The sequence below is a fragment of the Pinus tabuliformis genome, chromosome 3_2, assembly GCF_031772625.1.
Source record: "Pinus tabuliformis cultivar Carrire ecotype Pingquan chromosome 3_2, CPIR1, whole genome shotgun sequence".
In the NCBI taxonomy this organism is placed as follows: domain Eukaryota; kingdom Viridiplantae; phylum Streptophyta; class Pinopsida; order Pinales; family Pinaceae; genus Pinus; species Pinus tabuliformis.
Window position 1 is genome coordinate 164,469,856 of NC_142302.1, and position 288,358 is coordinate 164,758,213.

The 288,358-nt window shown below is 40.0% G+C and overlaps 1 protein-coding gene across 1 annotated transcript; it reads left to right on the forward strand.

Annotated features, from left to right (window-relative positions):
- Positions 1-55,155: 55,155 nt before the first annotated feature.
- On the forward strand, positions 55,156-214,348 carry LOC149180314 (protein TIC 100-like). The gene is made up of 11 exons (XM_089416018.1): positions 55,156-56,048; positions 93,727-93,798; positions 210,667-210,756; positions 210,893-211,066; positions 211,528-211,618; positions 211,847-211,909; positions 212,052-212,118; positions 212,245-212,348; positions 212,425-212,551; positions 212,683-213,398; positions 213,633-214,348. The coding sequence occupies exons 1-11, from the start codon at positions 55,447-55,449 to the stop codon at positions 214,113-214,115; spliced, it is 2,589 nt and encodes an 862-aa protein (XP_089272144.1). The 5' UTR covers positions 55,156-55,446; the 3' UTR covers positions 214,116-214,348.
- Positions 214,349-288,358: the final 74,010 nt, after the last annotated feature.

Consider the following 288,358-nt stretch of genomic DNA (forward strand, 5'->3'; position numbering starts at 1 on the left):
TTCCTCTGAATGTAACAGATCATCACCTTATACTTGGTTACAAACTAGAACACGAACATGCAAATCTAAGAAATTCAAAACAATTGCTAATATATTAGGTCCAGGAAACCATTAAGGATTTAAGGGACAATAAAAATAGGTTGTCAGGAAATTGAAATATTCTCTAAGAGAAATAGGTATCATATAAAATTCAATATTCATATCGGCTTTGGGGATTAATGTGTCAGCATGAAGGTTTTGTTCCGCGAGATGATCTGAATATCCACTGACGTTCAAGAGAATTCCATGTGCCAAAACCAAATTAAGTAACTTCATTACATGCAAATGAGAGATGAGGAGTTAATTTTTCACATAAGATTTTAACATAATACAATTTTCTAGATGATGAAGATCTTTGTCTTGATAGTTAGAATGGCAGGCTTCAAAAATTTGTACACCCCTCAAATATATGCATTCAAACCCTACATTTAACACAAAAGGGATGCATGAAGAAGAATTAACTAGACAAAAATCTTCTATCTGATTTGAAACTTTAGCTTGAGAATTAGGAAAACTAACTTGAAAATGTTGAAAATCTTTAAAGAATGAGCTCACATCTAGTGAAACATTGTGAAGGAAAGAATCTTGTGAGAAAATTCAGAACTAACCTGGTTCATGGATGTCATTAGGATTGCGAGAACCTGACATAACCATCAACGAAAGCTAAACTGCCTCGACTTCCTGACAAGTCCTTGAACCTTCAAATGTTAGATGACAAAATCTTGAGGGCTTGATTAGACAAGAATTATTCACATTAACCAGATCCTTATTAATTGGATAACTATTATTGGAGTCACTTATTTGGTTAGATGTTTCAACATCAATGAACATATTACTCAAGTCATGAGATTCTTCTAGTTTTGTATCCTAAGATGTATAGGTCAGAAAGATTTGATGAATAACCTAAACTAAAGGATTAACCCCATAAAAAACTAGAGGTTGCAAGCAATAAAGTAGATGCTCAATAATTACATAATTTTCTTATTCATCTTGAATGACCTTACCACCTTGTGTCAACTTGAAATCCAATTCATTAGATTATGAATTTAAAGAGCATGGGATATTTTCATCAATAGTCAATTCATTACATGTGGCAAGACACAAGTTGTAGTGGAGTGAGGAAGAAATTATCATAAGAAATTATTCTATGATCATATCGGATTCCAGATCTAAGCCTTGCAAATCCAAGTCCTCTTGATACATCAAGACATCGATCGATGTACATGGGAATTCATCACCATGAATAGTAATGGAGTCATTGTCACAAGGATGATGGTTGCCCAAGCCTTCATCTTGGTTAAGAGCTTGGGTTTCATTGGACTGATTCCCAAGATCAAAAGATCCTTTATCAACCAAGAATGTAGAAACATCATCTTAACATAGAGTAATTTGAAAGAGGGGAGGGGGGTGGAATGTGTCTTCATCCTTTTGCTCCTCTACCTGTGTAATGTAAACATCTTGCACCTGATCACTATTTGGACGAGCAAATTGAGAATCAAGATTATCTAAAGCAAATTGATTAAGTGAATGGAGGTACAAAGAGTCATAAGATGCAAATGATAGAGGGTGAAAGGTATCCCTTTAAGAAGAAATACTTTTGATCAAATCAAATTCAAGATCTAGATTAGGCACATTAATGTCTTCTTGAGGAATCAAGGGATCAACCTTCACATTAGGCTCCATGAAATTATTGAAACATTCACAGTTTTTTTGGATAAGATGTTGACCATGGAAAGCAAATGAAGGTGGAATAAGTGGATCAATAATTTGATTTTCAAATTTCCCAATGTCAACATTGGCACAAGAGACCATTTTGTTTGGTAATGTAAAAGGAGGAGGAAAAGAGACATAAGGGGTAGTAGATTCTTCCTCCAAGGGTTGAGGTCCCTCATGACAAAGAATAGTTGGAAAAATAAAATTTGGGATAAGATTTGTTTGATTTGATATTTGAAGATCACCGTCATTGTAAGATGGCTCATTATCAACATGGGATTGAGATTCAAATTGCTTTAGAGAGATCTGAACTAAACACTGAAGCTATTCATCCAAGAAATCCCAATTCACATCTACTTCGAAAAATTCATAGCAAAGATGAAGAAATATATAAACAAGATCCTTTAATGATTCGTTGGGTTTCATTATGAGCGGGTTGATTATTTTATACACATATTGATAATTGTACCTATCAAAAGCTTCACGAAGCTCATTACCGAGTTGCTCGAATGAATGGATAGAAGCAGTTGGTAATGTGTGGCACCATTGCTTAAAACGACCTTCAAGAATGAGGGTTAATAGTCTGGAAATGACATCTTTACAATGTACTCCATTAGAATGAAATTTGAGTAAATTGAAACATATGTCCTAATACAGTTGTTCACCACTTGCCATTAAACTTAAATTGTGACAAGTTATGAATTATTTCCCCGGGGATTGTAAGGTTTACTCTATTGGAAAAACATCCTGGGATTAAGATATGGGAGAAGCCATTTCAAGATGAAAGATTCAAACTAGGTTCCATGAACTCAGCTTGTCATCTTTCCCTCGTTTTAGCGCAAAAAGGTGTTGACAGTGTTGGATAATCCACCAACACTAGGGGGCCTCCCAGGTATGAAGTCCTAATTAGACCTCACACCATTTCGGATAGGATCCCCATTCGGGATACTAGCCCGACTGCCATTGTGTATGCATTTTGATCTTGGATATCGAATACAAAGAGATAAGCACGAGACCAAGTGTAATCTGTCAAAAAAATGACGATGAAATCAACTCTCAATTGATGACTTGCATAACATGATGCAAGAACATAACAAAAACATAATGAGCAAGAGCATTCCCTATGGAAGAATCAAATAGTTGAGAATAGCTAAGCCATAACAAGTAATAGAGTGCTATAGATCAAATGTGAATTAGTTCACAATTAATCATTAACATTGACATTGAATGAGGGGAAAAGATTCAAAGCCAATACACTAACTGCATTAAATGAAGTAGTTCATAAACATGAAACCAATGTGTAAACCCACATACATAAACGACAAAAGCATGAATAGTAATTACAAGTGCCATTAACAAGTATGGGAATCAATGCATGAGGTAGAAAGCTTCTCATTAATATTGTCGCCCATTCAAGTACATGTAGACAAGCTCCTAAAAACTCAATAGTGGGATGAGAAGAGTTCATATCGTCTTAATAATAAACACTAGCCTCACAATCCCTCTGCCTATAAGCTACCAAGAACGAATGCCTTCAACTCCTTAAACACAAAATAGTACTCCTATTGCTAGCCTAGCGTAAGTGCAAAAGGTCCTCTTTTTTGAGGCATGAGGTTTTATTTATAGAAATAAGAAGGGTGTCCTTTCACCATCTCCTATGACCTTTGGCCTCCTTCATGACCATTCAACTTTAAATTGACTCTTCATCCTCTAAGTGACCTTTGATATTCCTTCTTGGCCTTTCACATTTTCATTTGTAATTTTACATGATTTTAATATTTTTTGATAATGACAAAATAGTATATTTAGAATATGGCAAAAGGGGAATTATGTTTATCAGTGGTTGTCATTGATGTCAACCCAAGCAGCACCAGGGGCTACCCCGATCTTGCAATGGAATTTTGACTTGACAGCTTACTCTATTTTGAGTCAAGTATCATCTATATGGATTCTACTTGTCAAGATGTTTCTGTTGATATATGGCACGCCAAGTAATTCTTCACGGTTTGAGAGATATTCATGTTTGAAGTTAGTAACCCTAGTTAGTGGGCTAAAACCCTATGGGGTTGTGGCATGGCACTCATAATTGGTTGTGGTCATTGAGTATTCAATAATTAATAAATAATTTTTGCCCCTAAAATCCCTCCAATGTTCACTTTTTGATGACCCTCTTAACTCAAGACATTCATATAAATAATGACCCTCATATCCTCCTCTAGTAGGGATTTTGCGGCTTCAAACAGGTCAATGTGGAATTTTTCACTATAATTTTTTTTCTACGACGCTTCAGAAGTTGAAATTAAAACCCGTTTGATCCAAACTATTGATGAACCTCGTGACCAAATTTCAGATCTTGGTTCGCTATATTTTCGGAGATATGATCTTAGGAAGTTAGGGTTTTTGCAAGCTCCTGAATTCCATGTCAAACATGTGACATTGGGAAAATCTTCATAAATTTCTCTCTAAGCTTTGGATTCAAATTTCGTAAATAGTCACAGAAAGAGGACAGACTATAGTTTTTTGAGTAGAATTTTTAGGGCCGAAGCTCGCACTAGTAACACGTGGCACTTTGTACAAGTTCGCTCTACTAAACTAGTCTATGATCAGGTCATAGTGGGAGATTGAGCATAACTTTTTCTTGAAGAATCCAATCTTGATCAGACCTGTGGGGTTGGAAATAGGACTTAGAGGGCTACCACAGGATGAAATTTCAAACTATGGAGATCCGAAATTACATAGATACAACAGATTCAATATCGATCTCCTAGAAGGCAAGAAAAGGCTTGCATTCAAGGATCGCTGCAATAAGGACCACACATCAATAGTCAAGGTTAAGTCTCCTATAATAAGGTATGTATGATTAGTGTTTACATTTGAAATATGAGTATCATATCTGACATATGTTTTTGCAGGACAATGTAAGTACATACAGGGTCTCGGTTATATATCTATGTCTCTATATGTCACAATTAGTTTTGATACCATATTTTAGATGTCCTATTCTTGATACTACACATTTGATGCTACATATTCTTGATGCTACACCAAGTCTGCTAAATCTATATGATGTTGTAAGTTCATGTTACTTGTCTTGTCATAGTTGATAGAATGGTGTCTGTTGTTGTACTTAGAACTTGGTCCATCATAAGTCTAGGGTCTATCATCAGTTTTTATTGTATGTATCTTTAGGTTAGTTTTGGATATAGTCTTGCATAGAGTCCAGACCTATATCAAGAGTGGGAGTATTTGTCTACTATTGCAACAAGTCAACAACAAAAGTGACAAGCACACTTTAGGCATGCATTTTCATTGTAATTTGTATTTATTCATTATTATGCACTTACATGTGTTTTCCAGGCAAAGGTAAGTTGAAGGGTATTTTGTTTTGTTTTGGGATTGGTTTCTTGAGGCAAATTTTTCATGCAAGTAGAAGAAGACTCAAGGATAGCATGAAGCGAGCATTCAAGAGCTGAAGTATCAAATCAGGGAAGCATTGTAGCGGGACATCCTTTGAAGACATGACAACCATATGTATATTATGAAGAAGTGTCAAGGCCATGAGCCATCATTGTAAAGTTGTAAAAGAGTCATTTGTAAAAGTGTCATCATTGGAAGAGTCATTATTGTAAAAGAGTAAATCTGCCTAGAGTCGAAAAGGCATTGTTGGGAGGTATAGGAGTCTCTGTTGGGATGATTTCATCGTTGGGTTGTAGTCATAGTGTTCGGTCAAAATCATTTTAAATCATATTGTATCGTGGATCGTTGTCCCTAGTACGGGAATCCACACTCTTGTCTCATTTTAGTTATTATAGGGTGGAAGGGAGGTGTTAGGCAGGTGCATGAAGTCGCCTACAGGTTGCAGTCTGTGAACACTTCAGGGTGGTAGGTTGGTCTAAGGTGTTGGGGCATCCATTATTTGATTACTGAAGAAACCAGGGCATTTTGGCGTCCTTCCAGTGGGAACTGGAGAAGAATGTTTTTCTAGAATTCTAGGAAGTTATTGCTTTCATTTCAGTTGGGGCTGAAGATTAAAGAATTTATTACAAAAGTGTTCGGTGGTTTTTGCCCAGAGGGGGTTTTCCACCTAAAATTTTTGTGCCCACTGTGTTCTTTTATTTACTGTTATTACTACATAAACATTAATAATAATTGAAGATTAACTAATGCTCTGAACAAATTTAAAAGTTCTAATTGCTAAGGAATATTAATTTACCCCTCCTCTTAGTATTTCCAACAATTGGTATCAGAGCAAGTTCCTTCAATAGCAGTCTAACAACTAGAAGGAGGTCATGGAATATACTAAGAATATAGTTCCTTTGTTCACTGGAAATAACTATGCACTTTGGAGTGGAAGAATGCAGGTTCATTTGTTGGCGCAAGGATACGAAGTATGGGAAATCATTGACAAAGGCTTCACACCGACCCAGGATGAACAAGGTAAGAAAAATATGGTATATGATGCAAAGGCTAAAGATCTTATTATCAGTGGGCTTATCGAATATATTTATCTTAAGGTATTGAGTTGCAAAACTACTAAAGAGGTATGGGGCAAGCTTGAAAATATATATGCAGGTGACTCAAAGGTGAAAGAAGCAAAGCTTCAAATTTTCAGGGCAAAATTTGAGCAACTCAAAATGAGGGAAGATGAAGATATTGCTACATACTTTCAGTGTGTTGATGAAACAACAAATACATTGGAAGGTTTGGGAGAACCTGTTGAAACGAAAATTGTTGTCTGAAAGATCCTCAGAACCTTGCCAACAAGATTTAACCCTAAGGTATCTATCTTGGAAGATAGATCGAATCTGACCAATCTCAGCATAGATGAATTGCATGGAATTCTTACAGCATATGAAATGAGGATTGAAGAAGAGGATGGCACATCTCACTTAGAAATGTTGAGAATGCAACAAGATGATGGAGCTTAGTGGAAAGAAGTCGCCTTCACTAAGTGGGCCCGCAGGCTATTTTTGGCGCAAAGTCTATTTTTAGACTATGTCTATTTTTAGACATATGGATCATGGTCTATGAGTTGCAGGATGTTATTTGTGGATGATTGGTCATGTTGGTAAAAATAGATGGACTTCTATTTTTAGACATATGGGCGGTTTCTATTTTTAGACTGTCAGGCTAAACATAAAAAAGTCAAATATTATTAGCTCATAATAATATTTGGACTATAAACATTATCTTATCCTCTTGGAGCACTTCAGTTTGAGCTATAGATGTGGCACATGCAGCTATCAGAAGGAAATACGCTTTTCTTGTGGGTCAGTTGAGCTATTGCATGCAGGACTTCAGTTAGAACTCATGTGGTTGAGTTTGGTGGAGTTGATTGTGGAGTTGATGGAGTTGTGTTCAGTTTGACTTGGTTGAACTAGTTGTATTTTAGTCTAACTAAAGAATACACTAGTGATGAGTTGTGTGAATTAATTATTAATTAATTCACTAATTATTAACTCATAAAGCAACTGAAGAATACATCAGTTAACTCAGTGCATGTACAGTTCAGTGGAGACAGGTGTTAGAGGTTGAGATTGCTATCAGTTGTGACTACAATGTGACTATAGTTGTGCATGAGATTTGCACATGCATGGATGGAGATTGCCCATGAGGCTTGCGTAGTATAACCAAAGGAATTCGATTTCACAGAGTGATTGATTCTCTTGCAGGATTGCGCAGTGGAGGCAGGCAAACAGTGGAGGAGATTTGAGGCTTCAGATCTGAGCTAGTTTGTGTGTAACAGGTGGAGATAGTACTGAGTACTTGTGAGGAGTATTGTACTATGTATTGTTACATGTTCTCTATCATTATAATATATAGATAGTGTGGGGTTTTCAGCTGGTTGCTTTCCCTGGGTTGCACACTGTGTTAATGTGTGCATGCGATTGATGTTTCATTGTTTTTAATGCTGCTAAATTGATTATCAACATAGAGGAGGTTATGTATTGTGCATGTATTCCACAATAGTGTATAATCAGGATAATCTCTGTGAATAAGTGTTTAATTATTCAAAATTTCTACATGGTATCAGAGCTGTTGATCATCAGATCTATTATTCAGAAAGTGTTTACATTTTATTTCTTCAGGCAGAGTCTGTAATCGGGCCAGGTATCCTCTGGATTCATCCTTCCTTTGGAAGGTGAGATATCCGGTAAAAGCCCATACAGTCAATCTCTATACGAGAAATACTTTGTTCTCACAAATTCTAGATTAGAGGCGGTTGAGTTTTGAGCTGGTGGAATTCGAATTTGCAGCAGTGTTTTCTTGGTATCAACGTGGTAATGTCTTTCAACGGATTGCGATTGGAGTATGCTCTTGAGGGCAGCTCAAACTATATTGCATGGAAGGACATGATGGAGGTGGTGTTAGATGACAATGGGCTGAAGGAGTTCATCGAGGCTGAGGTCCCAAAGCCTACTGATACTGCGCAGGTTGATGCTTGGCAAAAGAAGACAGCAAAGTGTCGAAGGATTCTGTTGGAGGGCGTGAAGGATCACATTGTGTCCAGCCTGCATGGAAAGGCTTCTCCATACTTGATGTGGAAAGCATTGACAAATCTATTCCAAAGCAACAGCAATCAGAGGAAGCTGGCGCTGAAGGATAAACTCAAAAACATTAAATGCGAGAAGGGAGACAATATGCCCAAGTATCTCACAAAGTTCACTCAGTGCAAGGATGAGCTGGGAAGTGGGGGGGTGACTGTCGATGATGAGGACATGGTGAGCTTGGCTCTCCTTGGTCTTTCGAAGAGTTGGCATTCCTATCAGGACTCTGTCAATGGTCGGGAGAAATTGCCAGGATGGGAGAGACTTTGGTCAGATCTTGTGCAGGAGGAGATCAGGCGGAATACCAGGGACAGATCTTCATCAAAGGGAACTGATGAAGAAAATTGTGGTTTGGCTGCCAAAGCAAAGAAGGGGAAGAACAAGAAAGCTTCTAATTCTGATGCGAAAGGCAAGAAGCAGGACATGTCCAAGGTGAAGTGCTTTCACTGTCACCAGCACGGACACTATGCCACAAATTGTCCACAGAAGAAGAAGAACAAGCAAGCTGCTGGATCTGCAGCAGGAGAGGCCTTAGCCTCACAGTTTGAGCTTGATTTTTCATTGATCGCATGCTTGGTATCAAGTGTGATGGGATCGGTATGGTTCTTGGACAATGGTGTGTCTTTTCACATGACAGGAGATCGAGATTTGTTTTCTGATCTGGAGGAGAAAGATCTTGGAGTGCACATTGAGATGGGCGATGATGGTAGATATAGTGCGACCGGTATTGGTACCATTTCCTTTCAGAGGGAGTCTGGTAAATCCTTTGTATTGAAGGAAGTGATGCATGTTCCAGGATTGAAGAAGAATCTTATCTCTGTGGCAATGTTAGAAGACAAGGGATATGATGTTGTTTCTAGCGAGGGAAAGGCTTTCCTGCGCAGTAAGACAACTGGAGAAACCCAGAAGATAGGGGTTCGAGTTAGGAACCTTTATCAGTTACATGTAGATGGCTGCGCAGCAATGGCATGCAAGGCAGAAGGATTGGTGAGCTGGGATGATGGCGAGCTGTGGCACAGGAGATTGGGTCACCTTCACCATGGAGCCTTGAAGATACTGTAGCAGATCACTACTGGGCTTCCTAAAAGCACTCTTGCGCAGTCAGATCAGTGCAAGGGGTGTACTTTGGGAAATTTTGTGAAAGCCACCTTTCACGAGAAGGATAGTTGCGCCACGACGATCCTTGAGAGAATTCACACAGACGTGTGTGGACCTTTCTTAGTTGCTTCGACAGCAAAGCACAGGTACTATGTGATCTTTGTTGATGATTTCTCTCGAAAGTGTTGGATCTTCTTCATGCAGAAGAAGAGCGAGACATACTCAAAGTTCCGTGAGTTCAAAGCATTGGTCGAGAAGGAGTCGGTGAAGAAGGTGAAGGCTCTTAGGAGCGACAATGGTGGTGAATACATCTCTGGCGAGTTCAAGGACTTTTGCAGTGCAGAAGGGATTCGAAGAGAGCTCATAGCTCCCCATAACCCACAGCAGAACAGGGTTGCTGAGCGGAAGAACAGAACGATCGTGGGTGCTGCACAGGCGATGTTGCATGATCAGGGCCTACCCCTTCACTTGTGGGCGGAAGCATGAAATACTGCAGTATATGTGCAGAACCCTTGTCCTCACAGGATACTTGGCATGAGTACACCCGAGGAGGCTTATTCTGGTAAGAGGCCTGATCTTTCTCATTTGAGGATTTTTGGTGCTAACTTTTACATGCATGTGACGAAGGATGCCAGGAAGAAGTTGGAGCCGACCGTAGAGGTTGGGATATTTGTGGGGTACATTGATACGCCCCACAACTATCGTGTGTATTTTCCAGACAGTGGTAAGACTATTGCGCGACGGGATATAAAATTTCAGGAGGAGAAAGCCATGAAGTGTTCGCTTGAGAGGGAGCCACACTTGCATGCAGATGAGGAGCTATTAGTTCCTAAGGATGAGCTTCAAGACGTGGATCAGCCACAGGACGAATTTCATGGAGTGGAAGAGACCACTCATGCAGCGCTAACCATCAGAGGGCGAAAGCGCTTGATAGAAGCTGAGCGACTGGCTCAAGATGCAGAGAAAGTTGTAGGACCACCTACAGCTCAACGTAGACAGAGACAGTCACCTGATCGGTACACTGGATACATGGATCTTATGAGCAAATGTGTTGTGACTGAGCCATCCTCTTTCGAGGAAGCTGTGGAGGATCCCGCATGGGTAGATGCCATGGTGGAAGAGTATGATTCGATTGTCAGAAACAGTGCATGGGAGATTGTCCCAAGACCGGAAGGGAAATCAGTGGTGGGTTCGAGATGGATCTACAAAGTTAAGCAGGCAGCTGACAGGAGTGTGGAGAAGTACAAGGCAAGATTTGTTGCCCGAGGCTTTTCACAGATAGAGGGGATTGATTATGAGGAGACCTTTGCACCTGTCGCAAGGTATTCTTCCATACGGACGATTCTTGCTCTCTCAGCGCAGATGGGGTGGCACATTCATCAGATGGATGTGAAGACTGCGTTCCTCAATAGAGTCATTAAGGAGGAGGTGTACATTGAGCAGCCCGAAGGTTTTGAGATCTTCATCAGCGAGTCGCATGTGTGCAAGCTCAAGAGAGCGTTGTATGGGTTGAAATAAGCACCACGTGCTTGGTACACATGGATAGATAGTTATTTCACCGGACTTGGATTCTCCAAGAGTGAGGCGGATCCTAACCTATACCAGATTGTGGTGGAGGGTAAGTTGCTTATCATTGTACTTTATGTAGATGGTTTGATTCTAACGGGTGATGAGATGTTGATACTTTCATGTAAGGATGATCTTGCTAAGGAGATTGAGATGAAGGACTTGGGCCTCCTTCATTATTTCCTGGGACTGGAAATTTGGCAGCACAGTGATGGACTATTTGTTTCTCAGGGTAAGTATGCTCGGGAGGTACTGGAGAAGTTCAACATGCATGGCTGCAAGCCTGTTGATACTCCTCTTCCTGGAGGTTGGAGGAAGGAGGATGCTACTTCGGTGGAAGTAGTGGATGCCACTGTTTATCGACGGTTGGTGGGGTTGCTTATGTATCTGGTCAATACACGACCCGATATATGCTACGCTGTTAACCAACTTTCACAAGCTATGGTTAGGCCAACCAAGCTCTTCTGGAAGGCAGGCAAGCATGTATTGTGTTATCTTAGAGGCACATTGGGATATGGTTTGTGGTACAGACAGGAGGATGAGGTGAAGCTATGTGGCTTCACAGATGCAGATTGGGCAGGGACCCCAATGGATAGAAAGAGCACATCTAGAGGGGTCTTCAGTATCGGGTCGACAACAGTTTCTTGGTACAACAGGAAGCAGAGATCCGTGGCACTCAGTTCAGCAGAGGCCGAGTATATGGCAGCAAGTTTGGTTGCATGCGAAGCTATATGGATGAGGAAGATCCTGGTCGGGTTGTTCGGTTCTCACTTGGAGCCTACAGTGATTTATTGTGATAACCAGAGTTGCATTAAACTCTCGGCTAATCCAGTATTTCATGATAGATCCAAGCACATTGACATCAGGTACCATCATATTAGAGATTGTGTGCAGCGGAGAGTCATGTTACTTTCATACATTCCAATGGAGGATCAAGATGTTGATATCTTAGCGAAGGCGCTCACCAGGAGCAAGTTCGAATACCACCGAGGCAGGATAGGGGTTGCTGATAATCCATATCTCGTTGAGAGGGAGTGTTGAGAATGCAACAAGATGATGGAGCTTAGTGGAAAGAAGTCGCCTTCACTAAGTGGGCCCGCAGGCTATTTTTGGCGCAAAGTATATTTTTAGACTATGTCTATTTTTAGACATATGGATCATGGTCTATGAGTTGCAGGATGCTATTTGTGGATGATTGGTCATGTTGGTAAAAATAGATGGACTTCTATTTTTAGACATATGGGTGGTTTCTATTTTTAGACTGTCAGGCTAAAAATAGAAAAGTCAAATATTATTAGCTCATAATAATATTTGGACTATAAACATTATCTTATCCTCTTGGAGCACTTCAGTTTGAGCTACAGATGTGGCACATGCAGCTGTCAGAAGGAAATACGCTTTTCTTGTGGGTCAGTTGAGTTATTGCATGCAGGACTTCAGTTAGAACTCATGTGGTTGAGTTTGGTGGAGTTGATGGAGTTGTGTTCAGTTTGACTTGGTTGAGCTAGTTGTATTTTAGTCTAACTAAAGAATACACTAGTGATGAGTTGTGTGAATTAATTATTAATTAATTCACTAATTATTAACTCATAAAGCAATTGAAGAATACATCAGTTAACTCAGTGCATGTACATTTCAGTGGAGACAGGCATTAGAGGTTGAGATTGCTATCAGTTGTGACTACAGTGTGACTATAGTTGTGCATGAGATTTGCACATGCATGGATGGAGATTTCCCATGAGGTTTGCGTAGTATAACCAAAGGAATTCGATTTCACAAAGTGATTGATTCTCTTGCAGGATTGCACAGTGGAGGCAGGCAAACAGTGGAGGAGATTTGAGGCTTTAGATCTGAGCTAGTTTGTGTGTAACAAGTGGAGATAGTACTGAGTACTTGTGAGGAGTATTGTACTATGTATTATTACATGTTCTCTATCATTATAATATACAGATAGTGTGGGGTTTTCAGATGTATGCTTTCCCCGGGTTACATATTGTGTTAATGTGTGCATGGGATTGATGTTTCATTGTTTTTAATGCTGCTAAATTGATGATCAACGTAGAGGAGGTTGTGTATTGTGCATGTATTCCGCAATAGTCTATAATCGGGATAACCTCTGTGAATAAGTGTTTAATTATTCAAAATTTCCACAAGAAACAACATTTTTTGCATCTAAGAAGAATAGTAAGGGCAAGTAGACTCTGAAAGCAAAAACATGCAATTGTAAGAACGAGGAAAAGGAAGGAGATGAAGAAGAATTATCAGATAAAGAGTTTTCCTATTTCATGCGGAAAATGAGAACAGATATGGGAAAATCCAAAGGTAAAATCCATTAATATGTTTTGATTGTGGTGAGGTTGGGCATTTGCAGCCAAATGTCCTCACAAAAATGAGGTTGTTATGAAAGGAAAGAAAACTCCTAGGAAGTTTATGTTTAACAAGCAAGGAAAGAAGAAATTGTTTAAGCAAAGTTTCTTCTCAAAAGAAGATAGCTCCTCATCCAAAGAAGGCAGTGATAATGAAGAAGAATTCAATAGAAGAGTATTGTTTATGGCCAAGCACAATAAGAAAGTGGCACCTGACGAAGACGAAGAAATGATTGAGGTTTAATTTCAAAACAAAGTGATCAAGGTTATCAAAGAGCTCAAGTCCAAGAAGATGCACGTCAACACTCTTGAAGACGAATTAAAGACAGAAAGGGAACAGGTCCTAAATCTTAAAATCAAGGTTGAAGAATACAAACGAATTGAAGAATCTCTCACGAAATAATTAAAGGAAAGCAACAAGGAAAGAGAAGCATTGGAAGCTAAAATCGTTTCTTTACGAAAGGAAGTAAAAAATGGAAAAACTCTTCAAAACTATGCCAACAGCTTAGAGACTTTGGACGAACTCATTAGCCACCAATGATCATGCAGTGACAAGATTGGTCTTGATTACAAAGAAAAATTCGAAAAGGAGTCAAGTCCTTCTATGACAACTAAAGAAGATGGATATGCAAAATCTACCAAGCAGGTAGATCTCCCAAAAGATCAAGAGATCAAGACTCACAGGAAGAACCTTAGAAGACAATTCCTCGAAGAATATTTCCTCCTAGGTATCATCCTATCTTTTATGGTCATTGTTATTCATGTGGAAGGTTTGGACATAGAGTTGCAGAATGTCACATGTATGTTTGGAATGAATATAATTCCAGGAGATCTCTCAGAAATGGATATTCCAGAACTCAGCATAATATCAACATATTTGATCATTTGACAGATGATGTCGAATATTACAAATGTGACAATTTTGGACACTTGGCCAAAGATTCCAGACTTGGAAGTTCTTCAAAGGAATTCTCACAAATCATAATGAACAAGTATGGAAAAGGAAGACTGAAAGGTGTGGTCTCACTCTCAAGGCTCAAAGCAATAGAAATGTATGGTATGTTGACAATGGTTGTTGAACGCATATGACTGGAGATAGAAATAAGTTCATATCCTTGAAAGAAAAGAAGGATGGAACAATTTCTTTTGGGAATGACGGGTCTTCAAACGTCATAGGAGCAGTACGGTCACTCTTGGAAGCAAGGATGCATTAGCAAAGGATGTGTTGCTTGTTGAAAATATGAATCATAATTTGTTTAGTGTTGTACAAATGTGTGATCAAGGACACACAATGTTATTCAACTCGAAGAAATGTGAAATCAGGAAAGGCAAGTTTGGTAAAATTGTGGCTACAGCAAGCAGAGCTCCAAACGACATATACATTTTGGATGAGACACATAAAGGGTGTTTCTCGGCAAAAGAAGATGAGAGCTGGTTAGGGCACAAATGAATGGGACATATAAATTTCGACAATTTGGTCAAGATCAACAAAAAGGAAGCACTTAGATAAATGCCGAAAATCTCAAAACCTACCAATATGATATGTGAATCTTGTCAACACAACAAACAGACAAAAGTCGAGTTCAAGACAAAGGAACATTTTGCATCACATCCATTGGAATTAATACACACTGGTCTATGTGGTCCTACGAGAACAAAAGGTTTAGATAGTGAATTGTACTTTATGTTTATGATAGATGATTACACCAGAATGACAGCCGTCAGTTTCCTGAAGAAAAAGTCTGAGGCATTTGAATGTTTCAAAATCTACAAGGAATTGGTGGAAAATGAAACAAATTTTAAGATCAAATGTCTAAGATCAGATAATGGCGGAGAATTCATGTCCAAAGCATTTCAACAATACTATGACAAACATGGAATAAAAAGGCAATTCTCAACAACCAGAACACCACAACAGAATGGAGTCGCTGAACGAAACAAACAGAACTGTACAGGAAATGGCTAGAACCATGTTAAAAGACTCAAACTTAGACGATAAATTCTGGGTTCAAGCAATTGATATTGTCGTATTCATTATAAAAAGAGGCTTGCTCAAGAACAATTGTAACAAGACTCTATGTGAACTATGGAAAGGAAGACCAACTAACGTCAAATACTTCAAAATATTTGGAAGTAAATTCTACATCAAAAGAGAAGACCAATAATTGGGCAAGTTCAATTCTTGTGTTGATGAAGGTATTTTCGTTGGTTATTCGTGCAAAAGAAAGGCTTATAGATGCTACAATCTAAGGAAAAAACCAATAGTTGAAGGTATAAATGTTACTTTTGATGAAGACTGTGTTCTAAAGGATAGCAATGAGATCATCTCTTCAAGCAAATCTAAGGAGCTTGAGGTAGAATCTGTGAAGGATGAAGAAGAAGCTCCAGAACAAGACCAATCAAATAAGGAAATACCAGTCAACCAAGAAGAAATAAGAAATGATCAACAGGATGTACAAGAAGTTTCTCCAAAAGGTTCAAAAGCATGGTGCCAAAAGAATCATCTATCAAATCAGATCATTGGCAACATAAATGAAGGAACTGGAACCAGAAGAAGTCGACAGTTTCGTTCATCACAACAAGCCCATCTTGCCCTTTTAGCAACTTTTGAGCCTAGCAATTTTGAGGAAGCTAGTAAAAATGAACAATGGGTAGCAGCGATGAATGAAGAACTGGATCAAATTGAGAAGAATGACACTTGGAAATTGGTTCCACGACCAAAGGATAAAAATGTTATTGGAACTAAATGGGTCTTCAGAAACAAATTGAATGAGGACGAACAAGTTACCAGGAATAAAGCAAGATTATTCTACAAAGGATATGCACAAGTTGAGGGAATCGATTTTGAAGAAACATTTGCTGCCATTGCCAGAATGGAAGCTATCAGGATGTTTCTTACTTATGCATGCTCGAGAAAAATCAAGGTCTACCAAATGGATGTTAAGTCAGCCTTTCTGAATGGTGAATTGGAAGAAGAAGTTTACACTAAACAACCCGAAGGTTTTTTGCTCACTGACAAAGAAAACTACGATTGAAAATTAAAGAAGGCACTATATGGTCTCAAGCAAGCTCCTAGGGCTTAGTATGATCGTCTTGATAGGTATCTACATCAACAAGGATTCAAGAAAAGAAGTGTTGACAACAATCTCTATGTGAAAGTGGATCAACATAACCTAACGATTATCGAGGTATATGTGGATGACATAATCTTTGGAAGCAATGATGACAGATTAAGTAAAGACTTTGCCACAAAAATGCAAAGTGAGTTTGAAATGTCTATGCTTGGTGAGCTGGCATACCTTTTGGGGCTTTAGATTTCTCAGCATGATAAAGGAATATTCATATATCAAACCAAGTACATCAAGGTATTGCTCAAAAAATTCTAGATGGAAGATTGCAAGATAGTCCTTGCCCCCATGATAACAGGTTGCAAGTTAAGCTTAGAAGATTCGTCAAAGGATGTGGACCAAAGATTGTATAGATACATGATTGGTAGTCTCCTATACGTGACAACCTCTCGGCCTAATGTGATGCAGGCAGTTGGACAAGTAGCAAGATTCCAAGAAACACTAAAATAATCTCATATTATTGTCGTCAAGGGAATTCTTTGATATCTTAAGGGCACATTGGAATATGGTATATGGTATCCCAAAGGAAATGATCTGGTTATCCAAGCTTATACAGATGTAGATTGGGCAGGAAGTGTTGATGATCGTAAGAGTACCAGTGGAGTAGCATTCTATCTAGGTTGTTGTCTTGTTTCATGGTTAAGTAAAAAGCAGTCTTCAATCTCGTTATCCACAGCAGAAGTAGAATATATCACAGCAGGAGCTTGTTGTACACATTTTCTCTAGATTAAGAAAACTTTACAAGATCTTCAAGTCAAGTTTGATGAGCCTATTCCCATCTTTTGCAATAACACCAGTGCCATCAGTATCTCCAAGAATCCTGTGATGCATTCCAAAACGAAGCACATTTCGATTAAATATCATTTCGTTAGAGAGTAGGTCGCCGAAAGGAATATCAAGCTTGAATATGTTGGCACAAAAGAACAAATTATTGACATCTTTACCAAACCATTACCTCGTGAAGCGTTTGAATATCTTCACCAAAAGCTTGGGATTCTCCCAAGTTTTCACTAGACTCTTTCTATTATCTACTCGAGTAGAAAGGGGGAGTGGAGGTGTGTACATTTTTGCAGGATGTATATTTTTCAGGGGGAGTTACCCCTTGCCATTGATGACAAACAGGGAGATTGTTGATCAGTGGTTATCATTGGGGTCAACCCAAGCAGCACCAAGGGCTACCCTGATCTTGCAAGGGAATTTTGACTTGACAACTTACTCTATTTTGAGTCAATTATCTTCTAGATGGATTCTACTCATCGAGATGTTTCCATTGATATATGGCGCACCAAGTAATTCTTCACGGTTTGAGAGATATTCATGTTTGAAGTTAGTAACCCCAGTTAGTGGGCTAAATCCCTATGAGGTTGTGGTATGGCACTTATAATTGGTTGTGGTCATTGAATAGTCAATAATTAATAAATATTTTTTGCCCCTAAAATCCCTCCAACATTCACTTGTTGAGGTCATTCTCAACTCGAGACATTCATATAAATAATGACCCTCATATCCTCCTCTAGTAGGGATTTTGTGGCTTCAAACAAGTCATTGTGGAATTTTCGCTATAAATTTTTTTATACAATGCTTCAGAAGCTGAAATTAAATCCCATGTGAGCCAAAATATTAATGAACCTTGTGACCGAATTTCAGATCTTGTTTCACTATATTTTCGGAGGTATGATCTAAGGAAGTTAGGGTTTTGCAGGCCCCCAAATTCCATGTCAAAAATGTGACGTTGGGAAAATCATTATAACTTTCTCTCTGAGCATCGAATTCAAATTTCGTAAATAGTCACAGAAAGAGGATGGATTTTAGTATGTTGGGTAGCGTCTTTAGGGCCGAAGCTTGCACCAGTGACACATGGCACTTCGTACAAGTTTGCTCTACTGAACTAGTTTATAATCAGGTCATCGTGGGAGATTGGGCATAACTTTTTCTTGAAGAATAAAATCTTGATCAAACCCGTGGGGTTGGAAAGAGGACTCATAGGGCTACCACAAGATGAAATTTCAAACCCTCGAGATCCGAAATTACATAGATACAATAGATTCAATATCAAGCTCATAGAAGGCAAGAAAATGTATGCATTCAAGGATCACTGCAGTAAGGACCACACATCAACAATAAAGGGTAAGTCTCCTACAAAAAGGTATGTATGATTAGTGTTTACATTTGAGATATGAGTATCATATCTGACATATTTTTTTGAAGGACAACGTAAGTACATACAGGGTCTCGGTTATATCTCTATGTCTCTATATGTCACAGTTAGTTCTGATACCACATTTCGGATGTCCTATTCTTGATACTACACATTTGATGCTACACTAAGTCTGCTAAATATATATGATGTTGTAAGTTCATGTTACTTGTCTTTTCATAGTTGATGGAATGGTCTCTGTTGTTGATAGAATGGTCTCTTATTATGAATGAATCCATACATACATGCAACATTATATTTGCAATCTTCCAACAACTTCAGGCTGAAAAACATACAATTGATAATCCCATCGGAAGATTATAAGACTCTAATATAACAAGATAAAAACTAGTAATAATTGTCTTTCATTCATCATAAATGAAATTGATCAACATAATTAATCTTGAGACACTCGAAAAGGTCCATATACCTGGAATAAGTGTTTGATCTTAAGTTTGCAATCTCCTCCTTCAGTGCATCGTAATTTAGAGTTTTCCACACAACCTTTTATGGAACCTTTATGGGCTTTACCAAATCCTTTGTGTGCCATCATTATAACTTATCTTATAACCTCTTGTCGCATGGTTACACATGGTCTCCATCATGTTTTCAACATAAGTTTTCGCCACAACATTTGTATATAGCTTTTGTTGTAGTGTTTCTACTATCATTCAACACGTTGTTCAATATATGCATCATTTTGTGTTTAGCATTATATCTTCAACATAAGCTTTGTTATATGCTTTCCATGTTTGGTTATTTGTAATAACCGCGATGTATAACCTTGTGCATTGATTTCGTTTTACTATCCCTTGAACACACCCTTGATATATCTTGTTGTAGTGTATTATTATCCCTCATCGTGGCCTGTGAGCACTAGGAATTTCGCTTCTCTGCATATATTGTCCTTTTGACAATGCATTCAATGTATGGTGTATGAATGATTGCATTGTGCCTCAGTATTTTGTACATTGTTGCTCCATTCTTTAATTACTATTCCTATTCAAACTTTTTATATCCATTGGTTGCATTTTGCTTTGATGGAAATTGAATTGATGCCACGAAGTTGCTATTTAATCGAGTGATAATACTCTGGCGGGAGCAAACATTATAGTAATAAAAGGTTGAAGTTAACTACTTTAAGTTTCACTAGTGTCGGTGCCTTTGGTTGCAATTTTGCAACTTAGTAACATAGAATCTTGCCTTTATTCTTGCAATGTGAGAATGCACATGTCACATGAAAACTTTATCACATTCCTTTGAATTGCAATTGTATTATTTTTAATGTTATTCTGAGTGGGGTTTGACGTATCGTGCACTTGATTTCTGCCTTAGTTCCAGAACATACGCATTGCGCTACGTGCACTATCCCTTCATAGTTCCCTTACGTAACTTTGGTGTGTAACCATTTCACATAGGCACTTTGATGTATGAGTTTTTTTATATGGTTGTTATTGCCTTCTCCTTGTTAACTAGATGGTCAAATGTTGCCTTATGCTTTGGTGGATTGTAGCCTCTAGAGAAATATTTAAATATAGCTTCCGACATATTGTTTACTAGTTCACATTATTCTTATTGCATGTGCTATAAAATTTCACTCCATGGCAGCACATGGGAACACAGTGTTGGCTCTTAGCGTAATAGTTAGGGACATGAGCTCAAGACTATGGTTTGAAAATGCGTAGTGCACTTGTGATGGGATTGAAGATGGACAACTCTTTGAGCGCACATGGTCATTGTGATATATGGCCTCTTAACTTTGGTGTTGTGTTATCGCTGGCAAGTATATCAGTGCTCAAGATTTAATAGTTGACCTCTTTGATGTGTTGAAGCTTGATCCTTGTGCATGGAGTCTTAACACACTTACGATGGAGTTTGAATATATTAATTCTTGCCACTAGATGCCATGCTTTGTAATGCATCAATTTCCTCCTCACAATTTTGGCACAATGGTTATGTGGAATTTCACTACAATGCTTTGCCTTGTGTGACACTTAGAATCACTTCTCATTAGGATTTATTTTCCCACCTTTCCATAGTGCACGACAGCTAGTGCAATAGTTCAAGACAAGCTTTTAATACTAAAGTCTTGGCAATGTGTAGTGCGCTTACCTATGATGGCTTGCAACACATTCTTTCCACATTTCCTGCAACATTTACAACGACTTAACAACCTTATTTGTCACTCATAGTGAGGGACTGTAAAGGATATAATGTATGATATACCAATGGATCTGATGGTGTTTCTTGGGACCCATTATGTGGGTTAATATGATGTTGTTGTGTTTGAAATTACAAAGCAGTGTTAGCCATGACGAGGCTTTCTCTTGTGCATTTTAGAAGGCTTGTTGATAACCTTATTTCTCATGTAATGACTATGTAAAATGTTTGGGCTATTAGTGGTGGAATGAAGATTTCATTTATGAGGAAACCAACATTCTAAGCAACACTTTACTTTAGGGAGGACTTGGGAAAAATACCTAGAATCCTGTATTATTTCTAAGTTGAATGTTATAGAATTGGGCTTGTGTCCAGTTTGGGTGCACTTTATGTCTAACAAATGTATCCGAGAATCCAAACATTCAATTATTTTGTGTTTATGCATTTTTCGAAAGCAGTAGATGTGAAACGATCCATATATTTTGCACAAAAAGGGTGATATCTGAGTCAAAGCCTGTTGAGGTGTTCAAGATTTGGAGTTGGATTTCATATGATAACTCGAGTGGGATCCACGAGGAGTTGTTAGAGCGGGGCTATATTTTCTTGCAAATTGAAGGATATATCTAGGAGCCAAGACATTCGGGGGTTCAAGGCATGGTGCAATTGTGAGTAACCTTGAATATGGACTAGGGTTAGATGTGGTCAGGTTCAGATGTATTAAGAAGCAGTTGAAATATGCGAGTCTGAGAATATGGAAGGCATGTCAAGGTGCAAGTTCGTGTCCAACCAGATATCCCTTGAGACTAGATACAATGTGGAAGTCTTACAAAACACACAAGGGTCGGGCCCGTGGGACTCGTTCATTCAATTGACATTATAAGAGCCACAAATGTATGGTTGAGACCAAATGGACAGGTGGCATGGATGTAGTGTTGACATGGCACTTCTATTGAAGTGACACATGGAAACCTAAATTAGTACTTTTGGATGATGAATTAGCCAACTCCACCTGACACATGGCAATGCCTATGTAGTGCCATGTGGCTCGAGAGTGTTAGGTGGTGCCATCGTGCAATCTACGTGGCCAAGGGCCATGTCACTATGGGGTTCAAATCCATAGCAGTATTCTATAGTGTTTTTGTATGTGGAGTGCACGATACCACGGTCAATGGAAGGTGTAGGATAGGAATATGCCCATTACCTAAGGTAGAATTTCTCGTCACGTCGTAAGGATTCAACATGATGTGCCTCATAGATGTCTACATAGTATCGTGGTTGAAAGATGGTGCAAGATGACAAACTTCCTTGTTACATGACATATAAATTCACATCATTCGGCGCTATATGTAGTTTAAGGCATTTTCATTACTTTCCATTGTTGAGTGAAGGCATTGTGGACCTAATGGTGAGGTGGCAAGTGCCACATATGTATAACTATTGGCGATGTGGGTGCCATGTAGCATTGTTTAATTGGTCAATCTTTAAGTGAGCATTAATTTCAATCCAAAGGTTAGATTGAGATAAAATTTATATCACTCGAAAGCTCTCGATGAGATGGATGTGATGGTGTTGTCCAAAATTGATTCCGCAAACTTTAGGAAAGGAAGGAAATCTTGTAAACCCATTTCTATAATGAGACCATGGAGGTTGGGTTAATTAAAAGTAACACTTCCCACTCAACTTGTGAATTCCAAGGGGGTGGGAGGGAGCATTAAAAAGTGGTATCAGAGTGCATAGGTTCACCACTCAAATTGAATGGGCTTAGAAGGATAAAACTTAGAGTTCTATTATAGAGTGTGGTGTTTTCTAGTGATTGTTTGTTGTGTGCAAATGGGTGTTAGTTCTAGCACTTTGACTGATGACTGTGTGTTGATTGCAAGCTGTGTGATGTATGCATATCAATGCTGATATCAAAATTATGAAATTTTAGAGGTAGCAGATTTTGATATGTAAGTTGTTTTCTTACATGCATGCTAACTTGAAATTTGTTTTTTTCAGATAGTCATACATCAACATGCTTATTGCAAATAAGCCAAGGTGATGGGTAAATGTGTTTATTTATATTTTTTATTGGATAATAATTATGTGTGTGTAACAACACATAAGAAGACACCAAATAACAAGAATAGAGTGAAGGGATGAGCAATAGAATGGTGTAGTACAACACTAATAGATCCCAACGTGGTCAGAAAGAGGAGTCAATTGGAAAGAAGAGAGAGGAAGGCTCCCCTAATTGGACAGATACTCTCATAAGTTTAAGGGTTGAGCTAAGAAGTTGCAAGGCTAACAATGAGAATATTGTCAGAGCTCAGGAGAAGTAAGTTAAAGTGAATGTAGTTACACCGCAGATCCTATCAGATTTGCAAAGATAGAAGTAGCATGAGCTAGGTGCCAGCAACCTAAGAAAGTATAACTATAGGTAAGTCTCATCATAACTTTGGAAGCATGAATTGAATACTACTAGTGTAGAAGGAAACAAATGGAAGAAAAGACATAGGCGAGAAAGAGAGGATACAATGAGGGGTGAAGCTCCTCTAAGCACTCTAGAGATGGATTGGATAGCAGGTCACAAAACCAAAATCAATTGCTACAAAACATAAAGAAGGGGAAAGAGTGACGTTGCAAGGGAAGATAAAACATGTGACAGTGTGACAAATATCAACATTGTAATTGCAAAGGTGTAGCCGAAAGGGGTGAAAATTGTACATTGTTCAAGCAACCAATGAATCAGAGGCTAATGATGACAAAACATAAGAGCACCCCATTTTAAAAGAGTTCAATGATGTGTTTCTTGAGGAAACCCCAGGACTTCCACCAAGAAAAGAACACGATTTCTCAATTAAATTATTGCGAGGATCGACATTGGTGTCAAGAGCTTCGTATCGCATGAGGACATCGTAGTTGCTGGAATTAAAATCGTAACTATAAGAGATGTTGGACAAAGGATATATCATAGCCATTGTGTCAATTTGGGGAGCTATAGTATTGTCTGTGAAGAAAAAGGACAACATATTAATATTGTGCATTGACTATAGGCAATTAAATAAAGCCATAGTCAATAATAGGTACCTAATGCCTAGAATCAACAATTTGTTTGACCGGCTGAGAGGAGTCGTGGTATTCTCGAAGATAGACTTAAGGTTTGGGTACCATCATGTACGAATTAAGGATGGAGAAATTCACAAAATAGCCTTTATAATGAGGTATGGACATTATGAATTTGTGCTAGTACTCTTTGGACTCACCAATGCTCCAACAACATTTACATGTTTAATGAATAACTTTCTGATTTTGTATTTAGACAAGTTTGTATTATTCTTTGTAGATGACAGTTTGGTTTACTCTAAAACTAAGGAGGAACATGAAAAACATTTTGCAGTAGTGTTGTAATTGCTCAAAGAGCACACGCTTTTTGCCAAGCTCAACAAGTGTAACATCTTCCAGTCACAAGTTCGATATTTAGGACACATCGTCTCCAAAGAAGGAGTAATAGTGGATCCATAGAAGATCAAAGCCATCATTCAGTGGCATACTCCTCAGAATGTGGTAGAAGTTAGATCCTTCATGGGATTGGTTGATTATTCCTGTAGCTTATTTAGGAATTTCTCCAAGATTGGACATTCAATCACGACATTATAGAGAAAACAAACTAAATTCCAACGGACAATAGAATGTGTAGCCAAATTTGAGGAGTCAAAGCATTTGTTCACACATGCAACAATATTGAGAATGGCAGACCCAGAAAAGGATTTTGTGGTGTGCACGGATGCTTGCAAGGAAGGGCATTGTGGAGTCTTAATGCAAGAAGAACAGGCGGTCTGTTATGAATTGAGAGAGTTGAATGAGCATGAGTGAAATTATGTCACTCATGAGTTGGATTTTGCAGCGATAGTGCATGCATTGAAAATGTGGATACATGACCTCCTTGGAAGGAAATTTGTTTTGTTTTTGAGATCATGGAGGGTTGAGCTATTTGTTTGACCAACCCAAGTTGAATGAAAGAAGGGCAAGGTGGCTACCCTTGATTAGTGAAATTGATTTTTGAAATCAAATATATCAAAGGCAAGGAAAACAAAGTAGCAGATGCACTTAGGAGGAAGCTACAAGTGGCTCATGTGGAAACCATCAGTACTTGTGAAGTTGATGCTAAGGAAAAGATTAAATAGCATCAAGATGAGAACTACCAACAAGTAAAAGAACATTTGTAGCAAGAGCTAGAGGGAGTAATGGGTAAGAATTACTCTCTCACAGGGATGGACTATTAAAGCTTAAGGGTAGATGGTATATACCTTGTATGAGTGACTCGGATAATCTCATCTATGACAAGTTTCACAAAAGACCTTATTCGATACATCCTGGTTATCAAAAAATGACAACAACTATGAAAAAGATGTACTATTGGTAGGGCATGCAAAATGATGTTTTCAAGTATATTTCCAAGTGCTTGGAGTGCCAACAAGTGAAAGAGGAGTGTAAATATCCAACATTATTGTTACATCCAATCCCCGTTCCTAAGTGGAAGTGGGAAGTCATCTCTATCGACTTCATCACATGATTACCAAGGACATCTAGACAACATGATGCCATAATGCTAGTGGTGGACAAGTTGAGTAAGGTAGTTCATTTTATAGTTGTCAAGTATACACAAAAGGAAATTGATATTGCTCAGATTTTCATGGAATAAATATTTAGACTACATGGGGTACCCAAGAAGATTATCTTGAATAGGGATGCAAAGTTCACCTCAAAGTTTTGGAAGCATTGTTTGTTGTATTTGGGACAAAATTAGCATTCAATATTGCGTATCATCCTCAAACAGATGGATGTTGAAAAGTGTAACTAGGTTCGGTCTTCATCATGACATGTAATTATGATTTTATGTAAAGAGATGTAAAGAAGAAAAATAAAATTATTGTAATGCTTGCATCATGGGTTTCACGAGCAAGAGATTTTATATTAGTAAAGGTTCCCTTGTGAGCTCTTAGGAATTTTGTCATCTAGTCATAAAAATCTAAAGAGTCATTATCATGTATTGAAGGCATAATACATTTTTTAAAAGACTCATATTTGTCTATGTAAAGTCACCCTCCAAGACCTTGTCACTAGCCCTCATCAAGCCGGCCTTCAACGAAGGAAGAATCCTAGAAGATGAATTTGGCCTACTCCAAGATCAGGTCGGCCTAAATAGTCATGACAAATAACTATATATACCCATAATCGGCCTCATTTAAAGACAAGCAATTCGGTGGAGCAAGTCTAAGAAAAAGGTGCGAGAAACATCCAAATAAAGAGATTCTAGATCAACGAAGGTGGACCATCATAGAGACCATGTCTCTCGAAGAGCTCCCTTGGTCAGATCACCACCATCGCTCTTCGTTTCTCCCTCCCCATCCGGAAATGACCGCATGTCTCGAGCGGTTTGCTTCATGTGTCCCATCACCGCCCCTCCAAACACCCATTCAGCTTTATCAAGTGTCTTCAGAGGGCAATATGGGAAATATCACGCAAACCCAACCGATCGACATATCTGTTAAACCAGGGATCGTCGAGCACATTCACATCGGAGTCACTTGCACTCCTGAGGAAGTTCAACTCTACACTGCTCTATTTCACGAATTTCGTGATGTCTTCGCATGGTCCTATGAGGAAATGCCCGGCATCGATCCTAGTATAGTGGTGCATGAAATACCTACATATCCAGGTGCTAAGCCTGTCCGTCAGCGCTTACGCCCTGTGAACCCCCGAAAGGCTGCAGCCATCAAGGCCGAAGTCGAAAAGCTTCTTAAAGCTGGTTTCATTTACCCCATTCCCCTTACGGATTGGGTGTCTAATATAGTCCCTGTGAATAAAAAGCAGGGCACTATCCGGGTCTGTGTTGACTATCGTGATATCAACCATGCCTGTCCGAAGGATAACTTCCCTACGCCCTTCATCGATCAGCTTATTGATGAGTGCGCAGGAAGTGAGATTTACTCGTTTATGGATGGCTTCTCTGGCTATAACCAGATCAACATTGCACCCACGGACCAGCATAAGACAGCTTTTATTTGTCCTTGGGGCACCTTCGCCTATAAGAAGCTTCCTTTCGGTCTAAAGAATGCCGGTGCTACATTTCAACGTGCAATGTCTTATGCCTTTCATGATATTCGTCACATTGTGCAACCTTACCTGGATGACCTTCCGGCTCATTCAGCTAAGCGTTAGGACCATCCCTCTCATCTTCGCAAGATTTTTCTCCGCTGTCGACACTACCGCATAAGGCTTAATCCTCATAAGTGTGTCTTCTGCGTAGAATCTGGCCGACTGCTCGGGTTCATCGTCTCCCGAGAAAGCATCCGTCTGGATCCCCTCAAAGTTGAGGCCATCCTGAACCTTCCTCCCCCTGCCTCTTTGCAGCAATTGCAGAGCCTGCAGGGCAAAGCGAATTTCCTTAGACGATTCATTCCGAATTATGCCAAGGTGGCTAAGGGTTTCACACGGTTATTAAAGCGAGACACACCCTTTCGTTGGGATGCCATCGCCCAAGAGTCTTTCGAGCGACTCAAGGATCTCCTTGCCTCGGCTCCACTCTTAAGACCTCCGAACTATCACCGTGATTATTCTCTCTATCTAGCTGCTGCTGACACCACCATCGGCATGGTTCTAGTGCAGGATGATGATGATGGCAATGAGCACGTTATCTATTACCTTAGTCGCAATCTCTTGGATACGGAAACTCGTTACGCTTATGTCGAGAAGTTGGCATTGGCAGCTGTCTGCGCCGTCCAACGATTCCGGCATTATATCCTATTGCGCACTACGACCGTGATTTCTGACTGCAACCCAATGACCTACATTTTGTCGCGTCAGCTGCTGGGGGGCAAGTACTCGAAATGGATTGTCATCCTACAAGAGTTTGACTTGGAATTTACTGCTGCCAAGTCTAAGAAATCTCTGGTCTTTGCAGAATTGCTCTGTTCTTTGCCATCCCCTTCTGTACCATCCCGTTCGGAAGAGCATATCCCGGATGAAACATTATTTCTAATCAGCACCCTCGACCCTTGGTATGGGGACATCATAGTATATTTGCAGACGTCTTCCTTCCGTCCTAACACGTCGAAAGACGCTCGACGAAGGATTCGTCACCAATATCAACCCTATCGCATTATTGGCGATACCCTGTACCGCCTCGGCGTTGATTCTGTTCTACGTCGATGCTTGACTCTCGAGGAGGCTGAGCGGGTATTGAATGACTGCCACTCCGGTGCTTGTGGCGGCCATATGTCCGGATATGCCACCGCCCAGAAAATCCTCCGTGCTGGTTATTTCTGGCATTCTATCTTCAAGGATTGCATTCTTGTCGTCCGTGCATGTCATGAATGTCAGGTCTACCACCGGAAAATGCGTGTACCGCCTGCACCACTGCACCCTGTTGTTACCGTAGGTCCATTTGCCAAATGGGGCATCGATTATACGTCTTGTAACCCTCGTTCGGCCGGGGGGCATGGATATATCATCGTTGCCGTGGACTACTTCACCAAATGGGCCAAAGCGATGCCTACATTAAATGAAGACGGTTACACAGCGGCGCAGTTCTTGTTTAATCATGTCATTACTCGGTTTGGAGTCCCCCAGGCTATCGTCACGGATCACGGAAAACATTTCCGTAATCACATGATGACGGAACTAACGACCCAGCTAGGCTTGCGTCAAGATAGCTCGACGCCGTATTACCCTCAATCTAACGGCCAAGTTGAAGCCGTGAACAAAGTTTTGATCACAATGCTCCAACGTACCGTGAATACGCACAAGTCTAACTGGCATCTGATGCTGTTCCCCGCCTTGTGGGCTTACCGGACCTCTGTGAAGGACGCCACCGATTTCACTCCTTTTCAGCTTGTTTATGGACTGGAGGCCACCCTTCCTGTTGAGTGTGAGATTCCTTCATTAAAGTTAGCTGTCGAGTTGCTTCCCAACACCACTCCGGTGGAGGAACGGCTTCTTTATTTAGAATGGCTAGACGAGACCCGTCGCTTAGCCTCTCTAGCTATTGAAGCGCAAAAGAAGAGGGTTAAGGCTCACTTCGACAATACCATTCAACCTCGTTCCTTTGTTGAAGGAGATCTAGTACTGCTCTATGATCAAGCTAAGGATAAGCTGGGGGCAGGTAAACTCGAATCCATGTGGCTAGGCCCCTATATCGTGAAGAGAGTTTTGCAAAAGGGGGCATATGAGCTGATCGATTACGAAGTAAATCCTCTCGACAAGCCCCGCAATGGGCTCTATTTGAAAAAATATTATGCATGATTTCGTGCACCTAGTTTGTACGTACGTGTGTTCTTAGCAAGTGTGTTATGTGTGCATGATTTCTTGTTTTGCTTTGGTGTGAAGGCGTGTTTGCCTCTTATTTTGTTTTCTGCTTCTTGTGCAGATGTCTAGTACACCTTATGTTGGCTTCGCCGATGGCGCCTGCCGTAGTACTTGCAATTTGTCTTCTGCGGCATGGGCAATCTACGATCCTCACGGCGAGTTGCTAGACCTTCAAGGCGTGTGCTTGGGCCGTACCACCAACAACGTTGCCGAATACAGTGCTGTAATTGAATTACTAGCCGAAGCAATTGATCTTGGCATTCATGCATTGGTGGTAAACCTGGACTCTCAACTTGTCGTCCATCAACTCAACGGGCGATATTCCGTTAGAGACCAACGCATTCTAAGGTTGTATTTACGTGTGAGATTGTTAGAAAGGAATTTTGATTATATCACATATCAACACATTCCGAGACGATTAAATACGTTAACCGATGCATTGGCAAACCATGTGTTGGACAGACATTTGCGTAATAGATAAACATCATACAAGAAGAGATAGAAAACATAATAAGACCATAGAATAAGCATGTGTAAATAATTTCTTTTCCAAGCATAGTTTGCATGTGTGCTTTTAAGCTTGCATAAAAATTAAAATACATGGGTCGTGTGTTGTGCAACTGATACATTAGATCACATTTGTATTAGACATTTGCATAACATATTAAAAAACATCATCACATGTGAAACGATCCATCCAAAAACAGCATATATATATATATATATATATATATATATATATATATATATATATATATATATATATATATATATATATATATATATATCGTGTGGCGCGCTAAGGCGCTCAAAAATAAGTGTATATGTCCAAAAGTAAAGCCGGTGTCCTCAGTACATCTGAGTCATATGTCTCTCAAAACATCAGTGGAACTAAAACCTAGATGACTACTGAGTTGGGTTATGCTCTCTATAGCATACAGCTGCCCGTGCCACCCGCCTCAAAAGGCGGTGCATCCTGGGTTCCACCCCCACTGTGTGGATCTGATGAGCTATGGGGACCTCCTCGACCCCCTGGTAATCTGGCACCCCCTCCAGTAAACCCTCAAGGTTGCGAGCTATAGTCTCCGACGTGTCAACTCCTGGAGGAACTAGGGCCAGGGCTCCAGCTCCTTGCCCCTCTCTCTGTGCCTCTGGGGCTAGGCCAATGGGTCTCACGGGTCCCACATCTGCACACCGTGACATTTATCAAGACATGTACATGAAAAATCAAAAACATTAAAAAATATTAAAAAGAGATCAAGTGTCATACCTCCATCGTCCCAATGCTCTCCCGCGGGCAGTGGCATGTCAGGATCGTTGCGGAAATCCATACCGGCATATGGCCAGTCCTCTACGAGAATGGCCTGCCGATCCAGCCACTCTCGAAAATACACTCCCCAAGCCACTGGGCGGCCGCCACCTCCACGTGGCATGACGCGGGCCCATCGGCTGGCCCTCGTCTCCCGGGGACCTCTAGGTGGATCCACGGCCATGGTCTGTAGCTGTAGGGCCGGCACCCGCTCCAGCATGAGCGGAAGTAAGAGCGACCCATAAGCAAACTGCTTCGACTCTCCGCGTCGGCAGTTGCTCAACTGCCTCTTCATGCTGGTCGTCACAGCTGCTGCCCAGTTGAAAATGGTGGGCTGTAAGCACTCAAGAGCCAGTAGTAGATGGGTCTTTGAGGCCTCATGATTGGCCAAAGAGCCCGCTGCCCGTGTCACCATAAAGAGTATGGTGCAAAGAACCATGTCGTTCACCATCGTAATACCAACCTTCCCGCTCCGTGTTTTCACAGCCCCTGGACACACTCGAGCCATCAGCTGGTCAAGAGTCTCACCGCTAGGTCGTTGCCCCTCCAGGATGGGCATCTGGCCCCGGCGTGATAATCCAGTCAAAAAATAGATATCCGTGGAATCAAACTCAATGTCCCGGCCACGGATCGTGAATTTTCCATCAACTGGATTCCAAGCTCTGATTAAGAGCTCGAGCAGATCAGGTTGCGCCCTCAGGCGCGGAGTGAGGAAGAATTTCAAGAACCCGCATGCCCGCATTGCATTTCGGCATTCGGCAATGGCATAAGCGGCTATATCCTCATCATCGTGAGCTCTCTCTTGCCAAACAAAAGACATTTTGCCCTGCAAGACCATGAAAAAACATTAGAGCGCTAATCGTTGGAATTTGTACGTCCATTTTCTTAAAAACAAATCTTTACGGCGTCAGCGCGACTGTTTTTAAAACAGTCGCGCTGATCATGGCGCCCCGTTGTTTTTTCCTTGGGTCAGCGCGGAAGCACACGGGTTTTCCGCGCTGACCCAAGAGGTGGTGTGTGTAAAGTTAAATCGATCAGCGCGGACCCGAGCGGGAAACCCGCGCTGACCGAGAGCGCACCAACGCTCCAAGAATTTGCCCAAACGACCAAATCCCACCATGGAATTGCTCTCAAAAAGACTCAAAATGAAACGCAGGGAGAGGAGAACCTACCTGGAACAAGCTGCCGGATGAATGGTGTCTGCACGGGCTGGAAATCGCTCCGTCAACCTTGCAGCTCCTCAACGTTCTTCACAACTCAAAATGGTAACAATGGTAAAAAATGACTTTTACCCCCCTATTTATGGTAAAAAATTCATAATTAGCTATAATTTCTTATCAATGTGGGTTTTTGTCATATTTTCACCATGGATTTAGCACTAATGTCACTGTATTATGCTTTTATGCATGTTTTACTATGTTTTTACACATATCGAACAGGTTTATGCGGGTGGTGTTCTTGTGCAGGTTCTAGTAACCGGCGTGGTCATAACGATTCTTCGTACACTTGGTCCCAAAAAAATGTCGTCTTTAAGCTCTTTTCCGACATGAACCAAGAAAAGATGGCCGAGCTTCCTTTCGGCTCGTTAAAAGGAACGAGAGGCGGTCGTTTTTAAGCTCTTTTTCCGACCGTTTAACTTAAAAAGATTGTCGGGTGTTTGTCGTTTCGCACTCGTTATTGGCTCTAAAACGACGTGCTTCCGACCGCTTTTTTACTTTTTCGGGTCGAAGCTACTATTCACGAAAAGTACTCCTCGATCATACTGGTCGGGCGGTTCTTTCGAGCATTGTTTTATACTTTTTCGGGCTCGAGAGACACAACTTTACGAAAAAGGACCCCCCTGGAGTTTCCTTTTCCGCTGTCTTTTCAGACTCTCTAAACAAGAAAAGACGCCGAGCTTCTCCTTTATCAGGCTCATTAAAACTCAATGACATCGGACATTGTCAAAATGACGCCTCTCCAAGCATATGCTATCCCCGTCAAGCTTGTCATCCAAAAATAACCGGGGTACCTGCCAGAAATGGTGGGGAAAATGAAGCTGTAATAATGGTCGTGTCGGCAGTATGTCACTCTTGAACATGGCACTCGTCTGCATTCGTGTCTGGGTGGGGATTTCTCATCTTGTTTTACACTAGCCTCCGTGGGTTTGGGTTATCCTATTTGACCTCTCATCTGCTCATTGCCATTGTCACCATGACCTCTGCTCCTTTGATGTCAGATACTGCCAAATCCGCTGTTGTGCCGCCGTTATGTTCAAGAGAAGTTGGCCTCTGCAAGATTACCACCTCCCTCTGATGTCTCGCACAAAATCTTTTGTCCTTCTCTGTCTCGTGTCGATGATGTGGGAAACATCATGGCCCACCTTCGATCAAGGTTACTTCCTGTCGACTTCAGCTCATTATCCAGGAAAGTGACCTAGAGACTCCCTTCAAGTGCCTTAGAGCCTGCATGCCTCAATGGCAGGTTCTTCGTGTTCGACGTGAGGTTTTCATCATTGGCCTCCGATCGGATGATTCTGCGGGTGTTCGACACCAGCTCATTGATTCACACGCCGCGGATTGTACCTATAAGTACCTTGAGGACCATTGTCATTATTGGTGGTACCTCTCGCGTCTGTTAACAGTTTTCATCATTGGCTGGTAATCAGACGATGTTCATGCATGTTCGACTTCAGCTCATGTATTCACATGCTTGAACTTGTACTTTGTTCGGATTGGGATGGAGCGCAAGACCCTGGTTTTTGTCTATTACGAACCAGGCTGCGATTTTGTGGATTGTTATTACATGACTCATTGATAAATGGTTGCGCTCACACCTGAGTCTTTGGGATGGCTGCGACCATACCCTCTTATCTTTATGGTCTCTTCAGCTGGGTGGCTGCGTCCATACCACAGACCTTCTTCATATGTCTTTTGGATGGCTGCGCCCATGCCTAGACTACATGTAATCGAGATATCAGTTGTACATACGTGCAGGTCCTTCCTGGTGGTGTTCCAGTTCAGAAGTTTTATAAAGCATCTCACCCCTCCCACTCTCTCTCGAGCTTCATGCTTTAGGGGGCATCTGTTACGCAGTAATTTGTCACTGTCAGTCTCCCTACTGTGTCATGAAATCAAATGCACCATGCTCATGCTCTCTAAAATGGCCAAATGACCCTCTTTGCCAAAGTTTATTTCATCAGCGCGTCTGTTATTAAAATAACCGCGCTGACTGGCGGCTGATAGTGTAACTGATGCGCTGCCAGCGCGGAAGCACACAGGTTTCCCGCGTTGGTCGAATTTCATGAGCCAGCGCATCCTATGAAAGTATTAATCCGCGTTGGCACAGCCTACTCTGTTACTGTGATGCGCTGTCAGCGCGCCAGTTCAGTGTTACACCCGCGCTGATCCAGTTTGGGCGAGTTTGTTCCAACAGCCAGCCTTCCAGATGGTTCCAGACTTGGTTGTTGGCCTTGTGAGTATCGCCCTCCCTTCTATGGCATGTCTGTTCGTCATTTGGAACCACCTTCCTTGAAGATAAGCTTGTCCTCCCACCATTCATGGAGACTCCTTCTCCTATTTAAACCTCCACCATTGCCATGAGCAGCTAGTTTTTGGATAGTGTGGAATTCATAGTGCTTGGATTGCTGCTGCTAGTAGGTAGTTGGTGTGACAAGTGTGGTTTTGCTAGAGGAAGCTTAAGGAAGGTTGTGAGTATTGCTTGTGTGAGAGAGAGCTTTTGTGTTGGGAGAATCTACCTCCAAGGGTGAATGCTTAAGAGACTTGCTGGCTGGACCCTCAAGAGAAGGACTCAGCGTCAGAACTTTGGTTGTACCTTTCTCTGTTATTGATTTAATAATAGATGACTACTGTTATGGTTCCATTCTCATTTGTCTTTATAATGGTTAATGTGAATTACATCCTTTCTGACTGATGTATAATTGCTTTTATTAGATTTCACGCTTGTGTTTGTCTTTCTCTTCGTGTGTGCAGGTATCTATTCACGGAGATCGTGGAGGATCGTGACCGGCCAGAGCGAAGGAGCGAGAGCGGCATCTCTTCATCAAACAATAGCGTTGGAATCCAAGTAGGTGTTCTTTGCCTCTCTTTTATTTGCAATTAGGAACTTGCACAGTAGCATTGATTGATTGTTGCTAGACCCATTCTGGGCTAGTAGGGATCGCCTCTATCCATAGAGGGGATTTACCTCTCCAACAGAAGGTACATCATCTAACTCCTTAAGCAACAATTTTTGTTGATGTTTGAGTTTACTAAGCTCAAACATAGTGATATTTGCCTTTGTTTTCTTCATGTCTTCAATAATGTTGTAGTCCATAGAATCCGTAACTACTAATGTCTTAGATATTGGAGGTGGATTTGAAGCTGATGGATGATTTTGGGACAGTATCGCTGTATATTTCTTTGTGGGAACCTTTTCTTTGGTGGTAGTAGTACCTGCATTCCTTTTCTTTTGAGTTATTTGAACAAGTTCAGGAGTACTCTTACTCCTGGTAGTCACAAGGAAAGCTTCCTGTTCATTTTCTGTATCGGAATTAGCGAAAATAAAGTCCCACATCCCATGACATTCTACAGTTTCCTCTTCTTCAGGTTCTTTAGGTGATAAGACTGTTTCTTCCTCTTCAGGATCTGAATGTGCATTGGATATAGTATTTGGTGGTTTTGATTCAGGTTTCTTAAAGTTTCTAAATGGCCTTTTTGTTGAAGTCTCAACTACTTGCTTCTTGATTTCTACCATTTCATTTGACATAGTCTTGAGAACTTTTTGGAGACCCTCCATATCATATGGATCTTTAGGCATTTTCTTCTTTGAATCATCTTTGAAAGAGACTTTTTTGGATTTTCTGTCTTCAAGAGCAGCTTTCTTTTCTAAAGTAATAATGTGTTTCTCTACAGCAAGTGCCTCTTTCATGTTTTCAGCTAGAGTTGGTTTTGTAGCTCTATCTACAAAAATAGCTATATTTGAAGGTAAAGTCGTTATATACCATTTGCTTCTGATTTGCTCACTCGGTTTAGAGGCAGTTGGAATCTTATTCAAGAGTTTATTAAACCGTAAATTGAACTCCTTTATAGGTTCTTTAGATTCTATCCTAAGATTCGAGAGATCATTGATTAACAATGCTAGAGATCTATTATCACCATATTTAGTCAAGAACTGTTCTTGAAAAATGTTCCAACTTGTAATGGATCCTAAGGGCAAGGAAAAATACCAAGACCCAGCTAATCCTTGTAAGGTATAAGGGAAAAGCCTAACAACAACATCTTCCTTTGTCACTCCTTTTAAGTTAACTGCCAACATGAAGTTGTTAATATGCTCATTGGCTTGTATTCCTGCATCTGGATTAAATTTCGGCAACCATTTTTCAGGATGTGTTGGCAATGGATGTAATGGTGCAGGCATCGTGACTGCACCAGGATTATTCCATGGATACTGAGCCATTGTAGAACTAATACTAGATGATATTGCCGATGAAATTCCAGATGTTTGGGAAGGAGATGATATTGAGGTTTGAGGTGGTTGGGATGTTGAATTTTCAGATCCCTATTGGAAAACAATGTGTAATGGAGGAGTGGATGGCTGACTTCGCACTGGAGAAGATGAAATGTAGGATGATGATGAGAAAGTCTCACTATCAGATCCTTTAGTTGTTTTTCTTGCCCTTTTCCTTTTCGGTAAAGGCAACTCAGTAGGTTCAATACCAAGCTTTCCGCTCTGAAGTTTGGTGAGGTGATGAGGTGGAATGAATTGCGAAGTCTCACTGCCTTGAGATACCTTAGATTTCTGTGGTGATATCGAAAAGCCTTGAGGTTTATGGATAAGAGACTATACTTCAGGAGACTCAAGAGTTAATCGTTCTGGGGTATGTTGGGGTTGAGCAGTGGTAGTAGTCTCCTCTTCTTCTCGTTTGAAGATTGGGGTTCCAACATTCAAAGGAGAGGTCGGAGGTGAAGTGGAGGGAGATTTACTCTCAGAATGGGTTTTAGGTTTGGGTTTGCTCGCCATTCATAGTTCATGCCCTCCTTCTAGCACAAAAAATTTTGATGCCTTGAAAATCGTTGCATCAACATCGGGGAAAACCACCCGGTCCGGACCTTAAAGGCAGCTCCTTTTCCGTTTGGTGTGGTGGCTCCGACTGGATATAATGGGACCAGTTTCCCAATGATTTGTAAATAGGACGGATAAGTGGTTGAATTTCTATTATCTAATGATTTATTCTAAAATACAAAATTAAAGAACAACTTAATCTATCCCAGGAAATTTTCACTTCAGTGCAACTTTTGATGATATTTATTTACAAATAGGCATATTGATGACTCCATTGATAAACAAAGACATTCATTCATATGATAATTACTTTGTTCAAGTAGTTGAACAAAGTAATCATTAAAACATTATTACATTATTCTTCATATATCATTGACATAAATATGATTGAAAAAAATAACATTCCTTAAACATTCAATAGTGATAAGTATAAGGACTGCTGTTAAAATACATACATACATCCAATGATAGCAAGATTGAAAAAATGCTAATTCATATAAAAGAATGGAGCAAAGGCATAGATAATAGTACCATATGTTATTTGGATCCCTCCCGATATCAATCGCATTCAGATTCCGTCTTCTAACTTAGAAATACTCTCACAAAAAGCAGTAGTGCATATCTCATCAAAGTATTCTTCATTAAAATTCAGAATATAGGCCCAGTCTTCATAAAAAATATATATCAGAAGCACAATAGTGTGACTTCCGATCCAAGTTTTATACAAAAATTGAGGACCCTTTCTAAAGACATGAAAGGGTCTATAAATACTATCTAAGCTAACTGATTATGAAATAAAAATGCTATTAGGTGGTATAACCAAATCATGAAAATCTCCTTAAAATAGGCCTGCTTGCAGTCGGTAGAATGATTCATTGTTTCGGCCGATCATCCTTTGGCTTGAGCTGGCAGATAGCAAGCATTGGTTGCAATTCTGGAGGGTGACTCAGACGTGAATGCAGTTGGGCTGAATATGTAGCATCGTGAATTTCGGGAATCATGTAACCGATCACATCGGTTAAACATTTGAGTGTTGCCCTTTGACTGTATGGTTTAACTAGGAAGAACCAAAAGGTGTCCCAAGTTAAACTTTGGATGCCTGCGATTAATCTCTCCTTCTTTTCCAATTCTTGATTGCATGTCTGTTCCAATGCCTTGGCTGATGGCAATTTACCTGGAGTGCACTGTGAAATCAAATTGGACAGATAAAGAGTATCATTAATTAACTCAATCAAATTACTAGTTGTTGATCTACATCTTGAAGTTTCCCTTTTTGCTTTCATCAATTGTGATTGCCATTCTAGGAAAATAATTTCCTTGTGTGATTCTAGAATTTTAGGCAGATTTGCAGCTTGCCCTTCACTGGTTTCTTGCCAGGCAAGAAAGTTTGTTAATGTCTCATCGGCCTGTTCCAAATTCTGTCTTGCGTCAACTGATTTGTCAATCATTGATGAAGCAATCTCACAGAGGGGCTCAGCAAGGGAAATATTATGACATAGTAAATTTAATTGTTTAATCAATGCCTTATTGATCTGGAGAGCTTCGGACTTGAACTCTGCTGGTTGAGGAAAACTTTTGAACCTTTCTATCTATTGTGATAGTTGAGCGATTTGCTCATCTTTTGTTTTGCTCATTTGTTCATTCATTGTCTTTAGCTTGGTCAATGCTAAAGATAATTCCTTATGTTTTTGCACTGCACTCTGATCTATTCTCTGCTTTTCCTTGAGCAATTGTTCGTTTAGTTGGTTGTTTACTTGCTGCTGTGTTGCTAACTGCTGTTCTAATTGCTCTATTCTCTGCTATCTTTCGGATACCTGTGCCTCCAATGAAACAATTCTCTGATCTTTTTCCTTGAGTAAATTGCTCACTTCTAATGCTTTATCCATAGTGGCTGCTGAATATGCCCCGGCATATTGAGAGAGTTTTTTTGAGTTCTTCGGAAGGATGAATTCTTCTTTCCATACCACATTAGCCATCTCTATTTGTGCAGGTAAAAGGGAATATTGATCAAGTCTTCTCTTTCTCCTTTGTCTTTTTACTACAGCCCTATGCTTAGGGCTGTAGAAGACATCTAAAGGTGGTATTTCTTCTATATGCAAAACAATTTCATCCGATGGATCCTTAGGAATTATCTCTACATCTTTACTCATAGGTAGGCCGTTGGTTCCTTCAGTTGGAACCGTATTTGTTGCTGTCTTGTGACCCATTGTCACTTCAGGCGTGCTGAAACCCTGTGAACTCTCAGGATTGCTTATAATGGAATCGAACTGTTGCCATTCTTTAAGGAGCTTCGGATCAATCTGAGTATCTATATCCATGTGTTCACTACCTTTTCCCTGTTCTTTCTCCTGAGCTGGCGCTTTTCCTTTCTCAGGAATTATTTCCACAACAGGAGATTTGTCAATAGTTTGTTGTTCAGGCTCGCTTGACTGGATTGCCAGGGTGGTGGCTAATAAGTCTAGAGGTAGAGTTTGCAACCTCTGCTCTCTAAGCCTATTAAACACTTCCAACCCTTCATCTTGATACTTGATCCTGGCCAATGTTTTTACTTGAAATAATGATTCTACTGAGGAAAATAGGTCATCAAAGTCATCCTTCTCATGATCAAACTTTGCAAGTTTGGCTTGTTCAAGAACATTATAGGCAACTTTTCTTGGATCATATTGTCTGTTGGGAATTGTTGCAAGATTGAGCATTTTTATTTTTTCTGTCTCCTTTTCTGCATGTTTGTAATCATGGAGAGTGTAAACACCGCATCTTAAAGGAAATGTAGGCCATACCTGTTTCTTGGAATTTTTAAGGGTTTTGGATGTTCCTTCCGTTGTTATCTGGTAGGCCAATTCCCGAGCTAACAGCTTATCGGGCACATACAGGGGAAGGACATGGGGTTTTGTAAGGCTACCAAAAAGCCTTATATAAGTGAATTTGTCTTCTCCGAACCAATTAGCTACTGCAGTCAAGTCGATCCCTGCTTCCTCAGAAATTCTGGGGGCAGGCTTATCAAAAATAGCATAGTAGACAGGCAACATAAAACCATTGCAAATTTTGTACAAATGATCTTTGTAGTGAGCCTTCCATAATATTTGATGATAGATATGGATTGGCTTAGGGTCTTCAGGAGTCCATCTCCATCCGAGTATCGGATATTCAGAATTAAAGCAAAGAGTATCCATAATATAAGCACTGTAATAAAAAGGGGGAATGGTCCTGGTGGTTTTTCGTGAATTTGATCTGAATTCGAGAATTGCTGTGGCTAATTTGTCGGACAAAATGTTTGCCCAATCCATCACATAACTGTTGATGGCTGCCTCCATCAGAGGGACCATTTCAATAGTAAACTTGGCAGAGTCATGTATTCCCCACATTCTACACATCATTGCTCTGGCATAACAGTAAGGAGAAGCTAATGAGTCCACAGAGTACTTACCTGATGATTCATGCTTGTGCTTCTCGGGAAAATGTCTCCACTGCCTAATCGGGGCTGATTCTGTCTCGTTTTCATTTGCAAATTTTTCAAGGAAGGCTTTGTTGTACCGCTTTTCAGGCTCAGGCAAGTGATACATTTTCCTTAGATCATCAGGTTGAAACGAGCCAAATATCCTCCCGTCAATTGTGCAAAATGTTCTGTTCGAGACTGGAATTTCCTCTACCACCCATCTCACTACGTCAGTATATGGGAGGATTTTTTCTCGTGCTGCTATTCTGTGCAAATATGAACAAGCTAAATCTTTGAGGGACGCTTCCGATTTGTTACTCGAGTCAGCTATGGCTTCTTCTGATATCTCCTCAGGCTCCTCTGCTTCTATTAGATTGTAGATGCTCTCCTAGCTCGTATTTCCAAGACCGAGGCACGTAGTGTCTGAGATTAACCCTTTTTTGCTTGGTCCAGGATCCTTGGCTGGCTGCACTGCTGCTGTAGGAGCCGCTGCTGCAGATTTCTTTGATCTCTTTCCCATTTGTTTCAAATTCCTAATTTCAGCGGAATTCTGCACAAGCGATTGGAAAAACAGTGATACAGAGAAATGTTGCTACAGACCAATATGATAATGAAAGAGTTACGTCGATCAGCAGGTGATAATGGACTAGAGTAAGATTGTCACGGATAAAATCTAAAGAAAAGATCTACCCTTAACTGCTTCATTGATTAGCCGTTTAACCTGTCAATCATGATAAAAGAAGTTTTAAATGCCCATCATGTCGTTTATATGCCAAATGATTCATTCAAACGTGGCTTAGATTTCTTTGATGGATAATCAGTGATAATTCACAAATCGACGATCGGTAACGTGAAAGGAAAGGCTTTAATGCTTGTTTTAAACATCTCCGATCACCGAAAGGTGATATAATGCATGCAAACCTTTAAGATATATCCTCGAGATATGTGCCTCATTAATGCATCGCAATCGGGGAATGGATTCGGGCTTTATTGCTGTGTCAATGCGATTTCGCCGATAGCTGATTGCAATATGCTTTATCGCATCGGAGGATTTGAGTCTGCCTTCCATCATGTGTTGACTTGTTATTGCCGATTGCCGATGGCGATACGCTTTATCGCATCGGAGGATTCAAAAGGCTCTATTACATTGGTGCTTTGGCATTTACCTTTTCCGATATCCGATTGCGATATGCTTTTCGGATCAGAGAGAATGGATGTATCTTTGTGCATGCTTCCTTTGTTATTGCGATATGCGATCTTGCGATCGCTTTATCGCAATAACGAAGAGTTGTATAATAGTTTAAAGCCATACTTTATTTCTATTCAAAAGGCTTTTAAAATTTTCATTTACGTTAAACCTTTTAATAAGGGTTTTTCTTATGATGGGTTAATACCAATTTATTTACACATCTAAGTTTATTTTAAAAGGGACCCATTTCATATTATGATTTTGTGTAAAAAATTTATGAAATGGGGGGTTGTTGTACAGCACAACATGTCCTTAAAAGAAAAATAAGAAAATGGCTAAGGTTCAGGGGTACAGATGTCAGGAATGTGGGCACTATAGAAGATATCATCCTAAAAGGAACAGTAACAAAAGAAACGAGGAAGAAGCTCATATTACGAAAAAAGTGAAAGAACTTGAGACGAAGAAGCCTAAGAAGGAGGAAGTGAGAGATCACTACTATGACTGAGATAATCTCCTTCACTAAAAGGTACGCTTCTATTGTGTAAAATACATATAGGAAGCATCGAAAAATAATTTAGGATGCATCATATTATAGTATGGCATCATGGTAGAAGCATTAGGAGAGCTCGTGTCATAGGCAACATGAAGTATGTCTGGAAGAAAACTATGGTAGCCAACTAAGTAGAATATAACACTTGGAAACCTCATTAAAAGCTCAAGTGATACTTATGGAAAATGGAAGAAGTCATCTAGGAAAAAGGTCATCATACATCTATCAAAAGGAAACATCTATCGATGAGGATACTTTAGATCCTCAAGATTCTATAATAAAATCTTCATAGTAAGGTTCACTGATCACGAAGAAAAGCAAAGGTTTCATCAAGAATTCCAAACTTGTGGAATTCACGAGATTATGGTATGATGACATAACAAAGAAGCAAATCAACGAAATAAAGCTCCTTCACTCAGAGGAAGCTGTTGCAAGAAGTCTGGATGACCCAAGGGAAAGATGAGGTATGTATGCTTAATTTTAATGGGAGTCATGCCATATGGTTGTAGGTAACACAAATCAATGTTCTATCTTGAGAAGCATGACATCAAAGAAGATCTTCTCCCTCAAAGTATGCATGGGTCACATATTTGTTAGATGAAATCAACGAATGTGTCCTCATATGAAGTATGAGGTGATTGGCTACAATTGAGGAACTCTAAATGGAAATTCCTGGGAATGAAATATGTGATGAAAGAAAGGAAGGCGATCATTGAATATGAAACAATAGAAAAAGGAAGGCAACATCCGAAAGACCAAGAATATTTGACTATGGTATCTTCGAGAAAGATATGTAGACTCTGATGGAAGTCTGAAAAAGATGGAGACCCTTGACATTACATATCTCATGTACGTTGGATGTTGATGCCTACTGGAAGATGTCATGATGAAATACCATCACAAAGGTACTTATGATTTAAGTGTTCATTTCTTATTTATGAACTAGCATCTGGATGGGATTATGCAAGGCTACCAAAGGGAATAACTGTGAATGTCTTCCAAGAGAACCATGTAAAAGGTTGTAAGATCCTTCTGAAGAGGAAAGCATGGTAAAGGCAACATAACATGAAGCAAGGCCAGATGTAGACTGATGGATCACTTTCTCATGAAAGGAATGATGACATGAGTGACTCGTGAATGAAAGCGATGGATGGTCTGTGCCCTATGGAGAAGTCCCAAAAGATGAAGACTTTGTGACAAAGAAATTCCTTACATTAAAGAAATGATTTCTTCAAGCAGCTGGTTCTGAAGAGCTGTTGTAGGTCCCTAATTAAGAGGGAGCCTGGAAACAAGTTTCTTACTTGGAATAAACTTGAAAATTCCTAAGCCGAGAGGGAGCTTAGGTACATTCCTTCTGTAGGAATGAGTACATTCCTTTATTGGAATTGACATGTCCTCCCTAACTGAGAGGGAGAGATAGACACATCATTTTGGTCTTCACCTGGGAAGACATAATGGAGGATTAGATCCGATGCTCTTTGAGGATGATATAGGGCATCCAAGATAAGAGTAGTGGTATAGGACTCATATTCTTTGAGGATTGGGGAGTCTAAGATAAGAATAGTCCTGATGGAACACACCCTGAGAGAACCTGAGCGGGGTATGTTCCGAGAGAGACAATGATGAGAATGTCTATAAATCATTAGTCTCCCCGACATCAAGCTTAGGTCTTGTGGACAGATAGAGTTTTTAGTCAAGGCCGTACTATATAACAATGTTGGTTGATATGATGCTAAACAAATGGGTTACCAATCTGATTATTCTTATGAGAAATTCTTCAGCTTGAGAATGACCAAGTACCATTATGAATAACTCCCTAGTTAAGAGGGAGTGTTCAAAAGTGTAACTAGATTTGGTATTCATAATGACATGTAATTGTGATTTTATGTAAAGAAATGTAAAGAAGAAAAAATAAAATTATTGTAATGCTTGCCTCATGGGTTTCATGAGTAAGAGATTTTAATTTAGTAAAGGCTTCCATTGTGAGCTCTTAGGAATATTTTCATCTAGTCATAAAAGTATAAAGAGTCATTGTCATGTATTGAAGGCATATTACACTTTGTAAAAGAGTCATATTTGTCTATGTATAGTCACCCTCCAAGACCTTTTCACTAGCCCTCATCAAGTCAGCCTTCAATGGAGGAAGAATCCTAGAAGATGAATTTGACCTACTCCAAATATCATGTCGACCTAAATAGTCATGAAAAACAAGTATATATACCCATAATCAGTCTCATTTGAAGACAAGAAATTCGGTGGAGAAAGTCTAAGAAAAAGGTGCGAGAAACATACAAAGAAAGAGCTTCTAGATCAGTGAAGGAGGATGAGAAGATAGCGAAGGAGAGGATCAACATTGGAGGATTGTTTTGGGCCAGATTACCCTCACACGTGCAAGAAATTGCAGGTCCGAAGTTGGTTAGGATAGACCAAAATTGGTAGTCATAAAAGGGTGATCAAGTTTGGGAAAGGACCTCACTCTAGGAGGTCGAGTAAGGAGGTGAAAGAAGTCTCCCTCTTGAGGAGACTATACAAGGAGTGAAAAAATATCTAGGGTTTCTGTGGTGGAGTTGCAAACCTACAAGAAGAGACCAAGAATATGAAGGAAGCCAGAAGAAGAAGAGGAATGGCAACGTTGAAGAGGAGGATAGTGACTTGGTCTTGGGAGGACTCTAGTGTCAAGGGTATTTGTCATGGTCTTGGTATTCGTTAATTGAAGGTTCTATAAGAAGAATTCCGTTTGGGTTTTCCTCTAAGAGAGTGAGAGGTTTTGGCCCTGACTGACAAGCCTATATACTATGTCTCTTTTCTCTTTATTGTTAATGATTTGGTAATTGTCTTGATGAGAAGAACACAATAATAACTCAACAAGAGAAGATCATAATCAATAAGTAAAAATTCTATCACAAGAAATTATCATAAGCAAAGAAATCAATTATCTATTGATGCCCTATATTTCTCAACAATGGACAGATTGAAAAAGTAAACAGGGTGTTGGAAGACATGCTAAGAATGTATATCATGCATTAACCTAATAGGTGGGAAGAGTGTACACCCTTGGTAGAATTTACCTATAACAATGGGTACCATGAAGCATTGAAAATGAGTCCATTTGAGGCCCTATATGGCAGAAAATGTAATATGCATATCATTTGGAGTGATGCATAAGGAAATGGAACATTAAGTAATTGCTATCAGGAAGAAATTGAAAATAACTTAGGAGAGACAAAAGCGTTGTGCAAATCAACATAAAATGCAAAAGGAATTTCAAGTGAGGGAACATTTTTACTTTTGTATCAGACTAACGAATAGTTCACTGAGAATTGGGTCTCGTGCTAAGCTAGCACCAAGATTTTATTGACCACGTCAAATCTTAGAAAGAGGGGCCAATGGATAACAAACTATCCTTACCGGCCATAATGAAAACACATGAAATTTTCCATATTTATTTGCTTAAAAATTATGTGCATGATGCTAATAATGTTGTTGATTAGTCTATGATACAAGTGGAATCTAGAGGAGAATTCCAATCAGAGCCACTATGCATTCTGCATAAGAGACAGATCGTGCTCCAGAATTAAGTAATCGAGCAGGTCAAGTTGTAGTGCAAGCACTTTGGACGAGATGAAGCCACTTGGGAATTGGCTGATTAGATGAGGGTATATTAAGTATTTTTGTTTACTATGTAAGTAAATGTAAAAAGAGTAGTGTATATAAAGGTTGCTGTTAAATTTTGTGTTCGGAAACATAACATTGTTGAATGTGTGTTCGGGTATAGAAGACCAAGGAAGGTGTTCCTCTAAGGGGGTGGGGTCTGTGACAACCCTTTTGTCTACCCCTCTCGTAAATATTGCTATGAATTGTAATTCATGTAAATAACGTGGAAATGTAAACATTGGTTGGCTAGGGGAAGTGGACACAGATTTAGAGGTATGAGGAGGAGGAGTTACCTGTAAACCCGAGACACTATATTTATTTCACCACCTATCTCCTTGATGAATTTATGGCATTGCTATTTTAAGCATTGAATTAAAGTATGGGTTTCTTGAATGAAGGATGAGCCCAAGCGGTCCTAGTTCTCGTGGAATGTGTGGGCGTAGTCAACACGTAAGGAAGGGATGTGAAGTAAAGGCTCAACGAGAGATAAGGGGGGAGGATGTGCAAACAAAATACATAGTGGCAGAGCAAGGAATAGCTTGTGGAAGAAGGAACATAAAATGTTGAATGAAAAAGAAGGAAGAGTGTGGAAATTGAGTGGACGTGGATCTATAAGAGAGAAAGAATACCTCTCCTAGATTGTGCTTTGTTATCGGGACAGAAAGACCCTACATTTTGCTAAGACTAGTCATGTGTGCCTATGGTTGGTTGTGCATCGAAGGTTCAGTAGAGATGATGAATCACTCGGTGCTTTCCTTGGGGTTGATAAAAAACTGGGATGCTTGCTAAAGGGTTGATAAACCATTTGACAAGCTGACACACCTAAGTGCTTGCTAAAAGGAATTGATAAACCATTGAGTGCTTTCTTAGAAAATCGAACTGATAAACCACCCATGTAGTGTATTAATTCTCCCATAACTAAACAATACTTAGTGGGCCTTTCTTGAATTCATGTGGTTGATTTCCACTGAGACAGAGAGTCATCATGGTGCATTCTAATGGAGGTAGTTGATAAACCACCTGGAAAGTGGACTTCTCTTCTTACCATTTGTTTGACTGATTATTGGTGAGAATACTCTTGAGTAATTAACTCCTCAGACTTTGAATCTGACTCGGGGGTGGTCAGCTACAAGAAAGATTGCAGTGTAGCTGGCCTATGATTGGGTGGATAATTGAATTCCCTCCCTCAATTACCAGTCACTTGAGATAATAAGATAAGTATATTTACTTGTGTACACATGTGATAATGAATGTATCAACGTTGTGAATGGAGGAATATGATATTCCTAGTAGTTTATAATGAAACACCGATATGAGTGTTCTCATGGTTGAAGTGCTTGTAGAGATTGTGTTTGATGATATGTTATTAAGTTGCAAAGTCATTTATATGTTTTTTCTAATTGTTTGACATGATCAACTGACTAGCACTGTGTGAGATTTCTCATGATTTATTATGGTATATGTACCATGGATTTATGTGGCTGCAAACTATTGATTATCTCTCCTGGTGAGGGACTGTAAATGATATAATGTATGATATATCAATGGATCTCATAGTGTTTCTTAGGACCCATTATGTGGGTTAATATGATGTTGTTGTCTTTGAAATTATATAGCAGTGTTAGCCATGGCGAGGCTTGCTCTTCTTCATATTAAAAGGCATGTTGTTAGCCTTATTGCTAATGTTATGGCTATGCAAAATGTTTGTACTGTTAGTGGTGGAATGAAGATTTAATTTACGAGGAAGTCATTGTTATGAGAAACACTTCAGTACAGGGAGGACTTGGGAAAAATAACTATAAATCCCTTTGTATTTCTAAGTTGAATGTTGTAGACTCGAGCTTGTATTCGGGTTCGATAAGTCCTTCATAGGCTTTGTATTCGAGCCAGATGCACTTTATGTATAGAGTATGTATTCAAGAATCCAAACATTCAAGGCTTTTATTTTTATGCGTTTCATGGAAGCACCAAATGTGAAATTATCTGAATATTTTGAACAAAAAGGGTGATATCGGGCGGGTGGTCGAGATTTTCAAGGCTCAGAGTTAGATTTCATATGTTATCCAGAGTGCGCTACATAAGGAGTTGTTAGCGCGAGGTTGGAGTGCCTTTTGAATTGAAGGATGTATATGAGATATGAGACATCCAAGGATTAATGGCACGATGTAATTACAGGGAACCCCATATATGGACCAAGGCTGGATGTGGTTAGGTCCAAAAGAAGTGGAAATCTGCAAATTCAGAAGGCATGTTAATTGAAAATTCATGTACACTCAGATATCCCCTGCTACAAGATAGAATATGAAAGTGTTACAAAGCACATATGGGTTGAGCCCATGGGACCAAAGAATTTGACTAACGTAGTAAGTGCCACAAATGTATGGTTAAGACCACATGCACTAGTGACATGGATGTAGTGCTAACATAGTGCCTATGTGGTAGTGACATATGGCAACTAGAATATGTACTTTTGGATGTTGAATTGACTAACTCAACCTGTCACATTGTAGTGGCTATGTGGTTCCATGTGGCTTGGGAGTGTTCGGTAAGGCCAACATGTGATCTACGTGGCCAAGGGCCATATCACCACAGAGCTTACCTCCTTGGCAGTGTTCTGCAACATTTTTATGTGTTGAGGGCATAATACTGGAGTCAAGAGAAGGCATAGATGGGAATATTCCCATTTCCTGAAGCAGACTTTCTTGTCACACCATGGAGAGTTGACATGATGTGCCTAGTAGATGTTGGCGCAGTAGCACAATTGATGGATGACACAAGACATATAACTTCCCCATTACTTAACATGTGAATTCACGTAATTCCACCCCAGTTGTAGTTGAAGGCCTTGTCAGAGCCATGGTGCTATGGCGTGCTGAATCTATGGACCTGGTGGTGAGGTGGCAAGTGCCATAGATGTATAACCATTGGCCGTGTGGGTTCCATGTGGAAATGTTTAATTAAATGGTTTTTAAACAGTCAAAACTTTCAATCAAAAGGCCAAATTGAGATCAATTTTATATCGTTGGAAATCTATCAACGATCTGGATGCGATGGTGTTGTCCAAAATTTATTTCACAAACTTTGGGAAGGAATATTTTTTTTAACCCTATTTCCATAATGAGACCATTTAGGTTGGATTAATTAAAAGTAACACCTCCCAAATAGCCTGAGAAGTCCAAGGGGGTGGTAGGGAGAGTTACACAAATCTCTTAGCTACTAGGATGGAAAGAAAAGAGGATAAGGGATCACTCTATCAGATGCACCTAGAGGGGGATAAGGCGCATGAAGGAGAGACATTAAGGAGGATATAAAAGAAGGTAGAGGAGACAAGGGAGCCCACCCAATTTATCCAGTAGTCCAAAAATCTAAAAGCTTCAAGTACCTAATAGAGATAGTCTAATTGAGTTTATCAAAGGCTTTAGATAAGTCAAGTTTTATCAACACACCTAGCTTTTTGGATATTTTCAATGAATGGATGACCTCATTAGCTACTACAATGCCATCCAAAATCTACCTTCCTTCAACATAGCCCATCTAATATAGAGAGATTAAAGTAGGGAGAATGGGTTTGAGATGGTTGGCAATGACCTTAGTTATTATGTTGTAGATGGCATTGCATAAATCAATACTGAAAAATCTATATGGATCATTGACCTTTTAGACTTCGAAAATATAGAAAGGAATGTGGCATTGAGGGTTAGAAGCAGTAAACCAATGATTCTTGACTCCTCTACTAGGGTATCGATTTCATGTTGAAGGAAGCACCAACATGCCTGAAAGAGATCAATGGTGAAACCATCAAGGCTCGATATCTTATTCTTTGGCACACTCATGACAACTTCCTCCACTTCCTCTAGAGAGATTTCTCTTGTAAGGGCCTCATTGTGTTGTAAGTTTTACTTGACCCAGTCGTCAATTTTCAATCTCAAATAAATTTATCAATTTCTTGCTAGTTAGGGTTTAATGCTCATTCACAAATGCACTCAAAATTGAACTTGTGAAATATAACACATTGAATCCTTCACTTTAAACATTGAGAGGAAAATAAGAAAATCAATCTTATAAATGACACTTAATTTTTTTTGCAGGGCCCCTATAAAAACTCCAAAGAGAATATTAGTATAGATAGAATTTTTTATCAAGGCTTATAGAAAAATGAGTTTACAACAAACTTTTCCAATCAACAAATGCTTTACTTATCTTGGTTTTTGTGCAAGACTCCTCCTAGAAGTTAGTGCTATTAATTAGCCTCAATTTTTTTGCAGTTAATAGCCTTGAAATTTGTGTAGTTAATTAGCCTTGATTTTTGTGCGCTGTGCCTTGATTCATGTGCAATCAACAACCTTGAAATATGTGCAGTAAATCAACCTTGAGTTCTGTGCACTATGACTCAATTTATGTGCTGTAAACAATCTCGAAATCTATGTAGTCAATAAGCCTAGATTTTTGTGCACAGTGCCTCGATTTCAGTGCAATCAACAACCTAGAGATCTGTATAGTCAACCAACCTTGATTTATGTGCATTGTGCCTTGATTTTTTTGTAGTCAACAACCTCAAAATATATGTTGTCAATCATCCTCACTTTTTGTGCATTGTGTTGGAATGTTCTCCTAGGTTTATGTGCCAAGTCTCTTCGAAACAATGTTGCTCCTTCTCCTTTTCCTTCAATGCTTCTTCTCCTCTATCTCTCCTTGAAATGAGAAAATGAATAATAGCGTGTCTTTTCCTTTGGATCTCCTTTTTATGTCTCATTAAAATGGTTATAAACAACCCTAAGATCTATTGGTTCAGATTGAGTCCTAATGATTAAAATCAACGATTGTGTTATAATTGCTAAGTGACACAACTTAGGGAACCTTAAGTCATTTTATTGATTAATGATGCATAAAGAGTTACTTTAACTTTATATCACATAAAGTTAATGTAATAGGGACCCCTTTGGAGACTCTTCCACATGCTAGAAAGGAAGCCAATGTGGAAGACACTTATCCGAGCTAACTTTTTACACATTTACTCATCTTTGATGAGGCAGGGAATGGAGCATGTAATTCGTCTAATGGAATTCAATCTATTGTCTTGGGGCTCTGATAAAAGATGGGGATAAAATATGATTAATTCTCTTCTCATGTCTTCATAATATGTAAGTTTTTGTCGTGTTGCATTTTTAAGTGAGAAGATTCTATTGTGATGCCATGCTTAATCATAGATTTATGAAAAATTTGGTAATTCTTTTTGCCTTCTTTTAGCCATCTTATGCATGATTTATGACACCATGGGATTTCTTCATGGGCTTGACATTCTTATATTGGGATGATAATCTCCCTTTCTTCCTCAATTAGTTTGTCATATCACCTTTCTAGAATAATACATTGTTGAATCTGTTTCATGTGCTCCTCCAACTCCTCTTTAGTTTGATGGATGTTCCCAAAGTCCTCTCAATTCCACTTTTTAATTTTTGTTGTTAAAAAATTAAGTATTTGTTGAAATTGGTACATGATTGAACTGGGAGACGGGGTCGCTTCCTATCACCATTGCTAAGGTTTTTCCAAGAAGAATGAATCCCTAATCCAAAACTTTTCAAAGTGGAAGGGCCTATTTTTCAAGCTCTTCATTCTCTACTTCAAGGCTTACTAGCTAGTGATTGGATCCATGACAAGGGAGGATTGAGGCTTCCATGAAAATGTATTTGTCCCATAATGTCTCTGAAACTAAGAACCTATCTAATATGGAGGCAATATGATGGAAACCTCCTCTTCGATTATTCTAGGTGAATAATCCATTTATGGTATCCACATCCATGTCATATAGATCAAACATCAAGTCTAGGAAGAGTTTAGAATTATAGTCAAGTCTTCTTAGGTTGCTCTTTTTTTCCTCCAAAGACTTGATGATATTAAAATTTCGAACAATGATCTAGAGATATTGAGGGGATAAGGAGTGGATGTGCCCTAGATCTTGAAGGAGCTTCTGCTTTTCACTCAAAAGAGTTAGGCCATGTACAATTGTTATTCTGCCTATTAAGTTGGAGCTTGTGAGTTGGAACTAACCTAAGAGGATGTGAGGGGCTACTATTAGATCAATGAAAATGGTCTCTATAGGGTACCAAATCAAGACTAGGTCACTTGCTTGACCTGCTGCATCTAGTGCGACTAAAGTGCAACCTTTCCAACATTTGTTAACTACATCCTCCAACTGTGCACTTGAGTATTTTGTCTCCTATAACATGATTACCATAGAGTTTTCCCTCAAATTCTCTCTTGTGAGAACCTTTGTTTTCCCTTGTAATTGAGGCCCCTTGTATGCCACGTAATTAATTTCAATGGGAAGGATGAGGAACAAAGGGAAGACCTCCATGATAAGAGTCACCTTACTTGAATTGGGCAACATCTCGCTTGCTTCTTGAATAAGGTCTTTATTGCTTTTTATACCTTTCATCTTTTATTCCTTATGTTGCCTTGAGGATTCCTTGAAGTTGTGACTTTGGATTTTGTAACTCGGTGATCTTGAGCTTTGAGACACTGTTCCTTTGCGATTACAGAGCCGAAAGTAGGTTTGATGCAATATCTGCACCTTTTGTTTTGGGATTGCTTGCAAATATTTTATTCTTAATTCCTCCACCATATCCATTTCCTCTATGTTATTATTTGGATCCAATGGGATTGCTTCTTCTACTTCATGGTTGTCCTTTTATAGTTCTTCATGACTGGTTTTTTGGCACCATTCTTTTGATAGAGCTTCAATATGGGTTGAGATCCACTGGCTTGGTTTCTTGGTCTAGGTTGTTTAACATTTTTGTGTCTTCTTTTGAGGGGACATATTTGTTTTTAAATTATAGGTTCTCTTTAGGACAAGGAGCCTCCTGTTGGTGCAAATTCCTTCTGCAAGATGCTACTCTTTCGAAGCCCTCTACATCCTTTTGCCACTGCTAGTCCTAAGGTAATTCACTCTTATTCGAAGGAGAATCTCAAAATAAGTGGTCATATGCTGCAACATCTAAGTGGAACATGTTCATAGTCTAAAGATTGTTGGTGTCGTTTGTTATGTTCGTAGACTATAAAGGTCAGTACGGCTCCTGAAATGTTCATATAGATGTAGGTGTGAGCATATGATGAGTATTTTCATTATTTGGGTTCTTCCAAAACCTCGAAAGAGATTATGATTGTATTTCCAATCCCTTATAGAACTTCCTCGTTCCATAACTTCTTGGATGGTGAGAAGAGACGCACCCACACAAGGGTTGCCAAGAAGTCTTCCTTTTTTGGGTTGTATCTTTCTTTTGAAAAGCGCATGTACAATCTTGAAAAGATAAAGGCCATTTTTAAAAACCCTAGTTTTGTCTTCCAGGTTTCTGAAAATGACTATGAAAAACCCTTTAGCCCCTAGTTCAAGGCCTATTTGACCTTTTAATTGCCATTTATTTTGGATTCAACCAATTAAAGCCTTTTCAATTTGTGACATGCCTATGAACTTATAGATCAAGGTGCAATCTTTTCGTGTATTGGATGTTTTTCTCTAATATTCCTAATCTCACTTCAAGTTTAGGGTATTTCATTAGCTTGAGTAGGCATCTACCTTGATTTCAATTATGTCGGTAGGCTCCCATCAGGGCTTTGTCCTTCCCATTCGAATTTGGTTCAATAGCTTGTCCATTAGCGTCTGGTGGTGAACAACAAGGTGTTATTGCAACAAACCCTTGCGCTTAGTTGTCTCTCGATACAATGCTCTTGTAGGAGGGGATTGCACGCCGCCCACCCCCTTCCCGCCCCCAATGAATTGCCATGATAACACACAAAGAAGGCAATCTAAAGGAAAACATATGAAGACTACCCCCAATAAAGTTCGTGCCGTACTTCTTAACACAAATTCCTTATTCATAATTGTAATTATATATATATATATATATATATATATATATATATATATCATTTTGTTTACTTTCGATATTTTTTTAACAAATAATGGGGAGTTTGTATTAATTAAAAGAGTTGAATTGGAAGCTTACAACGACAATATAAAATGGCTACTTGCCTTGGTTTTCTTAGTCATAAGAGCGAGATAAAGTCCCCATATGACCAAAGTTTGGACCTTTACAAAAATGTAGCTTGATTCTTAAATAAGAGGTTTGATAAAGATTGACTACATGAATACAAAAAGAGATTGTTTTGTAGAAGGGAAAATGAGAGATGCAATTATAAATAATATTAACAAAGCACAACATACTGCATACAAGAAGAAATTAGGAGTGGACTTTGGCTTTTAAAAATGAAGGGTTGTAGATCAATGTTTCTTGTTGCGCGAAAGGATCCTAGGACTAGATGTGGATGGTCTTCATGTTGCAACTTGAGAGGAAATTGTGAATTGGCCGCAATCGCATTGTTGTAGATGCATTTGGAGGTGGCTTAGACTTTAGTCCAGTAGTTGTTGTTCTAGTTTTTCTCAACTTCCAAGCCATTGCTTCCAACATATTCATTCGATGCCTCTGTTGTTTCAAAATCCTAGAATTATCTTAGTGTCGAATTACCTATTGGGTTCATGCTTATTTGTGTCATTCAAATGAAATTGAAGAGCACTTTCAAGTTCATTGATATTATCGTGACGACACTAAAGAGATTGTACTAGCTTGCAAAGCTCTTAGAAGCCCATGAATTCCATTCTAGAGAGTACAAAATTTGATCGATAGAGAGAGAAGCATGTGAAGGATAAGTCTACAGATAGGGGACTTGAGCTTCTAGAGATGTTTGAGGAAATGGGAATCGAGAGAAGGGATGATTCCATTATCCATAGTGAGGAAGGAGGATTGGTGCCAAGGTAAAAAATTCAACTAACAAAGACCCATAACACCTACAAGAAGTCAAAGGAAGACAAATCCAAATTGTCATGTTGAAAAGAAATTATCCCACCTTGAAGCATGAAAGCCATCACAAAGCATTCAATAGAGCAGGGGAGTAGATCATACTGCTAGGGCATACAGGTCTTATCGACCTTGTCTTGACTTCATGTAAAGCTATATCTTTCAATGACCTATTTGCTAGAACACATGTGATGAGAGGTGATGATTATAAGACTGATATGTCATTAAATTGATTATGTAAGATTAAGGACCACTAATTTTTTTGTTGTTGCATTGTTAGCCTTAGAATTTGTGAAAGAGTTATGTTTGTAGAGTATGTGATGTTGCTCCAAAGCTTCAAACCAAACACATAATTAACCTTTTTAGAATGAAATCCAACTTATATCTTTTAGAAGAATATTAGAGACCAAGTGCCAAATAACAAAACTATAATTATCCAACATAATAAATTTCGTAACTTGTATATTGAGAACTTAATGCAATCCATATAAAAATACATATGCTTTTGCTATACTATTCATAGACTCAATTTATAAAATTTGACTATTGTTCTCTTGGGATTAAGGATAATCCATCTCCCACCAAACTTCTCCTTTAATAATTAAAAAAACAATATTATATTTTTCATTAAAATTTCAATTATGCTCCTTTTATCTCAAATCTCAAAGGTTCCACGATTAGTTTTGTATAAACAATTATTTTTCCAAGCGGTTTGGATAAATCAATGAACTGATTGGAAATAATTTTACACGAACTCTATTTTGACAGCGTAGTAACTTTCACCAACCTACTTCCCTAGGTCATTGCTCTGGGTGGATGTGATTAAGATTTTCCTTCACAGAAATACTTATTCCTGGCCTCCTCTAACATATTTTATTATTCGTAACTTAATAATAAACCAATTAATAAGACTGGGCATGTTTCAAAAAAGTCATAATACCTCGATAAGATGTTTGGTTACTTGCTAAAATCCCTGATCCATAACAATGTCCACAAATAATAACAACTATCTGTTTCGTGGAGGACCGGTGCCTTTCAATGTCCTCTTATCTTCGAAAGAGTTCGCTCTGTATTCATCGGAAGACTCCACCTACGATTTCTCCCTGTATGCGATAAATCCTTATCAGCGTGCCAGCAGATGAAGGGCGAGTCTATGGTCCAGTGAGAGTTTTGGGTTTCTCACTTACGTTTGGTTTGGTTGGTCGGCACTTTGAGCATTTTGCACAGTTGGTAGCACCTGCATTTCAACAATGGCAGCAGCAGATAAAAATTCAGCCACGGGCGAGGAAGAACTGAAGAAGAACAAGGGAGCCCAAGACACCAACAAGGACGATTATGACAATGCGGAAAAGTACTCGGACATCAAGGAGGAGGAGGAGGAAGAAGAAGAAGAATCAAGCAGCGAAGAAGAAAACGAGGAACCTCAGAGGAAGGGGTTCCTGGGAAAGGGGAGAAGTCAAGCATTACAACGAGGGGCAAAGGAGAGGCTGGAAGGGGAAGACGAAAATGAAGGATTCGACGATGCATACCTGTATGATTTTCCAAAGGATCCAGAGAACTGGACTGAAGAAGACCTGCAAGAGATTTGGGCAGACGCCCCCACAGAATTAACTAATGACATTGGATGGGACCCTGATACGATAAATGCGGAAGATTGGGAGCTGATACAGACATTGAGAGAAGAGGGGGAAAAAGTGACCACTGAACCATTTTATGTCCCATACCGGAAATATTATCCCCCGGTCTATGAGAATCACTTTGACATAAATAACCCAAGGTCAGTGGTGGAGGAACTGGAGCGACTGGAAGAATTTATCAAATGGGCCAGCTTCGTTTTCGAAGACGGAAGCACGTAAGTCCCAGAACAACTGTATTGCATTGGATGGTTTTCGCTCATTTTCTTAATTTTGTCTCTCTGTAAAGTGTTTTGGGCTTTAGAAAAATTCTTATCATTTTCTATGCGGGGTTCTGACAAGTTCAGTGTACTTCTATTGCGTTTAAACAGTAGGGATAGGAAGTATTTGTTATTTGTTTATTTTGCGTTGAAAACATACGGATAGGGAGCATTTGTTATTCGTTTATTTTAGTTTTTCTGAGCCTCTAGAATGGACTTGTGCGTCGAACAGAGTTTTGCTTTGTGCACAATGTTGGCGCAAGTGCTGGAACTATGATGCACTGAGGACGATGTAACATTCTCCAAAGTAATTTGGCCTGTTATTGTTCCCGTTTGCTTTTCATTTTTTCCCCATTTAAACTTTTCCTGTGTCATGCTTTATTGTCTCCACGGGGAGCTTTCAATGCTCCCCAAACATTGGCAAACATTGGCAATAACGTGGGTGTCTAATAATAAACATGGAGTTACATGTAAGTTTTGAGTTTCCCCAGCTGAAACTAAAACAAATTGTGGCTTGCTTATCATGACTGATTCCTTTTATTTTTCCTCTAATTTGCCTCTGTCACTCAGTTTGTAGAAAATCCATGAGATTCCGCAACTGCTAATATAAACAATCTGAAACTAATTTGTTTTCATATAGACATATAATTTCTCTACTTATTTTGCAGCGGAATAAGAACAGAAATAAACACACCATCACAATAATCAAAGCACAATATTTTCTAGGGAACCCAACTGGGAAAACCCTCTGCTTATTTGAGAATTTTATTGAAGAAATTTCCCTTTGCTTATTTGAGAAATTTATTAAAGAAATTTGAGCAATAGATATCTTACAAATACAACTTGTTTTAATAGAGAATACAATCTGCTTCCCTCTGCTTGTACTAAGCTGAACCTATCTGCAAGACCCCTGATCTGCTTGCCTTCTTCAATACTCGCACAAGCTCCTCTTGTACGCCCTTTCTCTCACAAGCTCCACACATAAACCTTTGCAACCCATAGTTATCAGAACCAGACTGGTCATTGAACCGGTAGATCCCTCAGACCAGAAATCAATCAGAACTGTACGGAAACCGATAAAAAAACCAGTCAACCAAAAACAAATAAAATATTCAATTTTTAAAGAAAAACATATTTATGCATATGCATCCATATGAATCCAAACCGTTATACACAAATAAGCAAAAGTTCTCATTTATATAGCATGTAAGGGTGCACAAAACAAAAATAACACCGAGTGCAATCCATCTCTAAATCGAAAATACATCAGAAAACAAGCTCCACATGGCCTCTAGCATCCAAAAAAAATTATGCTACAACAAATATCTACATATCATCAAAATCATTGCCTATATTGGGATCTTTGTCAATAATATCACCCTCTAAGCATTAAAATAAGATAGAAAAATCATAGCATGTCAAGTCAAGATTTTGTTTGGGTGATGGGTATTTTTTTTAGTAAGCTCATGACAGAGGAGTTCAACAACCAATGCCACTAACATCAAGGTACATAGAGGGCTTAGTTCTCTTGATTAAGTACTAGTTCCATACCCCGTACATGAGAAAATCCAATGCAGCGTTGCAATCTCTCCAATCTTGATATCCTGGAAAACTATTAAGTCTTCTGGATTTTGAATGATATCTAAAATTATACTTTCTCCATATGAAAATGAAAGATAAAGGAGAATGTCACATTATCAAGAAATGCATAGCAATAATAGGGCCATATGCTTGAATATTACGCACCTATTCTAGGCTAGTGCCCAATTAAGACAAACATTAAAAGAAAAAAGCAAAGCAAGCCCCACTTGTTGCATTCTATGTGGCTTTACCTTACTGAACCAGACAAAAACAGTGCAATTCACTACTTCGAATTGGTTTTGCCTCAAAAGGGTTGGACCGGTCCGAACCGACCAGTGTGGTTCGGTCCTTATAACATTGGAGCAACCTTCTCAGAAACCCGTGAGCTCTATTGTCTTGTCTCACTGACTCATGCTCACAAGACAATGATCAAATTGTGTCTTTGTTCCTCCTTATAAGCACTTTGATTAGGCTATTACTGGCAAGTTCTATTTTAGGAAAGTCCTGTTGATTGACTAGTTAACAAAAGCTCACTAATTGTGTTAACTTGTTCTTCCTATAATTTTGGAGCTTGACTCAATCAACTCGATCTTAACCCAAAATAACTCGCACTAGAAGACAATAAACTTGACCTTCCACTAATTAGCTCTCGTCAACTGCTTCTTGCACTCCTAACTTTTAGGAATTTGCCTTAAATTTTAGGAACTCGTCCTATTTTTTAGGAACTAACTCCTAACTCATAGGAACGCGTGCATGCTTATGGAGAAATTCGTTGTGGTTCCTTTGATGAAGGCACAAATCAAGGAACCCTTTCTCGCTAACATTTTCAACACTCCCTTTTAGCAAGGAAGGTGTTCCTAGAAGTGTTGAAATTTCTAAGTCTAATCCATTATAATTTTTTCTGCACTATCTGGTTTATTTCACCTACTTGTTTAATTACTGAACAAGTTATTTAACCATATAAATACTGAAATAAACACAAATGCAGTCTCAACCATCTACAGATCATCCACTGAAAGAAATAGACAAACACACAAGGGACACCGTTATTTTTGGACAATTGTCCCCGAAAAAACCCAATTTGGGAAAACCGGTGCAATGGTTTTGAGGGTTTTATTATTAAGCAACTTTCTTGAGTACAACTGGGTGCCAAACTGGCTCACCCGACAAAGAAATCAATCTGGCAGTAAAACCTCTCTATAGAAGTAGATATTTGACAAGTCTGCTCCACGAAAGTCTCTCCAACACCTCTCTGAGGCTCTGCGTCAGCCCTTCTGGCCTTTTCGTTAGCCTAGAACCCTCGGCGTCAGCCTACAGATGCTCTGCGCTGGGTCTCTGGCCCTCTACGTCACCCACGCAGGTCCTCTGGCCTTTTGCGTGGCTCCTGCTAGCTCTGCATTTGCCTCTTTGCCTCTGCGCTGGTCTTCCAACACTATCTCTGCCTCTCTGCTATGCACTCACTGCCCCTTGCTGCAACTCTGATCACTGGTTCGATTTCTCTCAGCAAACCCCACTCTAGAAAATTGAACTGACTGATCAGCTTGGTGTATCTCCAACTGACCCTCAAACCTCCTCTTATACTTTTTCTGTTGAGTCTTCAACGACCGAGATTAAATCTCTAATCAACGACTAAGATTAGATTTGGCTTGATCCATGTCATTTAGAACCTTCTCACCCAATTTTATATTTTTTTTCTAAGTTAGGCTAATTCTATCACTGAAAAAATATTGTACACTGAGGCCGTAAACTGTGCATATCTATGCTCGAGAGTTGGCAAAAAACAGTAGAAACCGAGTCTGGACTGCCCAAAATGGGAAACCAGTCCAAATCAAGAAACGAGTGCAAAATTAACTTGTTGCCCACACAGGGGAAACCAACAATTGCTCACAATTGTTTATCAGTTTGTCAAAATTAAACAGAAACCATCCATGGAAGCTAGAAAGCACAATTCCAATAAAAACCTGAGAAAAAACGTGGCATGCTGTGTGGTGGACCAAGTACCAAACACGTGGCAAGCAAATTGGCTGACTAGGAGCGAGGTGGAGGCGACGAGTGTTCCTCCACGATGAAGCACCTGTACTCCTCCATGTCGACATCTACCTGGTGGAAAGCCTCCGTGTCGTCAGGTTGCTGCGCCGGTTGTTCTTCCTCAATGAAATAGCTGTAACATTCCACCTCTTCTTCTGCCTTCTGGTCCTGGTCCGCTTCCTTTCCCGGTTGTCCCGTTTCCTTCTCAGTTTGCCACATCCTTGCTCCGCGGGTGCTCGTCTGAGCCATGTCCAAAGTTGCTCTGTTGTGGCCACCACTGTCAGCGGCCTGCTCCTCAATTGTTCTGGTGTGGCCACCACCTGCAACGGTTTGTCCCTCAATTGCGTACTCCCACTCATGAAAGCTAATGGAGATAGTGGCAGTGAGGATGGGCCTGTTCATGGATGAACGAAAGGTGAATTGGGCAGACTGGAGATGCTTATGAGGATTGGAAGGAGTACCCCTAGGGGGCAAAGCAGGATTGGAAGGATTTCCGTTGGGAGGCGAGGAAGGGGGCGTCAAATGGAGGTGGTGAGGTTGAGAGCGGTCTCTGCCTCTGCCACTGTGGGTGTTTGGGTAGCACCTTGTAATTCGCTGGGCCAAAGAGGAAGTGGACTCTGAGACCGGGGAAGGTGGTTGACGAGCCAAACTTCCTCTGCTTTCGCCCCTGCGACTGCGCATACGATGACGCATTCTCAGCATGTTGGCTCCAGAAGTTTGTGAATTTCTTCTGGAATTGGGCTTAGAGTGATGTAGAGGCTCAGTGAAATTAACGGGCGGCTCTGAGGAGGGACTAGCTACAGAGGCCGAGTGGAAAACAGAATGGCAGGCCAGGCTCTGGGTGAAGTGAAGTCCTGGGCCTAAGTCAATGCATCAGAGGAGGTGGTAGCGCCTCCCGGTGGAAGTGCGAGAGCTGGGTGCAGCAGCAGCTTGAGGGCAGAGGCATTGCAGAGGCAGAGTATGATGGACAGGTGCAGTGGTAAGAGTATCGCCGGTATTCATTTTTGCGTGGAGCCGAGGTGGGTGGTTGCAGACAGGTTGGAGACGACATCCCCTTAATTGCCATTTATGGCTGTTATTAATGTCATTTTTAGACCAGTTTTGGATTACGGAGGCCCATGTGGTTTGGCCACATGCCATTCCGTTTGGCTGCCACTTCATTATCCCTACTGAGCACCCGCATCCGGAGCACCCAGTTTTATATTGATACCCATTAATATTTTTATTTTCCTAAGTTTAGACTTAGGAACCCATTAAAAATATTAATTATTTTTAATATCTCTCTAACCGGGTGGAATTTACCTAAACCATTTTTGGGTCTTGGAGATCTCATGTGCTTTAGCCTCTCCACCAATTTTCATGGCTATAGAACATCCGATGCTACCCCAAATCAACATTCTCTCTTAACGAGGAATGTGCTCTAGTAATGCTCCACCATTGAACATCACCCTGATCATTCGACAATGGTACCTGTGTTGATGTTTGGCCTTGCTGCCCAACATCCACTGCACTGCTGCCTCCTGTACTGCTGCCCAACGTCCACTGCACTGCTGCCTCCTGTACTGCTGCCCATGGCTCTACCACTGCCATTGCTAAATCTGTATAGCATCTTCCTCTGCATCTGTGCTGCTGTTGGTCCTTTTTCCCAACACTGTATCTTCACTGCAACCCTCTTTCATCATGCTGCATCGTGCTGCCCATAGCACTACCACTACTACTACTGCACTGCAACTCAGTTATTGAGACGATGGTAACTCATCTACCCAACTAATAACATCCTTGTCAGGCTAGGAGTCCTCTTGATGTCGAAGCTCTCTTTGCTGCTATCCTGTGCTCCCTCTGCTGCCTCTGCGCTGCTGCAACAACTATATGCCTCTCGCACTGCTGCAAACACCTCTGTGCCTTCCTGCACTGCTGCAACCTCCTCTGTGCCTCTCGCATTGCTGCAACCCTCTTTGCTGCTCCATCCGCATCTTGCTTCTACCAACATCCGTCATCCTGCTATTGTCACTAGGGGCTCCCGTAGCCGGATATGATCCAAGAGTTTGGGTACCTCAAGGATCTTGCCCCACATCTTTTGTAGTCCTCTTGACTACAGCTCGATGTCTCCCCACCTTTTCTCTAGAGGTACATGAGCACTCATGGCAAAATCGTCATCAGTCTCCACTTCCTTCTCCGCTTAGCTGGCGCTACCTTGGAGTCAGAATCCTCTCCCTTATTCTTCTTCCTTGGACACTGGGTTGCATAATGGCCCAACTCCCCACAGTGGAAGCACTTTATCTTGGAGATGTCCTTCTTTTTCCTCTTTCCCTTGCTGTTCCGCAAATGCCAAAGCCGCATCCTCTTCCTCCTCTTTCTTGATTCGACCTCCTTTGCTGCTACTTCCCGCCTTTGTCAGCCGTCTGATCTCTTCTTGGCGAAGAGGTGCCCACAATTCTTCCCATCCTAGAAGATTCGCTCTGCCCAAAATGCGTTGGACGAATGTCCCCCACTCCTCGGAGATTGTGTTCAGGGTGGTCCTCACCATCAACTCTTGATCCAGCGTGGCCCCTATGGAAGTCAGTTGGTCTCGAATCTCCTGCAACCTGCTGAGGAAGTGATCTATCTGTTCCCCTTTCTACATATGATATGACCACAGCTGATTCTCCAGTAGCATCTTCCTCTACACGCAAGTGCCCTGATACAATGTCGTCAAGGTATCCCACATCTCTTTTGCTGTATTTTTCTCGGCAATATGATGAACTACATGATCCTTGACCCCATAAAGGATTATGCACTTTTCCTTGGCCATTGCATCCTCATACTTTTCGTTATCAGCTGGGTCGACTGGGATAGCCACAATTCTCAAGGCGAAGGCCTTGATGCGATGTTTATCCAGAACAGACAGGATCCTGGCCTTCCAGATGACAAAGTTGGGCGCCCCGTCCAGTCTGTCCTGATCCCTCAATCCGTTCATGGCCATCTCTGCTTTTCTTTTCAACTCCCTCTGAGTCTCTACTTCCCTCTTGGAAGTTCTCCTCTAGACTCCTTCTGTGTCTCTACTTCCCTTTTGGAAGTTCTCTTTTAGACTCCCTCTGAATCTCGATTTCCCCCTTGGAAATCCTTCTGCCAACAGTCAAATCGTACCTCTCCAATCCCCTTTGCTCCTGCAACACTAATCTATATTTCTTGGCTAGAAATCCGCCTAGGTAGCGACTCCGTCTACCTTGGTTCTGTCCCGTTAGGTACTGTTCTGCTTCGACAGCAATAACACCCCACCAGCTTCACAATCCACAATCTGTCCACAGCTCCCTAGGCCCCAACAGCTGAAGAAACTGAGCCTTTTGGCTCTGCGCAATCCCGACAGTGGCTGAATTGCTCCTCTGGCCAACTGCGTCACTCCTACCTGGCTGAGCAGGATGACGTGGCTCTTCGTGAGCCTCTTCTGCCTCTCACTGCTTCTGCGCTGACCCTTTCTCTGACTCGGAATGATGACGCAGGCCCTCTGTGTCATTCCTTCTCTATTTCTTTCTGCTTAGGAACAACTTCTGTCTCTTGGGACAACTGTTTCTGCTGCAAATTCTCTGATTTAGTTGGTGACTTCAGCCCTCCTGTGATTTGCAACGCTCTGATACCATGTTGAAATTTCTAAGTCTAAACCGTTAGAAATTTTCCTGCACTATCTGGTTTATTTCACCTACTTGTTTAATTACTGAGCAAGTTTTTTAACCATATAAATACTGAAATAAACACAATTGTAGTCTCAACCATCTACAGATCATCAACTGAAAGAAATAGAAAAACACACAAGGGCCCCGAAAAAACCCAACTTGGGAAAACCAGTGCATCAGTTCTGAGGGTTTTATTATTAAGCAGCTTTCTTGAGTACAACTAGGCGCCAAACTGGCTCACCCGATAGAGAAATCAATCTGGCAGTAATACCTCTCTTTAGAAGCAGATATTCGACAAGTCTGCTCCATGAAAGTCTATCCAACGCCTCTCCGAGGCTTTGCGTCAGCCCTCTTGGCCTCTGCGTTAGCCTACAGATGATCTGCGCTGGCTCTCTTGCCCTTTGCGTCACCCACACAGGCCCTTTGGCCCTCTGTTCAATGACTCTATTCCTCTGCGTGGCTCCTGCTGGCTCTGCGTTGGCCTCTCTGCCTCTGCGCTGGTCTTCCAGCGCTATCTTTGCCTCTCTGCTATGCACTCACTGCCCCTCTGCAACTCTGATCACTAGTTCGATTTCTCTCAGCAAACCCCACTCCAGAAAATCGAACTGACTGATCAACTTGGTGTATCTCCAACTGACCCTCAAACCTCCTCTTATACTTTTTCTGCTGAGTCTCCAACTGCCGAGAATAAATCTCTAATCAACGACTAAGATTAGATTTGGCTTGATCCATGTCATTTAGAACCTTCTCACCCAGTTTTATATTAATACGCATTAAAATTTTTATTTTCCTAAGTTTAGACTTAGGAACCCATTAAAAATATTAATTATTTTAATATCTCTCTAATGGGTGGAATTTCCCCAAACCATTTCTGGGTCTTGGAGATCTCATGTGCTTTAGCCTCTCCACCAATTTTCATGGCTAGAGCACATCCGATGCTACCCCAAATTAACAAGAAGAACCTTGTCCACCTGGATCTGTCTCCAACACTACCATGTTCTTTGCCACTGCAACTGCTCCCTCTGAACTAGAAGGATTCTCTGCTTTCTTTTGCAGAACCTGCTTTGAAGACCTGTTCTTTCCCACCATGCTTTGCGAGTCCATCACTTCTCTCTTCTGAGCACTTCCTGCTTTGCTGCTCAAGGCTTCTCCCTTTGAAGGCATGCATATCCAGCTCCACAATATGCCACTAGCAGTGAACGCGGCTCCCTTAGGTCACTAATCTTTGGTCCAAACAGACTGCCCTCTAGCTACTCCTTTGTCCGTCAAGGATGCCAACTCATAGGGTCTTCAATCTGCCCACTACTTGCCTCATTTCTGCTCCACAAAAGACAAGTCTTAGGGGAATGGAGGCTTCCACTCTCACTGTAGAAGTACATATCTACACAGTGAACTAGGGCTGATTACTAAGCCCTCTTGGCTGCTTCCTTTATCCCTTCAAGGATCAATCTTGAGATTTAAGAATTCTGCTGCCCCAACCAGATTTGATGTCCTTCTCAAAAGCTGGACTTAGGGCACCAAAAACACCTTCTAACTACCCTCCAAATTGTACATAAGATGTCCACCAAAACTGTCCTAAATCTGGGCTCAAATGCCTAGTGAAAGTCATCAACCACATACGTTAGTGAAGTCATACGTTAGAAAGTACCCTTCTTTTTGCAGTCTGAACCACTTCGACATGTGCACTTCCTTCTGAATTTCAACCCTTTGATTAGGACACCCTGTGGCACTACAGGCATGCTCCTACTTGGCTTCATTTCCCTTCTATCCCCGCGCAATTCCCTTCTTAGAGACCCTACCTCCTGCGCTGTTCTTTTAGGTGTTTCTGCCCTTGACTGAGGTCTGCTCCAAGACAAAAACCGTTCCCAGGTCTGCTCCTAATAAGGCTCAGTCCTTCCCGAACAAAATAGAGATACTGTGGTCTCTTTCACAGAGAATTACCACGCTTAGAACATGCATAGAACTGCCATTAAATCTGCCAGTGAGTTCATCTAACTAGGCCTGCTCCAACACATAAAGAACCCACAAGGAAACTCATCTTTCTCCCTTTGGACAGACTCATATAGAGGCTGCGGCTCTCCTAATTCAGACATCCTTCTTCTTGAAGATTTGCACTGATGTTGTTCTTAAATCTGTTCCAAAAGCTTTGATACCATGTAGAAAATCCACGAAATTCTGCAATTACTAATATGAACAATTTGAAACTAATTTCTTTTCATATAGACACATAATTTCTTTGCTTATTTTGCAGCGTAATAGGAACATAAATAATAAACACACCATCACAATAATCAAGGCACAAAATTTTCTAGTGTTAAAATTGGCAACTAGGGCCAAACTCCACATGGGTCATCTTATTTATGACAACTAATATTTTTCTTGGATTCCTATCTCTGAGAGGTGTAGGATTAATCTAAAGATCATCCGATTCTGACATGTACAAATGAAGTTATGAATTTATTTTGATTATGGTCAAATTGTCAAGGTTGGCCAGCAAACTTATGTAGGCTCAGAAGCCCAACAATGACGTTTATTCATTCTCAACGTTGTATATAAATAGAAGGTGACTTAGCCTCATTTGAACACTCATCTTCACACTTTTCTCTTTCTCATCATTGATTGGGTATGGGTTTCTGGGCCTCTCTCTCTCCACAGTCTGAAATTTCAGGAGAGCGAAATTTCAGGGGAGCGAAATTTCAGGAGGTCGAAATTTTAGGAGACCGAATTTTTGGACAATTTGACCAAGCATTGACCAGCGTGCATTGACCTCCTTTGACTGCGTTTTTGTGAGGGCTATCTTTGTTTGGGCAGGCCGCATTTCTGGGCACAGGAATCGAGGCTAAACATTGACTGTTGACCAATGTTGACTGCAGCTAGGGCTGACCGTAGGTGGGTTGTTTGACCAGACTTTGATTGGGCTGAATTTGACTGTTTTGAGCGCTATTTTATCTTGTTGTTTGGAGGCCGAAGTTGATTGAAGTTGACCGATTTGCTGAAGGTCGAATCTGCCATGTTGACTAGCAATGACTTTTCTAGTTAGGGCTCTTTTGCTGCTGTTATTCTTTATTAGATTTGTAAATTGTACTATCTCTCTCTGCTGAACTGTTGAAGACTAAAAGAAGGTTTGATCAAGGGTTCCCCACATTGGGGTTTGTCCCTCGCTAGTGCCACATCTTGTGTCCTCTTGTCTTGGCTTGCCTGCTATTGTTTATGTTTATGTTCGCTTTGCATTTTACTATCATGTTGATGTGATTGCTAATTTGAATGTTGGTACTGGGCTAATAAAGAAATTGAAGTAAAATTGCTCTAAAGCATAGAACATACCATTGTTGCCTAAAATTAACATGGTATTAGAGCTGAGGTGAAGACAAAGCCCAAGCAAGGTTAAAGAGCAATCACCAAAGACTGTTGGACAAGGACAAAAGGTCCAATGGGTTCCTCATCCTACTTCCCGGCTGAAGACAAGCTCCATGATAAATCTGACTATCATGTATGGAAGATGTCTCTTGATTTGACCTTCAAAGAAAAAGAAGTGATGGACTAGGTGCTGGGTAAAATCCCTGAACCTCCTTCAAATGCACCGGTTGCTGTGAAGACCAAGTACAATAGGGCTGAAGTCAAAGCAAAGAAGATTATTAGGGATTCCATTGACAAGCATCTGGTGGTCTACATCTCCGAATTGAAGATCTCCAAGGAGATCTACAACAAGTTAGTCAGCATGAACAAGGTTAGTAATGCTAATCAAATTCTATTTCTCAAGGATAAGTTGAAGGATATTAAGAAGGGCAAGGGCGAGGATATTCAATCCTATTTCTTGAGGATTACTGAGATCAAGAATGATCTACTCTCTATTGGAGAAGTCATTCCTGACAGGGAACTTACTCTCACCACTCTTGGAGGACTCCCACCTGAGTGGTATGTATTTAGAACCACTGTCCTCAACAATGATCGAATTCGAGGGTTTGAAGAATTGATGTCGAGATGCATTCAAGAAGAAATACGAATGGTGGAGCAAGAAATGCCTTCTAATAGAAGCAACCCCACTGCATTCTCTGTTCATGCCAAAAGGAGAAATAATGCAGGGTCTAAAGGTCATTTCCATGGAAACCCTGCATCTAAGGGAGGAAGGAAGGGCAGGTGCTTTGCTTGCAATAAGTTTGGCCACTATGCAAGGGAGTGTCCAAATAGAAGGGACACATCGCATGATGATGATCACAATCATTCTAAGGGCAACTTCAACATCAACGATCAAAGGAATGGCAGGTCCAATGGCAAAGGAAAAAGAAATGCGGGACATCAAGGAAATGGTCGACCCTCCAAGAAATCAAGGAACTCCAGGTATGAAGAATCAAATGTTGTTAACAATAAGCAAAGCGAGTAGTATCTTATATCGACCCTCTCCATGGCCTCTCCTTTGGACACTTTGGGAAATTGGTTGATTGATAGTAGTGCCTCAAGGCACTTCACCGGATACAAGGAAGCCCTCTCTAATCTGATAGAAAAGGATACAAACTTGGAGATCATCCTTGGAGACGATGCCACCTATCCCGTGAAGGGAGTAGGGAATGTTACCCTTCAATTGAATCAAGGTAACACTACTCATTTGCAAGAAGTACTATATGTACCTAATCTGAAGAAGAACCTGGTGTCCATTTCAACTATGGAGGACAAAGGATTCAAGGTGGCATTCATCGATGGAAATGTACGTGTTTGGAAAAGAAATTTTAAAGATGCTTTTACTCTTGGGTTCAGGGTTGACACTTTGTATCAAGTTGGAGGAAGTCCATTGGAGCCATGTCTTGTGACACATCTCTACAATCTGAACTATGGCATCGGAGGTTTGCCTATCTTCATTATAAGGCTCTACCTGATGTGAGATAGATCGTGACAGGTATGCCTGAGTTCAAAGTAGAGCATGAAGGTGTATGTCTGGGATGTGTCGAAGGAAAACTTACAAGGGGACCATTCCCCTCAAGTAATAGCAAGACCACAAATATATTGCAATTGATCCACTTCGACATATCTGGTATGATGCCGGTAAACTCTCTGGGAGGATACTTATATTATCTCACCTTTACGGATGATTATTCTCGCATGACCTAGATCTACTTCTTGAAGAAGAAGGATGAAGTGTTCACATGGTTCCGACAATTCAAGGCCTTGATCGAAAACCAATCCGAGAAGAAAATCAAGATATTGAGCACTGATAATGGGACCGAGTACGAATCCAATGAATTCCAAGATTATTGCAGAGAAGTTGACATTAAGAGGGAGACTACAACGCCATAAACTCCTGAGCAGAATGGTGTGGCTGAAAGGAAGAATCGCTCTATTATAGAAGTAGTTCGTGGCATGCTTCATGATCAAGGCCTTCCGAAGTTCCTATGGGTTGAAGTTGCAAATATCGCTGTATATGTTAAAAACTGATGCCCTCATCAAGCATTGGACTCCAAGGCTCCCGAATAAATGTTCACTAGTAAGAAACCCGATGTCTTTCATTTTAGAATTTTTGGAAGTCCCATATATTTTCATGTGCCAAAAGAGAAAAGAAGCAAATTGGGTGCATCTGGGAAGAAAGGACTCTTTGTGGGCTATAGTGAAAATTCTAAGGGATATAGAATTTATGTGGTTGGTCAAAAGGAAGTTGAGATAAGTCATGATGTCACCTTCGACGAAGATATGGCCCTTAAGAAGATCAACAACCTTCTTATCCTAAGGAAGGACAAAGAAGCTGACAACGGAAATCAAGGTGCAAAAGAAGATGAAACAATGCTTGATGTTGATGAATCTATGGATCCTATTCATCCTTCTCCTCATGAGCTCTCCTCCTCCAAAAGGAGACTCTCAAAGATGTTGAGAGACACATTGCACCAAGGGGGACTTTCCGTGAAAGCAAGAAGCCGAATAGGTATCAAGGATATTTAACCGCCATGAGCACTATCATTCAAAATGAGCCTTCATCATTCGAAGAATCCGTGAAGGATCAAGTATGGAAGGATGCTATGAATGAAGAATACGAGTCAATTATGAAGAATGACGTCTAGGATGTGGTCCCTACACCCCAGGACAAATCGGTTGTCACCTCTAAGTGGCTCTACAAAATCAGGCATCGAGTTGATGGAAGTGCAAACCCTCTCATTCACAAATGTAAGAGGGAGTTGGCTTCTGAATTTGAGATGAAGGACCTAGGACCGGTGCACTATTTCCTAGGGTTGGAGGTTTGACAAAAGTTAGGTGAAATTTTCCTCTCTCAAGGAAAATATGTTGTGAAGATATTGGAAAGATTTGGGATGGTGGACTACAAGCTTGTGACTACTCCGAAGGAACTTAAATTTAAGAAGTTATGTGGTAGTATTGCTGGACCTGAATTGGGAAATGCTTCTGAGTATCGTTAACTCATAGGAGCCTTGATGTTCTTGGTGGACTGCCGTTCGAACATATGTTTTGCAGTTAACACATTGAGCCAATATATGGTTGAGCCTCATCATATACATTGGATTGGTGCCAAGAATCTTATGAGATATCTTCGGGGCACAGTCACTCATGGACTGAGATACATTGTTGGAGATGTGAGGCTGTATGGTTATTCTGATGCTGATTGCGCTAGCAGTGTGGTAGATCGCAAGAGCACTTTTGGATGATGTTTTTCTTTGGGTTCTGCTTCGATATCTTGGATGTGGAGGAAGTAGAAATCAGTTGCCTTGAGCACTGTCGAGGCCGAATACATAACTGCTAGTATGGCCTCCTGTGAAGTTGTCTGGTTGAGGAAGCTCTTCAGTGAGCTGTTTGGACATGTGCTAGATACCACCCTGATCCTCTGTGACAACCTGAGTGGGATACGATTATCAGAGAATCCCGTGTTTCATGATTGCTCCAAGCATATAGATATCAAGCACCACTTTATCCGGGATATGGTACAACGAGGAGCAATAAGGATCTATCACATTGGGACTGATGAGCAAGTCGCCGATATTCTGACAAAACCCTTGGGGAAGGTCAAGTTTTTGGCCTTCCGAGAACAAGTTGGAGTCGTGGAGAGACCCTCTTATGAGGGTCTTGTATGAGATGGACATTGAGCTCTGGGAGCTCTAGGGGGCTTGGGGTACTTCTTGGAGCGATGAGAAACCATAAGGTGAGTGGTTCAGCCTTCCCCTAGTGGTTTGCTGTGTACAGGGTGAGTGGTTCAGCCTTCCCCTGCTTTACCCCTTGGCGACATGTAGGCAGGATGAGTGGTTCATCCTTCTCTTGCTGAGACATCCTACCGATTCAGTCTGGGACTCATGGGAAGTACCTCTCATCTGGCCAATGAGTAGGGAAATGAGTATAGGGACCATAATACTACTGATGGACACTCTCTATGCTAGGATGACCGATATTGATCTAGGATCAATTGGAACTGACTTCGGGTCAGTAAGAGTGGTATGAGATACTCTCTTTTGATTGGAACTGACTTTGGGTTAGTAAGAGTGGTATGGCACACTCTCCTTTGATTGGGACTGACTTCGGGTCAGTAGAGAATGTTATGATACATTCTCGATCACTTTTTCTTCTTCATAGTTCAACAGAGCAGAGCAGTGCATTGATGGCAGAGATAGTATAGATTGGCAGATGGAGTTCTCCCTAGTTGAGAGGGAGTGTTAAAATTGGCAACTAGGGCCAAACTTCACATGGGTCATCTTATTTATGACCGTTGATATTTTTCTTGGATTCCTCTCTCCGAGAGGTGTAGGATTGATGTTAATTTTAGGTTTGTTCTATGCTGAGAGCAATTTATTTCAATTTTCACAGTTAGCTCCAAATCTTTTCCAGATTAACAATCACATCAGCATTAGAGTAAACTGCAGATAGAACATAAATATAAATCGTAGAAGACAAGCCATGACAAGAGGACACAAGATGTGGCGCTAGCCAGGGACAAACCCCAATGTGGGGAAACCCTTGATCAATTCTTCTCATATGTTCTTCAATAGTTCAGCAGAGAGAGAGAGATAATACATTTACAACAAAAGTCAACACTTTGACTTATCTAGATAAGAGCATAGATCATCTCTAAGAAGATGATACATGAGATCAGTTGAAGACATGCTACTTCAACTAATTCTCCAAGGCGACTCCTTCACCTATCGTTGTGCTACATTTTGTCATCATGTTGCACCTCACCGCGTTGCACCATGCTGCACCCATCATCAATATGCTGCATCTCATCACGCTTCATTAATCATGACTGTACCCATCGCTGTATTGCATTATGTGCCATTGCTGCACCATGTTGCCATCTTGACCTGTGTGTTGGCTGTCCCTTGCTTGTTTGTTGTCCTTAGCATGCTTGTTGTTGCATGCTAGTTGTCCTTGCATGCTAGCTGTCCCTAGCATGCTTGTTGTCCTTAGCATGCTTGTTGTTGCATGCTAGCTGTAACATTGCATGCTTGGTGTATTTGCTGCTAAGTACCATACAACTGTCCCAATGTTATTTAGCTGTCCCTTGCATGCTGCTCTTCGGCTGTTCCTGGCAGTTTCGGTTGTTCCCAGCAGTTCTGGCAGTCCCGACAATTCCAGTTGTTCCTGGCAGTTTCAGTTGTTCTCGACAGTTCCGGCAGTTCCGACAGTTTCAGCTTTTCCAGCAGTTCCTGCTTTTCCGGCAGTTCCTGCATTTCCGGCTTTTCCGGATTTTCTGGCAGTTCCGACTTTTCCGGCATTTCCGGTGTTTCTAGCAGTTCCGGCTTTTTCGACTTTTCCAGCTTTTCCGACATTTTCAGCTTTTCTGGCTTTTCCGGCTTTTCCTACAGTACCGGCTTTTCCGGCATTTCCGGCAGTTCTGGCTTTTCCGGCATTTCCGGCTTATCCGGCAATTCCGGCAGTTCCGACTTTTTCAGCAGTTCCGGCTTTTCCAACTTTTCCAGCTTTTCCGGCAGTTCTGGCTTTTCCGACAGTTCCAACTTTTTGAGCAACGTAGAGTTTATTCTCCCATGACTGCATTTAGATCTAGGGCAACGTATACCCTAAGGCACTCCCTCTAGCTCTCATCTTCATCAAACCCAAAATAGGATGAAGTGAGATCACAAGAGTGAGTGTGTGTGTGACAAATGACTTCAAGTCCTCTTCTATTTATACTAAAACGTAGAGGTTGAATAGACATGACTGTTGGGCTTTTGAGCCTAGGCCGACTTGACAATTTGTCCATAATCAAAATAAATTCACAACTCCATGAATACTTATCGGAATCAGATGATCTTTAGATCAATCCTACACCTCTCGATGAGAGGGATCCAAGAAAAATATCAGCTGCCATAAATAAGATGACCCACATGGAGTTTGGCCCTAGTTGCCAATTTTAACACTCCATCTCAACTAGGGAGAACTCCATCCACTGATCCATATGTCCGACTATACTGTCTCTGCCATCAGTGCCCTGCACTGCTCTGCTCTGCTTTGATTTGCTGAGCTTTGCTTTGCTCTGCTCTGCTCTGCTTTGCTCTGTTCTGCTCTGCTTTGCTGAACCATGAAGAAGAAGAATTGATTGAGAATATTTCATACCATTCTCTACTGACCGGAAGTCAGTTTCATCTGAAGAGAGTGTGTCACATCACTCTTGCTGACCCGAAGTCAGTTTTATTGATCCCAGATCAATATCACAAGAGAGTGTCTCAAACCACTCATATTGATCCCAGATCAATATCACAAGAGAGTGTCTCGACTCTCAAACCACTCATACTGATCCCAGATCAATGGAGGTCATCCTAGCATAGGGAGTACAGTAGATACAACGATGCGTCCATCGATAGAACTACTATGGTCCCTATCCTCATTTCACTGCTCATTGATCAGATGAGAGGTACTTCCCATGAGTCCCAGATTGCATTGGTAGGAATCAGGATGCCTCGACATGAGAACGAATCATCCTGTCAGTGGATGCCATGGAGAACAAATCATCTTGGCCCACAGTCGCCACGGAGAATGAATCATCCTGGCCCACAGGAGAACGAATCATCCTGTTCCACAGTCGCCACGAAGAACGAATCATCCTGGCCCACAGGAGAACGAATCATCATGTTCCACAATCGCCACGGAGAGCGAATCATCTTGGCCCACAGGAGAACGAATCATCCTGTTCCACAGTCGCCACGGAGAGGGAATCATCCTGGCCCATAGGAGAACGAATCATCCTGTTCCACAGTCGCCACGGAGAGCAAATCATCCTGGCCCACAGGAGAAAGAATCATCCTGTTCCACAGTCGCCATGAAGAACGAATCATCCTGGCCCACAGGAGAATGAATCATCTTGTTCCACATTTGCCACGGAGAGCGAATCATCCTGGCCCAACGGAGAACGAATCATCCTGTTCCACCGTCGCCACGGAGAATGAATCATCCTGGCCCATAGGAGAACGAATCATCCTGTTCCACAGTCGCCACGGAGAATGAATCATCCTGGCCCATAGGAGAACGAATCATCCTGTTCCACAGTCGCCATAGAGAACGAATCATCTTGGCCCACAGGAGAACGAATCATCATGTTCCACAGTTGCCACGGAGAGCGAATCATCCTGGTCCACAGGAGAATGAATCATCCTGTTCCACAGCCGCCACGGAGAACGAATCATCCTGGCCCACAGGAGAACGAATCATCTTGTTCCACAGTCGCCATGGAGAACGAATCATCCTGGCCCACAGGAGAACAAATCATCTTGTTCCACAGTCGCCATGGAGAACGAATCATCCTGGCTCATAGGAGAATGAATCATTTTGTTCCACAACGCACCACCAGGGAAGGGTGAGTCGCCCTGTGCTTGTATGTTGCTCCAATGAGTACCCCAAGCCCCCTAGAGCTCCTAGAGCTCAATGCATGCAACATGTAGGACCCTTATAAGAAGGTCTCTCAACGACTCCAAGTCGTTCGGGAAAGTTACAGATTTGACCTTTCCTTAGGGCTTTGACAAAAAATGTCTGCAACCTGTACATCAGTCTCAATGTGATGGAGCCTCCTCGCTCATCGACTTACCATATCCTAGATAAGGCAGTATCTGATGTCTATCTGTTGGAGCAATCATCGAATACGAGATTCCTCAATAATCGAATCCCACCTCTGGTTGTCACAGAGAATCACAGTGGTATTCATCATGTGTACAAACAACTCACTTAAGAGCTTTTGCAACCATGCAGCTTCACACGAGATCATACTCGTAGCTGTGTATTCAGTCTCGGCGGTGCTTATAGCAACCGATTTCTGCTTCCTGCTCATCCATGATATCGAAGCAAAATCCAAAGAGAACCAGCACTGAGAAGTGCTCTAGTGATCCTCCACACTGCCTGCCCACTCAGCATTCGAATAATCATGCAGTTTCATATTTTCGGCAGTGTATCTCAATCCATGAGAGATTGTGCCCCGAAGATATCTCAGAATATTCTTGGCACCAATATAGTGAGGCTCAACCAAATATGAGCTCACCATGCTAACTGCAAAACATATGTCCATACGGAAGTTCACCAAGAACATCAACGCGAATGAGTTTATGAAACTCAGAGGCATTTCCCAAATCTAGTCTGACATCACTACCATATAACTTTTGAAAGTTAATATCCTCGAGGTAGTCACAGGCTTGCAGTTTATCATTTCACATTCGGAATCCAACTCCCTCTGACTTCTGCAAATGAGAGGGTCTGCACCTGTCAGAAATTGGTCATCCTCATAAGGTGCCGGTATGAGAGGTCTATCATCCACAACCTTAGGGTAATGGTTTGGTTCGGTTTCACTCCTAGTGAATCTCAGCTTCATCTGATAGCTATCAATCCTCTCATACTATGCCCGGGGAGTTTTGCTTCAAGCCATAGAGGGCTTTCTTCCACCTGTATACATGAGATTCCCGATCCTGAATCTCAAACTCCTCGGGTTGTTCCAAACCTGTGGACCTGCTACATGAGGGGAATGGTCCCCTTGTAAGATTTTCCTTTGTACATCTCAGACACTTTCATGCTCTTTTTGAATTCAGGCATCCCTGTCACCATCTGACTCACAGACTTTCGGTGCTATGTGTCAATGGACATGGTCCCCAGTGGACTTCCTGCAACTTGATACAGCCCTGAACTCAAAAACATCTTTGAAAATTCTATTTTCAAACATGTACCTTTCCATCGATGAGTGCCACCTTGAAACCTTTGACTTCCATTGCTGAAATGGACACCAGGTTCTTCTTGCGATCAGGTACATAAAAGAGATTCTGTAAATGAATTGAGTTAGCCTCATTCAATTGAGGGATGACATTCCTTACACCCTTTCCGGGATAGGTGGCATCGGCTCTAAGTATAATCCCATGATTGTTTCCATCTCTACCAAATTAGAGAGTGCACCCATCTATCCGATGAAGTGCCTTGAAGCACTACAATCAATAAGCCAGATTCCCAAAGAATCTGAAGGAGAGGGCCAATACAAGATAACACTTCTTTATCTTATTAGAAAAAACATTTGATTCTTCATACCTGGGGTTCCTTGCTTTCTATGAAGAGTCGGCCATTTCCTTGATGACCTGCATTACCTGTCATTCCTTTGATCATTGGAGATGTCCCTAGAATGATTGTTATCATCATCAAGTGATGTGTCCCTGCCATTCGGACACTCCTTCGCATAATGGCTGAACTAGTTATTTGCCTTTCCTTCCACCCTGAGATCCGGTCTTCCAATGAAGTGATCTTTAGGTAGGCCATATTCTGTTGCGCCATTCTGATAACATTCTCTGTTTCGACTTCACCCTTGGTGAATTTGAAGAGGGATGAGGAATCCACTGATCCTTTTGTCCTTTCCCAACTGCCTTTGGTGATTGCCTTTTCACTCTTGCTTGGACATTGTCTTCACCTCAGCTCTAATACCATGTTAATTTTAGGTATGTTCTATGTTGAGAGCAATTTATTTCAATTTTCACAGTTAGCTCCAAGTCTTTTTCAGATTAGCAATCACATCAGCATTAAAGTAAACTGCAGATAGAACATAAATATAAATCGCAGAAGACAAGCCAAGACAAGAGGACACAAGATGTGGCGCTAGCCAGGGATAAACCCCAATGTGGGGAAACCCTTGATCAATTCTTCTTATATGTTCTTCAATAGTTCAGTAGAGAGAGAGAGAGATAGTACATTTACAACAGAAGTCAACACTTTGACTTATCTATATAAGAGCATAGATCATCTCTAAGAAGATGATACATGAGATTAGTTGAAGACATGCTACTTCAACTAATTCTCCAAGGTGACTCCTTCACCTATCGTTGTGCTGAATTTCGTCATCATGTTGCACCTCACCGTGTTGCACCATGCTACACCCATCATCACTATGTTGCATCTCATCACGCTTCATTTATCATGACTGTAACCATCACTGTACTGCATTATGTGCCATTGCTGCACCATGTTGCCATTCTGACCTATGTGTTGGCTTCATCTTGCTTGCTTGTTGTCCCCTGCTTGTTTATTGTCCCTAGCATGCTTGTTGTCCTTAGCATGCTTGTTGTTGCATGCTAGTTGTCCCTTGCATGCTAGCTGTCCCTAGCATGCTAGTTGTCCTTGCATGCTAGCTATCCCTAGTATGCGTGTTGTCCTTAGCATGCTTGGTGTATTTGCTGCTAAGTACCATACAAATTTCCCAATGTTAGTTAGCTGTCCCTTGCATGCTGCTCTCCTTCGGAGACAGATGCTCCGACTGTTTCGACAGTTCCCGACAGTTGCGGCAGTTTCGGCTATTCCTTGCAGTTTCGGTTGTTCCCGACAGTTTCGGTAGTTTCGGCTTTTTCGGATTTTTCGATAGTTCCGGTTTTTCCAGCAGTTCCAACTTTTCCGGCTTTTCCAGCAATTCCGATTTTTCCGGCATTTCTGGCAGTTCCGAATTTTTCGGCATTTCCGGCTTATCCGGCAATTCTGGTAATTCGGACTTTTCTGGCAGTTCTGGCTTTTCCGGCAATTCCTGCTTTTCCGGTAGTTTCGGCTTTTTGAGCAACATAGAGCTTATTCGCCCATGATTGCATTTAGATCTAGGGCAGCGTATACCCTAGGGCACTCCCTCTAGCTCTCATCTTCATCAAACCCAAAACAGGATGAAGTGAGATCACAAGAGTGAGTGTGTGTGTGACAAATGACTTCAAGTCCTTTTCTATTTATACTAAAACATAGAGGTTGAATAGATATCACTGTTGGGCTTTTGAGCCTACATAAGTTGCTGGCCGACTTGACAATTTGTTCATAATCAAAATAAATTCGTAACTCCATGAATACTTATCGGAATCGGATGATCTTTAGATCAATCCTACACCTCTCGATGAGAGGGATCCAAGAAAAATATCTACTGCCATAAATAAGATGACCCACATGGAGTTTTGCCCTAGTTTCCAATTTTAACAATTGATCTAAAGATCATCCGATTTTGACATGTACAAATGAAGTTATGAATTTATTTTGATTAGGGTCAAATTGTCAAGGTCAGCCAACAAACTTATGTAGGCTCAGAAGCCCAACAGTCACGTCTATTCATTCTCAACGTTGCATATAAATAGAAGGTGACTTAGCCTCATTTGGACACTCATCTTCACACTTCTCTCTCTCTCCCCTCATTGATTGGGTACGGATTTCCAGAGCGAAATTTCAGGAGACTGAATTTTTGGACAGTTTGACCAAGCATTGACTAGCATGCATTGACCTCCTTTGACTGCATTTTTGTGAGGGCTATCTCTGTTTGGGCAGACCACATTTTTGGGCACAAAAATCGAGGCTAAATGTTGATTGTTGCCCAGTGTTGACTGCAGCTAGGGCTGACCACAGGTGGGCTGTTTGACTAGAGTTTGACTGGGTTGAATTTGACTGTTTTGAGAGTTGTTTTGTCTTGCTGTTTGGAGGTCGAAGTTGACGATTCGCTGAGGGTCAAATCTGCCTTGTTGACCAACATTGACTTTTCTGGTTAGGGCTTTTTTGCTGCTGTTATAAATTATCAGATTTGTAAATTGTACTATCTCTCTCTGTTGAAATATTGAAGACTAAAAGAAGATTTGTCAAGGGTTTCCCCACATTGGGGTTTGTCCTTGGCTGGTGCCACATCCTGTGTCCTCTTGTCTTGGCTTGTCTTCTACTGTTTATGTTTATGTTCTATCTGCATTGTACTATCATGTTGATGTGATTGCTAATCTGAATATTGATACTGGGCTAATAAAGAAATTGAAGTAAAACTGCTCTAAAGCATAGAACATACCATTGTTGCCTAAAATTAACATCTAGGGAACCCAACTGGGAAAACCCTCTACTTGTTTGAGAATTTTATTGAAGAAATTTGAGCAATAGATCTCTTGCAAATACAACTTGTTTTAATAGAGAATATAATCTAATTCCCTCTGCTTGTACTATGCTGAACCTATTTGCAAGACCCCTGATCTGCTTGCTTTCTTCAATACTCAGACAAACCGCTGTTGTATGTCCTTTTTCACAAGCTCCACACATAAACTTGTGCAACCTTCTCACAAACCCGTGAGCTATATTGTCTTGTCTCACCAACTTGTGCTCACAAGACAATGATCAAATTGTGTCTTCATTCCTCCTTATAAGCACTTTGATTAGGCTATTACTGGCAAGTTCCATTTGAGGAAAGTCGAACTGTTGATTGACTATTTAACAAAAGCTTACTGGTTGTTAACTCGTCCTTCCTATGATTTAGGAGCCTGACTCAATCAACTTGACCTTTACCCAAAATAACTCACACTAGAAGACAAAAAACTTGGCCTTCCACTAATTAGTACTAGTCAAGTGCTTCTTGCAATCCTAACATTTAGGAATTCGCCCTAAATTTTAGGAACTTGTCCTATTTTTTAGGAATTAGCTCCTAACTCATAGGAACTCGTGCATGCTCAAGGAGAAACTCGTTGTGGTTTTGTTAAAATTGGCAACTAGGGCCAAATTCCACTTTGGACAGCTCCATTGGGGAAGATAATTGCGGCATTGAATTCTTCTTTTCGAGAGGACCAAAATCGACCTAAAGATCACCAAATTTGGATGAGGAAAAATATTTATTTATTTAAAAGGAATTCTATAAGGCATGACCTTATCAAGGGGGGAAAAATTGAAAATTTGAAATTTGAATTTGCCTCCACAAGTAAGGACAAATCATGTCTAACTCTATATAAGGGCATCCTCCAACCTCATATTTCATCATACAAATACTTGAATTTGTCTGAGGCAGCCGAGTACTTGGAGGAGGACAAAGGGTTGTTTGTTTAGGGTTTTTGTTCTACTTCAGGGCTGAGATTCCTCAGATGGTCATACGCAGGCCTTAAGGAGGATTCTGAGCAGATTGTATGGGTCAATTTCTCCTTTCAGGTCCAGTTTCAAGAGCAGAAAGGTAGTCCAAATTTATGTGTTATCTCTGGGACAGTTTGTGGATGAAATGAGGGAGAAACTCTCTTCTTGGAGGTCTCTCTTCATATCTGTTGTTACAGGAAGGGGCCGCAGGTCTGCTCCAGCATAGTTCAGGAGACCAAGAAGCTACAGAAGGGAGGCCGCGGTCTGTCATACTTGAACAATGTGTTGTATGGCTCGTTTTTTTGGCTTAGAAGAAGATTAAAGGATAGCGTGCTGATGGAGGGATCATATGAAGGGAGACCACAGTCAAATCAAAGGTCTATTGGGTGTGAGTAAGATGCTGCAAGCAGACTGTTTTTCCCTAACCAGTATTTGGAACTACAGAGAAGAAGTCACCAGCCTTTGGAGCATGCTAAGAATGCCAGAATTTCAGATTGGCTGGATCATCTTATTATCTGAGGGCAATGTTGTTAGACCTTCAATTGGAAAGTCAATTATTGTACTCACTCTCTCTGCTGAATATTTGATAATATGATATATATAATAAGAAGAATTGATAAAGGGTTTTCCCCATCTTGGGGTTTTTCCCTGGCTTGAGCCATATACCTATGTTCTCTTGTCCTGGTTTGTCTTCTGCTTCTATCTTTTATGTTAAGTTACGGGTTGTGTGATTATAAAATAAATAAAATGGAATGTCAAATGGGCTCATATAGATCTCTGTGTAACTGTCCTAAGCAAAGAACATATTAACATTTAACATGGTATCAGAGCCCAGGAGGGGACAAGCCCAAGCAAGATTGTAGGAGAAATCAATCACAAGTGAAGTTTGTTGACTAGTTTCCATGGTCTACTCCCTCTCCAGAAAAGTAAAAACTCAAGAGCCCTGTTCATGAAGTATCTCCAGTCTCAAATGATTTTGACAACAGATTTGAGGCAAGGACGTATGTGGCAATGAAGCAAGTTTGTGAAAGGTTTTATCTCTGTTTGTGAGTTTTCCTTGGGAGACCGAGCTACAGTTCTGAGGCAACCAGCTAGGAGGCTTTAGGAAAAGTTTTGGACAGAACTTGGTGCAGATCTCTTGCAGACTTGGGACACTGATACAGAGGTAAGTAAGGGTGTTTTTGTGTATGTTTTGGTATGGTTTGGATCTCGGTTTGGGGTTGCAGGGCTGGTTGAGGAGGTCTGGTACGAAGGCCGAGAGGTCTAGGAAGGACCCCCTTCTCAAGCCGCAGCCACTCAAGTTATTAGCTCAGGTGAACAAGGGTGTGTCCTTGTCCTAGAAGGAAGTTCTCCCGTATTAGTATGGACAGAATGTTGATGATCTGATTTGTGTAGAGTGTCTTGTGAAGCTGCCCAAGACCTACAACAATATCTTAGACACCTAGGAATCAACAGATAGAAAAAGATTCAGTTCTGAAGTTTGTATTTATACTATGCGAACTCAACAGTGAGACTAGAATCCGACCTGTGGAAGTCACTCACATATCAGAGGTTTCATTCTCTTTTTGAAGAAGGAAGGTACAATGATTTGAGTCTGATTAATCATCTAAGAAGCCAACCTTGTGGCACTCAGTCTGAGCATGTATATTCTCCAAATCTGGACAGTATGACAAAAAAAAAAATAAAATTCTGAATTTACATCTGTGTTAGTCCTATATCAATTTTGTTGGAAGGGTGTTGTAAGCATGAATCTGTTCATAATCTTCTGAGCGTGAGATCCAAGCTACCCTTCAAAATCATGATCACTCAAATAAAGGCTGGAAAAGAAGAAGCCCAACTCAACTACATTTCAAAAGAATCTAATTCAAAGCCTCTATCACAAAGAAAGAGGGGCTGAGACTCCTATTAAATTCTTTATAAAAGAAATGGATCATTAGGTTATCATCCAACAAGTCTAGGCTCATCACCTTGCTCTCGGCCATTGAAGAGGATTATCCTTCAGTGAGAAGAATACTCGCAGTCCTGTGGAAAAAGTAAGATTCTGTCTTCAGCCCTCATATATATATATTCATACACGTGGTCAGATCAGTTGAGCTGACCTATAGAGATTTGTCTTAATTTACAGTGATAATGTTATTATTGAATAAGAATTTATAAAATCCCAAGGGCATTCACATCAGTGATGATTTGGATACAAGGAAAGCTTCATGCATATAGTAAATTTTTCTTGAAGCCCTATAACATTGAAAGAAGCAGATTTTTATAACTGTGGCAAAGATGTGTTCAAATCGACAGTAAAATGCAGATCAGCAGACTGGTGGGCACTATTATTTGTACACTTGGCAGGCACCTTCAGTAGCACATTTCGCATAAGTAGACATCTTCCGGGGTTACAAGTGCACAATGTAAGGTCTTGATGAGCGGTTGGTTAACTTTGAGCTTATGATGCCACCAATATCCTTATGTAGAAATTTCTTCTCTTGATTATCCAAAGGAGTTAGCATGGATCCTCCATTGGCTAGAGAAATAAGTTAACGTTGAATTGATAATCAGCGTGTCGCTGACTCCAGGCTTCTGCTAGTGTTCATCCACCAATAACCTGTATTAGAACCTTAAAAGCAGAAACCAGTGTTTCAACTAGAGTTCCATTGTCATATCTACAACATTTGATGATATGCATTGCTTGGATTCTCTCTGGACTATTTAGATTCCAGAGTGTGGCAGAAGACGTCAGGAATAACGCTAATGACAAGCTGGGGCTCTGAATCAAGGTTGCATAAGAAACCCTGACATAATAAAATTTGAAGGCTACTCTAGGTCCTATCAAGAAGTTGGATAAATCTATGATATCCCTGTTTAGTGTCTGAGGAAGTCCTGAAGCAGGTCTATAGTTTAGAACCCAAGAAAGAAAATAATGATGAAGGTCGCAATGTGAGCAACCTTGAAAGTTTCTTATTTTAAAAGAACCAGGACCATACCCTTGCAACAGCCCCCCTCATTGAAGAAGGAAACTGAGAGGACCCTGATCTTGAATCTTTGGAGAAATATGGTTGTATTCAGATGTCTCAGACCTTTGCATAATGGATTAGTAGCTGTCATCAAGCAGCTGGATGATTGAAAGGATTTCTTCAGCCTGGTTGAAATAGGGCCATGAAGATGATTTTCTCTCTGAGCTGAAGAAGAAGCATTCTCTGACACAATTGCAAAGTCTCATCTTAAAGATGAGGATCAGATGGATAAAGTCTGTATAACTATCTGAAGCAAGGCTTCAGAGGGCTATGTCACAAGGTTCGTCGAACTTTAACCTTGAGGTTCGAATTTTGGCGAACCTTAAAATTTTTTTGAGGTTCGGTGAACCTCATAGCCATTAACCAAGTTCATAGATCAAAACTCATAACCTCATGTCACAACAATCTTGTAATCTACCCTTGCAATTTCCATGTCGGTGATAACATTTTTAATGTTTACTGATGTTGATTTCTTACTATTTTATTCTATAATTCATTATATATACACGAACCTAATGGCGAACCTCATCAAAAAGTTCGAACTCAAACCGAACCTAATCATTGTCGAACTCGAACTCGAACCAGAACCATGTGAAATTGTCAGAGGAAGCCATAGAATCCTTGGTAAACTGTATATATGACTATGGCACATGGACCAAAAGCAGAATGACAGGAAAAGTAGCAGGTTGTAGACAGGTCGATGCTTATGACTTGGGCAAGGTCACTTTTTGTTAAATTATGGTATGTTCTATGCTTAGAGCAGTTTACTTATTTTTCTGATTATGATCCATAGATTAGCAATCACATGTACATTAAGTAAAGTGTAGATAGAACATTTAAACGATCAACAGAAAACAAGCCAAGACAAGAGACACAAGATGTGGCGGCTATGTTTAGCCAGGGACAAACCCCAATATGGGAAACCCTTTGATCAAATCTTCTTTTATCTTCAATAATTCAGCAGAGAGAAATAGTACAAAAATCTGATTTATATCAGCAGCAGCAAACTCTAGATCAGCAAAGTCAAACTTGGTCAAATGAGTCGAAATTGACCCCCAATATGCTCGGTCAATTTCCAGTGAACTTGCCCTTGAACAGCTGGAAGAAGCAGCCCTAGAACAGCTCCAAAAGTTCAGTCAAAGTGCAGATTTCTGAAGTCAACTTGCAGCCCTAAATTAGGGCAGTCAATATCGGTCAAACCAGAGGTCAGATTATCTCGATTTCTGTGCCAAAAATTGCGGCCTGCCAAGGAGGATCAGCCACACCAAATTTGCAGTCAAGGAGGAGTCCACACTGGTCAAAATACCTTCCTGCAGCTTGTAACCCTAGAAATCTGCGTCCCTTTTCCACACGTGTGAGAGAAAGAGGCTTTTCTGCGCAGGAGAGAGAGAGAGACTCTTTTGTGCGCAGGAGAGAGAGAGAGATGATGAGAATTGAAGTGACCAAATGAGGAGAAGACATCCTGTATTTATATGCAAACATTGAAGATGAATAGATGTGTCTTTTGAGCTTCTAAGCTTACATAAGTTTCTGGTAGACTTTGACAATTTGTCCATAATCAAAATAAATTCATATCTCCATAAATACTTATTGGAATCGGAGGATATTTAGATCAATCCTACACCTCTCAACAAGAGGAATCTAGGAAAAATATTATCAGCCATAAATAAGGTGATCCACATGGAGTTTGGCCCTAGTTGCCAATTTTAACACTCCCTCTCAACTAGGGAGAACTCCATCTGCAATTTGTCTGACCGTCGCTACTATTCATCCATCAAATGCACTGCCTTGTATAGCTTGACCTCTGCTCTGCTCTGCTCTGTTCTTCTTTGCTCTGTTCTGCTTTGCTCTGTTCTACTCTGCTCTGCTCGAACTATGAAGAAGAAGAAGTGATCGAGGATGTATCATACCATCCTCCACTGACCCGAAGTCAGTCTCAGAGTGTGTACCACTCCCACTGGTCCCAGACCAGTCCTCCACTGACCCGAAGTCAGTCTCAGAGTGTGTACCACTCTCACTGGTCCCAGACCAGTATCATTGATCCCAGATCAATGGAGGTCATCCTAGCATAGGGAGTACAGTAGATACAACGATGCATCCATCGATAGAACTACTATGGTCCCTATCCTCATTTCCCTGCTCATTGATCAGATGAGAGGTACTTCCCATGAGTCTCAGACTGCATGGGTAGGATACCTCGACAGGAGAACTAATAATCCTGTCCACAGGAGAACGAATCATCCTGTCCAGTGGATGCCACGAAGAACTAATCATCCTGGCCTACAGGAGAACTAATCATCCTGTTCCACAGTTTCCACGGAGAACGAATCATCTTGGCCCACAAGAGAACTAATCATCCTGTGCCACAGTCGCCACGGGGTGTCACAGGGGAAGGTTGAACCTTTACCCTGTACATAGTGCACCACCAAGGGGTGGTGAGTTGCCCTGTGGTCACATGTTGCTCCATGAAGTACCCTGCGCACCCCTGGAGTTCCCAGAGCTCAATACATCATACTCGACCCTCATCAGAGGGTCTCTGAACGACACCAAGTCGTTCTCGGAAAGTCAGGAATTTGACCTTTCTTAGGGGCTTTGTCAGGATGTCGGCGACCTGTTCATCTGTACCGATATGTTGGAGCCTTATTGCTCCTCGCTGCACCATATCTCGAATATAGTGGTACCTGATATCGATATGCTTGGAGTGATCATGAAATATGAGATTTTCTGATCAACGGATCCTGCTCTGGTTGTCACATAGAATCACGGTGGTATCCAATGTAAATCCAAACAAATCGCTAAAGAGCTTTCTCAACTAGACTGCCTCACAGGAGGCCATGCTAGTAGCAATGTATTCTGCCTCGGCAGTGCTCAAAGCCACTGACTTCTGCTTCCTGCTCATCCAGGATATCGAGGCAGATCCCAAAGAGAAACAACACCCGAAAGCGCTCTTTCGGTCAACCACATTGCCTGCCCAATCAGCATCAGTATACCCGAGTAGTCTCACATCTCCGGCAGTGTATCTCAACCCATGAGTGATTGTGCCACGGAGATATCTCAGCAGATTCTTGGCACCAATCCAATTTATGTGGTGAGGTTCAACCATATGTTGACTCAACGTGTTGACTGCAAAGCATATATTTGGACGGGAGTTCACTAAGAACCTCAATGCTCTGACGAGTTGACGATACTCGGTGGCATTTTGTAAAACAGGTCCAGCAGCACTATCGCTTAACTTCTTGAAGTCAAACTCCATCAGAGTAGTTACGGGCTTGCAGTCCACCATACCGAATCTTTCCAATATCTTCACCACATATTTTCCTTGAGATAGGAAAATCTCCCCTGGTTTCTGCCAGACTTCGAGTCCTAGGAAATAGTGCATAAGTCCTAGGTCTTTCATCTTGAACTCAGAAGCCAGCTCCCTCTTACATTTGTGAATGAGAGGGTTTGCATCTGTTAGAAAGAGGTCGTCAACATACAACACTAGTATGAGAGGTTTGTCATCTACAACCTTAAAGTAAAGGTTAGGGTTGGCTTCACTCCTAGTGAATCCCAACTTCATCAAGTAGCTATCGATCCTCTCATACCATGCTCGGGGTGCTTGCTTTAGCGCATAGAGGGCCTTCTTCAACCTGCACACATGAGATTTTCGATCATAAATCTCAAATCCTTCGGGTTGCTCCATGTAGACCTCCTCTTTGATCGAACCATGCAAGAACGCGGTCTTAACATCCATCTGATGTAGGTTCCATCCTTGTGTGGCAGCAAGGGCTATGATCGAGCGAATGGTGGTATATCGGGCAACAGGTGCAAATATCTCGTCATAGTCTATACCTTCTGGGAGAAGCCACGAGCGACAAAACGAGCCTTATTCTTGTAACGCCATTTAGAAATGACAACTGTCTTGTCCTGGGGTCTGGGAACCACATCCCATACATCATTCTTCATAATAGACTCATATTCTTCGGTCATAGCATCCTTCCATACTTGATGCTTGATGGCATCTGTGAATGATGAAGGCTCATTTTGGATGATCGTGCTCATGATGGTCAGGTATCCCTGATACTTGTTTGGCTTCTTACTTTCATGAAAGGTTCCTCGAGGTGCAATGTGTCCTTCAGCATCATCAAGTGTCTCCCTAAGCCATGAAGGCCTCTTCCTAGAAGAGGAAGGCTCTTGTGGAGGAGTATCAATAGGATCCATAGGTTCTTCCGCATCAGGCATTGCCTCATCTTCCTTTTCCCTCGATTCCCTGGTGTCAGCTTCTTTAGATCCTCTTAGAGTAGGAAGATTGTCTACTTTGCTAAGAGCCATATCTTCGTCAAAAGTGACATCATGGCTAATCTCGACTTCTCTTTGACCAACCACATAGATTCTATAGCCCTTAGTATTTTCGCTATAGCCCACGATGATTCCTTTCTTTCCAGATGCAACCAATTTATTCTTTTTCTCCTTCGGCACATGAAAATGTACAGGGCTTCCAAAAATTCTAAAATGAGATACGTCAGGTTTCTTACTGGTGAACATTTCTTCAGGAGTCTTGGAACCCAATGCTTGATGAGGACATCGATTTTGTACATATACGGCGGTGTTTGCAGCTTTGGCCCATAGAAACTTCGGAAGTCTTTGATCATGGAGTATAGCATGGACGGCTTCCACGATCGTACGGTTCTTCCTTTCCACCACACCATTCTGCTCAGGAGTATATGGTGTAGTAGTCTCCCTCTTAATGCCAACTTCTTTGCAAAAGTCATGAAACTCATTGGATTCATATTTAGTCCCATTATCAGTCCTTAAAATCTTGATCTTCTTTTCAGTTTGATTCTCGATCAAGGCTTTGAAGTGTCGAAACCAGGAGAACACTTCATCCTTCTTTTTCAAGAAGTATATCCAAGTCTTGCGAGAATAATCATCTGCAAGAGTGAGGTAATATGAATATCCTCCCAAGGAGTTTACAGTGATCATACCAGATATGTTTGAGTGAATCAACTGTAATATATCAGAGGTCTTGCTTTGGCTTGAGGGAATGGTCCCCTTTTGTGCTTTCCTTCGGCAAATCCCGGACATACACCTTCTTGTTCTACTCGGAATTTGGGCATCCTTGTCACCATCTTTCTTACGTTGGGTAGAGCTTTATAATGAAGGTGAGCAAACCTCCGATGCCATAGTTCGGACTGAAGAGTTGTGTCACAAGACATGATACCTAGTAGACTTCCTTCGACTTGATATAATGAATCAACTCGAAACCCAAGAGTGAAAGCATCTTTAATATTCTTTTTCCATACACGTACCTTGCCATTGCTGAAGGCCACCTTGTAGCCTTTTTATTCCATAGCCAAAATGGACACCATGTTCTTTTTGAGATTAGGTACATATAATACATCTTGTAGGTGGATTGTGTTACCCTGATTCAATTTAATAGAGACATTTCCTACACCTTTCACGGGATATTTCGATCTATCTCCAAGAACAATTTCCAGGTTGGTTTCTTTTGTTATCAGATTATAGTGAGCTTCTTTGTAACCAGTGAAGTGCCTTGAGGCACCACTATCAATAAGCCAATTTCCCAGCGAGTCCGGAGGAGCAGAGGTAGATAGAGCAGCTGGTAGATAATATTCATCTTGCTTATTGGTAACAATGTTAGATTCATACCTGGAATTTCTTGCCTTCTTGAATGGTTGTCCTCTTCCTTGATTTCCAACACTCCTTTTACCTCGGCCATTTGACCTGCCATTCCTTTGATTGCCTTGAGAGGGATTTTGATCATCATCCCGGTGTGAGTCCTTTTTATCAGGACACTCCCTTGCATAGTGACCTGGTTTATTGCAATTGTAACATCGTCCTTTTTTTCCACCCTTTGGTCCAGCCTTTCCTTTGAATTTAGCCCCAGAATTGTTTCTTCTTTTAGCATGAGAAGAAAAGGCAGCGGGATGACCATTAAGTGTGGGCATTTCTTGTTCTTCCATCCTTGCTTCTTCCTGAATGCATCTTGCCATTAATTTCTCAAATCCAGGAATTACATTATTGTTGAGGAGAGTAGTCCTGAATATATACCACTCAGATGGTAGTCCTCCAACAGTTGTGAGTGCCATTTCCCTATCAGGAATTACTTCCCTAATAGATAGGAGATCGTTCTTGATCTCGGTGATCCTTAAGAAATATGCTTGCATACTTTCATCTTTGCCCTTCTTAATTTCCTTCAACTTATTTCTAAGAAACAAGACTTGATTTGCATCATTAACTTTAAATAAACTCACCAGTCTATCGTAGATTTCCTTGGAGGTGTTCAGCTCAGAAACATAGGCTACCAAGCGTTTGTGGATAGGGTCCTGGATGATCTTCTTTGCTTTTGACTTCTCCCTTGGTCCATTTGTTCTTGGCAGCAGCGGATGCATTTGATGGAGGCTCAACAATTCCGCCCCTCACATGGTCCAACACTTCCTGTTCTTCTAATGTTAGATCGAGAGACATCTTCCATCCGTGATAGTCAGACTTCTCACGGAGTTTGTCTTCAGCAGGGAAGTGTGTTAAGGACCCCATGGTTTCTTTTGGATAGCCTTGCCAACCTTCTCTTCGGTGATTGCTCTTGCTCTTGCTTGGGCTTTGTCTTCACCTCAGCTCTGATACCATGTTAAATTATGGTATGTTCTATGCTCAGAGCAGTTTACTTATTTTTCTTATTATGATCCACAGATTAGCAATCACATGTACATTAAGTAAAGTGCAGATAGAACATATAAACGATCAACAAAAAACAAGCCAAGACGAGACACAAGATGTGGCGGCTAGCCAGGGACAAACCCCAATATGGGGAAACCCTTTGATCAAATCTTCTTTTATCTTCAATAATTCAGCAGAGAGAAATAGTACAAAAATCTGATTTATATCAGCAGCAGCAAACCCTAGATCAGCAAAGTCAAACTTGGTCAAACGAGTCGAAATTGACCCCCAATATGCTTGGTCAATTTCCAGTGAACTTGCCCTTGAACAACAGGAAGAAGCAGCACTAGAACAACTCCAAAAGTTCAGTCAAAGTGCAGATTTCTAAAGTCAACTTGCAGCCCTAAATTAGGGCAGTCAATATTGGTCAAACCAGAGGTCAGATTACCTCGATTTCTGTGCCAAAAATTGCGCCCTGCCAAGGAGGATCAGCCACACCAAATCCGCAGTCAAGGAGGAGTCCACGCTGGTCAAAATACCTTCCTGCAACTTGTAACCCTAGAAATCTGCATCCCTTTTCCACACGTGTGAGAGAAAGAGACTTTGTGCGCAGGAGAGAGAGAGAGACTCTTTTGTGCGCAGGAGAGAGAGAGAGATGATGAGAAGTGAAGTGACCAAATGAGGAGAAGACATCCTGTATTTATATGCAAACGTTGAAGATGAATAGATGTGTCTTTTGAGCTTGTGAGCCTACATAAGTTGCTGGCCGATTTTGACAATTTGTCCGTAATCAAAATAAATTCATATCTCCATAAATACTTATCGGAATCGGATGATCTTTAGATCAATCCTACACCTCTTGATGAGAGGAATCTAGGAAAAATATTATCAACCAATTTTAACAACCAATATTTAGAGGGAGCAATGATTGAAAATGTTGTTTTAATGATGTCTGGAAATCCTTGATACACTATTTCCCGCACTTAAAAGCTTGATGAGATGGAGAAAATGTTGATCCCTGGTTTTCCTGATAAACACCTATCACATGCCTCTAAGTCAAGCTATGGATGTACCTCATATATTGGATAGCTCTATTGTCTAAAATCTAAGATACATTGCTGGAATCTAAGATTCCATGAATATTCTAATATTGGCTTGGTTAGCAATGTGAATGATGGAAAGAGAACATCTTGTGCTATATCTCTTGATTCGGTTACTTTAGAAGCACTATTGAGGCTGAATGTATATAATAGCAAGTATGGCTTATTATGAAGCTAGTTGGTTAAGGAATCTCTTTAGCAAGCCATCTGAGCACGTGCTGGTAACCATCATTGTATTTTTCAGAGAATTTGTGCTCCACAGTAGCTCCAAGTATTTGGTAACGCTTTATTTTGATAAGGTATATTAAAAAGCTACCAAACTCCATCATTGTTGGTTGGATGAGCTGATTATTGTCATCCTTACATAACCTCTTGGAAAGAAGCTGGAGGTCATGGATTGACTCTATTAAGAGGGTCTCGATTGAACATTGAGCTCTGGGAGCTTCTGGGGACTTGGGGTACTTCTTGAGCTACGAGCGACCATAGGGTGAGTGGTTCACCTTCCCCTATAGGTGCGCGGTGTACAACATGAGTGGTTCACCTTCCCCTGTGACGGATGGCATGTGTGTAGGGTGAGTGGTTCACCTTCCCTTACGATTGATAACACATGTGTGTAGGGTGATTAGTTCACCTTCCCCTACATGTGTGTAGGATGACATATGCATAGGATGAGTGGTTCACCTTCTCCTATGGCATATGAGTAGGATGAGTGGTTCACTTTCTCCTGCGGATTCCCTAGTGAGAGATGCATATAGACATCTGCTTGTTGTCACATGTGGACATGTTAGTGGGACGTGGTTCATCCTTTCTCCATATGTAGGATACTCATTTCCTACGATCGATGGTTGACATGTTGGTGGGACGTGGTTCATCCTTTCCCCACGTGTAGGATCCTCCCTACGACGGTTGTGACACGTGATTGTAGGATGTGGTTTCTTCTTTCCCTACGTGTGGTTGTGAGCAGGATGTGATATATTCTTTCTCTGCTGGTGTTCCTGCATCATCCTACCGATGTAGTCCGGGTATATGGGAAGTACCTCTCATCTGGCCAATGAGTTGGGAAAAGTGGATAGCGACCATAGCACTACTGATGGACACATCGTGTATTGCCGTACTCCCTATGTCTAGGATGCATGATGTTCAATCAATTTGATCACTTTGGATCAAGTCCAATTGTGGTTCGACCCCTTGTTATGAGAACTGACTTTTGTCAATGGAGAGCGGCAAGGTCTTGTGACTCACTCGATTTCTTCTTCTTCATTATCTATATCAGTTTTCAGCAGAGCAGAGAAGAGATGAGATTCATAGATGGTACATGATGACAAGATGTCATGATGATCGATGATTGACATGTGGAATTCTCCCTAATTGGAAGGGAGTGTTAAAATTGGCAACTAGGGCCAAATTCCACTTTGGACAGCTCCATTGGGGAAGATAATTGTGGCATTGAATTCCTCTTTTTGAGAGGACCAAAATCTACCTAAAGGTCACCAAATTTGGATGAGGAAAAATATTTATTTATTCAAAAGGAATTCTATAAGGCATGACCTTATCAAGGGAGGGGGCGGGGTTGGTGGGATTGAAAATTTGAAATTTGAATTTGCCTCCACAAGTAAGGACAAATCATCATGTCTAATTGTATATAAGGGCATCCTCCAACCTCATATTTCATCATACAAATACTTGAATTTATGTCTGAGGCAGCTGAGTACTTGGAGGAGGACGAAGGGTTGTTTGTTTAGGGTTTTTCTTCTACTTCAGGGCCGAGATTCCTCAGATGGTCAGCCGCAGGCCTTAAGGAAGATTCTGAGCAGATTGTATGGGTCAATTTCTCCTTTCAGGTCCAGTTTCAAGAGCAGAAAGGTAGTCCAAATTTATGTGTTATCTCTGGGACAGTTTGTGGATGAAATGAGGGAGAAACTCTCTCCTTCGAGGTCGCTCTTCAGATCTGTTGTTACAGGAAGGGGCCGCAGGTCTGCTCCAGCATAGTTCAGGAGACCGAGAAGCTACAGAAAGGAGGCCGCTGTCTGTCATACTTGAACAATGTGTTGTATGGTTCGTTTTTTTGGCTTAGAAGAAGATTAAAGGATAGCGTGCTGGTGGAGGGATCATATGAAGGGAGACCACAGTCAAATCAAAGGTCTATTGGGTGTGAGTAAGGTGCTGCAAGCAGACAGTGTTTTTCCCTAACCAGTATTCAGAACTACAGAGAAGAAGTCAACAGCCTTTGGAGCATGCTAAGAATGCCAGAATTTCAGATTGATTGGATCATCTTATTATCTAAGGGCAATGTTGTTAGACCTTCAATTGGCAAGTCAATTTTATTGTATTCTCTCTCTTTGCTGAACATTTGATATTTATAATAAGAAGAATTGATAAAGGGTTTTCCCCATCTTGGGGTTTTTCCCTGGCTTGAGCCATATACTTGTGTTCTCTTGTCTTGTCTTGTCTTCTGCTTCTATCTTTTATGTCCAGTTACAGGTTATGTGATTATTAAACAAAATAAAATGGAAAGTTAAACGGGCTCATATAGATCTCTGTGTAACTGTCCTAAGCAAAGAACATCTTAACATTTAACAGGTTCCTTTGGTTAAGACACAAATCAAGGAACCCTTTCTTGCTAAAATTTTCATCACATTTTGTTTCCCTGTGTCCTTGGGGAGGTCCCAAGCCCTGGTGAGAACGTGGGTGCTAATAAACAGAGTTACCTTTGAGCCTTGAAAGTTGAGCTTCCCCATTTGAAACTAAAAACAAGTTCATGATCGATTCCTTTCATTTTCTTCTATACTCTGCTCGTTACTCATTTTCTTTCTTGTTTCCATGGGGAGCTCCCAGGTCCCAACCCTTGGCAAGATGTGGGTGCCTGATAGATCCTTGGGTTACTTGATCCCTAAGCCGTACCAGGGAAGCTTCCCTTGTGTTGGATTGTGTCCTTCACTAAAGAGAGGGGAATAGTTGCTGAGATGACAGTGGTAACACTCTCATGTGTTGCACATTGTCTACGTCTCCTAGTGAGGCTTTGCGCTAGGTGATAGATTTCGCTGCAACAGTTCCCACTTTAGCTTCTTTGGCAATTGCATATGGGATGATTCAATTTAACATATAACTATGTTAACCAGCAGAGAAGCACTAAAACATTTAACATTTAACATTTGATGGATGTTATTTATTTGTCTGGCATTGTTAAGGTTGTCTTTGCACTTGGAATTTCTCCTTTACGATAGTTAAGAAGGCAATATTTTGAATTCAAAATTTACAATTTTTGGCCTCTCTTTGCATAAAATAAAGAATTGCATAGCAACTTATTTAGGATGTACTGTTCTCATACCTTTGCTCTGCTTTTGGCCAGATATGAGGGGACTGTGTGGGATGATCTTGCTCAAGGGAAAGGTGTATATACAACTCCTATGGAACTTTGCAGGTTTGCTGAAGTTGCAACTCTTAATACAAGTGAAAAAGTGCAATTCCGACTGGCTGTCATGTCTCTAAGTCTGTTTTTGTGCAGTTAATATTTCATATATCATTGATGTAGCTCCAACTGGAAAATAACAAATAAAATGAAAACACTATTTGGAATGGACACAGGGATAGCTAGATCCCCACTTTTACTTTTCAACAACTAACCATTTGATAAAGTTGTGCCAAGATAAAGAAATCACCAGCAGTTTAATTAGTATTTTTTGATTTGTTTTGGCATTGGTGACACCAAGAGCTCAAATACATATCTCCACTTATCAGATGATCACATCTATTTTCATGAGGTATGCACCATTTGGATCGGTCCTGGTGACCTGAGGATTTCTTCAAATTGCCTCCATAGTTCAAACACTGTTGGTGCTTGCTGGATGCATCTCCATGGCATTCTATGTACAGTAAAAGCCTATCATTCGAAAAGAGGTGTAGTAAGGTTGTTGCCTCAGCGGACTGGTGTTAACATAATAGGAATTTATATAAAGCTGTAAAATATAAATATATTAGAACAACATTCAAATCAAAAGGCTTTTGATGCATTTTCTTAACAATCCACACATTTTGCACATGGATTCACCTAGGCTTTATGACTTTATAACCACTGCAAGTATTATCATGTGGATCTAATTTTCGTGTATTTTACCAAGGACTCGTTGCAACTAAAACCTTTCCTTAAACTATGTTACAGAGTGTGCCTAAGTACATGAAATAAAATTCTCATCAGGTCTGTATTTGTGGATATTCAGTCATTGTTCCATAATGCTGTTCATGAAATTATGGAAGCTACACAAGAATATTCCATAGAAGTATGTGCAAGGCTTTCATTTGACAAAGTTTCCATTGGATGTCTTTTATCCGAAGATGATTCATGAGACAGAAAGGATTGACACATGATGCAAATTTTGCAAAGAACTATGTTGTGCCATATTTCACACTGCATATATATAATATGTATCATGATACATATTTTTGGGATGCTTATATTTGCATTATAAACATTTGATGTGGATGAGCCAAACTACTTAATTGGCCATTAAATTGATTAGGGTTTGATCAAGTACAGGATAATTAGCTATTAGATGATGGTTGAGCTTATTAGTTTGGTACATATTAAGATTGTTATATTTTGAGTCTATCTTCTTTGAAATGGAATTAACAGTATTTGGCTTATACATTTAACTAATTCATGTTTTGACACGAAGGATTTTTTGAGGGCGAGGCCTTGTGGACACTTGATTTTGGCACACTGCTTCGTTTGGAAGCAATTAATAACTACTTGCCCAGTGACCTAACATGTTTAACGAGATCACCTCCTTTGTTCTAATAATTACCATTTTCTAGAGTGCATAAGAAAAATCTACAAACTCAAATTAGCTATAAACTAAGAATAATTTTTTGGCCAAGCTTTGTTGTGGGGTGTTCCACAACTTTTTATTTGAATTTTGCCATAATGCCATAAAGTAGCAAAATGTTAGATGTATTTTATCAATGAATATTTCAGTGGAAATGATTTTGATTAAAACATGAAGAATTACATAGCTAAATGATCTTAAGTCAATTTCCTTGAAAAAGGACGTGACCTTTTGAGGAGATGGCTAAGGGTGATCAAAATATTAAGGGAAGAAGAATAAACAAAGTTCTAAAGGGAAGTCAACTTGGTGCTCCAAAAGGCCTTCAACTTCTTGCATAGAAAAGGTAGCACAATGCCTGAGATCACGTTTGCACATGCAGAATTGCTGAAGTTTGGTTAGATTACTTTGGTGATTGTAGATAAGATAAGGTAAAATAATTTTATTAGTGTCCAACAAATGACAAAGTTTTCATGTTTAGTTCAAGTTTGCACATGCAAAATTGCTGAAACCTGGTTAAATTACTTTGTTGATCATAGATAAGATACTTTTATTAATGTTGAACAAATGACCACTAAAGTAGTTTGATGGGACCATTGGATACCATGATGTCAGTACAGTGTGGGAGCATGAAAATGGCTCCTCTAAAGGCAACATGTGGAATGTAGAGAATGGATCTAAGGTAAAGCCTGAAAAGCCAAAACCCTGAAAGCAGAAAGCCAACTTGGGATGGATCTAGGATATGGACTATAATTAATAATGCAATCCTGTTAGGGCCTGCTAGAGCTATCTCTCCTAACATCTGAGGCCGAATGGGAAAACTCAAGATAGAGTGCTGTCTGGACTCTGGAGGAGACTCTGGTGGGGGGTCTGGACTGCACATTGTGTTGCTACCTGGAAGAGGTTGCTTGCCATTGGGTCTTGGATGACCTTACTTGGCTGCTGGAATGGGTTCTGGACTGGTAATGGTGCCGATGTCTCTGGGTAGTAGGGATGGTCCAATCAATTTGATCATATAGGGAATGAGTCATGACATCTCGATTGGAAGTTGCGTGGTACACTTCTATGCTACATTCACCATTTCTTTGCACAACTCTGTGGTATTTCCTTAGTGTCCATCATTGCTATTGAACATTGGAAGGCATGATGATGTTGATGCTTCTATGATACTTTAGAGGCATGCATTTGTAGTTGCTGCAAACTGAGATTCCATCGAGTTAACAAGACTAAATCAAAATCGAGAGGTAAAACCACTTCACTTGCCATATATGAAACTGGATTTGTCCGCTAGGCCTGTCGTGTCCCGAATCCGTTGAATCGGATACGATTCGGGCGGATTCAAGTCCGAAAATCGGGACACGTCATGTCCCAATCGGGACACGATTTGGATTCGATACACCAACAATTGAACAACCATCTTTCCAACTATTCTACCACCTGGGTTCGGTCCAGCTTGTCCATGAGATAAGCCAAGGTGCACTACTCCATTTATATATTGTACTCATGCTCTCATATTTCATAATATATGGCTCAACAGTTCCAGTATTATAGTGTTTCATGGGTGTTTGCTAAATGTTTTTAATTTTCCACTGTTGCACTGTTTGTTTAATTGGTTTATCACTTAAATTCCTGTTTAGGAACATTACAGTGGTATCAGAGCATGATCTTGGCCCAACTGTGGGTAACCAGTAAGATCATGGGAGATTTGGGCATGTATGCACAATGACGAGTTACACCGTACACTACCCATGGCTCAAGGGAGATTCAGTATGCAGGGATTCTGGGGTGGAATCCGCTAGAGTGATGAGAGGTTGGCTCAGTTGAGGAAGGTGTTAGACCAAATCCATCCTTGTCCTTACAACATAGACACTAGAGGTGCACAAGTCGTGGGAGTACAACCATCTACACTATGTGGGGAAAGCCGATAGAATCAGGGCACCAGATCTCTTGGAAAGGAACAGGCAAGCCAGAGACGGTTAGAGAATGAGTCAAGGAGACGATTTTGCTGGTGGAGACCTGGTCTTTAGACATCAGGGGCCTGAGGAGGGGATTGAACATAAGGTAGAGGACACGCGGGAATATGAGGATAACATTGGTATACCCAGTGTGGCACAAGAGTCACCATTGTTGGAGGCCTCTTTGATAGCACCAATTGACACCTTGGGGGAGAAAGTAGAGCATACACCCATAGGACCATCCATTGATGAGGTGTCAGGAAACATCCCCACTGTTGATGAGGAGCCAATAGATACAGAGGCATCCAGATCTATGACACAGTTGCCGGATGACAGTCACCTATAGCTGACTGATGAGCATGTCTTGCATGTTGGGTTGTCTAGGGAGGAGCAGTTGGAGGCTCATGTCGAGCCCATGATGGAGGAGGATGTGCAACCATCCTTTGGGCTAGCTAGTGATGAGGGGCAACATAGAGACCACACGTTGGGATTTCAGCACAGTTCACTTCAGAGGCACACTGATAGGATCTACAACGTTATCAGCCCATCCTTATGCATTGGATTGAGAGAGGTAGAGTTGTCTAGACATACCAAAGGGGATGACCAGGTTAGCAGCACTGTTGGGTCACCTTTGCCCATTGGAGAGAGAGAGACAGAGCTACCTAGTCAGATCTCATGTGTTGACCTGGGTAGTGGGATGAGACGGTCAGAGTTGCACAAGATGCAACATCCGCATGTCGGGCTTGTTCTATGTGCTAGAGTTTGTGCATTCGATCCCTCTCTTGGGGTTGGATGGCGAGAGATTCTGAGTTGGTACTCGGTGGAGTGGGCTAGACTCATGGAGATGGTCGTAGTTCAGAGTAAAGCTCAGTGGGAGCTCTCAGACATTGAGGGTGTTGGAGGCCCAAGTTGGCATTGGGATCCAGGCGGGGCTTCCTATCCGATATCAGACATGCGGGATGGCTATGGCATTGATGAGGTAGTCAACCCCATGCCTGAGTGCATGCATTCCTTAGGGGAGCTCCAGTTGACGCTAGTGGCCAGGTGGTTTGTGAGAAGAATCCATTGGTTGTTTTGGCATGTTGGTTGCGCATGGGGGCGTAGGATGATTAACATTCTCTGGCAGGAGCTGGTTCGAGGAGGTGGCATGGGTAGGCCACCAAACCGGATATTGTATGGAGACAATGTTCTCCCATTAAGGTTTAGGACTTAGGGGTCATAGACGATTAGCACAACAGAGATAGCCCCCCTAGCAGGAATGGAGTTAGGGTGCTCAGGTCTACCAGGATGGATGAGGGGAAATGACGCGCGTCATGGTGGGATCACTATCAGAGTGGCAGACACTTTGGCACATGCAGGATAGCATATGTTACAAGGTGGTATGATAATACGCAATGGCACACAAGGTTACACAGAGTCAGGTCGTAGCGTTTAGTGTTATATAGAGGGATGTGGCCTGATGCATACAAACCCAATTCTAGGCCATAACACCCAGTGGTGTGCAGGGCTATGCAGCAAGGAGCAGTGGTCTGCAGAGGAGCATGGAGATACATGGTGGTATACCATAGCATGCCGGTTTACACTGTGGGGTAGGAGAAGTGACTCACATTGCATTGAGGACGTGCGGGGAGTGATAGGTGCAGTGACACATGCAGGACACATGACGGGACATGATGGTATAGTCGTAGTCGGGGGTATCCAGTGGTGTACAGGGATAGGTTGCGGCATACAGTGGCATTTCATGGAGTGCGGTGGTACTTGGTGGTATGCAGTGACACATGATGCGGTGCAACGGGCTCTTGGAGCTTTGCCTGCAGGGAGACTTATGGACATGGATAGTAGGTGTACCATTGGACGCAATTCACCTAGGATCGACGAGGACATTGTCGAGCATTTGGGGACACCATGTTTAGTGGAGGCAGGTCCTTGAGGGAGTTATCAGCAGATGCGAGGCAGAGAGAGGGTCGTCTGTAGGATTACTCTTGAGCATTTCGACAGACTCTTGATCATACTCTTTGGGACATACCCACCCATCATCCTCCAGTGTTGCTTACAATCGCAAAGAGTTTGGTTGTTTCACTTTGACACTTTCCATTCAGGCAAAGGGCATGGGGGACTCACCCTAGGCACTTGGATGAGACACCACATGTCATGGGTCAAGAGGAGACTCTCCAGTTGAGACACTTGGTAGGTGCACGAGTCGATGGTTACAGACTTAGGGATGGCATGATTGGTTGTCGAGGTAGCATATGTTCCACCCCTAGTTTCACAATTGGGGAGGTGACTGAGAGGGAGTTACATGGTGCTTTTTCAGTTGGACAGCTTGAGGCGTTAGGGGAGCATGAGGTGCGGAGGACAGTAGTCTTTGTTGGCAGGATGATGCCTAGGCTTCTGGCAGTACTTGAGCACATCATCAGGAGTTGGGATAGCAGATCTCGTTGTGTGATTTGGCAGGCACAGAACAACTGGATATTTGTGACACGGGTTCTTGATGCTCAGTGTCTACCTATTGGATACCTACAAGAGGCAGAGACGGGGCACAAAGGGGTCCCAACAACTAGTAGCATATCACAACGACAGACAGAGAGGATTGGGGTTTGTGGACCTCCAGTATGGTTATGGGATCCAGGGATCCAATGGATTGGTGGGATACTCCACTCCTCAGTGAGCATGGTCGGGATAACAAGCGGACTGATTTGTTCATAGGTGGAGACATGGGCGATCATCGAAGTCCTCACTATAGGACAAGGCAGATTGTCGCTCAAGATTTGGTCTAGCCATGGAGTGATAGGCGCTGGCACTGTTGAGTCACTTTGGCAAGATTGGCCTAGCCTCGATCATTGCATAGATTATGGCCGAGAGTTATGGGAGAGGAGGTTCTAGTATGAGCATGCTAGGCAATCATTCATGACCAGAGTGTCACGATGTCAGCAGGATAGGTTCCTTCTGTGATGGGCAGGGGATTTTGGCATAATAGGGCTGAGCAGTTCAACTACCCGTAGAGGTGACTTGGTTTCTACAGGGGAGGGTCATGGAGATCTTCCATTTGGTTTTAGTGATTTGTTGATGGTGTGGGGGACTTCATCGGTGTGGCAGGGTGATCGACAAGAGGAGATCAGGGGAGGCTTAGGTAGACGAGGGTTCAATTTCACTAGGATTGGATTGCATCTTCAGGAGTTTACTCTTGTAGTGCATGAGATGGACTATTTGGTAGAGCAACTTCATGAGGATTTGGGCAGAGTTTTACATCGTCAGGATGCTCTACTTATTGGTGATAGACACAGGGGTTCTAATGCCCATATCTGGCAGGATAGTGAGTGGAGCAAGGGGGGCTTCACGTTGATCAGGTTGGCTTGGGATCCTGGTATCGAGGGACTCCTTCACTATAGGATAGTACAACGATCAAGGATGATCCAATGGCACATTTGGGACCCTGGTGAAGTTTGCAGTGATAGTGGGGGTCCACAGTCAGAGAGGGTGTTTGTTCAGGCATTGCTTGAGGACAAGTGATGTTTGGTGCATTGGAAGAACTTGCCAGATGAGGATGCCACCTGGGAGGGTGAGCATATTTTGGAGCACCTAGCTTTGAGGTTGCTTGAGGGCAAGCAACATTTGGGAGGGGAGGACTGTCATGTCCCTTCTCAAACACATTAGTAACAGGTGTTGCTACACAATTTTGCACATTTTTGACTAAGGAAGAGGGCCCCACACTTTCGACTTAGGGACTTAGGGGCCAAATCGACTTTATTTAGTTGCTAGTGGAATGTGGGGGCCACCCACATAGGAGTTCGAATTAGCCATTTGATATGGTTGGAGGGAAAATCGAATGGGTGGATGAAGTGGCCCAAATGAGGTTAAGGGGCCCAAGGAGTTACAAAGAGAGATCAACTCTCATTTTGTTTTCATTCTGAATATTTGACAAACAAACTAACTCTTGTACGCTCTGTTGCTTAGCGAGTCTATCGGCTGTTTAGCCACGAGTCTTTCGCAGGGAAGATTCAACCTCTACTTTTGGAGACCATCTGTGCCCGCCCTAGGGAGGTTGTTCCATAAAGATTGCAGGAGTTTCCGACAACGATTCATAGCTCAGCTAGCCACACAAAGGAAGGGACTACATGTTTTCTGGGCAACGAAAAATACACATAGGTTGATTTAGCCAGCCAAGAGGCCCCTCACTTGTTGGGAGTTTTCAGGAGCAAGGAAGGTGGAGGACTGAGGGTATTTTATTAGTGTTTTGCAGCCAGCCAGCCAGTACACGCAGTAGTATACATTTATGGGCAGAGAGACTGTGCAGTGGCCTCCAACAACAAATTCGTGGGGCTTGATTGAGCAGCCATCAGGGCCAAGGACCATCTGGGAAGCAAGGGATCAGATAGTATAGGGGAAAGCAACATTTGAGGGGTGTTTCTAGGTGGATTTGCAGGCTGTTTCCTACAAATCGAATTTGGCAGTAGTAGCCGGAGAGCAGCTCCCAAGAGGTCGAAAATCCAAAGTCAAAATTAGAGAAATTCCCTTCTGGGTTTTTCTGGGTTTTGTCTAAGGAGTCTAAGGCTAAAATGACAGAATTTTCTGGGCAATTTTTTAGCACTTTCCTGCAGGCCGAAAGTCAGTAGATGTAGCCGGAGAGCACCTCCCAAGTGGCCGAAAATCGAAAGTCAAAATAAGAGAATTTCCCTTCTGGTTTTTTCTGGATTCTGTCCAAGGAGTCTAAGGTTAAAAGTGCAGATTTTTGGGCACTTTCTAGCAGGCCGAAAGTCAACAGATGTAGCCGGAGAGCAGCTCCCAAGAGGCCGAAAATCCAAAATCAAAATCAGAGAAGTTCCCTTCTGGGTTATTCTGGGTTTTGTCCAAGGAGTCTAAGGCTAAAAGGGCAGAATTTTTTGGGCATTTTCCAACAGGCTGAAGTCAGCAGATCAACAATTTACTAGGACAATGCAAAGCATAGTAGAGCAGCAGCTGAACAACTATCTTTCCAGCTATTCTACCACCTGGGTTTGGTCTAGCTTGTCCTTGAGATAAGCCTAGGTGCACTACTCCATTTATATATTTTACTCATGCTCTCATATTTCATAATATATGGCTCAATAGTTCCAATATTACAGTGTTTCATGGGTGTTTGCTAAATGTTTTTAATTTTCCACTGTTGCACTGTTTGTTTTGATTCATTTATCACTTAAATTCCTGTTTAGGAACATTGCAGAAGGCCAAGAATTTGACCTTCCCCAGGGGCTTTGTTAGAATATTGGCAACCTGCTCGTTAGTCCCAATGTGATGGAGCCTTATTGCTCCTCGGTGTACAATATCCTGGAGAAAGTGGTACCTGATATCTATATGCTTGGAGTGATCATGAAACACAAGATTCTCTAATGATCAAATCCCACTCTGGTTGTTGTAAAGATCACAATGGTATCCAACACATGTCTAAATAGCTCACTAAAGAGCTTCCTGAACCAGACAGCTTCACAGGAGGCCATACTAGCAACTACGTATTCGGTGTCGGCGGTGCTCAAGGCAACCGATTTCTGCTTCCTGTTCATCCAGGGTATCGAAGTAGAACCCAGAGAAAAACAACATCCATAAGTGCTCTTGCGATCCACCACACTGCCAGCCCAATCAACATCAGAATAACCATGCAACCTCACATTTCCGGTAGTGTTTCTCAGTCCATGAGTGATTGTGCCCGGAAGATATCTTAGAAGATTCTTGGCGGCAATCCAATGTATATGATGAGGCTCAACCATGTACTGACTCAATGTGTTAACAACAAAACATATGTCCAGACAAGAGTTCACCAAGAACATCAGTTCTCCTATGAGTTGACGATCTCAGAAGCATTTCCCAATTCAGGTCCAACAACACTACTACATAACTTCTTAAAGTTAAGTTCCATTGGAGTAGTCACAGGCTTGCAGTCCACCATCCCAAATCTTTCCAATATCTTCACAACATATTTTCTTTGAGAGAGGAAGATTTCACCTGGCTTTTGCCAGACCTCCAACCCGAGGAAATAGTGCATCGGTCATAGGTCCTTTATCTCAAATTCAAAAGCCAACTCCCTCTTACATTTGTGAATGAGAGGGTTTGCACCTGTCAGAAAGAGGTCCTCCACATAAAGTACCAGAATGAGAGGTTTATCCTTTTCAACCTTAAAGTAAAGGTTCAGATCGGCTTCATTTCTAGTGAATCCCAACTTCATCAAATCACTATCGATCCTCTCATACCAACCCCGGGGTGCTTGCTTCAATCCATAGAGAGCTTTCTTCAACCTGCATACATGAGATTCCCGATCATGAACTTCAAACTCCTCGGGTTGTGCGACATAGAATTCCTCTTTGATTGAACCATGCAAGAAGGCATTCTTGACATCTGTCTGGTGTAGGTTCCATCCTTGCGAGGCAGCAAGGGCTATGATCGAGTGGATGGTGGTGTATCGGGCAATAGGTGCAAATATCTCATCGTAATCTACACCTTCCTTTTGAGAGAAGCCTCAAGCAACAAAGCAAGCCTTGAACTTTTCTGCGCTTCCATCAGCTGCATGCTTGATTTTGTAGTCACTTGGAAGTGACAACTGATTTGTCCTGGGGCCTAGGGACCACATCCCATACATCACTCTTCATAATTGACTCATATTCTTCATTCATAGCATCCTTCCATACTTGATGCTTCACGACTTCTTTAGATGATGAAGGCTCATTTGGAATGATAGTGCTCATGGCGGTCAAATATCCTTGGTACCTATTCGGCTTCTTGCTTTCACGGAAAGTGCCCCTTGGTGCAATGTGCCTCTCAGCATCTTCGAGAGTCTCCCTAAGCCAAGAGGGTCTCCTCTTGGAGGAGGAAGGCTCATGAGGGAGTGGATCCATAGGTTCATCAACGTCAGGCATCGTTTCGTCCTCTTTTTCACCCGGATTACCTGTGTGAGCTTCTTTGTCCTTCCTTAGGATAGGAAGGTTGTTGATCTCCCTGAGGGCCATATCTTCGTCGAAGGTGACATCATGACTTATCTCAACTTCCTTTTGACCAACCACATAAATTCTATATCCCTTAGAATTTTCACTATAGCCCACAAAGATTCCTTTCTTCCCAGATGCACCCAATTTGCTTCTTTTCTCTTTCGGCACATGAAAATATACGAGGCTTCCAAAAATTCTAAAATGAGAGACATCGGGTTTCTTACTAGTGAACATTTCTTCGGGAGTCTTGGAGTCCAATGCTTGATGAGGGCATCGATTTTGAACATACACGGCGGTATTTGCAGCTTCAGCCCATAGAAACTTCAGAAGGCCTGGATTATGAAGCAATGGCACAGACAACTTCTACAATAGAGCGATTCTTCTTTTCAGCCACACCTTTTTGCTTGGGAGTGTATGTCGTTGTAGTCTCCCTCTTAATGCCAACTTCTCTGCAATAATCTTGGAATTCATTGGATTCATACTTGGTCCCATTATCAATCCTCAGTATCTTGATTTCTTCTCGAATTGATTTTCGATCAAGGCTTTCAAATGTCGGAACCAGGTAAACACTTCATCCTTCTTTTTCAAGAAGTAGATCCAGGTCTTGCGAGAATAATCATCCACAAAGGTGAGATAATACAAGTATCCTCCTAAGGAGTTTACAGGCATCATACCAGATATGTCGGAGTGGATCAATTGCAATATGTCTTTGGTCTTGCTATTACTTGAGGGGAATGGTCCCCGTGTAAGTTTTCCTTTGACACATCCCGGACATACACCTTCATGCTCTACTTTGAACTCGAGCAGACCTGTCACCATCTGTCTCACATCGGGTAGGGCCTTATAATGAAGATGGGCGAACCTCTGGTGCCATAGTTCAGATTGTAGAGATGTGTCGCAAGACATGGCTCCCAATGGACTTCCTCCAACTTGATACAAAGTGTCAACCCTGAACCCAAGAGTAAAAGCATCCTTGAAATTTCTTTTCCAAACACATACCTTTCCATCAATAAAAGCCACCTTGAATCCTTTATCTTCCATCGCTGAAATGGACACCAGGTTCTTCTTGAGATCGGGTACATATAGTACTTCTTGCAAATGAATAGTGTTACCTTGATTCAATTGAAGGGTAACATTCCCTACTCCCTTCACGAGATAGGTGGCATCGTCTCCAAGGATGATCTCCAAGTTTGTCTCCTTTTCTATCAGATTAGAGAGGGCTTCCTTGTATCGGGTGAAGTGCCTTGAGGCACCACTATCAATTAGCGAATTTTCCAAAGTGTTAGGAGGAGAGGCAGTGGAGAGGGCCCGATATAAGATAGTACTCTTTTTGCTTATTGTTAACAACATTAGATTCATCATACCTGGAGTTCCTTGATTTCTTGGAGGGTCGACCATTTCCTTGATGTCCCGCATTCGTTTTTCCTTTGCCATTGGACCTGCCATTCCTTTGATTGTTGTTGTTGAAGTTGCCCCTGAAGTTGTTATGATAGTCATCATCTCGAGGTGTATCCCTTCTATTAGGACACTCCCTTGCATAGTGGCCAAATTTATTGCAAACAAAGCATCTTCCATTCCTTCCATTTCTGAATCCATGTCTTCCTTGACTTTGCTTCTTTGAACCTGCATTGTTCTTCCTCGTGGCATGAGCGGAGAATGCAATGGGGTTGCTTCTATTAGAAGCCATTTCTTGCTCCACCATTCTTGTTTCTTCTTGAATGCATCTCGACATCAATTCTTCAAACCTTGGAATTCAATCATTGTTGAGTATAGTGGTTCTAAATACATACTACTATGGTGGGAGTCCTCCAAGGGTGGTGAGCGTAAGTTCCTTGTCAGGAATGACTTCTCCAATCGAGAATAGATCATTCTTGATCTCAGTAATCCTCAAGAAATAGGATTGAATGTCCTCATCCTTGCCCTTCTTAATATATTTCAACTTATTCTTGAGGAAGAGAATTTGATTAGCATTACTAACCTTGAACATGCTGACCAACCTCTCGTATATCTCCTTTGAGGTCTTCAATTCAGAGATATAGGCCACCAGATGCTTGTCAATGGAATCCCTGATAATCTTCTTCACTTTGACTTCAGCCTTATTGTACTTGGTCTTCACAGCAGCCGATGTATTTGAAGGAGGCTCAGGGATCTTACCTTGCACATAATCCATCACTTCCTTTTCTTCCAAGGTCAAATCAAGGGACATCTTCCATCCATGATAGTCAGATTTATCATGGAGGTTGTCTCCAACCGAGAGGTAGGATGAGGAACCCATTGAGTCTTTTGTCCTTGTCCAACTGTCTTTGGTGATTGCTCTTTCACTCTTGCTTGGGCTTTGTCTTCACCTCGACTCTGATACCATATTGATTTTAGACAACAATGGTATGTTCTATGCTTTAAAGTTTAGAGCAATTTTACTTCAATTTCTTTATTAGCCCAGTACTAATATTCAAATTAGCAATCACATCAACATGATAGTAAAATGCAAAGAGAACATAAACATAAACAGTAGAAGACAAGCCAAGACAAGAGGACACAAGATGTGGCACTAGCTAGGGACAAACCCCAATGTGGGGAAACCCTTGATCAAATCTTCTTTTAGTCTTCAATAGTTTAGCAGAAAGAGATAGTACAATTTACAAATCTGATAATTTATAATAGCAGCAAAAGAGCCCTAACCAAAAAAGTCAACGCTGGTCAACAAAATAGATTTGACCCTCAAAGATTCGATCAACTTCAGTCAACTTCGGTCTCCAAACAACAAGATAAAACAACCCTCAAAATAGTCAAATTCAGCCCAGTCAAAGTCTGGTCAAATCACCCACTTGCGGTCAGCCCTAGTTGTAGTCAACGTTGGTCAACAATCAACATTTAGCCTCGATTTCTATGTCTAGAAATGTGGCTGACCCAAACAGAGATAGCCCTCACAAAAACGCATTCAAAGGAAGTCAATGCTGGTTGGTCAACGTTGGTCAAACCCTTCTTGAAATTTGGTCAATGCTAGTCAACACCCAAAACAGAAAATGACTGTCCTTTCCTTCGCACGTGTGGAGAGAGAGAAGCTGCCCAAAAATCCGTACCCAATCAGATGAGGAGAGAGAGAGATGTGTGAAGATGATTGATGTCCAAATGAGGATGAGGAATCATGTATTTATAGGCTAACGTTGAGGATGAATAGACATGACTACTGAGGCTACATGAGTTTGCTGGCCGACCTTGACAATTTGTCCATAATCAAAATAAATTCATAACTTCATTTGTACATGTCAGAATGGGATGATCTTTAGATCAATCCTACACCTCTCGGAGAGAGGAACCCATGAAAAATATCAGCTATCATAAATAAGATGACCCATGTGGAGTTTGGCCCTAGTTGCCAATTTTGACATAAAGGGTATACACAGGTTGAAGGAATTGATTTCAAAGAGACATGTGCTCCCGTTGCCAGAATGGAAGCCATCATAATGTTTTTAGCTTATGCATGTTCGAGGAAGATCATAGTATATCAGATGGACGTAAAATCAACCTTTTTGAACGAAGAATTGGTAGAGGTATACATAGAACCTGAAAGATTTTTGCTCACTGACAAGAAAGATTATGTTTGCAGGTTAAAAAGGTATTGTATGGTCTCAAACAAGCTCCTAGGGCTTGGTATGCCTGTCTTGACAAGTACTTGCAGAAACAAGGATTCAAGAGAGGAAGTGTCGATAACAACCTTTATGTAAGGGTTGAACATGATAGCTTGATGATTATTGAAGTATATGTGGATGATATAATCTTGAAAGCAATGATGACATGTTTAGTAAGATGATTGCATCAAATATGCAGAGTGAGTTTTAGATGTCGTTACTTGGTGAGTTGACATTCTTCTTGGGACTTCAGATATCTCAAGAAGACAAGGGGATATTCATTTGTCAAGCCAAATATATCAAGGAAATGTTGAAGAGGTTTCAGATGGAAGATTGCAAGCTAGTCAACACCCCAATGGTGACAGGTTGCAAGTTGAGCATAGATGACTCATCCAAGGATGCAGATCAGAGGATGTATAGATCTATGATTGGCAGTCTCCTGTATGTAACAACTTCCAGGCCAGATGTAATGCAAGCAGTTGGACAAGTAGCACGGTTCCAAGCAACACCGAAAGAATCCCATGTTGCATTGAAGAGAATCTTTTGATATCTCGAGGGAACAATAGAATTTGGCCTATGGTACCCAAAAGGGAATGAGTTAACCATTGCAGCTTATACAGACGCAGATTGGGTAAGAATTGTTGATGATTGTAAAAGCACTAGTGGAGTAACTTTCTATCTAGGTGGTTGTCTTGTTTTGTGGTTGAGCAAGAAGCAATCTTCAGTCTCCTTATCTGTAGCGAAACCAAAATAAATTGCAACAACTTCTTGTTGTACTTAGGTTCTCTGGATGAAACAAATACTGTAGGATCTTCAAATGAAGGTTGATGAGTCCATTCCGATATTCCTGTCACACACTAAAAAAAAAACACATTCCGATCAAGTACCATTTTGTTAGAGAACAAGTTGCAGAAAAGAACATGAAAGTTGAGTATATTGGGACAAAAGAACAAATTGCTGATATCTTTATCGAACCTTTACAACATGAGACATTCAAGTATCTTCGCCAAAAACTTGGGATTCTCCCAAGTTCACATTAGACTTTTCTCTTAACTAGCCAAGTTGACAGGGAGAGTAGAGGCAGGTTATAGGTCCACAGGAAGTGGTAGATTGTTAGGGGGAGTCACCCTTTGCCATTGATGTCAAAGGGGGAAAGAAACCATTAGAAAGGTTAGAAGCATAATGTCAGGGGGAGTACATGTGTTTCCATCAATGCCAAAGGGGGAGATTGTTGATAGATGGTTGTCATTGATGTCAACCCAAGCAACATCGGGAGATGCCCCACTTTCATTGACCAATATGACATGGAAAATCATTGTTTCTCGTATCCATACCACTCTAGATGGATTCTCTTTGTCGAGATGTTTCCGGTTGTATGTGGCACGTCACATAGTTCTTCACGGTTTGGGAGATTCACGTTTGAAGTTGGAGACCCTAGTTAGTGGGCTAAAACCCCAAGGGGTGGTGACATGGCACACATTCATTGGTTGATGGTCATTATATATCTAACATAAGGGTTATTTGTTATGTTTAGTGGAGAAATCATCTTAAGATAGGGTATCAAACTATTTTCCAACCATAAGAAGTGTCCTTCACCAATTATAGAGGAAGAAACCCAAACTTCATCCACCAAAAGGGCAACGACGTTCTTGATTAAGGGTTAAGGTAGTCATTCAATATTATTTTTATGAAATAGTCCTCCTCCAATGTTGTGAACCCCCTTTTCTTGTCAAAGTACTTTGACGATCATCCATTAGAAACCCTCCTAGGTCTATAAAAAGAGGTTTATACCTCTCTTCTTTGGTATGCACTTTAACATATGTGAAGAAAAGCTCTGAATTTTTGGCCACCCTTGAGGAGATAATGCGTGCATCATAGTGAGGGTTAGGGTTTGTCTTTCGTTTGGAGGTCCTTTCTTTGTTGCAGGTAACCTTGCTAAGAGAGGAGTGAAGGTTTGAGGAATGGCATAATGAACAACGACATTTTTGATGAATAATTTTGACCCTGTTACATAGACCTGTGGTTACTGCCTAAACTTCGGACATGTGGTGGAGAAAATCATTTGAACAAGAGTAGTCACCATGTTTCAGGTCAGTTTATTGTATATTTTTTTTGGGGTTTTTGGATATGTTTGGGTAAGCTTTTATTGTAGGTGGAAGACGACCTTCAATGAAATAACTAGGACATGATCACCCACTCAAATTTGGAAGGTTAAAAGTCCTAGGAATTGTAGACAAGTGAAGGGTGATCTAGATCAAGGAGACGGTTGAAGGAGCATACGTCACTTTTGGTTCAGGGTTTGTTTATCTCTTTTTGGTTGGGACTTGAGACTTGTTTCGATTGCAGAGAACACCTCCAATTCGGTCCTCATCTAGGGCATAGAAGCCAGGACAACGAAGGATTAATTGGATCAGGATTTACTCTTCTTTTTGTATAGAATTCATCTTGAAGTTCTGGGCATCTTTTCACTAGAGTAGCTCGATTTTGTAGTGGTTGCATGACCTTATGATAGAACAACGAAAGGATTGATTGCAGTGGTTGATGACTGTACGAAATGAGGGCTCTATATATATACACATCTAACAGGTGAAGCCGACTTTACATGCATAGTCAAGGACTTCAAAAATTCTACTTGGCATCCTACAATATCTGTTGTGTGACCCTGAATTGAAGTTTATGCAGTGAAGAAGTGAAGAGCTATGGCAGTTCATAGTGATCTAAGTTGACCTATGCAAGGGATACAGTTACAAGTTATTAAGGTCCGATAGCAGTCAATAAAGGTTCTCCAAGCACACAACAGTAAAGATCTTGAGCAACAATGTATCTCATTATTTCTTGCAGCAAGACCTTGGATACAAACCGTTTATCAACAAGGGCAGAGCATTTCATCATCACTTCAACAAGCATTAACAGAAAGGTCCTTGATCATTGATCATTCACTACAACCAGTTTCATCATCAGCATCTAAGGCATTTTGTACAACAATTCAATTCATTATATGTTGTCCAAAAGTCTTGTAAATTTGTAAAGGGTTTGTACTATTGTACAAAAATTGAAGAAGTCATTTTGTTTTGGTACAAGGGTTTAGGTCCTAGAATTGTTGGTCAGTCAATGAAAAATTATTAAACATCATTGTAAGTGGATCATTGTCCCTGGTATGGGAGTCCATAATTTTGTATTTAATTTTTGTTATTTTTAGGGTGGTAGGGTGGTGCTAAGGGGGTGGTTGAAGTCACTTTCAGGTTGGAGCCTGAAAATACTTCAAGGTGGTAGGGTGGTTGTTAATTTCAGGTATGTTCTATGCTTAGAGCAATTTATTTCAATTTTCACAGTTAGCTCAATATCTTTTCCAGATTAGCAATCACATCAACATTAAAGTAAACTGCAGATAGAACATAAACATAAATTGCAGAAGACAAGCCAAGACAAGAGGACACAAGATGTGGCGCTAGGCAGGGACAAACCCCAATGTGGGGAACCCTTGATCAATTCTTCTTATATGTTCTTCAATAGTTCAATAGAGAGAGAGAGATAGTACGTTTACAACAGAAGTCAACACTTTGACTTATATAGATAAGAGCAAAGATCATCTCTAAGAAGATGATACATGAGATCAGTTGAAGACATGTTGCTTCATCTGATTCTCCAAGGTGACTCCTTCACCTATCGTTGTGCTGCATTTCGTCATCATGTTGCACCTCACCGCGCTGCACCATGCTGCACCCATCATCACTATGCTGCATCTCATCACGCTTCATTAATCATGATTGTACCCATCACAGTACTGCATTATGTGCCATTGCTACACCATGTTGCCGTATTGACCTATGCTCTGGCTGCACCTTGCTTGCTTGTTGTCCCTAGCATGCTTGTGACATTGCATGCTTGGTGTATATGCTGCTTGGTGTATTCTCGACAGTTCTGGCTTTTCTCGGCAGTTCCGACTTTTCTGGCAGTTCTGGCTTTTGCCCTCTAGTTGCTGGCCGACCTTGACGAATTGTCCCATAACACAAATAAATTCATATCTCCATGAATACATATCGGAATTGGATGATCTTTAGATCAATCCTACACCTCTCGATGAGAGGGATCTAAGAAAAGTATCAACTTCCATCAATAAGATGACCCACATGGAGTTTGGCCCTAGTTGCCAATTTTAACACTCCCTCTCAACTAGGGAGAACTCCATCCGCTGATCCATATGTCCGACTATACTATCTTTGCCATCAGTGCCTTTCGCTGCTCTGCCGGATGAACTCTGCTTTGCTTTGCTGAACCATGAAGAAGAAGAATTGATCGAGAATGTCTCATACCATTCTCTACTGACCCGAAGTCAGTTTCATCTGAAGAGAGCGTGTCACATCACTCTTGCTGACCCGAAGTCAGTTTTATTGATCCCAGATCAATATCACAAGAGAGTGTCTCAAACCACTCATACTGATCCCATATCAGTTTCATTGATCCCAGATCAATGGAGGTCATCCTAGCATAGGGAGTACGGTAGATACATCGATGCGTCCATTGATAGTACTATTATGGTCCCTAACCGCATTTCCCTGCTCATTGATAAGATGAGAGGTACTTCCCATGAGTCCCAGATTGCATGGGTAGGATGCCACGACAGGAGAACTAATGATCTTGTCCACAGGAGAACGAATCATCCTGCCCCACAGTCGCCACGGGAGAACTAATCATCCCGGCCCACAGGAGAACTAATCATCTTGTTTCACAGTTGCCATGGGAGAACTAATCATCCCGGCCCACAGGAGAACTAATCATCCTATTCCACAGTTTCCATGGGAGAACTAATCATCCCGGCCCACAGGAGAACTAATCATCCTATTCCATAGTTGCCACGGGAGAACTAATCATCCCGATCCACAGGAGAACTAATCATCCTGTTCCACAGTTGCCACGGGATATCACAGGGGAAGGTTGAACCAGTCATCTTGTACACAGCGCACCACCAGGAGAGGGTGAGTTGCCTTGTGGTCGTATGTTGCTCCAGTAAGTACCCCAAGCCCCCCAGAGCTCCCAAAGCTCAATGCATGCAACATGCAGGACCCTTATAAGAGGGTCTCTCAATGACTCCACGTCGTTCGGGAAGTCATAGATTTGACTTTTCCTTGGGGCTTTGACAAAATGTTTGCGACCTGTAGATCACTCTCAATGTGATGGAGCCTCCTCGCTCATCGACTTACCATATCCCAGATAAGGCAGTATCTGATGTCTATTTGCTGGAGCAATCATCGAATATGAGATTCCTCAATAATCGAATCCCCCCTCTGGTTGTCACAGAGAATCACAGTGGTATTCATCGTGTGTACAAACATCTCACTTAAGAGCTTCTGCAACCATGCAGCGTCACACGAGATCATACTCGTAGCTCTGTATTCAGTCTCGGCGGTGCTTATAGCAATAGACTTCTGCTTCCTGTTCATCCATGATATCGAAGCAGAATCCAAAGAGAACCAGCACTGAGAAGTGCTCTAGTGATCCTCCACACTGCCTGCCCAGCCAACATTCGAATAATCATGCAGTTTCATATTTCCGGCAGTGTATCTCAATCCATGAGAGATTGTGCCTCAAAGATATCTCAAAAGATTCTTGGCACCAATCCAGTGAGGCTCAACCAAATATGAGCTCACCATGCTAACTGCAAAGCATATGTCCGGACGGAAGTTCACCAAGAACATCAACGCGAATGAGTTTATGAAACTCAGAGGCATTTCCCAAATCTGGTCCGACATCACTACCATATAACTTCTGAAAGTTAAGATCCTTGAGGTAGTGACAGGCTTGCAGTTTATCATTCCACATCCAGAATCCAACTCCCTCTTACTTCTGCAGATGAGAGGGTTTGCGCTTGTCAGAAATAGGTCGTCCTCATAAGGTGCTAGTATGAGAGGTCTATCATCCACAACCTTCAAACAATGGTTTGATCGTCTTCATTCTTAGTGAATCTCGGCTTCATTTGACAGCTATCAATCCTCTCATACTACGCTCGGGGAGTTTTGTTTCAAGCCATAGAGGGATTTCTTCCACTTGCATAGTGAGATTCTTTATCATCAATCTCAAACCCCTCGGGTTGTTCCAAACCTGTGGACCTGCTACATGAGGGGAATGGTCCCCTTGTAAGATTTTCCTTCGGTACATCTCAGACATGTACTTTCATGCTCTTTTTGAATTCAGGCATCCCTGTCACCATCTGACTGATAGACCTCCAGTGCGATGTGTCAATGCACATGGTCCCCAGTGGACTTCCTGCAACTTGATACAACCCTGAACTCAAAAACATCTTTGAAAATTCTATTTTCATACACATACCTTTCCATCGATGAGTGCCACCCTGTAACCTTTGACTTCCATTGCTGAAATGGACACCAGTTTCTTCTTGCGATAAGGTACATAAAAGAGATTATGTAAATGAATTGAGTTACCCTCATTTAATTGAGGGGTAACATTCCCTACACCCTTTCTAGGATAGGTGGCATTGACTCCAAGTATAATCCCATGATTGTTTCCATCTCTACCAAATTAGAGAGTGCACCCTACTATTCGATGAAGTGCCTTGAAGCACTACAATCAATAAGCCAGATTCCCAAAGAATCTGAAGGAGAGGGCCAATACAAGATAACGCTTCTTTATCTTATCAGAAACAACATTTGATTCTTCATACCTGGGGTTCCTTGCTTTTTTTTGAAGAGTCGGCCATTTCCTTGATGACCTGCATTACCTGTCATTCCTTTGATCATTGAAGATGTCCCTGGAATGATTGTTATCTTCATCAAGAGATGTGTCTCTGCCATTTAGACACTCCTTCGCATAATGGCCAAACTTATCGCAACCAAGGCATTTGACTCTCCTTCCACCCTTATCCAGACTTCCCAATGAAGTGATCTTTAGGTAGGCCATCAAAAACTTCCGCTGCGCCATTCTGATAATATTCTCTACGTTGACTTCACCCTTGGTGAATTTGAAGAGGGATGAGGAATCCACTGATCCTTTTGTCCTTTCCGAACTATCTTCGGTGGTTGCTCTTTCACTCTTGCTTGGGCATTGTCTTCACCTCAGATCCGATAACATGTTAACTTTAGGTATGTTTTATGCTTAGAGCAATTTATTTCAATTTTCACAGTTAGCTCAATATCTTTTCCAGATTAGCAATCACATCAGCATTAAAGCAAACTGCAGATAGAACATAAACATAAATCGCAGAAGACAAGACAAGACAAGAGGACACAAGATGTGGCGCTAGCCAGGGACAAACCCCAATGTGAGGAAACCCTTGATCAATTCTTCTTATATGTTCTTCAATAGTTCAACACAGAGAGAGAGAGAGAGATAGTACGTTTACAACAGAAGTCAACACTTTGACTTATATAGATAAGAGAAAAAAAATCATCTCTAAGAAGATGATACATGAGATCAGTTGAAGAGATGCTGCTTCAACTGATTCTCCAAGGTGACTCCTTCACCTATCGTTGTGCTGCATTTCGTCATCATGCTGCACCTCACCGCGCTGCACCATGCTGCACCCATCATATGCTGCATCTCATCACGCTTCATTAATCATGATTGTACCCATCACAATATTGCATTATGTGCCGTTGCTACACCATGTTGCTGTACTGACCTATGCTCTGCTGCACCTTGCTTGCTTGTTGTCCCTAGCATGCTTGTTGTCCCAAGCATGCTTGTTGTCCCAAGCATGCTTGTTGTCCTTAGCATGCTTGCTGTTGCATGCTCGTTGTCCCTTGTTGCATGCTCGTTGTCCCTTGCATGCTAGATGTGACATTGCATGCTTGGTGTATATGTTGCTTCGGGTATTCCCGACAGTTTCGGCTTTTCTTGGCAGTTCCGGCTTTTCCGACAGTTTTTGGCAGTTCTGGTTTCTGCCCTCTAGATTAGGGAAACGTTATCCCTTAGGATCTCTCCTCTTACTAAAACCCAAAGACAAGTAGAGAGGAAGAGATCCCAAGTATTTTGAAATGACTTGAAGGCCACCTCTATTTATACTAAAACGTTGAGCACAAGTGGGGTTTATTTGGTTGCTGGCCGACCTTGACGAATAGTCCCATAACACAAATAAATTCATATCTCCATGAATACTTATCGGAATCGGATGATATTTAGATCAGTACTACACCTCTCGATGAGAGGGATCCAAGAAAAATATCAGCTTCGATCAATAAGATGATCCACATGGAGTTTGGCCCTAGTTGCCAATTTTAACAATGGTGCTAGGGCAAATTGATGCTTGCATAGGGTGCTGGAGCATCGCTTCAACTGACTGTTGATAAAACCTAGGGTGTTGGGGCGACCTTCCAGTGGGTGCTAGAGAAGAATGCTTTTCTAGAGTTCTAGGGAGTTGTAGCTTTCTTTTCAGTTGGAGCTGAAGATTTAAATAAATTATTAGAAAAATGTTCAATGGTTTTTGACTTGGAGGGGGTTTTCCACCTAAAAATATGTGTTTATTGTCTACTGTTTTTATATGTTTTTGAATACTGCTCAAGATTAACTAATACTCTGAAAATATTAATAAGTTACTAATTGCTAAGAAATACTAATTCATCCCCCTCTCAGTGTTTCCAAGAGGTTTATGCATGATAAGATTGCTCTGGAGGGCTACATTTTTTTGGCATACTTTGGTATCTTTTCTCTTGACTTGCCTAGTGGATTAGGTTGTGAAGAGGTGAAATATTGTTGATTGAAGCTGTTGTTTTCTTTGTATTTCTTAATAGCCATAACGCTGAAAATTTATAGGGTTAAGATTTAAGAAACCTCTAGATAAGAGGTGAAATGTCTGAATTGTCCAATTTGTGATATTTCTTTTGGTGTCATACATTTTGTGATTGAGATCATTCTAGGTGTAAGAGGAAGTTGTTATTTTAGCTAAAGAACACTTGAGGGAGGTGCTTGGCCTTGTCGATGTTGTTGGTTATAAAACCCTACTGTGCTTGCGATGAGCATGTGCACTTGTGAGAGCTATTGACAAGTGATGATAGAGATGATAAGATATGATAGATCTACTACATCGATGGTTGTTATGGATGTATTTTTAGTAGGTGTCATGCCTAGGTGGACCTACGATAGGTGTTAGATCTATGTGATTATTGTCCTGGTGTTACCCACCAAAAGTGGGTTACCATAGGGGAAAATTTTTCTCCTCATTTGATAGCCAACCAACCATGTGCCTTATGATGGCCTACATATGGCTTTACACTAGAGCTCTCCACTTATGCTCTGGTAAATTTTCTCTCCCATTTGACATATTTCTTGAAGGAAGGTGGGTCGTCTATCAGAAGGTTCACTAACCATTCTTGTGATTATGTGCTTTCATTTAATGTTTTGGGCATACTAATACGGATCACAGGCCAAGCTGGAAGATTCACTACTCTTGATTGTACCCTTGTTCCCATTCTTCACCTAGGACGTTATCCTTTGCCCCTAGTCTAGTGTGACATCCCTTGAGGTCCTTCGTTCAGGAGGGTCACTAAAGGGAGACATTGATTGAAGCAAAGTGCTCAAGGTAATCAATACTTACCATATTCCATGTTTCCCTTATTATCCACATACATTCATTGGGTTGGTTGTCATTTGTCATTTGGACTGACACCCTTTATCCTCATCTTTGAGTCAGGGCTTAGAAATTTGCCATAAGAGGTTGATGTAGTTGAAAGAATGGTAAAAGCATATAAAGCCACAACTAGAGAAAAGAAAAATGCAAAAGATGGCTGGGATTTAGTAAGCACCTGGGCAAAAACCTAGCATGAGCTCTACCCGCCCTATTACACATCACCGAGTTCCTCAACATTTTATGCTACATCACAAAGGACCTCCCGAATGTCACAACCCTTATGAGCGAGAAACTGCTACATCTATAAGGGGTATTGGAAAAGCATAAAGCAAGTTTGGTATCCTAAGCTCTACAAGAAAGAAAGATAACTGATTAAAGTAAAAGGCATGCCAAAGGGGTGGAAAAAGTAAGCCAAGGAAAGGGTTAATTCATGCTGCCACAATTGCTTCCTCCTTACGTCGTTACACTATTGATGTCTTGCTGTGATATTTCCTTCCCCTTGGGGAATGGAAACACCTTATAGCGCTGAAAGTATAACCATCCCTAACACAAGTGTGGTAACCTGCCTACAAATCTTGAGCTGGAAAGACATTGGAAGCAAGGTTTATATGAACTATTTTTGTGCCCCTAATATTGAATATGGCTAACAATGATACGTTATTGGTTTTTGTCCCTGATGATTTTGATCTCACTTGATCTTGAGGGTATGTTTCAAGTGGTTCATTACTAAAGCAATAAAGATCCTCAGAAGGAAGACTTGACACATATCCATCACCATTCAAAGGATGTTTTCCCATTGTTGAGAGTAGATATGACCTTGCATCTCTAACGTTTCTCTCATGAGATGAACGTTGGGCCTTATGAGACTCCACATGGTTGTATGCCCCTTCTTACACCTCTAGATACTGAAATGTTGTACTTGGAAGTCAAGGTGTTGGATTAATCGATGATATGCCTAGAAGGACCAAGGTTTCCCCCAGGTTGACCTTGACCCTGTTTGATGGACCTTGCCTTGTTCCAGAGCCCAGATGAGGATGGTTATCATTGAGATGACTTGGGTGGGCTAGCACATCATGCCCATGTGCCAATGCTTGTCTCAGAGCTTGCCACATCACCCCCATGTGCCCTAGAATGGTGACACAGGCCTTCTTGGAGATGACCTTATGGTGGATGAGGAGTTATTTGGAGATATACCCATGCACTTTGTTAATTTCTTAAAATGAAGATCACTCATGAGCCTCTTTGCCACTTGCTTGATGGAGATTGTGCATTTTAAGAGGATGACATCATCATGGAGAGCCTTTATTTTGACTCGTGGGCTATTTTGATATATTTATCATGTTTTGAAACTATCTTAAGGCTGGCTTATGACCTTTAGGCCTAGTTGAAGGCTCAAGTAAACTTTTAGGGTTTGACTTGTAAATTAATGAAAAGTGACTTGGTTACCCTCATATAAATAGAGGGGAGTCACTTTCATTTTGAATCATCACACAACACAACACTTCTTTGTCTCTTAAGAAGTGCACACTAGCTCTCTTGTTCTTTTCTCTTGGACGCAATGTGATCTTGGTGGAGCAAATTGTCTTGGGAGGGATATTTTTGCATGAGGAGACTTGTCTTGGATTGATGAAGTGATTCTTGATTGAATGGTGTAAGTTTATTGCTGAATTTCTTCCACTTTGCTTGTAAATTTCAAAAATTAGGGTTTCTATGTGCCATATCAAAATTGCAATATCTTTTATGAAATCTTGTTTCTTTATGCTTTGAAAAATTAGCCTTTCAAGAATTTGTTAGAAAATCAGAAAGGCAGAAAGATTTTCTTATTCTTGATAATTACTTGTGTTGTTCTTGATTTGTTATTACGATTCTTTATATCTTTTTTCTTTTAGTTCATCAAGCAATTACCAAAGCAATAGCACATAAAACAATGAACACCAGATGTAGGCACTATGCCAAGGCAAAACCCCTCGAGGGCAAAACCTGGTCAAAATTCTCTTCCGTTCAATAGTATTCTTAGAGACTCTTTACCCTAGACAAAGACCAAACCTTTCCTCCACACCAAGTCAACCTCCTAGATCTTCAACCTCCTTTCCAACAACTTCGACTATGTAGCAACTTCCGGCATCAGCGAAACTTGGAAGACTTCGATCTCCCAAACTAGGGCATGAAACAAAGAGAGAGAGGCACCAAAATTTCGTCTTTCTTCCTCTCCTTAGACTCCACCCAACTCGCACTTCTTTTGGCTTCCTTGGACCCACTTCGCACTTCTCCGACTTACTTAGAGATATCGAACTAACTTGAGATGAGATGCTCCAAATGATTTCTACTTGCTTCTATTTATAAGCTTCAAGGGAGGTCGAATTGATGTCCTTAGGTTGACTTGATCTCTTCTAGGCCGACTTGATGTGGAGGATACATAAATTATATTTGACTCAATACTAAACTTTTTTACATCATTCAAAAGCCTAAGAACGGTCTCTTTAAAAGTACAATGGCTCTTTTGACTCAGAATAAATCCTAGAAGTCCTCAATTTTGACCTAAAACATGTTGACCCAAGCATGAAAGCCATGTTTTAATAAGTCACAATAATAATAATAATAAAAATTCTTTTCTTTATTCTTTTGTCAATTACACTACAAGATGACTCAAATACATTCAATGAAGACCGAACCTAGTTACATTTTCCAACAGAATCCATCAAGGGAACTTGGTTCATGCATCCCTTGACCTTAAATCTCCATTTAGCGAAAGTTGCTAGGGTTTTAAGAGAGGCTTCTTAGTCCTCCACCCACCCCTATCAATTACCTCGCCATCATGGACTCCATTGACCATTGATAGAAGGAAATAGACTAACTTGTGGCGGTCATTTAAATATCTTCTTTTTCTCTTAAAGTTATGGTAACTAGGTTAGGGTTAGCTCTTATCTGCATGTAATAGCAATTTATTGTCCATTTGTGATTTCCCTATTGAGAGGGATTGCATTTATTAAATATAAAAGGACAAAATCTAGCTTCAAATGCATGTTTTCATCCCAAAATTAGGGTTGATGTCTTGATTTGTATTGCTATCACTTGCAATTTTAGCCATTCAAAATCATTGTTTACTTAACCCAAGCTTGCCTCCTTCATAGCTTTTGCCCCTTTGTTAATTTTATTACTTATAGGCTATTTACTAAAGTTGCTATATGCCATATTGTGTCCTAAATCTGCATATGATACAAACCGTAACTTATAGCAGCTTTTCTCGTAATTCCAATGTCCTTAGAAAAATGTACTTGAACACTAGGCAACTCTTGTCTCAACTTTTCAAGGTTTGGCCAATACCTTCCCTACAAATTATTAGACCTTGCATCACAATTGAGCCCTCAGTTGAATATCTTGTTGGTGATCTTTTGTAGGGAAGCCTCCTTTATGGGGATGATATCCTCCACTAAACAATTGGAGAGAAGCCATTGAGATGACAGTGGTGGATGATCTCTTGTTGTCACATGGCCTAGGTTTCCTAGTGAGGCTTTGCACTAGCCTTACTAGATTTTGTGGTAACAGTTAGTATGGTTTTATTTTTAGCGAGTGAGATGTTCAAAAGGACCTGCAATAGGTGGCTGATTTGTTTTGATAGTTGCTCATGTGTTTTCACTTGTGAGATGGAAGGTGTTTTTCATATTGTAGATTTTTCAAGTCTAACATGGCTATGGTCTTTTGTTTTTCTTCGAACACTGTGTCTAGTGTTGGATGGTATGTTGGTAGTGGAGTTTCAAGACATATTACATATGATAGGTCATTATTCAATAGGTTTTAGCAACAAGAGGAAGGCATGGGTGTGGAGCATGGTGATGATGCTACTTATCCTATGAGAGGAGTTGGCACCATTTTCCTGCAAATAACTTTAGGTGACTTTATTGAGTTGAGCGATGTCCTGCTTGTTCTTGGTTTGAAAAAGGATCTTATTTCTGTTGAATATTGGCAGCTTCGGTAAGAATTTTCATGAGCAAAACCATGGAGACAACTCATATTTTGACTTTGACCAAGTTGGTGTAGTGAAGGACAAGTCAGCCCCACAAGTGGAAAAGCCACCTCCTGCAACACATAAATAGAGCATCGTTAGAGCTCATTTGGAGCATCTCATCACACATTAATTTGATCTAAAATTGCATTAAGAGTTCACACGTGTGAAGGAGCAAGGAGACCTTTTTCTGTTCTGCGCTGACCAACATTTTCTCTCTATTTTGACTTGCGTTGACTTGGTCCATTTGACTTTGTTTGACCAAGGGTTTGCACTGTCTTGGAGGCTGAGTATTACATGAATACATTGACTCTGTTTGACCGCATTGTTATCTCTGTTTTGGGCAAGTTGGTTGAGGTTGATCGTAGGTCAACTATCTCCTTTGACTGAGAATTGCAGGATTGTTTGACTAAGATTTTGACTGAGGAAAGATGCCGAATATTTTGTGGAATATTCCTCTGCATTGACCAAAGTTTAGATTGTCTTTTTGGGCGTTGATTGCAGGTTTTGACTGTGACTTTGACCAAGGTTGATTGTGGATGTTGCAAGCCATAATTCAACCCTTTGACCAAACTATTGACTGGTAACAGATTGCTGATATTTCTCTCTCATTTGATTGGATTTGACTTGATTGACTTGGAAGTCAAAGGGTTGACTCTTACTGTTTTATAGATGTGCAAATTGGACTATGTATCTCAATCTGAACATTGATTGAATATCTAAGAAGAAGAAGAAGAAGAATTGATTATGGTTTCCCCCCTTGTGGGGTTTTGCCTTGGTCGTTGACCAAAAATCTCCGTGTCTGATTGTGCTTGGCTATCTTCTATTCTGCATTACTGTTTACTGTTCCTTGTATAATTACGTAACTGTTATTGGTGTGAATGAAATTGAATGCTACATTGTTTTAAGTAATTATAACAACATAGAACTTGAGAAAAACTAACAATTTCAATTTCTTTTACGACATATGTACAATGGAGAGTTGCATTTAAGGGCCAATAGTGCACCGTTGATGATTGTAGTCTAGCTACTATGAGGACTTTTACTAGAGGAGTGAGAGGGAAGCCTTTATAGGTTACTTGTTGATTTGGTGGTTTTGCACATTTTAATGAGAGGTTGGAAGAGCCTTCTAGACTTGAGGGGGCATATGTATAGTATACACGGTGGAGGCCATGGAGATAGATTTATAACCTATTAATGGATTCGATGATTGATTCAAGATTTGCAGTTATGGAAGTGTTGTAGAGTACAATTATTGGGTTGTTTGATTCTCTCAAGTAGAGTGAGTTGACCTTGTTGGTGGTTAATCTTTCTTTAGGAACTTCTTGGAAATATGGAGCTGTCTTAGGTCAAATTGTTTTGGTTGTCGGAGGTTTTGAGGTGCATGAGCATTAATTGTATGTTCATAGCAATGTTTTAAAAAACGGCCGAATCGAATCCGAAACGGCCGAGTTGATCCGAGTCGTTGGGATTTTTTGTGACCCGGCAGAAAAAACGGAACGGGAGGCCGAGTCATCACTGACTCGGTCAACTTGGCCGGTTCCGCAATAACTCGGCCGAGTCAATGAATGTGGCCTGTAACCCCAAAAAAATGCGATTTTTCATATTTAAAAAAAAAATTTAACTGTTAGCTGAGTGTTGGGGACTCCAAGGTGTTTTCTAAATTAGTTAAATGCTATTTGGGGTCCATTCCCCTCTCCTAGTATTGATATGCATTGATATGCTATTCAAATTTCATGGTAATGTTGACATTCTCCTTAATCTTCATTTTCATCCTTTTACTTAAATTTTTAACATTACCATGAAATGCCTCAGGATGTTTGAGAGTGGTTCCAACCTCATTGGATTTCATATGGAGAAAGTAGAACTTTAGATTTCATTCAAAATCCAGCAAACTTATCAGTTTTTTAGGATTTCAGGATTGGAGGATTGCAATATTTCCGTTGAATTTTGTCATGTGTTAGGGTATGGAACTCGTATTTAATCAAGAGCACCAATCCCTCTATGTACCTTGATGTTAGTGACATTGGTTGTCGAACTCCTCTTGAATTCGCTCCCAAACCAGGAGCTTCTGAAAATGTCGCTCCCGCTCCCGTTTTCGCTCTCGCTCCCCACTTTCGCTCCCGCTCCCAAGTAACACTGAGCCAGATGATGTTGGCAACTCTAGTAGTAGCCAGTAGTACTGGTCACAAACTTTTGTTGTAGAGGCGATTTATAGCCTCCTTGGTTATGTGTTTTTGTTTTGATCTCTATATCATCATCGTGTATGTATTGGACAGTGCACTGGGTGCCATTTTGATATAATGGATATATTCATGAGCCTACTTTGATCATATGTTGTCTTGTATCTATATTCTAATGCTATGTGTTTGGAAACATGAATGAAAATCTTTAAAATTATGTGTTTTTATAAAAAATAAATATTTAATGTATTTTTTACAACGACCAAGTCATTGAAATCGAGCCAGCCGAGTCGATACCGAGTCGGAGTCGGAGTCGGAGTTGACCCTCGACCAAGTTGGAGTCGGAGTCGGAGTTTTAAAACATTGGTTCATAGGTTGACGACAACTCTGCATGGATTGTTTATTGTACCACAAGCATGGTACTTGAGGATTCAAGAGTTCGCTGGTGTGGGTGTTTATCATTGTTATTTGATAGAATTGATTAACTTGTCTTGGTCTTGTAGGGAGATGTGGTTATCTTTGTAGCAGTGTTGTGAAAAGCGAGATTAAATCGCGCTTTTTTGAAAAAATCGCGCTTTTTTCCCCGCGCCGATTTAATCGCGCTTTTTACACGAAAAAATCGGCTATTTTTTTTTTGCCGATTTTTTCCGAAAAAAGCGTGATTTTTAACGAAAAAATCGTGGGGGCTTGAGACAACATAGTTTTATAACTTTTTTTGGGTTTTTTCATGCAATTTTTTTTGAAAGAAACAAATAATTTTTGAGTGGGGCAGCTTAATGATCAAGTCTAGGCCCTAGTATGGATATGCTATTCATGGTAATGTTAAATTCTTAAAGTAAAAGTGACATTCTCCTTAATCTTCATTTTCAACCTTTTACTTAAATTTTTAACATTACCATGAAATGACTCAGGATGTTTGAGAGTGGTTCCAGCCTCATTGGATTTCATATGGAGAAAGTAGAATTTTAGATTTCATTTAAAATCCAACAGACTTATCAGTTTTTCAGGATTTCAGGATTGGGAGATTGTAATGTTTCCAGGTGACACCACCTGCCCGGGCTACCCCTGCCACCAGTAGAGGACGTGGTCTACCTCCTATAGCTCATACTTCTAGTTCTTCAGCTTCTAGAGCACATCAGACTTCACTGCCATTTCCACTAGCACGGGCACCAGCATCTACATCTAGAGGGAAAGGGAAAGCTGTTGCATTTTCTCGCAAGAGGGGCAGAGGAAATCAATAGGATTAGACTTTCATTTTATTGTATATGACATTATGACATGATGAGATACATTATCATATTTTTTGTTGATATTTTGAGGCTGAGTTGGGACTCAGGAGTCAGGACTTACTATTCAGGACATGATTCAATGTTATGTGTGATTTTAGCGCTAGAAATGATATTAAACATCTTATATATTAGTTTTTTTATCATATTTATGTGTCAATGTATTTATTTTATGTTGTAGATGGTTTAGATATTAAAAAAATTGAAAAAAAATGAAAAAAAATGAATATTTTTGTACCAAACGATTTTTTCCCGCTTTTTTCCGATTTTTTCCCGATTTTTCCGATTTTTTCCGATTCGTTCCCCGCGCCGATTTAATCCCGCTCGCGCTTTTCACAACATTGCTTTGTAGGATGTTTGGGATAACTAATGATAATGTGTGATATGATTTTGGTTTGTGATGTTGACTTGAGCAATGTTGGATTTTGGTATGTTTCTTATGATTTAGGGTTATGTTCCTTCAAATTCATAAGTGTTCCAACTTCCACATTCTTTGGATATTTGAGATCTAATGATAAATTCTTGTGTTGTTGGATATAACGATAATTCTACAAATTATAGGGTTGATATTCTAGCATAGTGGGAGATTGGGGTAAGCATGGATGTGAATTTTGATGAGGATGTGAGATCTTCTAGTTCAAAAGGTTCTCCTTTAGTGATTGAGTCGAGTAGGGAGGTTTCCATTCTAGATATTGATTCAAAGACTCAACATGAGTCAGATTCAGAGGGAGATGAGGTGAGATTGTGTGTGGACATGCTCTCACATTGTTCCCCAATGTGTAGGAGGCTGAGATGGCTTACCAAGACATTACAGGCAACTTGAGAGCATATAGGAGTGCTCGATCTTTAGTGAGTGTGAGTATTCCTCCTACCTTGAGGAGGAGAGTTAATGGAGGAGTATGATATTTGCTAGACAACGGTTGGTCTTGTGATTGTAGTAGGTATAGATTTGTAGATGGTAGGTTTGGTGGTGTTGTAGAGGGAGTCAATTGTTTGTGAAAACACTTACCTTATATAGAGAGAGTGTGATCTTTTAAGGTTACTTTAAAAGCGTTTACACCTTGTTTGGGGATGCTTACATCAATTCAAGGTACATGGTGTATGATCAGCCCCTAGGACTTTGTGATGGATTTGCACATTAGAAAAGGCTTACTTGGTGGTTGCTTGATCGTAGTTGGGTGATTGTATGACATTCTTTATTAGGGCCTTAGAGATCTTCAAACGACTTGGTGACATTCTACATGCTAACCACATGGAGGATGCCTTAGGCTTAAAGAGGAGCTTTTGGGACTCAAGAGGATGGCGTTGAGCTATCGACAACATAGGATAGCTTGGATGCTTACATGGAGGCATGGAGTTGACTTGGGGCACTCGGGTTACAACAATGTTCATGCAAGGGAAGTGTACATAGTGAAGTACATGGTTTAGGGGGATTGTTGGAATCATTGGAGGCTTGTTGGAGGAGCATTGGAAACATCTTGTGGAGTCCCTACGCATTTGAGCTTTCCTTTTGGACGTCATCTTAGAGCTTGACATGTGTAGCCTTGGATTGTAAAGCTCCACATGTTTGAGTGTACATGTGGCTTTGTAGGTTGCTTCTAAGGGTTAAACTCGCATACATAATATTTGCCTCCCATAACTCTCATATATATAAAGGAAGGAAGGAGTTGTCTCATTCAAAACCATTCTACTCTTCTCTTTGTACTTGTCTTCTTGAAGTGAGACTCTAGGGTTCATGAGGAAACCCTTGGAGAAGTGATGAAAGGGAAAGATGATGTCGTTGTTGGGAGCTTACTCTTGTGAGATACTAGGGTTTACTCTTGTGAAGACATTGAAGATGATGATCTTATTATTATTCATTCTCATCATAGTTGTGTTAGAGATGTGAGTAAGAGGAGCACACTAGTTTTCTCTCTCTCTCTCTCTCTCTCTTTTTGATTTTCATATATACTTCATCTCTCTTGTTTTGGAGTTGCTAATGTTTCTTGGAGCATCTTGAATACTAGGGTTAAGGGTTCATCCCTTGGAGGCCTAGTTATTTGGGCTTTGAGATGAAACCCTAGGTTATACTTGTTGAAGAGAACAAGAAAAGGAGATGTCTTGTTTTTGAGGACATGTTTGTGTGATGTCAACTTGTTATACCTCCTTGGTGTAAGTTAGGGTTTTCATTGTTCTCCCTATCTAGGGTTTTGAAGGTCTAGAGGATTGTATTTGCCTTGGGATAAGGCAATGATATGCACATAAGCTTCATATTTGTGCATTTATATTAAGTTTTCAATTGTCCAAAATCGTCTCTATTGAAGATTTGATTTTTGAGCATCTATTTCCTAATGGTTTTGTAATTTCCATCACTTGTATGTGTTGTTGATTTGACATAAGATAAGGTTGTAGATTGCTGTTGTATTTATAATTGTCATAAGTGAATTTTGGCTCTTGTTTATTCATTAAAAAATTCCCCTAGACAGCTTAAACTTGTTGGCATATTATGGTATCTTTTCTCTTGCATTGGTTAGTGGATTGTAGTTGCTAGGAGGTGAAATATTGTTCATTGTGGCTATTATTTTATTTATATTTCATAACATCCCTAATGCTAAAAATTCATAGGGTTAAGATTTTAGAAGCCTTTAGAAAAGAGGTGAAAGAGGCTAAAATTATGTTTTGCATAAAAATCTAGCCTTGAAATTTCTACATATTTGATTAGGGATAGCTTCTATTTTAAGGAGAGCCATCTAATGCACCACATGTTCACCCTTTGTCTATAATCATTAAGATAACTCCAATCTTTTATCCCATATCCATTTGGTTCAAATAGAAAACCTAAGCATTGTATCCTTAATTGTAGATTAGTCTTTTGAAATGGAAATGCTTGTTGTAACAATATTTCCTGTTCTCAAGACATTGTAGACTTTAGCTTATTCACTTCCATTCCCGCAATTATATTCTAGGTATCTTGAATCTCCTTAGCCTGTTAGTTTTCCTAAGGGATCCATCATAAAACAACAACACTATCTTTATCTCGTTGATTTTCCCTGTTCTCGTTGATTCTTGTATTGCTTTGCTTAAGCCTTAGTTGTTAACATTATTTAACTATATTTAGTTAGAATTTAACTTGTTCAATCTATTAGTTCTATAGTAGGGTATATTAGCTCTATATTAAGGTATATTATGTGTCATCCATTCTTGAATTGCTTCACCTTTGATAGAGAGAAAATTATCTTGCAACCAACATGATGTTGTACATTCGAGCATGATTAGGGTGCCAACTTCTTGATGTGACTTGTGCCAACTATGGGAGATTCCTCTCTAACTTATTGTTTAGTCGTTATAGGAGAATATTGTGACTATAATTCTTATCTGGATGTCATCATATCTCAAAATATTGAAGTTGTCTAATTAGAAATTATAGAGGCAAGTGCAGTCAAGTGGTCGCACACAGCCTTTGATTGTAGTGCTTGATTAGCTTGACCATACAACAGATGGTTGTTGGGTCAAGGCACTACTGGTGGCTGTTTTTGCTTGGGATTTGGTATGATTTCTTGGAAGAGCATAAACCAAGATTCTGTTGTAGAAGAAGAAGATTGGCAGTTCGTGCAGTTAGCTGTGAAGCAATTTTGGCTCCATAACATGTTTGATGACACACTGGATTCGACTGATTAAAGCTGTATGATGATTGTCACGGAGGGTCAAAGCACTTTATGATTCGAGAGCATGATGCAAACAGGAGCCAAGAAGCTATAGCCAATCTCCACGATTCATCAGGTAGCTGATGTAAGGGAAGTATAAGTACTTCCAAGGAAAGCTTGGGCTTGTGGATTTCTCCTCGTAGGTTGAGAGGGAGTGAGGTTGGACACATGGTTCTCCTTGTGTCATGTATTATGACCAGGACTAACACCCATAAGTCAAGTATATGGACATGGATAAGGAGAATGGTGGATTGGATAAGAGGGAGTGTTGGAGAATGTAACTAGTTTCGGTCTTCATAATGAGAAATTTATCGTTGATGTATTTATTATATTTTTGTCAAAGCATGTTCTTCATGCTTAGTGAGTCAACAAGAATTTATTCTGAGTCAAAGAAAATGTATTTGAGTCCTGTCCCGTTTGGACATTTATAAGAAAATAGAATTTGAATTTTATGTTTATTTGTAAGTCCACAGGTTGACCAAGTTGGCCCTCCTTGGACAAGTCAGCCTGGGCCTCCAAGAGACACCTATTCGACCTCATGGACAACTATATATAAAGGATGATTCGATCCACTTGAAGGACATTCACCTATCATCACACGAAGTTCTTTCTGCACCTCAAAAAAAAGGAGATGTGCATCGAGTTAAAAGGAGAGAGAGGAGACAAGTACACAAGAAAAATCTCGCACGTGTGAAGAATGAATCCTGTGAATGAGGCTGAGATTTCTGAGGCAGTTGCAGACCTATTTTTCTGCCCCATCTGTTGCAGGTCCGAATTACAAAATCTTTGACCAGACTTGGAACAGTTTGACCTGCGTTGACTTTAGTCTTGGAAGTGACTTGGAGGAGGGTTTGGACTTGGTCTCTCGGTGGCAGATTGGTCTTGGTTTTGGTCTTGCATATCTTATTTGATCTGATTCTATAAGAGAAGGATTGTTGGGTTTTCCCCCTTGTGGGGTTTTGCCTTGGCTAGTAGCCTAATTCTGTGTGTCTCTTGTCTTTATGATTTGTGCATTTGTATAATTACTTGATGAAGAAGACAATTAATAATAAGAAGACAACTAACTTTCACAAGTAATTATCAAGGAGGAGAATTTACTTTGCACTTGATTATCCAACAGGCTTCAGGCTGTCTCTTACAGGCTGAAAGGCCTCAGATCAAGCCCGTAGTCAGTAGGAACCCAAGAGTCCTCAGGGGGGTGATCAAGAGAAGCCAAAAAGGCCTGGGAAAACAGGTCTGAAATACCTCAGTCAATGGAAAAACCAGCAAAAAATGTCTCTTGTGCATGAGGTCCAATAAAAATTGTTTGTAAATTGAAGGCACTATACATTTAGGTCACGGAAAGGAGTCCCTCTTAAGAAAGGATTTGACTGATGTTTCATGGTTGAAAAGTGAGGCCTGGGAAAACAGGCCCGAAATACCTCATTCAATGGAAAAACGAGCAAAAAATGTTTCTTGTGCGTGAGGTCTAATAAAAATTGTTTGTACATTGAAGACACTATACATTTAGGTCACGGAAAGGAGTCCCTCTTAAGAAAGGATTTTACTGATGTTTCATGGATGATAAGTGTCTTCAATATGTGGACCATTTCAAGTATCATAAGCTCATATCAACTGAAGATTGCTTAGTTCTCCTTGAAGACCTGTTCTAGCCACACGGACTGATAAAATATGCATTAACAAGCTCCATATGTAGCATGAAAAGAAATGGTGGTCAAAGGTTCAAACTGAAGTCTGTTGTGAAGCTGAACATACTTAGACCAGGGTTGACATGGGTTTGGTTACTGGTAGTTTGAGTTAATCTGTCTGGAAAATTCAGATTGTATTCCTTGTTGAATTGGATAAATTTCTCTAAGAAAAAGTTGATGTGTTTTTCCCCTGGTTTGGGGTTTTCCCAGGATAATTTGTGTCTCTTGTGTTTAGTTGTCTCTACTTTCATTATTGTTTTACTGTTGATGATTTTCTTGTATAATTACTTAATGATAAATGTGGTATAAGCTGAATTGGTTTAAGAATCATTTGAAGTAATTATCAGTTAGAAGAAATCATGAAAAATCAACATGGTATCAGAGCTATGGTGAAAGAACAACCTTGGAAAAGTCAAGAAAATTTTAAGCTAGGGCTTGCATTAGCTCTCCTCACTTAAGGAGACCATTCTCATAAGAGATATTGGACCATATGAAAATTTTGATGTCTACTGGTCAAGGACGAATAAGGATGAAGTTCTGCAATAGGAGGACGAAATGCCTCAGTATAACCACAGGTAGGTCCAGAAAGCCTCAAAGCTGGTTGCAGGGGACTGAGAGGCCTCAGATCAAGGCTGCAGTCAGTAGGAACCCAAGTCCTGAAGGGGGGTGATCAAGAGAAGCAAGAAAGGCCTTGGAAAATAGGCCCACAATACCTCAGTTGCTGGAAAAACCAACAAAAAATGTTTCTTGTGCATGAGGTCTAATAAAACTTGTTTGTAAATTGAAGGCACTGTACATTCAGGTCACGGAAAGGAGCCCCTCTTAAGGAAGGATTTGACTGATGTTTCATGGCTGATAAGTGTCTTTAATATCTGGACCATTTCGAGTATCACAAGCTCATATTAATTGAAGATTGCTTAGTTCTCCTTGAAGACTTGTTCTAGCTACAAGGACTGATAAAAGATGCATTAACAAGCTCCATATGTAGCAGGAAAAACAATGGTGGTCAAAGGTTCAAATTGAAGTCTTTTGTGAAGCTGAACATACTTACAAACTGAACCAATTCTAACCAATTCTAAGTCTAAGGCTCTAAGGTTTTTTGAAGCATCAAAGTCTTATCAGCCTGAAAGGCATATTCAATTTGTAAGTACTACGATCTCTGTAGCAAATTGTATAGACATACTTTGTTAAGGGCATCTATGTTACCCCATGATTTTGATATTTTTTTAAGGCAAAAGGTTAAGTTGAAGATGCCTTGGTGCCATTACTTATATGGCATAGTTTTAGAAACATGATTGAATCAAGGATACATCTCTGATTGATCCACCAAGGAGGTTCCTCTATGAAGCAGAGGGAGTTAAGAAGGACCCTGGAATGAACATGTGCAAGCAATATTGTCATATATTACTGATATTGAAAAGTTTGTTATGTGAAGGGCTGCCTGAGCCAAGAGGATAATTATTGCCATGAAAATTCTTTGGAGAGGTTATTTAATCTTTGTTTGAAGAAAGAGAAGCTTGGAAACATTGCTAAAAGCCTAAATCTGAAGCAAACCTTTTGTGGTCTCTTGTTGAGGCAAAATGTACTTGGGATATACCTGTTTCAAGTGTCATGAACTGTTTGGGCATTTTGATTTTAATTTAAAGGCAAAGATGTTTTGATGTGCCATGATGATCATACATGGGGGTTGGGTTCAATTTTGATGACATGAAAATTAAAAAAGGGCATTCACAATGCAAAAGAGGCCGAGTTCCTCATCAGTCTTGGAGACCGAAATTTTCTTGAAGAACGAGGACAAATTATTACTGCTTTTGCAACGGTTTTGAAGAGGCCAAGGCTGAGTCATTTCCAGAATTGAAGATTGTCCTTACTATAATTGTTTTGAAGAAACAAAGCTACTTAATTTGAAAAGGCTGAGAGCAAGATTTGTGGAAAAGATTTGCTATTGATTTTGAAGCAAGTCTGGACCTTGCTCATTGTTGGAACAAGTTCTCGGGTATGATTCTATAGAGGACATTGGAATATCATTCCCTCCTTGAAGATTTGTATCTTGGTCTAAATATTTGCTTCATACTCAAATATGGAGGATTTTAGACTCAGATCTGTCAAGAAAGTGCTGAGCTGGTTTGGCATACTTATATTGAACTTTTTTAATTAGAAACTTATATTCATTGCTAAAATTGATTAAACAGCTTGATGAAAGTCCAAACCCTGAGTTACTGGATTAAAGGACTGTATTGTCTTATAGAAACCAAAGCAGTACATTATTACAAACCTTGATGAAGGGTCCTTGACAAGTTCCGTTAAGCTTGATTCTGCAGTCACATCATTTGGGAACAAATTCTATTGAAGATGTCTTACATATATGCTGTACTGATGGGGTTATGTTAAAGATATGTTGCTGATGCTTCCATAACAAAGTTTGTTGGACTTACAAAGGCTGTTGATGGAATTTGGAAGTCTTGGGGTATGTAAACCCTAGAAGACTGGAAGTCTTAAATGTGAAATCCCTAAGGTTTATGAATAAAATCCTAGAGGTGTACCTAGATTGATGATTTTGCTGCATAAAGGAACCCTAGTAAAGGAAGGAAAGGAAAGAAGGATATTTATGATGAAAAGGATGAAGAGTTTTACAGATGGATGGTTTTTGCAAGATGGCAAGGATCAAGAGGGCGTTGGCAAATTCCCCTCAATCCTTAAAAGATAAGTATGTTATATCTCTCTTCTTTGATTATTATTGTTGTTGTTTTACTATTACATAGCCTCTTTTTGTCATCTCTTTTGCTAGGCAGTAATCGTTCTTCCATGGCCTCCTAGTGAGAATTGCAGGAACATTGTGAAGGCTGCCAAGGCTCTAGCAACATATGGAAGTATTGGAAGAACAAAGCAAAGTGTGTGTCAGGAGGATTCTCCTTGAAGTGATTCATGTTAGAGGGAGTAGCCTGGATTGTTTCGACAGAACTTGTTCCATTGTTAGAATGATTGGAAAGCAACTTTGGTGATGGATTTAAGCTGGTCAGTTTGTGGTTAAGCCAAGGCATGTGGTACAACATGTGTTGAATTTTGTTTGGCAAGTTATGAAGCAGGATAGCTTCAGGATTGTTTGATCAAGTGTGGGAAAATTATCGTGATGACATGCATAGCGCAAAAGGAGCGGTGAGGCTCCTATGTATTTCCATGGTCGAGCTGATTAAAGCCTTTGTCCTTGGATGAAGTTGGTGTACTTCGTGGACAAGCTTGGAGAGATCGAGAATGCTTCCCTTTGTTGAAGGGTGTGTTGATGTTGTAGCATCTTTGGGCGGAGATTTGCTCAATAAGCATCAAAGCTTGGATTGCTCCCTTGGTCATGGGGTTTGACCTAGAAGCCATAGAGTTTGGATCAATAAGCATCAAAGCCTAGATTGCTCCCTTGGTCATGGGGTTTGACTTGGAAGCCATGGAGTTTGGATGGGGAGATTGACTATATAAGCACTAAAGCCTGGATTGCTCCCTTGGTCATGGGGTTTGAACTGGAAGCCATGGAGTTTAGCTAGGGAGATTGGCTTAGTAAGCATCAGAGCCTGGGTTGCTCCCTTGGTCAAGGGGTTTCACCTGGAAGCCATGTAGTTTGGCTGGGGAGATTGGCTTAGTAAGCATCAAAGCCTAGATTGCTCCCTTAGTCATGGGGTTTGACTTGGAAGCCATGGATTTTGGCTGGGGAGATTGGCTTAGTAAGCATCAAAGCCTGGATTACTCCCTTGGTCATGGGGTTTGACCTAGAAGCCATGGAGTTTGGATGGGGAGATTGGCTCAGTAAGCATCAAGGCTTGGATTTCTCCCTCAGTCATGGATTTTTGACCATATTGCCATGGGGTTTGGCTAGTGGGTTGAGCTTGTGCCTTATAGCATTGGGTCGGTATTTACCCTTCATGGCATGTGACGACATGAGAGAATAGTAAATGGGCCCTAGGTATCACCATGAGTAAGGTGGGGTTCTTCACATGTCTCCATGTGATGACTTGTTGCACTGGTGACCTAGGACTAGCGGGTGACTAGTTCCTCCTTTGATGTTGATGCGGGGATGCTTTCCTCATGGTTTTGGTATTTAACATGAGGTGGATGGATACATCGACATAGTTGAGCTCATTCAACCTTTTCTTGGGATAAAGAAATTTTTATTCAACAAGAGAATATATGCAGAAGTCGTTATGAATACCTTCCTAGCTAAGAGGGAGTGTTGAATTTTTGTAGCTATGGTTGGTCTTCATAACTAGTTCTAGCCCTCCAAAATAAAGGAAAATGAAAAATATAAATTGTATATCAAATCAAATTCAAAAAGAGGAAAAATTAAATTTAAGTCGACTCCAAGTCTGCCCCACCCCAAGGGATATGTCCATTCAGGCTCCTTTGTCTTGAGAAAAGAAGGGAAATTTAAAATATTCGACTTCTCTTAACTGTGGTAACTGCTTGTGATATTATTTCTTTAGATTCTACTCCTTATTGTTTACATGAATTATTATCATGAACCAGCTATCAAAACAAGAAGATCAAAATGCACAAGTACACAAGATATTGGCACCAAGCCAGGGCAAAAACTTCTCCAAACTGTGAGAGGAAAAACCCTTTGAACTCTTTCTTATAGAATCTTTATTGAGAAATTACATGACCCAAACATTGACTGAATAATACCTTCAACATCAGATGGCAATACTTCCAAACATATACCCAAACATAATGTATCCTTCTGCAATTCTGAACAATATATCAGGTCTGAAGCAAAAGGTATGGCAGTTAGCAATGATGGTCTCAGATAGTCTCTTCTAGCCCCTTTCTATCTTCGTACTTCATGTAGACCCATTACACACCTTAATAACCTCTTGATTTGAGATTTCGTAATGCCAAAGTGATTATTGTTCTAGGGCTGCGAGAACAGAGCTTTCCACTTCAGAATGTGAGCACATATACTTGGAGGGTTAGGGCTCTTCTAGCCCTATGATCACTTCGATCTCTTTGGCAATGGATTCCTCCTCTCAACTGTAGCTAGAATGGACCTTTAACCCAACAATATACTTATAAAATGTGATTGCCTAGACCGGATCAGAATGCCGCAAGAGAGAACAGACTTTCGGATGAGGGAACAAACCTCCTCAATGATTGCAGCTACCCTTATCATCGACCCTTTCACCTCGCTTGTGATCATGAATGAAAGATGAAGATTGTGTGTGCTGAGGAGGTGTCAACCCAACCTTTATGTATGCTTGCCTCCTCACCTCTTTGATTTAGCCGACGTGATCTTTGATTAGGCCGATGTGATAATAAGAGGTTTCCAGAATTATTCCAAGAGGTTTCTTTGCATCAAATCCATGGATACATGTTGGAGTATTTCATTGGATGATCTAGAAGGATTTTTGACTTACATCAATTACATTTACAAGTGTGATAACACATGAATGTCTTCATATTACATGACTCATCTAAGGCTCTCAATTGGAGCCATTTCTCAAACAATAATATAAAAGTTTTCTTGATACAAAAATACATCGTTACAATATTTGACATGATGAAGGTCGAGCCTAGTTACACTATTTTCAACACTCCCTCTTAACTAGGGAGGTATTCATACATACATGGTACATGGACATTCTCAATACAAGAGTTCTCATAAGCAAAGAGTCAGACTAGTTATCCATCTGTTCTAGCATCATTTCAACCAACATTGTCTCCATATAGCAAGGCCTTGACTAATTGCTCTATCTCTCAAATAGATCAGAGCGCAATGTTGGCGAGACCAATGACTTATAGACACACTCGTCATTCTCTCTCTTAGGGTCATACCCACCCGGGTGTTCTCCGAGTATGCCCTACTAGAAGAATATCAATCCTCTTTCCCACTCTTGTCTTGGATGTCTTACCACATTCTCAAAGAGTGTCAGATGTCAGATGATTACACAATCCTCCATTCTTTCTTCCAAACTAAAGACAAGAATGTCGTGTCTAATTCTCCCTCTTAACCAGGGATGAGTTCCAAGTTTCTCTTCACTCAGAAGCTTACTCGAGTTCCTTTACTCATAGGAACCTCCTAGAGCTCCCTCTTACCTAGGGACTCTATCATCAATACTTCATAGGGTCTTCTAGTTGACTGATGATTCGAGACTTCGATGTCATCAATTTCTTCACATGTAGGGTTCATCCATCCATCACCTTCCTCCGTTATGTCATTCCTTCTTTCTCGGAAAGTATCCTCCTTGGCTTTGCATTTGGGACTTCCTTCATAGGGCCATCTATCTTCTCTTTCCTTTAACAGTGATTTCTCTGGATCACAAGGTACACAGTTGTGACATTCTTCACAACTCTCCTAACCTTGGTCCTGCACACATACCCAAACTTTCTCCAAGAGGTTAGAAACCAAAAACAAATCACATATTACCTTTTTGGTGTGGCCTTTTTCCAGTGACATCTTCTTGTAGGGATCAACATCTTGCATGCATGTTGACACATCTCCCAACGATATCTATTGTCAAGGGTCTTCATCTTTTCAGACTTCCATGAAAGTCTTCATATCTTTCTGGGAGATTCTTTGGTCAAATATTCCTGATCCTTTGGATGTTGATTGCCTTCATCATGGTTGTATATTTCATGATCTCTTCCATCCTCACACATTTAGGAGCTTTCCGTCAGAGTTTCTTTAATTGTGGTCAACCACCTAATACTTCATATGTTGATTTCATCTAGTGTGACTGATGATTTTCTGCATCCTTTCAGAGGAGGAGATCCTTTTTCCTTTTGATCACGCTTGATCCATGTTACCTACAACCATATATCATGACCTTACAATATTAAATACAAATACAAGCATACATACCTCTAGGTTATCTAGGCTTCTTCCAACAGCTTCCTTGATTGAAAAGATCTTCAATCCCTAGATCTGCTTCATTTCTCAAGTTATCGGACCATCATCTCATGAATTCCAAAAGTTGGATTTCCTGATGAAACACTTGCTGCCTTCCCAGATTAGAGGATCCTCCGTTGAGGTTTCTATCAGAGAGTCTTGAGGATCTTGCATGTCTCCATCTGGAAAATGTTTTCCCTTTTGACTTCTTGTCCTTTCCTTTAATGTCCAATGAGATTCCCAAGAGTTATGTCCTTCATGCTCGACTGCCATGGATTTTGTCCTTCATGATTACGAGCTCTTGTTTCCATGATGCCACGATGCATCTTATCATCATGATCATATCTGTAGGAGATTTGGAGCTTGTGATAGGACCCTTTTGTGAGGGACACCATCTCACTCATAGTAGAGGTTTGTTACTTCCTCTTTCCTTGGCCCTTTTCTTCAGCATCCTCCATCCTTCTGACGATATGAGCTTCTTTCCATAATCTTCCCATAGCACTGACTCTTAACTATACTTAAATTGTCTTGTTTGAGGACCAAACTTCCCTTCTTATGCTTTAGTCTTTTAACCTTCAGTACTTTTGTCGAAACTTATCCTTTTTCATTTTTGCACAGGTACCTTAAGTTGTTAGATGAGGAAGCTTCCTTGTCCCAAGGACACTTGACATCTTGCTTATTAAGAAAAAAGATGATTGTCTTCTTATCAACTTTGTCAGATCTCCCAATTGAGATCCCATGAAGATTACCTTCTTTACTGCATTTTAGAGAGTACATCTTCTAGCATTTCAATTAGGTCATTGCTGCACCATGACTGCAATCATCCTTGTTGCTCCTTCACCGAGATCATTATTGTTGTACCTTTATTGAGATCATAACAGTGAGGCGCTTTTGAGAGCTACACCGAGATAGGGATCATGACCTTGCCTTCATCATAGCCGAGATCATGCCCATGACCTTGTCTTCATAAAAGAACAAGATCATGACTGCTATTTTATTGTCACATCTTCACTGAGAACTTTACTGTTCTTTTACTAAGATCATCTCTGCGCTTTTACCGAAACCATAACTATAACACTGAGATCTCGATATATATGTATCTATGACAGCGGTACCAAGATCTTCTCATAATCAATGCTGAGACCGAGATCATGATTTCGTTCAGGTGGTATGACTTGTTTATTACCAATATGTCGAGACAGAGTATGATGTGAATGCGTTATTGTGGGATCACAGTTTTTCCGAGACATAAATCATAAATATATTGAGATAGAGAGTGTGTACCTTCCTTGCACCGAGATCTTTATTGCTGCTTCTTCATTATGTCAACAAGGTCTGTTGAGATCTTCATTGTGACAATCACCATGATGACTGATTCATCATACCTCCATCACTGTACTCTAGCTGAGCTCATCATCACACTGATCATGTCGAGAGTGTATTTCAAAACTGTGATGATCCTTGTCACCCTTTTCTTATTATGTCGAGATAGTAATTCCGTTGTAACCCTTGTTACATTCATTGAGTTTTCTTCTCATTATACCGAGACCACTACAAAGATATCACTTGAATCTTCTTAAGTATGCCAAGACTATAGTACTGCTGCACTGAGATATATATCGAGATTACTAGGAGGCAGATCCGAACACTGTGATATCCACCAAGACTGTATGTCTTCATTCACAGGTATGCCGAGATTGTAACAGTCACTGTTATCACCAAAATTTCACATCACTGTATTTATACTTATTACTGAGACTGCGGATCAGATCCCTGTACCCATCCGAGGTGCTTGCTTGTCTTATTGTGCCATCCGAGGTGCAGAGGTATGCCCTCCTGTAGTGCGGACTTCCTCCTATATCCATACGAAATTTCAAAGAGGTATTGCGCATTCTTCTTCTGCCTTTTTGCGCTAACCCATACTTGCTTGATCCTTTGGCTGATGAAGCTTGTCATAAATGATTCACTACTTGCCAACTTCTTCGTGAGGGAGGTGATCTTCATGCCCTTTAGTAGAACTTTCCCTCTGATAACATGTTGAGAAAATGTTAAGTTATGGTATGTTCTATGCTTAGATCAGTTTACTTATCTTTCGTATTATTATCTACAGATTAGCAATCACATGTACATTAAGTAAAGTACAGATAGAACATTTAAACGATCAACGTAAAACAAGCCAAGACAAGAGACATAAGATGTGGCGGCTAGCCAGGGACAAACCCCAATATGGGGAAACCCTTTGATCAAATCTTCTTTTATCTTCAATACTTCAGCAGAGAGAAATAGTACAAAGATCTGATTTACTCGTCAAGTCTCCATTGGTGAGTCGTTCACCGTGCACTAGTCCAAGACTTCACCGTGCACCAATTCAAGACTTTGCCGCTCACCAGTTCAAGACTTCGTCACGCATCAGTCCAAGACTTCGCCGCACATCAGCCCAAGACTTTGCTGCGCATCAGTCCAAGACTTCGTCGTGCATCAGTCCAAGACTTCGTCGGGCACTAGTCCAAGACTTCGCCGCGCACCAGTCCAAGACTTCACCGTGCCTTAGTTCAAGACTTCGCCGCGCATTAGTCCAAGACTTCGCCGCGCATCAGTCTAAGACTTCGCCGCGCATCAGTCTAAGACTTTGTCGTGCACCAGTCCAAGACTTCGCCGTGCATCAGTCCAAGACTTTGTCGTGCACCAGTCCAAGACTTCGCGGCGCATCAGTCCAAGACTTCACTGTGCACGAGTCCAAGACTTCGCCGCGCATCAGTCCAAGACTTCGCCGTGCACCAGTCCAAAAAATCTGCGTCCGAGAGAGAGACTTTCTGCGCAGGAGAGAGAAGAGACTCTTTTTCTGTGTAGGGGAGAGAGAGAGATATGATGAGAAGTGAGTGACCAAATGAGGAGGAGTCATCCTGTATTTATATCCAAACGTTGAAGGTGAATAGATGTGTTTGTTGGGCGTCTGAGCCTACATAAGTTGCTGGCTGACTTTGATAATTTGTCAATAATCAAAATAAATTCATATCTCCATAAATACTTATCAGAATCAGATGATCTTTAGATCAATCCTACACCTCTCGACGAGAGGAATCTAGGAAAAATATTATCAGCCATGAATAAGGTGACCCACATGGAGTTTGGCCCTAGTTGCCAATTTTAACACTCCCTCTCAACTAGGGAGAACTCCATCTGCAATTCGTCTGACTGTCGCTACTATTCATCCATCAAATGCACTGCCTTGTACAACTTGACCCCTGCTTTGCTCTGCTCTGCTTTGTTCTGTTCTGCTCTGCTCGAACTATGAAGAAGAAGAAGTGATCAAGGATGTCTCATACCATCCTCCACTGACCCGAAGTCAATCTGGAGTGTGTACCACTTTCACTGGTCCTAGACTAGTCCTTTACTGGCCCGAAGTCAGTTTCAGAGGGTGTACCACTCTCACTAGTCCCAGACCAGTATCATTGATCCCAGATCAATGGAGGTCATCCTAGCATAGGGAGTATAGTAGATACAACGATGCGTCCATCGATAGAACTACTATGGTCCCTATCCTCATTTCCCTGCTCATTGATAAGATGAGAGGTACTTCCCATGAGTCCCAGATTGCATGGGTAGGATGCCTCGATAGGAGAACTAATCATCCTGTCCACAGGAGAACGAATCATCTTGTCCAGTGGATGCCACGAAGAACTAATCATCCTGGCCTATAGGAGAACGAATCATCTTGTTCCACAATCGCCATGGAGAACGAATCATCCTGGCCCACAGGAGAACTAATCATCTTGTTCCATAGTCGCCACGGGGTGTTAGGGGAAGGTTGAACCTTTTACCCTGTACAAAGTGCACCAACAGGGGATGGTGAGTTACCCTGTGGTCATATGTTGCTCCAAGAAGTACCCCACGCCCCCCTGGAGCTCCCAGAGCTCAGTACATCATATTTGACCCTCAAAAGAGGGTCGTTGAACGGCTCCAAGTCGTTCTCGGAAAGTCAGAAATTTGACCTTTCTTAGGGGCTTTGTCAAAATGTCGGCGACTTGTTCATCTGTACCGATATGTTGGAGCCTTATAGCTCCCGTTGCACCATGTCGCGAATATAGTGGTACTTGATATCAATATGCTTGGAGCGATCATGGAATACGGGATTCTCTGATAAACGAATCCCGCTCTGGTTGTCACATAGGATCACGGTGGTATCCAATGTAAATCCAAACAGCTCACTGAAGAGCTTTTGTAACCAGACTGCCTCACATGAGGCCATGCTAGTAGCGATGCTCGGCGGTGCTCAAAGCCACAGACTTCTGCTTCTTGCTCATCCAGGATATCGAAGCAGATCCCAAGGAGAAACAACACCCTGAAGTGCTCTTACGGTCCACCACATTGCCTGCCCAATCAACATCAGTATATCCAAGTAGTCTCACATTTCCGGTAGTGTATCTTAACCCATAAGTAATTGTGCCACGAAGATATCTCAGCAGATTCTTGGCACCAATCTAATGTATGTGGTGAGGTTCAACCATGTGTTGACTCAACGCGTTGACTGCAAAGCATATATCTGGACGGGAGTTCACAAGGAACATCAATGCTCCGACGAGTTGATAATACTCTATGGTATTTCGTAAAACAGGTCCAACATCACTACCGCTTAACTTCTTAAAGTCAAGCTCCATTGGGGTGGTTACGGGCTTGCAGTCCACCATGCCGAATCTCTCCAATATCTTCACCACATATTTTCCTTGAGATAGGAAAATATCCCCCGATTTCTGCTAGACTTCCAGTCCTAGGAAATAGTGCATAAGTCCTAGGTCTTTCATCTCGAACTCAAAAGCCAGCTCCCTCTTACATTCGTGAATGAGAGGGCCTACACCTGTTAGAAAGAGGTCGTCAACATATAGCACCAGTATGAGAGGCTTGTCATCTATAACCTTAAAGTAAAGGTTGGGGTCGGCTTCACTTCTAGTGAATCCCAACTTCATCAAGTAGCTATCGATCCTCTCATACCATGCTCGGGGTGCTTGCTTTAGCCCATAGAAGGCCTTCAACCTGCACACATGAGATTCTCGATCATGAATCTCAAATCCTTTGGGTTGCTCCACATAGACCTCTTCTTTGACCGAACCATGTAAGAACGCAGTCTTGACATCCATCTAATGTAGTTTCCATCCTTGCGAAGCAACAAGGGCTATGATCGAGCGGATGGTGGTATATCGAGCAAAAGGTGGAAATATCTCGTCATAGTCTATACCTTCTGGGAGAAGCCACGAGCGACAAAACGAGCCTTATACTTTTCCGTACTTCCATCAACTGCATGCTTTATCTTGTAAAGCCATTTTGAAGTGACCACTGCCTTGCCCTGGGGTCTGGGGACTACATCCTAGACATCGTTCTTCATAATAGACTCATATTCTTCGGTCATAACATCCTTCCATACTTGATGCTTGACGACATTTGTGAATGATGAAGGCTCATTTTGGATGACCGTGCTCATGATGGTTATCCTGATACCTGTTTGGTTTCTTACTTTCACGGAAGGCTCCTTGGGGTGCTGTGTGTCCTTCAGCATCATCAAGTGTCCCCCTAAGCCATGAAGGCCTCTTCCTTGAAGAGGAGGGCTTAGGCGGAGGAGGATCAATAGGATCCAGGGGTTCTTCCACATCCGGCATTGTCTCCTCTTCTTTTTCTTTCATTCCTGGTGTCAGCTTCTTTAGTGTTCCTCAAAGTAGGAAGATTGTCCACCTTGCTAAGGGTCATATCTTCGTCAAAGGTGACATCATGACTAATCTCGACTTCCCTTTGACCAGCTACATAGATTCTATAGACCTTAGTATTTTCACTATAACCCACAAAGATTCCTTTTATTCCTTTTCTCTTTCGGCACATGAAAATATACTGGGCTTCCAAAAATTCTAAAATAAGATACGTTAGGCTTCTTACCAGTGAACATTTCTTCAGGAGTTTTGGAACCCAATGCTTGATGAGGGCATCGGTTTTGTACATATACAACGGTGTTCACAGCTTCGGCCCATAGAAACTTCGGAAGTCTTTGATCATGGAGGATAGCATGGACAACTTCCACAATCGTACGGTTCTTCCTTTCCACCACACCATTCTGCTCATGAGCATAGGGTGTAGTGGTCTCCCTCTTAATGCCAGCCTCTTTGCAAAAGTCATGAAACTCATTGGATTCATATTCAGTCCCATTATCAGTCCTTAGGATCTTGATCTTCTTTTCGGTTTGATTCTCGATCAAGGCTTTGAAGTGTCGAAATCAGCAGAAGACTTCATTCTTCTTTTCCAAGAAATATCCAAGTCTTGCGAGAATAATCATCTGTAAAAGTGAGGTAATATAAATATCCTCCCAAAGAGTTCATAGGCATGGATATGTCCGAGTGAACCAACTGCAATATCGGAGGTCTTGCTTTGGCTCGAGGGGAATGGTCCCCTTTTGAGCTTCCCTTCGGCACATCTTGGATATTCACTTTCTTGCTCTAATCTGAACTCAGGCATCCCAGTTACCATTTTTCTTACATCAGGTAGAGCTTTATAATGAAGGTGAGCAAACCTCCGATGCCATAATTCAGACTGAAGAGATGTGTCACAAGTCATGACACCCAATGGACTTCCTCCAACCTAATATAATGAATCAACTCGAAACCCAAGAGTAAAAGCATCTTTAAAGTTCTTTTTCCATACACGTACCTTGCCATCGATGAAAGCCACCTTGTAGCCTTTGTCTTCCATTGTCGAAATGGACACCAGGTTCCTTTTGAGATCAGGTGCATATAATACATCTTGTAAGTGGATGGTATTACCCTGATTTAGTTGAAGAGTGACATTTCGTACGCCTTTCACGGGATATTTTGAATTGTCTCCAAGAACAATTTCCAGGTTGGTTTCTTTCTCTACTAGATTATAGAGAGCTTCTTTGTAACCAGTGAAGTGCCTTGAGGCACCACTATCAATAAGCCAATTTCCTAGCGAGTCCGGGGGAGCAGTAGTAGATAGAGCAGCTGGTAGATAATATTCATCTTGCTTATTGTCAACAGTGTTAGATTCATACCTGGAATTTCTTGCCTTCTTGAATGGTTGTCCTCTTCCTTGATTTCCAACACTTCTTTGCTTTGACTTCTCCCTTGGTCCATTTGTTCCTAGCAGTAGTGGATGCATTTGATGGAGGCTCAACAATTTCGACTCTCACATGGTCCAACACTTCCTGTTCTTCTAATGTTAGATCGAGAGACATCTTCCATTCGTGATAGTCAGACTTCTCACGGAGTTTGTCTTTAGCAGGGAAGTGTGTTGAGGACCCCATGGTTTCTTTTGGATAGCCTTGCCAACCTTCTCTTTGGTGATTGCTCTTGCTCTTGCTTGGGCTTTGTCTTCACCTCAACTCTGATACCATGTTAAGTTATGGTATGTTCTATGCTTAGAGCAAGTTTAGTTATCTTTCTTATCATTATCCACAGATTATCAATCGCGTGTACATAAGTAAAGTGCAGATAGAACATTTAAACGATCAATAGAAAACAAGCCAAGACAAGAGACACAAGTTGTGGCGGCTAGCCAGGGACAAAACCCAATATGGGGAAACCCTTTGATCAAATCTTCTTTTATCTTCAATAATTTAGCAGAGAGAAATAGTACAAAGATCTGATTTATATCAGCAGCAACAAACCCTAGATCAGAACTCGTCAAGTCTCCACCGGTGAGTCGTTCACCATGCACCAGTCTAAGACTTCGCCGTGCACCAGTTCATGACTTCGCCGCGCATCAGTGCAAGACTTCGTCGTGCACCAGTCCAAGACTTTGCCGTGCATCAGTCCAAGACTTCGTCGTGCACCAGTCCAAGACTTCGCCGCGCATTAGTCCAAGACTTCGCCATGCACCAGTCCAAGACTTCATCGCGCACCAGTCCAAGACTTCATCATGCACCACTCCAAGACTTCGCCGTGCACCAGTCCAAGACTTCGTCGCGCCTCAGTCTAAGTCTTCGCCGTGCATCAGTCCAAGACTTCGCCGCGCATCAGTCCAAGACTTCGTCGCGCATCAGTCCAAGACTTCGTCGCGCATCAGTCCAAGACTTTGCCGCCCATCAGTCCAAGACTTCGCCGCGCATCAGTCCAAGACTTCGCCGCGCATCAGTCCAAGACTTCGCCGTGCACCAATCCAAGAAATCTGCGTCCTTCTTTTCACATGTGTGAGAGAGAGCCTTTCTATGCAGGAGAAAGAAGAGACTCTTTTTCTGCGCAGGAGAGAGAGATATGATGAGAAGTGAGTGACCAAATGAGGAGAAGTCATCCTGTATTTATATCCAAACATTGAAGGTGAATAGATGGGCGTCTGAGCCTACATAAGTTGCTGGCCGACTTTGATAATTTGTTAATAATCAAACTAAATTCATATCTCCATAAATACTTATCGGAATCGGATGATCTTTAGATCAATCCTACACCTCTCAACGAGAGGAATCTAGGAAAAATATTATCAGCCATGAATAAGGTGACCCACATGGAGTTTGGCCCTAGTTGCCAATTTTAACAGAAAATAAGGGCAATTTAAAATATTCGACTTATCTTAACTGTGATAATTGCTTGTGATATTATTTCTTTAGATTCTACTCCTTATTGTTTACATGAATTATTATTATCAACCAACTATGAAAACAAGAAGATCAAAATGCTCAAGTACACAAGATATTGGCACCAAGCCAGGGAAAGAACCTCTCCAAACTGTGAGAGGAAAAACCCTTTGAACTCTTTCTTATAAAATCTTTATTGAGAAATTACATGACCCAAACATTGACTCAATAATACCTTCAACATCAGATGACAATACCTCCAAACATGTACCCAAACATAATGTATCTTTCCGCAATTTTGAACAGTATATCAAGTCTAAAGCAAAAGGTATGACAATCAACAATGATGGTCTCAGATAGGCTCTTCTAGCCTCTTTCTATCTTCGCACTTCATGTAGACCCATCACACACCTTAATAACCTCTTTATCTGAGATTTCATGATGCCAAAGTGATGACTATTCTAGGGCTGCGAGAACAGAGCTTTCTGCTTCAAAACGTGAGCAAATATACTAGGAGGGTTAGGGCTCTTCTAGCCCTACGATCACTTCGATCTCTTCGGCAATGGATTCCTCCTCTCAATTGCAGCTAGAATGGACCTTTAACCCAACAATATACTTATAAACTATGATGCCCTAGACGGGATCAAAACGCTGCAAGAGAGAACAGACTTTCGGATGAGGGAACAAACCTCCTCAATGACTGCGGCTACCCTTATCATCGACCTTTTCACTTCACTTGTGATCATGAATGAAAGATGAAGATTGTGTGTGTTGAGGAGGTGTTGACGCAACCTTTATATAGGCTTGCCTCCTCACCTCTTTGATTTAGCCGACGTGATAATAAGAGGTTTCCAAAATAATTCCAAGCGGTTTCTTTGCATCAAATCCGTGGGTACATGTTAGAGTATTTCATTAATGATCTAGAAGGATTTTTGACTTACATCAATTAGATTTACAAGTGTGATAACACATGACTGTCTTCATATTACATGACTCATCTAAGGCTCTCAATTATTGCCACAACTAAACCAAGAAACTTCTTGAGCATGAAACCCATGTTTCAAGCAATAATATAAAAATTTTCTTGATACAAAAATACATCGTTACAATATTTGACATGATGAAGACTGAGCCTAGTTACACTATTTTCAACACTTTGTTCACTGTATAAAGGCCATTCAACCTCCTCCATTGGGCATAATTTGGATCACAAAAAGGATATCTTCTGAGGCTATTTGAAGGATGAATTTGATGCTCTTGAAGGACGAATCTGAGAAACGACGAAGTATGAGGTAGACCCAATTCTTTGAAGAAGGCCAGGATTTTTGAGGCACAACAAACCAAATTTTAGAGGCAAATTGAGGGCAGTTTGATTAAGGTTGACTTGGGTTTGGTTACTAGTCAATGTGACTGGAAAATTCAGATTGTATTCCTTGTAGAATTGGATAAATTTCTCTAAGAAAAGGTTGTTGGTTTTTTCCCTTGGTTTGGGGTTTTCCCAAGTGTTATCACTTAAAAAAACCCCGACTATAGAGGGAAAAAACTAAGGTAACCTCTAACCACTTTGGATTGAAAGCTGACCCTTCAATCTGGAGAGGGATCTCTCCCTAAACTCAACTACCCAAGGTCACAATGGTAGAAGGTTTGTAATATGCTCTATGGCCAGATTAATTGAGAAAAACTAAGGTTGGTTGGACTATAGGAAATTTCACCATTGGGCATGGAGTCTGACCCAATTAGTTTTATATAAACCACAGGTTCAGTGAGCAAATATCAACAAAAGCAAGATAGTAACAACTCCTTTGACAAGTTTGGAAATTAGAGAATAGCAAAAAGTAGCTAGTGTAATCTTTCGGTGAAAAAACAAGTAATAAATACTTGAATAAAGAATTTGGAGCACATAGGTATGAATTCCAACTCAACAACCTAGTATTCAAATATTGAAGAACATATAAAACTTAGAAAATAGATAGGGAGTCGTAAACACATGAATTTCTGCAAACTGCTCACATAAACTGTTGTATAATAGTTGATCATACACACACACATAGTACACAGGAAGGCTTTCTTTCAAAAGATTCCAACCCTTCTTCATTACAAAGTCTTTGTCTTTATAGATGACTTACAAACCATAACCAAGTTTTTAGCAAAACTTAATTACAAAGTTCTAAAATAAAAGAGTACACATATGATAAAAAACCAAATACATTACATGGTTCTATTATGAAATAAAATAAAAAATATTTTGTATCTGAAGATTAAACAACTTGCTGGAATCATGGTTGAAACTTAGGGTCAAAACTGATGATTGATATCCTAGTTTTTCTACAATCTCTCCCTCATCATCATGCCTAATGTAGTAATCTTTCCTTGAAACATGGCCTTGACCCATCAAAAGAGGAAACATGTACTATCTCGGGGCTACCTCTTCTCCAAGTTGTTATTGATTGCTTCCAAAAACAACTTTATCCCTGCGTTGACAGATTCACTGGTACCCTTTCAAGTTGGGAGAGAAACTGGGATTGTTGACGCACTGGCTGTCAACATTTCATAGAAATCAACACAAAATCGTGCTGACACTGTAACTGTCAGTGCTCATCAAAACTTTCAGCAACGAAAATCGTTGATAGGCTAATTGTCAACGCTTAGTCAAAAGCCCTTGAAAATTGTTGGCCACCAAAATTATGCTCTTAAGATGATTAGTTGAGTGTACTAGCTGCTTCTAACAGGATATCAACATTACTTTTTGTTCCTTTTTTAGTTTTCTTGGTCTTTGTAGCAGGTTTCTTACTTTGCTTTTTGGAACTTGTAGGCTTTTCCTTATTTATGATTAAATCCTTTTGAGGGGTGTCATCTATGTCAATGACCTGTTTTGCTAGCTCAAGATTTTGTTTCAATTTACTATTCAACTTGAGCTTGTTTCATTGTCGCGTATGTGGCCTATTTCGACCTCTGTAAATATCAGCTAAGGTAGGTTGTCTATCGGATTTTTTCTCCTCTGTCTCTAGTTCAGTAGCTTTACCATCGGCCTCCTTTGTTGGCTTAATGATATTTGTGTTTGCAGGAAAAGGCACATGGGGAGAAGGCAATTTTTTCATTTCCCTAAGTCTTGCAATCCTTCTTGTATAAACCCTTGCCAATTCAGGAACTAAAGGAGGAATAGATTCTGCTCTTTTCTAGCTTTTAGTTTGAATGGATGATGTCCCCTGTTCTTGGTTTTTGGGCTGTTTAACAATTTTCTTAGTTCCTTTCTTTCTGCCTCTCTTTGGTTTAACGGTCTCTACAAAATCCCCCAAAAGAGAAAGTGTTCCCAAGTTCTATTGACTTTTCTTAGATGATTTTCAATCAATAACTTAATCAAACCCTTGTGATAAATAAAATGAGAGGAAACATTTGGTTTTGCTTGACCCTTGTAGACATTTGTTTGAGACTCATTAACAAACAATAAGGAGCATTCATTCTGACCTGTCCTGCAATATGGGTGAGGAAACAAAAATGTTATAGATTAACCCTGTTGAAGCGTCCCCTTGCATGTGAAATACGACTGTGCAATCCACGAGAGCACATACCATACGTCCTTCAACCAACTTCTCTGGATTTCTGAACGCCAGGGTCTATTCTTGTATTCATCATTCAAGAAGAATGACACATCAATTCGGACCAAAATGGCTCTTGAACCACCGTTCTCCATCTACAGGGAGGCCCGTGCCTTTTGCAATTACCTCCTCAGTAACAGGAAAAGAAGCTCCTCCAACATTAACTCCCTGGCCATCAAAACTTTCAGCGAAGGCCTTGACAACACTGTCATGGTAATCTGTACACTAGAAGAAAAATTGATCCCATCTCGCCTCTCGAAAACGCTGTTGAATTTCCGGATACACCTCGAGCAGGTCGGGTCCTTTGGGCTCTCCTCTGTGTAATTTTCCACTCTTCCCCATAATTTCCACCATCAAAGACACTTTCACCAGAGATGGGAGTGGGATTTGATCTCATATTTCAGGATAATCACTGATTTGTTTTCGGGGAATGAAACATACAAAGGATTAACCGCACACTAAACTGACTTTCACCTTTCAGAACAAATGAGTTTAAAGCGTGACCAATAAATTACATAATGAAATGATTATTCACATGATTGGTGGTTACGGAAAATTCTTCTGTGAAATCATGATTTTTACCATAAGATTACCTCTTGGTGGCAGAAAAATTTCATGCGAAATCATAACATGTTATGTCACCTTCTGCTTACCGCTTGCTTGATCGGTTATTGCTCCTCTGCTGACGTGTGCTCTATCAACGCCTTTTAATATTGACCTCCAAATTTTAAAATTCAAACGGGCGTTGATGCTCTAGCTATTAGTTTTTAACTTTAAAAATTTAAAACTAGCACTGGTACTCTATTTGTCAGCACATTTTATTTTACAAATATACAATAAGCGCTGATCTTCTATTTGTTAGTGTTTTTATTTAACTTTTTACAATTGGCGTTGACAATCCAATTGTCGGCGCCTAAAAACTTTTGAATAATAAAAATTACATTGCTGAAATTAAACCAATGAAGCAAAATTGAGATAACACCTAGATAAATTGTCTCTTGTGTTTGGCTTTCTCTACTTTCATTATTGTTTTACTGTTGATGATTTCCTTGTATGATTACTTAATGATGAATGTAGTATAAGATGAATTGGTTTAAGAATCATTCGAAGCAATTATCAGTTAAAGAAATCTTGAAAAATCAACATTTTGCACGCGTAGACACAAGGCCTGTGTAGAAGTACCTGCCCAAGTTACAAACTTCAACACTCCCTCTTAGCGAGGGAGGTACTTATGGAAGAACCGCCTCCACTTGGATTTGTCTCCAAGCCTATCTCAATACTTGTAGCTACTCCCTTTGACCTTGAAGCATGTCCTGCTACCTGACTTGAAACCTGAATTGAGAACTTGCCACAACCAAGCATGCTTTGAGTAGTCCTATCACACTCTTGAGCATCTATTAATGTCATATCATACCAACTGAGTCTCTTGGCAACGCTTGAAGAATCATTCTTCCTAGTTAGCTGTCCCCTCTCAGTATTTGAGACTGATCCTATATCCAAGATCCCATCAGATACACACACAAGCTGTCTCGACTCCCAACAACCTATATGATTGCCCCTGTCTGATGCCAAGCACTACTGCTGCATCCACGATCGTGTTGAAAAGTGTAACTAGGTTCCGTCTTCATAATGACATGTAATTATGATTTTATGTAAGAGATGTAAAGAAGAAAAATAAAATTATTGTAATGCTTGCATCATGGGTTTCATGAACAAGGGATTTTATTTTTAGTATAGGCTCCCATTGAGAGCCCTTAGGGATATTGTCATCTAGTCATAAAAGTCTAAAGAGTCATTGTCATGTAATGAAGACATGCTGCACATTATAAAGAGTCATATTTGTCTTGGTAAGGAACCCTCCAAGACCTTGTCACTAGACCTCACACAAGTTGGCTTACAACGAAGGAATAATTCTAGAAGATGAATTCGGCCTACTCTAGGGATCATGTCGGCCTAATGGACATGGACCAACGGTATATACCCATGCTCGACCTCATTTGGAAGCAATTAATTCGGTGAAGCAAGTCTATCATCATAAGTGTGCAAATCATCTAAGAAGGACCCTAAAGAGCAGTGAGGGATGAAGAAAGGATAGCGAAAGGAAGGGACATCGTTGTAGCACTGTTTTGGGCTCGATTACTCTCACACGTGTGAAAGTTGCAGGACCGAAGTTGGCAAGGATAGATTGAAGGTTGGAATCATACCTAAGTGCTCTTGTTTGGGTGGAAATCTTCGCTATAGGAAGCTAAGTAAGAGAGGAAATGAATCTCCTTCAAGAAGGAGTCTATTCAAGTGGCAAATCTGATCTAGGGTTTCTGCTGTGAAGAAAGGAGTTGCAGAACGACGAGGAGAGGCTAAAATTATGGAGGAAGCCGAGAAGGAGAAGAGGAAGAGTAGGGTTCAAGAGGAGGCTAGTGACTTGGTCTTGGGAGGACTCTAGTGTCAAGGGTCTTTGTCATGGTCTTGGTATTCGTCAATTGAAGATTTATAAGAAGAATTTTGTTTGGGTTTTCCTCTCAAAGAGTGAGAGGTTTTGGCCTTGGCTGACAAGCCTATATACTATGTCTCGTGTTTCTTTATTGTTCATGATTTAGTAATTGTCTTGATGAAAAGAACACAATAATATCTACAAGAAAGAGAAGATCATAATCAAGAAGCAAAAAATCTATCAGAAGCAATTATCATAAGTAGAGAAATATCCTAACTACTGATGCCCTAGATTTCTGAACATGGTATCAGAGCTAAGGTGCTAAAGTCAAGAAGGGGCATCTAATCAAGGAGACAAAGAATACCAAGCGAGAGATCAAGATCTTCATCATACCGAAACCCTAGATCGAAGAAATCTACTTTAGCAAGAGTCTTGGAATCATCATCAAGGAGGAAGCAGAAAGAAAGACCAAAACCCTAGAAGCATTTCCGAGATCATCACTCATCCATCATCTAAGGAGTGGAAGCTTTTCAAAGACTAAGGAAGGCTAGATCGAAGAACATTGTCATCATCTTCAAAAGGGTTTGTAAAGCAAGCTCTCTCTCATCAAAGATTCTATCAAGGAGTAATCTTCTACTATCTATATCACTATCAAGATTAAGGAGGAAGCAAGTGGAGAAAGAAGCATCTACTCAAGTAAGTATATGACTTCATCTAAATCTATCAAAATGTCTTTTTGCAAGGAGAGCAACAAATTAGTTGGGGCTTCAAATTTTCTTGCATGGAAGAAAAGAACAGACCTAAACCTCATTGAGAATGAAGTCATGGATCACATCAAGGGGTCAATAACCCAACCTCCCAAAGAAGATACTCAAGCACTTGCTAAATTCATGAAAGGGGAAGTGAGGGCCTAGAGGATTCTCATAGAATCCATCAAAGACTCTCTCATCCCATATGTATCAAAACTAGACACTTCAAAAGAAATATATGACAAATTGGTAGAGTTGTTTTCCGTAAGTACTGCAGGAGAAGTTATCTCTCTAAGGCAAGAACTCTACAAATTGAAGATCTCAAAGGAAGAGGGAATAAAAGGAAGAGGGAATAACCTCATATCTTATGAGGATTTCAAAAATAAGAGATCAACTTCAAGATCTAGGCGAAATAATGTCTGACAAAGAAATGACCACTGTAGTATTAAATGCACTACTAGAGGAATGGGGCAACTTCACTTCAAGTATCTATGGGAAGAAAGAAGTCACTCCTTTCCAGGATTTATGGTCATTATGCAAGATCAAAGAAACCAAATTAAAGGCAAAAATTGATGTGGGACCAAATGAGCAAAATCAAGCATATGCTGCTATAACAAAAAGAAAGGGAAAGTTTGGTAAATTTGGTCCTCAAAAGAAAAAGAAGTACATGGATAAGGTACAGTGCTATGGATGTCAAGAATATGGGCACTATAGAAGGGATTGTCCTAAACTTAAAAGGGACAATAACAAGAGAAATAAGGAAGAAGCCCATATTACTGAAGAAATGGAAGAACCCGAGACGAAGAAGCCCAAGGAGGAGGAAGTGAGAGATCTCTACTATGACTGAGATAATCTCCTCTAAAAGGTACTCTTATGTTGCGTAAATTATAGATAGAAAGCATTAAAGATTCGATGCATTATATTAGAATATGGCATCGTGGTAGAAGCATTAGAAGAGCTCGTGTCATAGGCAACATGAAGGATGTCTGGAACAAAACCTATGACAATCAACTATGTAGGATATAGCTCTTGGAAACCTCATTGAAAGCTCAAGTGATACTTATGGAAAAAGGAAGAAGTCATCTAGGAAAAAGGGTCATCATACATCTATCAAAAGGAAACATCTGTTGATGGGGATACTTTAGATCCTCAAGATTCTCTGATGGAACCTTCATTGAAAGGATCACCGGTCATGAGGAGAAGCAAGTGTCTCATCAAGAATTCCAAACTTGTGGAATTCATGGGATGATGGTATGATGACATAATAGTGAAGCAGATCAAAATAATGAAGCTCCTTCATTCAAAGGAAGCTGCTATAGGAAGTTTGGATGACCCAAAGGAAGGATGAGGTATGTATACATTTGATATTATGGGAGTCATGTCATATGGTTGCAGGCAACATGGATCAATGCTCTATCTTGAGAAGCATGATCAAAGAAAGGATCTCCTCCCTAAAAGGGTTACAGGAATGCATTGGTTACATATTTTCTAGATGAAATCAACATAATATGTCCTCATATGGAGTATGAGGTGGTTGATTACAATTGAGGAACTCTGATTGAAAGACCCTGAGAATGGAATATGTGAAGAAAGGAAGGAAGAGATCATGGAATATGCAACAATGATAAAGGTAGTCAACTTCCGAAAGACCAAGAATATTTGACTATGATATCTCCCAGAAAGATATGAAGACTCTGATGGAAGTCTGAAAAAATGGAGACCCTTGACAATGCATATCTTCAGGAGATGTGTCAACATGTATGCAAGATGCTAATGCCTACAAGAAGATGTCATGTTATAAGACCATCACAAAGGTAATTGTGATTTAAATATTTTAGAACTAGTATCTAGATGGGCTTATGCAGGACTGCTAAAGGAAGAACTGTGGATGTCTTCCCGAGGACCATATAGAAGGATGTAAGATCCTTCTAGAAAATATGGCATGAAGAAGGCAACATGACATGAAGCAAGGCCAGATGTAGACTGATGGAGCAGTTTTTGATGAAAGGAATGATGACATGACTGAATCACGGATAAAAGTAATGGATGGTCTGTGCCCTATGAAGAAGTACCAAAAGATGAAGACTCTGTGACAAAGAAATTCATGACATTGAAGGAAGGAGCTCTTCAATCAGGTGGTTGTCTTTTCATCTCCACTTGTGGAGTTGCTGTAGGTCCCTAATTAAGAGGGAGCCTGGAAACAAGTTCTTACTTGGAAGAAACTTGGAAATTCCTAAACCAAGAGTGAACTTAGGTACAGTCCTTCTGTAGGAACGAGTACATTCCTTTATTGGAATATATATGTCCTCCCTAATTGAGAGGGAGAGATAGACACATCATTCTGGTCTTAATCTGGGAAGACAGAATGGAGGATTGGGTAATCATTTGGCATTCAATGCTCTTTGAGGATGAGATAGGGCATCCAAGATAAGAGTAGTTGTTGAGGACCGGTATTCTTTGAGGATTGGGGAATCCAAGATAAGAATAGTCCTGATGGAAAACACCCTGAGAACCCGGGTGGGGTATGTTTCGGGAGAGACAATGATGAGAGTGTCTATAAATCATTGGTCTTGCAAGCATTGAGCTCAGATCTTGCGGAGAGATAGAGTTATTAGTCAAGAATAACAATGCTGGTTGATGTGATGCTATACAAATGGGTTACCAGTCCGATTCTTCCTATGAGAAATTCTTTAGATTGATAATGAGCAAGTACCATTATGAATACCTCCCTAGTTAAGAGGGAGTGTTGAAAAGTGTAGCTATTCGGTCTTCATAATGACATGTAATTATGATTTTATGTAAGAGATGTAAAGAAGAAAAATAAAATTATTGTAATGCTTGCATCACGGGTTTCATGAGCAAGAGACTTTATTTTTAGTATAGGCTCCCATTGAGAGCCCTTAGGGATATTGTCATCTAGTGATAAAAGTATAAAGAGTCATTGTCATGTAATGAAGGCATGTTACACATTGTAAAGAGTCATATTTGTCTTTGTAAGGAACCCTCCAAGACCTTGTCACTAGACCTCACACAAGTCGGCCTACAACGAAGGAATAATTCTAGAAGATGAAGTCGACCTACTCTAGTGATCATGTCGCCCTAATGGACATGGACCAACGGCTATATATACCCATGCTCGACCTCATTTGGAAGTAAGTAATTCGGTGAAGCAAGTCTATCATCATAAGTGTGTAAATCATCTAAGAAGGACACTAAAGAGCAGCGAGGGATGAAGGAAGGACAACAAAAGGAAGGGACATCGTTGGAGCACTGTTTTGGGCTAGATTACTCTCACACGTGTGAAAGTTGCAGGACCAAAGTTGGAAAGGATAGATTGAAGGTTGAAGTCATACTTAAGTGCTCTTTGTTTGGGTGGAAATCTTCGCTATAGGAAGCCAAGTAAGAGAGGAAATGAATGTCCTTCAAGGAGGAGTCTATTCAAGCGGCAAATCTGATCTAGGGTTTTCGCTGTGAAGAAAGGAGTTGCAGAACGACGAGGAGAGGCCGAAATTCTCGAGGAAGTCGAGAATGAGAAGAGGAAGATCAGGGTTTAAGAGGAGGCTAGTGATTGTTCTTGGGAGGACTCTAGTGTTAAGGGTCTTTGTCATGGTCTCGGTATTCATCAATTGAAGATCTATAAGAAGAATTTCGTTTGGGTTTTCCTCTCAAAGAGTGAGGGGTTTTGGCCCTGACTTACAAGCCTATATACTGTGTCTCTTGTCTCTTTATTGTTCATGATTTGGTAATTGTCTTGATGAAAAGAACACAATAATAGCTACAAGAAAGAGAAGATCATAATCAAGAAGCAAATAGTCTATCAGAAGCAATTATCATAAGTAGAGAAATATCCTAACTGCTGATGCCCTAGATTTCTCAAAGGTCGCTCCCTCTAAATATAGAATCACCTATCTATCCGAAAACAAAACTCTATATCAATCATCCTCAAATGCTAACATTGAGAGCACATGTACCATAAGCCTTGGAACAAGTAACATCCCTGTCACTTCCAAAAATCCTCCTGACTCTCGCTGAAATCTAACACATCCAACCCCCCTTACTTCATGCGTGGTGCTAGCTCCACAATTCACATGGCAATCCGAGTCTCTCTATGAAATATTGCGAAACACTAACGTCATCCTCGTCATGTGACTATATGTTCTACTATTGACTAGCCATAATCCACTGTCCTCATACCCAATAGTACTATTGTCCAAAATAAAAGCAACAAGAGAAAATTCTTTCTCAAATTTCTCCGTAAAGTCATCAATCTCAGTTGATGTTGTTGCAACCACCTACGTCTCTTCTTCTTCTTGTATGGACGATGGTCCGGATAGTGACCAGTCTCGTGACATGTAAAGCACTTCACTTTGCTCATATCCTTCACGGAAGTAGATCCCCCACTTCCCTTTACTTTACTTTTTCCCTTTGCAACAAGAGCAACATTCTGCTAAGCATCCCCACCATCATGTAGGCCTGTATTTTTGGAACGTCTCCTTGTCTCTCCCTGTACGAAACCATCCTCATGGAGGCCGACTTGTTCTTTGGATGATGACAAGGTCTGGAGGGTCTATATGACACTTGTGACTTTACATAAATTTTATTTACAAGTTACAACATGCCCAATCGGGTCTCCTTCATATGACAATGACTCAATTTACTTCATGACTCTGTGACAAACCTAGAAGCACTCAATGGGTGCTTGAAGCCTTGAACTATAAATAAATTTACTTTGAGCATGAAACCCATGCCTCAAGAATAACAATAATAAATTTCTTTTTCCCTTTACATCAAATACATAAAATCATGATTACATATGTCACTATGAAGACTGAACCTAGTTACATATTTCAACACTCCCTCTTAACTATGGAGGTATTCATAATCTATACAAGGTACTTGGAAATTCTCATACTAAAGAATTCTCATAAGAAGAGTCTGATTGGTAAGCCATCTCATAAGCTATTTATTCAACTTATATTAGTGCATCTCATCATATCAATCAACATTGTCACATATCAAGGCCTTGACTAACATCTTTATCTCTCTAGATGATTAGAGCACAATTCTGGGGAGACAATGACTAATAGACACCTTCATCATTGTCTCTCAAGGTACATAACCCATCCAGGTGTTCACAAGGTATGTCTTTTTAGGACCATTCCTATCTTGGAATAACACATCCTTTCCTCTTCGACTACTCTTGCCTATTGGATGCCCTACCACCTCCTCAAAGAGTATAAGAATCAATTTCAGATGCTTTCGCACTCCTCCATTCTTTCTTCATAACATGAAGACAAGAATGATGTGTCTATCTCTCCCTCTTAACTAGGGAGGATCTACACATTCCTATAAAAGGAATATTCCCAAGCTCCCTTTTAACAAGGGACTTGCCCAAGCTCCCTCTCAACTAGGGACTTGTTTCCAACAATAGCTATCTACTCTTTGGTGGAGATCATGGTAGTTTTAGCTGCTTGTAAGGCTCCTCTTTCTGCATAACGTCATGAACTTCATCTTCTTCATTATGGAGCATCTTCATCATAATTTCTTTGTAGGGCTTCGGCCATCTTTCTCCATCACTTCCTTTAAACGAACCATGGTGTTGAAACAATAGTCATGTCATCCTTATCTTTATCAAAAAGTGATCTTCTAGTCCATTTTTGGCTTTCCTTCATACAACTACCTTTTCCAAGTCACGTTTCTTTCAAGATCTTCCATCCAATCACATGAGTACTAGTTGTAGGTGACTTTTACAACCTTCTTTAGGTAGCCTTGTTTCAACCCAACCAAATGCTCTATTAGAAATCAAAATGAACATTAAATCAAAGTTACCTCTTTATGATGGCCTTTTGTCATCACATCAACTTCTTCCAACATCAACATCTTTTTTCAAACCATATGAATCCATCTCCAAGACATACATTTCCAAGGTTCTCTCTTTCCAGCATACTTATCAAGATCTTCATACCTTCTACGTGGGATGTCATAGCTAATCCTTCTAATTGTCATAAGATGTTGATCACTTATCTTATCTTATGTGACTATAGATATATTTTTCATGAACTCTTCTTTCACTTTTCTTCACATATTGCTTCCACAAGATCGTCTATACATAGTTCCTTCTTCATAGGAACCAAAGTTGCCACCCACCTCATATTCTTCATGAGGTCATTTTATGTTGATTTCATCTTGTCAATATGTAGAAAAGTTCGAGGTATATCATACCTTCATGTATCATTCGTAAGTCCCTTCTTCTTCAGTGATGCTCATGAGATAGAGCATTCAACCATTCTATTTGCAACCATATCTATCAAATATATATACATACATCTTCCTTTGACAACTTCCTTTCCTCGTTTGAAGATGAAAATACTTCAACCAACTTGACATGTTGCACTCCTTTGTCACCATACCATCATCCTTCTAAACAATGGATCCCACACAACATGGAATGTAGACTATCAGTGAGACACTTGCTTATTCCAAGTATAGGTGAACCTTCTAATGAAGATTTCGATGGAGGATTTTTGATGATCCTCATTTTGCAAATGCTCATTCCTAATGATGATGATGTATGATGATTTCTTATCTTGCTAGATGATTTTCTTCCAACCATATATACTGCTTCTTCAATTGTCCTTATATGCTTCCAATGGAGATGCCATGAGCTACTTCTTATCATGATCACTGCTACAACCATGTAGACTTTCTACTTAAGCTATTCTTCCATCCTTCTATGATGATGTCATCTCTATTTCAGCTCTAATGCATCTATCATACTTGATGATCCCTAAATTTACTTTTCAACATCTATGTACATGAAAACGTGTGAGAGATGTAATGGTGGAGGTTTATCACTTCCTCCTCCTTTGATTTCTTCTTGTCAGATTCTTCTTCTACTTCTTCGGTGACGTGGGCGCTTCATTTCTATTTTTTCTTTTCTTGTTGTCCTTGAGTTTAGGACAATTCCTTTTGAAGTACCCATATTCATTACATTCATAGCATTGGATCTTTGACATGCCAAGCTTCTTCTTTTTCCGAGGTTCAAACTTTCCAGACTTCCCTTTCTTTCTAGCCATGGAAACATATGCTTGAGTTTGTTCACTTGACCCAACCTCACCTTTTGCCTTGTAACCTAGTTTCTTCAATCTTACCTAATGACCAAAGTTCATTGAATGGAGTGGCTTCCTTCTTTCCATAGATAATTGATACAAAATTGCCTCATTCATCAGGTAGTGCATTGAGAACAAAAGTGGTCATTTCTTTATTAGACATTATTTCCCCTAGATCTTGATCTCTTATTTGAGATACCTTCATGAGGTATGGGGCTATTCTTTCTTCCTTTGATATCTTCATTTTGTATAGTTTAGTTCTTAATGATATAACTTCTGCTGCATTGCTTACAAAAAACAATTATACCAATTTATCATAGATTTCTTTCAATATCTCCAACTTTGCTACATACGGGATGAAGGAATCCATGATTGATTCTATGAGGATTCTTTGAGCCCTTACTTCTCCTTTCATATACTTTGACAGTGCTTGAGATTCCTCTTGAGAGGGCTTGGTGGTTGAACCCTTGTCATATTCAATGACTTCATTTTCTACGAGGATCAAAGCTATCCTCTTTTTCCATGCAAGGTAGTTTGATGACCCAACCAATTTGTTGATTTCCTTTCAAAATGAAGTCATTTTAATAGTAGATTCAGACATAAATATAAAATACTTACTTGATGAGATGAAGATACCTCCTTAATGATGATATCTTCCAATGGATGCCTTCTTGATCAAGTTGACTTCCACTACTCCTTTGTTGTTGACAATTTAAGATGCCTTCTTGATGACAATGCATCTTCTTCTAAATGATGAGAGGTGTCTTCAAAGATTGCTTGAAGTTTGATCCTTGATGAGGGAGTTTGCCTTGATTCCTTTTTGATGATGTAAATGCTACTTCCAGCTTCCTTTAGATGATGATTGTAGAGTGTGTGAACTTCGAAGGTATGCTTGTGTAGAGTCCTTCTTTGAATAAAGGTCTTTTGAGGTCTTCTTCTTCTTCAAAGTGTTGTTGCTTTTAGATGGTATGATCCTTGTGATGAGATGGGTAGTCCTTCTAATTGCTTCTTAGTTATTTCCTTCAAGATGATATGTGGATTAGTCTTTCTTGATGATCTCCTTGTGCTCGACCCTTATGTATCCTTCTTTAATTGAATGATCTTCAAGCTGCCTTTTCTTGTCTTGTCACCTTAGCTCTGATGAGACGTTTAGAAATTTAGGGGCAGCGTGCGATGTATTTCTAATTATCTTGATTAGGTGATTTCTCTTACTTTGATAACTGCTTGCGATGTATTTTTACTTATCTTGATTAACTTCTTCTTTCACTTGATTATTATTAGTGTTCTCTATCATCAAACAACTACTAAACAATGAAACAATGAGACAAGAGGACACAAGATATAGGCTATAAGCCAGGACCAAAACCTTTCCTCTTGAGAGGAAAACCCACAAGAATTCTTCTCTTCTTATAGAACTTCAAATGACGAATTCCAAGACCTAAGACCCTTGACAAAGACCCCTCCAAGACCAAGTCAAACCTCTTCTTGATGAACTTGCTTCTCTTAAAGTCAACTCAAGTCAATACTGCTTCATAGTTCAAATTTCAGCCTCTTCTTCAGAAATTTGGCAGCTGCTTCAGGATGACCTCTACTGCAGAAACCCTAGTTTGGCACATGTGAGAAAAGATGGTGAGAAATTACTCTTTTCTCCTTTGCTTGATGAGCTACTTCTTCCTTTGGAGCTCGGCTTGTAGTAGGATACTTTTTACATTTGATTTCGACCCTCTATCATGACTACAATTTTTAGTCTAACTGTTGCAATGAAAGCCCTAATTATCTTCGCACGTGTGGAAGGAATAGCCCAAAATAAGCCTTCAAAGTTTTGATTTTCTTTTCTTTGTATTCTCCTTATTTTCGCTCCTTCTAGGTCTCCTTTTCTTGCTCTTGATCAAACTTGATGTGTGGTTCAATGATGTCTCAAATGAGGCCGAGTTTAGCCTTATATATAGGCTTCTCTTGATGGCCGAATAACTACTTGTAGGCCGACTTGTCCACTCATGGAGTTTGGATTGTTCTTTGGATGATGACAAGGTGTTGGAGGGTCTATATGACACTTTTGACTTTACATAAATTTTCTTTACAAGATACAACATACCCAATGTGGTCTCCTTCATATGACAATGACTCAATTTACTTAATGATTCTATGACAAACCTAGAAGCACTCAATGGGTGCTTGAACTATAAATAAATTTACTTTGAGCATGAAACTCATCCCTCAAGAATGAAAATAATATATTTCTTTTTCTCTTTACATCAAATACATAAAATCATGATTACATATATCATTATGAAGACCGAACCTAGTTACATATTTCAACAAAACCAACTTCAAAGGGAGGCCAAAATTGTTCTCGGGTCGAATAGCTTCCAGGAGGTCAGGGAGACTCGCAAAAGTGATCATAATAATTCTCCAGAGGTTTGGCATCTTACGACAACCAGGTTTTATAGTTTTGCAGAAGAATTTTAATAATAAAACCCTCATCTGTAGACTGGTGTTCATTATTTTTGTGTGTGCTTTATTTTCTTAGTTTCCTTGGTTAATTATTTTTTAGTGAAGTTGCAGTTGTGTTTTATTCAGTATTTGCCTCAAGTTAATTGCAGAAGACATAATCTAAATAGATAGGCAAAGAATAACCAATAATTGCAACAATAATTAAATTTCACATGGTATCAGAGCGGATCTGAGGGCAAAAGGAGGATCTGTGCAGAAAACAGGGAGGGAAAGCTGAGGGTTTTAACCCAGTTCATGATTCTTCAATTATTTCTCTAGTTTATTTGAGTTCACTAAATTTCCAGATATGGCCATAGCAGGATTGAGAGATCATGATAGGTTGGATGGAGCCTCTAGCTTTGGCGTTTGGAAGGCCAAGATGTCGTTCTTATTAGATGAGTATGGTCTAAAGGAGTTTGCGGAGAATGTTGTCACCGTACTGATAGATCCACAAAAGTTAGCCACCTATAAGGAGAATGCCAAAGCAAAGAGAATGATTCTTGATGGAGTCAAGGATCATATTGTTCCACATATCACAGAGAAATGGACAATGAAGGAAATGTGGGATCCCGTCATAAAACTATACCAGTATCCTATAGAAAATAGGAAGTTGATCCTCAGAGAGAGGCCGAGGACTATCAAGCAGTATAAGGGAGAATGCGTGACTTCCTACCTCACCAGAGTTCAACTTGCCAGAGATGAGCTAGTTGTAGTGGGTGATAAACCCAACAATGAGGAGGTGTTGTGAATAACACTCAATGAATTTTCCAAGGAGTGGAGTGTTTTCGTCCAAGTGATCAATGGGCGAGACAAACTTTCAGATTGAGAATGCCTTTGGAGCTATGGCTTAGACTTAGCTTGGTTAGTGGGACTAGTAGTAGCGACAAGACATTGAAGGTTGAGTGGGAGCAAGAAAACGTTGCCTTAGCAGGAAAGGGGAAAGCAAAGAAGGGTCCTAGTAAGGGACCAAACTCGAAAGGGGACAAGAAGAAAAAGGACCTGTCTAAGGTCAAGTGTTACCACTGTCACAAATTTGGTCACTATGTCAACAATTGCCCATAGAGGAAGAAGGGCAAGAAGCAAGTTGCAAATTCAAGAGATGCATATGAGCTCTCCAATAGCATGGAGTAGGAGTTTAGATTGATAGCTTGCCTGTCTAGCTTGACTTCATAGGGTGTTTGGTATATAGACAGTGGAGCGTCATTTCATATGAAAGGAGTTAGTGAGTACTTCTCCAGCTAGAAGGAGGAGGATATCAAGTTCCAGATTCAGATGGGGAACGAGTGTAAGTGAACCTAGTTGCCAGAGGGACTGTTCTATTTTAGAGGGAGAATGACAAACAGATACCTATACATATGTGTTCCATGTGCTAGGCTTGGGGATGAACTTGATCTCTGTATCAGTCCTTCAAGACAAAGGTTACAATGTCATAATGTGTCGTTGAAGCACAAGGATTGGAGGTCACCTATAGCAGTCGGGGTGAGAAGTGGTGGGTTGTATGACAAATTGCAAAGGGACACTCCGAAGGCACTAGTTATCAAGAACAACCCGAGGGACCAGGGGAAGCTATGGCATAGGAGGATGGGCCATATTCATCATAGAGCACTTAGATTGCTTCGTGAGATGGTGACAGGTGTTCTGGAGGTGAGCGCAAAGCACGATGATGTATGCAGAGGATGTGTGTTGGGGAAGTTTGTGAAGGCATCTTTTCCAAGGAGTGACAGTAGATCGCAGGGGATACTTGACCTTGTGCATTCAAATATATGTGGGTCGATGTCGATGAAATCTCTCAAGGGGTATGAAAACTTTACTACTTTTATCAATGCTTTCTCCAGGAAGACTTGGATCTACTTCTTGAAGACCAAGGCTTTCGTTGCTTTCAAGAGTTTAAGGCTTTGGCGGAGAATGCAACAAGTAGAAAAATTCATACTCTTCGGCTAGACAATGGAGGTGAGTACACCAACAAAGAATTCCAAGAGTTCTGTACTAGGGCAGGAATCAAGAGAGAGTAGATAGTTCCCTACAATCCAGAGCAAAATGGGGTTGTTGAAACAAAGAACCGGTCTATTTCAGAGGCAGCTAGAGCGATGCTATATGCTCATGATCTCCCACACTATCTATGGGCAAAGGCATGCAGTACGATGGTTTATATTCAGAACAAGGTCCCACATAGAGTGCTTGGCAAGATGACACTCGAGGAGGCATTCACCGGAAAGAAGGTAGATGTTAGTCACTTCAGGATATTTGGCTGCCTAATGTATCGTCACATTCTAGGAGATACTAGTTCGAAGCTAGATTACACTACATATCAAGGTTACTTTGTTGGCTGCAGTGAAACCTCAAAGGCATACATGATTTTCATCCTAGGGGCCAGGAGGATTATAGTCAGGCGGGATGCCAAGCTCATGGAAGACAAGGCATACAAAAGGTCTAGAGAATTGTGAACAACTGAAGATTAGAGTGAACAACCAGTAGAAGGTCCCAGAGTAGAGCAACAAAATCAGGGGCAACAATAGAGCATGAGTTCGGGTGAGAGTGCTCATGAGTCTTCACAAAGTATGGAGTAGCAGATTTGAGAGATGTATCAGGAGGACATGGAGGTGGATATTCCTAACTCCACTGTTGGTCGGAGGAACTGTGAGGTTCAAGCTACGCTCAGGAATGTTTCGGAGTTTGTGGGGACTCCTAGGATGCGCAGGAGAGAGTGAAGACAAATTGAGTGGTACACTGGCTACATGGCACTAGTAAGTTGGTAGATAGTGAGCCTTACAGTCATCGGGAGGCTGCACAAGAGCAGGTGTGGCGAGATGCGATGGTTGAGGATGCAAAATGATGTATGGGAGGTTGTACCAAGACCAACAAATAGTGCTGTAGTTGGATCACGCTGGATCTATAAGATCAAGCACAGTGCAGATGGTAGCATTGAGAAATACAAAGCTAGGTTCGTGGCCAAGGGGTTCTCTCAAAAGGAGGGAATAGATTACAAGGAGACATTTGCTCTTGTGGCCAGGTACACTTCTATACGAGCCGTGATCTCATTAGTAGCACAAATGGGATGGTAGATCCATCAGATGGATGTCAAGACGATGTTCCTGAATGGTGAACTAGAGGAGGAGGTGTATATAGAACAACTAGAGGGCTTTGTGGCACACAACAAAGAGACCCACATGTGCAGGTTGAAGAGAGATTTGTACAGGCTCAAGTAGGCTCCCAGGGCGTGGTATGAGCGCATCGACAAATACTTGTATGTTCTAGGCTTTGTGAAGAGTGAGGCAGACACGAACCTCTACTCCTTGGTGGTTGGGGGTGATGTTCTCATTCTTGTCCTATATGTGAACAACTTTGTCTTGACAGGTTCACCAGGATAATCCAGGAGTGCAAGAGGGACCTTGCAGCAGAGTTTGAGATGAAGGATTTGGGACTCATGCACTATTTTCTAGGCATGGAGGTGTGGTAGACGGATGGCAGGATTTTCCTTGGTCAAGGGAAATACTACATAGAGATCTTGAGGAGATTTGGGATGGAGGATTGTAGGGCCATGTCTACTACCATGATCACGAATTGGAGGAAGATAGATGCATCCAGGGAAAAAGAGGTTGACCCCACCTTGTAAAGGTAGTTGATAGGCTCTCTCATGTATCTGGTCAACACTGGGCCAGGCATATCCTATGCAATAAACTCTCTTAGCCAGTCCATGGTGGATCCAAGGAGAGTGAATTGGACAACAACTAAACATGTGCTAATGTATTTGTGTGGCACAATTAGTGTTTTAAAAACCGATCGGTTTGAACCGGTAACTGGTCAAACCAGCCGGTTCACTAGTTGATTGGGTCAAATCGGCAAAAAAATCCCTATTTGATCCTCCCTTCGCCAAAAATTAGAAAAATCGGTCCTAACCGACTAGCTTAGGATGGAACCGGCCAGTTTATGGTCAAACCAGTCGGTTCCATCATAAACCGACCGGTTTATTGCTAGGGCAATTATAAACCCAACAAAATGCATTTTTGTGAGTTTCGAAGCTGTTTTGAGGGAAATTTGGGGTTGTTTTCCTCCAAAAATAGTCCCTCCAAGAAAAACATGCCTAACCTCTCATTTTACTGACACATCTCAACCCTAGCAATGTTTCCAATTAATGGTAATGTTAAATTCTTAAAGTAAAAGTGACATTTCCTTTAATTTTCATTTTCATCCTTTTACTTAAATTTTTAACATTACCATGAAATGACTCAGGATGTTTGAGAGTGGTTTCGACCTCATTGGATTTCATATGGAGAAACTAGAATTTTAGATTTCACTCAAAATTCAGCAGACTTAATGGTTTTCAGGATTTCATGGTTTGGGGGTTTGCAATGTTTCCATTTGATTCTATTTTTTTCCCATGGAAAAGTCATAATTTTCATTGATAATTGAAAATTACATGTCGAAGATGCTGATAGCATATGATGTATCAGTCGTCAAAGCCACAACTTGTACTGTTCTATCTAAAAAATAAGTCAATCCCATATAAGGGAGACTACTATGATGATTACATATGATAAGTTCAGTAATATATAGACATAATAATGTGCTATAATTCAAATAATTACATCAAAATTTTGTACCAAAAAAAAAAGAAATTAGGGCCAGTAGACCCTGTCAATGAGGCTCATCCATGCAAGGCCTGTGATAATAACTATAAATATCCAGGTCCTGCTGTTCTCTGATCAACCAGACCCCCCTTGGCTGGTGCGTGGCTTCTTTGGATAGCAAGTCAGAAATTTTGTTGCGCTCCTTGTAGATGTGATGACAAGAAATATAGTCAAATTGTGTTCTCAATCTCAATGCATCATCCAAAATATGCAAGAGTGTGTGTGTGTGACAAACAAATTGTTGATTAAACCATTTAATTATGATCTGTGAGTCACCAAAAATCTGTAAACCACGACATCCTTTAACAAGTGCAAAGTATAATAAGTGGCAAAGGGATATAAGGTCTGCATAGTTATTCGTCCCTCCCGCAGTCCCATTTGGATCTTATAGTGATGGGAGTTAGTGGTATGAAGTAGTATGCCTCCATTGTAGTGATGATGCTGCACCGAGCCATCAAAATATGCCCATGGAATCTCATGATCAATAATTTCAGGAGTGATGATGCGTGCAAATGGATCTCGGGCATCCTTTGAGATGTTATGAAATGATGTAATGAGATGTGTCGCAGCTAGTGCCCATTGAGGGGCAATGTCAGTAAATATAATTTTGTTCCTTTGAAGCCATATGCACTAGTAGATCATTACAGGAAGATTCCGTATCCTATGAGTATGTTCATTGGTCCACCATCGATGCCATGCCTCCCTGACCTCTGTCCCTTGCCAATAATTCTGAATATGAAGTAGTGATGTAACTTCCGTCCATATGGAGGTAGAAATAGGGAAATTTAGGAATAAGTGATCAACAATTTCCATTCCCTGTTTGCATAATACGCACCAAGATGGGCCATGGAAGGTGCACTTTTGTAAGTTATCCGCAGTGGGGATCTTATACTAAAGAATGCACCACATGAACAGTTTGGCCCGAGGTGCTACCTTCAGTGTCCAAAGGGCAGTGCACCACTAGTCAGTTGTGAATGGTTTGTGATCTGAGAAAATATGTAGGTATCCATGTTTGGGGGAGTATTTCCTGTTTGGAGAGAATGACCAGTTTAGTTCATCTTCCCCCTCTGATACTTTGACGTGAGATTCCATCAATGCATTAATGTAGGAGCGCCAATTGGCCCACCGAATGGGGGGAATGCCTAGAGTATCAGATGCTTTCCATGCTTGCCTGCAGATATCAGTGTTCTCCTGATCTGCAATGTGCGCCAGGGTAGTGTAGCTTGCGGTCGAGAGGTGATGAATCAACTCCTGGGGAAGTTGATGTGCGTTCCCACAGTCGATCCATGGGTCCAAACCAATATGAACCAGTCTGCCATTTCCAATCTTCTAAGTTAGTCCATCCCTGATATGTGCCAGGTTTTAGGATTGCCTGCCATACCGTTGATATATTAGACCAGTCCCAAGATGGGAGCCTGAGCCAGTCAAGCAGATGGAGAGGGAAAATATCCTTATGATAGACAACATCAACCCAAATATTTCTCGAGGTGAGTACATTCCATCCCAATTTAGCAGCCAGAGCACTAGCAAAAAATATCTAGTCTTTTTAGTCCCCAACCCCCCCCCCTCCATTTTTTGGGAAGTGCAATCTTTTCCCAGCTAGCCCAAGTAAATATGTGCCCTTCTTGCTTGCCCCTCCAGATGAATCTACAACACAACTGTTGTATTCTGCTGATGATTCCCTTCAGTATCCAGGCTAGTGGCATCCAGTATATCAGAGTAGCTTCCAAGAATGATTTGTTAAGTATAAGTCGTCCCGCCTTGGAGAGCCATCTATGGTGCCATATATTTAATCTTCTTTCAATTTTGGCCACCAACCAAACCTAGTCTGCTATCCGGTAATTTGTAAGTTTTAACCGAAATCCCAAGTATTTAAGGCCATCGACAAACTGCAAAGAGGTGAATGAGAATTGTTGCAATGTTGAGTGAATATCATTAGGTGTGCATCCATTAGCAGTAATAGTGGACTTATGATGGTTGCATTCCATTCTAGTGGCGAAGCAAAAGGATCGAAAGGCAACTGCAAATGCTGTGGTATCCCCCATGATTCATTCAGGAAGATGAGAATAGCATCAACAAATAGCAAATGGGTGAGAGTGCAGTTGTTTAGAATCTTGATGCCAGCCTGTCTACCCAGCCTTCGGTCCGTAGTAATGAGTCGGCTCAGACCTTCCATGACTAATAAGAAAATGAGAGGTAAGAGGGGGCATCCTTGTCTAAGGTCTCTTTTCGCGGGGAAGAATGTGGAAGCTGAACCATTGATCAGGACACTGTATGAAACATTAGATATACAACTGTTAAATTGGAAACTAGGGCCAAACTCCATGTGGGTCAGCTTATTTATGGCAGCTGATATTTTTATTGGATCCCTCTTGTCGAGAGGTGTAGGATTGATCCAAAGATCATCCGATTCCGATAAGTATTTATGGAGATATGAATTTATTTTGTTTATGTAATTATTATCAAGCCGACCAGCACTTATGTAGGCTCTAGAAGCCCAACCGACGTGTCTATTCAACCTCTACATTTTAAGTATAAATAAGAGAGGATTTGATGTCATTTAGAACACACATTCTCCATGTGAACTCCTCCTCTCCACGTCTTGGGTTTTTGGAGCAGGAGAGAGACTCCATGAAAATGTACGCTGGCCTATGATGCCCTAGTTCTAACACACAACATACACAGTTAAAATATGCAGCCTGGGTAGATGGAAGACGCAGTGAGAGGGAGCCATGGAAGCTGCAGTGATACGTTGCCCTAATCTGCTCCTGAAGAGCCGCACATAACGTTCTTCATGATTCATCGTAAAATGGAACGCTGCGAATGGCACGCAGCAATGGAAATAAATATTATACGCAGATATTACATGGATTACACACAACAACTCAATGAATGTGTATATGCACAACGCAGGTGGATACGTTGGGCACTCATAGATATAATATATACGCTGAACATTCTATATATACGCTGACGTTGGGCACTCATAGATATAAATATATACGCTGACGCTGGGCACTCATAGATATATATACGCTAGACCATTTGGAACGCTGGAACAACAGACAGTCAAGATTATGGTGAACACAAGACCTTCACATATATATGAAACCGCAACACATACTTGAAGTCGCAGTCAATGCACGTAAACACAGTCTATATATGAAACCGCTGCAAATACATGAAGTCGCAGTAATGGTAACGAAGCCTAGCCGCAGTCATGTCTTGTGAGGAGGTCTGGAAAGGAGACCTGTAGCTAAAGGAGACCTGTCCATGAGAGGAGCAGATCCGCACCATGTATAGATACACAGTGAATGAAAAGCTATGACGAGGGTTTCAAGCTATGCCTAGTGCTGTTGTAATAATGACAGTAATAGTTACATTCTCAACATTTTAATGCAGTCCATGAGAAGTTGTGATGATCAGTGACAAAGTCATGAACCAGTTCTTGTGAAATCATGATCTCGATGCAGAGATCACCTCTGGGGTAATTTCAAGGGACTGTCATGGTGCAGCTATGATGATAACAGCAGTGCTGAAGATCTCAGTGATGAAGTACAACACAGGGTTGCATGATGATGGAAGATGCCGCATCTTGGACAACATAATGTATGTGCAGTATGATGTAGATTATGGGCAACATGATGTAGATCATGGACAGCATGATGTATGGGCAACATGATGAAGATCATGGGCAGTACAGTGATGTATGAGAGCATGAGCAGCATGATGATCATGGGCAGCATGATGGTGCTACATAGTGAGGTGCAGCAAATGGACGAGATGCAACACGATGATAGGTGAAGGAGTCACCTTGAGAATCAGTTGAAGCAGAATGTCTTCAACTGATCTCATCATGATACGAAATGATCTATGCTAGATCTAGATAAGTCAAAGTATTGACTTCTGTTGTAAATGTACTCTCTCTCTCTCTCCTTCTCTGCTGAACTTTGAAGATAAAAGAAGATTTGATCAAAGGGTTTCCCCACACATTGTGGGGTTTGTCCCTGGCTTGCGCCACATCTTGTGTCCTCTTGTCTTGGCTTGTCTTCTGCGTTTTATATTTATGTTCTATCTGCAGTTTATCGTAATGCTGATGTGATTGCTAACTGTGAAAATTTAAATAAATTGCTCTAGCATAGAACATACCTAATCTTAACATGGTATCAGAGCTGAGGTGAAGACAATGCCCAAGCAAGAGTGAAAGAGCAATCACCGAAGATAGTTGGGACAAGACAGAAGGATCAATGGGTTCCTCATAATTCACCTAGGGTGAAGTCAAAGCAGAGAATGTTATCAGAATGGTGCAGCGGAAGATTCTGATGGTCCATCTTAAGATCACTTCATTGGGAAGTTCGGATCTAAGGGTGGAAGAAAAGGCGGATGCCTTGTTGAAATAAGTTCGGCCGTTATGCGAAGGAGTGTCTGAATGGCAGAGACACATCTCTTGATGAAGATAACAATCATTCCTGGGACATCTTCAATGATCAAAAGAATGACTGGTAATGCAGGTCATCAAGGAAATGGTCGACTCTTCCACGAAAGCAAGGAACCCCAAAATCTCTTTTATGTACGTGATCGAACCTGATGTCCATCTCGGAAATGGAAGTCAAAGGTTACAGGGTGGCACTTATCGGTGGAAAGGTACGTGTTTGAAAATAGATCTTTCAAAGATGTTTTTGAGTTCAGGGTTGTATCAAGTTGCAAGAAGTCCACTGGGGACCATGTCCATTGACTCAGCACTGGAGGTCTGTGAGTCAGATGGTGACTAGGATGCCTGAATTCAAAAGGAAGCATGAAGGTACATGTCTGAAATGTACCAAAGGAAAATATTATAAGGGGACGATTCCCCTCATGTAGCAGGTTCACAGGTTTGGAACAACCCGAGGAGTTTGAGAATCATGATCAAGGAATCTCATGTATACAGGTGGAAGAAAGCCATCTATGGCTTGAAGAAAAACACCTCGGGCATAGTATGAGAGGATTGATAGCTGTCTAATGCAGCTGAGATTCACTAGGAGTGAAACCGATCCAAACCATTACTCGAAGGTTGTGGATGATAAACCTCTCGTACCGGCACCTATGTCTGACAGATGCAAACCCTCTCATTTATAGGAGACAGAGGGAGTTGGATTCTGAATGTGGGAAGATAAGCTGCAAGCTTGTGGCTGCCTCGAGGATCTTAACTTTCAGAAGTTATATGGTAATGATGTCGGACCAGATTTGGGAAATGCCTTTGAGTTTCATAAACTCATTCGTGTTGATGTTTTTGGAGAACCTCTGTCTGGACATCTGCGTTGCAGTTAGCATGGTGAGCTCATATTTGGTTGAGCCTCACTAGATTGGTGCCAAGAATCTTCTAAGATATCTTCAGGGCACAATCTCTCATGAATTGAGATACACTGCCGGAAATATGAAACCACATGATTATTCGAATGATGAGTGGGCAGGCAGTATGGAGGATCACTAGAGCACTTCTCAGTGCTGTTTCTTTTTGCAATTTGCCTCGATATCCTGGACGAGCAAGAAGCAGAAGTCGGTGACTCTGAGCACCACCAAGGCAGAGTACATTGCTGATAGTATGGCCTTCTATGAGGTAGCCTGGTTGTTGAAGCTCTTCAGTGAGCTGTTTGTACACATGATGAATACCACTGTGATTCTCTATGACAACTAGAGGTGGGATTCGATTATTGAGGAATCTCGTATTCGACAACTGCTCCAGCAGATAGACATCAAATACTGCCTTATCTGGGATATGGTAAGTCGATGATCAAGGAGGCTCTATCAAACTGAGATGATGTATAGGACAGAGCCCCGAGGAAAGATCAAATTTGTGATTTTCCCGAACGACTTGGAGTCATCGAGAGACCTTTGTAAAAGGGTCCTGCATGTTGCATACATTGAGCTCTGGGAGATCTGGGGGCTTGCAGTTCTACTGGAGCAACATACGACCACAGGGTGACTCACCCTCCCCTGGTGGTGCGCACTGGAACAAGATGATTCGCTTTCTTGTGGGACAAGATGATTCGCTCTCTTGTGGAATAGGATGATTTGCTCTCCTGTGTAGCAGGATTGATGTGTTCTCCTGTGAGGCCTGGATTGATGTGTTCTCCATGGCGGCCTGGATTGATGTGTTCTCCATGGCGATTGTAGCAGGATTGATGTGTTCTCCTGTGAGGACAGGATTGATTAAGTTCTCCTATCGAGGCATCTTACCCATGCAGTCTGGGACTCATGGGAAGTACCTCTCATCTGATCAATGAGCAGGGAAATGAAGTTAGGGACCATAGTAGTACTGATGGACGCATCGTTGTATCTACCGTACTCCCTACGCTAGGATGTCCTCCATTGATCTGGGATCAATGATATTGGTCTAGGACCAGTGGTAGGAGTTGTACATACTATGACGCTGACTTCGGGTCGGCTGAGACTGGTCTGGGACCAGTGGTACATACTCCGAGACTGACTTCGTGTCAGTGCACGACTATCTGGGACCAGCGAGAGTCGTACATACTATGACGCTGACTTCGGGTCGATTGAGACTGGTTTGGGACCAGTAGTACACTCTCTGAACCTGCGATACTGGTCTGAGACCAGTGGTAGGAGTTGTACATACTATGACGCTGACTTCGGGTCGGCTGAGACTGGTCTGGGACCAGTGGTACATACTCCGAGACTGACTTCGTGTCAGTGCAAGACTGGTCTGGGACCAGTGAGAGTCGTACATACTATGACGCTGACTTCGGGTCGGTTGAGACTGGTCTGGGACCAGTAGTACACTCTCTGAGCCTGCGATACTGGTCTGGGACCAGTGGTAGGAGTTGTACATACTATGACGCTGACTTCGGGTCGGCTGAGACTGGTCTGGGACTAGTGGTACATACTCTGAGACTGACTTCGTGTTAGTGCAGTACTGGTCTAGGACCAGTGAGAGTGGTACATACTATGACGCTGACTTCGGGTCCGCTGAGACTGGTCTGGGACCAGTGGTACACTCTCTGAGACTGCGATACTGGTCTGGGACCAGTAGTAGGAGTGGTACCTACTATGACGCTGACTTTGGGTCGGGACCAGTGGTACGCACTCTGAGTCTGACTTCGGGTCAGTGGAGAATGGTATGAGACATTTTCGATCAATTCTTCTTCTTCGTAGTTCAGCAGAGCTGAGCAGAGCAGAGCCAACAGAGCTGAGCAAATATGGGCAGAGCACTGCAGGGCACTGATGGCAGAGATAGTACAGTCGGACATATGGATCAGCAGATGGAGTTCCCCCTAGTTGAGAGGGAGTGTTAAATTGGCAACTAGGGCCAAACTCCATGTGGGTCAGCTTATTTATGGCAGCTGATATTTTTATTGGATCCCTCTCGTCGAGAGGTGTAGGATTGATCCAAAGATCATCCGATTCCAATAAGTATTTATGGAGATATGAATTTATTTTGTTTATGTAATTATTATCAAGCCGACCAACACTTATGTAGGCTCTAGAAGCCCAACCGACGTGTCTATTCAACCTCTACATTTTTAGTATAAATAAGAGAGGATTTGATGTCATTTAGAACACACATTCTCCATGTGAACTCCTCCTCTCCACGTCTTGGGTTTTTGGAGCAGGAGAGAGACTCCATGAAAATGTATGCTGGCCTATGATGCCCTAATTCTAACACACAACATACACAGTTAAAATACGCAGCCTGGGTAGATGGAAGACGCAGTAAGAGGGAGCCATGGAAAGCCGCAGTGATACGTTGCCCTAATATGCTCCTGAAGAGCCGCACATAACGTTGTTCATGATTCAGCGTAAAATGGAACGCTGCGAATGGCACGCAGCAATGGAAATAAATATTATACGCAGATATTACATGGATTACACACAACAACTCAATGAATGTGTATATGCACAACGCAGGTGGATACGTTGGGCACTCATAGATATAATATATACGCTGAACATTCTATATATACGCTGACGTTGGGCACTCATAGATATAAATATATATGCTGACGCTGGGCACTCATAGATATATATACGCTAGACCATTTGGAACGCTGGAACAACAGACAGTCAAGATTATGGTGAACACAAGACCTTCACATATATATGAAACCGCAACACATACTTGAAGCCGCAGTCAATGCACGTAAACACAGTCTATATATGAAACCGCTGCAAATACATGAAGTCGCAGTAATGGTAACGAAGCCTAGCCGCAGTCATGTCTTGTGAGGAGGTCTGGAAAGGAGACCTGTAGCTAAAGGAGACCTGTCCATGAGAGGAGCAGATCCGCACCATGTATAGATACACAGTGAATGAAAAGCTATGACGAGGGTTTCAAGCTATGCCTAGTGCTGTTGTAATAATGACAGTAATAGTTACATTCTCAGCATTTTAATGCAGTCCATGAGAAGTTGTGATGATCAGTGACAAAGTCATGAACCAGTTCTTGTGAAATCATGATCTCGATGCAGAGATCACCTCTGGGGTAATTTCAAGGGACTGTCATGGTGCAGCTATGATGATAACAGCAGTACTGAAGATCTCAGTGATGAAGTACAACACAGGGTTGCATGATGATGGAAGATGCCGCATCTTGGACAACATAATGTATGTGCAGTATGATGTAGATTATGGGCAACATGATGTAGATCATGGAAAACATGATGTATGGGCAACATGATGAAGATCATGGGCAGTACAGTGATGTATGAGAGCATGAGCAACATGATGATCATGGGCAGCATGATGGTGCTACACAGTAAGGTGCAACAAATGGACAAGATGCAGCACGATGATAGGTGAAGGAGTCACCTTGAGAATCAATTGAAGTAGAATGTCTTCAACTGATCTCATCATGATACAAAATGATTTATGCTAGATCTAGATAAGTCAAAGTATTGACTTCTGTTGTAAATGTACTCTCTCTCTCTAATGCCAGAATGTGATCCTGTTGATACACGACCCATATACATTTATAATCCTCAACTCCCTACCAACTTCTGCAAAATAAATGTCAACCCCAAATATCCCTTCCTCTCCCCAAGAATTTAGTAATCTTACACTCTTGGTATTGTAGCCCAGTGCCAGCTTACCAAACCTCCCACGAACGTCCAATGCATGAAAATGCCAACCTGAGATTATAGTCTCAATAATGGGGGTGATAAGTGTACAGAGTGCAAGAGTCTCTTGAGGAAAAATAATGTCAACCAATTCCGAATCGAACAACCGACGGAAAGCTAGTTTCTTGGCGGACTAGCCAGCCAACTACAATTGAAGGAGATCCACTTCATGGAGGACCGTGGGGAGAGAGGTCAGTGCTCTGAGGACCTTGTCAATGGGTTGTTGTCGACCATGGGCCACATCCAACCCAACGTGATATATGACCTTTGACATGTTGGATTGTCGTCCCCTAGCAGATCTAGTGACTGGGGCAGGGGGAATGATTCCAATACCACCACCATCCCGAGGAGTTAATCAGGCCAGTGAACAGAGGTTATAATTATGAATGTTGCAGTAATCGTTATCGGGATATTATTGGCAAGGGGAAAAAATCGGAAAAAAATCGTAAAAATTGGGAAAAATCGGTAAAAATTGGGAAAAAATCATAAAATACAAAAATATTCATCTTTTTTCAATTTTTTAAATATCTAAGGCATCTACAACATAAAATAAATACATTGACACATAAATATGATAAAAGAACTAATATATAAGATGTGTAATATCATTTCTAGTGTTACATCACACATAACAGTGAATCATGTCCTGAATAGTAAGTCCTGACTGCTGAGTCCCAAGTCAGCCTCAAAATATCAACAAAAAATATAATAATGTATCTCATATCATGAGTCATAATGTCATATACTATGAAATGAACCAAATAACTAAAGTCTAATACTACTAATTTCCTCTGCCTCTCTAGATGTAGATGTCGGTGGAGTTGCCAGTTGACTCTGCTGTGCTCTAGAAGCTAAAGAACTATGAGCTACAGGAGGTAGACTACATCCTCTATTGGTGACAGGGGTAGCTTGGGTAGGTTGTGTCAAATCCTCCTCATAAAAAAAAATTATTTATTTATTTATTTTTTCTGCGATTTTTTCCCAAAAAATCGCCAAAAAAAAAGTTTGTATTTATCGGGCGATATTATCGTTGGATCGTAAAATTGCGATTTTATCGCGAGTAATGCATCGTTGATAATCATGACACCTACTGGATTCAGAGGAATGCTCAACAGGGGAAATAGTTCCCGGGATCCTAGGAATGCATGGGGGAGTGGGGGAAAAGGTAGGTGCATAAGGAGCCAATGTGAAATGTATCGGGGGGACAAATAACAGGAGCAAAAGTGTAAGTCGATACACAAGGAACACAAACTGATGCTAAATCGAATGTTAGAGAGGGAGTCAAGGAAAATGTACCTGCAACAGAGGTAGCCGCTGCCGCAGCCGCACGAGATCTGGTGATACGTGGGAATGGGGGGCGGACATGCTCCATGCGAGAGCCTCGAACTGCCCATGAATCCTTCGCTGGATGCTCCTCGGGCTGTGCAAGATCCTTGCCTCGCTGGTCAATAGTGGGTGTAACCTCAACTTGTTCAGGGCGTGCCATCGATGCAGAGCTGGATGCGGGTAGTGGACAGTCTTTGTATAGGTGCCCTATCTTATGGCACCTCTCGCAGCGATAGAGTACCCCTTCATAATCCAGGATTTGAACCCTGCATGTATTCCTCCACTGCAAGTACATATTTTCCTCCAAGCCTTCCTTGGTATCAAAATGAACCAATATTCTTGCCATGGACATATTCCTAGTGACTATATATGTTTTATCATAGTCCATATACCGTCCAAGGGCGTTCCCAATCCTCTTGAAGATGTCTTCCGACCAGAAGTGTAGAGGTAATCCAAGAAGACGCACCCAAATTAGCCCAGCCCCAAGGTGTTCTCACTCAAGATCAAAAAGGGGACTCCATCACTTGAGTAGTACCAGTGCCATTTCAATATGCCAATGCTTTGATAGTATCCCGACTATGAATTCTGGGCACTAAAAACGCAGGGCAAACCATCCGTGTGAGAGGGTGACCACCGATGGTAATTCGTTGAGTACCTGGCCCCAAATCTCCAATACCCATTTACGCAGTCTCGCTGCCGAATATGCCCTACCTCTGACCCGTCCCACCAAAACATTATCGGATGTATCAAGCACGTCCCCCATATGAATGTTGTCGCCAAAGGTGAGTGAAGTCTTCTTTGTACTAGCCTTTACCCCCTTGAATCGCTTGGGTAGTCTCCTCGGTCGTCCAGGAGGAGGTCTACCAGGAGGGGCTGGGGGAGGAACCGAACTAGAGCCCAGTGGTGATTGCCCAGTCAAGCCCGAATGAGGTGGGGAGGATTCCGCGAAGCAGTTGGAAGTGGGAGAGTTGGAAATCAACGGGAAAGGGTTGGATGATGAGGGATGGGATGGAGTGAAAAACGAGACTATGACAATGGGTGAGGGGTATGAGATGACCCAGGGCAGTTTAAAGCATGGGGGTCCTGGGTGAGAGCGGCCGCGGGGGGGGGGGGGGGTCGATGCAAGAGGATATAAAATATAATGAAGCCGGGGAGAGTGGGGGTAAATTAGGGTCAGGGGGGAAGTAAACCTCTTTGGATACCCAGTGAACTGCTGAGAGGAGGATGGCGGACCGGTCAGGTGGTGAAACTGCTGTGCTAGGAGGGTGAAAACCGGGTAGTTCGGCACCGAAAAAACCCTAGGTGCACTGGCTAGGGTCGTTGGGATCTCCAGCGAAATGCTTGTGGAAGAAACCGACAGATGCGGGGTGTAAATTGACTAGTTAGGGTCCAATGCAAAGGGGTCCTTGGAGTAATCAACTATATCCTCGTCCATGCTAACTGACAACAATGAATAACCGCCATGGGAAAAACCCCCAGTTGAAAGATGCCGAGTCAGTCAAGTAACAGTTCAACATTCAACGCTGTAAACGGTCCATAAGGGCGGAAATGGTGGGGGGCAACCGGAGAGTGGTAAGGTTCATCCCCTGATACAGGCTGGAGAGGGGATAGTGGGTAGTGCGCCTGATCGAGGCATTAGGTTAAGTCGCCATCGCCATTGCGCCCTAGGAGCTCATGCTTCCATTTCATTCTATCATGCGTGAGGGTATGAGATTGGCATTCAATCAAGAGCACGAAGCCCTTTAAGAACCTTGATGTTGGTGGCATTGATTGTTGAACTTTATTGATGTTGGTGGTATTGATTGTTGAACTCCTCTACCATGGCCTTAACAAGAATACACCCTTCACTCAAAGGAAAACAATTGGTTAGGCATGCTAATCTTTTTCGATCACATTATAAGGTTAAGGAGATGAAGTATGAACCCTTCTCTCAAACCAAAATCATTGGTTAGGCATGTTAAACCTTTTCAATTTCTATCATGTTATAAGGTTGAGCAATCCAAGTCTGAAGACTTTGAGCTAGATGATGTTTATGTATCTCTTGTTGATGATGTTTATGTATTTCTAGTAGTGTTGAAACTTTAATCAATGATGAGTTTCATGAGTGACCATGCTGATCAGTGATTTGTAGTTTTGATGTCTATTTTTGCTACTACTACTAAAGTTGTAGAGGAGTTTTAGGAGTCCTCATGTAGGAATTTACAGGGTAAGTTCCTCAGACAGAACACCAAAGGACACCGCTCACAACCAGATCGCAGATCAATACACCAGTATTTTTGACGTGGTTAAAACCCTCAAAGAGGGAAACAGTCCACGGCCTGAGCCAACGCGGCCACTTCAGGCAATTTATTAATAAAAGAATGAAAATTTACATAAGCTTCTCTCATAGACGGATTACCCTACAAATGACCCTCCATGCGCTTTAAATAGAAATCATGGACCAATCGGGTGTCAAGCCACGGATCAAGTGTCGGTAATACCGAGGAGAGAATGAACCGTCGGATCACTACATATCGTGACCGTCGGATTGTAAGTTACAAAATGTAGAAGGTAAAGAAACAAACTTTACCTAACTCTATACTAGACCAAGTTGTACTTAACTATTTCCTATGTGTCGGAATATCCTAACATCCCCCCTTAAGAACAACTTGGGATAGGATTGAAGGATTTACAAATATGACACAATAGGAGAAGGAAGGAGGCACGAGAGCCTATCCCCCCTTAATGACAACTTCCTGAACTCCAACCATAAATCGAAGTTTAGTGAGCTTCGCCTCTGTGAGAGCCTTTGTAAAGATGTCTGCAACTTGATCATCTGTTGAACAATATTGCACTTCAAGAACATGGTCATGAATGAGCTTTCTGATGAAGTGCATGTGCAGTTCAATGTGTTTGCTGCGCTGATGTTGGACTGGATCTTTGCATAGCTGAATGGCACTTTGATTATCACACCAAAGTGTAGTTGGATGCTGCTGCTGAAAGCCAAATTCTGACAGGATCTGACGAAGCCACAAGGCTTCCTTACTAGCTTCTACGGCACCACGATATTGTGCTTCTGCTGAAGAAAGAGAAATGGCACCTTGTTTCTTGCAGGCCCATGTAATAGGTCCTGAACCAAGAGTGAACACATAATCTGCGATAGACTTTCGATCATCAGGGTCACCAGCCCATCGGAATCAGTGAAACCAACCAATAGAGGAGATGCTTCGGCATTGTAATGAATCCCGAACTGAACTGTACCTCGAACATAACGAAGTATTCTTTTAGCTGCTTTCCAATGACTTTCACGTGGGTTTTGCATAAACCGAGCAACAAGGCCAACAGCAAAGGAAAGGTCAGGACGAGTATGGGTTAGATACAAAAGTTTTCCTACAAGTTGACGGTATAAGGTAGCATCAACTTCAGGAGAAGTACAAGCGACTGAAAGTTTGACTCCAGACTGGAAGGGAGAAGGGGCTGGCTTACAGTCTTCCATGTGAAAATGGCGTAGAATATCACAGGCATACTTGGACTGGGAAAGGGAAATACCCTCCTTGGATTGCAAGACTTGAAGACCGAGAAAATAATGTAAGTGTCCTAAGTCTGTCATTTCAAATTTCTTTTTAAGGCTGGACTTCACATGGTTTATAAGGTTGGGATCACTACCGGTAAGGATAAGATCATCAACATAAAGAACAAGAATGATAAGAGACTTGCCCACTTTCTTGGTGTAGACAGTATTGTCAGAATGACACCTAGAAAAGCCAGATTCTAAAAGAAAGCTATCCATTTTGGCATACCAAGCTCGAGGAGCTTGCTTGAGACCATAAAGGGATTTCTTAAGCCGACATACAAGGTCGGAGTCTGTTTTTATGAAGCCAATGGGTTGTTCCATGTAGATTTCTTCATGCAAGTCCCCATGCAAGAAGGCAGATTTAACATCCATCTGATGGACTTCCCATTTGAACGAGGCAGCAAGGGAAAGAACAAGGCGGATAGAGTTCATTTTGGCAACAGGGGAGAAGGTTTCAGTGTAGTCAATGCCTTCAACCTGTGAAAAACCTTTAGCAACAAGACGAGCTTTATGTTTATCAACTTTCCCATCTGGTCCATACTTGGTTCTGTAAACCCATTTGCATCTAACAAGTTTTCGTCCCTTTGGTAGAGGAACAAGATCCCATGTATCATTTGCCAATAATGAATGATATTCTTCATTCATAGCTGCTTCCCAATCTGGATGGCCTGAAGCTTCTGCAAAGGTGTCAGGATCATAATTTACTGGAGCTTGAGCCAGTAAAGAAGAGGCTCTGTCAAACTGAGAACGTGTGCGTCGCTGATCTGTAGGATCATCGGCAAGAGCACTTGCTGCATCTCGAGTAGCACGAACCCATTTTGGAAGCTGAGGAGCTGAAGGAGGATCCTGAGATGGTGGGGGAGGATTGTCATCCTCACTTTCATCATCTGAAGAAGAAATGTTTTCAAAAGTAGAAGAGATAGGGAGAGGTGGCACATCCGCCGGACTAGGCTCGCAGGCCGATATATTTTCATCAAATTTTACATCTCTTCTAATGATAACATTTTTGGACTTAAATGGAATAAGTCTATAGCCTTTGACATCTTCAGAATATCCAACAAAAGTACATTTTTCACTCTTAGGTTCTAAAGCTTTATGCTTTTCATTTGGAATATGGGCCCACGCTTCACTTCCAAAAACACGAAAGTGACTTACATCTGGTTTGATTGAGCTCCATGCTTATTCTGGAGTGATATTCTTTAAAGCCTTAGTAGGAGTGCGATTTATTATGTAATTTGCACAGTTAATTGCTTCTGCCCAAAAACTAAGATCAAGTCCTTTAGATTGTAGCACACAATTAGCCATTTCCTTTAAGGTGCGATTCTTCCTTTCAACTACACCATTTTGTTGTGGAGTATATGGAATAGTATGTTGCATTTGAATTCCATTCTTAGTGCAAAAGTTGATGAATGTGTTTTTAACATATTCTCCGCCATTATCAGATCTTAGCTTAAGAATTTGATGTCCAGATTGTTTTTCAACAAAGGCCTTGAAGGCCAAAAATGTGTTAAATACTTCACTCTTGAGTTTTAAGAAGTATACCCAAGTGCGTCTAGAGAAATCATCAATGAAAGTTAAGAAATACTTGCAGCTAGAGAATGAAAGAACTGGAAGTGGACCACATAAATCACTATGCACAAGCTGTAAAGGGGCTGAGGCGTGCCAAGAGGCATGTTTTTCAAAACTGTCCCGATGATGTTTTTCGAGTACACATCCGGAACAAACACCATCTCTGCAAGATACCATAGGAAGACCTGTCACCATATTTTCTTTACATAGATGCTGAAGGGAGCGATAGTTTAAGTGACCAAATCACTCATGCCAAAGTTTGCTCACTTCATCGTTATGAGCAACAAATACTGAGGGAAGATTTGATGACCCAAAGTTGTGAAACTTATACAACCTTGTAGAATCATCAGCAATGCCAGTAGCTAAAATCTGTTTAGGATCTCTTAGGTCCTTGATTACAACATCATGAGGTGAAAATTCAACGATGTTACCTTCACCTGAATGAGTTATCTGATATATAGATAGAAGGTTGCAGGATAAGGTTGGAACACATAATAAATCATTAAACTGACCATTGTCTAGATGAACAGTTCCAGTCCCTACAACACTAAGAGATCTATCATCACCAACATATATATTTTTGGTGTTACAATCATTTAAAGAAGAAAACATGGCTTTGTTTTTGGCCATGTGATAAGAAGCTCCAGAATCAATGAGCCACTCATGAGAATGAGAAGAAGAAGATACATTTAGTGCATAGCCAGACTGAGATGCTTGACAACCACATGCAGAAAGTGCCATTCCTGAAGATGAAGTTGAAGTTGAAGATTGCTCCAAATGGATGTTATGTTTCTTCATCGCTGCTTCTAAGGCTTCCATCTTCTTAAAGCATTTGGAGTCTAAGTGGCCATCTCGATTACAAAAGTTGCAGTGTCTATCAGTCTTCTTCCATTTTTTTTTATATGTCTTATCATTTTGTTGAAATGATTTTTCATTTTGAGGCTGAGATTGCTTAGGACCCTTGTTTGGTTTAGGACCATTCTTTTTAGGATATGACTTCTTAGGATTCTTTGAATTTGGTTGCTGCTGGGCGGCTAACGCTTTCTTGGAAGAGTTTCCAAGATTAAGAAGACCAAGGTGTAAGAGTTTTTCTTGTTCTCTTATTAAAGAATCACAAAAAGAGTCAAAGGAAGGGGACTTGTAGTCTGTTCCTTGAGAAATGAAGGCTTCTCTTGTAGAATGGAAGGTGGAAACAAACACAGAGTAGGCTGGTCCCAACTTAGTAAGAATGGAATAGATAAGGTTACTATCTTCTTTCTTAACCTTAACACCTTCCAAGAGATATCTAAGGGTCTTGAACTTGGACAAGAAATCTTCAATGCAAGAAAAATTATTAGGGTCCAATGTAAGCAACTCATTTTCAAGTTGATGGGCTCTAAGTTCATTTTTAATCCCAAAAACTTTATTGATTTGTTTCATTGCTTCATCAGGAGTATCAAGTTCTGCAATATGGAATCTAAGATCTGGAGAAATAGACATCCCTATCAATCCACGTGCTTGATCTTACCTATTTTCCCATTTAGCAGCCTTATCTTCATCCTTCGGTTTCTTTTCTTGGCCCAAGGCTATTCTGTAGAGACCTTTACTTCTAAGTAAATCCTCAATGTAGGACAACCATTGGAAGTAGTTGGTGCTGTCAAGGGTAACTTGGTATTGACTTTCCATTTCAACGGAAACTGAAGCTAAAGATGCTGAAACTAGGTTGGTTTAAAAAAAACGGCTCTGAAAACGGCTTCTGGATGAAGAAGTTATGGCTTTTTGAAAAAAAGTTGATGAAGTCGCCGATGAAGTGCGGGAATGTGCGGAAATAGAAAAAAAATCACCCTCAAAAAATGGAGACTTGAACCCAAGACCTCTACTCTCTTAAAATAGCTTTGAACCAATTGAGCTATACAAAAAATTTGAGAGAGAGAGAGAGGGGGGGATGCTTTGGGTTGCGTGCTTGCTTTGAGAAGGCTCTTTTTCCCTACAAAACAGAAAACAGAAAACCCAACACGGACATACAAGAAAAAACGAACCTTGCGGCTCGAAGTTGGCTTTAGCCGAAAAACTAAATATTTCAAAAATGAACCTTGCGGCTCAAAGTTAGCTTTAGCCGGAAACTAAATATTTTCCTCAATGTTTCTGATTTTCCGAGATCACACTAAGGCGCAGGGAAAAGAGCATACGCATGAGAAAAATCCTTCCTTTCTGTTTCTGATTTGCCCAGATCGCATAGAGTCGCAGGGCAAAGAGCATACGCAGAAATGAAAGGTATAGATCCAGTAATAAAAAAAGCTAAATAAACCGAAACCGAAATAAACAGAGAGAAAATAACTGTAAACTGCAAATAAACACTGTATACCTCCAGATCTTAAAAATGACGCAGCTAGGGCTACCGGAAACCTTTTCGCGTGAAATGAAAGGGGTTCCTCACTGGAACAGATGCTCCCAACACAATAGAGCAGTCCTCTCGGCCCGAAAGTAGTCAGAAACAGTAGATCTGGGAAACAACAGTCGGATGCAGTTCTACCAGCTTCAGATTTGGATCACCAACGGACGCGACCCTCAAATAGCTCTGATACCATGTAGGAATTTACAGGGTAAGTTCCTTAGACAGAACACCAAAGGACACCGCTCACAACCAGATCGCAGATCAATACACCAGTATTTTTGACGTGGTTAAAACCCTCAAAGAGGGAAACAGTCCACGGCCTGAGCCAACGCGACCACTTCAGGCAATTTATTAATAAAAGAATGAAAATTTACATAAGCTTTTCTCATAGACGGATTACCCTACAAATGACCCTCCATGCGCTTTAAATATAAATCATGGACCAATCGGGTGTCAAGCCACGGATCAAGTGTCGGTAATACCGAGGAGAGAATGAACCGTCGGATCACTACATATCGTGGCTGTCGGATTGTAAGTTACAAAATGTACAAGGTAAAGAAACACACTTTACCTAACTCTATACCTAACTCTATACTAGACCAAGTTGTACTTAACTATTTCCTATTTGTCGGAATATCCTAACACCTCAAACGCTGAGCCATATTATTGATGTAGCTCATGTTGATGATCTCTTGTCTAGTAGTGGTGATGAGTTTGATCATTATGAGGAGTTGTTAAAATTGGCAACCAGGGCAAAACTTCATGTGGGTCATCTTATTCATGGCTGATAATATTTTTATTAGATTCTTCTCGTCGAGAGGTGTAGGATTGATATAAAGATCATCCGATTCCGATAAGTATTCATGGAGATATGAATTTATTTTGATTATAGAATTATTATCAAGCCGACCTACAACTCATGTAGGCTCAGAAGCCCAACAGTCGCATCTATTCACCCACCAACGTTGTGTATAAATATAAGAAGACTTTTCCTCATTTGGATTCACTCATCTCATCACATCTCTCTCTCTCTCTACTACGCAGAAATGAGTCTCTTCTCTACTGCGCATAAATGAGTCTCTCTCTCTACTGCGCTGGGTCTCTCTCACACATGTGAATCCGGAAGCTGTTGAATTGAAGCTGCAACTGCAGAAGTAAAGATTGACTTGCGTGGCCTAGAAGATCTCCTCTTTGGAACTGAGCTGTAGGTTCATCTGAACCTCCTCTGAAAGCTGCAACTTTTGGTGGTGGAATGAAGTCAATCCGATGAACGGTTTGCAAGATATCGACTGCCCTAGTTTGAAGCCGAAAACTGCTGAAACTGAAGCTGCAACTGCAGAAGTAAAGATTGACTTGCATGGCCTAGAAGATCTTCTCTTTGGAATTGGGCTGTAGGTTCATCTGAACCTCCTCTGAAAGCCGCAACTTTTGGTGGTGGAATGAAGTCAATCCGACGAACGGTTTGCAAGATATCGTCTGCCCTAGTTTGATAATGAAGCCGCTAATGCTGATGCTATTGATCTAGGGTTTGCTACTGCTGATATGAATCAGATTTATTGTACTATTTCTCTCTGCTGAATTATTGAAGATAAAAGAAGATTTGATCAAAGGGTTTCCCCACACTTTGTGGGGTTTGTCCCTGGCTAGCCGCCACATCTTGTGTCTCTTGTCTTGGCTTGTTTTCTGTCGATCGTTTAATGTTCTATCTGCACTTTACTTTATGTACGTGTGATTGCTGATCTTTGGAATATAATAAGGAAAAGAAGTAAACTGTTATAAGCATAGAACATACCATAACTTAACAGGAGTGATCATGTTGTTGATCACTAATATGTAGACTTGTAGTAGGTCAGTGACCCCATAGCTTAGAGCATTGTTTTCAGACTCTAGAGGCCATTTAGAGCCTCATTGATTATGTATTTTGTTGCTGATATGTATTGCACTTGATGCCATTTTGATATATTCACCTTTACATGGTATATAGATGAGCAAACCTTACATATTTTGTCTCTATTGGTTTGGAATCATGGTTTTAAATCTTAAAAATAGCTTTTTTTTATTAAAAACTAATTATTTCATGTATTTTTTAAAGACCGGTTCATTTAGACCTGACCAGTCCCGGTTTGAAACACAGTTTATTAGGTGGACTAGTCCTGTCACCGGTTCCGGTTTTTAAAACTATGGGCACAATCGAGTATGGGATTAGATATGCTCGAGGTGATGGTGTCAGGTTGGTGGACTATATTGATGCAGACTAGTTAGGTAACATAGTGGATTGGAGAAGCACTTCAAGGTGCTGCTTCAACATGGGATCAGGGGTTGTTTCTTGGTACAACAACAAGAAAAAGTTTGTGGCATTGAGTTTAGTCGAGGCAGTGTACATAGCTGCGAGCATGGCTGCATGCGAGGCCATATGACTTTATAAGTTGCCAGTAGTCTTGTTTGGTCAGAGGATAAAGATGATGGTGATACACTGCGACATTGAGAGTTGCATCAGGTTGTTAAAGAATTCAATGTTTCACGACAGGTCCAAGAATATAGACATCAAGTACCACTTCATCAGGGATTGTGTGCAGTGCAAGATTTTCTAGCTACAATATATACCTAGAGATGAGTAGGTAACAAATATTTTGTGAAGGCTTGGGGAAGGCGAGATTTATCTTTCTTCAGAGACAAGTTGGGTGTTATGCAAAACACCTTCCTTACTAAGAGGGAGTGTTAGTTTGTGTAGCTTGGACAGGTGTTCTAGTCTCTGATTGTGTCTATGAGGCTAGGGAACACATTTTCTCCAATACCGATAAAAGGTTTCGTGAGAAAAGGCCTTGATTAGATTTGATTAAGAAGTTGATTAATTTTCTTAAGCCCAACTTAGGCAAATAAGCTTAATTAATTGGGGTAAATCGATTTTCCTGTAGAGACTTTTGGAAAAGTCATGAGAAGAGGTAAAGTTGATCTTAGCCATCAATTGTGATTAGATCATGGCCGTTGATTCGTCAACGAGAGAATATAAGAGGAAATTCAAGGGCATTTGGAGAAGACATTGAGACACAAAGTTGCAGTGATAGCAAGGGCACAGATGCAACACAGGGACATCAACAACAGGGGTTTCAACAGAGATTGCTGGAGAGATTCTTGACAACAATTTCCAGGGAGAGTTGGAGATCAATTTTTTTGTAGAAAGCGACTGATTTTCCAGTGTTGCAATTTGCCCCAGAAGGGGGTGAAAATTATATTAGTAGGTAGTGCAAATTGCTTAGAGAGGGAGAAATTTCGGAGCAAGGAAAATCTGCAAGAGAGATAGATTTGCACAGGAGGATCAATTGGCTAGTAGAAGTCGAGATTTTGCAATGGAGGCAAAATTAATTTTCCTAGCCAGTGCGAGTTGCTAAGAGTGCCGACTTTATCTGCTAGGCCGCACGTGTGAGCCAAAACAAACTTCAGAGGGAGGCCAAATTTGTTTTGGTGGGTTTAATAGTTTCCAGGGGGTTAGGGAGACGTTCAAAAGTGATCTGAATAATTTTCCATAGGTTTTCCATCTTATGGCAACCAATTGTAATATTTTTGTTGAATAATTTTAATAACAAAACCCTCATCTGCAAATTGGTTTTCCCTTCAGGGTTTTTCTAGGTACATTTGTTCGAAAATACTAGCGTTCATTATTTGCGTGTGCGTTTTTTTTTTTTCTCAATTCCCATGGTTAATTATTTTTCAGTGAAGTTGCAGTAGTGATTTATTCGGTATTTGCCGCACGTTAATTGCAAAAGACAAATAATCTAAATAGATAGGCAAATAATAACCAGTGACTACAACATCCATAAAGTTTCACACCTCCACCATTGCATCCTACGACATCTAATGCTGTGTAGCCTCCTGATAATTGGAAGGCTCTCTGTCGCTGATGTCTGTCACCAACGCCTTGTACTTGTTGGACTATTTGCGCTCTCCGGTACTCGTTGTAGGAGCTCCCACGTACTCCTGTGCATCCTTCAATGTCTGAAGCACCTCCCTGTTTCTTCTTCTGGTGGTGGTGGTTGGAGCTTCCTACTCCTCATCCTGCCCCTGCTGCTCCGTTTGCGATGAACTCACGAGTCACAAGATCTCCTGCACTTAAGCTAGTGCTCGTATTGGTAATCGTACTAGTACTCTATTGTCCTTGTAGCTGTTGCTCAACCCTTGGAGCTTTTGCTGGCCCACTCTGATCATCTGTTGGCAACTCACGAGATCTCTTAAAGGCTTTCTCCTCATGGAACTTCACGTCCCGTCTCATGATGATCCTCCCACTGCTAGGAATATAGATCTTGTATGGCTTGGACGTTTCCCTGTAGCCAACGAAATAACCCTTCTTTGTAGTCTGATCCTATTTGGTGTGTTTATCATCTGACACGTGACAACAGGGTATACTACCAAAGATTCTGAAGTGCCCAACCTCTAACTTCTTTCCTGTGAAGACTTCCTCTAGTGTTATCTTCCCCATCGCTCTGTAAGGAACCTTGTTATGTATGTACACTGTTGTGCTACATGCCTTTGCCCATAGAAACTTAGGCATATCCTAGTCATATAACATAGCCCTCGTTGCTCCAAAAATCATTATGTTCCTTTCTGCAACCCCATTTTGTTGTGGGTTGTATAGAGCTGTCCACTCTCTTCTGATGCCTTCGCACAAAACCCCTTGAAGGCTTTATTAGTGTACTACCCTCCATTATCTATACGAATCACCTTGATCTTTTTACTTGTCGTGTTCTCCACTAAAGCCTTGAACTCTTGGAAGCTACTGAAGCCCTCGTCCCTTGACTTCAAAAAATAGATCCAAGTTTTCTTAGAGTAGTCATCGACGAAGGTTACAAAATACTCATAATCCTTGAGAGATTTGGTAGACAACGAACCACAAATATTTGAGTTTATCAATTGAAGTACACCACTAGCTCTACTATCACTCCTTGGGAACACTGCTTTTGTGAATTTCTTAAATATGCTCCCTCTGCACACATCATCGTGTTCCATGTTCAATTCTGGAACTCCTGTCACAGTCTCCCTGAGCAACTTGAGTGCTCCATGATGCAACTGTCCCATCCTCCTTTGCCATAGCTCTCCCAAGTCTCTGCCACTGCTACTACTACTGCTAATCAGTGCCTTTGGAGAATCGAACTGCAACTTCTACAACTTGTTGCTTCGAACCCAATCTGTTTGAACTTCTTCCAACTTTGGTGCTTGATGTACACATTCTTCCCAACGAAGTAAACGTTGTACCTGTTATCCTGTAGTGCAGAACATGAAATCGGATTCATACCCAAACCTGGCACATGCAACACATCTGTAACACTGTTTTTCTTGCCTGACATTCCTTTGAATGTTGATGGTACCTCTTTCAACTGGAGTACACTTCGTCTTGTTTCTCATATGTGTCTAGAAGTCCATCTCCTCTTTGTTGTGACTGGAGAAATAGTCTCTAACCTCCGTCTTATTTGCTGACACTCCACTGTAAATATACCAAACTCTTGGGGACGTGGAGCTAGAGAGGCAAGCTATGAGAGCGAATTCATCTTCCAGCCTAGAAGACAAATCCTCAATGTCTGTTGAAGCTACTATTTGCGTCCTCTTCTTTTCCTTCTTTCTTTTAGGATATTGGCTAAGATAGCATCCATGATGATTGCAACCAAAACACTTGGCCTTATTTTGTTCTTTCATTTTCTTATATCCCTTTGAGCCTTGTCCCTTATTGGAACCCTTCTTCTCCTACCCTTTTCCTGCTAGTGCTATATTTTCCTATTCCTTCTTCAACTTCGGTGTCTTGCTGTTTCTAGCGGTGCCATTGACCAAACTGAGCCTAACTCCTCTTTAGTGAAGTCACTCCATAGACGATCCCAACTTGGAAGTGTATCTCGCCCATAAATTACTTAGACGAACATGCTCCATTCCATGGAAAATCGATTCAATGCTATTCGCACTAGCTCCTACTGTAGCCAATTCATCTTTGGCAAGTCAAACTCTGGTGAGATAGGATGTAACACCCTCACCCTTATGCATCTTGACGGTCCCTAGCTTCTCTCAGAGAATCGACTTTCTGTTCTCTGTAGGATTTTGGTATAGGTTAATAATTCCATCCCACATCTACTTCGCTATGCCCTTGTTTGCGATATGTAAAACAATATGGTCCTTGATTCCATCAATGGTAATACTCTTCATTTTGGCATTCTCCTTTTTGTAGGTGGCCTGTTGCTGTGGATTTGTTTGTACAGTGATCACATTCTCCGCATGCTCCTTCAGTCCATATTCATCCAATAAGAATGACATTCTAGCGTTCCACATGCCAAGGTTTGTAGTATACCTAGGGGGGATAATATGGGGTACAGAGGGAGGCACCCAAGGGAATAATGTAATAATGGGATGGGCCATAGTAATAAATAAGGTGGTTAACCCGTATCATGTAAGGGACCACAAGTAGTTAGCAATAATGTAATAAGCCCATGGTATTAGATAGATGGTATTGAGGGAACCATGGTAATGACCCATGGTATTGTATGTATGAGGCCTATATAGAGGCTAGAGACTCCCCATTGAGAGATGTCAAGGATTATTGTATGAACAGGCATATGGCTTGTGGAGTGTTCTCCTTCCTTAAGGAGTGAATGTATGGTGTTGCCCTACCTTAAGGGTTTGATTAATAAAGTGAAGCATTTCTATATTCATATCTTGTTATTTCTTGGGTATATTTGTTATTTATCATATATTTTTGGATCAGATCTATAACAAGTGGTATCAGAGCACTTTCTTGGGCAAAACGAAATATTTATTTATTTATTTTTTGCAGGAATTTTTTGGGCGGTGAGTTTGCAGATCCGATCTGTACGTTCTGGTGCAAAATTTGTAGAATCTAATTGCAAATTTGGGTTTTTTGCGAAAAAATACCCAATTTGAAAAAAAAATCAACTGAATCAGAGTTTGGATGAGGGAGATATCACAGATTTAAAAATCAGTTGTGTTGCAGCCATTGTTCGGGGCGGCGAGTTTGTAGATTAGATTTGTACGTTTTGGGGCAAAATTTTCAGAATCTAATTGTAGATCTGGATTTTTTGTGAAAAATACCCAATTTGAAAAAAAAATCCGCTGAATTGGAGTTCGGATGAGGGAGGTATCGCTGATTTAAAAATCAGCTGTGTTGCAGATATTTTTTGGGGCGACGAGTTTGTAGATCAGATCTGTACGTTCTGTGGCAACATTTGCAGAATCTAATTGCAGATTTGGGTTTTTTGCAAAAAAAAATACCCAATTTCAAAAAAAAAAATCAATCGAATCGGAGTCCGGATGAGGGAGATCTCGCTGATTTAAAATCAGTTCCTTTTTCAGAAAATTTTGTGACAGTGGGACAGCTGAAGTGTGAATCTGAAATTCCAGCGTCTAGGTCAGAATTTGATGAAGATGTACAAATTTGATGGCTCTGAACCGGCAATATGGATAGCACAATTGGAACAATATTTCACTTTGAATCACATCGTAGATGATGAAACTAAACTACGTGTGGTAGCCATTTACTTGGACCAAGAAAGATGGCAATGGTGGCAGTCGCATTCTAAATGCTATCCAAGGACAATTACTTGGCAGATGTTCGCAAAATCCATATGTGACCACTTTGACCATAAATCTATTTTTTTGGGTCCTCTTACTAAGCTCAAACAGACAGTCACACAACCTAGCAAAGATTTTATTTTTGCAGGAAAGAAGGAAACCAAGAAACCTAAAGGGTTATTTTCTGTTGGTATCTCCTTATTGCAGGTTCATGGATTGATTCAGATGGAGAAGATCATTGTGTCTATAAATCTGAGTTGCAAGCATAATTTTATCAATGTTAATTTGGCAAAAAAATTGAAAGTTCCAACAAAACACATTGAAAACACACAAGTTGATAATGAAGATGTTCAAGTTTATAAAGATTTGAAGCTCTCTATGGATAAGTATGTGTTGCATTGTGATCTTTATACTTCAGATATGGATAACATGGATGTTGTTTTGGGATATCCTTGGATGGAATCTGTGGGTACTGTCAATATTAATGTGCAGAAGAAATTCCTAAAGTTTTGGTATAAAAAGAAGAAAATTACATTGCAGGATATTTCCATTAAGAGCTAAGCAGAGATTATGGAGGCAGAAGGACAAAGCTCTAATGAGACTGACACATCAGATGATGAGCCTTTAATGGTCGACAACCAAACACAAACATTGAACCAATTACCAGAAAAACAGGGAGAATCCAAGGAGGCTGAAGTAGAAAATGTTACAGGTATTGATACATCAGATGAAGACGTAGTGGTTGAATTAATATTGGAAGATAAGGAACAACAGCAGGCACCACAACATGTACTAGATACCAATCAACCTCCATTAGGTGGTGAATTAAAGAAAGATACACCGTTGGTTAACACTTCAGCATATCACCACCCACATCACCCCGCAAGAAAACAACCAACAAGATGGCAACGAATTAGCCACAAGGACAACAACCCCCGCATGACAAATAGAGAGGGCCACTGATCCACCTACTACACATCAACACGAAGAGCTGCTAGGGTCAACTTCCATCTCAAGCGAGCAAGGCACCAGCTAGATCGAGTGTTCACCTTTCTCTGGGATGGCTAGATGTATGTTCATGGTACCAGTGGACTACTCTTTTGAGTAGATCTTATTATTTGTGTTTTTCTTATGTTTCGGGGACGAAACATGTTAAGGGGGGGTGGAATGTAGTATACCTAGGGGGCATAATATGGGGTACAGAGGGAGGTACCCAAGGGAATAATGTAATAATAGGATAGACCATAGTAATAAATAAGGTGGTTAACCTGTATCATGTAAGGGACCACAAGTAGTTAACAATGATGTAATAAGTCCATGGTATTAGATAGATGGTATTGAGGGAACCATGGTAATGACCCATGGTATTGTATGTATGAGGCCTATATAGAGGCTAGAGACTCCCCATTGAGAGATGTCAAGGATTATTGTATGAACAAACATATGGCTTGTGAAGTGTTCTCCTTCCTTAAGGAGTGAATATATGGTGTTGCCCTACCTTAAGGGTTTGATTAATAAAATGAAACATTTCTATATTCATATCTTGTTATTTATTGGGTATATTTGTTATTTATCATATATTTTTTGGATCATATATAAAACAATGTTGGAGGCTCCATCCAACTTCTACAAATCTCTCAAACCTGCTGCGACCATCTTTGGAAATCTGGAAATGTAGCGAAACCCAAATAAATATGGAGAAATTGAATTGGGTTAAAACTATCGACTTTCTCTTCCTGTGCCCTGTGCTAATTTACTCTTGCAAACCCTCTAGGCTTAGATCTGCTCTTATACCATGTGAAATTTCCTTAATTGCAATAACTAGAATTTAATTTTCTATCTACTGGAGATTATTTGTCTTCAGAAATTTAATTACGACAAATAACTATTAATTCATTATTGCAATCTTCACAAATAAATACAAGAACCGAGAAATAATGCACACACACAAATAATTGACAACAGTATTTTTGCACGAATTGTCCCTGGAAGAACCCCAATGTGTTGAAAGCCATTACTGTACATGAGGGTTTATATTATTAATAAATCTTAAACAAATTGAGAAACACAATTAGCTTGCCTCTCACTGGCAAAGCTCTGGCATACAATATCTCCACTGGCAAAATCAATTTGGAAACCCAAGTTTCCTTCTGCAAAATTAACTCGGCCTCCTCAGTGCAATTCACACTCCTTGCCTGCTACACGCACTGGCTGAACTGGAAATGTGTGTGGCCCTCTCTAGAACTCGCATTGCCTCTGAAAATCAACTTTGACAATGATCTCAGCCTCCTGCAAATCTACGGAGCAACTCACACCTCCTTCGACACTTGGAAATCGATTTGCTGCCCAACTCTATTCATTGGCTAATTCGCAGTGCCTTGTATGACCTCTGCAAAATAATTCAAACTCCCTTCCTCTTTTGGAATGTTGGAATCTCTGTGGATAATTTCTTTGGAAATTCTCTTCCCAATATCTTTGTTGAAACCCTATTATTGGTGTCTCCCTCTGCGCCCTTGCTATCATCGCAATTCACTATCTATGAGTGCCCCCGTGCGTTCTCCAAAGCCCCATTGACTTGCTCTTATAACCTCTCCTTGAGCAACCAACGATCGTGATCTAATCACAATCGATGGCTAGCATCATCTTGACCCCATCAAATGACTTTTCCACAAGTCTCTAGAGCAAAATCGATTTTCCTCAATTGGTCTGATTTAATTAACCAATTTCTTAAGTTAGACTTAGGAAAATATTTAATAATTGGCTAATCAATCTAATTAAGGCATTTCTTGTGAAACTTTTTCTAGATATTGGTGAAAATGTGTTCCTTAGCCTCATTGACACCATAGAGACTAGAACAAATGCTTGCTGCTACCAAAAACTAACATCAGATGGTTGTACAAATGTTATAAACCAACATTCGATAAATATTCTTGGTGTTTCTGTTAGCGGTGTAGTATTTCTTCAAAGTCATGACTCCTTCTCCATCAATGCATCTTCCTAAAACATTGCTGATCTCCTATTGAAAACAGTGAAAGATGTTGGTCCTAATAATGTGGTTCAAGTGATCACTGATAATGCAACAAATTGTAAGGGAGCAAGAAAAATGATTGAGTGTACTGATCCACACGTCTTTTGGTTCGGGTGGTTGGTGCACGCATTGAACATTTTGATGCATGATATTGTGAAGCATAAAGAATGTGGATGGATTAATGAGCTTTACAAGAAAGGGAAGCAACTCATTAAATATGTCACTGGGCATACAAGGATAAACTACTTTTGTGGCACTTACTCCAAGTTGCAATTGCTTAAACTTCAAAAACTAGATTTGCAAGCTATTACCTCACCTTTAGGCAGCTAGTGAAGGTGAGACAAGCTTTAACTGCTATGGTGACATGTGAATCATGGGATGACATGAACATTGATAGAGATGGTGCTAATGTAGTCAAGGACACTATTCTTGACATTTACTTTTGGTCATAGATTATGTATGTTTTGCAATTCATCAACCTAATTTATTAGATGATCAAGTTTGTAGATTTAGATCAATCAATAATTGGGGAGGCGGAGGTGTATGAGCAAATGGATAACATGTTGGGGCAGTTTAAAGACATTGTTGAGCCTAGAGATATCACCTTGTACAATTATATTAGTGCGAAAGTGGAAAAACGATAGGAAATACTAAACATTCCATTGCATGATTTATCATATGTTTTGACATGTACATACTATCATCCATCATGTTTTTCAAGACCAGCGACTGGCCGGGCAGGGGGGGTGCGAGGGGACCAGGAGAAAACCACACCTAGATCCAAAGGTTCTATTTGGTTATATGAAAGCATTGGATACATTAGTTCCTGATGAGGAGAAGTGTGCCATGCTATGGAAACAATTGAACAATTATATGCTTGGCACTGGTCCATTTGGGACCAATCATGCACTTGAAGATCGAGAGGATTTGTCTTCTCTTGAGTGGTGGAACATGCATGGAGGTGCTATTCCACTTCTACAGTCTTTGGCATTTTGAGTGTTATCACAGTTGGTAAACACTTATTTTGCAAAGAGTTGTTGGAGCACCTATACTTTCATCCACAATGTTAAAAGGATTAGGTTAAATGTAGATTGGGCAGAGAGCTTGGTTTATGTTCACTACAACTTGCAATTGTTGTCCCATTACTGTGAGGATGTAAAGAATAATAAAAACTTTAAGCTTCGGGACAAAAATCTATGGGATGCCAATTTGGAGGATGGAGAGTTGCAATTAGAGCAATTGGAGGATGCTCTTATCTAGGATGATGACGATTGATTTGAGACGGCACCCCGATCCAGTCCCATGTTCCTCGGGTTCCATTCTTCAACTAGTGCAACAGGGGATTCATCTTTAGGCTCAACAATTCCACAACTTCCACAACCACCATCTTCTTCATCGCCACCACGTGGAGGCTCTCGTGGTGGTCGTGGTATAAGGAGAGATTAGGAGATATATTCACAGTTTTCTACTTTTGTCATAGATTGGACTCTAGAGTGTTAGTGTTGTGAATTTGAACTTTTCTACCTTACTCTTCCTAGTTCAGTGTGTAGTTGGTGTTGGCCAGGTGGCCTATTTTGTAACCATTGTTATTTGAATTTTGGTGATGACTCATCTTGACAGTTGCTCACGTGCTAGATAAGCTATTTGAATGTTTTATGATTTTATTTTCTAAATGTCTACTTTCTATTTTATGCTTAAAATTTTGGTACGCTTTGCTTCCGAAGAATTCCCTTGCTTCGTCCGCACTTCATGCAACGCTGCCCTCCACAGGGTAGAATAGGGGATTTTTGTCTAGAAAATCAATATTTTAATGTGAAGGAATTTGAGCACCTCCTCTATAAATAGTTGCACTTCCTCTCATTTTCTCAATGTTGGTTGGGAGAGAAATCCTTTAGCAAATCTGAAATTTTTGTGATTTTTCTCTCTTATAATTTGGCCATGGATAGATGAACTAAATGATTTTCTTCGTGATTTTTGTGATGAAAATTTTGATATCTTTTCATAGTGATTTATGGTGAAGCTTGGATGACCAACAAATGTAGGTTTTCTTCTTTTATCTTGGTTTCATGTTTTATTGGATGAATGAATCATGTATTAAGCAGATTTGCATGATATTTGCTTCATGTTCTTTGTTAAACTAACCCTTCCTTCAAATCTTTGAGAAAGTAGCATGTTAGCTCTTCCCTCAACTCATCTTTGTGAAAATTGAGAACCTTGATTCAAAACCCTAGGGTAAGTAGGTTTAGTTGTCCTATTTGTTATTGATTCTTGTATCTACCCCAAATTTTTCAGGATTGTATGTTCCTTGAACCCATATGCCCCAAAAATACATTGGCAAGCTAAGGCATTGGTCTTTGAGTCTTTTCATCCTCGATCACCTATTTTTCTTTCATATTCTGTAAAACCATTTTACTAGGGTTTTCTCTCCAAGATCATTTGATAAACCATTGATTGTGTTTTTGGGGAACCTATGCTGAACCTTTATTGGTTGACTTTAGCCTATAGATCTAAGTTGCAGGGAACGTTGTCCAAGGGTCCGTTTTCGGTCGGAAACCAAACAGAAACGAGGAATCTCGTACCATACGATCTGGAAACTCATTTCCGGGTATACTGGCTCGTTTCACGCTAGGGAAACGTGGCCAATACGACCAGAAACGAGTTTCCAGACGGTACGATGGAGTTTCCAGTTAACACTTGATGTTTTCTTTTATTTATTTTTAAAATTTTTTTGCTTCTAATTTTTATTGGGTGACTAAAATATCTTCTGGATGCTTCTAGATGCCTCTCTCAAGTTATAAAAAAAGATTTTTTTAAGTGGGGCTGCCTAATGTTCAAGCCTATGGCCCTAGTGTTGATATGCAGTTCATGGTAATGGTAAATTCTTAAAGTAAAAGGATGAAAATGAAAGATAAAGGAGAATGTCTACTTAAATTTTTAACATTACCATGAAATGACTCAGGATGTTTGAGAGTGGTTTCGCCCTCATTGGATTTCATATGGAGAAAGTAGAATTTTAGATCTCACTCAAAATCCAACAAACTTATCTGTTTTTTAGGATTTCAGGATTGGGGGGATTGCAATGTTTCCATTGGATTTTGTCATGTACTAGGGTATGAAACTTGTATTTAATCAAGAGAACCAAGCCCTCTATACAGGGGAGACTCCCAATAATCAAGAGCACCTAGGATACTAGGGTATGGAACTTGTATTTAATCAAGAGCACTAAGGTAGTTCGACTATGTAGGAGGAGACTCCCAATCAAGCACGAGACAAGAAATTGAAAATTTCTCGTAGCTGATTTTGGATATTGCTATTTTCATTATGTGATCATTCATGAGTAAATGTGATGTAAATTTAGAGACTTATAGTTTATGCATTGACAATTGACAATTTAATCATAATGTAATAAATTAGATTGTATCTTTTTTTTGCTAATGCAAGAGTCAGACCTTCCCATTCATTTAATCAAAAAATATAGTACATAGAGTTACAACACATCCCACAAGGTTGAAGACAAAGGAAAAGAATAAAAGCTTAACTTTTCCTCGCGCACTACCAACAAACTTAACAATTCGAAAGAAGAAAAATCAAAGAGTTTAGAGTAGGAGTTGAAAAGGGGTATCAATGCCCGCGCTCACGACCTGGGAGTCAACTTTTCGGGTTAGACAGAATGGTCCAAAAAAGTACTTGAGCGCCGCATGCCTGAACACCCGGGCCCACAAACCTGCACGGGAGATCTGGACCGTAGAAACCTCAAGAGCCAGTCGACGGAGTATAATGATTTCAGACCGGCCAACATGCGCGGAAGATAACTTGCGATGAGGGCGGTTTTCCCTCCGACCCCACTGCCACGTGGAGCTCAATGATTGTGATTGCTGCCAAATGGGGAAAACCACTTCCCGCTTGTTGTGGCCACGAAAACCACCTCCGCGCCACAGATCTGCTCGGACCATCCAGACCGTCGGATGGCATAGAAAAAACAGACGGTTGTGATTTATGTCGCGCAACAAAAAGGCGCCGAACTTTAAGGCGCGATGAAGGTGGTTTTCGAAACCGTCCCACCACCACGTGTCTCTCTTTGAACGGTGTCGCTGCCCATAATCCGAAACCACTTTCTGATGGAAAGCGGTGCGATCTCCCGAATACCGCTCCTCCTGCTGAAAGTTCGCCCGACCTTGGGAATTAGGAAGCGAAAGCCCCCAACTCCATTGCCGACGATTATTTGCTACAACATTTTCTTGGAATGGGGAAAACTTATGCCAAACACTGATGATTATAGAAGAAGATATAAACCCTCCGCCATTATTCACCAGGGCCATTCTATTACCTGTTTGCTCCAAAAGAACTAAACCCGCCATGCTCTTCACACTAATCCGGTCGGGAGAACTGAAACGGCTGCTGAAAGAACAATTCTCCCACCACTTCCAATCTAACTCAGGACCCATAACCGGAGGCGGTTCAGAGGAGACACAAAGGATTGTCTCAAACCCGTCCGCGAACCGATGGCGCCCAAAGGGAAAATCACGAGGCCGAGGAAACATTGGCTGGGGACACTTCACCTCTGTCAGAAACCCTCCCACTACTACGGACCACCTGACTGTCCTCTGCCGCTTGGTTATAGCAAAGAACCTTTAAACGATTTTGGGACAGATCCTGCCACTTCTTCACCATCCTGCAATCTTCACTGTTCACCCCTTGGTTGGCTAGAATGTCCGCTAGCTTATTAGCATTTCTGCGCACATGATTGAAACTAACAGATCCCAGACCTTGAAGGTGGGCTTGAATCCTTTGATAGACCTGGATAAGTCTCCAATGATTTGAGACTTTCTCCGGTTTGGATCCACAGCTGATTCTTTTTACAGAGTTGATGGTGATTTCTGAGTCTGCCTCTATAATAACATTTGAGCTACGATTTTTAATCAGAATCTCAAGGCCCTACTCCATCGCCATTAGTTTTGCCATGTTATTGGTGGCTTTACCTAAATGGCTGTGGAAGATTAATATGATTCTTCCCTCTTCATTCCTTAAAACTCCTCCAGACCTAGCTGATCCTGGGTTACCTTTGGAGGCTCTGTCAATATTGAATTTCAGGTAGTTTTTCGGAGAAGGTTGCCAACAATCTTTCTCTGTATTCATTGTCATTTTCTTTTTTCCAAACCCTTGCGGAATGATGTTGTGCAGTCCCAGTAGTCTGAGTGTTCTCAGCTCCATTACTGAGGGTGGACTCTCTGGGATATTGCTCACTGTGGTGCATAGTTTTAAAACTCCGACTCGGCCGAGGATCGACTCCGACTCCGACTCCGAAACGGTAATGACTCAGCCGGCTCGATTTCAATGACTCGGTCGTTGTAAAAAATACATTAAATTTTTTTTTTTTTTATTAAAAAACATAATTTTAAAGATTTTAAACATAATTTTAAAGATTTTCATTCATGTTTCCAAACACACAGCATTATAATATAGATGGAAGACAACATATGATCAAAGTAGGCTCATGAACCAATCCATTATATCAAAATGGTACCCAATGGCAATACATAGTCAACTGTCATACATGATCAAAGACTCAAAACAAAAAACACATAACCAAGGAGGCTAGAAATGGCCTCTACAACAAAAGTAAACTGTGACCAGACTCTAGTAGTAGTACTACAGCTACTGGCTAGTAGCTACTGCCAGAGGAGCCAAGATCATGTCGATCAATCTCTGGATCATCATCAGAGTCAGATAGGGGGCCCCATGGCTCCTCCTCCTCATCATCATCTCCAACTGCAGCTGTAGAAGTGGTACCACTAGCAGGCTGTGCAACTGCAGCAGATGCAAGCTGAGATAGAGTAGATATGCGGCTGCGCTTCTGTCGTGGCTGAGCAGAGGAAGCACCTACAACTGGAGTCCTTGCTGGCTGTGAGACTGAGGCTGGTGGATTGGGATCTGCATTCAACTGAACAACATGTTCAAGTTCAACTGATGTCTCAATATCTAAATCTAAATCAAGATCCTCATCAGGATCAAACTCTGCTGGACGACTCTCCACTACCCAATTTGATGTTGGATCAATGTCTTCCAACACAATGGGATCTGAATCAGGTCTTTTGTTCAGCAAATGGTTTCGTCTGAGCCGGAGGTTGTATTGGACATAAACTAGATCATTTAACCGTTTTTGATCCAAACGGTTTCTCTTCTTTGTGTTACTTGGGAGCAGGAGCGAAAACGGGAGCGGGAGCGACATTTTCAGAAGCTCCTGGTTTGGGAGCGAATCCCAGAGGAGTTCGACAACCAATGTCACTAACATCAAGGTACATAGAGGGATTGGTGCTCTTTATTAAATACGAGTTCCATACCCTAATACATGACAAAATTCAATGGAAACATTGCAATCCTCCAATCTTGAAATCCTGAAAACTGATAAGTCTGCTGGATTTTGAATGAAATCTAAAATTCTACTTTCTCCATATGAAATGCAATGAGGTCGAAACCACTCTCAAACATCCTGAGTCATTTCATGGTAATGTTAAAAATTTAGGTAAAAGGATGAAAATGAAGATTAAGGAGAATGTCACTTTTACTTTAAGAATTTAACATTACCATGAAATTTGAATAGCATATCAATAGTAGAGAGCATTTGAGTGTGTTAAATAGGGTTTGGGAGGGGAAATGGACCCCAAATAACATTTAACTAATTCATAAAACACATTGGAGTTCAAACCAATCAGCGAACACTTCAAAATGTCATTAAAAAAATGTCAAATCGCTGTTTTGATTGGGTTACAGGCCACTGGTTATGACTCGGCCGAGTCAATACAGAAACGGCCGAGTTGGTCGAGTCAGCCATGACTCGGCCGAGTCATGGCTGACTCTGCCTACTGAACCGTTTCCTCCACCGAGTCACATTTTTGGGCAATGAAACGGATCAACTCGGCCGTTTCCGTTTCGAACCGGTCGAATTTTAAAACTATGCTGTGGTGCTGACAGTTTCCCTTATCTGCTTTAGAATCAGGTCATAGAGCTTCTGAGGGTTGGTTTTTTCTTCCTTAAAGATTCTCTTATTTCTTTCTTTCCAGACATTCCATATAATGAATCCTGGTGTTAAAGCCCATGCTTGATTAAGCACCTCATTCTCCGAAAATCTCTTCCTCCAATTAAATAGGGTATTTATGATACTCTCTTTGTCCCTGTTTGATTGTTGGAAAATGTTAGAAAAGGAATGCCACAACCAGGTGGTGTAAGAGCAGTCGTTGAGGATGTGCTGCATGGTTTCCTCATGCTCTTCATAAAGCTGACATTTAGAAGGCCCCAAGACGCCCCTTTTTCTAATATGGTCCCAAGTCAAAATTTTCTTATGGTACACCAGCCACATAAAGAGCTTGATTTTCGTCCAACCTTGGTGAGACTAGAGTTGTCTCCAAGATTTGTTTGGCACACAGGACTCCAGTCCCAGGAGAATATACTTTGCCTCTTTGAGATTGAAGGCTCCTTTGTTGTTGTTGCCCCATCTCAATTGATCCTGCCCCTCTGTGACCATGATCATCCTCTATTTTAAAATACTTTTTAGTGCTTTTGTTTTTGTCAATGTTGCACGAAGCGGGAGCGAAGCGGAAGTGTTTTTTGGAAGCAGGGACGCGGAAGCGTCATTTTCCAAAAATCTAGGAAGCGAAGCGTTCGCGGAAGCGTCTGCTATATATATATATATTTTTTTGCATTTATACTCAAAACAAACATCCCAAACAACAAATTAATTGTAGAAGACATGAAAACATGCATATTTTTGCATAAATCAAGATAGATATAACATCCATTGTACATTAATGATTAATTATTCGAGCATCAACCATTTAGATGCATCAACCATCTAGAATCTAGATTCTTCTCCTCTTGTCTAGCCTTTGCCTCTACCTCTATTGTCTAGGGATATTAGTCAACATTGCCCAATTTTGATCAAACTACCTAATTCAAGACTTAAAATATGGTAGAAAAAGCTTAACATGCTTGATCGATGATTTTGACTTGATTGAAAGGTAATTTTTTGCTAAGGGCGTGCCGCGTGACAAAGGAGTTCAACAATTAACACCACCAACACTAGGGTACATATAGGGCTTGGTGCTCTTGATTAAATGCTAATCACATACCTTCATACTTGATATAATCTAATGAAATTCCACAATCCCATTGATCCTGAATTCCTGAAAACTGTTAAGTCTACTGAATTTTGAATAGGATATGAAATTCTATTTTCTCCATATGAAGTCCAATGAGGCTGGAACCACTCTCAAACATCCTGAGTCATTTCATGGTAATGTTAAAAATTTAAGTAAAAGGATGAAATTGAAAAATAAAGGAGAATACATTACCATGAGGGAGCATCTGCTATATTTATATTTTTTTTGCCTTCATTTGTCACCCTAACCCAAGGTGGACCCACCCCCAACAAGCAAACTCACCTAAAATTAAAAAAAAAATTGAAAAAAAACGATTTTCTAAACGCTTTTCGACGCCCGAAGCGCCGTACGAAGCGCGCTTCGGCGCTTTGGAAGCGGCGCTTCCGTACCACGCTTCCGAATTTCCAGGAAGCGGCAAAAAATTCAGAAGTGGTGCTTCCGAATTTCGGAAGCGCGCTTTCGGCCAAGCTTCCTAGGCGCTTCCGTACGGGACGCGCTTCGGGGCTTGGAACCGTGGGGGGGGAGGCGCTTTGTGCAACATTGGTTTTTGCTGCTAAGAGTCTGTTATTTATGCAATTAATGTTACTCTAGTTTCTCCACTTGTCTTGGTCCTGAGGGATGTTCCAGAAATCTTTAACTTTGATCAGTCCTTGGGAATCTCTTTCTTGTTTGAGGCTTATGAAGTCCTCCTTTAACAACACCGGTTCTTGTTGCCATTTGTCCTCCCAAAAGAGTGCTTGCTCCCCATCTCTGATTTCCCAAAAACTATGTTGTTGCACAATATTTCTATTCTCCCAAGCCCTATTCTAGATGGGAGAGCCCCTTATATTCCCTGACATTTTGATGAGATTATTAGTGTGCCAAGGGCTGGCATATTTTTCTTTCCAGACCCTTGCCCAAAGGGCTTTTGGCGCTTGCACCCATCGCCACCAAAGCTTGGCTCCTAGTACTTTGTTTAGAATCTCCTGATCATCTAAGCCTAGACCCCCATGGCTTTTGGGTTTGCATATTTTTTCCCAGGAAACCAAGGCCCATTTCTTCCTTGTTTCCTCCTTGCCCCACAGAAAATCTCTTTGAATGTTTCTGATTTTTTCTAAGACTCCTTTGGGGGCTGGAAGGGCAGATAACACGAAAACCGGCATGGATTGAAGAACTGCCTTTGTCAGAACCAATCTGCCCTTTGTCAGAACCAATCTGCCCGCCAAGTACAAGGCTCTGAAGGTCCATTTTTTAACTTTATCCCGCAACTTAATTAGCACAAGTTCCCAAATGTTTTTAAGCATTGGTTTGTCTGTGAGAGGTACTCCCAAATATTTTGAGGGGAGGGAGTCCCTTTGGAAGCCGAGGATTCTTGAGATGTTCCTTTGAATAGCAATGTTAGTATTAAAGAAGAATATTTTTGACTTTGTGAGATTAACTTCCATACCTGAAGCCTTTGCAAAAGCATTGAGGATTTGCTTGTAGGCAGCCGCTTCTTTGACTGTGGGAATTCCTTGCAACATGGTATCATCTACAAATTGTTGGTGAGTAAGAGTCTGTCCATTCTCCGAAACTTGAAGACCCTTTATTTTGCCCCTGTTTTTAGCCTGCTTGATAGCCCTGCCCAATCCTTCCATCATGAGGATGAAGAGAAAGGGAGAGAGCGGGTCTCCTTGTCTCAGGCCTCTTGAGGGAAAGAAGATATCTGAGGGAGAGCCGTTAACCAAGATAGAAAAGCTGGAAGTAGTTACCAAAGCCATTACCCATCTTATCCAGTTGTGATCAAACCCAAAGGCTATGATTATCTTTTTGATATACCCCCAATTGACCTTATCATACGCTTTAGCAATATCCAGTTGCATGATCATCCCCGCCTACCTTTTGCTTTTGAGAGAGTGAACCACTTCATGAGCTTGTATAATGTTATCCAAAATTTTCCGACCCTCCACATAACCAGATTGCTCCTCAGACACTAGATTAGGGAGGAGGGGTTTGAGTTTGTTGGCCACTACTTCGGATATAATCTTGTAAACGAAATTGCATAAAGCTATGGGTCTATACTTATCTGCTGTTTGAGCCGAGTCCTGTTTGGGAATCAGGGCGATGAAGGAGGTATTGAGGGCTTTCAGGATAGTTTTGTTAACCCTGGAATCCTCCACCACATTTAAAATATCCCGTTTGACAATATCCCAACAAGCTTTAAAAAAATCCACATTAAAACCATCTGGGCCTGGTGCTTTGCCATTCTGCATATCTTTGAGTACTTCGCTAACCTCCTCTTCCGAAACTGGTTTGTTTAGATTGAAATTGTCCTCTCTAGACACCAGCTTAGGGATATATCTTGTAATTTCCTTTATGGAATCTTCCTTGTCTGGAATGTTTTCTCATGCAATGTCTTGAAAATGTTGAACCAACACTTTTTCAATTTCCTTATGAGTGTTCTGCATGTCTCCCCTTTTATCCTTTATCGCAGAGATTCTGTTGAAAGCCCTGCTGGCCATGGTGGATCTATGAAAAAAGCTTGTGTTGCGCTCTCCTTCTTTGAGCCATTGCACTCTGCATTTTTGTCTCCAGAATATTTCTTCTGTTTACATAGGTTTTCCCACTCATGGTGCAATTTTTCAGACTGTTCATTTACGTCATAGTTAAAGCCTTCTTGGATCAGCTTTTGGTTGAGTATCTGAATTTTACTTTCCACAACTTTCTTATTCACAAAAATGTTTCCAAATTCCTTCTTATTCCAGTCTTTGAGTTTGCTCTTAATATGCTTTAGTCTTTTGTGAAGGAGGGACATTTTAGATCCTTGGATCTGTAAGTCCTCACTCCACCAATCTTTGATATTACTCAAGAAGTCCGGGTGGGCGAGCCAAATGTTTTCAAATCTGAAGGGTCTGTTCCTTGGAGAATCCAAACCCTTAATCTCCAATTGTATCGGCCAGTGATCCGAGCCACCAAAGGGAAGAATTCTTGTTGTAATTTCATTATTCATAAGCATTAGTCTTTTGATACTAAGAACCTATCTAACTTGGAGGCCACCTGGGCTTCCCCTCCTCTCTTGTTGTTCCAAGTAAAAAGGCCATTCTCTGAGTCTGAGTCTACCAATTTCAAGTTCTCCGTGAACGCCTGAAATGTTGATGAATCTTTGTTTAGCACTCTGGTTCCTCCTTTATTTTCCGAGAGAGATTTTATCATATTAAAATCTCCTCCTAGGATCCAGGGGATGCCATTTTTTCTGATCCTGAGATCAGTGAGGGAATCTAGCAATCTGAGTTTATCCTCTACTTTTTGGGGACCATAAACATTAGTGACTAGGAAGGTTTCAACCACCCCTTTTGGTTGGATGACTACTGACAAGTAGTTTCTGGATGCCTCTGCATCCAAAACTTTAACTTTGTGAGGGTTCCATAGAGTGAGAATGCCCCCCGCTGTGTTATCTGCTTTAACTTCTAAAAACTCAAAACTTTGAAGCCATTTACTGTGGATTGCTTTTATTTTCTGAATGGAGCTCTTTGTTTCCTGAATGAAGATTATATCCGGCGTATCTTGTTTCATTCTAAAACTTAGCATTCTTTGCTTTCTTTTACTACCCAGACCTCTTATATTCCAAGATGTAAACTTCATAATTAAAGATTTGTGAAGGAGTAACTAGACAGGTCTTTCATCTTACCTGAATCTATCATCAGCTTCCCACACTCCATTAAAAGCTCCTTTTTCTTCTTTCTTTCTCGTTTCGTACCTGTACTTCTGGTTGCTAAACCTGGATTAGTTTTCATTGTTTTCACCCCTCTGCATTCCTGCTCGTTGTTGTTCCTTCCTCTAACTGCCCCCGTTTTCTGGGATTTCCACAGAAACAACTGTTGTATTCTATTGCATTCATCTGGAGGTAATGAATCTATTCCCGCCCTAGTTCCCTGTTGTAGAAAACCCTTCAGATCTAGGTTTTCTTTATCTAGTATTTCTTGCAGTTCATGATCTTCCAGATCTGTTTCGCTCTGGGTCATTTCCTGGTCCCTTTCTAGCTTTGCTTCACTCATTATGGTTTCTTCCTCTTCATTGATATTTTCTGCTGAAGTGTTGTTTTCTTCTTTCTCCTTCTCTTTAGGGTCTTTCTCCATAGACTGGTTTTCGCAAGGCATGTCTTCCATCTCAACCAGCGCTTGGAATTTATTTTGACTGGCCTTTTGTCCTTCTTTATGATGTTGCTTTGGTTCTCTTTTGTTTCCTTTTCCTCTGCTTGAAACTTTCTGAAAGTTTTCAGTGTCCTTCTTTGCTTTTAGTTTGCTTTTGTCTTCTTCTTTATTGAGAGGGCAGTCTTTGATCAAGTGTCCATGTTCGTGGCATTTACGGCATCTAAACGAAATATGCTCATAATCCACCGTTTGCACCCATTCCTCATCAAAGACTTCCAAGATGACTTCGTTTGGAAGAGCTCCTGAAAGGTCCATTTCCACACAAATCCTTGCATAGGAAGTGTATTTACCCCTTCTGGTGGCTTCCGAGGCTTTGATAAAACGTCCTAATTTGTTTCCTATAGCCACAAGTGATTCATTTTGCCAATAATCCAGGGGAAGTGAAAAAAGCCTTACCCAAACTGGAACTGAGGTGAAGGTCTCCCTTTTTGGAACAAAGTTCATCACCCAAGGCTGCATATAGAGGCTTCCTATTGCAAAAAAGTAGGGCCCACCTTCGAATATTCTATCCTTGTCTTCAATGCTTGTAAACACCACTGTGAAGAAACCCTTGGACCCAAGGTGAAGCTCAATGCTACCCTTAGGTTTCCAGTGATATTTAATCCAGGTTTGCAAAGCTTTCTCAGTGGGCCAGACTCCCATGAATTTGCATATGATGGCATACGTTTCCATATGTTCCCTGTGTTCTTGCAGGGCCGGATTATTTAAAACTACTCTTGGAGTGATGTTCGCTCTGGGCCTCCCTTTGATTGACATCCTCTTTCTTGCCTCCCTGGTTTTTGTCTTCTTCCTCCTTGTCCTTAGTGTTGCCCTTATCCTTTGACTCTGCCCCCTCTGTCTCCTTCTCCTTATTTCTGTTTTCTTCTTCCCCTGTGCCTTTACCATTACTCAGATGGGTCTTATCTCTGCCGGCCACAACGCTTTTGTAGGAGGGAGTGGAGCTCCCTCCTCTGCGGGCCGCCATTTTGGGTCACAGATTGCGTGTCTCAGAACTCTGCTCGAATTTCCGTCTCCCGCACTCCACCAGTCGAGGCCATAATAAATTAGAATGTATCATTTATGCTTTATGATTGCACATATTTCTTAAATGTCCTTATATATATATATATATATATATATATATATATATATATAGATTGCGTTTCCCCGTTTCCAAAATTTGGGGGGGCCACATTTTGTACCCATTCCCGTTTCGGAAAGTCGTACTCATTTCCCCATCTCGTGCAACTTAGCTCTAGATTAAGCCATAGAAACCTTCGAACTCAAATCCTGGAATTACCAACACTAGCAAATCCTAGCTCAAGGAGAATCCCCCTTAAGCCAGATAGCTGGCCAAAAGTGAGAAGAGGGTTGGTGAGGTGATAGTGGTCCCCTCTAAAGGTGTAGTGGCTTTGATACTTAAACTTTTAGACATTATCTCGAGAAGTGCAAGATTTTGCTATAGCTTGTAATAGGTCTCTCTATTGGGATTTGTACTGCCTCTCAAGGCCTAAACAGATTAGGGGACTGGAATGGTGCTGCACTCTACTTTTTTCTTGATACCCCTATCCACTGTGAGCACAGAAGAAATATGTAATCCTTTGGGTAGTGTCCATGGGTCAAAGGATGTGAGATCTGAGCTTGAAATCCTTTCCCACGTATAATGCCGGGCAATGCTGGTCTGAATATTAGAAAAAAGGTGGCGAAGTAGTTACAATGTTCTTTAAACAAACAGGAGAATCAACTGCATATCTCATAATACCAGGGACTTCTGAATATAAAGTGCTCTAATCTATTTCTGTCTCATGTATATGTAAGATCTGGCATAATTTGTCCAGCACATGAACTGAGCAGTAGAAGTACTGACCAAGCTCACATGAAGTGGAGCAAGGGTTAGGAGTTTTAAATTGATGAAAAACTTGGTAGATGCGAATGATGATGGAAGATAATAATTGAAATGTATTATATGTGAATGATGATGGAAGATAATAATTAAAATGTATTAGATGTGAATGATGATGGAAAATAATAATTGAAATGTGAAGGATGTAATGAGTAAAGATTTGTCATTAGAAAGAAAAGATTTACATGTCTAGATTGTAAGAGCTAATGTAATTAATCAGCTACCTTGACATCAAGCACCGGCGGACTGCCAGGTACGTGCATGAGATTAGAAAGAAATTAAACATTTTAATCAAACACACAGGATAAAAAGTGCAGTTCTAAGAATAACTCAATTTGCTTTGAAGCCCAAGTTGCACTACTAAAAGTAACTTGCTTGGAGTTCTACAAAGCAGAGGAGATAGGTCATTTTATTAGGTAGACATAGTGGGTAATCATCAGCGATATATTCAATGCTTAAACAAAAAGGTTCAGAGTTCCTACTTCAAGAGTCACAATTCAATTACTTGTTACATTAAATAACATTGAAAACCTGATTTTCCCTTTCCACTAATATCTTTCTTGAAGTAATTTTAAATCTGTTATCTTCTCATTTTCTTTCCTTTTTTTTTTATGTCATGACTTATTGTGATTTCTCAGAATTTATTTTATAATTTGTGTATGTCAACATTACATGTGTAATCAGGTGTATATCCTAACAACTAAATCTGTAAATTGAAAAAGCTGAACCCAAGCCCACCCCTGAAATAAAACTGTATTTGCACACTTGAAACTAGGCAATTTTTATAGAGAGTGATGTAGCAATTAGCATGGAGATGCTTTGCACACTTGCTTTTCACTTTCAAATACTGATTTTCACTAGTCTCTTTGACTGTTTTTGGTCAGTAATGATATCAACAAGATTTCTGTCTTTCTGGGGAGTAAATGGCTGAGATGATTGTTTTCTTTAGTAGGAAAGTATGGGAAAGCACTGCTCCAAATTAACACAAGGAAAGTGCACTGTCAAACTCATAGGTCCTTTTTGGCCAAGCAGTTGCATCTGATGGTCATCTGTGCTAAAATCCACCCAGGAGTTGGACCTGGCCTTGTTCACATGCACTTCCCTTATCACAAGCCCATATTTACATGGAGGAACATGCCCTGTGGGGTTTTAACCCATGTCATCATTACGCCAAGCACTCTGTCTTACTACTAGACCATGGCCCAATGGATATATTGTAGAAATTATTGTTACCTCCAGATAAAGCAGTAATAATAATGCAGTTTTTTTTAGAATTTGAAATACTTATTTTTGATATATCTTCACTATGTTGTTTAATGTGGAGATATTTTATGTACAGGTATGAAGGAGAGTGGTTTCAGAATGCAATGCAGGGTCATGGGGTGCTGGAGGTGCACATTCCTGACAAAGAACCCATACCAGATTCAGAGTATGTAAATTCACAGTCTGATCAAACTTCTTTCATATTGTAATAGTATTATTTTGCCTGGATTGATGGTTTACCTATTTATTGACTTGAAGATATTGTTGATATAGAATTATGCTTGGTCTTTGGATTTAATCAGACATGCAAACAAGATGCGAGCACAGGGTCATATATTGAAGTCGGATTATATGAGCCCAGAAGACAGAGAATGGCTAAAAATGGACATAGAAGATACTGAGAAGAGATATGGATATCGTCATCATCCTGCGTTTTATGAAAGTAGGAATTGGATAAAGTACTTTGGAAAAATGCCGTGAGTTTCATACTATCAAGTTATTTGTGATGGGATTTTCAGCTTTGCCTGCTGTTATAGTTGGAATATATGGGGATTATGCTTTTGATATTGCATTTGCAATGTTACAATCCATTTATTAATGAATTGTTCATTATTTATTATGCATGCAGTCCTGTTGTCTCTAATCATCTGTTCAACACAGTCTCAATTGGAATGAATGTCACTAATGTTATCTTTCAAGATGATGGGGATAAAATAAAGAATTGCATAATGGATGTTAAGTTCCAGACATAAACAATTTCTAATGGATTTCCATCCTGAGCTTATTTTGGATATATTCTCCAATTGGGCATAATCACTGTGAACATATGATACATGGATTTGCATTTTACTTCTTGTTATTGACATGCCTAGTCCTTTCTACATTGACAAGGTTATTTACATTGTACCTATGGATCTGATTTCATCCAAATTGTCAGTGAAAAGGGCCTTTACAGATATGCTGGACAGTGGAAGCACAGCCGGATGCATGGATGTGGAGTTTATGAAGTCAATCGCCGCCTAATGTGGGTATGTCTTACAGGATTGATTTTCTAATTGTGATTAGATAATTTGCTAAGAATATGAAAAGGTTTATTCTTTGTATGCTTGGGAGACATTGAAGATCACATTCATCTGATGGTCATGGATAGCATTCTTTCTATAAAATTCCTTTGTAGTGTAGCAAATGTTTTTAGTGAGTTCTTGATTTACCACAACTAGCAAAGAACTGATTTTTATCTAATACAATTTCCGCAGGGTAAATTCTACTTTGGGGAGCTGTTGTCCAATCCTCATGAATGCACTGCCGAGATATCAGCTGTATGATGGGAAATTTCTATATTTTAGACTTTATGTCTTTCCTTTTGATATATACTGACAGATATGTGCCATTAAGTTTTCGTTACTGTTTTCTATAGAAGCTCCTGTTAGTGATTTGTGCTTAGCATATTGTTATATGCAGATGCATGCAGGTTTAGCTGAGGTTGCAGGAGCAAAAGCAAGAATGTTTGTTAACAAGCCTGATGGAAGTATTTTCCTTTCCCATTTTGATAAAGTTTGCAATGCTGATTCTAGTTTACATGATAAATATCACAATCAAATACTAGAAGCATTTTACAAAAACTGATTGATTGCAATTAAAAATGTTTCTGAAGTGGTCAGGGAACTGAAAGGTCCATACAATGACCCTCAACATCCATACATGTATGAGGAAGAAGATTTGTGGATGGCTCCGGGATTTATTAACATGTTTTATGAGGTAGGTTATTCCAGCAGTGAATATTAATTATTTGTGTGCTGATCTATAACATTGCGACTTATAAATTCTATTACAGGTTCCAGACTTCTGGAAACGATATGTGCATGATGTTGATCAGGAAAGAGAGATGTGGCTTAACTCATTTTACAAGTCACCTCTGAGAATACCAATGCCTGCTGAATTGGAGCACTGGTGGTCTAAAGGTATCCAGACTCTCTACATAGCACTTGTGAAATTCCTGAACTTCTTAAAATGCTTCCTTTTTTGGGGCGAACACTCTTTGGATTCTGTATAGTTGCTATGAAGCTTATAGTATATTTGAATCTTGTTGCAGATGCTGAGTTCATGCGTGTTGGTAATCCAAATAATGAAGAGGATGAGCTCCTTTTGCATGTACCAACAGGAAGGCTAATCAATTGGGCCGAGGACTCTCAGGGGCGTCTACGACTATTTTGGCAACCTCTTGAATCAGGTGATGAGTTCAAGCCTGAAGATGTTAAATTTCTTCCTCTTGGTTTTGATGAATTCATGGGAAAGACCGAGGAAGTATCTGAGAGTCAAGAAGAAAAGCTTGAACAGATTTTGGAAGAGGAGAAACGAAGTATAAATGAAAAGTTCCGGAAAAGAATTGAAGAGAAGAATAAAGAATGGGAGGAAGAACGTAAAAAATTAGAGTTAGAAATGGAATATATCGAAAATCAGGCAAAGATGGAAGATGTGATGGAAGAGATGGAGTATCAGTTAGAACTTAAGCAGATATATGATGAATTAAAGGAAAGTGTCACTCAGAAAGAAGAACCTAAAGAGGAACCTAAAGAGGAACCTAAAGACACATCAGGACCAGATGATTTTGAGGGTGGGCCTTCTCAGGGTAATGAAGAAGCAGAGGAGGATGAGAACAGTGCAGATAAGAAGCCGAGGAGTTTTGGCACAGTTGCATTTGCTGAATCCCAACACTTCAAAGAAAATTCTTATGCAAAGACAGATAAAAATGGAGAGTCTTTGTCATCATCCCCAACTATTTTTGCATCTTTGAGCTTCGTTCCTCAGGTGAGATAACACAGTTGTTGATGTACTCGTGGATGGCTTGGATATCCTTCTTTGTTCTTTTGAAAAGCTGTGTTCAAAGTTTTGGTTGCTGCTCATACTGTTGTTTTTCCTTGAAAGGATGTAAAAATCTATCAAGCTGCATAAATCCATAAGCATTTCTAATGTGATAGAAGGCACTAATACCAGTCCATTTGTGAAGAATATTTGACTCTCTTTCAAATGTTAACATTGCAGGTTGCTATGCATCAATTTATTCCCCTTGTATCATGGCTTAAAGGTAAACATTTAGTTCCTTCCACGGTTGGTTCTCTAGACTCAGATGATCCCAGCTGTGGTCATTGGAGAACACAGAATTTGAGAAGTACTGTATTGAAAAATTATCCAAAGCTCATAAATTATCCGCTTTCAATAAATGTGCTTGCACGACATAAAGCAATAAGAGTGAATCGGAATGATGATTATAGAACTGCTATTTTGGATTTGCATTGCAAACAATTTGCTTCTTTTCCTCGTGTGTTATCACCTTCTTGTAAGCCAAAAAGGTCCTTGAAGGATCATCAAGATAGTCAGCGGAGAAAATGGCAACAGAGTACCAAGCACTCAAACAAACTATCCACTGTGACAAATGATGATATTTTCTCTCTTTCCATACCCATGGAGTACCTCAGCTCGGAATTTGATCTATCTGGTAGTTTTTCTGGAGGTATCTATCCCTGATTGTTTTTGAGAAGTTTCACTTTGATTTAGTTTGTGTCTGTCCCCCAGAAAGTCCAATAAAATAGTATTGGATAACTGTCAGGTTTATTGTGCACTTCACATTGATTTATGGGATAATTTTTACTGTGGCTGCGTGACTGGTCACGTGACACAGGACATGGTGTTCCTTTAGCATTCAATGTTCCCTGTTTAGTAAATTATTCAGTGCAATAAAGCCTCTTGCATATTCATCATCTTTGTTTTCCAGTTTTTATCTTCAATATTGAGGAAAATTCTATTTGTGAATAGCCGAAATGATACCTTCCTCAGTAAGAAGGCTGATTTTTTTGACATCATTGGAATCGGAAAAAAGGATTTTGCTTTTGCATACAATTATTCTCATTTCAAATTTACATTAAAGCAATGCAAAACTCAAATAACTATGATATCATTGGTTGGATTAAAAACAGTGAGAGATAGTCATTATGATCTGGTCCCAGGTTCTCACTTAGTGCAAAAGTCCCCTAAGCACAAATGATGAAACCCCAATGGCAACTGATGCAAGCCACCACTGTCATGTCAGTGGCTTTGCCTTTCTCGCCTCGTTCTATGCCAAGGTTGGTTGTGGTAAAGGGCGGCTTACCTATAGTCACATTAAGGTTAATTGTTGTGGAGTGAAAGATAATAACTTAGTTTGATTATCCAATTTAATGTGTGCGATTAACAAATTATATTCTAGACTTAAATCAGAGTTTAGTTTGTCCTTAAAAAACAAGTCAAGGTTAAAATGCAACTTGATTCAAGATTTTGTATATAAATTCAACGACCTTGCTTGAAATAATAAACCAATTTCTAATCATTGGAAAGTCCTATTTGACTTGAGGTTACAAAATGCCTTCTAACAAAGATGAAAATAGAGGTTGTGCAAGCAAATTGATTAGATCTTAACCTTATAATAGGTAGATTTTCCACGAGAAACAGTAGGTAGATTTATATGCTGAGTTTTCCAGATTGTGAATTAGATCTATTAGCTACCCTTGTGTGGATGCGTGAATGATTATGAATCAATGCTTATGCTAGCAAATGAAAAGATAAATTTACCACAATAAGAGAAACTGAAATATGGTGGTTTTCATATTTGCTCCAGCTTTATTAAATGACCCAACAATAAATAAATTTCAGTTTTAGATCAGAATTAATTAACTATTTATATCCATATGACCATAACAAGGCTAAAATTGCAGATTGGTTGTGATAATGGCCACAAGATTCAATGAGTTTTGCTCCAAGAATTAAGAAATTGATTCTTTAATCTGTTAAAGAATGTTATGTGTTGAAGGTTACAGATGTGAATCAAATTTGTTAAGTGCCCTTGCTCATAAATGTTGACAATTATGAATTAAGGCATATACTTGCAAACCAATTCGTGCTTCAACCATGAAAATATAGATTTATCTTTAGAAAGTGTAAACTGATTTAGAAATCTGTTCTACTAAATTCCTTGATGTAATTTTCAGATCTTAAATCGACTTATGGGATGGCCTTATTTCAGTAATGTACAATAACCATGAACAAAAGTTAGATGTAGTGCATTCTACTCAAAGTAGCATCTTAACACATTGATTTACCTTCAGAATATTAGGTGAATTTATTAGATATGTTTTGAATAAACTTGGGATCTAAATCCCAAAACCATTTTTGGAAAAAATAAACCAGTAATGAACTACACTGAAAATTGGCAAATCAGCTAAGTTGGAGAGTGTAGATGTTCTTTCATAAACCATGAACCGAATCTTAGATCTGTTTGTTCTGTATCCCTTATTGCGATACCTGAACATAATCTTAGATCTGTCTGTTTTGTACCCCTTATTGCAATACCATGAACATAATCTTTTGCCAGATCTAAACAGAAATTTAAATGCCTTTTAAGAAATATAGATTGGCACATGAAAGATGTTCCAAAGAAAAGAAAAATTGATCAACTACTATAAGCTATGAAAGTTGTTGAACAATCTAGGGCATCCTATAGATTAGGCTTTTTAGGTAGATTTCTCTTAGGCTTTGACATTTTCTTGTGATTGCCCTTTTTCTTCTTAATAGTTCTTTCAATTTATTATGTTCCATTCATGAAGACAAATTCCAAACAATGAAGATCACAACAAGGGACACAAGATGTAGGCACTCTGTGAGTTCAAAACCCCTACCTAGGGGGAAACCCAATCCAACTCTTCCACTAGTATATTCAAATCAAGATGAGACAATCCAAGACCTTTTTAGACGTAGACAAAGACCTCCTCTAGTCACTAAGTTAACCTTTCCTTCCAGTAGATGATCCTTGTAGTAAGTCTCCAAGTGTCAGCGTCTCATATGCAACTTCAATATAAAATTTCAGCCCCCAGCTACAAAATTTCCGACCCGTAGTAAGTTCAGAAATTCCGACCCCAATGTCGCTTGTCTTTTCTATCTCTCTCTTGTAGATCGAACTTGTTGAGTGTGTGCATCAAATGAGTTGAGCTGCCTCTATATATAGCCTTTCTTTTGGGTCAAATAGACCTAATCCAAGCCAACTTCATGAGATAGGGTCGACTTGGTGTGGAGGTGACAAATGACACTTTTGACTCAAAAATTGTTCTCTTTCCATGATACAAAAACCCAAGAAGGGTCTAATAAAAATGCCTTTGACTCTATTGACTCAAGACAAAACCTAGAAGCCTTCAATGAAGGATTTGACTTAAAAATCATTGACTTGAGCATGAAACCCATGCTTTAATAAGTCAATTTCTTTTATGATGAAATTATTTTTTTCTTTCTTTCATTTAATCAAATACAATTATGAAGACCGACACTACTTACTTTCTTCAACACTCCCTCTTAATTAGGGAGGTATGTTGAAAAGTGTAACTAGGTTCGGTCTTCATAATGACATGTAATTATGATTTTATGTAACGAGATGTAAAGAAGACAAATAAATTTATTGTGTTGTTTGCTTCATGGGTTTCATGAGCAAGAGATTTTATTTTTAGGTCAAGACTCCCATTGAGAGCTTTTAGGAATTATTTGTTATATATGCATAAAATGTTAAGAGTCATTGTCATGTAATGAAGTCATGTTACACTTCGTAAAAGGTCAATCTTGTCTATGTATAGTATCTTCCAAGACCTTGTTACTTATCCTCTTCAAGTCGACCTACAATGATGGAAGAACATGCTAGAAGTCGGCCTAACTACTTGTGATCATGTCAGCCTAAAGGACATGTGATGAAGTGTATATATAGCCACAGTCGGCCTCCTTTAGCGGCAAGCAACCTGACAAGCATTTAGTGAAGAAGTGCGAAGAAGAAGGTTACTAAACAGTGCAAAGAAATGATAAGGAGAGATTCTTCTAGGTCAGCGAAGCAAGCTTTCTTTAGGGCAAGCAAAGGAGAATTCTTCTGGGTCAACGAAGGAGATGTTCTTCTTGGTAAGGGAAGTGAGGTTTCTTTTGGGATAGTGAAGAAAGGATTCTTCTGAGGTTAGCGAAGAAAGGGTTCTTTTGGGATACTTGTTATGTGTGATCGAGATAAAGATCTAGAGACTGAGATTCTCTAGAGGAAGCCAGTGAGATCATAGGGACTGTGTTTCTCTGAAAGAAGTCGAATAGAAGCAATGTGAAGGATAGAGACCAAGTTTCTCTAGAAGGAGCTGAAGAGAGCAGTTCGAGATCAAGAAGAAAGTCGAGAAAGAGAAGAGGCAGAGGATCAAGGTTAGTGACAAGGTTCTTGGGAGGATACTAGAGTCAAGGGTTTTTGTCATGGTCTTGGTACTCATCAATTAAATATCTAGAAGAATTTTGATTGGGTTTTCCTCTTAAGAGGTGAGAGGCTTTGGCCCTGGTTGATAAGCCTACATACCGTGTCACTTGTCCTTTATTGTGCATATTGGTAATTGTCTTGATGAAAAGAACACAATAATAACATAATGAAGAAAATACTATAAGCTAAGAAGTAAAAGTGATGATGATGATGATGATGATGGTGGTTAACGTCCACTGAGACCAAATTGGTCTATCGGACCTACAATTTAATTTTTACTTGTCTGGCTCCTCGTCTTTCTTGGCGAGATTGGTGTTGTAGCTTTCTTTTTTTTCTCTACGGTCTTCCAACTTCCTTTATCTTGCATCTCCTTCATCTCTTCTGGTTCTTGGAACATTGGTGTCTTAGCTTCGCGATCTATTGTGTTCGTTCTTTTGAAGATAGTCGGAGAAGAAGTTTGGTCTGGGAGATCTGCTTTGCTGTTAAATGAAGATTTATTTTCTGAGTTATTCGAATCCTCATAACTGTTGATTTGTTGGGGCGGGATTTCTTCTTGCTTGTCTTGAGAGTTGTTTATTTCTTCCCTGCTTTCTTGTGACTCAGAGTTTTCTCTAGAATAATCTTCTTTGATGACAGTGTAGTGTTCTTTTTGTGCTCCTTCCCACCATGTAGATCTGTGGTGGTTTTTTCTAGCAAAATTTTTCTCAGAGGCTTTTGGGCAATTTTTGGCTAGATGCCCTGTCTCAAAGCAACATCGACATCTGAAGAGGACACTTTCATAATCAAGTTTCTGGTTCCACACATAGTCTTTACTTGTTAGGTTTATTTCAGCTGGGAATCCGGCGCTGAAGTCCATTTCCACACAGATGCGTGCATAGGTGGTTCTGGCATATTCCTCTGTTTCTGGGCACCTGCAGTAAAATTTCCCAATTGCATTTCCGATGGCTTTTAGTGAGGAGAGATTCCAGAGATGCAAGGGTAGGCTTGGCAATCTCACCCAAACTGGTGCTGAGGTTATCACTGCTGTAGAAGGATCGAATGATGGGTCCCATGGCTTCATGAATAGGCCTGATTTTTCCCAAAACCAAGGGCCGGAATCTAGAATACATTGTCTGCTTTCAGGATTTTCAAAATCTACTATAAAGAAACCCCTAGCACAAGGGTAGATATTAATTTCATCAGAAATGACAGGCTTCCATACCTCTGAAATCCAATTGTGGAGTGCTATCAGCCGCGGCCAAAAACCATTGAACCGGCAAATTAGGGCACTTTCGGAAAACTTCAAAGCTTCATCGATCGAGGCCTGGACCACTTGGATAGTGGGAGCTGGGGCTTCACTGACGATATGGGCAGGAGATTGCCCTCCAGAGGCGGGTGAGCCACCAGTGATTTTTGCGAAGCTCGGAGCCATATTTTACTTGCCCGTAGAACCCAGCCTTAGAGAAGATAAGATCTAGATCTAGATCTAAATCTGGCCGCAAAAAATGAGTAGCCTAGATCTAGATCTAACCATAAAAAATTAGATCTAAGTATATATATATATATACTTATAGACGCCTGGAGACCTGGAGAAGGACGCAGATACCTGGAGAAAGACGCGGAGATCTGATTTAATAAGACCTGGAGAAGAGGTCTGATTTAATAAGATCTCATTTAATAAGAGCCTCAGCCGCAGAGAGACCTGGAGACCTGGAGCCGCAGAGAGATGCCCGTAATAATTAACGCATGAGATCTATGAACCCTGGAGAAGAGATCTGATTTAATAAGACCTGGAGAAAGACGCGGAGGTCTGATTTAATAAGATCTCATTTAATAAGAGCCGCAGCCGCAGAGAGACCTGGAGACCTGGAGCCGCAGAGAGATGCCCGTAATAATCACAAGCAATTATCAAGCAGATAAACCTTTTAACCATTCATGCCCTAGATTTCTCAACATGGAATCAAAGCTTAGGTTTTGAAGTCAAGAAGGGGCATTCAAAGCAAGTAGACGAGAATCGAGCTTCAAAGAAGGATAAAAGCAAGTCAAAGAACTCCAAGCAAGAAATCAAGATCTTCATCATACCAAAACCCTAGATTAAAGTCTAGCAAGAATCTTGAAATTATATTCAAGAAAGAAGCAAGAAGAAAGACTGAAAAACTAGAAGCACTTTATTGAAGCAATGCTCTCATTATTGAAGCAATCTTCTCGTTATTGAAGCAAGGATCTCATTTGGAAGAAAATCATCCTAAAGAAGGTAGCCTTCCCTTGTCGAAGAAAGAACCTTCTTAAAAGGATCATTTGAAGCAACAAGTTTGTCATTATCAAGTTGAAGATTCCATCTTCACAAGTAAGTACCCTTTTCTTATAATCTAAATTAGTAAAAATGACTTCATGTTTCAAGGAGAACCATAAGCTGGTTGGGATATCAAATTTTCTTGTATGGAAAAGAAGCACAGATATAGTCCTCGAAGTAAATGAAGTCATTGATCATGTCCATGGAAAGGTCCCCATGCTATTCGAAAAACAAGCATTATCTGAATACATGTAAAGGGATATCAAGGCTCTAAATATTCTTGAGGAATCTATTAAAGATCCTCTCATTCCCCATGTCGCCGAGCTGGAGACACCTAAAGAAATATATGATAAGTTGGTAGAACTTTTCTCTGAAAGCACGATAGAAAAGACCATATCACTTAGATCTGATCTATACAAATTGAAGGTGTCAAAGTATGAAGTGATATCGTCATGCCTTTCAAAAACATCTCAAATAAAAGGTCAATTGATGGATCTAGGAGAGATGGTACCTGATAAAGAAATGATCTCCATTATTCTAAATGCATTGATTGATGAACAAGGTAACTTCATATCTATGAAGGAAGGTGAAGCCATCCCATTCATCAAATTATGGTCTCTCTGCAAAGTAGAAGAAGACAGGTTAAAGAAATAAAGTGACAAAATATTAGATAGAAGGGATCAATCAGTGACAAAAAGAAAAGGGAAATTTGGAAAGTTTGGCCCTCCAAAGAAAAAGAAGAACACGGCTATGGAAAGATGCTATGGTTGTCAGGAACTTGGGCACTATAGAAGAGATTGTCCTAAATGTAAGAGGGATCGGGAAGAAGCCCATATTACTGAGGAAGTGAAAGAACCTGAGATAAATAAGCCTAAGAAGGAAGAAGCAAAAGATCTCTAATGTGACTAAGATGATCTTCTTCACTAGAAGGTACTTTCCGCTCGTAATTTGTAGATAGGAGACAATGTAAATAAGATAGGATGCAATAGATTAGAAAATAGCATCGTTATAGAAGCGTTAGAAGCAAGAGCTCTTGATATGGGAAGCAGAAAGAATGTCTGGAATAAATTCTATTGATTACAAAGAATAAGAGCTCTTGGAAACCTCATTGAAATCTCAAATAATACTCATAGAAAGAAGTAGAGGTCATCATCGATTGGGATCATCATACAATAATCAATGAGGAAACATATGCTGGGTGAGGATATGAAAGATCCTCAAGTTTCTCCAATGGAATCCTTATCAGAGGATTCATCGATCTAGAAAGAAAGCAATTGTTTCATCAAGAATTCCAACTCATGAGATTCAAGGGGTGATGGTATGATGGCATAACGAAGAAGCAGATCTAAAGGATAAAGTTCTTTCGTGCAAATGAAGCTGCTACAGGAAGTCTGGATGACCGAAAGGAAAGATGAGGTATGCATGCTTACATAGGTTATTATCAAAGTCATGTCATATGGTTGCGTGTAATATGGATCGCTATTTCCATCTTGGGAAACATGATCAAAAGAAGAAAGGAACTACTCCTCTGAAAGATTGCACAAAAGCACAAGTCACACTAGATGAAATCAACATAACATGTTCTCATATAAATCATGAGGAAGTTGGCTACAATTAAGGAACTCTGATGGAAGCTCCTAGGAATAAAGTGTGTGAAAAGAAAGGAAGAGATCGTAAAATATGCAACAAAGGTAGGAGGCATTCAACATTCGAGACCAAGAAGAGTTGACTGGAATATTTCCCCGAAAGATATGAAGACTCTGATAAGAGTCGAAAAAAGATGGAGACCCTTGACAATGGTTATCTTTGGGAAATGTGTCAACATGCATGCAGGATGCTAATACTTACAGGAAGATGTCATGATGAAAGACCATCACAAAGGTAATTTTAATTTAAGTGTTCATTTCTTATTTTTGAACAAATATTTGGATGGGCTTATGTAGAACTGCCAAAGGGAAATCTGTGGATGAATTCCAAGAGGACCATATAGAAGGATGTAAGATCCTTCCGGAAAATATGGCATGAAAGAAAGCAACATGACATGAAGCAAAGCCAAATGGAAATCTGATGAATCACTTTCTGATGAAATGAGGACATGACTAAATCATGGATGAAAGTGATGGATGGTCTGTGCCCTATGAAGAAGTCCCAAAAGATGAAGACTCCATGAAAAAAGAAATTTATGACATCGAAGAAGAAAGGAGTTCTTCAAGCAGCTGGTAGACCCAACATCTCCACCTAAGAAGCTGCTGTAGGTCCCTAGTTAAGAGGGAGCCTGAAAAGAAGTTTCTTACTTGGAAGAAACTTGAAATTCCTAAGCCAAGAGGGAGCTTAGGTACATTCCTTTTGTAGGAATGAGTACATTCCTTTATTGGAATATGTCCTCCCTATTTGAGAGGGAGAGATAGACACATCATTTTGGTCTTCACCTGGGAAGACAAAATGGAGGATTGGGTAATCATTTGGCATCTAATAATCTTTGAGGATGACATAGGGCATCCAATAGAAGAGTAGTCGGGGAGGACTGATATTCTTTGAGGGTTGGGGAGTCCAACATAAGAATAGTCCTCATGGAACACACCTGATTACGTAGGTAGGGGATGTTTCGAGAGAGACAATGATGAAAGTGTCTATAAATCATTGGTCTTGCCAACATTGAGCTCAAATCTTGTGGAGAGATGGAGTTGTTAGTCAAGGCCTTGCTATGTAACTATGCTGGTTGATATGACGCTATACAAATGAGTTACCAATCCGAAAATTCTTCTTATGAAAATTTTTTAGATTGAGAAAGTCTAAGTACCATTATGCATACCTTCCTAGTTAAAAGGGAGTGTTGAAAAGTGTAACTAGGTTCAGTCTTCATAGTGACATGTCATTGTGATTTTATGTAATGAGATGTAAATATTAAAAATAAATTTATTGTATTGCTTTCTTCATGGGTTTCATGAGCAAGAGATTTTATTTTTTAGTCAAGGCTTCCATAGAGAGTCTTTAGGAATGATTTGTCATCTAGTCATAAAACGTTAGTCATTGTCATGTAATGAAGTCATGTTACTTTGTAAAAGGTCAATCTTGTCTATGTAAAGTATCCTCCAAGACCTTGTCACATATCCTCTTCAAGTCAGCCTACAACCATAGAAGAACCTGTTAGAAGAAGTCGGCCTACCTACTTGTGATCATGTCGGCCTAAAGGACATGTGATGAAGTGTATATATAGCCACACTCGACCTCACTTAGAGGCAAGAAACACGCCAAGAATTCGGTGAAGAAGTGCGAAGAAGAAGGCTACTAAACATAAGTGTGAAGAAGTGATAAGGAGAGATTCTTATGGGTTAGCGAAACAAGGTTTATTCTGGGCAAGCGAAGGAGGATTCTGATGGGTCAACGAAGGAGAGATTCTTTTGGGTTATCGAAGCAAGGTTTCTTCTGGGATAGCGAAGAAAGGATTCTTTTGAGGTCAACAAAGAAAGGGTTCTTTTGGGATACTTGTTCTGTGTGACCAAGATAGAGATCTAGAGACCGAGATTCTCTAGAGGAAGCCAATGAGATCCTAGAGACCGAGTTTCTCTGAAAGAAGTCGAGAAGAAGTAGTGTGAAGGATAGAGACCGAGTTTCTCTAGAAGGAGCCAACGAGAGCAGTTCAAGATCAAGAAGAAAGTCAAGAAAGGGAAGACGCAGAGGATCAAGGCTAGTGACAAGTTTCTTGGGAGGATACTAGAGTCAAGGGTCTTTTTCATGGCCTTGGTACTTATCAACTGAAGGTCTAGAAGAAGAATTTTAATTGGTTTTCCTCTCTAGAGGTGAGAGGTTTTGGCCCTTACTGACAAGCCTACATAATGTGCCACTTGTCTTTTATTGTGCATATTGGTAATTGTCTTGATGAAAAGAACACAATAATAACATAACGAAGAAAAAACTATAAGCTAAGAAGTTAAAGTTTATCACAAACAATTATCAAGCAGAGAAATATTTTAACTGTTCATGCCCTAGATTTCTCAACATGGAATGAGAGCGTAGGTGTTGAAGTCAAGAAGGGGCATTCAAATCAAGTAGACACATGAGAATCGAGCTTCAAAGAAGGATCAAAGCAAGTCAAAGAATACCAAGCAAGAAATCAAGATCTTCATCATACCAAAACCCTAGATTGAAGTTTAGCAAGAATCTTGAAATATCTTCAAGAAGGAAGCAGGAAAAAACACTGAAACCCTAGAAGCACTTTATTGAAGCAAGCATCTCATTATTGAAGCAAGGATCTCATTTGGAAGAAAATCATCCAAAAGAAGGCAGTTATCCCCTGTCGAAGAAAGAACCTTCTTAAAAGGATCCTCTGAAGCAACAAGTTCGTCATTATTAAGTTGAAGCTTCTATCTTCACAAGTAAGTACCTTTTTCTTATAGTCTAAACTAGTAAAAATGACTTCATGTTTCAAGGAGAAACATACGCTGGTTGGGATATCAAACTTCCTTGTATGGAAAAGGATAGACATATTCCTTGAAGTAAATGAAGTCATTGATCATGTCCATGGAAAGGTCTCCAAGCCATTTGAAAAACAAGTATTATCGGAATACATGGAAAGGGATCTCAAGGCTCAAAATATTCTTAAGGAATCTATTAAAGATCCTCTCATTCCCCATGTAGCCGAGCTGGAGACATTTAAAGAAATATATGATAAGCTGGTAGAAATTTTCTCTGAAAGCACAATAGAAAATACCATATCACTTAGATCTAGTCTATATAAATTGAAGGTGTCAAAGGATGAAGGGATATCGTCATGCCTTTCGAAAGTATCTTAAATAAAAGGTCAATTGCAAGATCTAGGAGATATGGCATCTGATAAAGAAATGATTTCCGTTATTCGAAATGCATTGATTGATGAACAAGGTAACCTCATATTTATGAGGGAAGAGGAAACAATCCCATTCATCTAATTATGGTCTCTCTGCAAGGTAGAAGAAGTCAGGTTGAAGAAAGAAAGTGACAAAAGATCATATTTAAGGGATCAATCAGTGACAAAAAGGAAAGGGAATTTTGGAAAGTTTGGTCCTCTAAAGAAAAAGAAGGACATGGCTAAGGAAATATTCTATGGTTGTCAGGAACTTGGGCACTTTAGAATAGGATGTCCTAAACATAAGAGGGATAGGGAAGAAGCCCATATTACTGAGGAAGTGAAAGAACTTTAGATAAAGAAGCTTAAGAAGGAAGAAGCAAAAGATATCTACGATGAATGAGATGATCTTCTTCACTAGAAGTTACTTTCCACTTGTAATTTATAGACGAGAGATAGATAGGATGCATCAGATTAGAAAATAACATCGTGATAGAAGCATTAGAAGCAAGAGTTCTTGATATGGGAAGCAAAAATATTGTTTGTAATATATTCTATTGATTACAAAGAATAAGAGCTCTTGGAAACCTCATTGAAATCTCTAATAATACTTATAGAAAGAAGTAGAGGTCATGATCGTCTCAGATCATTATACAATAATCAATGAGGAAACATATGCTGGGTGAGGATATGAACGATCCTAAAGTTTCTCCGATGGAATCCTTATCAGAGGATTCATCGATCTAGAAAGAGAGCAAATGTTTCATTAAAAATTCCAACTAATGGGATTCAAGGGGTGATGTTATGATGGCATAATGAATAAGCAGGTCTAAAGGATAAAGTTCTTTCATTCAAATGAAGCTGCTACAGGAACTCTGGATGACTGAAATGAAAGAGGAGGTATGTATGCTTACATAGGTTATTATGAAAGTCATGTCATATGGTTGCAGGTGATATGGATCACTGTTTCCATCTTGGGATACATGATCAAAAGAAGAACTGATCTCCTCCTCTGAAAGATTGCAGAAAAGCATAATTCACACTAGATGAAATCAACATAACATGTTCTCATATGAATCATGAGGATGCTGACTACAATTAAGGAACTCTGATTAGAAGCTCCTGGGAATAAAGTGTGTGAAAAAAAAGGAGGAGATCGTAAAATATGCAACAAAGGTAGAAGGCATTCAACATCCGAGACCAAGAATATTTGACTGGAATATCTCCCCGAAAGTTATGAAGACTCTGATAAGAGTCAGAAAAATATGGAGACCCTGACAATGGTTATCTTTGGGATATGTGACTCTGATAAGAGTCGGAAAAAGATGGAGACCTTGACAATGGTTATCTTTGGGATATGTGTCAACATGCATGCAAGATGTTGATACTTACAAGAAGATATCATGATGAAAGACCATCACAAAGGTAATTTTAATTTAAGTGTTCATTTCTAATTTTTGAACTAATATCTGGATGGGATTATGTATGACTTCCGAAAGGAAATATATGGATGACTTCTAAGAGGACCATATAAAAGGATGTGAGATCCTTCCGAAAAATATGGCATGAAAGAAAGCAGACCGACTTGAAGCAAAGCCAAATGGAAAATCGATGAATCACTTTCTGATGAAATGAGGACATGACTAACTCATGGATGAAAGTGATGGATGGTCTATGCCCCTATGAAGAAGTCCCAAAAGATGAAGACTCCATGACAAAAGAAATTTATGACATCGAGGAAGAAAGGAGTTCTTCAAGCATCTGGTAGAACCAACATCTCCACCTGAGAAGCTATCGCAGGTCCCTTGCTAAGAGGGAGCTTGAAAAGAAGTTTCTTACTTGGAAGAAACTTGAAATTCCTAAGCCATGCAGGAGCTTAGGTACATTCATTTTGTAGGAGTGAGTACATTCCTTTATTGGAAAATGTCCTTCCTATTTGAAAGGGAGAGATAGACAAGCCATTCTGGTCTTCACCAGGTAAGACAAAATGGAGGGTTGGGTAATCATTTGGCATCCGATACTCTTTGAGGATGAGATAGGGCATCCAATAGAAGAGTAGTCGTGGAGAACCAATATTATTTGAGGGATGGGGAGTCCAAGATAATGGAACACACCCTGAGTACCCGTGTAGGGGATGATCCGAAAGAGACAATGATAAAAGTGTTTATAAATCATTGGTATCTTGAGAATTGAGCTCAAATCTTGTGGAGAGATGGAGCTGTTAATCAAGGCCTTGCTATGTAACAATGTTGGTTGATATGATGCTATACAAATGGGTTACCAATCCGAAAATTATTCTTATGAGAAATTCTTCAGATTGAGAAAGTCCAAGTACCATTATGAATACCTCCCTAGTTAGGGAGTGTTGAAAAGTGTAACTAGGTTTGGTCTTCATAATGACATGTAATTATGATTTTATGTAATGAGATGTAAAGAAGAAAAATAAATTTATTGTATTGCTTGTTTCATGGGTTTCATGAGCAAGAGATTTTATTTTTGAGTCAAGACTCCCATTGAGAGTCTTTTGGAATTATTTGTCATCTAGTCATAAAATGTTAGTCATTGTCATGTAATGAATTCATGTTACACTTTGTCAAAGGTCAATCTTGTCTATGTAAAGTATCCTCCAAGACCTTGTCACTTATCCTGTTCATGTTGACCTACAACGATGGAAGAACATGCTAGAAGAAGTCGGCCTAAAGGACGTGTGATGAAGTGTATATATAGCCACACTCGGCCTCACTTAGAGGCAAGCAACTTGACAATCATTTAGTGAAGAAGTGCGAAGAAGAAGGCTACTAAACAGAAGTGCGAAGAAGTGATAACGAGAGATTCTTCTAGGTCAACGAATCAAAGTTTCTTCTGGGCAAGTGAAGGAGGATTATCCTGCATCAACGAAGCATAGATTCTCTTGGGTTAGCGAACAAATGTTTCTTCTGGGATCGCGAAGAAAGGATTCTTCTGAGGTCAATGAAGAAAGGGTTCTTCTGGGATACCTGTTATGTGTGACCGAGATAGAGACCTAGAGACAAAGATTCTCTAGAGGAAGCCAGTGAGATCATAGAGACTGAGTTTCTCTAAAAGAAGAAGTAGTGTGAAGAATAGAGGTCGAGTTTCTCTAGAAGGAGCCGAGGAGAGCAGTTTAAGATCAAGAAGAAAGTCGAGAAAGAGAAGAGACAGAGGATAAAGGTTAGTGACATGGTTCTTGGGAGGATACTAGAGTCAAGGATCTTTGTAATGGTCTTGGTACTCATCAATTGAGTATCTAGAAGAAGATATTTGATCGGGTTTTCCTCTCAAGAGGTGAGAGGCTTTGGCCTTGGCTGACAAGCCTACATACTGTGTCACTTGTATTTTATTGTGCATATTGGTAGTTGTCTTGATGAAAGGAACACAATAATAACATAACGAACAAAAGACTATAAGCTAAGAAGTAAAAATATATCACAAACAATTATCAAGCAGAGAAATCTTTTAACTATTCATGCCCTAGATTTCTCAACAAGGTATCCATAATTACAAACATACATAGATACATGGAAGATATCAAAATGATATGAACTATGAAGAGTCATAGCACATGCAGTAATATAGATTAGATCCCTGACTAGGGTACTCTAATCGGGTGGGACTATGGTGTACTCAAGCTTTAGCCACTCTAGGTACCATTAAGCTTTTAATCTCTAACACCAACCCAGGGATCTAGGTGCGTATCCAAGGTCGAAGCTCCAAGAAAAACACCACCCTCCCTACTTCGGGATCTAGACATCAACATGCCAACCAAATGTCATCTGAAGCATCTTGTGGGATCTTGTTGCCACAAGATGCTTTATCTTTCCTTATTGACTAAACCATATATATCCACCAATCCAAGCATGCTTCAAACATTCATCCTTCTTATGGAGAGATCTGCATAAACACAACCCCACTTAGTAATAAACTTTCACTATACATATTTAACAGAAATATTCAGGGTTCTTAATCATTCAGATACTGCTTAGATAATCATCATATCGAACACATCTACTTGGAAGCTTCTTCAACTTTTCAGCAACACCAAACTTAGCCTTAGCAATTTCTTTGAAAAACATTCAAGTTGTGTTCATAACTTTATTAATCACAAATAACCATAAGTATTGCTTCAGCTATTCTCTGATTTCAAACATCCTCGTGGACTTTTTCATCAGGTCGTTCACTTCTCTTCAAGCTCCCTCTCAACTAGGGAGACATACACTTTCCTCTATCCAAGTAATTGGAGGACAAGTTTATCTACTATCTTATTCTTCTAGTCACATAGGCTCTTCCTTTTTGCATCAACAATTCATTGGAGAATTTAAAACTTCCAGAGTTTCATTATTCCTTTACATGGTGATATGGTCATGTCATCGAAGTTCTCACAACTCCCTCTTGCCATCATGTTTCATATCGTTATCAAATTATCATCAAATACGAGGTAAGCATCGCCATCATCTTGAAGACTATGTACTTGTAAACTTTAACAACAAGTACAACCAAACAAAAATATATATGTACAAGGGCATGAAACATGTCATTATAATATGAGCATAATAAATCAGATTTTATACATTCAATACTTAAACCTAGTTAGGTTTTATCAATCAAGAAATCCATCCATTAGACTTATTATAGCAACATTTACTAGGTTTTAATCAAAGACCCTAGATTTCATCATCAAAACTAAATCATATCAATAATCGAAAACATTATACTTCTAGGGTTTCATTATCATGCCCTAGAATATCAATTTCTACTAGGGTTTTGTTACAAACCCTAGATTTCAAAAATTAAATCATGAATATCAACAATTAAGTTAGCATACCAACATTTCATCTCTAGGGTTACGTTATTATTTCCTAGATATTTATATCATTCTCATACTAGGGTTTAATCGTAAACCTAGATACAAACATTAAACTCCAAAATTAGATATACAACAATTTTGATCAAGTTAGGGTTTTAATTATACAAAAGCACATATACCCATAGATACATATCCAAAATTTATATTGACTATTACAAAAGTTTAATCATAATCCATAATATACCAAACCCTAAGAAAAACTAGGGTTTCTATTAGCAACAAACCCTAAATGACTAGGGTTTTACCATAACATTCCTAAACATTAAGAGAGTAGGATTTCAACAAGAGATTTGGAATTTACAATAAACCCTAAAGAGATTATAGTTTCATCATTATTATACCCTAAGCATTGAAAGGCTAGGGCTTTATAGTGAAACTTAAAGGTTAGGGTTTCATCCAAAAATGAACAAGGTGACAAGAGATAGTATGATAAGGGTAGATTCAATCTAATGATTAATCACCCTAACAAGAATCTTTATGATTCAAGACCCTAGGCATAAGAGAGTTAATAATATAAAACAAATTTAAAAACAAAGAATATTCATAGCTACTTAAATCATATCAAACATACCTTGAGTTTTTCATTAACAAACCTTGTAGAGTTTTCTTGAAATACTTCATCTGAATTTAGCCAAGATCTTTATACCCACAATACTTATTGAAAAATACAACTAAAAGCATGATTGCAACTTGTCAAACTAGGGTTTCTATGCAACATTGGAGGTTGGGATCCTAGGGTTCCAAGTACATACCCCAGATCTAGCAAAAATCAAATCATCCTTTCCTTCAATCAACACTAGGGATTACTATATGACTAAGGTTTTTCATGTGCCACCAAACTTTAGATCCATATGAATCACTATACCTTAAGATAATTCATGTCAGATCTTCATTAAATGAATATGTCACACATACCTCAAAACTTACATACCTTTGTTCTCCAATATTTGCTACAAGAGTTTCTTCAACATGCTAGGATGTTAAGGCTAGATTAAGACAATTCTCCTTATTGTAGATTGCTTCCTTTTGAGACATCGATAATTTTGTAGCCTTCTTACATTCTATTCAAATTTTGTATGATAGATTGAATATTACACATCTTTTGGCTTTTCTTGTTGCTTTCCTTGTAGACTAGATATAATCCTTTGGCTAGCGATTCCAAGATACTGATATAAGATTCTCAAGCACTGATTATATGCCTTTTTGAATAGGTCTCTTTGTTAAAGCACTGATGTATATCTCCAAAAGTCGGCTTCAAATGAGACTGTTCAAACTTGATTTATGTATATATGCTACAAAAATGCTCGCTTTTGCCTCATGTGTTTTTACTATATAGGATTACGGGACTACGATTTTTTACTCCAAAAAGCTTTGACTGTTTTGTAGGTGATAGAGGTTACAATTCAGGTCTTCAACATATACATATGCCCAGGTTTGTAGGAGTCTCGACTCCCTTTCTATGTGTCTTTATCTACTCGTTCAGTCTTCCAACTAGGCCTATAACTCCTTTAATTAATTTGACCTATGGTAGAAACACTTCGTTGGTTAATAGGACCAATCCTAGTCCTCATACATGAAGTTTGGTTATCCACCAATATTCCCACGGTTCCAAATTTTTAGGTCTCTGAGTTAACACAAGAATTCAAACCCCTTTTAAATTATGATTTCAGACTATATGCCTTTAGTACAAGACTTCATTCTTTCCTCCAAGATAATCAGCCTAGTTAAGGCTATTGATTTGGTCTTTTAGAATTTGGGCTCTCCAAAGCCTCTCACACTATTAGCACATGTCTGCAGTCTAGTGATAGTGGAAGGAGTTAACTGGATGTGCCCAAAAGTCGTTTTTTGTTTCCTTCAGGTGTTCGGTCCTATGAAATTAGCCTTTTCTTCCTGGTATTAAAGCTTGCTTGACCTTCTTATTGCCCTTATGTCAATTCTCTAAGCTCTAAAACCATGTTGAGAATTCTAGGGCACCAGATAGATTAGGTTCTTTAGGTAGATATCTCTTAGACTTTGACATTTTCTTATGATTGTTTTTTTTATTTTTATTAGTTCTTCTTTAAATTTTTTATGTTCCATTCATCAATACAAATGCCAAACAATGAATATCACAACAAGGGACACAAGATGTATGCACTCAGCTAGGGCAAAGCCCCTAACTAGGGGAAATCCCAATCCAACTCTTCCACTAGTATATTCAAATAAATATGAGACAATCCAAGACCATTTTAGACATATCCAAAGACATCCTCCAGTCACCAAGTTAACCCTTCCTTCTAGTAGATGATCCCTGCAGTAAGTCTCCAATTTTTATCTTCTCATATTCAACTTCAATCCAGAATTTCAGCCCCTAGCTACATAATTTCGGATGTGCAATAAGTTCAGAAATTTCGACCCCAAATTCAGCGCAAAAACTTCACACCATGAGAGAGAGATGCCCGAGAACTCGACTTTAGTCTTCCTAGCTTCTCCCTTCCTTTTCCTGCAACTTTGCTCTTCTTTTTTGCCTCTTTCTCTTATAGATTGAACTTGTTGAGTGTGTGCTTCAAATGAGTTGAGATGCCTCTATATATAGCCTTTTTTTTGGGTCGAATAGCCCTAATCCATGACGACTTCATGAGGACATGGCCAACTTGGTGTGGAGGTAACAAATGACACTTTTGACTCAAACATAATTCTCTTTACATGATACAAAAGTCCAAGAAGGGTCTAATAAAAATGACAATGACTATTGACTCAAGAAAAAACCTAGAAGTCTTTGATGGAGGCTTTCACCTAAAAAGTATTGAACCGAGCATGAAGCCCATACTTTAATAAGTTAATTTATTTTTATAAGAATATTTTTTTTTCTTTCTTTTCATCAAATATAATTATGAAGAACGACACTAGTTACATTCTTCAACAAGTCAATGATTTACTTCTAAAATACAATTTGGTCTCAGTGATTGTATGTGATGGTATACCATGGCTAAATCAAATTCTAAAATCGCCCTTTTGAGATTGGAGGATTGGAAAAAATGAAGGGTTTAATTTAAGAAAATTAATCATGATTTTGTGTTCGAAAAAATATCAATTTTCCTCAAGAAGTGACAAGCCAGCTTAAAAATAGATATTCAAAGTGCAGATGATTTGTAGCACAACTTGGTTTAGTAAACTTATATTGTGAAAACAAAAATTTAAAGGAAAAAAATTGAAGTTTTAGGTTGGTTGGGCAAGGAAGAGTACTACCTATATCTCTTTGGGCTATGGGGTCTATCTAACCATTTGAGAGGGTTGTTCTTTGATGAATGTTAGGAGGTTTTTACCACTCAAATTGTATGTTAAAGTGATGAAAGCTCTAACCCATGCTGTACAATATGAGTGGAACCTTGACAGGTCACTCACTTTCACTTTGGAAACTTACATTGCTTCTTTAGGCTAACTCTCGTGAAGATCATTAGGGCTTAGACAATATAGAACAAGTGATATCATAAGTAACCCTAGTGATTGAATTGGGTTTTCTGACATAAAATGGGAAAAAGTTTGTGTAGAAGAGGACACTGCTAGCCATGACATATCTTATACATGAATATTTCAGCCCAAAGAATCAAATCTATGATGATTTGTAGCTATGCAAAAATAATTTACAGTGGAAAATCTTGATGATGGTTATTTGTTTAAAACTGTGGATGAGATTTTAGATCTGAAAATAGATGGCGGTGAAGAAAAAATTGGGGGTCTATGGGAGTTTTCATATCTGGACAACAATTATATCAGCCCATTGCAAGAATATGTTGAGAAATCATGTAACAACCTCCTCTTGGTGTGTAGATCCACTATAAGGCATGGATGTTATGCAGGTGCCTAGATGTGTTTTCAGCTTACTGGTCATAGAAATTTCACCATACAAATTGTTATTTTCAGTGTTTGTTTTACATGATGATCAAACATATAGGAAGATGTTGGTGGTATAATAAAGTGTTTAGGCAGTTTCACTAGACTTTTGATTTAAGTTAGCAATGCCATTCCAAGCATGGTAGAGTAGGATAGCTGATGAATAAGTCCACTTGGATGGTATTTGCAGTATTTTGTTTGTTTTTGGTTATTTCATATGTATAATGATGAGATTTTGGGGTTTTCACATCTTCTCAACCGAAGCATGCATCCCATAGTTGAAGCTAGTTGTTATTGCTATTTTAATAGGGGTATTTATGAAAAAATTGGCAGCAATAGTTTAGGGTAAATTTATGAAGTGGTTGTTTATGGTATTGCTGATATACAAGAGAAACTCCATGTATTTTCTTGTTAAAATTTTAACGAAGGAGATTATATATGTAGGAAAAGGCTAAAAAGAACTTTCTAGCAAGCATTGGAATCTAGAACAAGAAGAAGATCCTTCCACCAAAATTTCTGAAAGGCATACAAAGAAGGAAACGATTGGATCAGTCATCCTGCGAAGCTGGGTGTGCCAAAATGTGGATGAGATACAGTAAGAGGCTACCAAGATGTTTGAAAGAAAACCCCACAAGATACAAACCAATTGTATATAATGGCTATAGCGTATTGACAGTTCCAAGTAGATGTAGCACATATACTCGATAATAACATACATACATACATATATATATATATATATATATATATATATATATATATATATATATATATATATATATATATATATATATATATATATATATATATATATATCTATCTATCTATACTGAATGATGTTCACAATTGTGGGAGGCCCTAGTTTAAATACATCCCGTTAAAGAATCAAGGGAAATTAGGTGTAGTGTGATTCTTCTTGACTTGATAACAATTTGTGGAGTCTTTTTACTTTTCTTGCTAGCTTAATCTTCTTCTTCTTATTAATGCATGTCTGTGTACTTCATCAAACTGCGACAAAAAACATAAGAACAAGAACACAAGATGTTGTCTCTCTGCCAGGGCCAAAACCTCTCTTCTCTTGAGAGGATAACCCTTTACTAAGTTTATCTAATTGAAGCTTCTTATTGATCAATGCCAAACCCTAGACCCTTGACTAGAATGTCCTCCAAGCACAAGTCAAGTCCTTTCTCCTTTCTTCACTTTGTTCCTTGACACTTCCTTCTTTTAGCACTTCGTTCCCCAACACTTCTTCCTCCTCTTTTTGACACTTCGTTCTTCTGTCAACTATTGGTACACCTTGTCGCACTTGCTCTAGATGAGATGCTTCTCTTCTATACTTAGAGATATCCTTCACTTATGTAGAAACCTTCCTTCAAATGAAATCCTTCTTGAGATGTAGGTGTAGACTGAAGTGATTGTACAACAACCCTAGATTATCACACGCATGGGAGGTTTACTTGATGATGTATACCCTTCTCTTTTCGCTTGAGTACCCTTCTTCTATGCTTAAGTAGGAGGCCTTGTAGGCCTAGATTTAGCCCTAAACAAAGAGAGATAGATGACTGTGATTTTCTTCTGTCATAACTGCAGTGAAAACCCTCTATTTCCTTGCACGTGTGACTGTAACTGCCCTAGAAAAAACCTCTTAAACTCGGTTGTGTACCCTTCTTCCTCGCTGCACTTGGAGACCCTTTTCCTTCGCTCTTTTCCACCCTTTTCTAGTACCTTTACTTCGCTGATTTCAGAGAGGAATGATTGACGTTATAGTGGTGTGGACAACCTCTATATATAGAGGATTGTCCCTCCTTTTAGGCCGACTAGCTATTTGTATGGTGACTGGATGTCTTAGCTTCGGTTGGCTTCTTTTGATGGTGTCTTTGCTTTGGAGGAGACTCTTTGATGGTGCCTTTGCTTTGGAGGAGACTCTTTGATGGTGCCTTTGCTTTGGAGGAGACTTGAATTTGCTTGGAGGAGTATTATTTGACTCTTATACAAACATATACATGGTGCAACATGCCCTTAAGGTCTTCAATATTTTATTTTGACTATTTGACTCACCTATAACACTTTAACATGTGCTAGACCTATTTCAATGAGAAAGAAACTCATTGACATATATTATAAAAATAATATTTCTTTTCTTGAATAAATACAAATATCAAAAGTACATTTATGAAGACCGAACATAGTTACATTTCCTTCAACACTCCCTCTTAACTACAAGTTTACAAGGTGTTTGGCTATGTTTCAATCTTGAAGAATTCACATAAGAGAAACCAGATTGGAAATCCATCTGTTATAGCATCATAGTAACCAACATTGTTTCCACAACAAGGCCTTGATTGACAACTCTGTCTCTCAATAGATCATAGCACAATGTTGGCAATACCAATTACTTATAGACACCTTAGTCATTGTCTCTCAAGGCACATACCCACCCAGGTGTTCATTGAGTATGACCTTCTAGGACTATTCTTATCTTGGGTTCCCAACCCTCAAAGAATATCGGTCCTATTTCCTACTCTTGTCTTGGATTCCCTACACATCCTCAAAGGGTATTGGACGCCAGATGATTACCCAATCCTCCCATTCTTTCTTCCCAAGTGAAGACAAGAATGTTGTGTCTATCACTTTCTCTCAATTGAGGAAGACATGCCCAAGTATCCTCGGACAAGGTACTTGTCCAAGTTCCTTTGTAATTGGGAACTTGTTATAACTCCCTCTTAGTTTGGGACTTGTCCATTTATCAAAAAATTCTTCTTCATGGGTCCTTCAGCTGCATGATCTCCCTCTTTCCTTTGATGTCATGAAGTTTTTGTTCGAACTTCTTCCTGGTAGGGCACCATCCATCGATCACTTTCCTTCCCGGTTAGTCATGTCATTGCTTCCTTCATGGAAAGTGGCATTCTTGTCATATATCACGTTATCTTGTCATCTGTTTATACCTTGTCATATTTTCTATGCTTCAGGCTTCTCTTCACGTGGATGCTTCTTTGTACTTTCTTGTTTCCATGCTTTGATTTAGTAGCCCTTCATGACTTCATCCTGATATTGCTTCAACATTAAATGGTGCTTTTGCCAAATGGATTCTTCATCATGACATCTTCGTAGAGTAGAATTAGTTATCTACACCTTTCATATCTCCAAGGCCTTTATAGGTGTCAAGAGTTCTTTGATCTTTTCCTTTTATTAGTCAGAGTTGTCCTTCCTTCTTTTGGGAGATCTCTTCAATGGATCTTTGTCAGATAGTGATTCTTTGTGATCATGGTGTTCTTCACATGCTTGATATCTTTCTTCATTTTCTTCTTCATGGATAGGTTTTTCAACCACCTTATGCTCGTTGAGGGAGCATTTCTTCATTGCTTGCTTCTAGGACTAGTCAACACTTGTCCTTCACTTGCTTCTTAGTCAACAATATTATACTCCTTATGTGAGTATTTTATTTTTTTGACCTTCATTGCATTCTAGTACATGCCTTCGAGCATTTCATTGGTGAAATAGATTCTTTCCTGCTTTATCATGTTATAGAACTATTCCCATGACTCAATAATATACAAATGATAACATGGCTAAAATTTGATGCATACATACCTCATCTTGATTCTCCTTTCATCAACTTAGCTTCATTTGGTTGTCCTTCGTGTGGCCCTTTTTGCTTCATCTTAGCTTGCCTACATATCATCCTTTTCTTGAATCCCATGAATGGGATTCCCAATGAGACATCTGCTTTTGTTTATGAATCTTCTTTTGAAGATTCCATCATAGGATCTTGAAGACCCTTACCCTGCAAATGTTTCTTTCCTTTTGACAATGGAGGTCTTCTAAGATTCTTAATCATGATCAATTTTCTTTTATTGTGGATGAGGTCCTATTCTAGGTATGCTCCTTCTACATGAATATATTGAGCTATATCTACCATGCTCCTATATTCTAGAAGATATTTCTAACCATGCATTTTGTTCTCATTTATAAATGCTCTTTCTACATGAGTATCTAGAACTCTATGTACTTCATGCTTCTAGATTCTAGAAGATGTTTCTAGCCATGCAATTTTATTCTATTCCTACATGTTCCTATCCTACTCGAAACTTTGAAATAAGACTTTAAGTAAAGAGTTTGACTTAGTCATAGTAGAGATCTGGAGGATCTTCCTTCTTTTGCTTCTTTTCTTCTTCTTTCACCTCTCGAGTCACGTGAGCTTCTTCCCTATTTCTTTTGTTTTTGTTTTCCTTATTTAGTTTAGGAAAATTCCTTTTGTAGTGTCCATATTCTTGGCATCCATAGAATTGGATTTTGGACATATCTTTGTTATTTGTTCTTAGTGGACCAAATTTGTCAAATTTTCCCTTTATCTTGGCCATTGTAGCAAATGCTTGCTCCTTTGATCCCACATCTTCCTTTGCTTTAAGTCTTGTTTCCTCTATCTTGCATAGAGACCAAATTTCACTTAGTGGGGTGGCTTCCTTCTTGGAATATATGCTTGATGTGAAGTTCCCCCAATCCTCAGGTAGAGCATTGAGTACTACGGTTATCATTTCTCTGTCATAAATGACTTCCCCTAGCTCTTGAAGTTGATCCCTCATCTTAGATGTCTTCATGAAGTAGGGATATATTCCTTCCTTTGATATCTTCATCTTGTATAGCTCATTTTGAAGATATATCACTTCTCCAACTATGCTTACTGAGAATAGCTCTACTAGTTTATCATAGATTTTTTTTTTTTTTATGTTTCAAGTTTGGAGACATAATGAATGAGAGAGTCTTTGATGGATTCTATTAGAATCCTTTGAAATGTTGTCTCATCCTTATTATACTTGGATAATGCTTGAGTTTTTTCCGTAGAAGGAATAGTGACATTTCCTTTGATGTGTTCTAGGACTTCATTCTCCTCAAGAAGTAAATCAGTCCTCTTCTTCCATGCAAGAAAGTTATTGGTACCTACCAATTTATTGCATTCCTTACAAAAAGACGTTGATGTATATTCAGAAGGGGACATATACTTACTTGATATATTTTGAGATTTAGTAGAATTGCTTTCTCCTTGAAGACTTGATGGCTTTCCTTCCTTAGATCTTGATGTTATTCAATTTGCTTTCTCCAAGTGGACTCGCTTGATGACTTGTAGCTTGGTGTAGGTTCTTCTTTTATTTTCTCTTCTTGTAGGTGCCTTTGTGTAAGGCTCTTCTTCTTGCTTTGTAGTCTTCCTTGATGAATTATATATGGTTTAACTTCTTGTCCTTTGATGTGATTGATACTTCTTGGCTTGATGTTTTAACTTTTGTAGATGTCCTTCCTTGTTGAGTGTTCTTGAGATTTCCTTTCCTTGATGTGTGACCTTAGCTCTGATCCCATGTTGAAGAATCAAGGGAAATTAGGTGTAGTGTGATTCTTCTTGACTTGATAACAATTTGTGGAGTTATTTTACTTTTCTTGTTAGCTTAATATTCTTCTTCTTATTAATGCATGTGTGTGTATTTCATCAAACTGCTACCAAAAACATAAGAAAAAGAACACAAGATGTTAGTTCTCTGCCAGGGCCAAAACCTCTCTTCTATTAAGAGGAAAACCCTTTAGTAAGTTTCTCTTATTGAAGCTTCTTATTGATCAATGCCAAACCCTAGACCCTTGACTAGAATGTCCTCCAAGCATAAGTAATGTTCTTTCTCCTTTCTATACTTTGTTCCTCAACACTTCCTTCTTTCAGAAATTTTTTCCCTGACACTTCTTCCTCCTCCTTCCAGCACTTCATTCTTCTTTCAATAGTTGGTACACCTTGTTGCACTTGCTCTAGATGAGATGCTTCTCTTATATACTTAGAGATATCCTTCACTTATGTAGACACCTTCCTTCAAATGAAATCCTTCTTGAGATGTAGTTGTAGACTGAAGTGACTGTGTAGTAGCCCTATATTCTCACACGTGTGGGAGGTTTACTTGATGATGTATACCCTTCTCTCCTTCGCTTGAGTACCCTTCTTCTATGATTGAGTAAGAGGCCTTATAGGCCTAGATTTAGGCCCAAACAAAGAGAGATAAATTACTGTGAGTTTCTGATGTCGTAACCGCAGTGACAACCCTCTGTTTCCTCACACGTGTGGTTGCAACTTCCCTAGAACAAACCTCTTAAACTCAGTTGTGTACCCTTCTACCTCACTGCACTTGGAGACCCTTTTCCTTCGCTCTTTTCCACCCTTTTCTAGTCCCTTTAATTTCTTGATTTTAGAGAGGATTGCTTGATGTTATAGTGGAGTGGACAACCTCTATATATAGAGGATTGTCCCTCCTTTTAGGTCGACTAGCTGTTTGTAGGCCGACTTGATGTCTTAGCTTTGGTTGGCTTCTTTTGATGGCATCTTTGATTTGGATGAGACTCTTTGATGGTGCATTTGCTTTGGAGGATACTTGAATTTGCTTGTAGGAGTATTATTTGACTCTTATACAAACATACACATGGTGCAAAATGCCCTTAAGGTCTTCAATATTTTATTTTGACTAGTTGACTCACCTATAGCACTTTAACATGTGCTAGACCTATTTCAATGAGAAAGAAACTCATACACATATATTATAAAAATAATACTTCTTTTCTGATTAAATACAAATATCAAAAGTATATTTATGAAGATCGAACCTACTTACATTTCCTACAACACATTCTTGGGTGTCTCTTGGTAATGGGCATGATCTTTGATCATGTCCTTTGCCTAATTGATTACTAATTACATACTTGTTTAATTTTATATAATATTGCTTTCCTCTTGAAAATATGCTTTGTCCTCAAAGCATACTTAACGATGAGGGTTGTTGATGAACACTTTTGTCTCCCAAGAAGCTTCTTTTTCTGGTAAGTCCTTCCACTTGATAAGGTATTATTTGATTACTCGTGATCGCAACTTTTTTTCCTTGATGGAGATAATACCTTATGGTTCTAGAATGACCCTTCCTTCGTCATCTAAAGTCAGAAGTGTTATTTGCGCTGATTGATTTTCACCAAGTACCTTTTTAAGGCAGGATACATGGAAAACGTTGTGAACACGACTTTTATCATGAATGCTTAAACTGAATGCTACTTGTCTGATATTTTTGTTGATCTGGTATGGTCCATAAAACCTTGGTGCAAATTATTCTTTTTCCCTTCTATTTTAAGTACAACTTCTTGTAAGGCTAAAGTTTAACAAATACCCATTCTCAAACTTCAAATTCTCTCTCTATTCTATTTTTGTCTGCTTGCTGCTTCATATGATTTCTTGTATTATTTAGATTTTCTGTTAGAGTTTCGACGAATTTTTGGGTTTCTTCTAACTGGTCTTTAACAATTGGAAGTTTTGTCTCGGTGATAGAAAAGTCCTTCAATTTTGGAGGTTCATAACAGTACAGAGCTTGAAATGGAGTAATTTTCGCTGATGTGTGTTAAGTAGAATTTTACTACCATTGAACGAGGTGTAACCACTGAGCCCACTTATTTTGTTTGTTTGTGGAATAAAAACGTATGTATGCTTCTAAACAACTATTGAAAAACTTTGTTTGGCCATCTGTTTGAGGATGGTAAGCTGAACTCATGTTCAGGTAGGTTCCTATATGTTTGAAAAATTCCTTCAAAAAATTACCCTTGATCTCGACATCTCTATTGCTCACAATGACCTTGGGAAATCCATGTAATTTGTAAACATTTTGAAAAATATCTTAGTGATTTGTTTTGCTGAGTCTGCTTTCCTCATTCCAATAAAGTGAGCATACTTAGCGAGTTTGTCGACTACTACAAGAATTTTATCCTTACCATCAAACATGGGTAAACCTTCGATAAAGTCCATTAATATTTCTTCCCATTTCTGATTCGGGATATTTAAAGGATGAAGTGGTCCAAGTGTAATAGTATTTTCATTTTTATTCGTATGGAGTTTATCACATTCTGCTACATATTTTTGAATATCATTATTCATTCCCTTCCAAAAAAATGACTGATGTGCGCTATTTTAGGTTTTAAAGAATCCTACATGTCTGACTGACAATGAATCATGCGACTCTTTGAGAACCTTGGCTTTAAATTTGGAATTTGAACTCAGATAAATCCTTCCCTTGTACTATAAAATATTGTTTTTCAATTCAAATTTGGAATTCTAAGGAAGGTTATTGATTATAACACTCGTTTCTATATATTTTGCATATTCACTTCAAATGTCATTCAACCATTCGGGAACAATAACTGAAACTGCAAGTAATGATGGTTCTTCGTCTTTCCTGGATAGAGCATCAGTTACTACGTTATATTTCCCTTTCTTATGTAATATATCCATGTCGAAGGCAACGATTTTTTTGATCCATTTTTGTTGTTCTATAGATAACTTTTTCTGCTGGAGGAGATGCTAAAGACTGTTATGATCTATTCATATTAAGAACTTACTTCCCAAGACATATTGTCTCCACTTGTCTAATGTGTGCATAATAGCAAGCATTTCCTTGTTGTATGTAGACTTGAGACGTTCTTCCTTATTGAGCTTCCTACTTTCAAACAAGATTGGGTGACCATCCTGCATTAGTACTACTCCTATGCCAAAACCTAAAGCATCAAACTCAGTTACAAATGGTTTTGAGAAGTTCGGAGTTGCCAATATAGGGGCATTAGACATAAATTCCTTCAAGTCTTCAAAAAACTTTTCTACTTCATCATTCCAACGAAATGAGCTTTTCTTTAGAGGGTTCATTAGGGGTGTGGTTATATGGGCGTAGTTTTTAATAAATCTATGATGATATCCAGTCAATCCTAAAAATCCTCTTAGCTTGGAGATATTAACTGGTTTGGGCCATTCCTTTATAGCCTTGATCTTATAACGATCTAGTTTTACTCCTTCCTTGGATATTATATATCCAAGATACTCTACTTCTTCTTTCCCGAAAGTGAATCTGGACTTCTTGGCATAGAACTGATGCTATTCTAATATAGTAAGAACTTGCTCCAAATGTTGTAGTTGCTCTTTCCATGTTTTACTATAAACTAGAATGTCATCAAAGAATACTAACACAAACGCTTTTAGATATGGGCAAAATAACTCGTTCATAGTAGCTTGGAATGTTGTTGATGCATTGGTTAAACCAAAAGGAATTAAATTAAACTCATAACGACCTTCATGTGTTCGGAAAACAGTTTTTTCTATGCTTCCGACCTTATTCTGATTTGGTAATACCCTGTCCTTAAGTCCAATTTTGAAAAGTATTTAGCTCCATGTAGTTCATCGATAAAAGGGATTGGAAACTTCTTTTTAATTGTTATCTTGTTTAGTCCTTGATAATCGACGCATAATATGAATGATCCATATTTATTTCGAACTAATACAACTGGAGCATCATACAAACTTCTACTTTTTGTGATAATACCACATTTTAAAATATCCTAGATGAATCTTTCAATTTCAGTTTTTTAATGATGTGGATATCGATACAGTTTAATGTTCATGGGATTTGATCCTTATTTAACTTCGATTGTATGCTATATTTCTCTTTTAGGAGGCAACCTCATTGGAAGATCTTTGAATACATTTTCATGCTTTTGAATTAGCTCTTGGACTTTCGGTGCTTCTCCGTTGACTAGATTTGCAGTTAACATATCTAATTGATGACACTGTACTAAATAAGCTAGTTCTCCCTTCCGAATCATTTTAATCATCTGGGATGATGATACACCTTGATTCTCAAGGGGATGGAACCCATATAACTTTTATTTCTTCCCTTCCCATTTAAATTAATTAATTTTTTTTATGGTTGGCAGAGTAAGTACCTAGCTTTTGAAGCCATTGGATACCTAGGACCATATCCACTCCTCCTAATGGCACAGTGTAGAACAAAGATTCTAGATTATAGTCTTGAATCTTGAATTTGAATTTGTGGCATTTCCATATTTTTTCAATTTTCTTATCACCAACTACCATAACCTTCATGTTGGGCATGGGAAAAGTGAAAATGTTGAGTTTTTTCGCCATAGTTGAGTCCAAAAAGTTGTGGGTGTTACCGGTATCGATCAAAACCATTACATTTCTCTCATTGATATGTCCCTTTAGCTTTAATGTCTACGCATGCGATATACTTATCATGGACGATAATGACACTTGCAGAATATTCTTGTTATTTGGTTTTGGAGAAAATTCTGGAGAATATTTGATTTCTTCTATGTTTGATTCTCCATTGTCTAAATCATTAGTTGCTTCACATTTATACAGATTTTTGGTTTCTTTTGCTTTAACACATCTATGATTAGGCCACTGCATATTTTCGTGCTTCTTTTTAACAACTTTTTCCTTTTGTCTTGCTACTTCTATAGAAGTGATATCATGAAGCTCAAGCTCAGATGGATATGGGGTTTAAGTCCTATGATGTATGACTGAATGAGACGAGTTTATGATAATCCAGGTACTTGTGTAGCTAAAGTTTCCCATTCTCAAGTGTATTCATCCACATCTTCTTTTTTTTTGCAGTCTAGTGAGTGCCGAGGAGAACTTTTCTTCCTTGACACCTTAGAACCTTTTAAAGAATGAATTTTTGAATTTGCTCCAACTGATAGAAAGTGTCGTCTTTTTCCACCACATATACCAGCTATATGCTTCGACTTCCATTTGCATGGATGCATGCCTGATATTTTCATCATCATTGTCAACACTATAAATCTTGAAATATTCTTTTTCTTTATTGAACCATGCAACATTTCACTTCTTGTTGTAACCATCAAATTTGGAGAGTTCAAGTTTTTCTCTTCATTGACATGTCAGAACTGTTGGAGTAAAGAGAGGGTATTGATTCACGAGCTGCATATTTGTGTATTGGTTCCAGAGCTGCATATTTTGAAAATTTGTGTTACTATTTTGTTGATGGGGTATGGATGATGCTTTTGGAGACTTAGGTTTCTCATGTGAGTCTGACAAGTTTGATGAATCCACAGAATTGAGATGTTGACTAGCTTCATTATTTTGGGGTATTTGATTGAGGGTAATATTAAACTTGTCACAAATACAGGTCAACATCACCATTGCTTGACTATGATTTAGATCCACCTTCTTTGAATGGATTGCATGATCCTTTTTAAATTCGTTATGGTTCTGCTCGAACAGACTCTTTATTCTCTTTGTTGTATCTTGGAGCTCCTTGATTTCATTGGAATGTCTGGTAACCTTATTCTCAAGATCAATCAATTTTTTACTAAAATCAGCCATTGACATTGATCGAGTATGAGGTGGAGTTATACTTATCTAGTTTAACCCTCTTCCTTAACTAGACCTATTTTTTTTTTAAATTATTATTATTATTATGTAAATTAATTAATTGTTATTTTTATTATTTTATTTTTAAATTATTATTATTTTTAAATAGTTAAATTAAATTAATTAATTTAACTATATAATGATTTTTATTATAATATATAGTTTTACTTGACTATATACTATATAGTTGTATAACCCTTACGTTCAAAACGATGGAGTCGATAAGATGCGATCGGGTTGAATAATCCACGAATGTCGCCGAGTTGACTCGAGAATGCGATCAAGAGGTATGTTGTTGGATGTCAGAGAAGGGGCTAACAACAGATTATGGAGAAGGTACTAAGAATGGAAATTCTTGCACGATGGCATGATTAGCTGTAGGAGAACGAAGCGGAACAAGATGAAAACAACAACGGAACAGGGTGTGGACAGAGAAAATAGGAACAAGGTGCGGAAAGATAAAAGCAAAACAAGGTTTGGATAGAGGACGCATATAGCATCATAACAAATAGTGAGGGAATAATGACAGGGTTGTGCAGCAGGGGAAGCACTTCGAAGATCAACCTGCTCTGATACCAAATAAAACAAATATACTCGATATATATATATATATATATATATGTGTGTGTGTGTGTGTGTGTGTGTGTGTGTGTGTTAAAATTATTATTAAATAATTGAATGTTGTTTACAATTATGGGAGGCCCTGACTTAAATACAACCTTGAGTGCCTCTTGGTGAATGGGCATGATCTTCGATCATACCCTTTGCCAAATTAATTACTAATTATAGACTTGTTTAATTTTTATATAACAGTAGAGGGAAAATCTCTGGTGTTGAAACTGTATTGAATGATATTGTGCAGGTTGTGAATTTTATGAACTACAAAACTGGAATGGAGTGTGATATCTTAGTAAAAAATAACGATGGAATCTTGAGATCAGAGCTAATCCCCAACTTTTCTTCAATCAATGAGAAATTTAAGAAGTTGTGCTATCTGATGGAAGCTTTGGATAAAGTACATAAGATCAATAAATTGAGGGATGGGACACCAAATTCATGCTTCTCCAATTCTTACACTACTTTTTGTATTTTTGAAAGCTAAGATGTGGCCTTCTAGAGGTGGACATAATAATGTAGCCTTACAGGCAGTTTGGCAACCATAATCAAGAAACTGTTCTTGAGTTGTTCATCTCTCTCATGTGCAATCTATTATATGTTTGAGTTTCTTTGGAAGCAAGGGCTATGTGAAACTACCTACGAAGGATGTTGGATTTTCAAAATGTTTGATAATAAGAATGAATTCTTAAATGTGGAGGATTTCCAAATCATTCTCAAAATACTGCAAGGTCATCTTAGCAACATATAAAAATATATCAGTGCATAATCTTTCCCAGGCACTTCATCTTTGAGATTTTCCCACAAGGCCCTATTCTCCACCTTGACACATAGTTATACAGAACATAACATCAAGCTGGTAGAAAAGAGGGGACATGAAATTGTTTAACAATGAATTATGTAGCAAGGTTAGTATGGGCAGATAGGAGTGAAAATTCAACTTGGAGTTTTGTATGACGAAAGAAATAGCATTCAAGTTCTACTTGAGGAAACTCTATATGTCTCCTCAAATCTCTAAAAAATTTGTAGTTTGAGGTATTTCTATATGTCTCCGTAGGTATCTAAAGTTTTCATAGTATAAAACATCCTAGAAAATAAGTTATAGTGAAAATTATGAATTCAATTCTTATACACAAAGATATTTTCTCCATCTCCTCAAAATTTCACGTTCAGAAACACCCCGGAAGAAAAATTATAGTAAAAATGCCAATATGACTTATTTACTCCACAAATCACATTTTTTCTCCGCATTTAAAACCATAAGAGTATTCCCCATCTTCTCTTACACAACTCATATCTCTTCTTGCTAATATGGTCTTCAAATGTACTCATATATCTTTTATTTATAGTGTTTCCACATTCACTTATGGGGCTAACTAGATGGGATGACTTGTAATTTCTATCTGGATTGACTTGATTGAATATTTCATATATCCTCATTCTTATAGAGTTAGAGGGAGTGCCATATACCATTTGAATGATTTAAGAATAAAATTTTCAATCATGTATTATATGCTCCCATTTAAGCTAGGTTTTTAGGGTACTTCAAATATAGGGTAAATAAATTGGGCATAAAAAACACTAGGTATCCAAACCATATTTCCAATAATCTTCATCTTGTAATAATTATCTTGTGTTGGAAGTATTGAGAGGGGGGGTGAATCAATATTTCTTTTCAATTGTTATTTTTACTAGTTAAATCAAGTATATTTAGAACACACAAATGAAGAATATGAATAAATGCTTTTATTCATATAATCTTTACAATAAATCAGATACAATATATATAAGGCTTTAATTTGTTGCCAAGCACCAACTTGGTCTTTTGTGAGGCTCCAACCTCTAGGGCACCAACCCTGTCTTGTCAAGGCACCAACCTTGGATTTAGGAGCACCAACTCCAAGGACACCAATCCTTCCAATTATGAGGCACCAACCCCAAAGGCTCCAACCCTATCTTGTCAAGGTATGTTCGGTGGTCATTCTCTGCTCTTGAAATCTTCTTCACTGAATTCTATCAATCTATAGCTTCACTGTAGTCTCCATGCTACATTGTCAATGACAACCTATCCTCATATGAAGGAGTCTTCACAATTCTTCATATTACCCACATGGAGTCTGCAAAGTTACCTCACGATGATTTCAAATATCCATCATGATCTCCAATAATGTCTCCACACAACTTCAGTGTGTCTACAATGAATTGCACTAAGCTCTGCACAAAAGCCAACTCTTTGTTTCAAGTCTCTGTTCTCACTGTCATGGTAAATGCTTTCAGTATGACTGCTTCTCATCGTTCTTGTTGTTGCGGTCTCTTACTTCCCAGAAACAAATTCACATACGCTTCAATGCTGGTGCTAGCTACTGCTCCCTTCAAGCGATGTCAGATGAAACTTTATTTTTCCCTACACAAAATTGTTCTTCAGGTTGCGTTATGTACCTGATTAATTTATCACTGGTCTGAGCCTTTCAAAGGTTAACTTGATCAATATAGTTGCTCATCTTTTGGCTTCTTCTTGTCCTGCTGGACCTTCAGCTTCCTCCTGTCCTACTGGACCTACCGCTTCCTCTCTTTCTTCCAGTTAGCTAGTTTTTTGAACTTTCCTTGTTCTTTGTTATAGATGCCTGATACGCCTGACCTTTGGCTTCCTTTTCGCTCGCTTGATCTTCGGCTTCCTCTGCGCTTGCTCGAACTTTTGGCTTCCTTCTTCAATCTCTTGATCTTCGGCTTCCTCTGCGCTCACTCGACATTCTTGTCTCACTTGATCTTCAGCTTCCTCTATCTCTTCGAGTTCACCAATACTCAACAAACATGTTCATTCGGAAGAGAGGCTGAATTACAATAGTTCTGCATATATCAGAGAGGCCCATTTTAATATTTATACAATAGACTCAATATTTACGGAGGATTCCATAGGAGAGGCTATAACAATAGGGAAGTCCCACATACCACGTCACTAATCAAAATCGCAACTTTCGGAGGTCCTGCAATTGAAACTCTTAACATTTTCGATGTAACATGGCCAATATTCATACTGTTGTGAAATGGACGCGATATAATATTAAACAGTCGTCAATAGATCCATCAGGTCCATATCTTCTATTATGCTCGTATACCAATAAGTGTAATATATCATGAATGACTTGATGAGTTATGTGATATGTTCATACCTTTGCTTCTACAAAGTTTTTCCATATTTGCCAAAAAAAAAAAAAAAACGTAAAGAGGGTATACCCTAAAAGAAAAATCAAAGGGTGAAAAGAATAAAAGATGGTCAAAAAAAAAATCAAAGAAAATGAACCCTAACAAAAGAAAGACCAAGGAAAGTGTGCAAGTCTAAATGCCACTACTTTTTACTTTTGTATAATAAACAATTGTGTGCAGTTTGTCACCTATGCCACAATTCATGAATAGTCAAACAGTTTAAGCTTGGCTAGTTCATATTTCAATTTCATGTTGTAGAAATAGAGAATAAAGATCTGACCAAACAGTGTAATCTTGGCAGATTAGTAAATATGTAGAGTGAAAAAGGAGCTCAATAGCTTAATCTGAGCCCTTGGATGTAATAAGTGTAGACTTAGATATGCATCACCATGTAAAAGAAAAGAAAGTTTGATAAGGGTTTGCCAGTCTAAGTGCACCCAAATAAAGAAGTAAAAATGCTAGGTTAAAATAGGTAGGGTAGGTAGATGATGGTTGCAGAATTACATGTGGTGAATGATGGTTCTAAATGTGTTGATATTTTACTTTCATCACAAGGCAAAGGCATAAATCACACGCAAGGCACATCAAGCAAGCAAAGTCAAGTAATTAACTCCCCTATTCATTTTCCCTAAATTTTCACTAATTTCCCCTAAGTACCAAGGTGTCTACTAAATTAGAGGGGCTCAGAGCATTTCTCTAGCTACTGGAGGGACCGGACGCTCGGCCCAATAATTTATAAAGCCTAAGTACTTCAGACCATTCATTAATCATCATAGCCCTCCATACAAATAATTCATACCCTGGACAAGTTTTTCCTAAGTAAAATCCTATTTTACTTAGGACAATTATAATATTTCCACAAAAACCCTTTTTTCACCTTAGCCTAAGTTTAAATACACACTTTAATGTTTTATGCTTAGTGCCTTTCCACTTCATAAAGTCATATTAACTATTAACTTGTATTAATTTATAATTCCCCTATATAAAATTTACCTTGTCCCGTATTATTGTAACAATATAAAACTCCGAATTTCTATATATCCCGCCCTTTGGTTAGTTATAACCATAATACATCCTTAATTAGGATTAATTAGTTAATAAGTAACTAATTAACAGCCCTGAATCCCCCGCCACATTAATAAAGAATTAATTAACCCTCACGGTGAATTAACAACCTCCCCGTCCAATCCCATCAACCCTGATATGACTAATTAATTATTAAATGTATCGGGCCCACCTCCATTATATCCCCATCACTTCAGAGCCCTGACAGTCGTCCAATTAGGTCCCAGAGATCTAACGGCTATTATGCATATCGCACGACCCTTTGTGACCGCACATTAGCGCGTGATCACAAAGCGGTTTTTGCACGGTGCCTTCGCCACGCGTTGAACGCTCTATGGAATCACTAGCCCAACACTAAATACCGCCTTTCCCCATAAGAGGTGTGATAGAAACTGCTTACCACCTCCACTAAACGACAAAATGTCTCATCATTCAGTTGCCGCCAATTGTCATTTTCATTCACCCGCCAATACCAACCATTTACCCGTTTAAACACAAAAACCCCAGTTTTGCTCGTTTTCACCTGATTGTGCAGTAAAACCCTATGTAACCCATATGCGCCACCTGAAGCCTCTGTTAACCGATTCAAGCATGGTTTACCTCCCAAAAAAAATTCTGGACTCACTCCACAGACCTCTTGAGCTCAAATGAAACCTTTTCGACCCTCCCTGTCAACCTAATGTTTTCCTAATAGTTTGTTTTGTTTTACAGGTGATCAAAAGACTGCAGTCTTGGATAAACAGTCTTAATACTAGTCATAAGACCTGTTTACTCCAATATTGTTATCAAATCTATTCAAACAAAGATGGAAAATAAAACATACAGTTGAAAGACAAGCAGAGGAAACATGGAATTAAAAGGATTTACTGTTGGAATAGACAATAAAAACCTAACTACACATTGAAGATAAAAGGACACAGTAAAGAACAGTGAAAGTGTATCAGGGTTAAAGAGTAGCAGATTGAATACCAAGTCAAGTAAAACAGCTAGCATGAAGATAAACAATAAAGAAGACAGTTACAAGGCATAGCATACAAATTCATGTCAAAGTGAAGACAAATGAAAAAACAAAGCGGTAAAAGTAAAAAGTAAACAGTAAACAGTAAAAGTAAACATCAAGAAATTAAGGGTTAAACAAAGATGAAAACACTTTCACCAACTACAATGAATTTTATCCAAAGTAAAAGTGAAAAACAGTCAAAAGAAGTTTAAGGTTAAAAGATGAAATTAGAGCAAAAATGGTACATTCTTCAGAAATTTCATGTTTAAGTCATAGTTTTGCAGAAACTATTATGGCTAATCCAAGAAGTATTTCGAGAATCTGGGGGAGGGTTTTGTTTCTAACAGGCCAATCTACAAAAAACTATCTCACTTCTTACACAAGTATTACCAAGAGGGAAATAAGTGCATGTCTTCACAGCCTATTTTTCAATTTGTGCAAAATCCTGTTTTTGACATCTTTTTGCAGAGACTATTGTGAACAGTTGGAGCTGAATTTTGGGAAATGGAAAGAGGTTTATCTCAAAAGCATTCCTATCTACAAAAACAACTTTCACATGTTACGTATCTATAACTGATTGAGATATACAAGCGTATCATTGGACCCTAAGATTGCAGAATTTCTGGGGCAGAATGCACAAAGGAAGGATGCAGTTTGTGACTAGGATGCTTCACCATCAACTAAGAGTTGCTATCAAATTAGAATTTCTCTTCTTTTTCACCATTAATCCATAGAAATAGTGCCAAATAGATTCATTATTTTTGAATGTCCTTTATTTAAGTTCTATTAATGTAAATAGTTGGAGATATTTGTGAAGCTAATCTTGATATTTTTCAAGATATTTCAGTTTACAATTAGTATAAATACTTCTTCATTTGAAGTATTTTGGGTGGACTCTTTGACATTTCTGTAAACTAAGTTATTTTGAAAAAGAAATGCTATTGGATTAACTCTTGTATGTCTAGCTAGATGCATTGAATAAAGCAAATGACTTTCACAAGGATTCTCGTGTAAAGAAATTGTCAATAAGTATTCTATATCTCTTGTTTAGTATTGTTTTTCCTCTGTTTATTAATAATCACATTTGTTTCCATAAATCTGAATGATAAACGAAATAATGATATCTCAGAAAGTGCTTTAGTGCAATCTCTTTTAAAAGGTTATCTTTCTTAATGTTTTCTTCAAACTATTATAGACAAGAAATTCTTAGTTGCTTCTTGTGTCTTAGTTTTTCATTGTGATCACTTAGTAATTCTTAATTTCTCTTCATTAGTGATCAACCACTTTCCATCTCCTTGAAACATGCTGAAGGATTCTTAACTGCCCTTCATCCCTTTTGAGACCATTCCACCCTTTAAAGTTCCCATTTGCCTCTTGTTTTACTATCTTGCCCTTTGAAGCCCTCCTTTGCTGAATCAACCAATCCTGTTAAGCCATCTTTAGTTGACTCCATAGCCCAATGGCTTCAAGTACTTTGTTTTACCCATTTTTTCCTGAATTTCACCACCAATCAAAATCAAAACCCCCAAGCTGTCATACCTAGCCTAATATCCCACCAAACAAAGCTAAATCATAAAGAGAGAGCCCTCTCTGAGTATAGATTGTCTAGATTCTATACATAAAGTTGTTTTGTGGTTACCTCGGACCCGTTTCCCTTTTCTTACAACTTCTGGGAAAATCTGAGTGATAACATAGTGGCGAATCCGCTGGGGAACGAATAGTTTGTTTGTTTGTTATTATTGTTTGCTTTATAAACTACAGACGGAGCCTGAAGTTAGCCAGGTAGCCTTTGAACTGCTCTTGCTCTACAAGTGAATAGTAGATGAATGCTGCTTCAGTCAATCTCCGTTTTAGTTTATGAACTGAACATCTAATTTCCAAACATTCGACCAGTTCCTCATGTCAAATAAATATTTAAGAAAGTTTAAATCTCATATCTAAAGCCTCTTAAAGAAATCATAGAAGTTGTTTTGAAAATTCATAAAAAAGAAAAATAATCATAAAATACTCAAAATTTGGTTTCCGGGAGAACTAACTTTTTCTTTAGAATTGTTTTACAGGTTTAGATCTGATCTATGATGGTGGACAGGGATTAGACACAAAGATTAAAATCATCCACCTGGTGACTCCAAATCGATTTCACAATCAAGACTCCACTGGAGAAATGAACCTGAAAGAACTGTGTGAAAAGATCAGGCTTTTAACTTGGATTGTTATCCAAGACATTATGTTCTTTTTCATTGATAAAGTTTTTCAGTGTATATTTTATTTTAGAGATGATTTTAGATTAAATTTTTATTATTTTCCTTTGAAAAATGTAGATATAAAGTCTCCTTACACATTTGAACAACAATCTTCTAATTCTTATGAAGATCATTTTCCAATTAATGAGAATCAAAAAATTAAGACTAATCATACAATCCCTGAACATATTCCAGTACCTCATAAAGTTCCTAATAGATATAAACCACTCATTTTACCTCCTACACTCCATGCTTTCCCTAACGATTATCCCAAGAACCTCCCTAGGTTTGATGGAGAGAATGGTATCACTGCCCAAAAACATAGTCAAGATTTTGAAGATTAACTTAACTTATTTGAAGTAGATGAAGAAGATCAGTATTAGGCTTTTTGCTCTTTCTTTGCAAGACAAAGTCAAGAGTTGGTTCAAAACCCTGCCTGAGGCAAGAATCTCAAATCTCGAGCAGTTTCTCAAACTCTTCCTTGATAGATGGATAATCAAAGTCAATTTTCTCATAATCATAGAAGAATATAATCAATTAAAAAGACATCCAGATGAAACAATACAACAATTTTCAGACAGATTTAATCAAGCCTATTATTCAATACCATTAAATATAAGACCTCCCCCTGATTCAACTCTTTTGCATTATCCAAGAGCATTTGATTCAGAGATAGAATTTCATCTAAGAGAAAGAAACCCCTCAACAATGGAACAAATGCAGAACATGGTAGTAGATGTAGAAGTTAATTTGAAAATTAGAAGAGAAAAGTTGAAAGTAGAAAAAAAGGAAAAACTTGACATTTTGATAACGAAAATAGAGGAAATGATGCATAAGATCACAATGAAAGTTGAATTTTTTGTTCAAAGTAACCATGACACATTTGTTTCACAAAAATAAGAGGTTGATATTCATGAACAAATTCCTACCAACTCAATCTACCATAGACCAGAAGATAGATTCATAGAGCAATATGTGGAGGAGAAATCTCCTGATCTAATGTGGATGTTCGATGACATTACTTCTTTTGATGATTTGCCCAAATATGATCAGTATGATGATAATTATGTTCTTAAAATCCAAACTAACTTTACAGAGCAATCAAAGGCTAGTTTGGGGAATAAGGAAGTTTAGGTTCAACAGCTTGAAAATAGTGATCATCTTGTTCATTTCAGCTATGAGAATGAGGAGGAAAGTGCAGAAAATTTTTAAATCAGTGAAGGAACTTTACCATTTTGTTTTGATTCATTTCTGTTTATCAGAGATAACTATTATGCAATTAGAAATCAAATGTCAACAAGTCTTGATATTAACTATCTAGAGGGGAGTAAAATCTTTGTTCAAGACTTCTAATATCAAGATTTACATCCCCAAAATGCCATTGAATGTTAGGTTGCAGAAGAAGGCTTAGAAGCTAGAACATATGATCAAATAATCCAAGATGATTCCCTACCTCTTAGTTTTGAATCATTTCAATTTTTAAAGGAAATGTGGCATAAAATTTTTAAAGAAAAGGAGGAGCAACTTGTAGAAATCTATGAAGTTCCATTTGATCCTATATGTAATAAGTTGCAGCAATCCTTCCAAGTTCCTTATGATCCAATGGCTGATAGGTTGAATGATGAATGCAATCAAAATTTTTCTCCATTAACAGACTATGAGAGTAAAAATCAAGATGATAATGGTTTCATGGGACAAACATTACAATCAGTAGAAATATCATCACAAAGAGCAATTGAAAACATGCAGGGTGATAAATATAAAAGTGACATTTCAGTTTCATGGCATGAAGGCTATCCAGAACAATTATATAGTTGTTTGAATCAGTTCAAGAATAGTGTATATATTTTACAAGATCCTTTTGTACAGTTTCTAGATTTAACAACGGAGATCAGGAATTTCCTTATCTTCTCAAAGGTTAACAAAGCTATATTTGATTGAAAGATCTCAATTTTAAACACCAACAAGCACAAGAAACAAAGGTAACCAATGTATATGATGCTTGAGTGGTCATTGGTTGTTTCATTTTACCTAACCAACAGTCAGAAAGATGGTTAGAGTAAGTAGGTAGGATTTCAATTTGATTTAATTCAGTTTTTAGTAGATTACGAAATAAATCCTTAAAGATTTGAATCCAATCAAAAGGCCCTAAGGTCTTGATGATTTACTAATTTGGTTTGAAGGTTGCGGCACCTTTTAGTTTCAGGTCAGATCTCAAGTTGTGCAGGAAAAGGTTAAAAATAATTTTGATAAAAGGACTAAGGCTAAAAATTCCTACCTAAGTGAAAAGGTGCTCAAGTGGGATTCAAGAAGGAAGAATAAATGTTTAAGTGTTGATTGGATGGTAAAATTGTGAAGTTGAAGCCCGAAGAGAAGGCCCTAAGCTTCAGAAGTATTACTGTCATACATACAATAAATCAACAAGAAAAAAATGCATTTCATAGTGCAGTCAAAATCATTCAGAGGCCATCTGATATGTTGTTCTTGACTTTCCACCAGGGAAAGCCATCCCCAAGTGGAGCCAGTGTTATGATCCTATACCAATAGGTGTCATATATCACGATTGACTTGATGAGCTATGTGATATGTTCATACCTTTGCTTCTTCAAGGGTTTTCCATATTTTCCAAAAAATAATAAAAATAAAATTAAAAAATGTAAAGAGGGTATACCCTAAAAGAAAAATCAAAGGGTGAAAAGAATAAAAGATGGTCAAAAGAAAAAAATCAAAGAAAATGAACCCCAACAAAAAGAAAGACCAAGGAAAGTGTGAAAGTCTAAATGCCACTACTTTTTACTTTTGTATAATAAACAATTGCGTGCAGTTTGTCACCTATGCCACAATTCATGAATAGTCAAACAGTTTAAGCTTGGCTAGTTCATATTTCAATTTCATGTTGTAGAAATAGAGAATAAAGATCTGACCAAACAGTGTAATCTTGGCAGATTAGTAGATAGGTAGAGTGAAAAATGAGCTCAACAGCTTAATCTGAGCCCTTGAATGTAATAAGTATATACTTAGATAGGCATCACCATGTAAAAGAAAAGAAAGTTTGATAAGAGTTTGCCAGTCTAAGTGCACCCAAATAAAGAAGTAAAAATGATAGGTTAAAATGGGTAGAGTAGGTAGATGATGGTTGCAGAATTACATGTGGTGAATCATGATTCTAAATGTGTTAATCTTTTACTTTCATCACAAGGCAAAGGCATAAATCACATGCAAGGCACATCAAGCAAGAAAAGTCAAGTAATTAACTCCCCTATTCATTTTCCATAAATTTTCACTAATTTCCCCTAAGTACCAAGGTGTCTATTAAATTAGAGGGGCTCAGAGCATTTCTCTGACTACTGGAGGGACCGGACCCTCGGCCCAATAATTTATAAAGCCTAAGTACTTAAGACCATTCATTAATCATCATAGCCCTTCATACAAATCATTCATACCCTGGATAAGTTTTTCCTAAGTAAAATCCTATTTTACTTAGGAAAATTATAATATTTCCACAAAAACCCTTTTTTCACCTTAGCCTAAGTTTAAATACACACTTTAATGTTTTATGCTTAGCACTTTTCCACTTCATCAAGTCATATTAACTATTAACTTGTATTAATTTATAATTCCCCTATATAAAATTTACCTTGTCCCATATTATTGTAACTATATAAACCCCGAATTTCTATATATCTTGCCCCTTGGTTAGTTATAACCATAATACATCCTTAATCAAGATTAATTAGTTAATTAGTAACTAATTAACAACCCTTAATCCCCCGCCACATTAATAAAGGATTAATTAACCATCACAGTTAATGAACAACCTCCCCATCCAATCCCATCAACCCCAATATGACTAATTAATTCTTAAATGCATCAGGCCCGCCTCCATTATATTCCCATCACTTCAGAGCCCCGATATTCATCTGATCAGGTCCCCGAGATCTAACGGATATTATGCATATTGCGCGGCCCTTTGTGACCACGTGTTAGCGCGTGATCATAAAGCGGTTTTTGCACAGTGCCTTCGCCAAGCATTGAACACTCTATGGAATTGCTAGACCAATGCTAAATATCACCTTTCCCCATAAGAGGTGCGATAGAAACCGCTTACCGCCTCCACTAAATGACAAAATGTCTCATCATTTAGTTTCCGCCAATTGTCATTTTCATTCACCCGCCATTACCAACCATTTACCCGTTTAAACACAAAAACCCTAGTTTTGCTTGTTTTCACCTGATTGTGCAGTAAAACCCTATGTAACCCATATGCGCCACCTAAAGCCTCTGTTAACCGATTCAAGCATGGTTTACCTCTCGAAAATCATTTTGGACTCACTGCACAGACCTCTCAAGCTCAAATGAAACCTTTTCGACCCTCCCTATTAACCTAATGTTTTCCTAACAGTTTGTTTTGTTTTACAGGGGATCAAAAGACTACAGTCTTGGATAAACAGTCTTAATACTAGTCATAAGACCTATTTAATTCAATATTGTTATCAAATCTATTCAAACAAAGATGGAAAATAAAACATACAGTTGAAAGACAAGCAGAGGAAACATGGAATTAAAAGGATTTACTGTTGGAATAGACAATAAAAACCTAAACTACACATTGAAGGTAAAAGGACACAGTAAAGAACAGTCAAAGTGTATCAGAGAGAGTATCAGATTGAAGACCAAGTCAAGTAAATCAGCTGGCATGAAGATAAACAACAAAGAAGACAATTACAAAGCATAGCATACAAATTCATGTCAAAGTGAAGACAGATGAAAAAACAAAGCAGTAAAAGTAAAAAGTAAACAATAAAAGTAAACATGAAGACATTAAGGGTTAAACAAAGATGAAAACACTTTCACCAGCTACAATGAATTTTATCCAAAGTAAAAGTGAAAAACAGTCAAAAGAAGTTTAAGGTTAAAAGATGAAATTAGAGCAAAAATGGTACATTCTTAAGAAATTTCCTGTTTAAGTCATAGTTTTGCAGAAACTATTTTGGCAAATCAAAGAAGTATTTCAAGAAATTGGAGGAGGTTTTTGTTCCTAACAGGCCAATATACAAAAACCTATCTCACTTTTTACACAGGTATTACCAAGAGGGAGATAAGTGCATGTCTTCACAGCCTATTTTTCAGTTTGTGCAAAATCCTGTTTTTGACATCTTTTTGTAGAGAATATTGTGAACAGTTGGAGCTGAATTTTGGGAAAATGAGAGAGGTTTATCTCAATAAAATTCATATATACAAAAAAATATTTCAAATTTTAAATATCTATCACCGATTGAGATATACAAGCGTATCATTGGACCCTAAGTTTGCATAATTTCTGGGGCAGAATGCACAAAGGAAGGATGCAGTTAGTGACTGGGATGCCTCATCATCAACTAAGAGTTGCTATCAAATTCGAATTTCTCTTCTTTGTCACCATTAATCCATAGAAATAGTGTCAAATAGATTCATTATTATTTTTTTTATGTCTTTTAATTAAGTTCTATTAATGTAAACAGTTGGAGATATTTGTGAAACTAATCTTGATATTTTTTCAAAATATTTCAGTTTACAATTAGTATAAATACTTCTTCATTGAAGTATTTTGGGTGGACTCTTTGACATTTCTGTAAACTAATTTATTTTGAAAATGAAGTGCTATTGGAACAACTCTTGTATGGCTAGTTGGATGCATTGAATAAAGCAAAGGACTTTCACAAGGATTCTCGTGCAAAGGAATTGTCAATAAGTATTCTATATCTCTTGTTTAGTATTTTTTTTCCTCTGTTTATTAATAATCACATTTGTTTCCATAAATCTGAATGATAAACTAAATAATGATATCTCAGAAAGTGCTTCAGTGCAATCTGTTTTAAAAGGTTTATCTTTCTTAATGTTTTCTTCAAACTATTATAGACAAGAAATTCTTAGTTGCTTCTTGTGTCTTAGTTTTTCATTGTGATCACTTAGTAAAGAATTCTTATTTGCTCTTCATTAGTGATCAACCACTTTCCCTCTCCTTGAAACATGCTGAAGGATTCTTAACTACCCTTCATCCCTTTTGAGACCATTCCACCCTTTAAATTTCCCATTTGCCTCTTGTTTTACTATCTTGCCCTTTGAATCCCTCCTTTGCTGAATCAACCAATCCTATTAAGCCATCTTTAGTTGACTCCATAGCCTAATGGCTTGAAGTACTTTGTTTTACCCATTTGTTCCTGAATTTCACCACCAATCAAAATCAAAACCCCCAAGCTTTCATACCTAGCCTAATATCCCACCAAACAAAGCTAAATCATAAAGAGAGAGCCCTCTCTGAGTACAGATTGGCTAGATTCTGTACTTAAAAGTTGGTTTGTGGTTACCTCGGACCCCTTTCCCTTTTCTTACAACTTCTGGGAAAATCTGAGTGATAACATAGTGGTGACTCCGCTGGGGAACGAATAGTTTATTTGTTTGTTATTATTGTTTGCTTTATAAACTACAGACGGAGCCTGAAGTTAGCCAGGTAGCCTTTGAACTACTCTTGCTCTGCAAGTGCATAGTAGATGAATGCTGCTTCAGTCAATCTCCAGTTTAGTTTATGAACTGAACATCTAATTTCCAAACATTCGACCAGTTCCTCATGTCAAATAAATATTTAAGAAAGTTTAAATCTCATATCTAAAGCCTCTTAAAGAAATCATAAAAGTTGTTTTGAAAATTCATAAAAAAACAAAATAATCATAAAATACTCAAAATTTGGTTTCCTGGAGAACTAACTTTTTCTTCAGAATTGTTTTATAGGTTTAGATCTAATCTATGATGGTGGACAGGGATGAGACACACAAAGATTAAAATCATCCACCTGGTGACTCCAAATCAATTTCACAATCAAGAATCCACTGGAGAAATGAACCTGAAAGAACTATGTGAAAAGATCAGGCTTTTAACTTGGATTGTTATCCAAGACATTATGTTCTTTTTCATTGATAAAGTTTTTCAGTGTATATTGTATTTTAGAGAGGATTTTAGATTAAATTTTTATTATTTTCCTTTGAAAAATGTAGATATAAAGTCTCCTTACACATTTGAACAACAATCTTCTAATTCTTATGAAGATCATTTTCCAATTAATGAGAATCAAAAAATTAAGACTAATCATACAATCCCTGAACATATTCCAGTACCTCATAAAGTTCTTGATAGATATAAACCACTCATTTTACGTCCTACACTCCATGCTTTCCCTAACGATTATCCCAAGCACCTCCCTAGGTTTGATGGAGAGAATGGTATCACTGCCCAAAAACATAGTCAATCTTTTGAAGATTATCTTAACTTATTTGAAGTAGATGAAGAAGATGTCAGTATTAGGCTTTTTTCTCTTTCTTTGCAAGACAATGTCATGAGTTGGTTCAAAACCATGCCTGAGGCAAGCATCTCAAATCTCGAGCAGTTTCTCAAACTCTTTCTTGGTAGATGGATAATCAAAGTCAATTTTCTCATAATCATAGAAGAATATAATCAGTTAAAAAGACATCCAGATGAAACAATACAACAATTTTTAGACAGATTTAATCAAGCCTATTATTCAATACCATTAAACATAAGACCTCCCCTTGATTCAACTCTTTTGCATTATCCAAGAGCATTTGATTTAGAGATAGAATTTCATCTAAGAGAAAGAAACCCCTCAACAATGGAACAAATGCAGAACATGGCAGTAGATGTAGAAGTTGATCTGAAAATTAGAAGCGAAAAGTTGAAAGTAGAAAAAGAGGAAAAACTTGACATTTTGATAGCTAAAATAGAGGAAATGATGCATCAGATCACAATGAAAGTTGAATTTTTTGTTCAAAATAACCATGACATGTATGTTTCACAAAAAGAAGAGGTTGATATCATGAACAAATTCCTACCAACTCAATCTACCATAGACCAGAAGATAGATTCATAGAGCAATATGTGGAGGAGAAATCTCCTGATCTAATTTGGATGTTTGATGACATTACTTCTTTTTATGATTTGCCCAAATATGATCAGTATGATGATAATTATGTTCTTAAAATCCAAACTAACTTTACAGAGCAATCAAAGGCTAGTTTGGCGAATAAGGAAGTTTAGGTTCAACAACTTGAAAATAGTGATCAACTTGTTCATTTCAGCTGTGAGAATGAGAAGGAAAGTGTAGAAAATTTTGAAATTAGTGAAGGAACTTTACCATTTTGTTTTGCTTCATTTCAGTTTATCAGAGATAACTATCATGCAATTATAAATCAAATGTCAACAAGTCTTGATATTAACTATCTAGAGGGCAGTAAAATCTTTGTTCAAGACTTCTCATATCTAGATTTGCATCCCCAAAATGCCATTGAATGTTAGGTTGTAGAAGAAGACTTGGAAGCTGGAACATATGATCAAATGATCCATGATGATTCCCTGCCTCTTAGTTTTGAATCATTTCAATTTTTAAAGGAAATGTGGTATAAAATTTTTAAAGAAAAGGAGGAGCAACTTGTAGAAATCTATGAAGTTCCATTTGATCCTATATGTAATAAGTTGTAGCAATCCTTCCAAGTTCCTTATGATCCAATAGCTGATAGGTTGAATGATGAATGCAATCAGAATTTTTCTCCATTAACAGACTATGAGAGTCAAAATCAAGATGATAATGGTTTCACCAGACAGACATTACAATCAGTAGAAATATCATCACAAAGAGCAGTTGAAAACATGCAGGGTGATAAAGATAAAAGTGACATTTCAGTTTCATGGCATGAAGGCTATCTAGAACAATTATATAGTTGTTTGAATCAGTTCAAGAATAGTGTATATATTTTACAAGATCCTTTTGTACAGTTTCTAGATTTAACAATGGAGATCATGAATTTCCTTATCTTCTCAAAGGTTAACAAAGCTATATTTGATTGCAAGATCTCAATTTTAAACACCAACAAGCACAAGCAACAAAGGTCACCAATGTATATGATGCTTGAGTGGTTGCATTGGTTGTTTCATTTTACCTAACCAACAGTCAGAAAGATGATTAGTGTAAGTAGGTAGGATTTCGGTTTGATTTAATTCAGTTTTTAGTAGATTACGAAATAAATCCTTAAATATTTGAATCCAATCAAAAGGCCCTAAGGTCTTGATGATTTACTAATTTGGTTTGAAGGTTGCAGCACCTTTTAGTTTCAGGTCAGATCTCAAGTTGTGTAGGAAAAGGTTAAAAAGAATTTTGATAAAAGGACCAAGGCTAAAAATTCCTACCTAAGTGACAAGGTGCTCAAGTGGGATTCAAGAAGGAAGAATAAATGTTCAAGTGTTGATTGGATGGTAAGATTGTTAAGTTGAAGCCCGAAGAAAAGGCCCTAAGCTTCAGAAGTATTACTGTCATACATACAATAAAGCAACAAGCAGAAAAATCATTTCATAGTGTATTCAAAATCATTCAGAGGCCATCTGATCTGCTGTTCTTGACTTTCCACTAGGAAAAGCCATCCCCAAGTGGAGCTAGTGTTATTCTCCTACACCAATAGGTGTCATATATCATGAATGACTTGATGAGCTATGTGATATGTTCATACCTTTTCTTCTACAAAGGTTTTCCATATTTTCCAAAAAATAAAAATAAAAATTAGAAATGTAAAGAGGGTATACCCTAAAAGAAAAATCAAAGGGTGAAAAGAATAAAAGATGGTAAAAAAAAAATCAAAGAAAATGAACCCCAACAAAAATAAAGACCAAGGAAAGTGTGCAAGTCTAAATGCCACTACTTTTTACTTTTGTATAATAAACAATTGTGTTCAGTTTGTCACCTATGCCACAATTCATGAATAGTCAAACAATTTAAGCTTGGCTAGTTCATATTTCAATTTCATGTTGTAGAAATAGAGAATAAATATCTGACCAAACAGTGTAATCTTGGCAGATTAGTTGATAGGTAGAGTGAAAAAGGAGCTCAATAGCTTAATTTGAGCCCTTGGATGTAATAAGTGTAGACTTAGATAGGCATCACCATGTAAAATAAAAGAAAGTTTGATAAGGGTTTGCCAGTCTAAGTGCACCCAAATAAAGAAGTAAAAATGCTAGGTTGAAATAGGTAGGGTAGGTAGATGATGGTTACAGAATTACATGTGGTGAATGATGATTTTAAATGGTTTAATCTTTTACTTTCATCACAAAGCAAAGGCATAAATCACATGCAAGGCACAACAAGCAAGCAAAGTCAAGTAATTAACTTCCCTATTCATTTTCCCTAAATTTTCACTAATTTCCCCTAAGTACCAAGGTGTCTTTTAAATCAGAGGGGCTCAGAGAATTTCTCTGACTACTGGAGGGACCAAACACTTGGCCCAATAATTTATAAAGCCTAAGTACTTAAGACTATTCATTAATCATCATAGCCCTTCATACAAATAATTCATACCCTGGACAAGTTTTTCCTAAGTAAAATCCTATTTTACTTAGAAAAATTATAATATTTCCACAAAAACCCTTTTTTCACCTTAACCTAAGTTTAAATACACACTTTAATGTTTTATGCTTAGCGCTTTTCCACTTCATAAAGTCATATTAACTATTAACTTGTATTAATTTATAATTCCCCTATATAAAATTTACCTTGTCCTGTATTATTGTAACTATATAAAACCCTGAATTTCTATATATCCTGCCCCTTGGTTAGTTATAACCATAATACATCCTTAATTGGGATTAATTAGTTAATCAGTAACTAATTAGCAGCCCTTAATCCCCCGCCACATTAATAAAGGATTGATTAACCCTCAAGGTTAATTAACAGCCTCCCCGTCCAATCCCATCAACCCCGATATGACTAATTAATTTTTAAATGTATCGGGCCTGCATCCATTATATCCCCATCACTTCAGAGCCTTGATAGTCGCCCGATCAGTTCCCCGAGATCTAATGGCTATTATGCATATCGCACGACCCTTTGTGACCGCGTGTTAGCACACGATCACAAAGCGGTTTTTGCACAGTGCCTTCGCCACGCGTTGAATGCTCTTTGGAATCGCTAGCCCAACGCTAAATACCGCCTTTTCCCAAAAGAGGTGTGATAGAAACCACTTATCGCCTCCACTAAATGACAAAATGTCTCATCATTTAGTTTCCGCCAATGGTCATTTTCATTCACCCACCAATACCAACCATTTACCCGTTTAAACACAAAAACCCCAGTTTTGCTCATTTTCACATGATTGTGCAGTAAAACCCTATGTAACCCATATGCGCTCATTTTAAAGCATGGTTTACCTCCCGAAAAGCATTCTGGACTCACTCCACAGACCTCTCAATCTCAAATGAAACCTTTTCGACCCTCCCTGTCAACCTAATGTTTTCCTAACAATTTGTTTTGTTTTATAGGCGATCAAACGACTGTAGTCTTGGATAAACATTCTTAATACTAGTCATAATACCTGTTTACTCCAATATTGTTATCAAATCTATTCAAACAAAGATGGAAAATAAAACATACAGTTGAAAGACAAGCAGAGGAAACATGGAATTAAAAGGATTTACTGTTGGAATAGACAATAAAAACCTAAACTACACATTGAAGGTAAAAGGACACAGTAAAGAACAGTCAAAGTGTATTAGGATTAAAGAGTATCAGATTGGAGACCAAGTCAAGTAAATCAGCTAGCATGAAGATAAACAACAAAGAAGATAGTTACAAAGCATAGCATACAAATTCATGTCAAAGTGAAGACAGATGAAAAAACAAAGCAGTAAAAGTAAAAAGTAAACAGTAAAAGTAAACATGAAGACATTCAGAGTTTAAAAAAGATGAAAACACTTTCACCAGCTACAATGAAGTTTATCCAAAGTAAAAGTGAAAAACAGTCAAAATACGTTTAAGGTTAAAAGATGAAATTAGAGCAAAAATGGTACATTCTTCAGAAATTTCCTATTTAAGTCATAGTTTTGCAGAAACTATTGTGGCTAATCCAAGAAGTATTTCGAGAATCTGGGGGAGGGTTTTGTTTCTAACAGGCCAATCTACAAAAAAATATCTCACTTCTTACACAATTATTACCAAGAGGGAGATAAGTGCATGTCTTCACAGCTTATTTTTCAATTTGTGCAAAATCCTGTTTTTGACATCTTTTTGCAGAGACTATTGTGAACAGTTGGAGCTGAATTTTGGGAAATGGAGAGAGGTTTATCTCAAAAGCATTCCTATCTACAAAAAAAAACTTTCACATGTTATGTATCTATAACTGATTGAGATATACAAGCGTATCATTGGACCCTAAGTTTGCAGAATTTCTGGGGCAGAATGCACAAAGTAAGGATGCAATTAGTGACTGGGATGCCTCATCATCAACTAAGAGTTGCTATCAAATTTGACTTTCTCTTCTTTGTCACCATTAATCCATAGAAATAGTTCCAAATAGATTCATAAGTTTTGAATGTCCTTTATTTAAGTTCTATTAATGTAAACAGTTGGAGATATTTGTGAAACTAATCTTCATATTTTTTCAAGATATTTCAGTTTACAATTAGTATAAATACTTCTTCATTTGAAGTATTTTGGGTGGATTCTTTGACATTTTTGTAAACTAAGTTATTTTGAAAAAGAAGTGCTATTGGAACAACTCTTGTATGGCTAGCTGGATGCATTGAATAAAGCAAAGGACTTTCACAAGGATTCTCGTGCAAAGCAATTGTCAATAAGTATTCTATATCTCTTGTTTAGTATATTTTTTCCTCTGTTTATTAATAATCACATTTGTTTCCATAAATTTCAATGATAAATGAAATAATGATATCTCAGAAAGTGCTTCAGTGCAATCTGCTTTTAAAGGTTTATCTTTCTTAATGTTTTCTTCAAACTATTATAGACAAGAAATTCTTAGTTGCTTCTTGTGTCTTAGTTTTTCATTGTGATCACTTAGTAAAAAATTCTTAATTTCTCTTCATTAGTGATCAACCGCTTTCCCTCTCCTTCAAACATGCTAAAGGATTCTTAACTGCCCTTCATCCCTTTTGAGACCATTCCACCCTTTAGAGTTCCCATTTGCCTCTTGTTTTACTATCTTGCCCTTTGAAGCCCTCCTTTGCTGAATCAACCAATCCTGTTAAGCCATCTTTAGTTGACTCCATATCCCAATGGCTTGAAGTACTTTGTTTTACCCATTTGTTCCTGAATTTCACCACCAATCAAAATCAAAACCCCCAAGCTTTCATACCTAGCTTAATATCCCACCAAACAAAGCTAAATCATAAAGAGAGAGCTCTCTCTGAGTACAGATTGGCTAGATTCTGTACTTAAGAGTTGGTTTGTGGTTACCTCGGACACCTTTCCCTTTTATTACAACTTCTGGGAAAATCTGAGTGATAACAGCTTCCATCGCAATCGGCTGTCTTTCGGTCCACAAGTCTTATCGCAATAGCAGTTTACCATCGTTACATTTCTTCAAGTTTTTTGACAGGTGATGGATGCAATATTTCTTTAGGAGGTATTTTAATGGTGCAGTGGGTCCGCATACATATTGCAATCGACCGATTTAACATGTCATCCTTTTTGAACTTTGCGATTCAAAGGATGCGATCTTACCGTAGGGATGTTACTATAACCTGTTCGTGTCTGCATGTATTATCACAATCGCAGTTTTAGTGTGACATTCCTTTAAGACTTTTGATGTGAAGGTTCCGATACACGTGGATGCGATATTACAATAGGGCGGTTTATAATGGAGCGATCGGGTCCACACCTTATATCGCAGTCAGGGGATTCAATGTGACAAGCCTTTCATAACTTGCGATGCGGTATTCCAACAAGCTTATTTTGATAACTCAAACGGGTCCACAACTTTATCACAAACGACAATTTGCAGTACTTAGACTGGCACATGGATTAAAAACCCAGCCTTAACCCCTACAGTTTACCGTGATCTCAAGGTTGACTATGAGATCAACGGTTAGGATTGAGTGCGGGACTTCACGAGTGCGGAACTTGAGTCTTACTTTCCTACCCCTGCTCTTTCGATAGTTGTTGCTCCTGTTGGCTCTTCCCTTGTTGCATGTTCCTCTTTGCTCCTTCTGATGTATTCTTCCTATCGCTTCTTCTTGGGCATATATTACATGTGATACTCCCTATATGGCTCCTCTGATGTTAACTCTTCTGATACTCTACAATACTCCTCCGATATGTTGGCTCCTCCGATATTTCATGCAATATCTCCGATATGACTCTTACTCTTGAGCATATGTGATATTTTAATAAGAACAGTTTGTAACAAAGTCTTACTCATGGCTTGGATTTCTTGTGGCTTCTCTTCACTCTTCTACTCTTTCGATAGCTGTTCTTTTGATGATGTGTTCCTCTTTTTGGATCTTCCTGGATTCCAATGACCTCTTCCTCTTACTATTTGGCTTCATGATGGCTTCCGATAAACTGCTTCCGACGAGCTCTTCTGATAGCTCTTCTTTGATTGCTCCTATTCTTGACTTCCAATGGCTTCCCTGATGGCTTTTCTCCTTGGCTTCTTGCTCCTGTTTCTTCATGGATCTGTTCTACTTCTCCTTGGATTCATATAATCATTTAGTATCCTAGAATATTGCCATATTGACATCAAGGACAATCTAGATCAACAATCTCCCCCTTTGTCATTGATGGCAATATTCTTCTTCTCTCCCCCTTTGACATCAATGACAAAGGAGTGCTCAGGGACTCCCCCCGTCGAATTGCTCCCCCTATCAAAATGCTTATATTCTTTATGAATAGTAGATCTTCATGGGTATGTTACTCCCCCTATCATAGTGCTCTTCTTTTTACTCAAGATAGAAGGATTGATGCCTTATCATCAACTAGCACATTATCCCTTCTTCATGTATGAAAGAACTACTTCATCATGGCTTAAAGAATGCTTAAAGATGCTCCACTTCAATGCTTCCAAACAGATTGCAAATAGCCACACACAAAATGTTCAAGTCCAAGTTTTTATGCTTGAATCCATATTCTGTTGTCTCCACAGTCAGAATTAAGGAGTCTTTATAGTCTGAATCAGGAGAAGATGCCATTGAAATTGCTATCTTTCTTCATATCCAAGTTCCTTTGTATCTCTGTGCTTCTCCTTAAGTTACTGAGCTATATTTGACTGCACAACATTCTCCTTTATATAGTCTTTCGATGAGCCATCTTTTCCTTGTGTTCTTGTAAGAGTCTCTGCAAGTTATCTCCACTAGCAGATTTTGATATCTAATTTGTGACTGTCTTTTAAATTCTTTTCACTGATTGGAATCATTTTGTAATGCTTTAGTTTTGTTAGATGTTGCCAACTACTTTTGCTTCAAGCTTCATTCCCAAATGTATCTATTTGTTTGAATGTTGCCTCTATTTGTGTCCATAATTTACATGTTCTCACATTAAATCCCTGAGTTGAGACATAAAATTTTGTAATAACAACAACATTGTTATTTGCCCTATTTCTCTAGTATTAGATGACCTTCTCTGCTGCTCCAATTTCTACTTAGTGATCAAGTGGAAGATATATTCAACAACAGTCCAAAAAATAATTAAGAGACCATGTTCTTCAATGTAGTGCTCCTGAGAAATGATCTATCAAAGAATGATAGTTAATATAGCTCATCAAGGATTTCACAAGGACCCTTACATGAATAGCTTCTGCAATAATGATAAAGAATCATAGGCTCCCCTTAACTGTATGCATTATCTCTTTTGGCAGAGTCTTCCCATTAATTGCTTAGATTGTTGAAGATCAGGCCAATAACATGTGTTGCTAGTTGGAGAGTTCAAGGGACTTTCAGATTGTATTTGCTTCCTGATGAGCCCCATATTTGGTAACATTTTGGGCTCATTTGGCCTAATTACCCTTGTTCAATCCTTCATTTTTCATAACTTATGCATTATTTTTTAGTATGTTTATGTCATTTGTACGAATAAGGGTAGTCACTATTCCTAGGTGGCTAACACGTGCTCATTTCAGGATTTTTTGACACATGTTGGAGCAAAACCGAGCAGACATGGGCTAAGAGACAGCCAAGATTGGGTTAAGGATTCATAGGGGGGTTGTCTATGGCATTAAATAGCCTCCCTCGGGATCTTCACCCCCAACTCCGAGCTCCAAAGGCCACCAAAACCGGATTTAGAAGGCAGCCAAACAGATTTCTTGGAAGGAGCTGTTCACTCACAATTTGGGCAGCCAAGTCCCATAGATTTAGGAGGCCAGCTAGGGCCTCGTGGTGTATAAATGTTAAGGCCTTAGCCTTCCAAAAGGACTTTTGAAAAACTCTTGCATATTCTGTACTACAGTGCTGCTAGCTATGTTTTGTTCTTTTGTAGCCATTGTTGGCATAACTCTTGACTTACGATTATTTTTTGATAATGGGAAGCAGTCAGATTTGATATCAGCTCTAAGTTTTCTATAGGATCCATAGCTCTCGGAGTTGGGCCCAACCTAAGAGCCTAGGGCCTCCTTCTTTGTATTGTTATCTTTCCTTTCAGCACTGTGATTTTCCTTTTATGCATTTGAAACGTGGTTTTGTTGAGCAAGATTTAGTTGTGTTGGTTAAATAGGTCATTGTTGAGGAATAGAATTGCTTCAGATGTGTAGAATAGATTGATAGGATAATAATTGATAAATCTCCAGAAAAAGGGTTGCCTACACTCTCAGTTTCACCTCTCCCTTATTGGATCAGGGGCTGGAATTGCAGAAACAGTGCTGCCCAACAAAAACACTAGTTTGCTTGACCATGCAATCTTTGGTGTAATGTCTTCATTTGTGGAAATTAGTCATGCGTTCAGACCTTTTTAGATGTTTCTTTGATTAAGTGCTGTACATGGTTCTCTTTAAGAAATAAAGCTGTTGTTCATTTGTTTCGTTGATAGTTCGGATAGATTAGCTAAGATTTTGACTGTGTGCAGGATTTGGTTGATTCGGTCAAGTACACACCGTGCAGGGCATATCCATCTCTCTCTCATCCACCTAAGCTTCATCCAGGCCAGCTGCTCCATCTCCTAGTTAGCTTCCTCATCTCACAACTACTCTTCTGCCCACGTAACCCTACCTTCTTGCTCTTCCATTGCCTTAGCCTTCCTTAAGTCAAGTTAGCTTTCCACATCCTCTCATCACTTCATCCATCAGTCACTGGGTCATTTCAGACCCCTACCCTACCTCTCTATCCATTCATGCATCCTCTTTCACTCACCCATCCTCCAAAATCCAATTTTAGAACATCCTGTAGAAATTCCTGAACATCCTGTAGAAATCCCTGAAACATCCTGTAGAACCCCTGCAGACTTCCTGTAGAAGCTCACAAGTGAGGTTGCTGGATAGCCAAACTTTGTGAAACTCTCTGGAAGGGTGTTAGGGACTCCTTAGACCTTCTCTGAGCCTTCCCAACCTTTTCCAAGCATTCCCCTTCCTTGATCCACCCCTGCACAGTAAAAAGCCAGTTAAAAGCACATGTATGATAATTCTGATAACTTATTCAAAAATACAAAAAGATGTGTTCTTCAGATAGAGATAGCATAGGCATGTGCATTTTACCTTCATAGAAGTAATGGCATCTCTTTCAATAGTTTGCATCCTCTCCTCTGCATCAGTAGGACTAGCTGGTAGAATTAGGGTTTGCTAGGGTTTATGTTACTCTTTGGCTTTCAGTTTCTTTCTGCAAGTAGATCAACTTCCTTTGAGTTAGCTTCCATCCATCAGTTAAAAAGCTTCTTCTAAGAGCTCACAGAAGTTGGCTTGAACCCCTAGCGGACTCGTGCCAGCTGACCAAGTGACAGCTGCGGCAAGAGCTAGTACTTGTGCATACAGCAACGTCGCTTCCAAGTTTGTTACGAACTACCGGGTTGATAAGAGTAAAGAAGGGAGTCCCAGGAGTTGCAGCATTATTGCTGCAATACTGGAGCCCACCATCTTTTTGGCGTCGTTGCCGAGGAAGCGTCAGAGTATTGGTGATTGTTGCTTTTCTTCTATTTTCCTACACTCGCCTTCTGCTAGATAGTTTATTTCATTTCCATCCTGCAATTTCATTTCCGCAAAAGTAAAATAGCTCTTTCCTACTTTCATAGATTAGCATTTCAATTCCGCAATTTCAATTCTGCAAATGTAGATTAGCAATTTCAATTCTGCAAGCGTAGACTAGCATTTCATTCCTGCAATTTCATTTGAGCAAAATAGATTAGCCATTTCCTGCTTTCATTTCAATTCCGCATTTTCATTTCAGCAAGATAGCTAGTTCCAGTTCGATCTATTTCAGTTTTGCAGGTACAAGCAGAAAAAGCAAAAAGCAATCAAAAGCCTTTCCATTTCATGCCTCGTAGGAACAGAGATAAAACCGACAAATTCTTACCCAACACCCCCACCACTTCACTGAGTCACCCTTCTCTCTTCTTTGGTGACAGTGATCCAGAAGAACCTATAGGCGAGCCTCCTGAGATATACGAAGATCCTATACCAGAAGAAGAGTTAGAAACCACTCCACCTGAAGCCATGGCTGAGAATGGAAGAGAAGATGAGAGAATAGAAGGTGCCTTTCCCATCCGAGAGACCAACGAAGACATGAAAATGAAAAGCATAAGCCCCTCCAATTTACCTCACTTCTATGGATTGACTATTGAAGACCCTGATACCTTCCTGTTTGAGTTTGCTGTCCTTTGTCGAACCTATGACTATACAGAAGATGAGCAAAAAATGAAACTCTTTCCCTCTACCCTCAAGGATGCAGCATTACGCTGGTTCATGGGCTTACTTAGAAACAGTATCACCACTTGGGCTCAGATGCAACAAGCTTTCAATACCAAATACCGGGACTATTGTAGGTCCAAGGAAGCCAAGGGAGAGATCTTTCGGATGACCATGGGAAATGATGAGTCTTTAGAAGATTATGAGGAAAGGTTCCAACTTAGCTATAAATAGGCCAGGTGCACACTTGACCCTGAATCTCTCAAGTTGGTCCTGCTCCGAGGAGTCCCTGAAGACCTTCTAGATACCCTTCACATGCTAGTTGGAGGAGATATTTACCAACTACCTTATGAGGATATAAAGACTGTGTTTAGAAACCACTCTAGGGCAGCCCGGAAAAGAGGTAGGGGAAACCCCCTTTCAGTTAGTGCTACTTTCTCCAAGCATGAGTTTGTTAATCAGCTGGAGGACCTCAAAAGTGAGGTGAGACAGACCATTGCCATGCAACTTGATACATTCCGAATCCAGCAAAAGAAAGAGGAAGCTGAGAGGGCTTTGGCCATCTTCTGTCCTAGGTGTACAAGGAAGCACCCTAAGAATGAGTGTCCATTACACTCGGTAGAGGTATTTTTCGTTTGTGAGGAGGACCACCCCACCAACCAATTCCCAACCTTACCGAGGTTTAAGGCCATGTACCAAGGAACTGAGGCACCACTAAACCTCTCTACTTCCTCAACCAAAGGAGGCCGCATGGACCTAGACCTTACCAACAGGGGATGCAAGGGACATCCCAAGCATATTATAGCCCCAACCAATCTGCTCCTATGCCTTCTTGGGGCCCCCCTGCTCATCCTTCCTGGTCTGTGCCTCTTCCATGGTCTTACCCACCTCAATACCATACTCAGCCCACTACTCATTCGTTTCACTCACATGTTCAGCCACAACCTCAGTGGAATGCACCTCAACCGGGGTGGAGGCCTCAGTACAACACTCCTCCCGCCATTTTGCCTCCACCACCAGTTCAACCACAACCATTACCTCCTGCTCCTCCAAGACAACCCCAAATGCCTGCTCAACCGAACCCGAATCCCAACAACCGACAGGCGCAACAGGTATATACTGGGGAAACAACATGCCCTACCTATGTTGTGGAGATCCAGGAGATCAACCTACGATCTGGGAAGACTCTTCCAGATCGCCAACCTCCTCCCCCAGAGGACGAGGAAGATAAACAAGAAAGTGAACCCAAGACCACTCCACCCTTTCCTGAGAGACTGACAGTAACCACACAACCCGACCCAAAGGAGAATGAGCTTCTGGGAGAACTCAAACAGTTGTGTGTGAGAATACCACTTCTCCAAGCCATCAAAGATGTACCGATATACAACAAATTGGTTAAGGAAAAGTGTTTCAGGCACCCAGGCAGGCGAAAAAGAGATGCCTCAACCATCAATGTCATAGGACAACTGTCTGATCTTATGTTGGGGAAAGTAATCTATCCAAAGTATTTGGATCCTGGGAGTCCTGTAGTTGATGTCCACATTAATGGCACCATCATACCCCACACTTTGATTGATTTAGGGGCTGCCATTAATGTGATGACCAGGGATACCATGCTCAAACTCAACCTTCAAGGTTCCTTAAGGAAGACCTCGACGGTCCTGCAGTTGGCAGATCGCTCCACCGTGACTCCCGAAGGGATTGTGGAGGATGTCTTGGTCTCTGTTGACTCTTGGGAGTATCCTGCAGACTTCTTGGTTCTTCAACCAAAGGCAAAGCTTACTGGATACCCCCTTATTTTGGGAAGACCTTGGTTAGCCACTGCGGATGCTTACATAAGCTGCCGAGCAGGAAACATGACCATAAAAAATGGTCCTATGTCTAAGCAGCTAGTCCTATACCCTCCTGCCCAACCTCTATTAGAGCATGACTTACCACTTTGGTTGGAAGAAGGAGAAGAGGATGAGGTGTACTCTGCACCCTTGTGCACCTTAGAAACCACTAGGGGAGGTCCTCAAACAAAGGATGATTTGATTGAGACCTTGATTCAGAATCCGCCTCCCAGTGCATTGTCCTTAGAGAAATTGGTGGAAGATACTCAAGCCAACACCTTAGTGGACCTTTGTGTGACCGATCCACTCTCCCCCAGAGTAAAAAATGTGGAGTTTGGCCCCAAGAGAACGTTAAAGATCAGCTCCTCCCTATCTCCTTCTCAGGAAAAGGAGCTGTATAGTCTGTTGGCCAGTCATCTAGATGCTTTCACTTGGAACTATAAGGAGATGAAAGGAGTCCATCCTTTGGTCTGTACCCATCACATCTACATCAAAGAAGATTATAAACCAGTCAGGCAACCTCAGAGTAAATGAATCCAGCCCTTAAGGACATTGTCAAAGAAGAACTGCAAAAACTGTTGGATGCAGGATTCATCTACCCCATCTCGGATAGCGAGTGGGTGTCCCCTCTGGTGTTGGTACCCAAGAAAAATGGAAAGTGGAGAATCTGTGTGGACTACCGAGAACTGAACAAAGCCACCAAGAAAGACCACTTTCCTCTGCCTTTCATAGATCAAGTGTTGGATGGACTGGAGGGGAAGAAGTTTTTCTCTTTCCTAGATGGGTTCAGCGGGTATAACCAGATCCAAATCAGCCCGGAAGACCAAGATAAGACCACCTTCACTTGTCCTTGGGGTACCTTTGCTTACCGAGTCCTTCCCTTTGGGCTATGCAACGCTCCTGCCACTTTCCAAAGAGCAGTATTGAGGATATTTTCTGAGCTGGTCCATGATTCGGTGGAAATCTATATGGATGAATTCACTCCCTATGGGTCCAACTTCCAGGAAGCATTGTCCAATCTAGGAAAAGTTCTAACCAAGTGCATTGAGATGAACCTGTCCCTTAGTCCTGAAAAATGTGAATTCTTGATGACTGAAGGGACCGTGCTAGGACATACCATTTCTCGCTAAGGATTGCAGATGGATCCTAATAAAATTGCTCTCATCAAAAAGGTTCCACCCCCTCAGAAGGTAAGAGATGTTCGGAGTTTCTTAGGCTTAGCAGGATATTATAGAAGATTTATTAAAGACTTCAGTAAGCTAGCCTCGCCACTGTTTGGCCTCTTAGCAAAGGATGTTGAGTTCAAATGGACGGACGACTGTCAAAGGGCTCTAAATGAATTGAAGGATAAGCTGGTGTCCGCCTCGATATTGAGAGGACCAAACTGGGCCCTACCTTTCCACATCCACACTGATGCCTCGAACAAAGCCATAGGGGCAGCCTTAGGACAGGTTGAACAAAAACTCCCATATGCCATATACTTTGTCAGCAAAAACTTATCCAAGGCAGAATTGAATTATACTGTAACTGAGAAAGAGTTCTTGGCCGTGGTCCATGCCCTGAACAAGTTCCGACACTACATCACTGGCTATCAAACATTTGTACATATTGATCATGCTGCAATTAGATATTTAATGAATAAACTAGATGTGAATGCTCGTATTATTAGATGGTTACTTCTATTGCAGCAGTTTGATTTGACTATCGTTGACAAACCAGGTAAAGAAAATGTTGTTGCTGACTTCTTGTCTAGACTGGATTTACCTGCAGGTGAAGATGGGACAGTGGACGACCAGATGCCAGATGAACATCTGTTTGCTATCTCAGTACTCTCTCCATGGTTTTCTGATATCGCAAACTATCTGGTCTCAGCACAGTTCCCTCCACATCTATCTTCAAAAGAGAAAAGCAGAATTGTAAGGAAGAGTGCCTCATTCACTTGGATCGGGGGAAACCTGTTCAAACTTGGCCCCGATCAGATCTTAAGGCATTGTGTAAGGGAGGAGGAAGTCTTCGACATCCTCCTACCCTGTCATGATGGGCCTTGTGGAGGACATTTTGCAACCAAGAGGACTACCTTCAAAATTGTACAGGCAGGCTATTATTGGCCCACGCTTCATCAAGATGTCAAGAGATATATCAGCCAATGTGACCGATGCCAAAGGATGGGGAAGTCGACCCCAAGGGACGAAATGCCTCTCCAACCTCAAGTGACTCTTGAACCATTTGAGAAGTGGGGTATGGATTTTGTGGGTCCTATCAACCCTCCTTCAAAGCAAAGGTCTTACATCATTGTGTGCACAGACTATCTGACAAAGTGGGCAGAAACCAAGGCAATCAAAGCAGCGACAGAAGAAAAGGTGGCTGAGTTTTTAAGGGAAAACATCTTCTACAAATTTGGCTACCCAAGAGAGTTAGTCACCGATCAAGGAAGCCAGTTCACCTCCAACTTAATTGAAGACTTTCTTGCTCATCACAAGATCAAGCATAGGACTTCCACCCCCTATCATCCTCAAGCAAATGGGCAGGTGGAGGTCACCAATAGAGCATTAGAAGGGATTTTGACTAAAGTGGTGAGCAGCAGCAGAAAGGATTGGGCAGATCGCCTGGTTGAGGCCACTTGGGCTTACAACACCACTTGGAAGACCACAACTGGCTTCACACCTTATGAACTGGTCTATGGGAAGAGAGCTTTGCTGTCAATTGAGTTCGAGTACAACACATTGAGGATGGCAGCTCAACTGGACCTAGATATCATCCATGCCCAACAAGAAAGGTTACTGCAGCTGAATGGGCTAGATGAACACTGAATGCAGGCCCTTCTCCACTCAGAAGTGGTTCAACTTCAGAGGAAGATATGGCATGACCGGCACCTCAATGACAAGCAATTCCAACCGGGAGATTGGGCGCTGTTGTATGATTCCAGACACAAGGATTTCAAGGGGAAGCTGAGGACAAGATGGCTAGGCCCATATGCAGTGGAGAAGTGTAATGATAATGGGTCTGTTCTTATTCGGACCATTGATGAGGAAGCCTTCCCCATGCTCGTCAATGGGCATCGACTAAAGATCTACAAGAAACCTCTTTCGAGGCAAGAGTTCATTAAAACTGTGGAAAAATCAGTGCTGGTCATAGAGAAGGGTTCTGCCTCTGTTTTGGGCATACCCTGAGCATCATAAAGAAAAAAAGAAAAAAAAAAGAAAGAAAGAAAAAAAAAAAAAGATCCTTGGGTGAAAACCTTTCTGAGGCTCCCAAGGCAGATGGTAGGGGTGAAAACCTCATTGAGGCGCCCCTGCTGTCTCTCTGAAAAATTGGAATAAAAAAGACCCTTGGGTGAAAACCTCTCTGAGGCGCCCAAGGCAGATAGTAGGGGTGAAAACCTCCTTGAGGTGCCCCTGCTGTCTCCTAAAAAAAAAAAAAAAAAAAAAAAGGAAAAGGAAAAAAGGAAACAAAGAAGGAGGCAGAAACAGAAAAACAGGCTCAATCTTTGGAAATTAATGCAGGTTGCAGGTATTCCATGCAAGGGAGGAGGCCTCTCAACTCAAGAACAAGGGTCCCTACCATGCTACCAGGCGACCTCACCAGCATTCCCTCCATAAACACTAATCTCTTCCAAGGTTTGGGCACGATCTGGTCATAGTTTAGCCTTCTACCGGAAGCTACGGGACTTTCTACAGGAAGTTCTGTATTTCTACAGGAAACTTCCTGTAGGATCTTTGGACAGGCCAGGACCGACTATGTAGAAGAATTTGAAGCTCGAAGCCCAATAAGGAGGCATGCAACCAATGTTTTTCTCCATCACCCACTGCTGTCACCTCCTTCCACCACCATTGCCGCCATACGATTGAAATACCTGCACAGTCATACCAGAACTTTGGACCCTCAGAAGAAATAATTTTCAAATGGAAAATAAAGCATGCAGAGGCCCAATGCGCTACCTGTCAAGGCAATCCGAGGACCCTGCAACTGTGAATGTGACTCCACCGTTTCGGCATGCACCCTAGGAGGAGAAACGGCTACAGGATGTCCTACAGGAATCCTGTAGCAGTTGATCCGGCTAGAGCACACACCATGAAGATACCTGCAACTCATGAAGCCGGTGCATGCACCATCCACAACCAGGAAACCGGTCTCGTAACCAGCAGCAGTCAACGAAAAGGAGCTCCCGTGCCTGTGCACGAAGCGGCAGCAAGCGGATCCGTCACCCCTCGTCCTGAAGCATGAGAAAAATCACGTCCACGGCCGCACAGGTAAGTGCCTCACCCTGTTTCGTCAAATTACATGAACGATGCTATAAAATGTGTGTAAATATGAAAATGAATGGATTGAACAAGTCGGGTAGCCATTCAACCGGCCACCACAACCAGCCTGACGGCCTGGTCTGATCCGAAAAGCTTTGGGTGTGTCGACGAGATAGGAAATGGACACGTGGGAAGCGTCCAGTCGGAGAGAAGCGGTGATCTAACAGGAGTGGCGGCGATAGATATACAGGGAATGATTCGGCGGTCAGGCAAGCATGCAGCGGAATGATAGCAGGGACAGCTCACCCCCGCGCCACGAGTTCCGCAGAAATTCAAATCCACCGGCTAGATCACGTATGGCGCACTGCACTCATTTATTCTCAACCGCTTTGCAGCCGAGTATGCATCCGCAATGTTCTGAAGGCTGTTACTCCGAGTTCTCGGCCTGTTCAAACGTCCTGTTGCTGCATAGAAGGCCCAGAACCACTAAAGCGCTCCCCAGAACCCGTGCACAACTTCTACAGGAAGCTGCGCTACAGGAAGCTCAATGTTACGGAGGAAATTGCACTGTTCACGTCGAAGGTGGAAATTCTGGAATGAGGTAAGCCTGAACATAGTCCTCCCATGCAATTGGTTCGAAAGGTGGTGAAGTCGACGTATTAAAGGGGTAGGAAACCATGAATTATAGTCTGTGCATGAATTTGCAAGCGTCTTCTTATTGTTGCATGAGAATTGTCGTCGTAGTGTGTATGCGGGATTTTCTCGAGGGTTTGGTTCATAATTGAGCCACTGTCAAGGCTCACCCATAGACAGTCGTGAATTTTATAATCTGTGTGCATAATAGAGGCATAACTCTACGCTCTGTCTAAGGAAATCCCAAAGATCCACTTTTGTATACGCGCAAGCAAGCTCAGGCCAAAACAGCAAGCTTTTACCATGCCGGGTGGGTTCATTAGAAAAGAGCCTACAGACTCAAAGAAGCTACGGGAAACCCCTGAGGTGGTGGACCTGTTTTCTCGTGCACGGTGGATGTCATTCTGTGACAAGCTTCAAGGTCACGATGACGAGGTTGCAGAAGAATTCCTACGATCCTTGCAGTCAAAGTCAAAGACGTTGGCCATTGTCAACTTCAGAGGATTGACCCTCAGACTCACCCCACAGTTCATTAGCAGAGTCACTGATCTACCGATGGGGGTACCTTGGGATAAGGAGGAAAGAAAACTGGGTCAGAAAGCTAAGAAGGAGTTCTTTTTGCCAGAGGAGCAATTCTCAGAAGACAAGAATGGAGTTCGAAGAACCAGCCTACAACCGTTCTGGAGTGAGGTCAGCCTCCAGATTATGAAGTATATCACGTGCGAGGGGCGATTCAGCATCGTGTATGGATATCATTTCCGGTTGCTCACAGAACTTAGGCACCAAATGGACCTACCCTCAGAGAAAAAGTTGAGCATTCCTTACTTCCTCCTGCAGTCCATGACTGAGTGTGCCACCAAATTGAGAGAGGGAACGCCAGACCAGATAGCCCATCATGGGCTCATTAAGCTCCTCGTGGAAGATGCACTCCACACATACACCGTCCCTCTCTCCTGGGAAACCTTTTGAAATTTGACTAAGGATGATGACATCCGAGTGTTGGCTGAGGAGCTCACCTCCTCCAGCAGCGAGGAGAAGGAACCCATTCAAATAGAGAAGAAAGGTAAAGGCCAAGAAACCATGGCCAAAACACCAAAGAAAGAACACAAGGGAAAACAAGAGAAAAACCAAGCTGCCAAAACAGAGGGTGACAAAACCACACTAACACCCAGGGAGAAACGACTACAGAGGAGGGTGGAAAGGACTGAAAAAGTCCATGTCAGTGAGGGCACCTCTAAGGCAGCCTCAACAAAATTGAAAGAAAAAGCACCCTCAGCCAAGCAGGCTAAAGCGGTGCCGTCTGTTTCTACAGGAAAGTTAAAAGCGGCTTCTACAGGAAGCCAGAAATCAGCCACTACAGGGCTTTCTACAGGAAGTCCTGAGAAAGGAAAACAGAAGGAGAAAACGGCCGAAATTCTTGCTAGGGAGGCAGCAGCTGTGCTGGCCACCCTAAGTACCTCTCCCAAGCCAAAGGAGAAACGCAAAAGGGAGACTCCTCTGTATTTCAAAGCGAGGAGAAGTGTAAGAATTAAAACCGGCAGGCCCCAACCTCCATCCAAAGATCCAATTACCATTGAAGACACCCCTACCTCGCCAAAGGAGAAGTCCCCCTCCAAAGTATCCGTCACTTTTGAGTGGGGGAGCCCGAAGACAACTACCTGGAGGGAGAGAATGGAAAGGTCAGCATCAAAAACCCCTCTACAGGATGCTGAAGCAGTTCTATAGGAAACATTAGCCAGGCTCAAGGAGACCGAAAGAATGGAGAGGGAGGCAACTACATCACCACAAAGGGAAGAAGAGGTAGAACACATTATGGAGCCTAGCCCCCAGCCCAGCTAGAGCTCTTATTATAACTTTTTGGAGGCTGGGAAAATTATTCCACAAAAATTCACAGTGTCGCTTTTCTTTGCGCTGGAGGAAGAACGAGTGAGGACCCACACATGGATGAGGATACCTAAATCTAAAGGAGTAACAGATATAGGCCCCTTGGAGGAACAACTCAAGGAGGCAAGAAGGGAATTAGCTATGGCAAAACACGTGGGAAACTGCCAGCGAGTATTTCTACAGGAAGAGAATGAGAAGCTCAAACTACAGCTACAGGAACATAGGAAAGAAAGGGGCACAACATCAGAGGACACTACAACAGAACCTCAAGGCAAAGAAGGAATGCAAGCTGATCTTGAGGAACTAATCCAGCAACTACAGGAAAGGGAATTGCAAGCAAATATAGAGATACAAGCTCTCAAACAGTAGTTGCAAGAAAAAGAGGCACAACTGGCCTGCATGGCCAGTTGGGCTATGGATGCTCTACAATGCAGGTAGCCGGCCAAATCTTATGGCCTATACCTACGGGACCAGTGGCTGCAATTCCAAATTAATGCATTAGCACAGAGGGGTATCTCCCAAATCCAAAACCCCCAGCAGTTCACAGATTTATGCAACAGTAGCTCCACAGAGGACAAGGCCAAGCTATCAGAGTTCTACTTCCATAATTTGGCCCTTCCTAATGTAACTTCATGGGACCCCAACACAGTCGTGGGAGATATGCAGCTGATGGCATTTACCTCATGGTTAAACCATAAAGAAAAGAGAGCGACAGAGGTCAAAGATGTTATGAACCGAGAGTTACATGAACCACTGTTAATTAGAGCAGAGCCAGGGGACCCCACTGCATTGATATCCGCCCACCAACACCTAGCAACCAACCCTCAGGCTTTACTAAAATACATGGATCAGCAGGCTCAGGCTATAGCACATTTCGAGGATATGGAGCGATTGTTAGGGGACAATTGTGTTCATGCTTGCACCCGAAGGTGGAACACATTGTCCCACAGCCTCAAAATCAGGGAGTATCACACTCCAACTAGAATGAGGGAGGGCCTAGTATGGGTACCTCTCTACAAGAAGTCCATGCAGAACCTCCAGGCCAGATGGATCGGCCTCAAGCTAAGCCCACCTTTGCTTTTGGGATTGGTAGAAGGAAGCATAGAAAAAGAAGAGCATAAGCAATGGGAAGAGGTGGAAAAGAAGGCCGGGTTCCATGACAGTGAGGAGGATACTACTTCAGAAACCTGGGATGTGAGAGTGGCGGTTAAAGCAATGAAGGACGAGGAGCTGGACTAGTTGCTCAGGGATGAGCAATCATTTTAGCAGGGGGGTGATGATGAGCCCCAAATTTGGTAACATTTTGGGCTCATTTGGCCTAATTACCCTTGTTGAATCCTTCATTTTTCATAACTTATGCATTATTTTTTAGTATGTTTATGTCATTTGTACGAATAAGGGTAGTCACTATTCCTAGGTGGCTAACACGTGCTCATTTCAATATTTTTTGACACATGTTGGAGCAAAACCGAGCAGACATGGGCTAAGAGACAACCAAGCTTGGGTTGAGGATTCGTAGGGGGGTTGTCTATGGCATTAAATAGCCTCCCTCGGGATCTTCACCCCCAACTCTGAGCTCCAAAGGCCACCAAAACCGGATCTAGAAGGCAGCCAAACAGATTTCTTGGAAGGAGTTGTTCACTCACAGTTTGGGCAGCCAAGTCCCATAGATTTAGGAGGCCAGCTAGGGCCTCGTGGTGTATAAATGTTAAGGCCTTAGCCTTTGAAAAGGACTTTTGAAAAACTCTTGCATATTCTGTACTACAGTGCTGCTAGCTCTGTTTTGTTCTTTTGTAGCCATTGTTGGCATAACTCTTGACTTATGATTATTTTTTGATAATGGGAAGCAGTCAGATTTGATATCAGCTCTGAGTTTTCTATAGGAGCCATAGCTCTCGGGGTTGGGCCCAACCTGAGAGCCTAGGGCCTCCTTCTTTGTATTGTTATCTTTCCTTTCAGCACTGTGATTTTCCTTTTATGCATTTGAAACGTGGTTTTGTTGAGCAAGATTTAGTTGTGTTGGTTAAATAGGTCATTGTTGAGGAATAGAATTGCTTCAGATGTGTAGAATAGATTGATAGGATAATAATTGATAAAGCTCCAGAAAAAGGGTTGCCTGCACTCTCAGTTTCACCTCTCCCTTATTGGATCAGGGGCTGGAATTGCAGAAACAATGCTGCCCAACAAAAACACTAGTTTGCTTGACCGTGCAGGGCATATCCATCTCTCTCTCATCCACCTAAGCTTCATCCAGACCAGCTGCTCCATCTCCTAGTTAGCTTCCTCGTCTCACAACTACTCTTCTGCCCACGTAACCCTACCTTCTTGCTCTTCCATTGCCTTAGCCTTCCTTAAGTCAAGTTAGCTTTCCACATCCTCTCATCACTTCATCCATCAGTCACTGGGTCATTTCAAACCCCTACCCTACCTCTCTATCTATTCATGCATCCTCTTTCACTCACCCATCCTCCAAAATCCAATTTTAGAACATCTTGTAGAAATTCCTGAACATCCTGTAGAAATCCCTGAAACATCCTGTAGAACCCCTGCAGACTTCCTATAGAAGCTCACAAGTGAGGTTGCTGGATAGCCAAACTTTGTGAAACTCTCTGGAAGGGTGCTAGGGACTCCTTATACCTTCTCTGAGCCTTCCCAACCTTTTCCAAGCATTCCCCTTCCTTGATCCACCCCTGCACAGTAAAAAGCCAGTTAAAAGCACATGTATGACAATTCTGATAACTTATTCAAAAATACAAAAAGATGTGTTCTTCAGATAGAGATAGCATAGGCATGTGCATTTTACCTTCATAGAAGTAATGGCATCTCTTTCAATAGTTTGCATCCTCTCCTCTGCATCAGTAGGACTAGCTGGTAGAATTAGGGTTTGCTAGGGTTTATGTTACTCTTTGGCTTTCAGTTTCTTTCTGCAAGTAGATCAGCTTCCTTTGAGTTAGCTTCCATCCATCAGTTAAAAAGCTTCTTCTAAGAGCTCATAGAAGTTGGCTTGAGCCCCTAGCGGACTTGTGCCAGTTGACCAAGTGACAACTGCGGCAAGAGCTAGTACTTGTGCATACAGCACCGTCGCTTCCAAGTTTGTTACGAACTACCGGGTTGATAAGAGTAAAGAAGGGATTCCCAGGAGTTGCAACATTATTGCTGCAATACTGGAGCCCACCACTTCCTTCCCCATACTTGTGTAACTTTCTTATCTGACATAGTTCTAGCTTGAGAAGGTGCCCAAGTCAAGTTGCAATTACATGCCATATGACCATTGTTATGACAGTTGAAGCATTATATGTTGTTCATGAATAAGAATTCATGACTTCTTCTTACAAAATTGTTCCTCAGAGTTTGACAGGGACCATTATATTTATCTTTGTGATATGCCCTACAATCTTTTGCCATATGTCCAAAGTTTGTACAAGAATAACAATAACCAAGAAATAAACTTTGGTACTTGGGAGATGGAGATTTCCTTGATGTACTTCTGAAGCCTTTCTGCCTTGATATCTTTTGATTATAACCATTTCTTCTTGCGTCCTTGACATCATTTGCATTTCTTCTTGGAATAGGATTTCCTTCATTGTTTCCTTGACTCTTATCCTTGCCTTTGCTAGAACTGGGCGCATCAACATTTCTTTTTGGCTTCCTCACATCCCTTTTGTTTGAAGCATTATCATTCTTGCTTGAGGATTCACTTGTATATCCGAGACTTGATTTATCAAATGGACATCTTTGATGGCTGAGCATGTCATCCAAGGCTTGAGAGCTCTTCAAGGTTTTGTCCATTCCTTCAACCTTTTTCCTGAGGGAGACAATCCCTTCTTCCAATCTTTCGCAATCATTATTCTTCTTAGCAAGTTGTTTCTCAATCTCTTCCTTAATACGTATTGCTTCATTTTCTTCTAATTTAAGGGAGATGATATCTAACTTCATTTTCCTTTGCTATAATGTTCTCCATTTCTTCCTTGATCCTTGTAGCTTTACATGTTTCGGCCTTGAGAAGGTTGATGTTAGATTTTAATTTGAATTTTTCTCCATCCTTTGCCTTAAGTTGACATATCATGGTGTTTCTCTCCTTTTCTGCTTCATCAACATGTCCTTCTATGATTGCCAATGCTTCCATTGTCTTCTCAGCTCCTTGTGCTAACTTTCTTGCTTCTTGCAATTGATATTTGAGAGAGGAGACCTCTACCTTGTACTGACCAATCTCTTCTTCAAGTTTGTTCAAGCTCTTGTGCCTTTGTTCAAGTTGACTTGACAAGGTATCTTCTTGTTTCTTTGCTTTATCCAATTGATTTGTCATGGATATGACTTCTTCATGATGCTTTCTTTTGCTTTGATGAAATTCTTTCTTAAGCTTGGCAAGCTCTTCATCTCTTTCTTGTACTTGAAGCTTGATAAGGTCAACTTTCTTCCTTGTTTGTTCTTGGTCACCAGCTAGTGCTTTCTTCTTAAGTTCCTTGTTTTCCTTTTTCAAATTGATAATCTCTTCCATGGCAACCATAAGTTTAGCAAGGAGATCTTGTACAAAATCTTTTTCATTCTCTTCATCTTCTAGGTATTCTTTAGCCTTAATATCATCATTCTCATTTTTAGCTTCTATGATGGGTTCTGAATTTCCTTCTTGGTTTCCATCATCTTCTTGACTAGTGGTCATGATCAATGCTCCTTTTGAGTGGAGGTCATGAAGTTTGTACCATATACCCTTTGTTGATGAACAATTTCCTAAATTGTTCTTTATAGAATCAGGTAGCCCATTACAAGATTGCCTTCATTGCTTTTTCATTGTACTCCTTGGATTTTCCATCCATCATGCTATCAACAATCACTGATTTCCAGATTTCAATGCCTTGAGTCTTTAAGAAATTCCTCATTCTTTCTTCCCATATATTAAATTTTCCATTGAACCATGGAGCCTCCTCAAATTGATTGTCTTCTATTTCAGTGGTAAAGGGAGACACATCTTTAAGAGGATTGGAGACTTTCTTCCTTTTCTTTTCCATTTGTGTTATAAAGATCAACCTTCAAGCTGTTAGGCTTTGAGTGAAGGTACTGGCTCTGATACCAATTATTGGAAATACGGAGGGGGCAGTGAATCAATATTTCTTTTCAATTGTTATTTTTACTAGTTAAATCATGTATATTTAGAACACACAAATGAACAATAGTAATAAATGATTTTATTCATATAATCTTTACAATAAATCAGATACAATGTATATAAGTCTTCAATCTGTTTCCAAGCACCAACTTGGTCTTTTGTGAGGTTCCAACCTCTAGGGCACCAACCCTATCTTATCAAGGCACCAACCCTGGATTTAGGAGAACCAACTCCAAGGACACCAATCCTTCCAATTCTGAGGTACCAACACCAAGGGCTCCAACCCTATCTTGTCAAGGTATGTTTGGTGATCATTCTATGCTCCTGAAATCTTCTTCACTGACTTCTGTCAATCTACAACTTCACTATAGTATCCATGCTACATCGTCAATGACAACTTGTCTTCATATGAAGGAGTCTTCACAACTCTTCATATTGCCCACACGGAGTTTGAAAAGTTACCTCACAATGATTTCAAATAGCCATCATGATCTCCAATAATGTCTCCACACAACTTCAGTGTGTCTACAATGAACTGCACTAAGCTCTTCACAAAAACCAACTCTCTATTTCAAGCTTGTGTTCTCACTGTCACGGTAAATGCTTACTACTTGATTGCTTCTCACTGTTCGTGCTAATGAGATCTCTTACTTCCCAGAAAAAAATTCACATACACTTCAATGCTCGTGCTAGCTACTGCTCCCTTCAAGCGATGTTAGATGAAAATTTATTTTTCCCTACACAAAATTGTTCTTCAGGTTGCATTATGTACCTGATTAATTTATCATTGGTCTGGGACTTTCAAAGGTTAACTCAATCAACAGAGTTGCTCATCCTTCGACTTCTTCCTGTCTTGCTGGACCTTCAGCTTCCTCCTGTCCTCCTGGACCTTCGGCTCCCTCCTGTCCTGCTGGACCTACTGCTTCCTCTCTTTCTTCTAATTAGCTAGTTTTTTGAACTTTCCTTGTTCTCTGTTATAGATGCCTGATATGCCTGACCTTTGGCTTCCTTTTAGCTCACTTGATCTTCAGCTTCCTCTGCGCTTGCTTGACCTTTTGGCTTCCTTCTTCGATTGCTTGATCTTCGACTTTCTCTGCGCTCACTCGACCTTCTTCACTCGCTTGATCTTTGGCTTCCCCTATCTCTTCGAGTTCACCAATACTAAACAAACATGTTCATTCGGAAGAGAGGACGAATTAGAATAGTGTTGCATATATCAGAGACGCCCTTTTTAATATTTATACAACAGACTCAATATTTACAGAGGATTTCGTAAGAGAGGTTATACCAATAGGGAAGTCCCACATGCCACGTCACTAATCACAATCGCAACTTTCGGAGGTCCTGCAATCGTAACTCTTAACATTGTCGATGTAACATGGCCAATATTCATACTGCCGATGAAATGGACATGATATAATATTAAACATTCATCAATAGATCCGTCAGGTCCATAGCTTCCATTGCAATCAGCGGTCTATCGAGTCCACAAGTCTTATCGCAATCATAGTTTACCATTGTTACATTTCTTCAAGTCTTGCGACAAGTGACGAATGTGATATTTCTTTAGGAGGTATTTTAATGGTGTAGCGGGTCCGCATACATATCAAAATTTGCCGATTCAACATGTAATCCTTTTTGAACTTTGTGATTCAACGTATGCGATCTTACCTTAGGGTTGTTACTATAAATTGTTTGGGTCCGCATGTATTATCGCAATCACAGTTTTAGTGTGACATTCCTTTAAGAATTGTGATGTGAATGTTTCGATACACGCGGATGCGATATTACAATAGGGCGGTTTATAATGGAGCGATCGGGTCTGCACCTTATATCACAGTTAGGGGATTCAATGTGACAAGCCTTTCATAACTTGCAATGCGTTATTCCAATAAGCTTCTTTTGATAACTCAACCAGGTCCACAACTTTATCACAAACGATGGTTTGCGGGACTTCGACTGGCACATGGATTAAAAAACCACCCTTAACCCCCGCAGTTGACTGTGTTCTCAGGGTTGACTATGAGATCAATGATTAGGATTGAGTGTGGGACTTCACAAGTGCGAGACTTGAGTCGTACTTTCCTACCCCCGCTCTTCTGATAGTTGTCGCTCCTGTTGGCTCTTCCCTCGTTGCATGTTCCTCTTTGCTCCCTCTAATGAATTCTTCCTATCGGTTCTTCTTGGGCATATATTACATGTGATAATCCCGATATGGCTCCTCCGATGTTAACTCTTCTGATACTCTGCAATACTCCTCCGATATGTTTGCTCCTCCAATATTTCATGCGATATCTCTGATATGACTCTTACTCTTGAGCATTTATGATATTATAATAAGAATAGTTTGTAACAAACTCTTACTCATGGCTTGGCTTTCTTGTGGCTTCTCTTCACTCTTTCTCTCTTTCGATAGCTGTTCTTTCGATGATGTGTTCCTCTTTTTGGCTCTTCGTGGCTTCCAATGACCTCTTCCTCTTACGCTTTGGCTTCATGATGGCTTCCGATGACCTATTTCGATAGCTCTTCTTTGACTGCGCCTGTTCTTGAATTCCAATGGATTCCAATGTATTTCCAATGGCTTCCCTGATGGCTTTGCTCCTTGGCTTCTTGCTCCTGTTTCTTCACAGATCTGCTCTGCTTCTCCTTGGCTTCATATCATCATTTAGTATCCTAGAATATTGACATATTGACATCAATGAAAATCTAGATCAACATCTTGGACATATGTAGTCTCCCCCTATCCTTGACATCAATTCCAACAATACTTCCCACAATATATTCTTTTGTCACTGATGGCAAGCTTTAGTCAATTCCCAACAATACTATAGCACTCCCTTTTTCTACAAATCTCCTTGTGTTTGCAATTGTTTCTTTGTATTAAATTTCACCCCATTTGAAATTAATGG

Coding starts and splice junctions, on each gene's coding strand:
- LOC149180314 (XM_089416018.1), top strand. CDS start 55,447: ATGGCAGCAGCAGATAAAAATTCAGCCACGGGCGAGGAAGAACTGAAG. Junction 56,049..93,726: donor GTTTTCGAAGACGGAAGCAC/GTAAGTCCCAGA, acceptor GCTTTTGGCCAG/ATATGAGGGGACTGTGTGGG. Junction 212,119..212,244: donor TGTTAACAAGCCTGATGGAA/GTATTTTCCTTT, acceptor ATGTTTCTGAAG/TGGTCAGGGAACTGAAAGGT.